The following is a 288,358-nucleotide window of genomic DNA, read 5'->3' on the forward strand; positions in this document are numbered from 1 at the left end:
CAAAACTCTCCTGCTCTTTCATTTTATCTTAATTCCATTAACATACACAAAACACACGTATTGTGTGTGGGTTAATGAAATAGTCATATATAATGGACTATCTAAAGTACTGAAGGAGGAGAGTTTGCACTTAAAAATGCTGCCTATGTCTTGGGTGCCTCACATAGTTTTTAAATTAAGAAAATTCTCTCTCTTAACCTTTTATAAATACAGTTCACAATTATATTGAATAGACCCACAGGCTGTTATTTGGAAACATAAAACAGGCACATGAACAAATTCACAGCAGGGTAACAATTTTCTTTTTCTTTTAACCTCTTGCAAATGCCAACTTGCCATTCCCCAAATTGCTCTTTGGAGAAAATAAAGGCGATACAGTTAAAACACAGTGTCTCTGAACTCCTAAGTGTTCTGTCAGGAGCTGAGCCATCTCGGCTGTCTCCGCTGTTTTCTTTTCCCATTACAGAATAACCTGCTTGGAAAGTCTTTGCCTTCAGCCAGAAAATCCAGGTGTGCAGGAAAGATCAAACTATTTTCCTGACCACATGGAAAAATCTTCCATAAAGGAACAGAAAAGATGCCTGTGACCACCCCAACCTATACAAGGACTCCGGGCAGTTATAGAGTATTTGAACCAAGTATTTACCAAAATTTCTCTCTCTTTCTCATTTCAAACAAACAAACAAAAATTGATGAAACAGTCATAGAATCTTACACATAGAATTTGTTCCTACTGGATATTCCTTACCAGAGAGGATCTACTCCTTTTTCACGCTTCAGGGAACAAACTATATTATACATTTTGTCTTAAAATTCTACTAACAACATACTGCTTTAACGTACCTTTATTGTACGCTCCTCCCACCCTCACCCCACTGCCACAATTTAATAGCTCTTATTCCTGAAAGTGTGAGTCTTTTGTCAAGATGAAATTCTTCTACTATTTAACGCAGTTTCTCTGTCTTGGAAAAGGATGGAGAACTACAACAACCCCTCTTAACAAAGTACCTTCAGTGCATAGCAGCAGATATTTTTGTAGTGCTTTAGATATTTACAGAGGATGTTCACATACACCATCTTATCTGAGAGTCAAAACATCTCGTCTCATTGTAGACGTGAGGAACTTGATACTCACAGAGGAGAAGGCCATGTGGCTAGTATGCAACAGAACTGGAATTCAGCTTGAGTTATTCCTGACTTTTTTCTCTTGAAGAAAAATAAAACTTTCATTTGTTTTAATGGGTAATATTATGACACCATTTTTTCTCATTTCCTGGGGTTCTTATTGAGATTTTGCCAAATATTCCACATTTCTTAAATTATGCAGAGATGATTCTGGACATTGCTGAAGATAATGGGTGATGAATTCCTATAATTTATGCCTTTCAATGTATGTATGTCGGGGAGTTTTAGCTCACAGTACATTAGTGGTGTAAAATAAGTTTGTAATAATGACCTATTTTCTGCTACGATTTAATCACGTCACCTTGGCAAAACACCTCACTCTTGGGACCCCAGGTTCTCATCTGAGAAGCAAAGAGGGAAATTCAGAGTCACTGGTTATGAGATATGAGAGCAGACTTCAAGACAAGTTGAGCCAACTTCTTGGGCCTGACTGACAGTCTATAAAGACTTGTTGAATTACATTAAATTTGACTGTGCCTCTGAGGAAACAGAAGCCTGGGGAAAGTGAAAAAGTTGACCAAAGTTACACAGCAAGAAGACTACAAGATTCTGATTCTTGGTTCCCAGTTTGTATCCTACAGTCATACAATCTGATCTCTAAGAACATTTTTCCCTTTAAAAACCTACGATTATTAAATATTTTCTGTCTAGCTAGTCATTCTCTAAACTGCATTCTGCATGTTATTTCTCTCCTTAAATGTCTTGCACATTACTTGTCTGCAGTGAACCCTCAAATGCTTGCTCAAACTACAACTTTATGTTGACATATACATTTTTATTTCCAAGGTGCAAGTCATTTATCCCTACTAAGAGCTAAAAATAAATCACAGACATTGATACTTCCCCAGAGACAAGGCAGCCACATCTTAAAGCCACACCTAAATTATTCTAGAAGTTTATTTTGAGAGGACATCAAACAAAACACTTTCGAGAGTAGGCTTATCACAATTTCTTGTTTTACCAGAGATTTAATCAACATCAACATGCTGCCTTTTTCAACTCATCCATCCATCCATCCATCCATTCATCCATCCAACAATACACTATAGTGTTTAGGATACCAGTTCATACATACCACCTTCCTTCAGTTTAGCTTTGGGCAAACTATTTACCAAATCTAAGTCTCAATTTCCTGATCTATAAAAGTAGGAATATTTGTAGTGCCTAATCATGGGATAGGTTGTAAAGAAAAACAAAATTAAATACATGTTAAACACTCAGCATAACAGAAGGTTTCACAGAAATTGGATACACGTTACTATATGTGAAGTGGATAAGCAGCAAGGATCTACTGTATAGCACAGGGAACTATATTCAATTTCATGTAATGAGCCATAATGGAAAAGAAACAAACACACAAAATGTATGTATATGTATAACTGAATCGCTTTGCTGTACACCTGAAACTAATATTGTAAATCAACTACACTTCAATAAAAAACCAGAATAAAAAAAGAAACTGCTTAGTAAATATTGGCTGTTTTATGAACAAATGACAAATACTTATAAGGCATCATCTATAAGCCTGGTGCTGTGCTAGAAACTTAGGTCACAACTATGGACAATCACTATTTTCTTCCCTGGAGAAACTCACAGTCTAGCAGTGAAGACAGATACGAAGTCAAGCTATTGTAACAGAGATACAAGTCTTATGATAAAGGTGGTATCAGTCCCCACAGTGACGTAAAGAAAGATGTGACCATCTTGACTCTAAGAAAGTCAGAAAAGGCTTGAAAGTGTGTTTGTCAGACAGAGTCAAAGGAAGCTACAATAAAAAAAAAAATGAGAAGTCAGAGCATGGGACACATGGAAGAAGTGTTAGGTCATCAAACTAGAACTGGTGTTTTAGGACAAGGTTGTGAAGGATCTTGAGTACCATGTTAATAAGGAGTTTGAAATTTTATTTTGGATAAAAGTAAGCCTGTTACATATATCCAGAGGATAGTCTAATTTGAAAAGACACATGAACTCCAATGTTCACAGCAACACTATTTATAATAGCCAAGGCACAGAAACAACCTAAATGTCCATCGACAGATGACTGGATAAAGGAGTTGTGGTATATTTATACAATGGAATACCACTCAGCCATAAAAAAGAATAAAATAATGCCATTTGCAGCAATATGGATGGACTTGGAGATTGTTGTACTAAGTGAAATAAGACAGAAAGAGGAAGAAAAATACCATATAATATTACTTATATGTGGAATCTAAAAATAGGACACAAATGAACAAATTTACAAAATAAAAACAGACTCACAGACATAGAAAATGAATGTATGGTTACAAGGAAGGAAAGGAGGTAGGAAGGGATAAACTGGGAGTTTAAGATTTGCAGATACTAACTACTATATATAAAATAGATAAACAAGCTCCTACTGTATAGCACAGGGAACTATATTCCATATCTTGTAGCAACCTATAATGAAAAAGAATATGAAAAAGAATATATGTATGTACATGTATGACTGAAACATTATGCTATACATAACATTGTAAACTGACTATACTTCAATTTTTAAAAAAACTAAGCCTAATAGAGAAGTAACACAAACAATTGTGTTTTTAGAAAGATGACTCTATTGAATGTAAAGTACACTTTTGAAAACCAGTTCAGGGTCTTTTATCATGGCCTAGACAAGAGATGCTGTAGCCTGGACAACAGTGATGGCTGTGAGTGTGGACTGGAGATTGTAACAAGCGATCTCAGTGCATGCTCCAGGTTAGAGATCTCTGCAAATACATCCAAAGTATTAGATCTCCACAAAAGATGCCCAAATATGCTTTAATTTAAGACTGCTTTGGTGGTGGTAAAAGTAAAAAACTTAGATTATGTGGAATAGTTCTTTTTTTGTATTTTTTTCAATGAAAAAACTAAATTAGATACTTTAATTTCCTCAACCATTCCCAGGATTTTTCTAAAAGGTAAAAATATGTGGACCTACTAATTTCTTAATGACTCACCCCCACCTCTTCCCCAGGCTAGGTTATGTTCTTCTTTCTTATATTCCTACAGTGCCCTAAGCTTATCTCAACTTAGCCATTATCATATCTGTACTAAAAGTGCCTTTTGGGAACCCTTGCACACTGTTGATGGGAATGTAAATTTGTGCAGTCATTGTGGAAAACGGAGGGTTCTCAAAAAAACTGAAAATAGAGCTACCATATGACCCAGTAATTCCACTTCTGGGTATGTATGCAAAAGAAACAAAAACCCTAATTCAAAAAGATACATGAACCCTAAAGTTCATAGCAGTATTATTTATAATTGCCAAGATATGTAAGCAACCTAGGTGTCCACCAACAGATAAAGATGTGACATATAACAAAAAAGCAGACACACAGATATAGGGAACAAACTAGTGGTTATCACTGTGGGGAAGAGGCAACATACGGATGGGAGAGAGAGGCACAAACTACTGGGTATAATACAGGTTCAAGGACGTGTTGTACAACGTGGGGCATATAGCCAATACTTTATAATAAGTGTAAATGGAAAGTAAACTTTAAAAATTGTATAAAAATTTAAAAAAATTTCAGAACATTAAAATTAAGAAAAAAAAAAAGAATTTCCTTTTTGTTGGCTTCCATTCATGTCCAAGGCACATGAGAGTGAGGGCAGGAACTGCCTGCTGCTTCTCATTACATTCTCATGCTTGGCACATAAAGGGGCTCTATGAGTGAAAGAATAAACGGAGGAAACAAAGTCTTGGCTAGGAAGATGTGAGAAAGAATCATGCCTGATATAAGTCCTGAAAACAATAGTAAATTTTCTCCTTTTTTGCATAAATGTATGCATTTCCCATCCCTGTATGAATGGCAGAGACATACTGGGTTTAAACTGTAGGCTCAAACAGTCTCGAATTACTTTCTATCACAGTGAAAAAAATGTGGTTTCTGAAGTCAGTTACAACTGTGTTCAGATTCCGCCTTGGCCAGATATTATTAGTTAACTCTGAGACTCAGTTTTCTTATCCATAATGTATAGATAAAAAGTAATTATAACAAAGGATTGATAAATGATTGAGTTAGATAATATGGTAGATAATGTAGTAGGTGACAGATGATCTAGACATGGTAGCTGTTACTAGGTACTTCTTAATAGTGTCTAACAAGCTGAAAAGCTTAAAAACTTTAAAAACAATTAAGAGGCCACAATCAATGATGGTATCCTTCTAAGCAATGAGGAAACCTCACTAGTGAGAAGAGTGGTTTTCATGAAAGAGTACATTTTTTTTTCTATCAAAATTACTCCACAAAGTCACCTAATTAGCCCTATAATTGAAAAAAGAAAATATTTCGCAGGAAGGCATTAACCACCTGAAAGTTACAAGTTGAATCTATTTGGAATATCATTTCCTACTTGAGGAGGTAAAGCTTTAAGAAAATGATGAATTTCCAACAGTCAGAATTTGGGTAAATTTTAACATTTCATACATAGAAGTTGTGAAATTAGTTCCTTGACTGAAAAAAAAATACAAAGAGTAATTATGGGTTCAACAATACTTCTTTTTTTTTTAACAGTACTTCTTAATGGGTTAGTAATTCACTAATTATAGCAGATCACTGAATGTTTGAAAAATAATAAGGTGTTTATTCTATCTGTAAGCAGTATTACGTAGGTATATGAAATGACAGATTCTACAATATCCAAGAATCTCTTAGGCTCTTCTTCTGATAAATTGGGAACCACTAATGGAAATTAAACAAATTAGTGAAAGAATTCAGGACAAATTTAAAACATAAATGTCTATTTTTCGTACATGCATCAAATATTTTAATCAAGGGACCTCTTGTTAGATAAACTGCAAGAGGACAAAATCATAATAAAACCATTTAAGCACATTTCTTTTCTTGAACTATTCTTGTTCTTAGTTTACTCTGTATCATACAATATTCAAAATTTTTAATTAACTGCCCCATGTTAATTCACTTACATACATACTATAGATATATATTTCATACTTTTGTATATAATACTACATTAGTCATTATGAGCTTACTTGAACAACTAGGTTGAAAGCCCTTTGTGGCCCCTTTTCTTTTACTTCTTTTTGATCCCTAACAACTTTTGGTAGAGTGAGGGAATAATAAATATTTGTTAGTTAGTTTTTAATGTTGTTAAAGATCCTATGGGGGTTTTAGATCAAAATGCTGTTCTACTTTGGAATAAATTATGAATAGTGGGTAAAGACAAAGAAAGACTTTATTCATGAACTGTGGCTGAGCTTTGAGATGAGGCAGAGAAAAAGGATAGCTGATGGTTGTGGGGCCTTGGGTCCACGTGGCCTGTAGTTAGCACAGTATCTCTGTCCTCCATGTTGACAACTGCCAAATTAGTCTCCCTCCAGTAATGATCCCCAAGTTAGCTTTAGTTAATGAACTGAAAGGAGCTGCAGGTACTTCTGGCCATTAACTGCCTTTCTTTGTGGCTCTGTGAGCTTGCAAGCCTTTTCTCGTCCCAGAATCTGATGGCAGCCATCTAAGGGGCCTGCTGTGAGGCAGATTGCAGTGAGACAAATCTGTGTGAGGCAGGTTCTCATTTGAGAGCCCTTACAAGAGCCAAGAAGTTCAGGCTTTAAGTTTTAATTAAAGACAAACTGAACCATTTTTGGGAAAAGTTTGGGCACTCCTTGCTGGGAAGACAGCCATATACTCTGTGTAGCTGGGGTTATCGTGGGCTTGTCTCCATCTGTGTAGTTGGATGCTGAGGGCAATACAACTACTAGGTGTTAGAAAATGAGATGTCACTCTGGTCCTTGAAGAAACATAATAGCACAAAATGGATAAAGACATAGGAAAAACAGAGAAATGCAGGTATATTTCCCATACAGATATAGACAAATACAAAAAAATCTTCAGAAGAGACAAAAAAAAGATACTATAAAAATATCAAGTGAGACTTTTCTTTTTAAATAAAACATTGTATCACCTTAAGAGGCAAGTTGAATTTTACAAACATAAAATAAGAAGAGTTTTTCAGAGGTCTTACTCTCCCAGACTTTCCAAAATTAATTCTTATAAATTGGTTTTAGATGCTTCTATGGTATTTATATTATTGCAACACTTGTATCTCTGAAGCCCCTGACACCTGGGGCCCTGGTTATTTTACAGATATGACTCACTTCTTTTAGTTCATGTCTTTCCCAAAACCTGGAGAACTCTTGACTCCATGCAATATATTGAACTGATACTCACAAATAAACATACCAGAATTAAGGTGAAATTTATACAGAAAGCAAAAAAAAGGAGACAAAAATGATATCCCACAGAAGTGAAATATTATTTCCTTGAAACCTCACTATGTCTCCCAAGTCTTTCTTAACACACCCAGATTAATTTTTTTTTTCAGCGTGGGTCCTTGTAATCATCTTAAACACATTCTTTTTCTACCTTCTATACTCCATGGATCACTGTTTTTGGACTATTGCCATGACTGGCAGCATCTTTTGTTAATGGGCTAACTGCTTCCCTGGCTGAGGTCTCTTAGCTAGAGTCGTATTCCTTCGTGAACATCCTTGAACAACCTCAGGTATTCCTGGGAACTTGTGGCATTATAGAAGTGAGATGGTTGAAGACCACAGGTCTTTTAGAAGAGAGCACAGATTTTTCAATAAAGCACAGAGTCAGGAGTTTCCCACCTGTAGGTTCTTTTACCCAATGATACTTTAGCTGCCTTTGAATGTCAAAAGCTGATTCCAGATTAAATTATTGTGTCTCCTGGCAGAGTCATGCAACAATCACCTACTTCTTTCTTTAGTCTCTAATAAGGTCTTCATCACTTCTATTCACTGATCGAATGTTAGAGTTGTTCTTGACTCGATTGTACTTCCAAGATCTCAATAGAAGGGTTGACCATATATTCTCTAAGGAACTACTTTCCTTTGGCAAGGTACTCCAATATTCTGTGTACTCACCCATACAAGCACACAAACACAGTGACAGAATTAGGTCTCAGGTCAGAAGGTTTGGATCCTAGCCCCATTACATATTAATTACATAACTTGGGTAAGAACTTAGTGTGGTAGAGACTGGCTAGTTTTTCACCAAACTGCTATTTATTTTCTCCTGTTCTCAACTAGACTGTATTTCCCACTTTTCTTTGGAACTAGGTCCAGTCATGTGACTGCATTCTGGCCAATGGAATGTGGGGGGAAGTGATACGTACCACATGTGATTCTGCATTCCCTATCCCCATTGACCAGCTGAAGAGCTCTCCAAGTTATTTCCCTCCTAGATTCCTTAAGTTGCTATCTCAAGGACTGCTTGACCAGCAACACCATTGTGGGCTATTGTTTAAATAAGCAACAATCTTATGCTTTGTTATGACACTGAAATTTGGGGGTTATATGTTGTTAGCAGATAGCCCACTCTAATATACTTTGATTCTTGGAACCTCAGTTCCTTCTTAGGAGGATAAAGAGAATACTTTCTATGGTGGTTGTGAAAGTTAAAGGTAGGTTTCAGAGACATCTGATTTAATTTCTGGCACATAGGTGTTAAAAAAGATGGAAGCAATCATAAACCTGTAGACTTAGAAACCTCTTATGGCCCTCAGTGATGATACTGATTTCTATCCCCTTTCAGGTGAAGGAATGTTAAATCAGGGAGATAGGACATGAGGGCCAGTACCTATCTTTGAGAACATGCATAAAGACCAAGCCCCACATGCTTCTGAGTATCTGTTCCATTGCATTTCCACTCTTTCCCTATTGATAAGACAGAGGAAAGGAGATAACAAAACATGGATTTTACATGACTTTAGGGGATCAGACTCTAACCAGACAATCCTCACTGAAGGAAAAAATATGGGTGCTCAGACATGCAGTTGAGTATAAGAAGAATATAAGACAGGCATTCAGAGTTGGGTTTTTGAAATAATAACATTATTTAATACCACTTCTTAGCCTCCAGCATCTAAAGGCCACTAAAGTGTAGGAATATAGGGAATTTGAAATTTTCTCAAGTTAAAAGATATACGGTGTATCTGGTAATAGATACACACTACTACATATAAAATAGATAAACAACAAGATTCTACTGTATAGCATAGAGAACTATATTCAATGTCTTGAAATATCCTACAATGGAAAAGAATCTGAAACTAACACAACATTGTAAATCAACAATACTGCAATAAAAATAAAATAAAATAAAACCACTGGAAAATTAAAAGGTATATGGGATTCATTTGCTTGAACTTCAGAGACTGTGTGGCTCATTAAGCTCTGGTAGGTAGAGGGGCTGTTTAGTTCACTAGTATCCGCTAGTCACCAGTCTCACCACTGAGGATAATTCTCCACTGTTTACAATCTTGCAGGTAATATCTAATGTTTGAGATATAGTAAGCATTCAAAATACATTAACAGAATGGTTGAGTGAAAAAAAATGGTATAACACTTGTGGATTACAGTGGAGGACTCTCACTGGTTCACCCTGTGAGAATAGAGAATGGAGAGGTCCAAGCTCAGACAAGTGCAATGACATTTTATAAACAGTATTAAGTGCTCTTTGCTAACAAAGGGGTAAGCAGCACAGCTGAATTAACTCAAATTATAGAAATCCATTTGTTTCAAAATTTAGGCACTTATATTCAGACTTTATAACTACTTCCAAACTAATCTGGACACAGTTTTATACTTTATTTAAAATATTTTCAAGGAAGAAGATTCAATGAGCTTTTCCAATAAATGTCTCTAATATCTGACTAACTTATTTTATTATCTACTTTCCCTTGAAGTTATTTTTCCTTGTTCTGTCCTCTGTAGCAATAGCAAATAGCTAATAGCCACCATCTATACACCCAAAGACCTTTTCAGGTAAATTACAGAAGATACAATTCTCACTTCCAAAGAGCGTACAATCTACCAAAGGGAAAGAACAAATATATTGGCTATGCTTGAGTAAAAGTGAGCTATCTGGAATAACTTTATATTTGGCCACAAACTAAGGAGGGTACTGTGTGAAGAGTTCATTGTCTAAACCAGTACTACTTCACAGGGTCTTTTAGGAGAGAGGATCACACAAGTATTCCAGTTAATAACTGGCAAGAACAGGAAATATGTACAATTTTAAGGCCTAATTTTTGAAAGAGGAAAACTTATTTAAGCCACTGTTATTTGGTCTCTAGGAGAGTAGAGCAGCTAAAGCTGTATTCAGATGAATTCATATACATGAACTATATATGTATATGAAATATGTAGTATATATTTGAATATATACATATACATTATACATATATATGTGTAAACACAGAATTTAAGTTAAGGAAGGAAAGACTTGGCTCAAGGAATATGCATAAGTATCTAACAGAATGTTTAGTACACAGCTGATACTCAGTTTTATTAAGCTTCTCTTCTCTTTCCAGTTTGTGTCCTGATGTAGATATATTTAAAGCAGTAATTCCTAGAGCCTACTCACACCTGTGGTTGCCATTTTCAACTCAGAAAATTGACGCTTGGTGGGTGAAGCTGCCGGTTTCATTCCTAAGCCTGAAGCTTTAAGCTAGGATCACTCATCCTAAATTTATAGCTGCAAAGTAGGAACTCTGCTAAGATGAAGCATCACTAAGTCCTCACTGGGCTCACAGTAGAGGCAGAGGGCAGTCATGCTCTAAGATTAGGGAGCCAAGCCAGGAACACAGAGGGCATTTTTTCAAGATAAAACAGGTCAGTCCCAGAAAGCTGAGCCCAGGAGTTGATGATGGAGACCAAGTTGTGATAGGAGGCCAAAACCAAGCTTCTTTCAGCAGAAAGACCAATTTGTATCAAAATTCAGAAAGAGCAGCTTGACAGCAGGCATGCTAAAACCATCAAAATTTCTAAATGAGAAAAGAGAACCAAGATGGAGTCTGGTGCTAGCTATAAAGTCTCGATCTAAGCAATACTGAGTTTGATATTGAACTTAGTCTTTGCTTTGGGCAGGAAACATTCCTAAGTTTCATGTTAGGTCAGGAGGCAAGTCTGGTTAATGCTGGGATGAGGGGAAACATGTCTATAGAAAGAAGTATTGAAACAGACCAGGAACAGGGTTGACAGCACTCCTGACCCAGCCAGAGCTGACACATAATCCTGCCATGTTCATTAGTTTCAATCTTTCTTCTTCTAGACGAGATCTAATAAGGGATTTGAGTTTTACATCTTCTTTTCCCTTTACTAGACCACTGATGGAGCTATTAATGAGTGTGAAATAGCCACAGGCCAGACAGCCTTAGAGAAGAATAGATGAAACAGATGGCAAGACTAATCCACAAACTGGATAAGGCCATTAAGAATCCACTCATCACCACTATTAAACATTCAAGAGGTGGTTTTTCTGCACATTAACTTGACAGTATAGTATGAGTCACAGTCTTTCTGGGGCTCAGTTTCAATATCCGCAGAATATGGAGCTTAGACTAGCTCAGTGATTATTAAAACTGCTCTGAAGAGCCCTAGGGTCCTAAGGCAGTCCTTCAGGTTACCTTAAGAAATAAGAAATCTCAGGCTTCTACTTTAACAAAAGCCATGCTGCATTTATATGTTTTATGCAGTGACTCTGCAGTCAAATTTCTTTCAGGAGATAAAAAAGGGTCCCACTGCTAGGGTAAAGCTTGTAAATCACTGGGCAAAGCAAATCCAAAGGATATCCCTGGCTCTAACTATCAGGAACTCTGTGCTGAACAAACATCACACCTCTTGTCTACAACTTCTCTTCTATCAGGTAATGCTGATACAGTTAAGGAGGGAGAAAATCATTTTCAGCCCATTGAAAGGCAACATCGTATCTTATAGCCAGTTCATCATAAAAATATAAATCTGCTGTCTAACTTCCTACTTCCCAAGTAGAGAGGATATAAATACTAAATTAACATTTTAAGAAGTAAGATCTTTAAACTACGCAAAAATAGGCCATGTTTATATTTTTCAATGATATCTTATCATCAGAGCTATAATTTAGAATAAGCTGAAGTACGTAGTGCTGGGCAGTCCACCTGGACAGAGGGCAGTGCATATTTTAGGAAGTTGGCACAAACCTGAATTTGGGGGGAGGGAGTGGAGAAACCAAAGATAATGTCCACATCCTGGTCCATCTCTACTACTCACCCCCTCTTTTATCCCTCCTTCCCATTTTGGTATATGGGAGAGTTGATTGCTTTGAACAAGAGTTAAAAACAAGAAAGTTTTTACCAAATTATGACACATACTTGTACTTATAAAGCACTTAAATACAAATAAGAAGTTTATGCTTAAAACATATGCCTCTTTTTTCCTTTCATTCATTTTACATATATTTATCTGGCACCTACAATGTGGCAGATGTCAGCTTTTCTTTCTCAATCTCTTTATATATCTAGATCTATATAAATGGCTAAGACACAATTTCTTTCTGTCTAGAAATGCCCAAAATGTGAAAATGTTCTGGATTCTAAAAGTGATGTAAGTTCATTTTAAAAAATCACATTCAGCATTGACAGCAATAAACTTCAACCACTCACAAATTCTGCCTCTCAGAGATACATACGATAACATTTGGCACCTCCTTGCAGACTACTGTATCTATCTATTAAGACAGCTATATGGGTATACTATTTAAAATGATATTCTACTGCACCTTGCTCTTTTGTAATCTGATTTTTTTCATGTAAGGAGTAAATGGTAGATGCTACCAAATATGTAACTGAGTCCAATGGAGTCAATTTTGTCAGCTGACACAAAAGACAGATAAAGTCAAGCAGCTAAAAGCAGATGCCTGCTTGAGATCCAAGTCAAACTGAGTTAAGAAGATGGAGCAGAGGTAGCAGATGGCACACTGCACTAAGGCAAGGTCAAATGGTCATGCTCCACTGTTAATTCAAGGCTGTGGAGAACATAGGCTGGGCCTTCCTTTACAGCCACACCTGTCCCTTTTAAAGCTGTCATATTTTTGTGCTGCACCTTGACATACAGGGAATATGCTTATCTTTTGGGCACTCTATGGGTTCACTCTGGAAGTCAGAAATTGCAAACTAGTAGTCCATGGGCTAAATTTGGTTCAGGGGTAGCTTCATTGGCTTGTGAGATTTACAAAGAAAAAAATGAAAACACCTACATTTATAAATTAAAGTTTAAAAAGTGAATTGCTGATCATTCCTGAAAAGTTCACTGCAATCTTGTAATTCTATGTGAAATAATTGGCTGATGCTTTAGGGCAGGGGTTCCCACACTCTGTTGCACACTGGAGTTATCTAGGGAGATTGTGAAACTCCTAAGGCTCCAGTTAGATCTCAAGCTAATTAAATCAGAAAGTCTAGAAGTTGGAGCCAGGTATCAGTGATTTTTAAAGATGCACGGTGATTCTAGTATCCAGCAAAACTTAAGAATCCACTGCCTTAGGGCACTTTGAACTCACTAGTCTCTCTGCCCAAAAGATCTGTTCTTTCTGTCCAAATATCCACACATTTAAAGGCTACAGGTAACTCATCCCAAGTCACTTTCCACCCTACATTTCCTCCCCTGGTATCTGATACACCTGCACCCTACTTTGTCATCATTTAACTTATTATGTATTCACTTATTTATTTGTTTATCTGTCTCTTACTACTGAAAGATAAACCCCAATAGGGCAGGGATTTTCATCTGTTCACTGCTATATTTCCAACTTTTAGAATAGGGCCTGGTATACAGCAGGTGTAATTTGTTGCCTAACTGTGAAATGATGCTGAGAAGCAGTTGCTTTCTTTAGATGGGGCATGTGTTTTTCTGTTCACCATAGCCTGCTTCACTCCTCTAAGTTATCCACCTTATTCCTTTATCAATCTGTGACTCTGGATTTAGCTACTAACCTTAAGTTCAAATAGATATAAAAGTCACAGGAAATGTTCAGCTAAGCTCACTGTTGGTTTAAGATGAGATGCTAGAACATAGAGAAAAAAAATACATGGGTAAAGAAGAACTTCCTGGTCATGATATATTTGAGTGTTTCTTCATTTCTGAGTTAAAAGATGAATTATGACATTATCACACTCTCTGATCTCAGCTCAGTTTGGTACTCGACATAAGGCAAATGTGGTGTAATCTGTTTAATAAGTTTTTTCTTTTCTCAGCAAGGGTCTGAACAAGTTGTTCTATAGCAGAGCACTGATCAAAAGTGGCAAACGTCATTATCCTTGGCAGATTACCAGGAGTTCTGCAATTAACAGCAGCATGAATAGAACTATTTTATGGACTTTAAAGTAAATGTAGCTTGATGAAAGGAAAACATATTCATATTGCCACAAATTAACCTAACGTTAAAACTCTTCACATTAAATACATTTCTAAGGTTACTGAGAACTGCTGTGGAAAGAAAAGCAAATGGAAACAAGAAATAAAATAAACTGTCACCTTGCAAACTTTATTTCTATGAATTCATTAGCCAATAGTATTTATTCAATATCCCCACGTGCAGGGCCCTGTGATAGGTGCTTAGGAGTGTAAGTAAAGAAAGAATATTCATTTTCAGCACTTACATAATACAGGAAATGAGTCCATACAACAATTTAGACCAAGAGAACTAGGTGAATAAAAACTGCATTAAATTATGAAGAAAATGATTTAATTAACTACTAACTGACTCACATGGATCACTGCATAAAATATTTTGAATTTTGAAATTCTGCTCCTCTTCTGAATTTATATAGTAGGTAAATACAAAGAAATATGAATAAAATATGTACACTTGCCTGGCCATATCTGACAGTAGCTGGAAAGAAGAATATATCTTCTATATCTGAGATCATATAAGCTACCAGTCTGTTTTCATGTGTGTAATATATTCCTATACCTAACCTAAATGAACACATATGTGTATGTGCCAGTTACCTATTTGCTCTGGATTATACCCCTTGACCTCTCTTTCTTAACTTTATACAGGACGCTAATTCCTGAAAACTACATTTCCCAACTTCCCTCTCAACCAGCTTCCAGGTAGATTCAGAAGGAGACCCTGGCAGGATATGAGAAGCTGGAACAAAGGGAGTATCCAGGATGTTTCTTCCTCTCTCTCTCTTTGCTTTTGGTGGCTTCGTCAGCAGTGGCTTAATGTCCTCCCTCATGCTAGTGCCAAATGAGGCATCTATCCATTTGCAGGGCAGCTCCCCATCATAGCCCTCCAAGTAGGCAGACTAGACCCTCTCTCCTTGTTCCTGCATCCTTAAGGGCAACAGTGACTTCCTGCTATTGTTAGTGTCTGCTTTGATCACAAAACACTTGTGTAATTAGTTTCTTGGTTTAAAATTCCTCTACTGACCTACTGAATTTTCTTGCTGCTTCCCTCAAGGACTCTAACTGACATATACTGAGTTTGTATGCGTTTATAGTAAAGTTATCTGGTACTACACAAATTGGCATACAGTACAGATAGGGACTTACTTTTTCTGCCTGTTTGTGAGAAAGTAGAGAAATGCTAAACTACAAGGTAAGATTCAAGATGAGATGGAGAAATATAAAGTCAAAACCACATACAAGCCCTCTTAGAAAAATACAGGTTCAGAGATATATCTAGAAGTTGGTTTTCTATATTTTTAAGCTAAAAAAAGATGAGCCATTCTAAACCTCTCTCTATTCTTCAAACTTTCCCCACTGCTTGGTTCTTGGCTCCATATATTCTACCTCTCAAGTGTTTCTTGAATCTGACCCTTTCTTTATTTCCTTTGACACTCCACTGGTTCAGGTACATTCATACATGTCTCTTTAAAGTGATTTTTTTCAATCCATCCTCTGCAAGGCTGCCAGAGAGTACTTTCTAAAGTTAATGCTATTCACACAAATACCTTACTTATAACTATTTAATGAAGCCCAGGTTCTACAAAATAGAATTTAAATTCCTTTGCATGTCATATATGGTCCTTTGTGATGTGATCACTACCCATCTCTTAACCTTATTTGTGACTTCACACCTCTCTATTTTCCATCACTTCAGCTGCTCTGAAATACTTACAGTTCCTCAAACAAGCATGCAATTTCTGCTTTTGCAGGTAGGCAGTGTTGTGGTAGGAGTGTACGCAATGTCTTCCCTTTCTTCTTAGCCATGAGAAAGCCTTATTCATCTTTCAAAACTCAGTTTGCCTATCAACTTTCCTAGGAAGCTTTTCCTGGCCTCTGTCAGCAGGATGAAACACTCTTTGGGCTTGTAGAATACCTTGTGTTTTAACTATTGCACTTACTTACGATTGTTATTGGTTTGTATATTTTGCTTCCTAACATGACTCTAGTCTCTACTTTATTTACTATCTATCTATCCCCAGCATTGAGTCCAATATAGCAGGGCACTGCTATATTTTTATTGACTGACTGGAGACAGTGTTGGCTTAGTGTCATCTACTTTGACAGGGTCTCTCCAGACCTTCTCTAAGACTCCCCTCAGAGAGGGTAGGAAAGTTCTCTAGGTCATTGGTTCAGCTATTTCCCATGCTCTTCTCTCTGGAGTAGACTGGGGCACAGTTGTGAGCCCACTCTAGGTCACTCTCATTCACCTATTCATTTTTCTCTCCTTTCTACTTCTAGAAGCTCAAAAGATGAAGGGAAATATCTGCTGTGGTATAGAAACTTGTAAGGAAAGAAGATAGTCCTGTGTGTGTGTGTGTGTGTGTGTGTGTGTGTGTGTGTGTGTGTGTGTGTGTGTGTCTGTCTGTCTGTCTGTCTGTTGCTCTGTAACTAACTCATTATTTATACTGAGTCATTTCATGGTCAAATTCCTTACACACTTGAATAAAAACAACCGACAACTGTTGATGGAATGAATGATCTCTCCCACTACATCTTTCCATATACCCGGAACTGAAGACACATCAGATAAAAGATCATTCTGAAAAGAGCCATAGACTTTTAAACTTCCAATTCTTACCTCCATGTTGTTGCTGCAGCCTGGAATATCCTCCCCTTATTCTCTAACTACTTATCAATCAGAGCTGAAATCAAATGCCATCACTTCTGTGAGTATCTTTCAGATCTGTCAAACAGAATAAATAGCTTTTTTCCTCTTCTCCATAGCTTGCTGTCACTGTCTCTATTTGGCATTTACTTCAGTCTGCCTTGTATGTTAATATTAGGATTTTTGAACGTCTGTCTATGAGTGATTTTCTTGAGGGCGGGACACCTGTCTTCCTTATCTTCTTAGAACCCAGCACACTCACTGGCACATGGAATATACCTAGCAAATATTTAGCGAATTAAATTTAAGTAAATGAATTAATGAAAGAATTCACATACGGATTATTTTTGAATCAGTTAATGTAACAGATTGTGTGAAGATACTGATAAGCCGGAAGAGCTCTCAGCAATTTTGTGAGGTGGGTGTCAAAACTTGAAAGGAGCACCTTCAAAACATGAATGTAGCACCTTCAAACTTCTGTTCCTGCTGATTCTCTGCTGTTCACCCTCAATCTCATATGATAATGGTGGGTCTCAACCTCTCAAGTCCTTTCTAAGGTATAATAATAAAAACTTAATGTCTAATCCTCCCAAGAATAGTTTCACTTTATTTGGAAACTCTTGAAAAACATTTAACCAAAAAGGAACCAAAGGAACAAATTATAGTGGAACTTCAGACAACTTGATGATTGGCAGAAGGATCATGAGTCGGGGATAAGCTTTCATAGTCTCTCAAAGAACAAATACCAGCCATTGCTGCCTTGTGTTTTGTCTGGATCTCTGTATTCAGACTTAAGCATGAAAAAACCAAATATTTCTAAACACACGATTTTAAAGGGACTATGCAATAGTTAGATTCCAACTCTTGTCAACAATCACTGGCATTTTCTTCCAAATAGAAACCAATCCTTAGAATAATTTAAGCATTTGAGAGTAGGCTCCTATTATATTAACCCTGCGCAAATGGATGGGGAAACAAAGGAAAGCCAGGAGGTTCTCTCAACATGAAAAAAAAAGCTACCAGGTGAACATTATTAGTTTCTCCCTGACTTTGGTCCTACATAGCTGCTTTGCTGGTGTCCCCGCAGAGCAGGAAAACTGAAAACGTGAGTAGGGAATTGCTGATAGTTATCAGTTAGGAGCAAGTTAAAATGAGAAGAACGTGAAGTCAAAGAAGTAAACCATGTGGAGCTTCCACCAGACATCTTTCTTCCAGAGAATGTAACATACTTTAAAAGTCTTATCTCATTAACCACTTTCAGATTTTTTTTTGATGGTTTTGTAAATACCTATAGTTTAAAACAGACATGTGCCAGAATGTATTTGTGACTTTTGAGCAATTAGTGTTATAGACTCGGTTCTTTAGTGTTCCCCTTAGAAAATAGCCACTGGCCAAGTCAAGGTTAAGAGAAGACTGTGGAAAGCAGATAGGGAAAGTGGATGAACCAGGCAGGGGAGAGGCTCAATTATTCTGCTTCTGTGGGTTGTCAGGTAAGATTAAATCCTCTGATCTTTTATGTTCAGCAAGCAGCTTCTTCTTAGACACTTGCTTTATACTGTTGTCATGTTTTTCCTTTGTATTCTGTGTATATAAATCAGAGAGATCAGACACAACATTGATAAGTCTGTCACTCCAATTATCATCTGATTTAAACAAAATAATGAAGAAATCAAAATTCACTTTGGTGGTATACAGTCTTCCCATTAAGCATCAGTTACCACACCCAAGGTCCCCTTTAAAGACTTGTGTGGCTTGCTTTCCTACTATCATAGATGACTTGAAGAAAAGACTAGAAACACTAACAGCATCACCCCTACCCAGAGCAATGAGGCTAAAAGTCCTTAAAGGAAGAAATAAACATATTAGAGTAAGATTTCAGAGAGCCTAAAGAAGGTGTGCAGATAGTCTAGGAGCCACATATTAACCTATGGCCAGCTGTGTCAGTGAGTACGATGGTCTAGCTGTCTAGACTGGATAAACCAAAGTACAAATTTGGAAAGCCATTATGACTCACAAACCACAGTGCGTGTGACACGAGAAACATCTGCTTTGTCATCGGCTTTGTTGTCAGCAAACCTCAGGACTCTTGTCATTTTGATGTATTTGCATCCAAAACTTAGGGAGAAAATGCACTACCACAAAGCATGCTAATAATATAAGTGGGTTCTGCCTCAAAAGAAAAGGAGAAAACAGAAATATTAACAATGCTAAAGGGAAAATAAAAGAATAAAAGCAAATATCCCCATGTGATTACAGCATCAAATCCAGCATCTCTAAACATGAGACAAACATTTATTCACCACTGTCTTCTAAGAAAACAGCTGAATGGCCTGGTTAAGATTTAGATTTTATGATCCGTACTTGTTTTACATAACAGCGGAAATAAAGCTTTTCTAAATTCAAAAGAAGTTCCAGCTACTTTCTTTAGATTTCTTATTGAAGAATATTAAACATATTCATATTGATGACTAGAATTTCTGGATGTCACTGGTAATTTTTTTGAATTCTCAATGAGTTACAATCTCCTGATGGGGAGAAAGCATACATCCAAGATTTCCCCTAGACAATAGTTCAAAAGGAATTTGAAAATGGTCAAAGTTGTGGAAAAGTGCTTTCCAAATTATTGGGATGACTCAAGTACTCAATTTTAGTCTTAACTGATTTCACCAATTTCCCTCTTTTTTCATGAGAAAAAAAGTTTTTTCTGGTTGTCCACTGTCATCTGAATCTTTGTGCTTGCTGTCTGACTGGTTTATGAGTAAAAAGACTGACCGGCATAAGTGGAAGAAACATTAAGTGGGCATGAAACTGTTCCCAGCAAGTTCTCAGCAAGGCTGAAGGAGGCATACTTCTAATTCCACCCAACAGCTGCATGGGGACAAAGTGTGAGAGCGGGAAACCCAGCAAGTGAACACACAAAACATAAATAAACTGAGAAAGAACTTCAAGTTAGAGAGTATTCCAGGCTGTGTGTATCCTGAAATATATCTTTTAAATACCTGGAGACAAGGAGGCCTATAAACATGCTTCATGAGGCTGCAGTGGGCATGTTACAGAAGACTTTTCACAGCAGCCTCAACAAGGCACGTATGCAGTGAAGTAGCATTTTGTAGGTTTACGATACAGCTGAAATGGGGGCAACAGACACACAGTTGACTAACTGTCTCTCTGTAAAGCATGAAGACCATGTGCACTCAAAAATGAACTTCAAACAACTGAAGATAAAGAGTAAGACTTTTAAAATTTTAATTAGCAGGTCACTTCTGATATGATGATATGAGAAAAATGCAGTACAATCTGGAGAAGTATTGGAGGTAGAAGCAGAGAATTATCCAGAGTCCAAGTACAAAAAGTATACGATATACTGTGAATACTTACGATGGCATAAAGTACTGAGTGTTAGAACTGGAGACTAAGGCACACAGCTGAAAACAAAAACCCTAAGCTGTGTACATTGTAAATTTTCATGGGGCCAGCCCCTTCCTGGTAGGGTGTGATGACAGATGCCAGTTCAGCAAAACTGCCACTGCTGTCCACCCCATCTTTCCTTTCTTCCTATTCTGGTAGATGGAAGAAGCGGGCTGAGTGAGAGAGGCAGAGGTTTTCTGTGGGTAGAGAGAGGGCAGTGCAATGTTCATGAAGAAAGGATAGTCCTCTCCCTAACTTCCCTGTTGGGGATGAAACTGTGTGAGAAAGGCCCCGGGAAAATGACTCATGAAAGTGCAGGAAGAATCATGTTTATCTGGCAGCCTGAATGTCTCCTTAGACTCTGGAGCTTGTTTACTGCCTACTTCCCATCAGAACAAACAAGAGATGGTGTGGGGTTGGATGGCTACCTATAGAGGGGCCAGGATTGGCTTTTTCAATTTCTCAGTGCTTCAGAGGTACAGAAAATGGCTTTCTCCAATGCTTGCAGGCTCCAGGGTAGGGAGGTTTCTGAAAATGCATGTGTTGGGGGAAATATCATAGAGAATGGCACAGACAATAGAGGAATGAGGCATGATGCTGCTGGCTGGAAATAAGCTGGCAGATGTGGACGAACATCTCTAGGCGCCACCAATACCCAGAGACATGGCTAAAAAGTAAGGCAACTGCAGGGCTGATTGGCAATGCCACTCTTTCTATTAAAGGCCTGTGGGTGACAACTAGGTCAGAGTTATGTCCAATCAAAGAGGTAATTGCAACATAGCCAAGGGCAGTGTATCTGTTAGAAATGTGTTTGGCTGCAAGTAATGCAAAACCTACTTTTCAGTGATCCTAAAAAACAGAGATTTATTTTTCTCATATAACAAGATATCATCAGATGGGAAGTTACCACTGGCCCTGATTCTGAATCTCAACAGTTCCGAAATTCTCTCAGCCTTTCCTTCATGGCTGCAAGGTGGCTGTCTCAACTCCAGGCGTCCAGTCTGAACTTAAGGAAGGAAAGTGGAGTGAGAGAGAACATCTAAGTCTGTTACTTTTATCAAGAAACTAAAAGTGTTCTTAGACACTCCACAGCAGACTTTTATCTCATTAGCCAGAACTGGATCACTTTGCCACTGCAGCTGAAAGAGAGGCAGGAATGATTTTAGCTTCTTCAACCTCTACAGTGAAGGAGTAGCTTCCCAATAGTATCTGACACTGGAAGTAATATGGAAGGAGGCACCTCCTAACTGCCCCCTTCTTCACTCCCACCCCAAGCAGGGCATGCAGGAGAGGAGAGAAAGGTGATGGGATGCCCAGCACCTCACTCACCCACAAAGACCCTGAGGCTTGCATCCGGCCTGCGCTGATGAGGAGGTGGGGATGGGGAGAGAAAGAGAAAGGTCTTAAACTGCGTGGGTATTTTAATAAAGTATTAAAATGAACAAGACAAAAGTCTTAAAGATGTGAAATGAGAGTCTTCTACTAATTGAAAAGGACACAAAAAGAAATAGAATTGGATGAGAGGTTGTTAAAGGAATCTTCCACTAGCCGGAAAGAAGGCTTTGACTGAATACAGTTAGTAGCTCTTATCAGCAGAATAAAATCATTTTATTCCTCTGCACCTAAGAAATTCAGACTCCTCACTAAATTAGTTACACCAAAGTTAACTGTTAATTTATTAAAGGATCCCACTGGGTAGATTCAGGCCTTCTTTAGCTAAACCTCCTTTGTTTTATAAAGTTCCGATTGAAAGGAACCCTTAAGAGAAGACATACCTCATTAAAATGCACACAACTAATTTTTGTTAAATCCTCAGATGCGTTGTTATGTAATCAAGTACATGCTTGACGAAGTTGTGTCTGAACAAGCCTGATTCTATTTAGGAATAATATGTGGCCTATGTGTGATAGATTAATGATGTAACCAGTTCTTCTGTTTCTCCAAACTAACTTTGGGATTTCTACCCCCTCCACATACACATCTCCAACATACTATTTAACTGCGTAGTAATTTATCATTGTTAACTGTGATCCTAACACGTCTTTCCTTACCCTTCCTCAAAGAAGCAAATATACCCTTTCAGGTCTAAAATCAAACTCAATATGTCATTTTCCAACACTTAAATCTGCTTTATTTGATTAAAGGAAACCATTAGAGTATTATGTTTATCACAGTGCTTTAGACATAGAAACTTAGAAACTTTAGACATATCTAATATTCTAAAGGAGAAATAAATTGGTTTGATCTAGTACAGTTGAGATTTCTGATATTCCATTCCACAAACATTTATAGAATTTCAACTATGTGCATTCACTGTGTTATGTGCTGTGAACATACAAAGGAAGAAGACACTATCTATCCTTGAGAAACTCAAAATTCATCTGTGGATATACCATTAGCAGTATAAGCTAATATTCATAACACATTGTGGTAATAGCCATAACAAAAATATTTATAAAGGGCTAGGAAACACAATTGAGAGAATAACTATACTTGTGTAAAATTTATTATTAATCCCAAAGGAAAAATTAATTAAATGAGTTAATCAAGGTCTGAAAGTCAGCTAGATTCTTCCCTGTGCTTGAGAGAGCAGTGTGTTTTTCTAGGCATGAAAGGAAGAAAATCATTTCTCATCTAACTCAAGAAAAGATTCACAACCTAAGTGCTGGCTGCCTCTGCAGAAACCTGCAGAGAAATTTTCTTATACTGCATCAGGTACAGCAGAAGGAAACAGCTGGAAACTGAGGGACAAATATCAGTGGCTCCTGTGTGATTAAAAAGCACTGCCAAGTGCAGTCGGTATATCCATCCTCCCAGCAGTATCTTTTTCCCCCACCGGTTATATGCTAAATTTAAAAATAATAAATAGTCACAGTTATCACTTATTGAGGCCCACATGCTACTTATGTAAATCTGGCACTGTAAAATGGAACTTATATACGTTATTTCTAAATTTTATAACAATTCCACTATAAAGTAGACACTATTACCTCCATTTTACAGATGAGGAAACAATCAAATAGAAAATAATCCACAAGTGGAGGAGTCAGGAGTTGAGTTCAATTTTGTCGGACTTCAGCGCCTAATACTTCCCACTGTGCTATGGAAGAAAACGCTAGACCACTACTGATGTCTCTCAATTTAAGAACAAGGGGAGGCTCTCCGCCCTGTGCCTCTTTTTAGCCATCCTTTAGAAATGTGCACAGAATGGCCTCTCCCCTCTCGTAGTATGATTTCCAACTTTCCTGGCCCAGGATAAAACTGGTGTGAGAGTTCAAAACCTATTCTAGGTTAGCTAATTTTCTTCCTTCAATTGCCTTTTTTTCCTCCCAAGTCTGAGTGTGGTTTTGCTAGTAAATATTGTTTCTATCTCTGCCCTCACTAGAAAACACAGCTGGTTTTGGCTGTTAGAGATTCAAAGGACCTGCTGCAAAGATTTAAACTGTACAAAAACAATCAAAATGAAAACGAGAAAGAATGTTTAAGTGGAAGATAACATCTTAAAATACAGGTTTGGTTTGCTTGCATTTTTTAGAAGCCAATCAGAGTTGAGAAAGGGTTGATATTTTTATTGTCATTCCTGTCATGTGGTTCTTCTGATGATAAAGTCAACATTAAGTTCCTGTGTTTTCCATTATCTTAATGCAAGTCTTCAAGTCCTCACTTGGCTGCCAACTGACCTCACCTAGGTCCCTTTCTCTCTCTGTGTGCAGTTTCCTCAAGTACAATATGAAAGGCTAGACTAGACGGTTCAGCTCTAGGTCGAACACTCCATTTTGACAGGTATAAATCATGGACTCACTATTTCTTAAGTGCAGTGATTCTATTTCCTCTAAATTCATGTTTCTGCTAAATTTTACATACCCTTATGGCCTTAAAACTCTGTAGCAATGGTGAATGGAGTTACAGGCTATATATGACAAATTCGGGGAACGATCAATACAACTCAACAATTTTGGGAGTAAGGCAATTCTTAAAACATCTATATTAAGGTATACTTGACATATGACAAATTGCACATATTTCAAGTGTACAGTTTCTTAAGTTTTGGCAAATACATACACCTATGAAACCATCACAAGATGGTGTGAACAAAAGTTGCCTCGTGTTCCATAGAATCCCTCTGTTCCCTTTCGCCAACCCCATTCTTGCTGAACTGCTTTCTGTCATGATAGATGAGTTTGTATTTCCTAGAATTTTATGTAAATGAAATCACAGAGTTGGGTTTTTTCGGTCTGTCTTTTTTTTTTTTTTTTTTTTTACCTAACATAATTATTTTGGGATCCCGTCATGTTGCTACATGTGTCAACAGATCGTTCAGTTTTATCGCTGAAAGTATTCCATTACATACATGGATATACTGCATCATATTTGTCTATTTATCTAATGGGCACTTGGGCTGTTTCTGGGGCTTGGTGTTTGCCACACTTAGGTCCAAGTTATGTCAGCCTTCTCTAGCAGTGAGGTTGTTAGTTTTCATGGATTTGTCAATCTGGTAAAATTATCCTGGTTGTGGATCTATAGATGGTGGTGGTGGTTGAGGAGAAGGAAAAGTTCTAGCTTATAACATCCAGATTCCCATTATTCTGCTCTGAGGCTCAGTAGCTTTTCTTGAATAATGCTTCTTTATCTGTTGTATGCCTAGAGTTCTGAAATAGTTGTTTTCAGCAATCATATCCAGTTTATCATTGCTTTTTGGAGAGAGGATTTGCCACGCTATTCACGCTATCATTCCAAAAATCCTCAGATTTTTGTCCTGGTGTAATTTTTCCGACAAGTTACATAAAGAACATGATAATCCCTGCTTTTGAGAAAAGTTTCAGCTAACAAAGGAAACAGAATTTGTGCCCATGTAACTAAAATACAAGATGAAGACAGAGGCACTATGTGAATAAGCAACTACTGAATTCTTCAGATGCTCAGAGGAAGGAAATATCATTCTCTCTGGAAAGGATTAGGAAAAGCATCTAGAGGGGCAAGCATATGAATAAGTTTTAAAGGGTTGGTAGGATTTCAATAGATATTGAAAGATGGAGCAGGGCAGTTACATAAAGTAGTGTGCTGATCTGGGAGTTGTTTAATTTCTCTCTGTTTATAAGTTTTAAAAGTATTGTAATACATAAATACATTTCACTATGAAAATATTTAAATAATACAGTTGTAATGTTAAAGCATCTCTACTTCCCTGACCTCCATCATCTCTCTCCCTCAGCCCTATCCCATTCCTTTTCCTGTGTGTTGACATATATATATATATATAACATTCCTTTTCCTGTGTGTTGACATATATATATATATATATATATATATAGCAATGGATTCCTGAAAATTTGAATGGAATGAGTTCATCCACAGTAAGATCAAGGGAAAAAAAAAAGGAATCTTTCTAGGGCTAGGTTTATGTTGACAGAGATAAATATTTATAAAGACCAATAACTTGACTGGGGACACCTGGCTAGTATCACCAGCAGTGGCAAATAGTTTACCATCTTAGTAAGCCTAAGCAAGCTACTCAGTAGCTAGGGACTTCAGTTTTTTTTACTAAGACAAGCTAGGCTATACTAACCCCCATGATCCAATAAGAGCTGGTTCCTCACTCACATGAAGTCCAATGCTCTCCAGCTTTTCTGAAGTGGAGGAGACTTTCCCTTCTAGCTGCACAGATTGGGAATAAAGAGAGCATAGAAAACTCTGCAAGACATTCTATGGTCAGGCCTGGAAGTGATGTACATCATTTCTGCCTATGTTCCATTGGACAGAATTCAGCGACCAGTAATGCTCAAGGTGGGCTGGCAAATTACTCTTTCTGTGCCCAAGAAAAGCTTAAAATAGTTTACTGAATTCATATCATTTTCTCTGCCACAAATTTCCTCACCTGTGAAGTGCGTGGTCCACATGATAATGATTACAGCCTCCCAATTTCATTCTTTTATAAGTATTACATTCAATGAGAGAATCTGACCTCACTTTGGCATTCACATGGATTGAGTTTATTTCTAACTTTAATAATTCATGTTAAGTTTTTCATCTACTTGTCATTGTGTTGTATGTCATGTTAAATTAAGAGACTATGTGATATAAGGGTAACCTGGCTGCAACATTCATCGCCCCCACTGAGTGCCAGGGTTGATTTGGCTGATCTGGCTGACTAGGCGAGTGTGCCCTTTCTCCCTCCTCACTCCATGTGTGTTCCTCCTGAAGCTGCACGCTTAGTTGAAGAGGATGACCTTCCCTGATAGTGGAGGACCATTTTTCAGTCAATGGTATATGAATAGCTGAGCTCTGCTACTAGAACCTCCAAACAAGCTCTCAAAGTCCATTTGTAGGACAAATGTAAGGATAGTCAAACTTTCAAGACTTTCAAGACACATCCAACTGAGGTCCTGAACATGGCAGTCTGCCTTTTAAAAAATGTTAGATTAAGTCATTTTTTTTTCCTTGAAAAATTCTCCCAAACTTCAAAAAGTAGTGGGAAAATGTAGAAGCAGAAATAAAAATATTAGTTAACTTCTAGGCAATGTGGTATAATTGAAGGAGTCAAGATTTCTGAATTTAAGTCCCAATTCTGCTATTGATGATGGATGATGTTGGGCTAATCACTTACATCATTTAGCCACTCTGGACCTCCATTATTTCATTTTCATTTGTTAATAATTATGATCAACTCACTGGGATTCTATGAGGATCAAATGACAGAGTACATGGGAAGCTGCTTTGGAAACTATAAGGACCTATACAATTTAAAAAATAAATGAGAGAGAAGTCAAAAAAAGCAAGCAAACAAGAGTGAGAAGAAGGCTCGAACTACAGCATGCAGGAGAAACGGACCCTCAGAAGGGAATCACGGTTGGGTTTTGAGACCTCTGCAGCAATCCAAGATGGAAAATAGGTAGAGCTGGAATTCTAGAGAGAAGGGGAAACTGGGGAGCAGGAGGGGGATGGGATGGAAGAGTAAGAAGAGGAAGGGATGGAGGACTGTGAGTAAAAGGAATGAGTTCAGAGAGTATTTTTTAAAATAATCTCTTATTTTGGAATGAATACAGATTTACAAAAAGGTTGCAAATATAGCATATAGAGTCCTTGTCTACCTTCACCCAGCCTGCCCCATTGTTAACATTTTACATAACCATAATATATTTGCTAAAAATATAACATGTAGAACACCAACCTGAACACAGTATCTCACAGAAAAAACACACCACTAGCAATATAAGAAACTGACACAGGTACGTTATTGTTAACTAACTACCAGACTTGGAAACCCTGACCTTTTGACAGTTGTCAACTTAGTTTGCTGAGCTGAGACTAGCTTAAGCTGATTGCTGTCTTCACATGCCCCTACTTCCTTAGTTAATTTCTGGCTTAGCAACTCAGTTTCCAAAAGTACCTTGTGAAGCGGAGTTCTAACATTAGCCTTTCCTTCTCCTCAGGACAACATATATCTGCGTCCTGACGAACAGATATTCTAGGAATAACTCTTCAATCTTACTCTTCCTGGAGAAGTCCTTGGAGGTAGCAGGGTGAGGTGATTCAGCAAGCTGGGTCAGTAAAGAAAGTGCTATTATTTCATTTTTGTTTACTTAGTTACAACCTACCAGGTAAAGAGCAATTACTTTTAACAGTATAAGGTATATTGCATAAGGCCCTAGGGAGAGGAGGCGTTTTGAGTTTTCCACATTCTACATAATTATTAGAGGCAATAGAATATTACTCAACCATAAAAAGAATGAAATACTGCCATGTACAGCAATGCAGATGTGCCTAGAGAATATTATGCTGAGTGAAATGTCAGACAGAGAAAGACAAATACTATATAATATCACTTACATGCTAAAAAAAATACACATATATATTTATAATCAAAATAGAAATAATAAAACAAACTTGTGGTTACCAAAGGAAAGAGGAAAGGAAAGAGAGACAAATTAGAGGTATGGGATTAACAGAAACAAAATACTATACATAAAATAGATAAACATAAGGATATACTGTATAGCATGGGGAATTATACTTATTATCTTATAATAACCTACAATGGAATATTAGCTGCAAAAATACCGAATCACTATGCTGTATACCTAAAATGAACACAATATTATAAATCAACTATACTTCAATTAAAAAAAAGGGAAAGCTTGGTATAGCAGCCCATCACTAGACCAGCACAGGAAAATCTGAAGGTCATTCTTAAAGTTTCATCTATTTGCAGTGATCCTCAAATGAAGCTTCATAAAAAGAGTTTAGATATGTAGCCACAATGACTCTTAGCATTTAGTGGGTCTGGAGTGAGAGATGAGAAGCATCTGCAATGCTCAGGACAATCTCACATAATGAAGAATTGTCCTGCTTAGCCACCAAGCAACCACTGGTGAATACTGCTAAGGAAAAACTGTATCTTTGGGATATCCATAAGGCAGATGCTAAGAAGTCATTAATAGCTTTCCTAGGAATTAGCATCTCCTATTTAGGGCTAGCTCTTCAGAGGAATACAAGTTGCCAAAAATGCAATGCCATGTGTGTAAACTTCCTTCTTCAGCACTGAGGAAGAAAGGAGGCAAATTTCTGGGAACTGTAAATCACAATAACAAAAAAGAATAGCCATAACCACATACACACATCCCACGAATGGTTTTCTTTCTTCTGTGTGTGTCAATGCTGTAGCAGTAATAATTATACTCTAGTGCTTGCCAAGTTTCTTAATGCAGTAACAGTTGCAAGTCATTCTCTTAATAGAATTCTGAGCACTAATATCACTAAATATCATGAAAATGCTTCTTACTATTTTACATATTTTCTGCCTGTATCTGTGTGTCTCAAAAAAGCCCTAAAAGCTTCACCAGGGGCAGGAGTTCAGCACTTCAACACACATGCCTTTAAAATATTGGAAAATTCACAAATTAATTTGCCAGCTAAACTATGTAATAGGATCATGACTTATTCTTCTAGAGTACAGCAAGTAGGTTGCTTCTTTCTTTCCTTTTTTGAAAGGGGCAAAAAGACTTGCCACGACAATTCCAAGAAGTTTTGCCAATATGTAGAGCTTGCTTAAGGTAGAAAGAAATACCAGTCCTCATTGGCTTAAGTTCATAACTATGTAGGGTTATGGAACTGGGCAGAAATGTTCATTGAAAGTGTCATTCAAAAATTTCTGCATCTCCTCTCACATTATAGGCTTTGCAAATGCAGCTGTGATTGCATCTTCCAGAAATCAATCTATTTATTTGCTAGCCAGGATACCTTTCAAAGAGTTACACTAGACTTGCCTCTTACAACAAACACAAACTGATTATCTCAGTCCCTTTACCACTCAAACCTTAGCTAGCTTCATTTTGCTTCTGATATTTATTAGTTGTGAAGGGGAAGGATAGGAATGGTATCCTTTCTATTCCCATGAACACATGCTAACTGTGCTATAGGAGGTAGAGACAATTTAGAATGTTTACAGAATTTCAACAAAAAGGAAAAAAAATCATGCAATGAAACAGAAATTAGCCTCTGCTGAAATCTTTGTACTTTCTCAGCATGGTTTTATATGCTGTTAGTATATTAATAAGCATTTCAAATACAGAGTAATCAAAGTTTTAATTCAGGATATTAAGTATCACTGAAACAGAATCATCTTTTGGTTTAGCCTATGGATGCAGAACCAGTTCCACTGACTTTTCACCAAAAGATAGACACGATACCTACTTCTGATAAAGGATAATCACCTATACCAAGCTCTGTTTTATTTACAAAGGATAAATAATTGTATTTAAAGATAGCCTTAAAAGATTCCATTTCCTGTCACAGGAAGTAGCAATTAGAAGTTTCAATGATACACAAACAGAATGCCATGTATCCACTGTCAGAGACAATGGCCAAGTCACAACGAGATAAAGTGTTAGCATTATTTTAATACCTTAAATGTGATTATTATCTTCTCTGTAATGTGATACTGTATTGGAAATTTGGAATGTCTTGGAATCAAGGGTTCTCAATGCTAAAAGGAACTCAGAGACCAAATGGACAATTTCCTTTGCTTTGTAGCTATGGAAGTTGAGGTCCAGAGAGGTAAAGTGCCTTGAACAAAACCATCCAAAGTAGGGGAGGGTATGGCTCAGTGGTAGAGTGTGCGCTTAGTATGAATGAGGTCCTGGGTTCAATCCCCAGTACCTCCATTAAAAAAATAATTATAAACCTAATTACTTCCCCCTGCCAAAAAAAAAAGAAAAAAGAACAAAAACAAACAAAAAAGATCATCCAAAGTAACAGAAGATCTCTATTATAAAATTGCTACTTTTAGAAAATACCTTTCTATATTGTCTGGGAAAAGAAAAACGTAACTTCAACAACAAACATAACTTCTGTGACAATACAGAAAAAAGTAAGACCTCTAATGTTTTTTGCCACTAAGAAGTTCTCTGTTGATGGATTTTCATATAACCCTTAAGATATTGCAGAGGATGAATTTTACTTACCTTATTCCTATTGTATATGTTGCAACTGAGCCAACTTTGCTTATTAGTCTTATATGAGAAACCATAAATGTTTTTGTTTTGATCAGAATCCAAGATCCTTTCTCTTGTTAGAGGTTTGTATGTTCCACAACCTCATACTCAAGACCAAGAGACCTCTTCTTGACCACTGTATAAGTCAAAAGAAGATCTTCCCAATCTTACCTTCCTTTATGCTCTTCCCCATTTACCACATATTGTAAAGAAATGATGACACAAATTATACAGTGTTGAATCAGAGAGAAATTGTTTGCTCTAATCTGAGCTGGTATCTCATCTAAGCATCTATAATCTATTGGTTAGGTCACAGGCTTAAATATACAAAGTTTAAGGAATTATAGCAAATGTATCTTCTCAGGTAGTTAATGCTGCTTACAGATTAAAAGAGATCACATGTAGGACAGTAACTGGCAGCATAAGTAAGTCTGTTATAGGAGAGTATTTATTTTAAGGGTATAGTTAAAATGCTTTCATGAGAAGATAGTTATTACCTTGAGACGAGTTCAGAGATAGGAATGCTTTCCACTGGCAGCCCAGTGAAATTTCATGACTTATTTGACCTCAGCCATCAATATTATGGCTTTTAGCCATCCCCTCTGTTTTGGCCTGAGTGCACAGGTGGCAAAATGACAAATAAAACAGTTGGGGCACAGGTTAAAATGTCACTGGTGGAACTTCAGCCACTGTAACCTAGGGAGTTGAGTAATCATAACAGCACCACGGCATCTGTGAATTCAGATCCATGGCGCTATTCCAGAAAGTGAGAATTCAACTTCCCTTCCCAGAATGACAGTTAGTTCTGACTTTCCCTCATGGATTTCCCACTTGTAATAGAGGCTCAGGTTGATCCACTTAGTTCTGTGGTAATGACAGACAGAATCTGAGAGTCACACTTTCTGAGATCAGCTGACCCAGAAAAAGCTGAATAATCAATACTACTTTGGATTATGGACATTTTCTCAATTTACCCTAAAGCAGTGAACTCATTATCTCAACAATTTGTTTCATTTTTTAACCTACCTGTAAATAATTAATATCTCTTAAGTACATGCTAAATATAATATAATATAATATAATATAATATAATATAATATAATATAATATAATATAATATAATATAATGGCTTGCAGATTAAAAATTGGTAGAACATAATTCCTGCACTACCAAGTTTCCTATAGAAATTTGTCATTGAAATTAGTCTTACCATTGGATGTCTTGTAAACGTTGCTACTATTCTTACTATTGATAAGAATAATTTTATTTATCTTCAGAGTTTTGTTTCACCAGTCCATAAAAGGACACGAGTTAATACTACCATTTAAAAAGGACATAATTATTGATACAGTCTTTAAAAAGCAGGAGTATGTGTGTCCCGTTTGCTTTGGGTTGTACCCTACCATAGTGCCACAGACCCATGGAGGAAATAATGCTAGAGAATGATTCTGATGCTGTTCGTTTGGGTTGCTTCACACTGAAACGTTTTGAAATCTGAAACTCTACTGTGCCATTTTCATGAGTTATTTAAAGCATTCCTTCTGCACACTTGAGAATGATGAGGGTTTGAGGGTGCCAAGATCTAGCTTAAGCTGACTGGGAGTGAATTCTTGTTTTGGAGTCCTCACACCTCCCTACCAATATCACACTCTTTTGAGGAATGCTAAGAAATGGTGTGGACTTGAGAGATTTTTCACATTGCCTTTTTATTTTCTTAAATATTGTGTTTGATTTCATTTCCCCTCACTTTGGAAAATAATGTTTGAATAAAATTTCTTGCTTTCGTATTCTCTTAAATCAGTGAAAGATATTCTCTCTTTACACTCCATTTTGTGACAAAACAGAAAAAGGTAAGACCTCTAGCCAATAACCTGGGAGGCTGGCATTTGTAATATCAATCAGAAAATATTTCCTGGTCAGTATATTTCTCCATAAAAATCTCTCCATTTGCACTGACCCTCTGATGGTCTCTCCTAAAGTTATCCCTTTACCTGTGTACTTAACGAGTTGTTTTCAGATGGATCTCTTTCTATTTACACGTTATCCTTTGCTGTCCACCTTTTTAATCTAGCTAACAGCAAATGTTTACCTACTTGCAAGGAATATTTCTCTAAGGAATGTTATGAAGCCCCTCACTGGGGTGGGAAAAGAATCCCAGACACCCTTAGTCCTGAATACCCAGTACCTTCTCTTCTTTTGAAATATATCACTGCATATGCATTTCAATTAAACCCAAACTGCATTCACAGAGGGGTTTACGTGTCACCAATTATCCTGAATGAGGATTTTTTTCTCTCTTTTGAATGTTAAATCATCATCTGTCTTTCAACATGAAAAATGCAGCTATAATTATTGTAAATAATATCTTTTCCTAAACATGAATTTGGGATTCAGTTAGTCTTCGTTTTTCTCCAGCAGCTCAAAAAAAACATCAAAAACAAAACAAAACTTCACTTGTCTTACTGTGGGTGTTTTCTAAAGTACAGTCACAAAAGAGATTATGAAAATGACAATGTTGTGTTTGATATTTATTCTCTCGCACTGACTTCCATATCAAAACTGCTAAGTTGGGAAGACAAAGGATGCTTTCCCAAATGCTGGCAACACAAAGCTCCTTTGTATTCTGACTCTTCTCCTCCTCTTACATCAACATCAATAAGTATTTTGTGGGAGAGACTGAAATGTCAGTCTTCCCGAGGAGCAATCAAGTCCAGTTTATTCTTTGCTCTGTAATTAAAGCCTGTTTTGTGAGAAAAGTAAACCAATACCCAGCAGCCCAAGATAAACTGCTATGCTATTTTTAATCTACAGGAACCCTTTCAACAGTAGGAACCCTTCGAGACTTGCTACAGTTTTGCATTCTTGAGCCAAAAGAAAAAAGATTCACAGAAGACAACAGTGGGTAACAGTTTATGGTATTAAAATGGGGTGTCTTCTTTTAAATGCTTGTTTTAAAAAAAAAACAGCACTACAAAGGATGGTGATGAAAGTGGTGGATTTGACACACATGATTTACCCACCCAAAGTGTGGCTATAGTCCTTCCTTCCATTCCCTGAGGAAGTACCAAACCAACCCCAATGCCTGACTTTGTTATAGACTTGAGAATATTAAAAAAGGAATAAACAGAAAGGGAGAAGAGCTTAAAATTGGGTATTAAACATCACTTCTCCTCAAGTTCTACCATAAGGGGTCACCTAGAACCAGCTTCCTCCTTAGCTTCCAGACGGCAGCCACACTGTACTTCTGGGCCACCTTCATCCTCAGAAATGCAGGTACTGTGCTCAGCTAACCCCTCCTTGAATCCCAAGTTCCTCTTTTCATGTTTGGCTGCTAGTTTCTTTTTCCAGAAAAGAGAAAAATCTTAATCCCACAATAATTTCATCAGTTCAGAAAAGCAACTCTTTCAGTTTTTAATACCAGCTAGAGATTTCTTCATTCAATCCTCCTCTTCTATTATTTGATATTTAAATAATAAAAGGGTGCATTAAAAGGATTTCCTAAACTAAAATGCAGCCTCTTCCCAAAGATACGTAGGGCTAACCCTATGAAAATTTTAAATAGTAATATTTTGAACAGGTGAGTCTTTTCTCCTCAGCTCCTAAGTCCAAAAAGGGCCTTCTTACTGCACTTGCTTTGCCCTTGTTATGGAAAATGTTATTAACATGTGAGCATTTGTAAAGGACTTCTCAGGGAAAACATCACACTCAATCCTGAGACTTTAACATGTCAACCCTCCATTCCAGTGCTGTCCAAGAAGAATACAACACGAGCCACAAATGTGACCCACATATGAAATTTAAAGTTTTCTCCTGGGCACTCTAAAAAATGTAAAAAGAAAGAGGTAAAATTAATCTTAATAACATATTTCATTCAACCTAATATATCCCTAATCTTATCAAATATACTCAGTATTAAAAATATTATTAATGTTATTTTTTTTTCTAAACAGAGGCTGTGAAACTCAGGGTGCATTGTACTTTTACAGCACATCTCACTTCAAACTAACCAGATTTCAAATGTTCAATAGCCATACAAAACTATAGACTACTACACTGGACAGCACAGCTCTACACTTTCATTTGCAGGTGAGTCCTTTATGTAGATTGAGAGACTGAATACACAGATGGCAATGGCCAGACCATATATGACATAAATTCTGACCCAAATAAGAAGCCCTGGAAGTCAACCCACAATGCCTGCAACAATTGGTCCAGAATAGTAAGGACTTGTTCAAAGACTGTCAACTTTTTGGCCCTCCCCTATGCCATCCTTCCATCTCAGGGCCAACAAGAGAAAGTCAAATATGCTCCCCAATCAAACATATAAGATGCCCACATCTAGTTAGCTGCCTCTAGTTTTGCATACCAATAAACTCCAATTAGAGCATACTTGAAATCTTCCCTTTTTACCACTAGAAAGCTTTCCCACTGCTTTGCCTGCCTTTGAGTCTTTGCCAAACACAAATGGTGGCAGCTGACTGCTTTAGCTTCTGTTACCATTTGGGTGGTATTAGGTTACGTGTTTCACTTTTGATTATGTAGAAATTCTCCCCTGCATTTGAATACTCAAATATATGAACTTCATTAGGAGGGGTCAAGGGTGCTGCAAGGAGGATACTTTTGACCCAAAGCAATATGAAATAGAACAGGTACATTTTGCTGGAACCAAACACATTGAGGTGTTTTGTTTCTGTTGCTGTTGATGCTGATATTACTTTCAGGTAGTGGCAGACACATGTTCACCAAGATTTAGGCATAATGTGGCATAATGCTGGTAGGGAGTGGATAAAAGGGCCCCTCCTCATCTCTGCTTAAAGGCAGAGGTGCTTAAAGGCATCATGCTTAAAGGACATGCACTTTCAAATATGGAGAGGAAAACAGACTTTGACTTTTCACAATCCTAGAGTTTTCACAATCCATTTTCCACTCCATAGCCTGTGCCTGGAGACATTTTACAACCTCTCTGATAACACTGGCTGGTTGAGGTTTTTAGGAGTAGGCAAGATGTTTGCCCAAAATTTGGGATTAGCACTTCATTTTTGGCTGAACGTAAAGTAGGAAGAAAGCCCAAAAGAAAAACAGATCACTTCTGTGGCTGCACAAACAGTAGAATAATGTATATAAATGGTACTAGGACAATCTAGAAAATGTTTGCAAGCCCAGCAGTATAAATGTTATTTTCAAGATTTGAATTAAAGGAACATTCAATCAAGGCAAATAAATAATGATTTTTTCCCCCAGAGTTAAGTAAAACTTGGGTCCATTTCTTATTAAAGAAATCTAAGGACTTTTTTTCTAAATAGTGACTCTCTCCTTAAAATCCTGACCCATTAAAATGGATTTAAAACGGCCAAAATGAGAAGATTTGAGTTTTGAAGTTGCCTTTAAATACTGACTTTATCTTAGGAGAAAAATTAAATGAAATCCATTTTCATAGTTTGGCTAAGGAAATCATGAGGCTCTAAAGAGAGAGAACACCTAATTATCTGCAAAGCATTTATGAGCTGAGAGTCCAGGTCTCCCTGTTGTTATGTGTTTACCCTGTTATAGCCACACCTTGACACAATGAACCTTGGGGACTGCAACATCAATCACCTCCCTCTTCTGCAGTAACTAGTTATCTGGCAGTCTCCCACTCAATCTGTTTCAAAATGTTATATGAAATGCACTATTTTTATATGAAATGCACTATTTCTCAGATTCTATTAAAAAAAAAAACTTCCTTGCTATAGGCCCGCTTTGAGATAATATTACATGACAAGAATGTAGCATTCCTGCCCTCTAAAAGATTTACAATGCAAATACCATCTAAAGAGAGAAAATTACACCACCTCACTACAAAGATGAGCTTTAGTTCATCCATCACTAATTGAAAAACTTAACCAAATATTAATATAAATGTCATATCTCTGTCAGTCAGGACGCAGAGGAGCGGTTTTGATTTGGTCATAACTTACATCGTCCATAAGCCTTGATGTCTGCTATCTTGCCCGTGCAGCAAGGGTCTTATCTAGGATGTGAATTTCATTGGCAAGCTGGCTGTCTTGAAAAGGAAAGAAAAGATGAGAAAAACTAGACTCAGAGGACCAACAGTATTTTCATTCATGAACAGTTCAGATTAACTCATGAACAACAGAAACATTTCATAACTGGGTGATGGCACTCTGTCTGCTGTCCACTTTCCTCATCCTTTGGAGAAAACTGGAGTAGCCAGGATGACCACTCACCACAGTGGTACACAGATCTAAGCTGCTTGTAGGACTGTATAGCTACATACACTGCAAGACATTATGGAGCCACTGAAGAAATTAAGTAATGACAGTACCCTCTTTTTTCTGTTTCAGACCTTTGTTATCTGTTGATATTTATTGTAATAGAGTCACAAAGTGATATGAGAGTAAGAGAAATCCCTCCCTACTGCCAAGTACACACATAATGGAAGAGGTAGTAACTGTGCCGTCTCCTGAAAACTATACCATGTGTGATTTGAAAGCTTCCAGAGATTAAGTCTATTAAGGTATGTATTTTGTGGCATAATTATGTGATCTACAACCATTGCTACTAAACCTGAATTTAGCATTTAATTTTCCATTCATGGTGCATCACTCTAGACTTCAGGAATTTGTTTTCAATCCCCTCAAGTTAAAGTCCTCTTGTAACATATATCTTCCCTACCAGATTTTACCTGGCTGAGAACATTTACGTACTGTTTATATGTTGTTAGCATTTTATTCTAAGTCACCTTTGTGTATCAACTCAAATTAATCCTCACAGGAGGTTTTTGTAATAAGTAATGTAACTATTTGATCTTACAGATGAGGAAACCAAGGCACTAGTGGTTAAGTTACTTGCCCAAGATTTCTCACATACCCAGAATTGCCAAAGCATTACTGAAGAAAAAGAATGAGGCTGGAGGAATAATCCTCCCAGACTTCAGACAATACTGCAGAGCTACAGTAACCAAAACAGCATGGTACTGGTACAAAACCAGACATATGGATCAATGGAACAGAATAGACAGCCCAGAAATAAACACAGTAACTGTTGGTCAATTAATCTTTTACAAAGGAGGCAAGAACATACAATGGGATAAGTCTCTTCAGCAAATGGTGTTGGGAAAACTGGACAGCTGTATGTAAATCAATGAATTTAAAATACTCCCTCATACCATACACAAAAATAAACTCAAAATGGCTTAAAGACTTAAACATAAGACAAGACACTATAAACCTCTTAGAAGAAACCATAGGCAAAACATTATCTCACATACATCTCAGCAATGTTCTCCTAGGGTAATCTATGCAAGCAATAGAAATAAAAGCAAAAATGAATGAATGGGACCTAAATGAACTTATGAGCTTTTGCACAGCAAAGGAAACCATAATCAAAACAAAAGACAACTTACAGAATGGGAGAAAATATTTGCAAAAGAAGAGACTGACAAGGGTTTAATCTCCAGAATATATAAACAGCTTATACAACTTAACATGAAAAAAAAAAAAAAAAAAAACCACCTAATCTAAAAATGGGCAGAAGACCTAAACAAGCAATTCTCCAATGAAGACATACAAATGGCCAACAGGCACATGAAAAACTGCTCAATATCACTAATTATCAGAGAAATGCAAATCAAAACTACAATGAGGCATCACCTCACACCAGTCAGAATAGCCATCATTCAAAAGTCCACGAATGATAAATGTTATAGAGAATGTGGAGAAAAGGGAACCCCCCTACACTGTTGGTGGGAATGTAGTTTGGTGTAGCCGTTATGGAAAACAGTATGAAGATCCCCCAAAAAGCTGAAAATAGACTTATGATATGATCCAGCAATTCCACTCCTGGGCATATATCCAGAGGGAACCTTAATTCAAAAGGACACATGCACCCCAATGTTCATAGCAGCATTATTTACAATAGCCAAGACATGGAAACAACTTAAATGTCCATTGGTAGATGACTGAATAAAAAAGCTGTGGTATACTTACACAACTGAACACTACTCAGCCATAAAAAATAAAATAATGCCATTTGCAGCGATATGGATGGACCTGGAGATTGTCATTCTAAGTGAAGTAAGCCAGAAAGAGAAAGAAAATACCACATGGTATCACTTATACGTGGAATCTAAAAAAAAAAAAGACAAACGAACTTATTTACAAAACAGAAACAGACTCACAGACATAGAACTAATAAACTTATGGATACCAAGGGGGGAAGAGGGTGGGAAGGGATAAATTGGGAGTTCGAGATTTGCAGATACTAAGTAATACACATAAAATAGATAAACAACAAGTTCATACTGTATAGCACAGGGAACTATATTCAATATCTTGTAGTAAGTAACCTATGGTGAAAAAGAACATTAAAATGAATATATGTATGTTCCTATATGACTGAAGCATTGTTCTGTACACCAGAAATTGACACAACATTGTAAACCGACTATACTTCTTATTTAAAAAAAAAAAAAAAGATTTCTCACATAGATAGTGGCCAAACCAGTTTCAAACCCAGCAGTTTGGCCCCCAACCCTCAGCTCTTAACCACCTGCACACACTACTGTTTTGAAAACCAACCCTGTATTTTCCTTATCTCTTTGTTCCCAGCCCCTTGTATGAGGCCTGGAGTAAATGTTCATTGAATCAGACATGACATTGAAGGCAGAATCTCTGTCTAGTACTCATCATGCTGAGGTGTAGATGCTCAGCTGACATGATCCTTGAAGCTTACTATGCTGTACCCTCTAGCTGGCTGATGCCACCATCATCTCTGTTTCCCAATAGGTATTCCTCTTTCTCACCAGTCTAGTTCTTCCTGAGATTATTAATAAAGCCAAGGTGAAAACAGCACTGTGATCATATTTCTGCCTTCTAAACTGTTCCTTCCTCTGATATTACATTACATCTTCCAGTCCCTCTTTCTGTTTCTAAATGAAATGTGAAACCTCTAAGGTACTAAACAGTGAAAGAAAAACATGACTTAGATAACAATACTAATTATATAGCAAAGGGAACTGATTTAGAAAAGTCTGCCTTGTGTAGGTCACTTTAATTTTTGCTCAGTCATAATTTTCAGGAATGTCTCTGGCTAAAGAAGTCGATAGGATCATATCACAATCCTATCCCTGAACTAAATTCCTACCCAGTGGAGTAAGTCAGTTCTTTCTGCTTCATAACATTCTCACATCATCTAAATATATAAATTTTGGAAACTAATCAAAGCAGAAGAAATAGGCACATGCCTTCTATGTGTTCCTGGAATACGACTGAGTGCTAATAGTTTCAACATTGGGAAAGAAAAGATCCATGTCCTGGAGTGGATATTCAGATTGCCTAGAGGCCAAGCACTTCCCTAGAGGTCAAATACTTTCTCCAAGTTAGAAAACTATTATGGAATGGAGGAAAGAAGGGTACTACGGAGCCTTGGACTTCATCACTAGTTCACTGGTGCTGAGGATACAATAGTGATTAAGACAAATTCCTGGCTTCAAGGAGCTCATAGCCCATCAGAGGAGCAGACTATTTCTCAATGTGTTACCTACTGTAATAGACATCTACACAATGTGTCACACTAATAAACACATGTGGAGTGGCTACGTAAGTTTCAGGGTCCAGTGCAAAATGAAAATGCAGGGCCTCTAGCCACGGCAATCAGTCAAGCAAGAAAAAGAAAAAAGGAATCCAAATTGGAAAGGAAGAAATAAAACTGTCACTGTTTGCAGATGACATGATACTATCTACAGAAAATCCTAAAGACAATACCAGAAAACTATTAGAACTCAGCAATGAATTCAGCAAACCTGTAGGATACAAAATTAATATACAGAAATCTGTTACATTTTTAAACACTAACAATGAACTAGCAGAAAGAGAAATTAAGAAAACAACCCCATTTACAGTTACATAAAAAACAATAAAATACCTAGGAATAAATCTAACCAAGCAGGTAGAAGTCCGATATTGGGAAAACACTAAGACATTGATGAAAGAAAATTAAGACAAGACAAACAAATGGAAAGATAAACAGTGCTCATAGACTGGAAGAATTAATAGTTAAAATGTCCATATTATCCTAGACAATCTACAAACTCAGTGCAATTCCTATCAAAATACCAATGATATTTTTCACAGAATTGGAACAAATACTTCTAAAATTTGCACGGAAACACAAAAGACCCCAAACAGCCAAAAGAATCTTAAGAAAGAAGAACAAAACGGGAGGTATCACATGCCATGATTTCAAACTATACTACCAAAGTACAGTAGTCAAAACACTATGGTACTGGCATCAAAAAAGATACATAGATCAATGGAATGGAACAGGGAGCCCAGAAGTAAACTCATCCTTAAAAGGTCAATTAATCTATGACAAAGGAAGCAAGAATGGACAATGGGGAAAAGACAGACAGCCTCTTCAATAAATGACATTGGGAAAACTGGATGGCTACATGCAAAAGAATCAAACTGGACTACTTTCTCACACTACACACAAAAATAAAATGAAAATGGATCAAAGACTTAAATGTAAAACGTGAAATCATAAAATTCTTAGAAGAAAATACAGGCAGTATGCTCTCTGACATTGGCCTTAGCAATATTATTTTTGAACACATTTCCAACAAACAAAAGCCAATATAAACAAATGGCACCATATCAAACTAAAAAACTTTTGCACAGCAAAGGAAATATTAATAAAACCAAAAGATCACCAACTGAATGGGAGAAGATATTTGCAAATGGCATGTCTGATAAAGGGTTAATATCCAAAATATGCAAAGAACTTACGTAACAACATCAAAAACACAAAACATCTGATTAAAAAACAAAGAGAGGACCTGAATAGACAGTCTTCCAAAGAAGACATATAGATGGCCAACAGACACATGAAAAGATGCTTAACATCATTAACCATCAGAGAAATGCAAATCAAATCCACAATGAGATTTCACCTCACACCTGTCAGAATGGCTATTATCAAAAAGACAAGAAACAAGTGTTGGAAAGGATGCAGAGAAAAGGGAACCCTTTTGCACTGTTGCTGGGGATGTAAATTGGCGCAGCCACTATGGAAGACAGAATTTCAAAATGCATTAAACGAAGAGCAGATCTCTTGGGCTGCACATCCATGAAGCTGGCTTTGCACACACAGAAGAGGTAATGGCATCAGGGTATGAAGCAATGAGAAAGCTTCAAAAGGAAGTGATACTTGTGTTGGTTTTTGTAGGATGACTAGGAGTTTGGCATGTGGAGAAGAGGGAAGAACATTCTGGGCAAGAAAAGAGGGTAACAAAATAAGAAGGCAGGGTGTGTGAGAGCAGGTTGCCAGTATATTTAGGGGATGACAAACTGTGAGGCTGGAGTAAAGAGTTTTAGACTGAGAGATGCCAAGAATACATCTATAGAGGAAAGTTGAAACCAGGGTGTCAGGGGCTTAGAAATAAATACAGGGAAGAATGAGGGAAATCATAATTTAATTGTAGTTTCACCACTCATGGCCTGTGAGCTCTTGGGTGAGAGACAACATCCCTGAGTTTGTTTTTTTACCTAAAAATTGGAGAGTTCTAGTTTTGGCTCAGCCAAATTAGCTGTGATACCTAAAGTAAGTTACTTTCTCTCTCTCAACCTCAGTATCATGTGTAAAACAAAAAGTTAGGGCTAGATGAATGGTTTTCAAACTGAGCTCTAAGGAGGTGCCTCAGGGGACACAGGGAAGGTGGGTAAGGATGAAACAGGCTTCAGCCACCACATACTTAAACAAGACCAGTGTCATTTTTATTAATGTTATATACGTGCATGTGTACATATGTATTTGTTTTTAATATATGCACACATGTGCATATATAAACATGCATAAATAAGTATTTCGTATGTACTATATATAGCATAAGCTGTATATGTTATAGTATGCTTTTATGTATATGTATATCACTTAATAAAATACGCTGTATATTATGTTACAATAAAATATATTTGTTATATGTGTATTATTTATTCAACAAAGCACTTCAGTTTTCACATATGAAAATTAGGTAGTTAACAGTACCACACTTGTATGTTAGTATGAAGATTAAAGGTCAAAAATAAATGTAATGTTCCTAAAAAAGTATCAGGCAATGTAAGCTTCGCTAAATCTCAGCTCTTAGTCTTTTATTGGCCAGAATCTAAGCCTAGGAAGTCAGGAATATGTATGTCATTTGTTCACTATTGTCTTCCCAGCATCTTGATCAGTGCTGGCACTTAGTGGATGCTCACTGTATTTGCTGAATATATGATAAACAGGGTCTACAACACACTAGTTTCTAGGCTAACGTTTGAGGTGCAAAGGTAAACACGGGTCCAGCCCTTGTGGGTTTTAAGCATATAAACACACAATTTAAAAACAATTAGAATTTGTGCTTAGCGCTTTATCAGGATTACAGATAAGATCTGGTTTGAAGAAATAGCTCCCTCTCTGCTAATAGCTTGAAACCTCCAGAGTGAATAGTCCCAACTGCATGTCAAAGTTGTAAATATGTCTAATGTGTGAGGAGATAGGCAGAGGGATGGAGGTAACACTGGAGTTCTCAGCAAGCAGCAAGGAGCAGCCTGGCTAAGATTTTCGGCAACTGGAAATAGAAAGCAGGAATGATTGTCTTATGAAAATGACTTTTCCCTGATATGCTTTATTCTCTATATTCCTGCTGTATCACCATGAGAAGTAAAGAAGAAAAAAAGAGATGGGTCTTATCCTCAAGGAATTTCCCATCCATTGGAAAAGACAGCATCAAGACATACTTACAAAATAGTACAGGACCTTTCCTCCACTCACTGCCACCATAAGCAAAGATATTTCCAGGGAACAATGTGAATGAATTGGATATGCTCTGAGAAGATTTAAGAAGTAGATGAGTTTACAGCAGAGAAGAGAGAAGAGATGGCTGAAAATCCAGTATGGAGCAACTGGTTAAAGTGACAAGGCTTGCTTGCTTGGGGCCAAGGACATAAACAGGTGCTAGTGTCAGGCAGATGGGCTAGCAGAGATCAACACCTTGGGGGTGATGAATGAGATAGAAAACACACCCAAGGACACTTCCTGTTACTCAGATGGCTGAGTATTTTCACAGCAACAGCATTTCTTTGAACCCAGAGACCTGATCACACTGCTGTAGCCGTTTGTCAATATCTATGCTGAAACAATTATTTAATCCTAGAAGGACAAGGAAAAGTAAAACCCGGACGCCCAGGGCAATCATAATTCACTCACATTACTCATACATGTTCATTTGGTTTCTAAGTGGTTTGCTTATTTGATGGCATGTGCAGTCTGTAAGAGTTTTCTTAGAATTAGTTTAAATTATCCTTAATTGGAAATATACCATGCAATAGTCTTTTTCTTCAAATGAGTCTTTTACTCAGTGGCACACAGCCTGTGTCATTAAGCCCAAAATTAAAGAATATGAAACAATTAACATTTTTCATTTCTACTCTTCCTCCCTTCCTCCCTCCCTCCCTCCCTCCCTTCCTTCCTTCCTTCCTTCCTTCCTTCCTTCCTTCCTTCCTTCCTTCCTTCCTTCATTTCTTTCTCTCTTTCTCTCTCCCTCTCTCTCTTTCTTTTTTTGCTGTGTCTCTGTTTAGGGGGAGAGGAATACTTGACTAGTTTCTCACAGAATCATTTGAGTAATGCTATCATTGTAACAATTTGGAATTCTTATCTTCTTTAAACCATGCAATTGTGTACTGAACAAGGTGGGAGAAAATGTCTTTTCACTTACATTTTTCCCCAATGCAGAGACTGTGATAAAAATGAGATAGTAGAGATTTATATCTGCTGGGTTGGCAGTCATTTTATATTTACATGGACTATGAGATTGAAATCAAATCGAAGGCTCCCTATCCAGGAATGTTATTTGTTATCTAAATAACTATGTGAGCAAATCAAATGTGGATAAGATGTTTCCATTATCATTGTGTATGTTAGCTCTGATTCATGAAGCCCTAGCTTCATCTATACCAGCTTTATCAAAGCTGCTCTTTTTGGTTTTATGTATTTCCTATGGTTGGGCAGGAGAGTCTGTTCTCATTAACTTCTCAATCAGTAATAATAAAGGAAAAATTTAATGAAAGGAATCAAGGAAATGCATTTTGTGTATAATCGCGGTCAACAGACAAACCTATTGCTTGATAAGGAATTAAGGGGGAAAATATTCAAAGAATATGTAGAAGCATAAGGAGTATGTTTTGCTCACACTATACAAGCCACAAATTCCCAAAATGCCAGATTGGAGACCACTTATATTTCCATTCTTCTGGGGCCTCTTGTTCACTTATTCCTAACAATCTTACCTTTAGCTTGCACGTAGAAAAAAAATATGATGCAAACCTATTTTTGTCATACAACTTCATAAACTCTATTTGACCTTAAGTAAGTTATGCTTATCTACTGATAGTTACAGGATCAGTCAGGGGTCTTATTTGCAAGCCTACAGTTGATTTTGGATATTTTAAACAAAGAAAGGAATTTTTTTTTTTTTTCAGAAATAGCATAACAAATACATCAAAGATATTTCAACAGGAAGTGTCTGGCAAGGAAAGCCTTTCACTGATGCAGAGCCCCACTGCTACTGGTCACTCTCACAGCTACCAGGAATAAATCCTACCCCTCTTTTCATTAAAGAACTCAAAGCCACAGGTCTGAAGGTCCAGCTGGCAAAGACCAGATCCTGTGGCTGCTTGTGTCCTGCTATGAAGCCATGGGGAGGAGTATCTTCCCTGTTCAGATTCTATTATGGAAGGAAATACACTCTCCCCTCCCACACTGTATCAGTAGGATGTTATCTCCAAATGGGAGAAAGGATTATATATTAGAGTCCTCCCAAATGACAAAGGTTTGCTATTTGCTCTTTATCATTGATTTTACTTAAAATAACAAATTATAAACGTACTGATACTTTTAAAATAAATTTGAATATTTCTGCATTCTTGGTATTTGTTATGCTTTATACTAAACCTTTTGGGACTCATTTTGCATTTAACAGAAATAAAATTAGAGGGAGCTTTCATCTTTAACTGAAATGTCAGTATTATCTCTCAGATCTCTAAGTACTTTAAATGTCTAACTCTCCTTTTTAATTCCTAGCTCCACTAACAGCATGTTTATTTCAAAATGAACTCTATGCCCCGACTACCCAAGGAATCTAGTGTGGATGGCTCCCCAAACCATTGTCAGCCCCCTTCTCCCTTGAGCATTCCAATACAGAGACTGGAAATACAGATACTCACTTTCCCTGCCTTTTTTGAAGAGGGGAGTTTGTATGTAAGCCATTTCCAGATTATGACATATATGCAAAATTCAATTAGGGAGGGAGGGTATACCTCAGTGGTAGTGCATGCTTAGCATGCACGAGGTCCTGGGTTAAATCTCCAGTACTGCCATTAAAAATAAATAAATAAACCTAATTACCTCCTGCCAACCCCCCGAAAATAAATTTTAAAAATTAAAATAAAATTCAATCAGGGAAGCTTCTAGGAAAGTTATTGTTTACTGAAATTAAAGTATAGAAGTAGCCTAAGCAATGCCCCTCACTTTTCTTTCTGCCTTGAGCATGGTCAGTGATACCTAGAGCTGAAGTGAAAAGGCCAGCCTTCAGGGAAAAGCCAAAGGACTGATGTTAGTGCTGACATCTCAAGTCTGACATGGTTGGGTCTGTGACAGCCTACATCCAGACCTAGACTTCTTGCTATAGAATGAAATTAAACCCTAGATTCCTCAGGGCAAATGTAAGTCAAGTCTGTGGTGACTTGCAACTGCAAGCATTCCGATGTGATATGATGGTTTCAACAATTCACATCCATTCATAACTGGACACTTCAAATAATTTATGCCTATTTATTGAGGGTCAACTTTAGGCTAGCACTGTGGAAAGTGAAGTGCAATCCAGATCTTCAAGGAGAAAAACAGTATATGTAAAAAAAAAAATACATAACTAATATAATATGGTAAATGCTAAAATGGAGTCATGTTCCCTAAGCTATGAGAAACATGGATGGTTAGGACTATATTCAGTAAAATGGAATAATCTGATAAAAGAGCAAGTTGTGGCCTATTGAACAAGATGGCAGGGATACTCACTGTTTGACAATTAATATTATTATAGTAAATTATTTTTTTACAATAAAGAGAATATCATATGTTCATTATGTATTATTATGGAAACCTGTACATCATTATCTCGAACTCAATCTTAGAAAAATTGGTGTGAGGTGCAACACAAATGTAGATGGGGGAAATTGAACTCCAAAAAGTCTACATCAGGTTTTGTCAGTCTTAGCACTGTTGACATTATAGGCTGGGTAATTTGTTTTCATTTTATTGCAGTTAAAACAGTTAACAAGAGATCAACCTTCTTTAACAGATTTTAAAGTATACAATACGGTACTGTTATCTACAGACACAATGTTGTACAACAGATCTCTAGAACTTACTCATCTTGCATAACTGAAATTTGATACTTGTTGATTAGCAACTCTCTGTTTGCCCCTTCTCCCAGCTCCTAGAAACCAGAATTCTACCCTTTGCTTCTGTGAGTTCAACTAGTTTAGATAACTCATATAAGGGGAATCGCACAGTATTTGTCACTATGTGACTGGCTTATTCATTTAGCATAATGTCCTCAAGTTTCATCCATGTTGTTGCATATTGAAATATTTCCTTCTGTTTTAAGGCTGAATAATATTCTACTGTAAGTATATACCACCTTTCAAAATTCACTCATCCATCTATAGACATTAAAGTAGTTTCCATATCTTGGCTATGGTGAGTAGTGCTTCAGTGAGTATGGTAGTGCTACTGTCACTTTGAGGCCTGATTTAGGAGAAGCCTTCATTTGCATGGGGCTACCCTGTGCCCTGTAGGATGTTTAGCAGCATCTTTGGTCTCTATCTATCTATAGTACCACCTGCTTAAATTCTGCTTATAGTACCAGCTTCCCACCAGGTGTGAAAAACAAAAATGTCTCCAGATATAGCCAAATGTCCCCTAGGATAAAGGAACAAATTATCGCCTCCCCTCCATTGAAAACCACCAGTTTAGAGGACTTGAACAAAGTCACTCAGAAAGTGTGACAAAACCAAAACTAAGACCTACTCCACCAGATTTCCTGTTCTGTGCTCTCATCCTTAGAGAACTGGAACTCAAGGGATAAGACAACCACTTATACACAGATATACGCCCAGAGATAACTCAGAACATACACATTCCAGATATAAAATCAAATCATCAAGTATAAATAGATACCCAACACATGAAAAGGGTTACATGAGGAGCTCTGAGGGCAGCTGTAATAATGTGCCATCTATTTCATGTTCCTATTTCTCCTATTTCTCATGACCTCAGCAACTGAGCCAGCTATCCCAGGTTTTGAGGGCAAGCTTATTCCCAGTAGGAGAAATTTAAACAACTGTATGTCGGTGGGGCGCAATCACAAGATCAATTTAGCTTCTGCTGAGATTGTCTTCTAGTTCAGTGCAAATTTGTCAAGGGCCAGATAGTAAATATTTGAGCCTTTGTGGGACACATAGTCTATGTTACAACTGTTCAACTCTGCCTTTGTAGCTGGGAATCAGCCACAAATATGTACACAAATGGATGCAGCTCTGTTCCAATAAAACTTTATTTACAAAAATAGGTTGGACTTGGCCCATGGGGTATAGAGTTTGCCAACCTCTGCTCTAGTTCAATAAACTCCATCCTTTCTTTATTTCTATGTCAAATCTTTCTTCTATCCATCCCAGTATCCAAATTATAGTTTACAAGCTCATAGGTACAGGAAATACAACTTTCTTTACTTTTCTATAACTTAAACTAACTTCTGTTTCAGGTCTGCTCTCTGGTAGGTGGTAAAAATTAAATCACAGCCAATTCAGAGTCATCTCAGCTTATTCGTAATACATTCAGGATTATCTCATTGAGTTTAGAGCTTTTTCCATCAACTCAGGATGTTTCCTTCCATTCCCAGCTTGTGTCTGTGTTTTGGAAGACTTTTATAGGGCCATGCAATAGGAGAGGGAGTAACTGGCCCCCTGTCTTCAACCATCCACTGACCTTAACATTCCTTCTGGTTTCTGCTTATTGGTCTCAAGGTAATCCCCGTTTTAATACAGGTTTTATTATAATTTAGGTATGATCAAGCCAATAGACCAGCATATAGCTGCCATTGTAAACACAGTTTGTTTACTCACAGATTCCAAGAAGAAGGGGCATGCCATGTGCCATGAGGGAAGCACGAGGGTCTTCAGGAGGCAGAAGGAGAGGCGAACACCATGGGAGAGATTTTACTGTGGTTTCTGTGGGAAGAAGTGAGTGAGGCTGGTTAAGTAGGTTTAGGATCGGCTGTTTTAAATAATTTCATCCGTCTCTGAACTCTCCCTAGTAGTCTGGTACCTGGCCATGGGTGATGAAGGTAGGTGGATAGTGGCCTAGAGTTAAAGAGTTTTAAAAGGAAGGTGGTTGGGAGTGTGGGCTCAGGATTGGTAGGTTTGCATTTGAAAAACTAGCTAGCTGGACTGGCAAGTTTTTTTTTTTTACTGTCTGTAGGAATTGGCTACAATGGGAGGGACAGTCCCTCCAGGATCCACAAGTCCCCGGATATCAAAGCAACAGAACACAGTTAATACACTTCCCTCTTCAGACTGCAAGGCCTTATAGACCACTCCTCTTTGGGCTGAATTTACACTGCTCTCAGGCACATGGTGAACATTCTGAGGGATCCTCACACCATGCCCAAGACACAGGAATTTCATAAGGTTACCTTACACTGAACCAGAATCTTTCTGTCCATCTCTAATCTTCTGCAATGGCACAGAAGAAATAGCCAAGGTCAGCTGCCTCTTCAAGTCCAAATAAGAAGGAAGGCACTGATCTATCCTACCATCAGTCCTCCCAGATGTTTCTAAAGGGTTTCTAAAGTCTCAATAGGAGGGAGAAACAGAGGCACAAGACCCCTTATCATGTATCTAAAATCTTGCTTTCCTCTTGTTTAACTCTTTCATCCAACCTAAAGAAATTTAAATTTGCTGGGGGCACAGGTGAGATGAGGTGAGAAAAATTAGCTCTTGCCAGCTTTGTATGTTTTCACATCTTATGCTTAGTGCATAAATGTTATGCCCTGTGTCCCTCAGGGCTGTGGATTTTGAAAAGCAAAACCAACACTTCTGAAACTCGTATCTTTTTTTCCGTCATACCACTCTCTGCCACAATATTTAAGTTTATTTTGACGCTCAAAAGCTGAGCTTTGACTCTTTTTTTCTTTTGTAACATCTCAGAGGAAGAGCCCTGAGAAGGAGAAACATTGGTAAGCATACTAAAATATTATCTTGCAACACCAGTTATATCCACTGGGTACCTGTCTTATTCCCCTTGCTTAACCTCCACCTTGAATGCTTTTCTGGGACCCTAACTCTTCATCTTGAACTCCCTCGTTCTGCTCCTTCTCAGTATAATCCTTATACTCTTCCTTTCCCTGGTGGAGCTGTGCTCCCACTGCTGAATAATTTTCCCAGATATACAGACATGAAAAAGGAGTTTCTGCCCTTGAGGAAATTATGGGAAATATACAATCTACAATTTCACCTAGTATAACTTTTCTTTTCTCTCTTTTTTTTTTTCTCTCACAAACTTGGATACCAGAACATTTGGATAAAGGGGGAAAAGCTTAATATGTCAATCCTCTACCTTACACACATTGAAGGACTGCTAAATTAAAACCTTGAGGGTAGGTGAGAAATTAAATCTAATTTTAACGCCTTTGTGTGCAGCCAAAAATGGTTTAACTACAGACTCTCATCCCGATACACAAAAAGGACTGGGTCCATTTCCATGCATTTTTCCTTCCTTCCTTCAGTTCTTCAATAAATATTTATTGAGCACTTACTATGAGTCAGAAACCAATCTAGTTACTGAGGATACATTAGTAAACAAAAGAGACAAAACCAGCCACCTACATGGAATATACATTCTAATTTCAGGAAATAAATGTTTTATTACTGACATTTACATGGTGCTTATTATGTACTAGGCATTGATCTAATCCCCATAGTAGCATGATGAGTCACTTTTATTAACATGCCAGTTTTATAGACAATGTTCAGCAATTTGACTAAGATTTTAGAACCAGTAGAAGGTGGAGCCAGAACTTGAACCCAGGTAGACTAGCTCCAGTATCTGTTCATGTTCTCAATCACTCCAGTCTACAACCTCAAGCTTATAAGCAAATTATAGAGGATGTTAGAATGCAATGATTTCTGTGGGAAAAATTCATTATAAAAAGAGAGTAGAGAATGTTAGGGAAGGTCAGAATCTTAGAGTAGTTAGGGAAGATTGAACTAAGACATGTCATTTGAGCAAAAACTGGAAGGAGATGAGGAAGCAAGAGAGATTAAATATGTATAGTAAAGATGTTTAAACAGAAGGAACAGAAATTGGAAAGTTCCTGAGGCAGGTTCATGCCTGGCAATCCACAAGTGCAATTTTGCATGTTACTTTCTCAAAACAGATCACATATGTTTAATATAAAATGCCTGTCTTTGAGTTCTGCTATTATTTCAACAAAAGTCAAAGTTTGCAAAAATAATTTATCATGTTTCCTTGCTAATAACTTCAAAATAGCATTTTTATAAGTTAGATGGATGAGACTAAGAAGAGTTAAAAAGAAAGAGTAAAAAATAAAAGAAATGCATCACTATTATTCCTTGATATTATTGAAATATATTATAAGGGATTGATAAAATATTAGGCAAACAAAAATAAAAACAAGCCCTGATTTTAATATGTTTCTTTTGAGGTGACAATGATCATTCTTATTAGGTTAAAAAAATCTAAATGGCCTCAATACTCTTCTTGGTAATATGTGCATCACACTAATGGTAAACTTTCAAGGATTGGTCTCAGAAAGAGAAAGAATTTGCAGAACGGTCTTGGCTAGAGCCAAGATGGAGTTTGTTATTGCATTTATTTTGCCCTAGACGTCTCCAAACTCTTCATCAACCAGTTGATATTGTTCCTAACTTACAGGAATTAGAGATTAAACAGCTTGCAACAGAGGCTGCCCAGCCAGACCCTGGCAGAACTGATGTGAGGCCCACAAGTGCCTGGCTGTTTTGCTCTGCTCTGTAACAGATGGCTTGTTTCTAAAGACAAAGTTCTTTATTTTCTTTCAAGTTTTCTACGGGTTGTAAAAAGAATGGGGGTCCTGGCAGCTCAGTATTCATCCTCCTCAGTCCTATAAAACATTCATCAAGGTCTAATGAGAACAGATCTTAGGCTCAGACTCAGACTCAAAAGAATGAGATATAGATCTCAGCCATTTCCCTAACTAGTGATTCAATTTATAAAAAATGAACATTTTATCCTCTCCAAACCTCAGAATCCTCATTTGAAAATGAACACAAAATTTACTTCTCCTACTGTTTTTATAGTATGTTGTGAGAAAAAAGTGAGAGAGTAGGTTGAAGTGCATTAAAAATTAATGTCTTTAGCAATAAGTTTTTCTATTATCCTATCTTATTTTTCCTACCTTTTTTATTCTTTAATAATTCTTAAGATTCCCCCAATCTATTTAGTCTCTTCTTTAACTTCTTATTCTTTCCTAGTCTCCTCTTTGTTTCCTTTATTTACTACTTGGGTTATTTTCCTTCAAAATTGACTTATTTTTAAATTAAGTTATTTTGAATAACTCTAGTAAGCTAAACACTCTTTAGTATTATAGTTTTGCTGAGTCTTTCTCACCGATAGGTCCTCACATCTGCATGTAATTTTTATGTATTCTTAAGTGACATTGGCCAGCATTCACTTTAATATAGTACAAGGATCCCAGCAGTAAACCAGATTTCATCCAAGTCTCTGACTGTACTGGTTTGGTCACACTGTTCCCATCCGCCTGGACCAAAGAGATTAAATGGAAATGGCTGTTCCTCTGAACAGAAGGAATGCTAATGTATTTGGATGGAAGTATGGAGTCCATACTGAGTAAGGTTAAAAAAAGGGGGGGGGGGGGAGCCTAAAAAACAAACAGCCAATGAGGAGACACAGGAAAATGGGGCTGTTCTGAATTAGATGGAAAGTCACTCACAGACTCTTTAAGGAGACTGAAGAGGTTTTTTCCTTCCTATTTTCTATAATTTTCCCTATTTTACATATTTTTATATATAATGTTTAATGACTTTTATTAGACATATAATCTAGCCTCTAATATGAAGATTGAGTCAGAAGAATAAAATTCCCTCTGATGAATTATCTGGTGCCTTTGCATTCTAAGCTGAAGTTAATTCCTCTTTCTCCTCTGCTATTCATTCTCTACTGTGTCTCCCTGTCTTTATTTTGTCTATTGTATTTCTCTCAATCCTATACTCCTTTCACTTTTTTGGCCCAGAGGTATCTTCATCTGGTCTCTTATTCTCTCCTAGAGTGCATTCCTCTTGCAATCAGGGGTTGTATTTTGTTTACACAGCATTTCTATCCCCAGCTCCATATACTAATGTTGAGTCCTCAGTAGGTTGATAAATGAACAGCCCTCACTTAATCTTGTATGAACTCAGATGGCCCTCATTAAATTGATAGTGAATACCAGGAAATTGTTGGGGATTCCATACAATTTCTACTTCTGATCTTAGTGCAGTAGTGGTTTCACACTCTGTGCCCTAGAGTCCTATGGGCTCCTTAGATTCTGGATAAAAGGAAATGAAACCCAATACTCCAGTGAGAAATTATGACCATGTCTAGTTGCAGACTGGAATCTCCAGATGCAGATGCTGAGATGAAGTTGGGGTGCAAGGTGTTTATTAGGGATCAACACCTGTGAAAGTTATGAGGAGGAAGCACAGTTGGGAAGAGAGAGATGCCAAACTGTCATGTGGGTCCAAAAAGCCTGAATCAACTTAAGTCAGGGTGGGGATGGGGGGTATCTAAAGCAAATATTGCTGTCAGAGATGTTCTTATGCATTTTGGGCCAAAATGGCTGGATCTTGATACTCACCCACCCTCCAACTCCTCAACAAACTATCTCTCTCTCTCTCTCTGTCACTAAATGTGACCATAGATAAGGAGGCTCTTTGCAGCTGAGATCCACCCTGAAGGAGCTGATGGCTAGAGGCTATTGGCTGACCACACTGCCCACAGCTGGGTAACTTGTCTCTCCCTGAAGCAAAGTCCGTGTGGCACACCTCTCCGTCTATCACCTGACAGGTCACAGTTATAACTCTGTGTACAAATGAAACAGTACATATGTGCTAGGTTAGCTTTGAGGAATTTTGTTCCACAAGGCCTGTCATTGAGCAATCTTGAGTCTACTCTAAAAGTAAACTATGAAACATCTCTGTGGTTGTTTCTTTCAGAGCTCACACTTCCTCCTTTTGTCCATTGCTCATCTGCCCTTTCCTTAGAGTGGGTTATAAACAAGTTTAAAATTCAGACCTTGTGCTTTTGCCAGTGGCCTACAGCAACTAGTTGATCTGTTGCAACTGCAGTTACAAAAAAAGGCTGACAGTATTTTGGGTAAAATTGGATAAAATTACTAGCCAAGAACGTCTATGTTCAGTGCCACTGTCCTCATATATCAGATACTAAGAAAGGAGCAGGGGTCATATGCAAGCCTGAAATAGGCTTCAGTGAGCATCTGCTCACTGTATTAGCAAGAAATGAAAGGGAACTGTATAAATTAATCAGAGACTTTCAACTTGCTGAAACATTTATGAGAAAGCAGTTTTAAACCACTGCAATATGGTTTCCTCTTCTTTTTCTCTCCTCTCCCCTAATCCTCTGTCTCCTCCCCATGCTATCGTGTCTTCCCTCTTTTGTTTAGACACTTCTAATTTTTACAAGCATATTCTCCTCCAGGGAATAGAAGGGAGCAGGGAGAACTAGCTGGAATTGACTGTATGAACTGCACAGAATGTCACCATTCCGATGCAGTTGCATCTGTGAAAGTCAGAACCTATTCCCAGCAGTCCATGAAGATTGTGTGATTTCCTGGCAAGACCTGACCAAAGCTTCAATGTTGTCAGAAGGTTCTTTCCTCCTGAGGTTTCACATATGTACAGACATACTTCATTACAGCTTGAGCAGAAGTGTCACCAATAGCAATTACTTCCTAAAACTTAAAATGGTTTCCCAGAGCATCTGAGCAAAAAGAAGTCATTAAGAGTTTCTTCTTTTCTTCCTTTTCAGGTATGGATAAATTAGCATACAATTGGGATTTCAAGAATCACAATGAGGGGGTTCAAATGGCACCTATTAATTAGTGTTTGTTTTGGCAGTAGGCTGCTAAAATTTGACAGAAGATGAGAAGAGGACTATTTGACTTCTTCAGGTACAAATGCTTGCTGAGGGGGGTCATCCAAAGTCAGTGCTCATTACTCTAGGCTAAAATTCTAGGAACAGCTTTGATTCGCCCTGTGTTCAATAACTGAAATCACTGCCATGGCCTGTTACTTAAAGGTACAGTCCATCTATCTGTATCTCTGTCATAAAAGCTCAAAGTCCTTGTGTGTGTTTGTTTGTGTATGCGTACGTGTGCATGAGAGAGATAGAATGAAGCTTGGGGAGAGGGAGAGAATGCCATGTGTGTGCTCTGGGGCATGGAGGAAAGAGGTATCACACTTCACTTGACAAGGTAACTTACAAAGTATCACTCAGAATAAATACAATACTAGATGGCAAATCTTCTCCTCAGACATGCTTGCATAGCTAAACTCACAGAGTAAGATTTAAAATGTTAATGTTTACTGAGTATTTATTATATACAAACCTCAATTTGGAAAGTTCTTTGAGTATACATGCATTATTTAATTAAATCCTTACCCCAACCCTATTATGAGATGGCCATTGTTATCTCCATTTTACAAATGCTGAAATTAATACTTAAGAAGTCTGAAGAATTTGCTTAGGGTCACACAACTATTAAGTGGTAGAGCTAGGATTGGTCAACTCTTTGTGGCTCTAGAATGGATGGTCATCCGGATAGTAAGGGGCAGAGCTGGAGTTCAAACCCAGGTCTTTTGACTCCAAATCTTGTGCTTTTAACCAGCTTTTACAGCCTTGGTATTTAGAAGACAACCTAAGAAATATTACACCTGTAGATGATATATAGAAACTGAACCCAAGAACAAATACACACATATATCTATACAACAAAGTGAGCAAAACCAAAACAGTGTCCTCCTCCTAATCTATGATTGCTCAAAAGGCAAGGAAACGTCTTGTCCCATAGGTTTTCTCTCCTTTTCCCTACTTAGCTCAATAGGAAACGTGCTGCAGATTCTCAGGCCCCTCCTGAAGACTCGGCTGTGCGTTTCATTTCCTACACAGCTGAGAAACCAGCAGTGTTCTCCCATGGTCTTCACAATCTCAGATCTAATCTCAGATCAAATACCCCAAAGTCAGCAGAAGGAAGTAGAGAAGAGAAGGAGGCCATTGCCTCCCAATCTTTTCCAAGGACTGCTGTTCTCTCTTTCCTCAAGGGGAGCAACAATAAAAATAAAACAAATAAATCCACTACCACTTCTGAAAATCCCCAGGAAATTCCTTTTTCCATAGTTCTCACTAATTTGGCTAGCATTCCTGCTGGTAACAAATCCAATGAATCCTCCATAATTGCTGTGAGTTGCACTGGGAAAAGACTAGGAGGAAATCTTCATTGCTCTTCTGCAACAGCAAAGAGCAGAAATGAAAGAGGCAAGGGATTTTGCAAAATGTCAGCTCCCTAAAATGAAGAACAACAGCTTTTCTTGCCAGATCTATTCTATGCCGATCATCATGAAACGATTATAATGTCATTTTACAGCAATCTGATAATCAACTGTTTATGATCACAAACTTTGCTCTGCGTGTGTGTGTGTGTAGTGGAAGGAGTGAGAGATTGCTTGACAGCCACAAATGAGAACAAAATAGTTGTTGTTATTGTTAGTTTTCCTCAAGATGACCCTTCCCTCAGAAGATCAGTGTGCTATGATCTCTGGCTACCCAGGCTTTACATCATCCGTATTACCCTGCAGCAACAACAGACTGATGTGTATTTTCACTGCCCTCAGAGAGTTACCCTCTAATTCTTCATTTGCTGCTCTAGCACAATTGCACAGAAGTAATAGAAGGGATAGAGTGCATACAATTGATTCCAATCTATCCATCACTTAAACTACAGTCTAGGACATCAAGAGGTCAAAAAACCCCCAAAACTTTTGAATCAAGAAATCCTTTTGTCCATTTCAGGTCAAAGAAAATCATCAGACAATTTGGCTTTATTATTTGCCTTTTATTATAGTTTCCCACTTTTCAGTAAAGGTTGATGTCTGTTTGTGAACATCCAGTAATGAAGTAATAGTGGAAGTGACAGTCAGCATTTTAAACTGCATTTGTGGAAGAGCAGCTTCTACGTCCCGTGATCTTTGGGTTCTATCAATGACTCTTCTGATTGGGCATCATGGAAATAGGGCTTAGTCAAATCAAATTTAATGGGTTTGGGGGAATTTAACTTTAGTTCATGTGTGCTCAAATATATACTTAAGGATAAGTGAGTAAGTAGAAAAAGCATTTAGAAGCTCAAATAACTTTGATGCAAGCTAATGACCATTCATTGACTAGTCTTATTCCTTTAAATGATCAAAGATGACAGAGCCAAAGATCTTACCTTCAAGCTGCTTATAATCTAGGATAGAAAGGTAAAAGGCTATGCATATAAACATAAGAAATATCAGAGGCTCTAAAATGGATTGTTGAATTGACTGATTCATTTACAACTCTGTATTTGAGGCCATCGGCTCCTAAGTCTAAATTTTCCAAAACCCAAGCCCTACATACATCGCTGCTAGAATCAAAAGAGTCAATGCTAGAAACTAAAAAGCTATTATACCTCGGAATTATAGGAACAGGAGGAGACGGGAAGAATACTACTGGCAGGGAAAGCACACTGGAATCAAAGAGATTACTAAAATTCTCCATATGAGGCATTAAGAGGGCACACCTGGTACTTAGGTTTGTGGCTTCTTCAATAATGGTCTGTGGTTAAATATAACCTAAAAGGAGCAATGAAAAACAAAGGGAAAAGCTATCTTTACAAAAGAATAATGCACTCTAAAAATTCTTCGGCATTTTCCCCTCATACTTCTAAGAAACAAATCTTTGCAGTTACAATTTGAGTTTAACTTTTTGAATGTGAAAAGAAATTCCATATGTGTATATATTTTTTGCAGCCTGTGTGACTTAGGGAAAAAAAGGCAAATCTATTGCTTTCATACTTACATTAGAAATGCCAGATGCATAACCACAACTTAGGTTTAATTTTTTTCAACTCAAACAATAGTGTTCCTTTAAGCAAAATTGGCTTGACTTTGAGAGTGAATGTGAAAACTTAATGTTTTGAAATCTTGCAGAATAATTTGTTGGCAGCTCAAGATCTTGTTTTGCCAAGTTCTACTCCAAAATAATTTTCTTACTCAAGAGTTGACACAGGGAATGGCAATTCTTAGTTGAAAATACAGCAGTTACACAATTGAGCCAACTAGCATGCTGGAAGGCAGAGGACATCTTAGACCCAGAGAAGAGGCCTGGTTATTTTAGTGATGGGGACTCAGATGTCCAATCTGGTAGGTGACTAGTCCAAACTTATGCTATTAACTAGAGGAGAAGGCAGGACTAGTAATAAGTTTAGGATGATGAACTTTCAAAAACAGTGCCCTAAAAAGAGAAAGTTAGAGAGAACTCTGGGAAACTGGTGGCTTGAGACATTCCACATCCTTCCATTCAGTGCTCTGACTCCAGCTCAGCCACTTCTTGTAGGCCAATCGGCAGGAGTGAACCAAGACCTGATACTATACTCTCTCCCCTTTGAGTCAGTACTCTAGAGCTCGGTAATAAAAACTCAAGGAAAGGATCTGAAATTAGTCCTCCCTAGGGAGAAAGTCCATTTCAACTCTCCTTGACTTCAGGGTCTCCCTGACTCTAAGAATCTGCAGAGAAGGTGAACAGTTGGATTTACTCATCTCTACCTGTGAGATTCAGAGAACACAAAGAGATCACAGACCAAAGACATTCTCCCTTTGAGCACTGAGAAAGGAGAGATGGACAGTCTGCTGTGTGTTCAGTGAGCCACAGGGCAGAGACAGTTGCTCCTTCCAGGACTTTCGGGAGCACTCCTACATAAGGTGTCCAAATGAGCAGACATAGAAGAATGACATCTTATTAAAAGGGCATATAAGCCAGAGAGTAGAATAAACAGAAAATTCACAACAGACTACTAAAAGAATAGAGATCCTTCTTTTAAAACTAGATTTAAAAGAAGTAGAGGAATATGTAAAGAAACCCAAATATAGCACCCAGCACAGTTTCTGGCACTAAAACCACATTATTTTTTTAATTTAAAAAATTAAATAGATGAAGTGAAAGAGAAAGCCCTATAGATGCTTAAGTTGGTGTCGTGGAAGAATATGTTAAATCATAGAAGGATAAAAAGAGAAAAACTATATAAAAATGATGGAAAATACACACATTTTGGAAAATAGATTCATGAGAAAAACAGAAGTTCCAGAATGACAAAAACATACAAATTGAGGAGACAATAATTAAACAAATGATTGAAGAAAATTTATCTGAACTGAAGAAAACCTGGGCCAGCAGATTTAAATAGTTTATCAAGTTCCAGATCAGATTGCTGAGATGGTACATATGCCTAAATGTATCCTTCTCAAGTTATTGAACTCCAGTGATGAAAATGAATATTTAATGCATCCAGATAGAAACAAGTAATTTACAAAATAAAAAGAATTAGATTGGTAATGAATTTGTGCACTTCCAAAACCTTTGAGATGGTGAGATAATATCTACAGATGCTTTCAAATAAAGGACTAAGTATGTGCTAAAATATTACTCCCCAATAGTCTGTAAGAATGTTACTCAAAGAGATTTTTTTTATATACTCTGTCTGAGCTAATACTTAAGAAAAGACTCAAATCAGGGAATAATAAATCTGAACCTCATGATAGTTGGGATGCAAGAAGAAGTAAAACTGGGAGCAAAGTAATAGATTGATACTTAATATAATTGAATAATGATAAGTGATCTAGGAATTTGTACATTAAGGGATAAAAAGAATTCTTAAAATAAAAGAGGTATAATGCATGGAAAATTCTAATAATTGTATGAAACAAAGTATTAAATTCTTTAAGAAGCAGTTTGGATGGAGAAAAGAGTAAAATAAGAGCATTCCAGAAGTCTCTTATGTGTACAGATAGGGGGAAGTTAGTGAGCAAGTGAAAATATTCTCGAGGTCTTGCCTTATTGGGAGAAGGGACAGAAGTAGTAGAGGAATAAAAATCCTTAACTGGAAAAGAGTTATGATCTTGTTTTTATATAATTTAAAATAAATAGGCATATACTTATGAGTAGTAGGAAAAAGAAGGTAACCATTAATGAAAGATAAAAGTATAGCAGAACTCCTTAGGTAAAAAGGGGAAGAACACAATTAATAAAGTTAATAAAATCATACAACATAAGGGAAAAAGAGGAGAAAAAATAAAATAAATAATAAAATATGACATATGGAATGAAATCAGGTATATCATAATACAAACATAAAAGACTCAATTCTTCCAATAAAGACCACAGAATATTAAACTGGAGTAAAAATCAAATTCAAACTATATACTATTTACCAGAAGTACAGTTAAAAATGAAATGATGAAGTTTGAAAATAAAAGGATAAATAGACTTTCAGTCAATTAATCTTTGACAAAGGAGGCAAGAACATACAATGGAGTAAAGATAGTCTCTTCAGTAAATAGTGCTGGAAAAACTGGACAGCTGCATGTAATTCATTGAAGTTAGAATACTCCCTCACACTATACACAAAAAAAAAATTAAAATGGCTTAAAGACTTAAACATAAGACAAGACACTATAAAACTCTTGGAAGAAAACACTGGCAAAACATTATCCAATATAAATCTCAGGCAATGTTCTAGGGCAATCTACCCAAGCAATAGAAATAAAAGCAAAAATAAACAAATGGGACCTAATTAAACTTACAAGCTTTTGCACAGCAAAGTAAACTGTAAGCAAAACAAAAAGACAACCTACGGAATGGGAGAAAATATTTGCAAAAGAAGAGACTGACAAGGGCTTAATTTCCAGAATATATAAACAACTCATACAAATTAATAAATTAAAAAAAAAAAAACCAACCCAATCCAAAAATAGGCAGAAATAGGCAGAAGACCTAAACAAGCAATTCTCCAGTGAAGACATACAATACAAATGGCCAATAGGCACATGAGAAAATGCTCAAAATCACTAATTATTAGAGGAATGCAAATCAAAACTACCATGAGGTATCACCTCACACCAATCAGAATGGCCATCATTCAAAAGTCCATAAACGATAAATGCTGGAGAGGGTGTGGAGAAAAGGGAAACCTCCTACACTGTTAGTGGAATGTAGTTTGGTGCAGCCACATGGAAATCGGTTAGGAGATTCCTCAAAAACCTAAAAATAGACTTACCATATAATTCAACAATCCCACTCCTGGGCATATATCCAGAGGGAACCTTAATGCAAAAAGACAGACACATGCACCCCAATCTTCATAGCAGCACTATGTACAATAGCCAAGACATGGAAACAACCTAAATGTCCATTGATAGATGACTGGATAAAGAAGCTGTGGTATAACTGTACAATGGAATACTACTCAGCCATAAAAATGATAAAATAATGCCATTTGCAGCAACATGGATGGACTTGGAGACTGTCATTCTAAGTGAACTAAGCCAGAAAGAGAATGAAAAATGTCACATGATATCACTTACATGTGGAATCTAAAAAAAAAAAAAAAAAAAAGACAAACAAACTTATTTACAAAAAAGAAACAGACTCACAGATCTGGAAAACAAATTTATGGTTACCAGGGGAAAGTGCATGGGAAGGGATAAATTAGAAGTTCGAGACTTGCAGATATTAACTAATAAATATATAAAATAAACAAGTTTATACTGTATAGCACAGGGAACTTTATTCAATATCGTGTAGTAACTTATGGTGAAAAATAATATGAAAACAAATATACATATGTTCCTATATGACTGAAGTTGTGCTGTACACCAGAAATTGACACAATATTGTAAACTGACTATACTTCAATAAAAAAAAGACTAGTGAATATAAATAAAAACAAAGCAGGAGCAATATCAGACTAAGATTAACTTAAAAATTAAAATTTGTAAGTAGAAAAAAAGAGAAATTACATAATATTAAAAGGTATAATTTATGAGTCATGAGAAACAATCATAACCCTGTAGATACTAAACAACTCAAAAGTTAAAGAAATAAGGTAAAAACTGTTAGTAACTCTAGAATTGATTAGAAAATAAATTATTGTAGCTTATTTCAATTTACATTTTTCAGAATCAGATCTAGAAGAGAAAATATTAACAGTAACATTAAAAAGTTAATAATATATTCAATCAATTTTATTTAATAGGCCTGTTGAATCTTCTATTTTGGGACTAGAGAATATTTTTGTTACTTTCAATAAAAATTTATAAAAATCAATCCAAACATGTTTGGATACAAATCGAACTTCAGTAATTTTGTTTATAATAAGGCTACACTGAAAATAATACAATAAAATAAGAAAAAATGTTTAATGGTAAGGTATTGTCTTTGAAATAATGAATCACTTTCTTATATAACATTTGGATTAAAGAGAAGTAAAAATAAACTTATGTTCTATCTGGAAAGAATAAAAATAAAAAATACTTCATACTAAAATGTATGGGAAACAGCAAAAGCAATATTGATGACAAAAGTTATAACTTTAAATGTCTTCATGTTAAAAAAGAAAGGATAAAATTAAGGGAAGTTAAAATTCATCTTAAAAAAAATGTGAAACAACAAAATCTACCAAAACAGAGTAGGAAAAGAAAATTAATTTATGCAATCTGAAACAAAATGAAAATAGTAGAAGAGATAAATACAAAAGGTAGTTCTTTTAAAAGCCCAAAAGAGATAAACACCATGTATTCCAAATTAAGGAAGAAAGAAAAAAAAAGGACAAAAATCTACAAGGTTATCTACAATCCTGTCTACAAGAAAGATGTTATAACCACATCTAGAAATAGAATGAACCCAAAGAACATAAGAAATATTACATAGAACTCCATGGCAACAAATTTAAAAACTAAGAGAAAATGGGTAATAAAAATAACTCAGTTAAAAAAAGAAGTATGAGAAAACTTGAGTAGACTAGGCAATACACAACAGGTTCAAAGAGCATAAATATTTTCTATCAAAAATAGCAACTGATAACATTACAGTTGTTTTTCACTAAACTTTGAAAAAAATATATCCTTGCATTTTCTTTAGCATTCTTTATTACTGTCTTCCTTAGTAAATTAGATATTTATCTAGTGCTTAGTATGGAACTCGTTGCTTTAGGCTCTAAAATGCAACATTAAATAAAGCAAGGTCCCTGTCCTTAAAGAGCTTACCTTCTATTTTATTGCTCTTAGATAAAGATGGTAGTTTGCCCAACTCATTTTATGACATCATAAATTATAAAATGTAATAAACAGAATGAAACAACAAACCCACAGATCAATCTCACTAAAGAACACAAGTACAAAAATTATAAATGATATAATTAAATCAAATGTAGAAGTTGTCAAAAGATAGAGTGACTAAAATTTCCAGGATTTACATCATGGCCTTAAATCAGATTTATCAATATAACTCACTGTTTCAACAAATTAAAGTAAGAAACAGTATAAGTATATAAATGGTATCTGAAAAAGTATCTGATAAAATTCAGCAATTCCTAAAATAAAATTCAAACAAAATAGGAATAGAAGGAAAAGTGTTATTTACATAAAGAGGTTAGGATATTGGTCCTATTATTATTTAAACTGTTTTCCTAAAACACAGAGCCTTTTCCCTACATTTGAATTAGTTCTATGGAATTACAATTTTAACGGTAATTTTTATATTTCATCAGAATAATTATAACCATGCCAGTTAGAACACAGATTTGTTGCAATGGGATTTAGACATAGCCAACACCTAAGCACCCCCTGCAAAAGAAAGGCCAAAAGTTCAATGAGCTTCCTATGGAATTTCCAGCTATTTGAGCCTTGCACAGGAAAAGTGCTTAATAAATATTTGTTCAAGGTGAGCAAACCATTTAACCTCCATGAGCCCTAGTTTTCTCATAGAATAGGAAGGCATGTCCTGCCTATCTCATCGAGCTGCTAAAACAATCTAATCAATAATACATATGAAATTGTTTTTTGAACTGAAATGCCAAACAACTATAAGTTTTTTCTCTTAATAAAAAAGAGAATATGCTTGATGTCAAATAAGTAATGAAGACAAACGCTAAGTGTTTTCAGAGAAGCCTGAATGAGGTCATTCTAGGCATGCATCCTCAACAGAGACTTCTTGAAGGACATCATCCTGAGCTATAGATTTATCCTTTCCACCTGTGGCTGCCACTGTCTGATCTTACAATTGTTCATGATTATTCTTGATTATTCTGTTATTCTGAGTCTTTTCTTCAATTCTACCCATTCAGTTGACGAATATTTACTGAGCACATTCTATGTGCTAAACATAGACATTGTGTTAGGCAAAAGTGGCTGGTCTAGTCTCTTTCCTTAAAGGGCTTACAATATGTGGAGAAATATTTCCAAAACTTCAAGCATATGTATACTAATATTACTATTTTTATTGTATGAATCCTCTTTGTTTTGTTTATTCAAGTTTTAACTTCATTTGGTTTTTAAATTTGTATCTTACTTTAGCTTTAATTTAAACAATCCTATTCCTGAAATAACCAATTTAATATGCTAATTTTACATTTTTCAAATACATGTTAAAGACTGCACACATACATACACACAAATTGTTTAAGGATTTTTGTGTATCAGTAAAATGATCTCCCAAACTACCAGTAGTACAGGCATCTCATTTTTGAAAACAGAGAAGGAATACAGAGTAGTATATAGTAAATTAAGATGCACACAGTGCTTTAGGATTAGTTTAATACTGAAGCAACTTTTGTTTTTGGTGGGTAAGAGAACAGGGTTGTACTCTGCAATCCCTCATTAGGAAGGTCACTTATTGTCAACAAATGCAGAGGCAGATCCCCACCACAGTACTTGAAACAAGAAGTTGAGGGGAAGGGCCAAGATGGCAGAGCAGGACACTGTAGCTCACACTCTCTCACGAATACACCAAGAGTGATCTCCATAGAGCCACCCATCCAATCAGAACACCTGCTGAACTTTGACAGAATGTCACCCTCTTCAAAAGACAAAATACACCACAAATCTGGTAGGAGAAAAGGAAAAAAGAAAAAGGAAAATAGTGCGGGACTGGTCCCATGGGGAGGGAGCAGCAAAGGAGTAATAGTGCTCGTTCCCTGGGTCTTCCCCTCTCCAATGGAGAGGTCAGCGGGATGGAGGGGGAAACTCTGAGGCTCAGATCTTAACGGAATAGCCCTTGACTGACAGAACTAAGTTAAACGGTCACAAAGGGTCCCCGCAACCCCCAGCCCTGGATGCACGGGGGACAGGACAGGCTGCCGAGCCGGGAGGAGAACTCAGGTCGACCATACAGAGGCAACCTAGGGGGACTGCAGTGTGCTATGTGCCGTGGCTGGGAGGGTATACAGATCAGAACACCCTGGGTCCCCCATAAAATACCAAAAAAAACCCCCAAAAAACAAAAAAAAAACAAAGCAACACAGCTGGTGTGCACTGGGGGGAGGGGTGCCATAGCCTTTGTCTCCACAGACCCGCAGCACCATTACTGGCACATTCAGAAGAGAGGCAGGGCTCAGCCATGGCCACCATATTCTCTGGTGCATGGCTCTCAGGCGGAGGTGGGGACGAAACCTGAATCCATACCTGGGGCTCCGCAACTTCACAGGTGGGGCTGAAATTTGTTTACAGCCCCAGGCAGAGGGGATCGTTCTACCGTGGTACCTCTGCGAACCCATGCCTCTAAGACAAATGAACAACTAGAGCAGAGTCCTGACACACAGCAGCGGGAAGGACTGGTGCAGCATTCTTCTCTGAGATCACCTACGAAGTACAGACCCTATGTGATGTGGGGAGTGACACTGAATGGGGGAGCGACCTACCCACCTACCGTGCAGGAGCCCGACGCTGAGACGAGGTGTTGGGAGGGGGCGCAACCCACTTGCCTACTGTGCACGAAAGTGGCACTGACGGCATTGGGAGGGGGCACAATCCACTAGCCTGTCATGCACGAGCGTGGCACTGGAATGCTGCTTTGGGAGGAGGCGCAACCTGGCTGCCTACCGGCGCTCGGGGCAGCACAGACAGGGGCACGACCCAAGAACCTCTGGAACCAGTAAGTGGAGTTTGTGCAGCAGGGTGAGGGCAGAAGCTGTGACAACCACAGAACAAAAAGGAGGCCCCACACAATAGCCAAGGCAGGCTTTGGCCACCACAACATCAGCCATGCCCCCAACCAAAGGGTTAACAGACAAAAGGCACAGAAGGAAGACATGGCAACCATCTATCCTTAAAAAGGACCCCTTAACAAAATTACTAAGAGCACAGTGTCCATGGGAACACATCCACCTTTTTTTTCTTTTTTTTTAAAATTTTTAAATCTTTTTACCTTTTAAATCTCTTTTAAACTTTTCTTTAAAATGTTTTTATTAATTTTTAAAAATTTGTCTCAATTTGATTTTTATTTCTCTTCATTTTGTGCTTCTGTTATTGATTATACTCTTCCCAAATCTTTTTTTCTTCTTTTAATCTTTTAAATTTTATTTTCACATTCACTTTAGATAAACAAACCAACCAACCAACCAACCAACCCCTTCAGGACCACAGTAGATAACTGATACTCCATCATCCATAATGCCAGAGAAACATAAGTAAAATGAAGATGTAAAGGAACCACTCTCAATTAAAAGAACAAGAGAAATCCCCTGAAAGAACAGTAAAAGAAATAGACCTTGACAGTCTACTAGATCATGATTTCAAAAAGGGAGTGATCAAAGTACTGAAGGAACTAAAAGAGATTGTGAATAGAGACAGAGAATACATCTCTAAAGGCTGTTAAAAGTAGGCTAGATAATGCAGAGGAACGAATAAGTGACTTAGAAGACAGAACAACAGAAGTCATCCAATCAGAACACAGAGAGAAACAAATAAAAATCAATGAAAACAATATAAGGGACCTACTGGGTAATGCAAAGAGTGCCAACCTACACATAACAGGGGTCCCAGAAGGAGAAGAAAGAGCAAAGGGGATTGAAAAGGTATTTGAAGAAATCATGACTGAAACCTTCCCAAACCTAAAAAGGGAATCAGATATCCAAGTACAGGAAGCACAGAGGGTCCCAAATAAGAAGAACCCAAACAAATCCATATCAAGACATATTATAATCAGGATGGCCAGGGTTAAGGATAAAGAAATGATTCTAAAGGCAGCAAGAGAAAAACAAAGAGTAAGTTACAAGGGAACCTGCATAGGCTTTCAGCTGATTTCTCTAAACAAACACTGCAGGCCAGAAGGGAGTGGCAAGATATAGTCTAAGTCCTGAATGAGAAAAAGATGCAACCTAAGATATTTTATCCAGCAAGGCCATCCTTTAGAATAGAGGGAGAGATAAAGACCTTCACATACAAGTAAAAACTAAAAGAATTTAGCAAAACTAAACCTATGCTAAAAGAATATATTGAAAGGTCTACTGTAAATAGAAAAGAAGCAGAATGCTACAGAAAGGAGAAAACTATAATTGGAAAAGTGATAACTACAATAAATTACAACAGAATAAACATGAAATTACAAAAGAGGACATGTAAATCATTAAGAGTGGGAGAGGGAACCAAGAATATATGGAATTTTTTTCTGTTCTTTTTCTTTTTTTGTTCTCAGTAGAATGGGTTTGAGCTTATATTGCTATCAGGTTAAAACAAATAGATATGGCAATGAGTTAATATATGTAAACAACAAGGTAACCACAAGCCAAAAGCTTACAGTAGTCATAAAAACTAAAAAGAAACCAAGATAATACAAAGGAAAATTATCAAATGACAAAAACAAAAAGAAAGGAACAAAAATGCTCAATATCACTAATTATCAGAGAAGTGCAAATCAAAACTACAATGAGATATCACCTCACACCAGTCAGAATGGGCATCATTCAAAAGTCCACAAATGACAAATGCTGGAGAGGCTGTGGAGAAAAGGGAACTCTCCTACACAGTTGGTGGGAATGCAGTTTGGTGCAGCCATTATGGAAAACAGTATAGAGATTCCTCAAAAGACTAGAAATAGATTTACCATATGACCCAGGAATCCCACTCCACAAAGACACCTGCACCCCAGTGTTCACAGCAGCACTACTTACAATAGCCAAGACATGGAAACAGCCTAAATGTCCATTGGTAGATGACTGGATAAAGAAGATGTGGTATATTTATACAATGGAATACTACTCAGCCATAAAAAATGATAAAAATAATGCCATTTGCAGCAACATGGATGGCCCTGGAGAATGTCATTCTAAGTGAAGTAAGCCAGAAAGAGAAAGAAGACCACCACATGATATCACTCATATGTGGAATCTAAAAAAAAAAAAAAAAAAGACAAATGAACTTATATATAAATCAGATTCACAGTCATAGAATACAGACTTGTGGTTGCCAGTGGGGAATTGGGTGGAAAGGGATAAACTGGGAGTTCAAGATTTTCAGATACTGACTGGTATATATAAAATAGTTAAACAAGTTTATACTATATAGCACAGGGAAATATATTCAATATCTTGTAGTAGCTTACAGTTAAAAAGAATATGAAAATGAATATATGTATACCCATGTATGACTAAAGCATTGTTCTGTACACCAGAAATTGACACAGCATTTTGAACTGACTATACCTCAATTTAAAAAAAGAAGTTGAAGTTATTGCTTGCTAGGGAAGAAGGGCTATGCGTATAGAACATGCTTTGTTAAAAACAAACTGCTGATCACATATAGGGTGTTGGGAAGTGTGGAGTTCAGGACTGGTAGGCTTTCAGAAGAGTCTGGTTAGAGGTTTGTTGGTTCTTAAGGCAGAAGCCGGGAGAGCAGGTGTTGTCAATTGGCTCTCAGAAGCTGAGGCTATCACTGATTGGCTCTCAAAAGCTGGCGTTATCATTGATTGGCTGATTCTTAGAGGCTGGGTTCTGATGTGCAAGTGTAAATGGTCATTTGGAAAGGGTTTTAACCCCAGTTCTGGTGTGGTGAAAGAAAGGAAAGAAAGGAAGAAAGAAAGGAAGGAAGGAAGAGAGAGAGAGAAAGGGAAAGAAAGAAAGAAAGAAAGAAAGAAAGAAAGAAAGAAAGAAAGAAAGAAAGAAAGAAAGAAAGAAAGAAAGAAAGAAAGAAAGAAAGAAAGAAAGAAAGAAAGAAAGAAAGAAAGAAAGAAAGAAAGAACATTTAGTACCTTCCTAGGAGGACAGAAAACTTTATTCTTGTAACCAAAAGGAGATAAAATAAGTAGCAACATGATTCTAAAGTGGACAATGAATTCATTTAACCAACTAGCTTAAAAACTGTATCTATTAAATAACTATTTTTATTATTTTTAAAAAACTAGTAAAGCCTGTTAGAGCAACACTATCATTTTATTCAGAACTGCTTGGGCTACCAATCAAAACCTAGAAGGAAAAATGCCTGTCCAAAGATAAATAAGTCTCTCTTGCTACTTGCTCTGGAACGCACCATACAGAGTTGCCCAAGTGAAAATCAGCTTCCTTGGAGTATGTGCTCTCAGAACTTTGTGTAATGTCTTATTACTAATGGTCCAGGTCAGTTTTAGCCACCTGTAGGTGACTGCCTGTTTTGGAGTATGTCTCAAAATGCCCAAAGTGAATGTTGCATATGCCACATAGCCTTTATTTTAACTTTTATTATCCAAAATATCCCCACTAAATTTATAGAAACACTGGTTACTCAATTTTTTTTCACACACAGTAACTAACAGACAGACATATGTGTGTATAGTGCACATGTGAACTCCAGAATCCTCAGGTGCAGAGGTGGCTTATTTGCTCATTCAAAGCACATTTTTGCTAATAGCTTAAATATGGAAGTTATGCTGTCCTGTCTCCTTCCTCCCCCGCCCCTCTGAACTACATAGAGTAGACCCAGACAACATGATTTAAAAAGTATATGAAATATTATTTCTTTTATATACATACAAATACACACATACACATATATACACAAGTGCATATATGTGCCCTTCTACTAACGTGTGTGTGTTCTTCTACTAACTGCCCTAAACACTGGGTAATTTTTTTCTTTAAAATATATTTGAAATTTGGTTTAGAAATAATTCCCAGAATTTAGTGTCATGGAACAAGTTTCACAACTAATTTAAGCATAACAACAAGTATGTAAGCCTCTTATATCATTGATTCATACTGTATAAAATGTAGTGAAGCACTGTACTGCAAAATTATCACTTATTCCATGGGAATACAGGGTTCACTGTTTTAATTAATTCTGACTGATCAAGTTTTAAAACATTAAGATATATTGGGACCACTCTGTTGCAAATCCAGTAACATTTTCTTGGAGTGTGACACTGCTATTATCTTACCATGTAGACTCCTACTGTGCTTTTTCTCTTTATTTTTGGAAAAGTAATGTGACATAGTTAATTAGTATTCTCTAGGTCTATATATCATGATATACAATTCACCAAAGTTGCTCAGAAATGTGGCCTTTCCTATTATATTATTAATAAACAGATATTAATAATGATAACAGTAACAATAACTTACTTTATTATCTATTCTTTCATTCATTTGATGAATTATAAAACTTGCTGAGTTCCTACTAGGTTACAATATTCTGTGTGATGCTTCAGGAGATACAAACATGAATAGTTTGTTTCTAGTGAGAGGCTTATATTGTTACTCACAGAATCCTGCTAATTTATAATGTGAACATGAGCTGTGCATATAGGTAAAGTGGTTCTGGCTTAATCACTTACAACCAGGGTAGGTTATGGCAGATTACCTAATTAAGCTTCAATTTCTGTTTCTGCAAAATAAAGACAGTGGTAATAATATCCTTATAGGGGCTTTGTAGAAAATCACCAAAATTACATGAGCTATAAGCCTACACAGTGCCCATAACACTAAATACATACTAAATTTTAAAAATTAAATTAAATTTAAAATTAAATTAATTTTAAAAATTCTAGAATATATGTATAAGTAATATTCACAGAGCAGGAATGATTATTTCCCATTATACAGAGAGGTATGGAAAAAGGAGCATGTCATTGGCAAGTCAGTACCAGAAGTATCCTCAAGAGAAGGCATGTCCAAAGATGGCTGGTATCAGTCACCCAGAGCTTCTCTTAACTCAGAATAAAGCTTCTCAAGTGAAATCATCAGGGTAGGGATGATTCACAACCACTCAGGTGAAGCAAAGGGCATATTTCATAGTTTTAATCCGTGCACTTGCTTACAACCCACCGAAGGATGGGATCTAGCTTGCAAAGTTCTGACCATAAATTAGAATCATATACTCTGTGCATGGAAGGGCTTGCTTTTGATTTTCTACCTCCAGCCTTAGATCTGATTGTGCTGCATCTCTCAGTCTTCACTTCTGACACTGGCCAAAGGAAAATAGCCCTTGCTCTAAAATGCCCTCCCAAGTGGGTCTGTGTATTATGTTCTTTTGAGACCCTCATTAGCTGATCCTCTATGCTACAGACTGCATTTGGCAAATCCTCAGGAAGGGCAGGATTATATTTAAAAACAGAAATTTTAGGATTGAGAGTGGAAAAGAAATTTGTCTCATTTGTTACTTCTAACACATCACTTCTGGTAGTTTGTTTAGGTGGTCCCTCCAGGGAGGTAAGGGTGGCAAAGGCACATGGCATGTCTTTTCCAGCTGACTTTCTGAAGTACTACATAGAAAGAAACTAAATCAACAAACAAGAAATAGAACAGTGGAAGTTTCAGTGGTCTGCTGTCCCCACCAGGCTGTGGACGTACATCTTGTGACCCATTTTGTATAGTGCCTGGCACAGAGAAAAGCTGCCAGGCAGAGTAGTGAGAAAATCATACTTGAAATCGTCCAGATAGCAGTTTATATCTTGTCCCAGCTTCCTGCTAATTGTGCTATATTCACTAAATTATGTAAGCCTCAGCTTTTTAATCTGTAAAATAGGAATGCTATCTTCTCTATAGATTTGTTTTGAAGATTAGAAGTAGCAAATGCAAAGCATCTGTCACAAAGTAGAAATTTAATAAATAATTTGTTATTGTTATAGTAGATGCCTAATTTATATTTGCTGAATAAGAGAGATTATGAATTACGATTATTCTTACTGTGAGCCTCACAACTCTGTACCTGTTTAAAAACGTGCATCATTTTTCTCTCTCTCCATTTCAGAATTACTTTTCCCCAGGCAGAATTATAGAATAGGGAATAAGGAGGGGTTTTATTTATCTGAAGTGTAAGTAGAACACTTACATATAAAAATCCTCTTAAATGAGTGCACCAACACACACACACATAATATATAGTATTGCTCAAACTATACTAGTTTAGTTTATAATGGTGTAGTATATAATCAAATACTCACTAAATGGAAAAGCAGTATAAAAAGACCTCCATGCTGTCCCTTTGCAAGAGCACTGCTTTAATGGCCATGTGCAGAGGACGGACAGCAGCAAGCTAGCCAAACCACCACCATATGGTCAGCTGGAAGAGGAAAAACCTCCAGGTAGGAGGGCAGAGCTGTTCCAAGGACATAGTGAAGTACAGTTTGCAAGCCTATGGCATCAAATGACCTGGGATGCTCAGGACAGGAAGGTGATGAGGGTCAGGCCTACACTACAGCAGTCAATACCCTATGGAAAAGACTTACTTATTCATTTTTTTTTTCGTTATTGTTATTTTAAGCAAAGTGATTAATATTGATATTATTATTTTTAAACAAGATCTTGTTCTGCAATGGGTAGGGGAAAGGGTTGGTAAAGTTGATTACATATTGGAGGGCACACCAGCTGGGCTTGAAAATGGGACACGTTATTGTCTATAACACATAGTTCACTAGTTCTGACTCCCACCTGTGAGAGCAAATCCAAGAGACAGACATCATGATGCAGGTGCTGTAATACAAGTGTCTCTTTGGAATCACACATAACTGGGTCGGTTCAAATCTATTTCCTAACTGGGTAACCTTGGAGATATATATTTTATTTTATATGTTATACATACATATGTATCACTAAGTTATACTGAACATTAAATATAGTATTAGATACTTCATGTATCATAGCTATATTATTTTACTCAAAATGGCATTTTCTTTACACACACACACACACACACACAAACACACACAGAAACACAAACATGCACACCACATGTGGCCCTGACAACAAGAGGCTATTTGGATTAGTGTGACTCCCATCCTTGGGTTGACTTCCTTTCAGAGGGCCCCTACTTCTGTCCTATAAATAAACCACATAGAGTTTCCACCACCCCACCTGTATTTCTCATATTTCTTGTCTCATATCATCTGTTGCCAAAATATATGCAAAGAATTAAGTATAAGTCAAAGACTGAGGGGGCAAAACATTCTTGTTATTGACCCATGTAAGCAAAAGACTCATCTCTTTAATCTTCACCAAAACAAATTCCTACCCACAAAACAAGGTATCATTAACAGCAAACTTATCAACAGCATGAGGATTTACCTTCAGAATTGTAAACATTTAAAATTAAGTATTACACATCCATATTTTTAAGTCTTTTGGTCGTTTTGGCCAAGTTAGCCTTCAGCCTCCTTCCATGTTTGTCAGTCCTTGCTCTCTTTTCTTCCTCCCCATTTCAGTCCTCTCTAACCTGCTTTCCACCTGTCTCCCATCAAATTCCCTTCCTCTAAATTTCTAAGATTTAGAATTTCAATCTCTACCATTGTTCTCTCAATCGTAGCAATAGGAACTACTTCCTGGATTTGCTATCTCCATGACATTTTAGTTACTTGGTTAACAAATTCATACCTTGTTAATGATTCTTTATGTTAATTCTCCACATTCCTCTAAGTGGTGTGGATTCAATCTTCTAACTGGGCCCTGTAGATACAGGAGCTAACCCTTGTTGAGCACCTATTATGTCTCAAGTATTGCGCCTGTCCTCTACATTTCTTATCTCAGGTAAGTGAGAGATTATGTGTAAGAGTATCAGATCTGTTTCACAGCAAATACTAGTCTTTTCCTTGTTCTCACCCACGTAAGGCCTCAAGGTCTAGAAGGATCATTATCCCCCTGATCCTCCCATCTCCAAAGACCTGTATCTGCAGAGGACTCTTACTCAATCAAGTGCAGAATAATGTAACCATCTATGGCATCCTGGACTAGAGCTGTCCAGTGGAATTTTCTGCAACGATGGAAATGTTTCATATCTGTGCTGCCCAATATGGTAGACACTTGTCATATACAGCTACTGAGCATCTGAAATATAACTAATGGGACTGAGGAATGGAATTTTAATTTTCAGTTTTAATTTTTAATTTATTTCATTTTAATTTAAATACCCATATATGGTCAATGATTTCATACTGGACAGCAGAAAGACTTTTCAGGGCAGCAACAAACTTAGGTGTGGTAGAGGAAGCACATTTTAGTCCCCTGGATGTACAGTTTCATAGGTAACACAAATGCCAATTGGGATTTTTGAATTGTGTGCCTAGGTGACTTGTCAATGAGCTTTCATGTATAAAAAGACTGTCAAAAACAGTTTATTCATTCTGGGGCTCACCTCCACAGGTGCCAGAGAGCATCTTGCCTTGGGGAATAAAGCAAATCTATACTCCATGATTAGCATGTGCTTATATTTTACAGACAGGCATCAATGCCTGGTGATTTTGATGCACTTGGCTTTTATCTTGTGAGATTTATTTAAAGAAGCATATGCATGGCTTAAAGCCTTAGGGAATGATAACACATAAAAAAAGGAAAGCATAAAAGGAAGCAAAAGAAAACCTGCTTCATTTGTCAAAAGGCTTGTTCCCCTTTCAGTACCTCCAAATTCTACACCTGCACCTTTTCTCTTAAATCCTTCTCTAACTCAACTCTTACAGAATGTTTTTCATTATTCACCCACCAGAGAAAGCCCTTGCCCATACCGCATTCCCCAACCCCCAGCTTTTAGTGGAAGAAGCCAAAAAGAAGGATAGAAAAAAAAAAATGTTGACTAGGAGGTGGGGGGTTGAAAAGAGAGAGTTAGAATGAGTTTTCATTATATTTATAAATGCTATTTCTCTAAAAAAAAAAAAAGCTAGAAGTAAATATAAACAAAATTTTAACTTATTTCCAGATGATGGACATTATTCTTATTCTTCTTACTTTCCATAATTCAATTTAAAAAAATTAAAAGCAAAAAGGAAAGCAATGATGAAAAAAACCATTTACTCCAGCAGTATATTGCTCCTCTTTTTCATGTTGGTATTTTCAACTATTATCATTCTGGAACAGATGGATCTCTATAGTATCTATGTTATGCTGTTATGCAGTTAATGCTGTCCTGTAACTATTTATGTTTAACTTTTTTTCAAGTTCATTTAGTATTTATCTGGAAATGTTCCTGAACAAGACTGTTTTCATTAAATAGCCACAAGATGGGAAGAGGCACTTAGAACATACTGCAAAATTGCCCTCAGTTTAACCCTCAAGTGTACATGCATACATATCCTTATGTAAGTTTGGACAGTACTTTATAGGCTGTTAGAAGTAAGACATCGCTAAAGTGCTCACCATTTAAATCAAGGATAGAGAGTAGGTTAAAAGTTCAGAACTAAGAACAAAAGGACTAGAACTCAGTAACAAAGCTGTATTCTAACCAGAGTATTTAAAGGCACTTGCTTTTTCAGGTTGGTTTCAGCTTCAAATATTTTCTTTATGGGCTCTTGAGTTAAGTCATATTTATCAGATTATGCATGCCAATTTTGGTTTGGAAACGATGATTTTTGATATCTAAATATCAAACAGAGCACATCTACTCTTTTCTGAGTGGTTTGGTTTCCGTGGCTGCTGCCGTCTGGATATTGGACTAGTTCCAAAGGTGAGAAGAGTAAAGGCTTTTTTCCAAGAACGTCTCAAAGTCTCAGCTGAAACATGTTACCTGTGGTAATAACTTTTTCTGCCTATCTCCTGTTTTGCCGGCATTTGCTGTGTCACCCATATTATGAAGGCCACACTGGAAGTGCTACAATTGTGTTTCAAAGAGAAGAATAATTTTAATCTTCTTTTGAAGTTCTCATATAGCAATATACAAAGGCTAGCATGGATGTTGATGGGTAATGATACTCTTTTTTGATATAAAAAATTTTGAAGTAAATATCAGGCCTGATAGATCCTGAAGCAGGATCAAAGAAACCTGTGTGACCAGACATCATTGCCATACAAATTCTCTACAGAAACAGCAGAGGAATATTTATGTAAAATACTCCCATATATTTGTTCATTAGAATAGATTTTTTCATTGGACATTTTTTCTATACTATGTCTCTAAGTAGATGGTACACTAGTCTTTTAGATAAGTCATTTATTTGGGGAGATCCTTATATTAAAGGATTATTAACAAACATGCAGATTTTGAGTTTTTCAATTTTAATTTAATGCATACAATTATGTACAGGTAATAGTTTTGTGACTCAGCATTGGGTGTCTTTCATTACTATTGCTGCACATTCTGTTTTGGCTATTATCCTTGTTTCATCCAAAACTACAACCTGCAATATTTCTTGGTCTTAACACACTAAAGTGATATGATACCTTACTATTAGAAATAGTGACTCATTGTGGTGATGACTGGGGGCTGTGTGATAAGTGATAAGACAAATACAACTGAGAGGCTGCTGTTACCACACCAATTATTAAGAATCTCTTCTTATAAGTAATAAGTGGAGTTAATGTTGTCATTCTTAGACTTAAATGATAAATTTCCTCTCATTCAAATTAACACAAATATTTTGAAAAATCTAAGTTTCTACAATGGTTTTTCCCAATATTTAAAAAAATGATACAGGAGAAATAAGAACTATACCAGTTCATGATCAGTTTGTTAAATTGTGACTGCTGCATTGATTTACCTCTGCTTTTGTGAGACCAGTACCTCAGTGAAGGAACAATTTATTATGATAGCCTTAATCAAACCATGTAATTTCTTTGAGTCTGTGGTGAATTTCTTCATTTATAAGGCAATTTAGCAAAGACAAGATTGTCCCAGACTTTCCATGGAATGATACCTACATTCCATGGACCTAAATACAATGCTTCCCATAATCAAATACATTTGAGAAATATTATATATGAAACTCTCCTTCTGGGGATTCATATTCAACATTGACATACTAAAAGCTCATTAATTTGACCCCATAATTCCATTTTTAAAATGTATGATCTAGTAGCAACTTACAGTACTCATGGTAAAACAGCAAATGGACTCAATGTGATAAGTGACATTGAAACATTTTTGATATGGCAGAGGTAAATTCCAGCAAGTGATCAGAAACAAAGAAAAGTCACAAATAAATAATCCCAGAATTTAAAAAAGAGAAATAGCTATAGTTACAATATAGATGATCAAAAGAGAACACTATAAATGATTTTATTTCAAACTTAAAAGCCAAGATGAATTTTCTAAAATTTTCTGAAATTGCTTTATAGAAATACTATCAAGAAATCACTCATGAAAAAAATCAATTATCATTATTAAGACTGAAATCAGTAATCAGAAATTTTTCACCAAACCATTTCTGTACCAATTGATTATACATTCCTCTTCTAAAAATTTGTTCTAAAAGTTTTTAGCAATGCCTGTCTAAATCTTCCTTCAACAGAAAATCTCAATCTTATAAAAATGTATTAGACATAGAAAATTAGAGAAAGCTATCTATCTGTCCTGTTCCATGAGGCTAATATAACTGTATTAAAAAAAAAGACAAATCAATATACCAAAAATAAAGTAAAATTTAAAACAATATTAAACAAACAAAAAAATTCCTAGAGACTGATCTCAATTATAAACAAAAAATTTAATTAAAATATTAACAAACAGAATTTAGCAGTGTATTAAATACCTACATTATCAACCATAGTTTTTTCCTTAGTTATGAAAACATAACTTAAAAATATATTAATATATATTAAAAGAAAAATTTTATATATTTATCATAATAAATGAATAAATGACATTCAATACAATTCAGCATCCATGCTTGATTAAAAAAACTCTAAGAAAACTTAAAATAGAAAAGAATTTAACTTAATAAATAATATTTACAAAAAACTTACATCAAACACTACACTTAATGTTGAAACTCTAGATGTCCAAAATGAGGGTGTTGACTATTGAATATTTTATTCAATATTACACAGGAGGTCCTGGGCAATTCAGTAAGATAAAGCAAGGAAGTAGAATGTATGAGAATTAGAATTAACTTTATATCCACTTGATCCTAAACTACAATGGAAGAACAAAGGAACAAAAACAAACAGACAAGGCTAAGATAATTCTGAGAAACAAGGTTGGGGAGACTTTTTGTGCCATGTATTAAGGTTTATGAAGGCTCTAGTAATGAAGATAGTGTGGTTTTGGAACATGAATAGTGGACCAATAGAACTGAGTAAAGAGCTCTGACACAAAACTATAGGAAAACCTAACATAAGACAGAGATGGTATCACAGATCAGAAAGTAATCTATAATGTGAAATTGATTATCTTCATGAAAATATAAAATATGATCAGATGCCTATTTCTCAATAAAATCGAGTTTCAGGTGGATTAAACATCTAAATGTAAAAACAAACACTTTAAACTTTTACAAAAATGAGAAGATAACTTTTTTTTCTGATCACAGGTTAGGGAAGAAAAATTCTTGAAGTCATTAAAACAGAATCATAATAAAAAATTAAAAGCTGCTAAAGTTTATGACATCAGAATTTCTGTTCAAAGTCTCTATCAGTTTAAAAGACAAAAAACAGACCTAAAGGAGATAACTGATAAAGATTAAAATTCAGATTTAACAGCTCCTATTAATAATTATAAAAACATCAAACACTAATGGAAAGGAAGAAAAAGTATATAAACAGCTACTTCACAGAAGAAGAAATCAGAATTAATAATAAACTTAAGAAAAGATGCTTACCTAGTAAACAGTCAAATGTTGAAAAATCAAAAGGAGATACCATGTTACATATATCATGTTAGCACAAATTGAAAAGTCTGCTAATGTCAAGAATTGATGAGGATATAAAAGAATACAAACAGTCTGAAGAACAATTTTTCTTTAAATTGTTACAACCCAGCAATGCTGGATCATACATGTTCACAAGCAGATATACACAACAATATTAACTGTAGTGTTGTGTTAAATAGAAAACCTCAAGAACAACCTAACTGAAATATAAAAATGAATATATACGTATGTATATGCAAGACTGGGACATTGTAATGTACACCAGAAATTAATACATTATAATTGACTGTACTTCAATAAAAGAAAAAAGAACAACTTAACTGTCCATTCAAAGGAAAAATGAATAAACTAGGGTATATTCATACAGTAGAATATTATACACAACAGTTAAAATGAAAGAATCACAGCTATGAGATTAAATATCAAAACATAATGCACAGCAACAGAAGAAAGATGCAGAAGGACAAAAACAGTATGATATTCTTTGCATACTTAATGAAGTTTTTAAGCAGTATATTGTTTAGATACATACATGCTATGTTCTAAAAGCATGATGGGAAAGATAGAAACTTCCAAATAGAAATAACTTCTGGATAGCAGGGAGGTAAATGGGACTGGGGAGGTAAATGGGACTGGGGAGGAGTACACAGGTGGATTCAACTATATCTGTAATGTTTTACTGCTTAAAAATATGTCAAGCAAATATAGCAACATTTAAAAATGTGATGGGGAAAAAAATAAAATAAAAATGTGATGGGGCTGAGCAGTGAGTAGTACCTGGGTGTGTGTTATGCTGTCCTTTATAATTTTTTAATGTTTTTAATATTTTAAAATAGTTTAGTAAGAAACAACGGTACAGTGAGCTTAGGGAACTCCAATATAACTAAAAACAATAGCATACGACTATCCTAGCTTGTAATGATTTATCTGGATCTCCAGGCTAAGGAATCACTGCATTAACTTTGTCCCAGCTCTAACTGGGACAAAACACCTCCTTCTTTTCTCCCAGCATCCATCTTTGTCTTCCAACCGGGATCGCCTACTGGGTGTCCCTTTTGTTTCCCTCCTCAACTCTACAGCCACACCCTGGTACAAAGCTTTCAGACCCCAGGAGCTGATTCTTAATTCAGATGTTGTATACTGAATCATTCCCTTGACAGAGCGATCCTTACCCACCTGCTTAGACTCTTCCTTGAATATGCATACACTGTGGTATAGTCATACTATGAACTATTTCACAGCAGTTAAAATAAATGAACTACTGCCACATTTCTCAACATGGATATATAAAGACATAATGGGAAGCAAAAGAAGCAAGTGCTCCTCACAAGAGTCATTAATTTTGCCCTCCTGGGGCTTGGATTCTGCTCACAGCCTGGCGTCAGCTGGAAGTGAGCACCGCCATTGCGTGGCTGCAGCAGTTCAAGATACTAAAACAACATGGAAAAAGCTTCTGCTCTAACGTTTATTGAAAAAACATAAGTAGAATACAAAATTATACCTCTGCTAGGTTTTAACATTGTAAAAATTATACATATAGGCCAGGACTGGAAGAGAATACAGAGAAATGAAAATAGATTTTTTAAAAAAGTCAGGATTGTGGGTAATTTTCTTCCCTTTCTTTTGCATTCCATCAATATTGTTATATGTTTTTATAACAAGTTGTTAAAAAGCATAGGTTGTAGGACAGATAGAATCAATCTGTAATCTTTCTGTAGTTTTCTCAGAGTTGATAATGGGCTTCAATTCTGTTCTCAGAAGCACAGTTTATCTACAATTCCAGGACAGCCATTTTCCACTGATCACATGCTCTGGGATAAGACTGACAAGGCATCACTGTATTACACGGCTGTCTGAAATTTTAATTACAACTTGCTTTTCAAAGACTTTTACAGATTAATTACTTTATTTGCACAGTAGAAATGGGGACCAAATATTTCAAAAGCAGTTGGTGGAGTTGATGTGAACAAACTGCATGAACACAGCTATTGAAATGTTAAGATCCCACTTGGTGGAATGACTATAGGCCAGTAAATGCCACACTAGGAAGTGGCAGAAGTACAACATTTGGTCAGAATGATAGGCTTTGGTGGTCAGGAGTCCTTGGTTCCAGTGGTAGCTCTGCCACTGGGTAGTCTTGAACACCATGTTTGGCTCATGTAAGTTTCAGTTTCCTCTTTGGGGAAACAGGGATGATAATGTTCACCTGACAGAATGGATGCGAGCATGAATTGAGGTAGTGGATATACAACAGCTAGCAAGGGACCTGGTCCATAGCAGATGCTCAGTAAACAGCTGCTCTTATTTTTCACTCAGCTCATTTTCCCTGAGCTCTATTATATGTGGCACTTAACTAAGTAATACAGGTGGACCAATTCTGAGCAAGACTATATAGGTGAGTAGCAATTTATGTGAACTGTAATTGCCAAGGATGTTGTAGGTCCGGAGAATACTATGATTTGAACAGTAATCACACCTATGGATTTATAGTACAGTCCAACTCTTCTTTCCATGGATCTCTCCACCCAGGACAAATCCATAGATATGTGTCCACATTACATAGAGCTGAATACACATTTCTCAGCCGGCAGATCCAACACTACCTTGTGAGTAATAGTGCTTCAGAACCCACATGCTGGGGTTGGTAAATCATTCCTAAACTGGCAGTTTGCCAAATATTATTATTAACAGTAAAAGAATAAAATGAAAGCAAAACAAAAACAAAAGAAAAGGGAAGGGAAGGAAAGGAAAGCAAAATTTGTTGCAAAGTCCAGTCCATTGTTACAAAGCAGAATCTGTAGGACTGTGACACAGGATCACTGGAATACGGGACTGGTAACAGAAGAAACCCCTTATTGCCCCTGCCACAAACATCCAGAGAACCACTGGTTTATCTCCCTCACTTTCTTTTTTCTAGAGTCCATATGTTTATCTATAAGTACTGCTCAATGGTCAAGGGAGTAAAGGCGAGGTGAGGAAGAAGGATGGACCAATGCTGTCAATTTGAACTTAGGGAAAAACTCTGAGAGCAGCTGTTTTCATAGATGCATCTCCCATAAAATCTCAGAGAGACTTCACTTTGCCCTTGGGAATATTCCAAACCATATCCTATTGGCATCTTTTCTGATAGGATGCTGATCATCTAAAGACTCCATGTAAGAAACCTTCCCACCTCACTCCAGGTACTCAATTTTCTATTTCTGTCAAACCTTGCTCATTTTTACTTAAAAACATACAATAGATCTCACACTAAAGTGTTTATCTTCCTCCAGAGTAATTTTCTTCCATTTACTTGAGGAATTGTGCCCAGAAAATATATTGAGAATGAAATTATACCAAGAATGAAATAACTTACAGAGCCTAAACTTTTTGAGGCATGACTTCATAGTACTTATTTTAATAACTGCTGGTATATGGGGTTGCTATAGATATTTGTTCTGTTGCATCACTGTGGGACATCTGACAAATATTTTACTGGCAGCTTGCAAAGGAAAGACAAGTGATAAAGACAAAGCCATGAAATATATATGGCAGAGTCTGTATGGAGATCCCAGCTCTTCTGAGCTCTCAGACTTACTTAGGCACATCACTTTACACCCTTCCTATCACCCCCTATGGTTTCTTGTCTGGCAAGCAGGGATAATAAATTTTTTTCCAATTTATCTCCCATGGTTGTCAGGAAAATAAAATTTAAAAAATCTGTATGATGATGCTTTGAGAAAAATATAATTGTACACATAAGACATTGCCATTTTTTTTTCTGTCTTCAAGTTCCATTTGGGCACTTACTACATTGGAATTAAGTTACAGTTTTCCATAGCTGTCATCTACCACCTACCTCTGCAAAAACAAAACCATTTAGAGATTGTTATAGACTGAATTGTGCACCCACATTGCCCCAAATTTGTATGTTGATGCCTAACGCCCAACATGACTGTATTTAAAGACAGGGCCTTTAAGGAGGTAATTAAGGTTAAAAGAGGTAGTAAGAGTAACGCCCTAATCTGATAGGACTGGTGTCCTTATGAGAAGAAGAGAAGCCAAAGCTCCTTCTCCATATGTACAGAGAGGAAAGGCCACATAAGGACACAGCAAGAAGACAGCTGTCTGCATGCCAAGAAGAGAGCTCTCCCTAGGAACTGTATCTGCCAGCACCTTGATCTTGGACTTCCAGCCTCCAGAACTGTGAGAAAATAGATGCACGTTGTTGAAGCTACCCAGTCGGTGGCACCAGAAAAGAAGAGTACTGTTTAGCCCCACTCAGGTCTCAGGATGCCACAATGCTAGCCTCAGGCCATCCATGCCCCGATACCTTAGAGGGCACTTAAAAAAGACTATATAGATCCATAGCTCCCTCTTGCCTTAACCCTCTCCCTCCCAAAGGCCACCTTAGTATCTGAAGTTTCCACCGTTAGGCACACCGTCCAGCCACAGCTGGGAATCAAATAAAATAGAAACCTCAAGAACATCCTTGTATCTGTATTCACTGGCTCCATAAAGTAGCTTCCCAGTTGAGAAAGGTCCCCAAGGGCCTTGCTGGGGATGTCCTGACCTGCCACGTGCAACCCAGGGCCCTGGAATATAGATTCATAATATTTGAGCTAAACTGTAAGATAACTAGTCTTGTACCTCAGTTGTCCTTACATGATGGAAAATATTTCCCCAGCTGCATCTGGACTGTGAGCTCTTCATTGCGGTTGAGATTTAAAGTCACACTAATGTATAATGATAGAAGTCAAAGTTAAGGTTTAAATCTCATTTTATTTCTACATATTTATTAATTTGTTGCACCTTGTACAGCTGTATCCAACTATACTTCAGACTTTACTAAACTAATACGTTTAGTCTGCAGTAACTGCCTGCCACTTGGTCATCCTTCCAGACACTGTGGGCACGTCTTGGGTCAGAAATAAAATAATATCTTTAAAAAACCCTCTGCATTCTTTATTTGTCTTTTCCTGTTTTTTTTTTTTTTTTTTTTTTTTTTTTTTTTTTTTTTAGGAGGGGAACACGATATAAATCCCCAGCAGGTGATTTTGCAAGTTTCGTGTAGCCTGTATTGTTATCCAAACTGAAGAAAACATCGTTCCATTTCACTGCCAACTCTCTGGCCATGCAACTGCCCTCAAATGGACTTTACTAAAAGAGCACTTCAAATCAGCAGCACAGAAAGGATGCCTTTCTGTGTCTGTCAGAGCCATTTTCCCTTTCCCTTTTCAGCTGTGCTTTTCCACCTGCAGAAAACCCCACCTACTTCCTGAACCAAAGCAGGCAGTATGCAAAGAGTCCTGGCTTTACTAGCAGGAGGGGTCCAAAAATAGCTGTTTAGCCATAAATTCAGAACCTGGTATGCCTGGTGTGAGTGCTGGGTACCTGGGGCCTGACCAAATGGTAATCCTCTCCTTCCCTCTGTATTCTGGGCCTGGTCCACATGGCCTGGCCTTCTGCCTCAGCTTCCTGCTGGGACTTAAGCACTTTGCCCAGTCACAACACTCTGGACTAAGGCCCTACACATTGCCTGGCTCCTCAAAGACGTTTCCCCTGGGGAGAAAAAACATGCTCTCTCTCCTTTCTTCCTCCTTCCTCATTACTGACAATCACTGTCTTCACAACAACTGGCCCAGCTCGTGTCTGAATACAGATACCCAGAGGAATACCACTGTATTATAAAGATTCAGTATTTGGTGCCAGATTTGAATATATCCTGGTGAGGAGATGGTGGCTTGGCCAATCAGCCTCTTTTCATCTGACAACATGTGGGAAAGGAGTAGAGAACATTCTTACCCCCCAAAAACTCTGTATAATTCTAATCTGGTCTAAACTTTACACAGATAAGGAACCTAAGGCTCAAGAGAAAAGCTGAGGCTAGACTCTATAGATCATTCATTATTATTCATTAGTATATTCAATAAATATTAATTGCATATCTAGAATGTGCAAAATACATACTGCTATGGTTGCTCTCTCATCTGAGGGATTTTCCTACTTTACCATAAGTCCAGCTACTCCTCTATAACAAATCTTTGCATATTGAAAAATGAAATGGTCATGACACTGAGTTCTCCCTCTATTAAACCATAGGTTCTACATGTAGACAGCAGAGGAGGAACAGGGAGGCTACCCTTTTCTTCTTCCATCTACAGGAGCCACTTCTGGTACATGATTAAAGAGGTGAGCCCTTTTCCCAGCCTTCTTTTGGATAGTTTCTACACTCCACAGTTTGTGGATTTCTCAATAGGCAAGGGATGGGGGGCAAATTCATAACAGAAGACAGAAAAAGTCCCTGAGAAAAAACTACGCTATATCATGAAAATTTGGGGGGGGGGAAATCCCTTGAATTTTAGCTAGTGAAATCTTTGATGACAGTATTTTAAAAGTTCTGATATTGTCCAGGATCCTAAGAAGGGACCCTCTAGTAGTTCTTTAATCTAGAATTTTCTTGTTAATCCACATGTCATAGACTTGGCAGATTATTCCATAGAGCCTTAGGACAATAGTCCTCAAATAATGCTGTGAAATATTATGTCATCATGAGAAAATGGGGTCTGGCAGAATGTAGTTTACTCAAACAGCACTTATACTTTATTATAATAAAATAGCCTCTTTACTCTTTCGTGTATATTTGTTCAGTTCTCACACTGCAGGTCCTCAGAGGCCCCTTTTATTTGTGAAGTGATTACTACAAAATGGAGGCAGAGAGTCCAGAGGCCTCACTCAGCCTCCTCTGTGATGATTAGAACTATTTTCTCACCTATTTCTAGTCTCTACGCAGGCACTATATATATTACTTTCTCTGTATTATTTAAATTTCACTACAATGATCACTTATTAGAAGTAACAATAAAGTTATTTCCATTAAAAAAATCATAAATATACATATACATACATACAATATATAAGTATATATATGTGTATGTGTGCATATGTAGAAATATATAGACACAGGTATATATGTATATTTATTTACCTTTGAGGATTTAAAAGGTAAATAAATATTTCCATTCATTTTTGTATTAAGTTTAGACTATGAAAATTTTAATAATAATAAATATTTTGAGCATATTGATGCTAGATACCTTGTTAATTGCTTAATCGCAGTAACACTCTAAGGCAGGTATTTTATTATTCCCATTTTAAACATTAGGACATTAAAGTTAAGAAAATTAAAATAACATATCCGAGCTAATGCAATTAGTAAGTGTCAGGGCCCAAGAATTAATGAAACTCAGGCCTTTCTAATTCCAGAGCCCAGGTTCTTAATCATTGAGCTACACTTTCTTTCTTGGATGGAGATGTGGGTAGGAAGAGAAGAGCAGATTTGTTCTCTGAGGGTATATTAGAAAGCAATCAGAACTTACCCTTGTTGAACAGGACCTCCTTTTCTTCAATCCCCACCAACAAATGGCCTTTGGATTTGAGGGACCTATCCAGCTCACTTGTATGAAAGTAGCCCATTCTTACAGTGATTTGGTGCTTTTTTTAGCTTGGAGAAGGGGTTGTTGCATGGGGAAGTTCTCTGCTTGTTTTGAAACAGTACCATACGTAATAAGATAAAAGGTGACTGTGATGATGATCTTGTTGGAATGATACAAAAGGATCTATGTCCGGGTCAATCAGATGTTCATTCAATATGTACCGGAGAATGGCCTGAAAATAGCAATAGAGAGACCTAGACCTTGTCAATCTCTAAAAAAACAGATTTCTAACTAATAATTTTAAGAATTAAACCAAGCCAGATCTTGTCATTTGCAAAACAGCAGTACTCTAACTTTAATAATTTTAAGTACCAGGTACAGATGAATGAACGAATGAAAGAAAATGAATAAATGAGCAAATTCTGCATTATCAGACTTTCTACTTGACTTTCTATATACAGCCTCAGTCACCATTCTGATAGCCAGGTTCTTGTCTGTTCCCAGAGTCAGCATTTTTTCCTTTTACTCCAGTTTTACATAATAGTAAAAATGCAGGGAGGTAGAAGAAAGCATACAGTAGATGATCTTCACTCTCACTGTACCCTAAGCAAGTAAAATATACTTGAATAATTAACAAAATTTGAAATTAAAAATAAAGGAAGGAGTTAATACGATTGACAGAACTCTCCCTTACATATAATAAAAAACCAAGCAACTCAGAGCAACTACATTGCAAACAACCTTCCTCCGTAGAGTCTAACATGTTCTACACTTTGCTCAAACAAGTTCTTTATTTTTAGGCACACGAATTCTCAGGCTTTATAATTATTTTCAGACATGAAGTCTTACTGAATAATCTGCCTGAAGAAGAAAATTCTGGAAGATATAAAAAGGATCCTAAACTATCACCCTTCATGAAATTTTAAATTTTCCTCTGGATGTTTTCTAAACTATATTTCACAAAGATAAGAAAAAACGAGAAAAATGGAACATCTGCTCAGGCAAACTTCAGGCAGAAAAAGATGAACTCTTGGATTAAGCCAATTGTCCACAGGCGGTTTCTCTTGGCTTTTTTTTTTTTTTTTTAATAAGGATTTAGAAAGTGTTTTCTTATTCTCATCAAGTGATTCTGGCACCTCTGATTTGCATTACTTTTGAAAAGAGCAAAGTTCGTTAACTGAAATCATAAACCTAGATGAGATGGGTTAGGTTTCCACTCTGCTAACAGCACTAATACTATATGCATTTTAGACTATATAATAGTGCAAAAGTAACTATTCTACCTTCTTCGAAATATTCTCAATTGCTTTCTTATGGGGAGCTCAAATAAAAATTTTTGTTTTTTATTTTCTAAATGAGAAAGAAGCATTCATGCCAATAAGAAAATTAATCATGTTTCTGGACATGTAAACGTGAAATCTATAAAACAAATGTTCTGATAAAATATGTCTTTTTGGCACTGACTTATTTGGCAATCAAAAGTGCTTTCCTGAGGAACAAAAAGGTTTTGTGCAAGGAACTATCTGTATCCTAAAACCGACTGATTATAGAAACTGAGTAAATTGTAAAGCCAAGAATGAGAGTTTATTTCTCTATCTAAATCAGAAGATATATAGACTTAAATTCCCTCACTGAAGTTGTCTTTGTGTGTGTAGTTACATTACCACTAATTATTGACTCCTTTGTCAGTAATGAACACTCACAAATCAGTCAGGTTTCTACTGGATCTAGAACACTGACATTTTAACCAGAAGAAGGAAAGCATGGTCAAATCAATTTCATTGTCTTTATGTAACTGAGTCTTCAGATTTTAGTGAATTTGCCAGGCCTGGTCCAAAAATATTTGTTACTTGTAATAGACTACATTTCCTTTTTCCCACCTTCAAACAAGGACCAAAACAAGAGAAGTTTTAATAATAATAACAACCAAATCTCCTAAAATAAAAAAAAAACAATCTTTTTGTCTTCACTCAATCCAGAAGAAAAGGAAAATTCCAGGAATGACAACCTGGAGATAAAAGAAAGGGGGCATTTTAAAATTCACTGAGGCAAATAATGAAAGTAACACTTCAGGAGTCCTAGACTTGTAGTGGAGCTTGTCGTTTAAGTGTGTGATCATTCTCCCAAGCTTCAGTGTCTTTATTTGAAAAGTAGGTCTATAATGCTTCTCCTATGATATCTCACTGGATTGTTACATTGCAGGAGTAATTTTGGGAGACAGTGTTTTGTAAATATTTAAGTACTAACCTATTTTATTATTGATATCATCACTCTTTTTAGATTATTTTTGTTGGAGAGTGTACTTAATATTGTTGTTGTTTCTAAAGACAGCCTCCCAGGAGAATCATCTCCATTTTCACTGGGACCCCAAAGACAACAGTTAGTGCTATTCAAGTAATCTTTGTAAGATACAAGCAGGTCAGCATAAAATAATAGGTAATCAATAGTCCATATTCTTTGATCCTGACAAAATGAATGACCAAAGCATTCTAAACAGTCAATGAATATGACCCTTTTTTAAAGATATCAACTATTTTATTACTTTTCTCTGAGTGACTGCACAAGTCAAGGAGGGGCAAGGGCAGGCATGTCAACAAATCTAACCAATAAGGCATTTTCAGGTTAAATCATTCAAAGAAAATTGTTATAATGCTAGGAGATTCAAGCATACTTAAAAAAATTATATATCTAACTATCTGTTACTGTAGTTCTATATAATGGTAGTAATTTAGGAAGGTAAAAGAAAGTAGATGGACAGATGGATGGACAGATGGACAGACAGAAGAACAGGGGACAGATAGATGAATAGATAGATATTGTATACAGATATATAAAATTAAAAATATAATACATGCTTCCAGTAGGGATTTAACAATGCAGTCAAGTGGGAGAAAGAAAAATTACTCTTAATTCCATACCTAGTGATAATGAATGTAAATGTTTAAACACATATTAATATTCTTCACAGTATTTTCCTATGCATAGCTTTTTGTTTATTTTACATAATTGAAATTATACTCAGATTAGTTTTTAAATTGACTTTGTTAGGATATTACTATATAATAAAAATGTATAAATTTTAAGTATACAATTTGATAATTTTTGACAGATATGTATTCCCATGTAACAACTTCCCTATCAAGATGTAGAGCATTTATAATACTCCAAAATGGTCTCTTGTGCTCCTTTGCAGTGACTATCTCTTAACCCATGCCCCAGGCTACCACTGATCTGCCTTTTGTTACCAAAGATCAGTTTTATCTATTCTAGAAATTCATATATGTAAACACAGAGTAGAAAAATTTTTGTGTCTGGCTTTTATTCACTCAACACAGTATTTTTGAGATTTAATGCGTGTATCAGCAGTTTGTTCTTTTCATCGTTGAGGAGTATTCCATTTTCTAAATCTACCACAATTTTGTTTATCCATTCATATTCGGAGGAACATCTGGATTGTTTCCAGTTTTTTGGTATTAAGAATAAAGCTATTATGAACATTCATATATTGTACATAAATATACCTATTGTATATATAGATAGAGATGTTACACAGGAGCATATATTTGTCAAAAATTATCAGATTATCAAATGCTTTTTTTCACTTAATATAAAATGGGAGTACTATATTTTAATTTTTTCAGAAATACTATTTTAAATATCTGCCTATTTTCATTTAGTGGAAACACCATAATTTACATAAACATCCTCTATATTTATATATTTAAATTGCTTCTGATTGTTTTCTTTATAAATAATAAAGCCAGGAACATCTTTGCTTTTTCTCTACTTTGGGTGCCAGCAAAGTTTTTCAGAGCAGTCCAAACTCAAGCTGACACACAAAAAATTTAAAGAAAATGCTCAATAATGTTCTTTTCATTCTTTGGTCTATAATATGCACAAAAACATTGGACATTCTACCAGGACACTTAAAAATGCATTCTAAATTCTAAATGCTTTCTAAAGAGTTTCCTCTCTTCCTGATTTTTTTTTTTTTTTTTTTGCTAAGAGCTTCTAAAGAGTGCTAGTTTCATTTGTTATTTTTCCCCCCATTTAAATTGACAATTGCCTTGATGAATAGAGGAAACAACATTTATTTCAACTCTCTTTGCATTAATTGTAGGAAAGAAATTGTTCAATGAGGCTAAATGTGTAGGTGTTGAGCATTGTTTGTTGTTGGGGGTTTTTTTGGGTTTTTTTTAGGTTTGGGAAATGTGCTTTTGCAAAAAAGGCATACAAGTCCCGCATAAAGAAGCAAAATAAAGAATAATAGAACAAAAAAGAAAACCCTTTTTGGAGCCAAAAAATGATCAAAACAAAGCATCAAAGGTAAAGGCTATAGTGACAGAATTGCTGGAGACTGAAGCATTTAAAATAACACCTGTGTTTGTACTAACTGAAAAACTCCTATTCACAACCTTAGCAATCTTTAAACAAGAAATATACTTAATGTTTCTGTTCTAAATGGTCTCCTAATATTTTAGTGGGAAAAAGAACACTGGGTCTATTGCTATACTTTATCTTAAAGAACAAGGCATGTTTGAGATTTTTAAAAATTTAACTCATGCAGGTAGGTAATTCCTCCAATATATCCCTCCTTTCTATACTGAAAAAAAATGGATTTTTGAAATACCCCAGCCTCTTCAATTCTTCTTTGCAATTATTATGGTTGTACTCATATATTCTTGATATTTGTGTTATGTGTGTATCTCGTCGTTCTCTCTGGGACTGTATATATAGCACATCATGGATTTTGTCTATCCAATCCACATTTCTCTTCTGGACTTTCGGGAGACTGTTTCTCACTGATATCAGGTGTGTGAGTCTGGTGCAGTTGCCACTCTCAATGTCTACTTCTGTGGACTGAATGTTTGTGTCCTAATAAAATTCATATGATAAAGCCTAATCCTCACTGTGATGGTATTTAGAAGTGAGGCCTGGATGAAGTAATTAGGTCATGAAGGTTAAGCCCTCATGAGTGGGATTAGTGGTCCTATAAGAAGCAACAGGAGAGCAATGATCTCTCTCTCCACCCTGTAAGGACACAGTGAGAAGACAGCTATCTGCAAACCAGAGGAAGGCCCTCACTGGAACCCAATGATACTGGAAGCTTAATCTTGAACCTTCAGGCCTCATACTATAGAAATAAATTTCTGTTGTTCAAGAAACCCAGCTTTTTGTTTGTTTGGTTAGTTAGTTGATTGGTTGTTTTTGTTATTGTTACAACAGCCCAAGCAGACTAAGACGCATAATTAGCCAGTAGGAGAGAGGGAGTTCATAAGACCCAAGATGAGTAGTTACAGTTACTTACTCACCTCCCAATGGTGATTGGTCTAAAATGACAGCAATCACACAAATTAAGTCAGATCCCTTCCCCATGAATTTTTTTTTAAGGGAAGCCCTGTTCCAGGATGTGCTGGAGTTGATTAGAAGTTTCACTGATTCATAAGAGCTGGCTGCAAACTTTTCAGGAAATTTGCAATCCAATCAATAAATTGCGAATAGCTTGAAATCCACTATGGTGGGAATATTTTAACTACAGAGACTAGAAAGTGCTAAACCAATATACACCACATGAACAAAATGAAGGATAAAAATCATATAATTATAATCAACAGATTCAGAAAAAGAACTTGACAAAGTTCAACACCCTTCATGATAAACCTTTCAGCACATTATGAAATGTACCTCAAAATAATGAAGACCATATATGACAAGCCCACAGCTAACATCATGCTCAACAGTGAAAAGCTGAAAGCTTTTCCTTTATGATCAGAAATAAGACAGTAATGCCTACTTTCACCACTTCTATTCAACACAGTACTGAAACCCCTAGCTAGTGCAATTTGGCAGGAAAAAGAAATAGAAGGTATCCAAATCAGAATGAAAAGTAAAATTGTCTGTTTGCAGATGACATGCTGTTATATATAGAAAACCCTTAAGATGCCACCAAAAAGCTGTTAGAGTTTTAGAACTAATAAAAGAATTCAGTAAAGTTGCAGGATACAAAATCAATACACAAAAGTCAGCTGAATGTTTATACACTAACAATGAAAGAAAAATTAAGAAAACAATCCCACTTAAAATAGCATCAAAAAGAATAAAATACAGAGGAACAAATTTAACTAGGGAGGTGAAAGATCTGTACACTGAAAACTATGAAACACTGATGAAAGAAATTGAAGACACAGATAAACGAAAAGATATTCTGTGTTCACAGTTGGAAAAGCTAATATTGTTAAAATGTCCATACTACCCAAAGTGATCTACAAATTCAATGCAATTCCTATCAAAATTCCAATGGCATTTTTGTTTTTACAGAAATAGAACAAACAATCCTAAGATTTATATGGAACCACAAATACCAAATACAAAATACCCCAAATACCAAAGATACTTTCAGAAAAAAGAACGAAGTTGGAGGCATCATATGGCTTCATTTCAAACTATTTTACAGAGCTACAATAATGAAAACAGTACAGTATTGGCATAAAAACAGACACATATTTCAATGTGTAGAGAGCAGAATAGACATACCAGAAATAAACATACAAAAGGTCAACTAATTTTAAATAAAGAAGCCAAAATCATACAATACGAAAAGGCTAGTCTGTTCCATAAATGATTTTGTGAAAACTAGATATCCACATGCAACAGAATGAACCTGGACTACTCTCTCATACACAAAAATCAACTCAAAATGGGTTAAAGACTTGAACATAATACTTGAAATCATGAAAGTCCTAGAAAATAAAATGTAGGGAGTAAGTTCCATGACATTGGTCTTGGCAATGATGTTTTCACTTTGATACCAAAAGCAAAGGCAATAAAAGCACAAATAAACTAGAGAGACCATATCAAAATAAAAAGGTTCTGTACAGTAGAGGAAACCATCAGCAAAATGAAAAGACAACCTATGAAAAACATATCCAATAAGGGGTTAACATACAAAATATACAAGGAACACATACAATTCAACAGCAAAAACCAAGTAGCCAAATTTAAAAATGGCAAGAGACCTGAACAGACATTTTTCCAAAGAATATATACATATGGCCAACAGGTACATGGAAAAGAGCTCAACATCACTCACCATAAGAGGAAGGCAAATCAAAACCATAATGAGATGTCATTTCACACTTTTTATGATGTCTATTATCAAAATTACAAGAGATAACAAATGCTGGTGAGGATGTGAAGAAACTGTAACCCCTGTGCACTATTGATGGGAAAGCACAGTTCTGCAGCCACCACGGAAAACAGTTTACAGGTTCCTCAAAAATTTTTAAAAAGAACTACCATATGATCCAGCAATCCTACTTCTGGATATATATGTAAAAGGAATAAAATTACTATCTTGAATAGATAGCTGTATTCTCATGTTTATTGTAGCATTATTTACAATAGCCAAGATATGGAAACAATCCAATGTCTGTAAATGAATAAATGGATAAAGAATGTGGTATGTATGTATACAATGGAATATTACTCAGCCTTTAAAAAGAAAGAAATTTTGCCTTTTGCAATAACATAAATGAACCTGGAGGGCACTATGGTAAGTGAAACAAACCAAACAGAGAAAGACAAATAGAGCACGATATCACTTATGCATGGAATCTAAAACAAACAAATGCAAACAAACAACCCTCCTGCCGCCTCCAAACCTCATAGAAACAATGCAAACATAGTATTGCCAGGGAATGGGGTATAGGGGAAATAGGGAGAGGTTGGTCAAAGGGTACAAACTTTCTGTTATTAGATGAATAAGGTCTGTAGATTTAATGTATAACATGGTGACTGTAGTTGATAATACTGTATTGTATAATGGAAATTTGCTAAGAAGTAGAACTTAAGTGCTCTCACCCAAAAAAAGGGTAAATATGTGAGGTTATGGATGTGTTAATTAACTCAACTGTGGGAATTCTTTCACAATGCATGCATATATCAAGTCATCATGTTGGAAACTTTAAATATATTATATATTTGTCAATTATACTTCAATAAAACTGGGAAAAATAAATTGAAAAATGTAACAAATTGGGCTTTTGCCTTTTTTTTTTAATCGCAGGGTGCTTTTTAAAAAATATTTACCTGTTAATATCATGAATTAGATATAAAAGGGCATGTATAATATCCTTTATTTTCATTTTTCTACCTAGAAGGTATTCTGTGGGTGTCTAACAAATCCTTGTTGAGTCACATCATCAGGCTTTGATCTTAATGATAGTATTATAATGAGATGTGCTGCTGTCAAGATGGGAACCAAGAGTTAGGATGCTAGATTTTTGAAACCTAAGGTCTCACTTCTTCAGTACAGCAATGAGTACTTAGGCTCTGGAATAAGAGAGACTTTAGTTCAAGTCCTACTTCTGGCCCTAACAGTCTTACTTGGACAAGTTCCTCAAACCTGTCTTTAGGATGGTTGTGATTAACAATATTTGATAGAGAGGCATAACCTTTCCCAAAAAGGGAATTTCTTCCCTTCTTATCACCATGTGCTTCCCAGAATCCATGGAATGCCTTGATACGTATCTTTTTCATTCCAAAATTCTTGGTAATGATTTCCAGACCACAGTGCTCATAAATACTTTGTGTTTATGTAGCATTTTTGACTTTACAATCTTCCCTAATCCTTATTGAATTTGATCAGATTCTGGAAATGTAAATTACGTCTGACTGCGATGGCTTTCATCTCAAGGTATCTATCTCAAGAGTAGATCCAATTTGAACATTAGCTTGGAGACTTCTTATTAAAATCTGAAAGGTCCTGTTCAATGTTACTAGCAACATCTTTTGTTGAAAATGTACCTTATAAAGCTTTCACAGATTATGAACCCATCACCATGTATGTCATTACACAGCCTAGCAAAGTGACAAGTTTTAAACTCAACTCATCCCTATAGCTATAGATAGATAGATAGATAGATAGATAGATAGATAAACAGAAGCTTAGGTGCAGAAGAAAATCTCTACTTTGACAAATGCCATAGTTAAGTCAGTCTGGGGATTCTGGTACCTTAACTTAGTTACAGATCCGGGGATAAGACTTAGTTTTCACTGTCCAATTCAGTAGTCATTTATAGAGCACATTCCTAAATTAGAAGACAGAGGCATCTATACTTGGATCTCTAATGCAAATCTTTGCCTTTCAAGAATATAACCAGAATTTTTTTGTCATTTGAATCAAACCATTTTGAGGTAACACTTACTATAATTTGCTAATTATACAATGATTCATACTTTCAGAAATTTATTGGTTGCTTCAAGAAATTCTAACAAAATACTTAAAAAAAAATATCTTCCTTAGCTACTCATTATCAAACTTCTTGATATGATCATTACAAACCTCCCTGACCAGGACTCCATCTGTATTGCTGATCCAAATGTCAGTAATGAGAATAAATAAAAGGGTCAAAGGCAGGAAAATATCATTTATTCAAGGACCTCAACAGGAAAAAAAAAAAAAGAGAGAGAGAGAGCAAGGTGTAAATTTTTGAATGCCACCATTTATTGTAACACCAAACTGAAAAGGGTGGAATCACCAGTGGTTTGAGAGAGTGCAGTTGTGAGAGACCAGATGAAGACATTCCAGAGTGTTCTTGGTGTTTCTTGCCAGCATTGTCTCATGATCAAGTGAGGTTTATCTGTGCTCCCTTCATCAGGCCCTTTTCAAATGTAAATGAACCCCAATTCAAGTTAGCTTAAGGATAAACAAAAGCAGATATGATATCTATTGGCTTTTATTCTGACAAGTTGAAAGATCCAAGGTCTTACTAGATGTATGGAATCAAATATTATTCCAAGGCCTGAGGCTCTTTCTATTTCTTGGCTATCTGGATCTTAGCTTCTTCTTGGGTAGTCTCTGCCAACACAGTAACCCCAAGCAGCACCCCATCCAACTGTGATGGCAAGGGGCACAAATGTTCTGACTGACCCGGCCTGCATTATGTGCCTACTCCAGGAACCAGGAAGTGAGACCAGCCCATCCAGACCTCATGTCCTAAGGGTAGGGTCTTGTTCTTAAGCAAAGACAAGCATTTTTATTAAAAGTAGTAGGGGATAGATTTGAGGATGTCAGGTGTCCACGGCTGGTTTCTAGTGTAATGCTGAGTAGGCAGTGTAGCTTTAGAGACAGACGGATCTATATCGATAGCCCAGCTCTGCCATTCTCTAGACATGGAGCCTCAGGCAAGTTGCTTAATCTCTTTGTATGTGTATCTATAAAATGGGAATATTAATTACACTTAGTTCATAGATTTTCTATGAGAATTACATGAGATTACATATGGATACAAAGCCTACTACCAGGCAAATTAGTAAACAACCACTTGATAAATATTTAAAGGTGATATAACCTAAAAGGATAGAAAATCTAAAGACATGTGAATTTTATCCCTAAAAAGACACTGATGCCATTTTCAATTATTGATAAGAAGATAGAAGCAAAATTGAAACTAAACTCATCCACTGGTGGTAAACATTCCATGGGTTTACTAAGATGTTCCCCAAACTTTTGGTAAGGAGTCTCATCACTACATTAAAGAATCTCTCAGTGGTCCTGGGACTCCAGAGGGGTATAACTACCATTTGGCTTCTGCACTCTTATTACAAGTATATGAATGATTTAGAATAAATAGCATGAAATGTTAAGATTATTTCATAGCTTGCAATTACTCCTTTGTACCTGTTTACATATTTTGTTGGGAAAGAAGGGGGAAATTCAGAACATACATAAAAGATTGAAGTAAAATCTAATACAAAACTGGGATTGCTAACACAGCAGAGATGCCAAAACTGCATGGATAAGTGATTTTGGAAACCATCATACAGACATTCCACAAGGTCAACCAAAATGCACTGTGCCTGAAAATAATGAGTGATTTTAGTCCAATAGTCATTAAATTGCCTAAGAGAAAGGATTTCTCTTCTGCTGGCATCCATTCTTTATTGGAGGATATCATTTTATGTATAAATTTAATCTTGCCTTTAATTGCCTAGGTTAGCTATATACACTTAAAAAAAAATTCTTGCCAGAGAAGAAATCTGGTCTCAACTTGGAGTTACTTGGGGTCAGTGACAAGGATGAAGGTACATTAAGCAAACTAGTAAAACAGAAGGTAAGGAGCCTTTAAATGAATAAAAAGATTCATTTACTTTTCTTCCTTGCTTCCTTCCTTCCTTACTTCCTTTTATTTCTTAAGCATGAGCAATATGTGAATATTTTGTCACAAATATTCAAATAATATCTTTACAAACAAAAAAGCCTAATTTAATGATATCCTGAAGTCATGTGCCATACAATTACACAATCCTTGATGGTAGGGACTGAATTTGCATTATTGATTGCAATGATTTTTTGTTTCAATTCTGCACCAAAACACCTAAGTGAAAATCTAACTGATTCTCTGGATAGTATCACAAACAATGGTCACACACTTGCATAATTAAATGCATTTTTAAAAATACTTCATGGATGTGATACAGAGATTGCTCATATTGATTTCAAGTAATTTGTCAGTATAACTAAAATTGAGTACTTCTCCCTAAGAGGAGAACCTTGGTGAATAATAAATAACTAACTAAAGCAGTTTCCATTTTTAAGATACCTACCCTGAATTCTGAAGAATATCTATGACCTTTTAAAGCATGTGGGTTTTGGTAGCAAACAGATGTAGGTTTAGCCTCAGATTTGTCACTTAAAAACCACAACTTTGGAAAGTTACTTAATATTTTTAAGTTCCAATTCCTTCATCTATACAATGAGTATAACAAAAATACCATCCTCAAAAATTGGCTGTGGGGCTCAATATAAAAAAAAACAAACCCAGTCAAAAATGGGCAGAAGATCTAAATAGACATTTCTCCAAAGAAGAAATCCAGATGGCCAACAGGCACATGAAAAGATACTCAACATCACTAACTATTAGAGAAATGCAAATCAAAACTATAATGAGGTATCACCTCACATCAGTCAGAATACCTATCATCAAAAAGTCTGCAAGTAACAAATGTTGGAGAGGGTGTGAAGAGAAGGTAACCCTCCTACACTGTTGGTGGGAATATAAGTTGCTGTAGCCACTATGTAGAACAGTATGGAGGTTCCTTAAAAAAAATAAAAATAGACTTCCCATATAATCCAGCAATCCCATATCTGGATATATATCTGGAAAAGATGAAGACTCTAATTTGAAAAGATACATGTACCCCAATGTTTCCAGAAGCACTATTTACAATAGCCAAGACATGGAAGCAACCTTAAATGTCGACAGATAAATGGATAAAGAAGATATGATATATATATACAATGGAATACTACTCATCCATAAAAAAGAATAAAACAATGTCATTTGCAGCAAGATGGATGGACCTAGAAATTATCCTACTAAGTGATATGTCAGACAGAGAAAGAAAATATATGATATCACTTACATTTGGAATCTAAAAAAATGATACAAATGAACTTATTTACAAAGCAGAAATAGACTCAGACATAGGAAACAAACTTATGGTTACTAAAGGGGAAAGGGAAGGAGGGACACATTGGGAATTTAGGATTAACAGTTACACACTATATATAAATTGATAAACAGCAAGGACCTATGCTATAGCACAAGGAACTATATTCAATATCTTGTAGTAACCTATAAAAAAAAGAATGAAAAAGAATATATATATAGAATACATATGTATGTGTGTATATATATATGTGTGTGTGTGTGTATATATATATATACACATACATATATAAAAATAACTGAATCACTTTGCTGTACACCTAAAAATTATAAATAAACTATACTTCAATAAAAAAATTAGCTAAAAACCTTGGCTGTGGGAATTAAATAGATATTGCATATAAAGTACTGGCATAATATCTGACATATAGTTAGTATATCATGTAGCTGGCTTTAGATATTTAGATTCTATACTTGTTTGAATTGAGTTTTTACTTATTTGTTTTATTTTGTTCTTTTAAGTCTTGGATTCATGCATGATGGACTAAAAGATAGATCAAACATTTTTCTACTCAAGTCCCATAGGTCATGTGCCTTTTGACTACAGGGATGAGCTCAGTTACCATCTTAATTGTTGTGCCCCTCCATGGCCTGGGTCAGAGGAGGGGCTAAATAAATAAGTGCTGGCATTCTCATTTCCTCCTCACTTCTATTTCTCTTTTTGCATAACAGATACAGCCTTATAGGTAAGTGTGAGTCTCCATAGGGAATTTTAGGTAGAACTCAGCAATTCTCTCCATTCCCAACATAAAATCTGCTTCACTGGACCTTGCTAAAATAATGAATGTTTTCCTTGAGATTCAGCTGAGGGGCAGCAAACAGAGATTTATATTACATAGCATGCATTTTCTACTGTGGGCAAGATGTACTTTACAACAAATATGTGCTGTATCTAGTGGGCTCCCACGTGTGCATACACGTGTGTTTGTGTACATGCACATGCGTTGGGGAAGATATTCTATTATCTTTCTCATACACTGATACTTGATTATCAAAAGCTTGATCCAATCCTATGATGCTATAACTAATAAGTGAAGATAACATATTCAATGCTAGTTGTTGAATTGAAAAGATTTTAAATTAAAGTGTATAAAACAATGTTTTGGGTAGCAACAACAAAGAAATACTAGTTCTGGGAAAGGAATATAGAAAAATTTTGACATACCAGTTCTCATGAGATTCAGACACTGAAGCCTTAGAGGTATTCAGTTTGATGTTTTTATTTTATTTTCTTTATCCACACTGTTAGTTCTTTTTTTTTTTTTTTTTTTTTTTTGCATTTCTACTTTTAATCATTTTTGCATTCCTCTCCTATCCTGTGGCCAGTTCCTCTGATCTCATTTCTTATTTTCCTCCTATGTTCACTTCCTCCACTTGCTAACTTGATTTATCTTCCTTGCCTGGTATCAGTTTCTAACCTTTTCCCTTATTTTCCTCTGACTTCCACTTATCCGCCAGCTAATCTTTTGACCTTTTTGTAATCTCTTTTCTTTCCACATTATCTTGTTTTCAGAGTTGTCCTTATCTGCTTAGCCCATGGTCAAGTTCAGGGGGAACATTCAATCTGAAAAGTCTTTAGCCTATAAATGGATTACCAGTTGTCTCAAAAGGCTTGGCTCACCCAGGTAACCTGGAAAAGAGCTCTTCTTTTTTCTAAGGCCTTTTCAGAATAGATGGCACCTCCACACTCTTCTTCTCTGCTCTTCCCCACTATCCCACTAGCTTCCTGTTTTGAAATCTTCATGCAAAATTTCTAAGTAAAAGAAGCACATTGATTAACCTAGGTTTTACCCAATCATTTATTGTTTTCTCTCCATTGCCCCTCTACTCTCTGTCTTAGGGCTTTTAAAGAGTGAGGGGCAATTTGGCAGGGGCCTGCCTGCAACTCGCAGATTTAAATTGATACTCTAAAAAGCCTGGCCACCTCCAAGGCAAATGTTTCCCAAGTTTCAATTTAGTTTTCATTAGGAGCCTGGCAGCCCTGTGCCAGCCTGCCTGCCCATTTAAACAAGGCCTCTCTCAGGGGATTATGCAGTTGCAAGCTGAAACATCTATATGCAAATGAGTCTTTCTGTATTTGCCATCAGCTACCACAGAAATTTTCCATTCCTTCAAAGCTATTTTTAAAAAAGTAAACAGAAAACAGAAAAGAGAGAAAGAAAATCTCTTTAGCATAGACAGAAACCCTGCAGAAGAGTGGAAGGCTGGCTCCCACCCTACCCACTTCCACTCTTTCTCCACCTACTCCTTCAAACAGCTGCAGGAGATAGAGAATTCCTGCCCTCCCTCATCCTCCCCAAGGGAACATAAACATATCCTAAGTCAAGAGGATATTACAATTCTAATTTATCTAAAATAAATAACTGGTACAGAACAGAAATGGGGAAACTTTTTTTGAGGTGAAAAATATAGGGAAGATCCAAATAAGTCTAAAGGTTCTGAACAAAATAATATTTGATATTTTATAAAATCTAGAATTAACGCTAGTTATTTGCATAAATAGAACAGCATTGCAGACATTATGGTTTATCTATGACATAAACTTAACATATTTTATTTTGAAATGCAAAATATAATTGTGCTATTAAAAAGAAAAAAACAGGCCCAAAGTGGAGTCACCTAATCTAAGCCCCACCAAGATTTAATACTTAACCTAATTGCAGTTCCAGCCTATCCCAGGAGTGGAATTTTAAACCAATCGGTCCAAAGTTTCCTTTCAACACTAGTGAGGTAATCTCCTTAAGACATCCTGTCTTCCCCGAAGGGAAGATAACCTGAAGCAGTCCACTCTTGTAACTTTCTTGTCCCACCCTCTTTCTGTCTATAAAAAACTTCCATTTTGTACAACTCCTTAGAGCACCTTTCTATTTACTATAGAGTATGCTGCCCAATTCATGAATTACTGAGTAAAACAAATTAGACTTTCAAATTTATACAAAAGTTTCTATTTTACAGATTTGGCAGCAGTTATAAGATCTAAAGTCAACTTCTTAGGGCTTAGGGGACAATGAGAAACACAGGGGTGGCACCCCATGAACCTTCAATTCAGTCTTTCCAGTTTTCAAAGGCCATGAGTAAGTTCCTCTTGGTTAAGAGCACCACTCGGTTTGCATGGAGCTTCCCATTACTTAACTTTTCTTTACAGGGCAGGGCAGCTTGAGCTGGTAGAAAGTTCTGCTTGATGGTTCTGCCCAGAGCCAGGCCCCTAGCTTTTCAGACAGGAATTTCAGGTTTTTGAGTGTAAAACTCCAGCCCTTGATTCTGTCTTCCAATTCCACACTGGAAACCACTAGTGGTGGCTGTAGTTCTCCATTTGTTTGGAATCGGTCCACAGTTCCCATTTGTTGAAGTCTGCTGATTCAGTCCTTTTCCCCAGCTTGAAGTTCCACAGGAATTTTTGGTGGTTACCAGCTGGGATTAGACTGGATCCAATTTTAAAACCAGACTGGGTTTGGGGTTGGACTGGGTTTAACTTGGGTTGGACTGGGTTTAACTTGAGTTGGACTGGGTCCAGTAAAAGCTATTGCCAACAGGAAGCTTGAAAGCCAGAAAGCCACAAAAATTAGTGGGCACAGGTAGGGCATTTAAAAGTTGTTAGAGTTCCTGCCATCTCAAGAAGACTCCCATAATAGGATAAATTGGTTATGGAATGGGTCAGATTGACAATAAGTAGCTCACCAGCTACAAGGAAATTTCCATTCAACAAGGTACATTGTAGTTCCCAACCCACAGCATATCCCTCTTAGGTATTAGTTTGGCTCCAAGAAAACCAGAGGCTTAGCTAAAAGAAATGGGATTCTTTACATCCAAAGAGTGGAACGCACCACCCTTTGGCATACCTGCTTATTTTATGTCTAAGAACTTAAGTCCGGGCAGCTGTAGATGCCTGCAAAAATGGCAAAATCTTACCAAAGACAACACAGAATGACAATGGCCATTATAGAGAATGTTCCAATTAGACAAGATTGTTTATTTAAGAACGGCACTGGAAAGTAAGAGTTCTCACATCAAACAGATCAAAGGGGATACCTATTTTATTTGGTATGCAGACACTTTTAAAAAGGCTTCAAGATTCGAAAATAGCTTCATTGCAAGATTTGTTACAAAAGGCTACTGAAAATTTAAAGGAAAAAGGCACCTAAAACAACACCTAGGACTCCCCTATTATACCCTCCTAAAGGTCCATCATCAAAACGCTGGCCCAGGGGTAAATGTCTCAATTGTAGTCAACTGACACACTGGAAAAAGGATTGTCCTCAAAAGCCTTATAAAATGTACCCAGAAGGTGAAAGAAAAACATTCCAACATAGGTGGCTGGGTGTGTCCAGTCCTTTGAGATCATTTAGACAGCAACAGAATTCTTTGAGGAATTAAAAACAGCTGTCCTTGTTTTACAATTCTAGTCTTTATACAGAATCAGAGGTGTGACTCAAAAAAAAAAAAAAAATCCACTAATCTTTTTTACCAATCCACAAACTTCCCCTATTCATTGCAAAAGGCTTGTAAATATTGGAAACCAAAGTCCTTAGAAGAGCTTGCATTTTTACTCTGTGTCTTTGAGACATAACTGTCAATTCTCATTTATGCCATCTGTCTCATTAAAGTACAAACTTCAGGGAGTTAACTTTTATCAGGAGAATGAAAAGGCGAAAGGTCATTTGAATTTAGATGAATGAAAAAAGTCATGTCTCTTTAATAAATCTTTAGCCATCTGAGCAATAAAGTTACCTTATTCCAAGTGTTATTTTATAACTAGTGAATTTTACATTATGATAACTGTCTTGTAGCTAAAGTTTTAAAACAAAGCTATGAGGTCTCCATTTGCATCTGTATGTTCATGTATGTCTATGTGTGTGTTGTAGATGTGTGATTAATTTCTACCCTTGATGGTACTGCTAAAATTAATTTGTAAAAGAGCTCTACTCAGTTGGTTTAGAAAGAAACAAGCACTTACATAAATTAAGGGTTGGATATTCTAAAAACTCTTAGAAATATAATTTAAACTAATCTAAATGCTTTTCAAGTTCACGTGATCTGGAAAAAATATTTGGTATTAAAGCTAGTTTAAATTCATTGGTTTGATTAAAACAGGTATGTCTTTAGAGTTATCAACATTCAATATAATGCAGATAAACAACTTTTATTCTACTTGGGTTTGCTAGTCAAATTCATGTGATCTCTGTTGCAAAATTTGTCAGCAAAAAAGTAACTTAGAAGGATGGCTGATTTTGTCTAATGCCTCACAAACTTTTCATGGGTAATCTAAACGTAATTGTTGGGAGCGAGTGATTCAGATAGATGTAAATGTTACAGAGTTTATATATAAACTTTTTAGCAATAATTATATTTTATGTTATATGTACTTAAAAATAGCTTTCAAAATCTTTTTGGTAACTGGAAACTTTAGACTTTTGCTAAGTTAAGCTAAATGATAGAAATTCATTGAATATCTAGGCCATTTCAAAATAGGATGAAGTAGTAAAACATTAATTACTAAATATAGTTTTATCTACTTTGGGCTTCTTATTACAGAGAAACAAAAGATATTTGAGATCTCTTAATAAACTTGTCTTGTGACTTATTGAAAGATTGTACTATGAAGAAGCACGTTTCTGGAAATTATGAAATGTATTCATAAATTTGCCAATCTAAAGAATGCTTGTGTAACAGATACAATTCACAATTGCTTACTTAGGTTTCATTAGAAATTAAAGTTTTAAGGGTTAGTAATTCAAATTAATATATGTAATTAAAATTAATGAAAAATGATAAGGGAAAAAACAGCTCCATACACAAGAAAAGGAGGATGTGGGATTTTGGCTAAGAAAAGGTATGAGATACAAAAATGCATTTTTTGGGGGGAGAAAGGAAAGTAAACTTGTCCCAAAGTAAAAACTGGTTATTTCAAAGTCGAAAGAGAGAGAAGACAAATTACATAGGAGATTGGGAAGAGAGAAAAAGAGAAAATTTTATCTTGTGTAATCAAGTTGGCTAAAATTGAGTTAATAGTACAAGAGTATTTAAAATAATCTCTAATATCAGTAATGTACTTGTGTAAAACTAAAATTGTTTTTCCACCTGCTTAAAGGAGAAAGTTTTACTGTACTATCAGTCTGCTAGTAAGAATAAGCTATTATGGAAGATTTTTCTTTTAAGGAATATCTTCCTAGGAGCAAAGATCTGTGTTTTATAAAATAACTTTTTGTGTTTTATCAGGTCTTTGGTTTTGCTCACAATTATGTAACCTTTTGTATTTGCCTTTGAAAATTTTTACTATCACTTTGGTCAAACAGGTAAGAATTGTTCTATAGTTATTTGTGATTGTATTTGTCAACATGTTTTTAAAACCTTTTGCTAATAGTGATAAACTTCCCAAAAATCAAAGTCTAAATGAAGTCTTTTTGACCTGGAACCAACTTTGGGATTTTTTCCAAAGGATCATTGGAGTATCTCAAAAGATGTGTTCTCTGTCTTTATAAAAAGAGAGAAATGTTCAACTAACTAGGCTTATTTGATATATTAAATTACATGGTAAGTATTGCCAAGTAAAAAGTAATACTAAGCCTTCTCGATGCTGTATTTGTATAAGTATATGTTATAAATGTTCCTGAAATTCCTACAGTCTGATACGTCCTGGTATAATGTTAACATCATAATTCAAGTTATCATTTTAAAATGTCATGTGTCACAGAAATAACCAAATTTTCTTCTCAATTTCTTTATAGTGAACTTTCATCAGATCTTTAACAATTGGCGTTTTATAAAATCTTTTGTCATTTACAGACAACTATTGTTTTACTCAGATGCTTTTTCAAGAATGTTCCAGGAAAACTGTTTCATCTTCAAGGAGATTCATGGAAAGAGCTTTAACAAGCACAAGTTTCTGATCATAAAACTGAACTGGGTAAGAATTTCCAGAACTAATGGAAAAGCTGGATTCAAATAGAACAAGAAGTAATAACATGGGACTGAATAAAGTGAGGAGGATGATTATAATTTTTATGACTTTTTGTCTGAAACATTGCTGGTTCCTTAATGTTTTTCCAGATTTAAAGAAACCTTTTCTCTTAAGCTATGTATGATTTAAATCAATTTAGTAAAGTACATCTTTGTAAACAAAGATGAAAATGCGTGCTTTTCTCCCCCTATCTAATACCCACAAAATTTGGAACCTCTTGAGTATCTTTTTTCGTGGAAATATAGTTACTTATTTGTATAAATTCAGTAAAAATATGTTCTCCTTGTAATATGACACAATTGGAAACAGTGCTTGTATTACCAAAGCTTTGACTGGAATGTCGTACTGGAGAGAGAGATGCATAGACTCAAATGTGAACAGACAGGTTTGAGGAACTAAGATTGACTTTATGAAGCCAAAAAAGCTCCTTGGGGAAAAAAAAATCAACCTGGTACCTTGCTTACAAGGTTTCAGCAAAGCAATCTTAAAAATACCTTATATGGTTAATTACTATTCTTGCCGCACATAAGTAAATAATCAGGCCAATTAATGCAAATAAATTAGTTTTACTGTGGTTATCTTCGGAAAAGGGTAGGGGTAATTGTAGAGAGAGAAATTATGTTTTCACCTTCATAGATACTGGATTCTAGTCCTGTTAATTGTTCTTGAGGTTTTGTTATAAACCTGTAAACTGGACTGGATCCTGAATTCTAGTTCCTCAAACGTTTCCAGTTTTATCCCACTCTTCAGATTTGGAATCACTGAGAACAGAGAATCTCTGTGGAAGGGACTATACTAGGTCCTCCCCACTACCGAGATGGCACTCAAACTTCAGGGACTTGAACCCACATTGAACTTGGGCCCACATTTTCCAAAGAAAAAGTTCTTCTTCAGACTCTAGGACCTGCACACATGCTGAAGACCTCAAGATCAAATAGACTAGGAAGAGAAGTAGCTGACATAGATGCAGACTGCTTCCACTCAAGATACCGGATCAAGACTTCTTCCTTTAACTAAACATAAAACCCTTCTTCTTTTTCTTTTCTTTACACCAGCGTTCACTGAGAAAGATAATACCATCACCCATATATCCCAGGCCACCTCTAAGTGGGGATAACTTCTGGAATTTAGAACAACTTCCTATTTTAGGCTAGGAAAAAATGTAACTGACTTCCAGCTTGAACAGGCAAATTCAACAACCCCTGTAAATGAATTCAGTAACAGTGCCACCTTAGTGGAAGTGGTTTGTGCCCTGACAGGACTTGTCTTTGTTTGTGGTAGTTATCATTCTCTTTGAGCCTATGAATGCCTAGATGGCTGGCATATAACTGGGCAACGTGCCTTAGGTTTTCTAACTGTGCCCCTAAATGTCCACAAAAAAACTGAGACACCTCATCGGTCAACTCCCCTGAATTTAAGTGATCGAGTTAGAAGAACCTACCAGGAGGCATTCAGGATTCAGGATTTACTTCTCTTAGCAGGGCTTTACTTTCATGGTTCAAAGTGACTACAAATGAGACTATGATGAGAAACCTCTTTTTAAACCTGGAAAGTACTGCAGAATCTGCAGCTAAAGCAATAGCTGCCCAACAAAAAATTCTGGACACTCTGTCCAAAGTTGTTCTTGATGACAGGATTATTGTTTAGCTGGCAAAGAGGTGTCTATGCTGTGGCCAACACTATCTGCTGTACCTGGATTAACACTTCTGGGGAAGTTGAAACTCAGTTACGTAAGATCACTAAGCAAGCCACTTGGCGTAAAAGAGTGACTCCTTCAAAAGGGTCTTTCTTTGGTTGGTTTGGTTCTTGGGGATCATGGCTATAAAGTGTACTCCAAGCACTGGGAATTATCCTGCATGTAGCTATCATAATAATCTCCCTGGTGAGTTGCATTCTCTCAAAAGCTTTAAATGCTCGATTGCAGCAAAAGACCTCCCTACAGCTGGAACATCAGAAAAGAAATGAAGAGAATGACCAACTAAACTATTTTGAGCCTGAAATTGTGATCTGTGAATATCACACAGATTCAGGAAAAAGAAAAAAAGAAGAAAAAAAGAATCAATTAAAGCTGCAAGAACTATAGAGTGGTAGCTGAGAGTAGGGTAAATGCCTTAAATTTTGATCCATCTCTCAGGCTTAGAGTTTGATTTGATCAAATGGGGGAATTGTTAAAAAGAAATAACAGGCCTAAAACTGACCGCAGTTTCGGCTTCTCCAAGGAGTGGAATTTTAAACCAATTGGTGTGGAACTTCCTGATCAAAACTGATAAGGTAGTCTGCCTAAGACCCTCTGCCTTCCCCCTAAAGGAAGGCAACAGTTGCCTCAAATAATCTACTTTAACTTGCTTGTCCCATCCTCTTTTTGCCTATAAAAACCATCCATTTTGCACCACTCCATAGAGTTCCTTTCTACTTGCTTGGTGGGATGCTGCCTGATTTATAAATCACTGAATAAAGTCAATTAGATCTTTAAATTTACTCAGCTGAATTTTGTTTTTTAACAGGGCTAAGGCTGAATATTGAATAAGTACCATTCAAATATGGCTGCTGGTCCTCTGGGCATCAGATTCCTCATTTGTAAATGAGGGGCCGAACTAGATAGATCAGTGGTTCTTAAATTATTAGCTTAACTTTGTATTTGGAAGCAATTTCAAATTTAAAGAAAAACCGCAAGACAGATATAAAGAACACTCATTATCCTTCACATAGTTTCACCCATAGTTAACATTTTGTCCTATCTGCTTTGTCATTGCTGCTCTCTCCCTCTCTCTCTCTGTATAGAGAGACAGAGAGATAGTTATTTATCTATGTGTATATATAGAGAAAAAAATATAGAGATATAGAGGTATCTAGCTATATCAATCTCTCTCTATATATATATACGTCAAGGTACATATACATATATACGTGTGTGTGTGTGTATATACATACATATATATACACATTTCATTCACTGTTTATATGAAATTCTAATTGAACTGGGTCACCTGGATTTTATCTGGCAATCTTAGAGAGGAGAAAAGTCAACAAAGGGTACAATAATAAGCAAGTAATCAGTGTGGATAACAGGTTCCAAATCTTGCTGGGGATCTTCTGAGAAACCATATAAAATACCCCTCAGAACAGAGCTACAGCAAACAGGAAGCCTGGGGCATTATCCCTGGACTCCCATTCAGCCTCTGTTGAAGATTGCCCTGAGGGCAGCATTAACTCCTTGGCACTTTTGTGTTGCTCTGGCTTGTGGCTGAGCAAACTCCTAAGCATGGAGGAAGAACTCAAGCAGAGAAGCAGGCATTTAAAGTGGGACGCTATCCATAGTAAACCTAAAACTGTCCACCATGGGTACAGGGGACATTCCTAAGTGAGCTTTAGGGACATGGGACAGAGCATCAAAAGAGTCAACTAGAGTTTCTCTTTACTAAGGTCTTTTGCTTTGCTTCTATGCTCACAAAGCCACCTTGTGATTACCACACTGCTTCTTAATGTTACAGAGAGTAGTGCTGTTCTGAGGCCTCTAGCCCTGTCACTGATGGTTTTCAGTGGATAGAAATCAACAGATATTCCAGTCTTTTATACTGGCTGTGGGAGCTTAGTCAACATATCTGTTTCTGAGATATATATTCACGTCCAGAATGTTGACAACTTATGTTTCTGGGCCAGCAAGACTGTGGGACAGGCCTCCAGACTGTGCCAAGATGCTATTACATAGAATAGTACCCTCTAACACCTATTGAGAGGTAACTAGCCTCCTTCTCATACTCCTATAACCTTGCAATAATATTTCAGTGGTTGTGAGTCACTCTTCCTCTATTTTGAATTTTTACAACCTTCATTTTCCAGATAGGCAAAATGAGTTCCAATACTCCTCCGCAAATGCCCATTTTTCTGTGAATTATCATGTAAAGGCTTTAACGTTAAACCTCAGAACAGTCTTAGCTTAATTAAAAGTAACTTGTTATTATCTAGTCCCTTCTATCTATAAAGTGGGGTCTTGGATTCAGCTTGAGGGCTCACATTTCTTAGTAGAGTTTGATTAATAGCAGAGAAAGCATGAAACATGTCTGTTTCTTCCAGGCCTATATCTAACTCTTGTAGCTACTAGGAAGTACTCTGGGTTATACTCCGAAATCAAAAGGTTGAGAATTCTTCCTGGAATGGATAATTCAGAACCTGATAGAAAGCACTGACTTTAATATATAAATATATTTTAATAATATTTTTAAAAAATCTTGATTAGGAATAATGTTAGCTTGGGTTCTTCAAGAATCAGACCTGCTTTTTCTGCTTTCCTGACTCTGCTTCCTTCACTACATTATAGGTTTAACCCCAAAGTATTCCCTCCATAATCATTTGGCGAGAATCTCTGCCTCAGGCTCTGCTTCGCAAGACTGACCTAAGACAGGCTTGGAGACAGGTGAGACTACAAGGCTATGAGGTAATTCATAAGAGGAGAATGATGCAGAATGAACGAATAATTGAATTTCTTCTCACCAAAGAACCAGGTTTAAAAAAATAATTCAACACATACATTTTGGTGTTTCCTAACACTTTAAACCACAAATATTATAAATATGATTTTGCTAAACTTTTGGTTTAGCTCTTTTAATGCTAAGAACTTGGAATCAAAGGATTAATATACCAGTAGCTGCTGTACAACTTCTCTGATGCTGCAACTTCAAATAGGAGTCTTTAACAGGATGTCCATTTTCTTGCCATGATTTGCTGGCATGCAATCCTCACTGGCTAATTTTAATTAGAATCTTAGAATTTTATAGCTGGAACAAACTTTAGGGATCATCCAGTCCAACACTTTCAGGTCATGAACAAATGGAAGCCAACAAAACCCAATTATTGCCCAGGGTCATTCAGCTACCAAATGTCAGAATTGGGATGATAATCCAGTCTCATGGGCTCCAATCCAACACTATTTCCACTAAACCACATTATCTTGCCTTTACCAAACTCCACATATTTTAGATAGAAGGGAAAAAGAGTATTTAACTTTTTAACTCATTATTCATTAAGACATATCATTGGGCTTATAAATGAGTTACATTAGTATCTGCTTTAGCCTAGTAATGAGTTTATAATGCTAAATTATAAATTCATCCTCTCTTTTTACTCCTTCTCTGTCTGTATAAGCTTCACCCAATCACTTCAAATAACAATAAACACACAACAGTCCATCAGAGAGAAGAGCTCACAGGCAGAGCTACTGAATGCTGTACTATTTCATTCAAGATATGGCTGGAATTTACCTGGACTAGACTGAATTAACTCATTTCCAATAAGGTTTAGTTTGTCTCTAAATGAGATCAATGTCAGGGATAGAAACACTGCTGCACACATATTGTCCATATACTCATTATTGTCTTTTGCCTTGAGAGAGGGAATTACACAGACAGAATAAAAGGAAATCTTGCAAAGCCCAACTATTTCCATGTGATCAAACACAATCACTACTCTTCATTAATTATAGCTATCTGACCAAATTGACCCTTATTTATGCCCATTAGGTTGGTTTTCGAACGCAAGCAAATCTGCCAGCCTTGAAAGATTACACACCCCAAAGCCCACTGGATATTTGTTCCTTATTGAATTTCTTTGTCTCTGTCTCTGTTTGCCAAAAAGTAAGACTTCCTAAAGAAAACACTTCTGCCTTAAATTATATAATTTGGCTACTAGGAAGTTACATTGGATTCCCTTCTGCAGTCAACAGTTCTATAGAGAAAGAGAGAGCATTCTCCCCTCAGGTATCCAGGGCTAATGATATCATAATCTCTCCCATACTTGGTGACTGTGATTTTCAGTTCACAGACAGTTTTAAAAAATTAATGTTTGTTTACTCCTACTAAACAAGTGGAAAGATGTAACAACAACAACAACAACAAAAATCCCTATACCAAAACCAGGTAAAGACACCACCAAAAAAGAGAATTACAGACCAATATCACTGAAGAACATAGATGCAAAAATCCTTACCAAAATATTAGCAAATAGAATCCAACAGCACATAAAAAAGATTATACATCATGATCAAGTGGGGTTCATCCCAGGGACAAAAGGGTGGTTCAACATATGCAAATCAATCAATGACATACACCACATCAACAAGAGAAAGGACAAAAACCACATGATCATCTCAACAGATGTAGAAAAGGCATTTGATAAAAATTCAACAAAAATTCCCTTTACCCTTTTAAACCCCAGGAAAAGAAAGGCTTCAATGCAATGGTTTCTTTTCTTTTCTTTTTGGTCTGGTTATTTTGGTACTTCCTCTGCTGAAAAATTTTTAACCCCACATTAGAGTGAAGATGGTTCACCATTATTGTCAGACCTCCCAAATGATTCATTACTAACATCCAATTAAGAGGCTAAGAGTGATAGTGATGTCACTGACTTGTATGTGCCTGAATCTGACAAAGGAAAACATCCTATTTGAGATTATCATTCCACAGAAACAAAAGTGCACAACTTTTGTAGCCAACTTTCTTATTTTACAAATACTAAAGGGAAGTTTTTTTTGTTCCTATACTATAAGTGTCCTCCTATACATATTATATAAAATGGAACCTCATTAAAAAACTATCCTTCTGTTGGCTTTAAAGTCAATTACATGTCCATGAATAGCACATATGTGTGTATCTGTGTTTATTTTATTTTCTAAGTTGAATTAATGCTTTTTATTTGTAGATAATAAACATATATGACCAAAAGTCAACTTAAAAGTTCAAATAGAACCAACCTAAGTGTCCATCAACAGATTAATGGATAAAGGAGATGTGGTGTGTATGTGTGTGTGTATATATATATATATAAATGAAATAATGAAATACTACTTAGTCATAAAAAAGAATGAAATTTTGCCATTTGCAACAACATGGATGGACTTGCACGGTATTATGCTTAGTGAAATAAGTCAGACAGAGAAAGACAAATATGGTGTTGTCACTTACATGTGAAATCTGAAAAATAAAACTATTGAATAAAACAAAACAGACAGACTCACAGACATACAGAACAAACTAGTGGTTACCACTGGTGAGAGGGAAAAGGGGAGGGACAAAATAGGGGATAGGGGATTAAGAGGTACAAACTATTATGTATAAAATAAGCTACAAGGATATATTGTGCAGCACTGGGAATATAGCCAATATGTTATAACTGTAAATGGAATATCATCTTTAAAAACTATGAGTCACTAGATTGTACACCTGAAACATATAATATTGTAAATCAACTATACCTTAATATAAATAAGTAAATTAATTGAAAGTTCAAATGGGTAAATAATAAAAAAGCAAGCCTCCTTCCCACCCCTGTCCTCCAGTTCCTTGTCTCCTCAGGCAATAATTTTTATCAGAATCCCATGTAACTTTCTAAAGACATTCTATCTTTAAATAAGCATGCATTAAACAAAAAAATGGTACACATATATTCTGCATTCTGGATCTTGTCACTTAACAGCATACTATTTCATAGTCATGTACATAAAGGTGCCTTATTTCATCTCTGTATGGCATTCCATTAAATGGCTATAACATTATTTATTTAACTAAATTTAGGATATTTAGGGTGTTTTTTTTTTTTACTAATGCTTTGTTCTCATGAGCAATACCACAGTAAATTTCCTTGTACAAATTTCTTTGTACACATGTTCATGTATAAATGTAGACTAAACTCCCAGAAGGGGAACTGCTGTGTCAAAAGAGATACACATTTTTCATTTTAATAATTATTGCCCCATTGTCCTCTATAGGAATTGTATTAATTTATATTCCCCTAAACAACAAATGGGGGTATCATTTTCCCTGCATTCCTGCCAATACATGTATTATCATAGTTTTTCACTTTGACAATCCAATAAGTCATGTTATCTCACTGTTATCTCACTGTAGTCTTAATTTATATAGATTTAAATAATATTTATGTTTATTTTCTTGAATTAATTCATGGTTTATGATTTTTTTATCATTCTCCTATTTATTTATTGGGGTTCTTTACATATTAATTAAAGGAGCCCAATGTCTTGTGTACTACAAGTATATTTTTGTACAGAGTATCTTCACCTTTACAATACTTAATATTGATAAGCGTTTTTGTTTCCTCACAAAGTACTAGGTTATAATGAAATTCTGCTACCTAAGTTTCAATGTCCATAGTTATATAACAGTAATTAACTAAAACATGGCTTATTTTTGCTAATTTATGTAACACCGAATCACCATTTCCCAAAATGTATTCAATGATATATAAGTATATATGAATTTTAAAAGGGGAGATGTAGGGAAAGAAAAGTAGAACTCTAGGGCCAAATAATCTTGGTTTAAACACAGTTAAATAGTGTTCTTTCTTTAAAGACTTATCAAAGTCTTAATGTGCTAAATCTCTACAAAAAGAGCATAGTATATGTGTTCCAAAATTATCTGCCTGCACACCTCTTGGGATTAGAATTCTGCTGAACACAGTTTAAGAGAAAGTCCTTTTAAGTAAAAACTTCTACTTTGATTATGACTACTATTAAATTGTTTGATTTGCAACAAGCCTTGAATCTCACAAGTAACAACAAATACTTTTCATGCTAATATTCCTGATCAAGACATAGCCCTTAATTAAACTGCAAGTTCTAACAATAGTTATACAGAAACATCATTTATTTATTCATGTGATTTTCTAATTATTCTTCCACAGCATAAATATTACATTTTGACCCCTACACATATACACATGTTGCATATTTGATGGCATTATAACCTCATGAAAGATATGAATACATTGTTTCCTCAGTTCATACTTACTAAACTCTTATGAGATTCAAGGCATAATGAAGACAAACATTAATCAGCCAGGGATTTTGACTTTAAGGAGCTGACTGGTTTGAAATTAAATAACAGAAATACCCTGTTAGGTGCCTTGTGTAAAATGTTCACATATTTTATCTTCAGTGCTATAGCCAGATTACTTCTCAACTTAATAATCCCATTTGATCCTCACCATTGCCTTGGGAGGTACATCACTGCCCCTATTTGACAGATGATGGCATGGTAACAGGAAAGATGCCATGCCAAAAACATAGCACCGGATAGTGACTGAGCTAGAGCTGGCATTCAAGCACCTGAGCTGTCATAGGAACCCCCACCCTGTGCACCCTTTAGACACAGTTATACCCTCTTTGAAGCTGAGCTGAAGTGAGAATGACCACTTCAGAATAGTTACAATCACTCCTTCTGCCACTAACCAGAATATCTTTCCTTTCTGGATTCTAAATCAGCAGGACATATTGAAAAATATAGAAATATTCAATATATGCCCATGAACCCCTCCATGGAAAGAATCTGAAAACCACCTGAGCAGAAATGGGAGAGCCTGTGCAACTACTACCCGAGAGCTCAAAGAAGTGTGGACTAGTACTAGAACTAACACAGGCTTTGGAAGCTGCAAAGTGGTTCTTAAACTCTTTGCATCATAAATTTATAAATACTTCCCTGAGAAGAATGTACATTTTTTTGCCCACAATGTTAGGGAGTCCTTGGACTCCCAGAAACCCTCCACGGTGCTTCAAAGGGAGCCTAAGGACTCCTGCATGGGAGAGGCATTCGTGGCAAATGCCCACTGTTCTGGGATGGAAATGTACTACCTTTTCTTCTTTGCATCATAACGTTTTCTCTTCCCAGAAAAACACTTCATAGAGGGCAGGGTGACCTAGGCCACTTTGATCTCTAACAACCAGAGGGGCATCCGCTGTTCCCTGTCCAATGCAGGAGGCTCCCTTACCAGCTGCCCAGGAGCGGCCAGCACACTGTCACTCTCCCCATAAAGCACTGGCAGTCAGCTCAGATTCACGGCATGCCTCGATAACCCTTTAACCTCTGTTATTCCATGCATGCCACATGAGCAGTGATTAATCCTAGACACCGGAATGGCAGGAAGAGGGTGGAGCTGGCAGGACTTTCCTTGAGGTATTGTGGGACAGTATGACTATCTAGGTGATCTATTCCATCGGGGAACAATGTGTTGACTTAATTGGAAATTTCTCACGAACAGAATCTGGTATAACTGCATAGCAGTATACGGAATGACACTGAAATTAGTTTTCACTCATTCACTTCCATCACTGAGGCTAGTATTAAAGCTACACATTTTGTTCACAACAGCCTGGGACATTTCACAGTTCTTTATTTTCCAAATTCCAGTGAATTCCATTTAAACTTTCCATTTGCCATGATTGCATCTTGTTTTCAAAGATGTCTCCCTCACAATTACATTTAGAAAAGTCCCAGGGGCTTATATGTCCCTAGATATTGGAGACAGTCCTGGCCTAAGGCTGTTGGGGCCAATGCAAAAATCCAATGTTCCTTCAGAGGTAGGATGGTCATCCGTTCTGTACTAAGGACTTCTGAGGTCCTGGAACTTAGTGCTTAATCACTTTCCAATGTCTTTAGAAACAATGCTAGTCTCTTTTTTCTGCGGTAGAGGCAGAAAGGGGAAGTAGGGGGAAGAAGATACTTTCTGGATTCAAACAAACAAATAAAACAAGACCTTGATTCGATTATTTCAATAAATCACACATATGTAGCAGCTTTTCATGTCACCTTATCTGGATGACCATTGGCCAAGTAGCAAGTGACCATTTCCTTTCTCTCAGGATTTTATATAATTGTCCTGGAACTATTTGGACCACAGCTGGGACTGAGGAGATGAGGATCTGAGAGACTCTGTGATGTGATTATCAAGGGCTCCAGAAAATTTCTTTTTCTGGAGAAGTTATAGGAGTATCTATAATTACTTGGTATTTGGTAGATTTCATTATTTCAATTGTATTAATATATTTGTTTGGACTGCAAGAAGAGATTATTCCTTCCATTCCCAATGTGTGCCCATGCCATATGATTATTTATAATATTCTTAAGTGGCTTATACATGGTAGCATGAGTTTTTCATTTTTAGGTTTTAATGTGGGTCACTGATGTAGAGAAAATAACTTTACTGTTAAATAAATGCTCTTTAGAAATGACAAGTCACTAATGTACTTAGAAAAATATGTTACAGCAAGAATTATGACTGTTGTGATTACTGCAGTATCTTATATTATACTTAATATTTCTTTTAACTTTCCACTTGATAGCTGAGCAAAAGAGGGAAGAATGAGTGATAAATGTTGGTTCTCAAGCAGAAACTGTACAATCTTGTGGATTGAAAATCAAGAGCCAGCAGGCCTTGGTTCTAGTGACAGTTTCACTTGATGATAGCTCCATATCTCAGTCTGTCCAACCTGGGAAGATTAATGACACAGCAGCTCTGAAATGTCATGAGGGCAAGTTTGAAACATCTGAGGCTCTCCTGACCTTAATATATCTCCTCCTATTTCCTCCTAGTTCCCATTGCGTGACCAACACAGAACACAAGCTGGGGGGTGGCAGGGTAGGGGAAAGTATTGCTTTTCCTTCTTTCATATTCTCATTTCTTCTTTACTTTTTGATTGCCTTCCTCCCTCTGCTATCATCTTTTTCTTTGTTCTACTTGCGTGTCTCATCACCACTCCCTCATATTTAATTACCAGTATCACACACAGATATTCTTATAGTGGCCTCTCCTTCTTCCTCCAGTGGAATGCTCCCAGCAGTCATTTTATTTTATTTTTATACAAGAGGGCTTGGAATGTGGTGGTTTAAATAAGAAAGAGGGAATAGAACTAGCATTTACGGAGTGACTAGTAAGTGTGTCTATTAGTTTCTCAGGATTACTATAAAAAATTACCACAAAGTGGTGGCTTAAAACAGCAGAAACTTAATCTCTCACAGTGATGGAGGCAAGTCTGAAATCAAGGTATAGGCAGTGCCACATTCCCCCTTGGAGGCTCTAGGGAAGAATCCTTCCTTGTCTCTTCCAGCTTCTGATGGCTGACATCATTCTTGGTAACTGCATCACTGCAGTCTCTGCCTCCATCTTTACAGAGACTTCTCCTCTTCTCTCTGTGACGGTGTGTCTGTCATAAGGACAATTGCTGTTGGATTTAGGGCTCACCCAGAAAATTCAGGATGAACTCATCTTGAGATTCTTATATCTGCAAGATCTTCTTCCAAATAAGGTCATATTCAAAGGTTCTGAGACATGGACAAATGTTTTGGGGACCACTGTTAACCTAAGCAGTGTGTATTTAACATTCACAAACCTCTTAGGTAGGTAACAGAAAATCCAATTTACAAATGAGAAAACTGAGGTCCAGAATAGTTAAGAAGCTCAGTAAAAAGTGATGGACCCAAAATTCAAGTTTAGGTCAGTATGACATCAAAGCTTAGGTCTTTCACTATGAAGCTTTCTTGTGACATCTAGAGGTGTCACAAGATATGAATACCTTTCAACAAAAGAAGTTACTAATATCTCTAATAAAAATCACTCTCTAATCTAATATATTTTCTTTTAAACTTCTGCTACCACAGATCTTTTCAATGCAGTTTAGTATATTAAAAGGAAAAGCCAGGTTTTTTATTTACAAAAAGTCTTTTAAAAATAAAACTGGCATGAAAGTAGATATTACATTTCTAACACAGGGCTAGGATGGGGATGAAAAAGGTAACTATGCTTCTTAGTTTTTATACGTTAAAAAAAAAAAAAGTGGATCCATGACCTCAAATGTATTCTGCCAAATGGAATTTGGAAATCAAAGAACTTCAGCCAACCAGCTCAATTTTCTGTATTAAAAAAGGACACTCTGGCCATTTTCTTAGCATAGAAACCAATATCCAATGGCCTTCTGAACATTTCTATGTGGATATCTTAGCATCATTTTAAATTCATCTCCAGTATCCTTTTTCTTTCAACATTGCTATTTCTAATTTTTCCAGTTCCTGTCATCATGCTTCCGTTTACCAAGCTAAGAATTTCTGGCTCACTGAATTTTGTTGCTCTTTTATTCACTGTGTGTCTTACCTGCATTCATTTATTCTCCTGGCAATCCACCATGCTGGGTACTAGAGATACATAGTTCTAAAAAGGCAGATACAATTATGTTCTTTTGAGGAGCTTATAGTCTGGTAGGAAAAACAGACACTGAGCACAGAATTACAAATGTGACTCCACATAAAAGAGAAAGCAAAGGTTTCAAAGAGGAATGTGCTACTGGAGAATCAAATCCATCCCAATGTGTTCACCGTCTCTGGTCTGCTCTGACTGGTTCTCATCCTTCCACCTTCATGAGAGAGCCTCTCTGCCTTTAGTCTGACTTCCTCTGATCCATTCTGCAGGCTACTGCCTGGTTAAACGTCCCTATCTCTGCTTATCCTGTTACTCTCCTCTCATGAGTTCTCAGTAGCATTCTGATGCTTACAGACTCTGCTTTTTCCTGTGGCAATAAGGACTTTCCTTCTTGTGAACCCAGCCCCATCCAATCCTGGACAGAGATCCTGGGGAAGCTGGGGAAGAGGTTTAGGGTCCTCCCAATGTTGGGAGCTTGGCAATGCTCTATAATAAGCCCTCTTAGCCTCATGAAACTTTTGCAAAAGCCAACTTGCCTATGAATTATCTGTCCTAAGATACCTCACTCATTCCACCCCCTGAACATTTGTTCTATTTGTCCCCACAGCATGCATTTTTCCTCTGCTCTATTTCTCAAAGAACACCACTCAGAACCCTCACTGACCCCGAGGGCTTTCTCTTCTTTCCCTGAACTCAAGGCACTCATTGTCATACCTAGCCTCTAGATGAGGGCATCCAGCTGGATTCTATTATGTTATTTTTCTGTGCACACATCTATGCCTTATCTCTCCCAAAGAGACCATGGACTTCTTCAGAAGGTCTAGTGCTGCAGTCAGTGTTTCTTTGTAGATAGTCAGTAGTTCATATTATCACAGAGCTGTAGAGCTGGGGCCTGAGTATAATGAGCCCACATAGGTAAAGTGGCCACCCACAGATACACAGCTAGTTAGAGGCATGATTCAGACCAGAACCTAGATCTCCTGCTAGTAGATAATGTTACTTTTACTGATGAATAAATGCAATAAATAAATGAATACAAATAGGAAAAAAAAAAAGTTCTATTCTTTTTGAGTTGGTCCATCTAGTGCTAAACCTTTTCTAGTCAGATGCCATCCTATTGATGTGCAGATGCTGTGGTTTCTACAGACACACACATAATAACCTTGCTATTGAATTTGAACTCTGATGCCCTTCTTACCATCACTACTACAGCTGTAGACTCCTCTCACCTGCCCCACCTACCTCCCATTCATTCTAATTTATTCTTGGCTATAACTAGGTATAGATAGACTTTCAAAACTTGAATTCAGAGTTGGTCAGCTTAATTTCCCATGCCTGGGATATGTGGTACAGCAATTTGGGGAGACACAAGCACACATTCTGTCTATGTGTGAAGTAGGTTCTTGTGTGAGATGATGAAGGTTAGAAGGAAGATCATCCTGAGATATCAGCCTTTGAGATAGGTGGGGCTGGTTCCAACATTTTACCAGGCTTATGAGCTGTCAATCAGGAGGCCAGAGGTGGGATGGGGACACCCCAGGAAATCAAAGCAAACCAATGATTATCTATCTGCTGACAATGAAAAAAACATTTCATTCTTCAGCTCTTCACAGAATGATATGGGGGAGTGGAGTCTGTGAAGAAATTAAAAGCGTGAACAATTTTAATGAGTGCAGTTATTGAATCATCAGTCACACAGTCCATCTGCTTCAGAGCATTCCAGTGACTAGTGAAATTCTAAAATACTGCATTGCATTTTCAAATTCATGTAATCACATAAATGTTCTTTAAGGAACAGTTAATGATATTCATATATCATGCTCATCCCTTCTATAACTCAGCATTCTCCTTTTGTCTGTTTCATTTTATTAGTCACTAATTTCACATTCTGACACCAGCTTGGTTAGAATTTGCTGGCAACTGTGTGGGTAGGAGGCAGCCCAGTGACATTAAATATTGTGCGGTGGAATGTTCATTTGTAAAGAGAAACTGGTGCAAAATTTATCTCAAAGATCATGTGTAGCCTGGAGTTTTGAGAGCAAAGTGAACTTAGTGTCAGAGTGAAGAGAGTGGATTCATCTTTAAAGTCTTTTCCCAGATATGATTAATCTACTCAGGAAAGAAATGAAGCAATGATACCAACAGTGTACCCATGAGAAGATTGGGTTTGTGGGAGATGGCTCTAAAAAGGAGGTTCTGGACCCAATTTCAATATCAGAAGTTGGAGTGGTTTGCCAGACCAACAAGCAATTCTTCAACACTAGCAAGGTGTTCCTACAATTCAACTCAATTCTGACACTCTTTTACCCAGAGATGATGTCAGATTTTACAGGTTGAGGATTGAGGATTCAGCCTTACAAGACTGCCACCCCTCCTCTACACACACTTCAGATTCCAGTCACATGCCCAGTTTGTTACCTGTGCTTCTGTCTAAGTGGCTATAAATCAGAGGTTCCTACAACCTTCTCCTTGGGTTCAATTAATTTGCTAGAGTGGCTTATAGAACTCAGAGAAACATTTTACTTACTAGGTCACCAGTTTATTATAAAAAGATGTAACTCAGGAACAGTCAGATGGAAGAGGTACATAGGGAAGGGTATGTGGAAAGAGTGAGGAACTTTCATGTTCCCTCTGAGTGTGCCACTCTCCCTAAATTTCACGTGTTCCCTGGGTTCTTTGAGCCTAGTCCTTCTGAGTTTTTAGGGAAGCTTCATTACATAGTCATGATCAATTAATATCTGATAGCATCACTGGGGAAAATCTATCCAATTGAGATAAGTTTAAAAAAATCTGCAAAATATGTCAGAAAGGACACAACAGTAGGGGTATCTAGCTGTAGGCTAGGGTTCTCAGAGAGAACTTAGACCTAAAAGTGGATGCATTCTGTCTGCTTAATTAGGGAACTTGTCTTGACCCACTCTGTTGCTAAGAAGTGGGAGCCAGGCTGCCTGTGTCCCTATTCCAGCTCCCTCACTTTTATCTGTAGCATAATTCTAAGAAAGTTACTTAATCTTTTTGTGTCTCAGGGGCAGACTTCTAGATCAGCTTCTTCCCTACCCTTTCCTCACCCTCAAGCTGGTATCTTTTAAAGCACCACTCAACAGAATATAGCTCCATTGGGGAATTATAAAAAACACTTATTTAACCAGTAATACATCTATTATATTTGTTTAGGACCAAAAACTTTATCAAGAATTATGATGCACATTATTTCAAAATCTCAACAACTCTTTCAGCAGTTATTTCTGAAAGAAGTGACCCCGTTTACAGATGAGGACACTGGCATAGCTAAATGTCTCATCTCAGGTAACATAGCAAATGCAAGGCTTCCTTGTTTGAGTCCAGTTACCTCTTCTCTGCCACATCATATTTGCAGCCTGTTTGCACATCCAAATGGTTCCTCATGTGCTTGGCAATGTGTAAATTTGTCAGTCTTTGTTTTGTTGTTCGATTTTAATTCAATAAACTTTCAAAGAGCATTTATTCAGTGGCTACTATATACAAGATACTCCACAAAGATATCAAAGCATCTGTGAATACAAACTGGACTATTGGAATTTCGCTATGTGTTAGTTTCAGATTTAATCACGTCAGCCTCTTATGAATAATATTCCAATTATAGCATTACATTCCAATTCATCTTGGGGCACAGGGGATTCTTGTTTTTCTATTAAATGATAAAAACAATGGTGTTCCCTCCCTCCCTATCCTACCTCCTTACCATCCAATCTTAAAACATAATGTGGAATAATTTAGCACATATTTAGTGATTTCCTATAAAAGTGCACTTGATTTTCTCATTTAAAGATATTTAACAGTATAGAAAATATTTTAAAATATATTTCTCTATAAAATCTCCTCTAAATCTTGTGGGTTATGTATTTGAGAAATTGTTCCACACAGACCTCTCTGTACAAGCACAGAGATCAGGGGTCTGAAGGTTTAGAATGAATCTCAAAATCTTTTGTCTCAGCTCATAATGAGAACTGGCACTTAGATACAATCTTCTGTTCGTTGCTGAAATAATTACTTTTGACATTTTTCAAATGCCCTAATTTTGTGGAAAAAACTGATATCAAGATTGTGACAAACCCACGATTGTCATCACCCTGGTAAAGATATCTGGCTCCAAGCTGGTGGTCATTGAACTCTTAAGCTTCTTTCTTTTCCCTCGTTATTTTTGGTGTTTGTCTTGAGACGTGGGGCAGCTTCGATTAGTGAGGCTCACAATGCCTAGACACTTCCAGGTGTTCATGAATACATGCCCCAAGGTCATTTTTCAGGATAGATTGGATTCAGTTTGGGGCTTCTTGCATTCCCCTGGCTTTGCATTGAGAGGCTCAGGAAGTGGCTTAGTGTAGGATAGATTTGAGAATTAGTTACTTTAAAAGGTTTATGCCTTTAAAAAGAACAGGAAAAGACTAATACATGTGAAGAAGAGATTGTGAAAGTCCCATGGGTTACAGATGGCAACAAAGGCAGTGCTGCAAATGAGCCCTGAAATCTAAATTGGTTTAGAAATAGAAGAAACAGCAGTATTCAGTGTCATTTTACAAGTGCCACCAAGTACTCTAGTTTGGCTTTTTATGTATTTATGTGAGTACACTGGGTGTCCGTCTGGATCTTTTAATCTATCCAGTTATATGCTTGGGCGTGTTCTCTGCATAATATCCTTCCACCCAGGCCTCTGGAAATGCATGAACAAATACTGACTTGGGGAAAAACAGGATTTTTGCTGATTAGAGAACAAAGCAAGAATGTTAAACCCAGCAGGGAATTTCTATTTGCCTGCTGTGGGACGGCTGAGTGTACACTTTGTGAGTGTATGGGTCTTACTTGGTACTGGAGGTTTGACCTGCTGAACCCTCACTAAAGGAATCAGAAAGCCCTAGATGGTCAAGCACCACTCACTAAGTTTGGAAGCCTTGTGATACTGTAAGGACCAACGTTGCTCTGTCTTCAGATGTGGGTGCCACATTCTCACACACATCTGTGCAGGTCCCTGGAATGCATCCAAAAATAAATGCTACTGTTTAAGAGGATTTCAGTAGAAATGTTAGACAGAGAGGAGCACAAGTTGCTTCTAACACCATATCAATCTTAAGCTTAAACAGGAAATTTCTAGGAATGAGAAACATGGCACTAGAAGCAGCATAAACTAGTTGAAAATAAAAACTCTGGAGCTAGTCCATCTGTATCCATCTTTTGACTCTGCTGCTGACTAGATATAAAACCACTGGCCTTGGGTGAAGTGCCTAATCCTTCAATGCCTTAACTCCTTTATCTGCAAAATGGGCATGATAACAATGATAACTGTATATTTTGCAAATATTAAATAACTAAAGATACAAAAAAAAAAACCCCACAAAATAAACCCAATATGAATACTAAATACTCTTATTTTCTTTATAGAAATGAAGGCATTTATCCTAGCAATTACTGAGAACTTTTTAATGTCTCTTTTTACTTAAAAAAAAAAAAGAGAGAAAGATGAAAGTGTCTTCTGCTTCTTGCCAAGAATATAAGATAAACTATAGACTGTAATAGCGGAATCTACCTGGAGGTGAAATGTTTACTTGGAACAGTCAGCCATAAATATAGCCTGTTCATATAGTGAGGTAAATTTAAAAGAATGATTATTTCATTCCTAGAGGCTATTTATGCTTTTCCTGATACTGATATCTTCCATGGCTCTTTCTTTTAATCAACTGTATCCATGGACAACTTTTACTACTTGCTGTGAAGGTAGAGATCCCAGCTGTCTTATTCATCTCTCTGCACCCCCCCCCCCAATGAGCATAACACACAGGAGTTACTTCATAAATATTTTTGACTGAATAAACAAATTAAAATTTATTCCATGCTTTTCCCACTTTAAAAGTCCCACTCTATTTATTCATTCTCTCTCATTCTCTCTCTCTCTCTCTCTCTCTCTCACACACACACACACACACACGCACACACACACACAATTTGGCTCTCCCTTTATCCTATCACCTCAAATAGAATTCTTATTTATTCCTCAAAGCTTAACTCAAAAACAACTCTTCCAAAATGCCTTTCCTCATTTCTCTAACTAAATGTGTTATAGCCTTCAAATCCTGTAGCCTTTTCTGTGCCATTCTTACTATACTTACTTTTTTTCCACCTTTATTACAATTACACATGGAAATGGCATATAGCCCATATGTGCCTATGAGGTTAAGCACTAATTTGTATATCTTCTCTATCACTCAAAATATAATTGTTAAAAAACTAAACAAAGGAGTGTGCTTATATTTACACTTCAGACTACTTCAGGCTAAGATCTGAATTAAACAGGTTTAAAGTTATAATATCCAAATTGAACTTCTTGTTCCCCAACCCCTAATTGCTATTTGGCCAACAGCAGGCCCTACTCCATCTGAACTCACTGTGAGGAATAACTTGGCAAGTTATTGACTTAAAAATTTATTTTTCTAAGCCTTGTGAATACTTGGGTATTATTAAACTCAACAGAATGTTAAGAGTGGTCTGTAAGATATTTTTCAAAATACATTTCCTGAGGCAGGGAGGTAGCCTTACTATTTACTAGCCATTTTCACTCTTCCAACTGTGGTCTTATTCACAATGTCCCTGTTTTGCCATTATCTTGAACTGTCAAAATAGGTAGCTTTTCTTAGTGGATTTCTGCTAGCATTATTTCTCCAGAATATGTTCCATTAGCAAACATCACAAATGCTAAATGGTGAAGTCAGAGACTCCATGAATCCACCCCTGGATTGAGTGGCCTCACATAACCAGCAGTACCTGTTGGGCTGGAATGGCCTATCAGACAACAAGACTGCTCTATCCCTTCCCAGGATGGGAAGCCTATTGGCAGTATTGCTAAAGATACTGACAAAGGTACCTTCTGCAGGCATTAAATTGGATCAAGTCACTTCTAATCCTTGTTAGAAGCAGGCAGGGTATAAATTACAAATAAACTGATTAACACAATCCTATTAGTTTAGCAAGTTAGTGATTATAGCAATGCATTTTTAAAAGTCACTAAGGAAAACAACTGGATTTAATGGAAAAGGGCTATATAATAAGAATATAGATCAAGTCATCACTTTGTAATCAATTAGAAGACTAACTCACCCAAGTCATTACTCTTTTTGTCCTTAGTCTCCCCATCTGTGAAATGTAGATAGAAAATAAAACTGTCACTTACAGGATATCTTAGTGAATGGCAGGCACCCTCACAGGTGGTACCTCCTTTAGACATCTCAAAGGAGAGGCATTAGTATGTTACTGATGAAGAAACTGAAGTCAGAGAGGTTCCGTTGCATCCCAGATAGCATCTACCATGGGGTGGAGACAGGATTTGAACTGGAGTCTATTATCCTCCAATCCCATTATCTCTCCCTCTTTCCCAGTGTATTGGATACTACCTACCTTGATGACCTAGAGCCACAAGGATGATATGCAATAGTAAAAGAATACTTTGTAGATGGCTATGTTTATTATTATGACTCAAGTTTGACAATCAATAGATTTGTTCGTTAATCTCTCAGTTGTATTTGTTTCCCTACTATAAGGAAGCCACGGTTAGCCTTCAGCATGCAATCAAGTCCCTGTGTCCTTTTCTTCCTAACCACACTTCAGGCTCCTATCTTGGTTTCCTATTGCTACTGTAACAAATTCCTACAAGATGGTAGCTTAATTTCTTACCTTACAATTCTAGAGTTTAGAAGTCCAAGATGGGTCTTTCTGAGATAGAATCAAGGAGTTGGCAGGGCTGTGTTCCTTTCTGGAGGGGAGAACCTATTTTCTTGCCTTTCCAGCTTTTAGAGGTTGCTCACATTTTTTGGCTCATGGCCCCTTTTTCCATCTTAAAAGCCACCAATGTCTGGTGGAGCCTTGTTCACATCTTATCATTCTGACACTGACGCTTCTGCCTCCTCTTCCAAACTTAAGAACTTGGATGATTACATTAGCCCCATCCAAATAATTCAGGATAATATCCCTATTTTAAAGTCAACTGATAACAACCTTAATTCCCCTTTGTCATCTAATATGACATATTCACAGATTCCAGGGATTAGGAGGTAAACATATTTGGTGGGGCATTATTCTGCTTACATAGCTCTCCATGGGAAAAGGCTGTATCTTAGATACCACTGATCAACTCTAGAAGTCAAACCACATCACCATGCACTGCAAAAGTATGGGACACTGCAGAAAAACATTCTGATTAAGAGTGTGGTTCCTACAGCTGGGTTCAAATTCCAGCTCTAGTACTTTCTAGCAGTGTGACCTGGAACCAATTACTTCTGTATGCCTCTATTTCCTCATCTGTAAATGAGGAAAGTGAGAGTAATAAGAGCAAACACTTACATAGTATTAACCATATATGAGGCATTGTTCTAGATCCTTTTATCTTCATTTATTCTTTATTGATCAAAACAACCTTCAAACATGGTTTTTCTTATTATTCTTACTTTACAGATATGGAAATCAAGGAACTGACTTGATTTACTAACTTGTCCAAGATCACACAGCAAATAAGAGGCAGAATCAGGGCTCACACCCAAGAAATACTGCTTCAAAACCACCACAGCAAATATTATGTAGTCATTGCAAGGACTAAATAACCTGATATTTGTGTTATGTTTGGAATTTTGCCTGAAAAATTCTAAACATTTAAATGCTATCTATTATGAGTTAGTATTCTACTTTCAAAATTCTGTTGAATTGATACACTTTGTAAGAGAAATTTAGTGTTAGATCATTTGGAATTTATTTCCTTTCCTAATATACATTGATACACTCTTGTCTGATTTTTCTACCTCAATCTTAAACCTTTTGGCTCAAGTCTTTAAGCCACAACTAATTTGAAAATACCTTCCCTGAGTCTAAAGCTTTTTCAGGAAACTAATCGTGCTAACAAGCTACTTTTCCTCTAGCTTGTTTTCAGCTCTGCACGAGTTCCAATCTCAAAGCCAACATCCTCTTCACTCAACATAACCCATCCCACAACCCTAAAAATCCCACATACTACTAAAGGCTTCCTTCATGACAGATCCGTCTCCTGGCCAGGTAGCATTTGCTTTCTTCTTTCCTCATCTTGGTAAAGAAAATTCTCGAACACTATTGTAAACAGAGCATTTAACTCATAGTCTCAAGACTTCTGTTGAATGTCTGGCAAAACTACTGGCTGGCTACATGCCCTGGATTAAGTATTTGCATCCTCACCTTTAAAATGAGGATACACTTCTAGATTGTTTAACGATCAAATGAGAAAATGCACTTGAAACAGATGTGAAAAAGTGAAACACTTTTCATGTTTGGGCAGCATTAGCATTAACTCACACACACTCTGCCAACAGATATTAGCCATGGTTACACCTAATCAAGGTGAATTACAGTTTTTAGTGTAATCTTAAAAACATACTGCATAAACTTGGAAACTTTTCCTCTATGATCACTCTCTCTTTTCTCTCACGCTCCAGTGTAGAGAGACAGAAACAGAATATGTACCTTGACTAGGAATTAATCTCTCTGAGCCTCATTTCCTGACCCCTACTAATGATACCTTCTAGAGTAGTCATGAAGACTAAGTAAGATAATGTATATAAAAGTGGCCAGCTGCCTAGTTTAGAATTTAGTTAAGTGTGCACTAAAATGTCAATTTTCATCACTATCATCATCATTTGTATCATGACGATGCAAAGATAAAAGAATAAAAGTTTCTTGGACTGAAGCCCAAATTCCACTGTATCTGTAAATCTTTTGCCATGGGCCACTCACATCTTCAGGGCATCCTGAGATTTCCTTTTTCCTTTTTTATTTTTATTTGGGAATCTGAGCCTATAGGCAGGCTAACAAAGATGAAATTCACATTGTCTTCATCAGGTTAAGACCTGTCAAGCAAGTACTTTGAAATCCTGTCTGTGGGAAGCAGCTTTCGGTAAATTCTCCAATTTATCAGCTTATTCAAGTCCCAGCTACCTTGAACCCATTCTCCTTACCTTGAATCCAACTTTTGTTCAGGAAAAATTCTAAGACATGTACAATAAGGGAGAACATAGGGAACAGAGAAGCTTAATAAATTAATGTTGAAAGACGCTGTAACTCTCTAATGCTAAGATACAAATAAAAATTTAGACTTGGACCTTGCCTTCCTGGAGTTAACTCATACAATTTTTATTTATTCATTCATTTGTTCATTTTCATATGCATTTAGTCAGCTCTTAGCACTTAGTGAGGCTTCTGAGGAAAAACAAAAATATTTAGTACAGAGTGTTTGCCCACTAAGCTCATAGCATAGTTGACATATGAACTGATCATGATGCAATCAAATTGAATGAGTAACATTTGTTTACTTAATGGAACAGGATGATACCTTAAGAAGATGTGGCCCCATTAAAGCTACGTAGATTTCTTTGCAAGATAATTTATTTATCTATTTCTTCATTCAATGATGAAATGACTATTTATTGGAAACCTACTATATGCTGGCATTGTGCTGCTGGTCTTTGGAGATACAAGGTTGACCCAAACAGACCAGATCCCTCCCTGCCAACATGAAGCAAACATTCTTTATATATATGTATGTATTTTATTGAGATATAATTGACTTATAACATTATATTAGTTTCAGGTATTTACATGTATTGCAAAATGATCATCACAATAGGTCTAGTTAACATCTGTCACCATACCTAGCTATAGATTTCTTTTCTTGTGAAACTCTTGAGTAAATCTTTTAAGATTTATTCTCAGCAACTATCAAATACACACTCCAGTACTGTTACCTACAGTTGCTATGCTGTACATTACATCGCCATATCATGGAGAAAGCATTCTAATGAGAAGAGATCAATAGTAATAAAGTTTATGCTCAGTTATAACTGAGATTTGAAGAATGAGTAAGACAAGGAGAGGGAAGTGCATTCAGGACAGAAGGAATAGAATGTGCAGATATCCAGGAAAAGAGAGAACTTAATAAGGTAACTAGGAATATGTTAGGACACAAGTTATAGAAGAATGAAGATGAGAGACCATACAGGGACTTGTGGCCACATTAAGGAGTTTTGTTTTTATCTTAAGGGTAATGGAACACAATGAAGGGTGTAAAGCAGTGGGGGTCCATGACTGGACTTGGGGTTTTGAAAATATCATGTTGACTGCACTATACAGAAGGAATTTAAGTAGGGCTAGATTGAGTTCAGAGGACAATTAGGCAATACTGGAGTGGTTTAGATAAGGGATGGTGATAATTTGGACTAGGGAGGTAGTAATAAAAATGGAAATCAGTGGGTGAGATTAAGAGAGATCTAAGAGATAAATCAATAGGATTTGGTAACGGACAGGTGTTGGGGAGGAGAGGATAAGTGGTGATCACTTTTTACTGACTAGTTCAATTAAGACAGAACTGAGAAAATTCTGAGAATTTTATTTTCAATGTTTGTGGTCACTCCTTTCTGCTCCTTGTTCCTACTCAGCGGTAATTTTTCCTATAGTTTCCTTTAGTTTCTAACTTCAAGAAATCTTCAGCTTCCTCAAATACACACACATACACAAACATTTTCTCAGGATTTAATAGTATTTCATATTCACTTGTATAATATTGTGATAAGGATTAATACTTTGCTCCTTCTAATGCTATCTGCTCTTCAAAGAGGATTCGATCAGTGTGGGTGTATACTTTGAGGTTCCCAAAGCTACTCCATTCCTAGACCAGTGGTTTTAAGCTAGAAACAATCATGCTACTCAAGGGATATTTGGCAGTATCTGGGGACATTTTTGATTACCACAATTAGAGATGGGTGACCACTGGCATCTAGTCAGTAGAGGCTAGGGATATTGGTAAGCATTATACACTACACAGGACAGGCTCCCACAACAAACTATCTGGTCCAAAATGTCAGTAGTGCCAAGGCTGAGAAATATTGCCCTGCATGTCAACTCTTTATAAAGTTGGCTAAATTACAGCAATACTGTAAAAGCTACCTCTAATCTTTTATGTTATTGCTGTATTTTTAAAAAATAGATGAACAAAAAAAGAAGAAAAATCTAGAACTGGAAATTTGGCAAATGAAGATGCTACTCATGTTTTTAAAACTAATCAAAATGGGAGAAGGGTGGTGGTGGAAGGATACAGTAATTACAGCATTTCTGAATTAGAAGCAAGAGCATAGACAGCCAGCAAAAAGTATAATTTAGTGCCTAATCAACTAGCTGATTGAATTTTCCATGAGATTTGGTTTAAAGCTCAAATGGATTACAGTGGTGATCTTGGGCATAGTTTGAACAACCATCAGTCAAATATGAGGCTGGGGCAGTGGGGAGATTTCAAATATTTAAAAGCTCCTGTAATTAATTCAATGAATTATAACAATAGGGGCAAGGTATAAAACTCCTTAACACAAGGGAAGTCCAAGGGAAAATTGGCAGATAATTCCCATCCCATCCTGTTGTGCGTGTGGACTGCAGCACATATGGTCTTGCACCAGGGGTTGTAGAAGAGTGAAAGATTCTAACACCATATGTGTGGAAATCCTGCACCTTGCAGAGAGTGAAGGAGCAGGGAAAGCTTGTCCTTGAATCCTGGACCTTTATGACCATTTTCTTCCTGGCTCAATACCAGATTTTGCCCTCTCCATATGGTATTTTTAATGTATTGTATTTCATCTTTAATGTAGTTTTCTTAGGGATTTTAGTTGCTTATTTCCAATACTAATTTCCACTCCTGTGAATACAGAGGAAATAAATTTGCTTCTCTTTCAATAATACAAAAAGGAAATAATTATGAAAACTACACAACATGAATAGTATTTATAGTTTTCCAATGAAAGGGCTGCACTGTGTCAAATATATGCACCTGTATGCATATGCATATCTTTAAAACTCTCTATTCAGATTTCTGGGGGTTTGCTGGAAAAAAATGCTCTATTTAAATGCACTAAGAGACTATTGTTATTTATCTAGTAGTTTAGGAACTGTGGATTTGGAAAGGATAATTTTCTATCATTAGAAAACTTTAATTATTCTTCCTTTTCACATTAAGCTGAGGTAGTCAAGGATGTTATAAAACTAAGAGGATCAGATAGCAGATTTTTAGGAGATACAACATAGTAATGTTTTTAGAGATTTGTCTATAATACAATCCTAAAGTAAAAGAAAAGAAGTCCGAAGAATTAAAGTATTGTTCATTGAAAGCACTTCTTTATCAATATACCATTACTCTTACCTCTTTTGGGCCTTCCCCTTTGGCTCTAACAACCCCAGTTATCACAAAATAGTTAACTATGGATGCCTTGTGAATTCATAGTCTCTAACTTGAGTTGAGCTCCTTGGCAATTTCTTCTCTTATTCCCTTTACTTGCCATCTCAAAGCTTCAGCAGTTGCCTCAAACCACACTAACTTCCATCCGACTTGCATTCTGATAATAACCTCAGCTCTTATTATTTTGAAAAACTGAGGCTATCAACATACAGTTTTTCAGTTTTGGGCTTCCCCATCCACATGCACACTTATTTTTATAATCAAGCTCTCCCTTTCCTCTAGGCACAGATAATGAGATGTCTACTCAGGGTCAAATCCTTGAACTGGTTCATTCCTGTCTCCTCTGGAACCTGCCATGCTCCAGCAGTGATCTCCTCTCCATCCTACAACACTTACCTGTCCATCAGTGTGGCTCTTTCCACACAGCCTATAAACATGCTCAAGTCTCCCCGACACTAAAAATTATAATCTTCCCTTTAAACTGAGTCTTCCTCTTTTCTTTCTCAGCCAGGGTTTTTGTTGAAGGACTGTCATAGTCACCATTTCCTTTCTTCCCACTCACTCTTCAACCCATAGCAGTCTAGCTTTTCTTCCCATCACTCCACTGAAGCTGAGTTTTTGAAGGCTGCCAATAGCCTCCTTGTTGCTAAATACTATAGACTGACGCAAGTGGTTATCTTTCTAAAACTCTCTGCCGCATTGGCACTGCTGATCCCTCATTCCCTTTAGTTCCTTCATTTGCCTTGACTTATCTGATACTTGGTGTTCTTGGTTCCCTTTAGCCTCTCTGACTATTCATTCACAGGCCTCTTTGTGAGTTTCTACATCCCCTGACCCCCATCCTTGTTTCCCTGATCTTTTTCTCTTCCCAGCTCTATTTGCTCAGTTTCATTAAAGTTTTTGTATGCTGTCTGATGCTGTATCTGTATGCTGATAAGTCCCACAATTTTGTCTTAAGTTCCCATACCTCCTTTGAACTTAAGACTCACAGAGTTTTGGTTTCTTTTTGGCACATTTATTTATTTTTGGAGGAGGTACTGGGGATTGAACCCAGGACCTCATGCACTGAGCTCCCCCCTAAGACTCACAGTCTTTTGCACATCACCTTTTAAAGTTCCATTGTCTCTTCATACTTAATATATTCAAATCTGAGTTCATTATATGCATCAAGGCTCTATCTATCCCACCTCTATCCTATACAAACTTCCTCGTCCCCCTATATCCTGATCTCAAATAATAAAGCCTAAATCCATTTGAGCATCCAAGCTAGGTACCATGAAGTCCCTCTTTTCCTTGTCTACACATTTAATCATTAATTTCTATTTATTTTACCTTGCGAATATTTCTTGAATATAATCCCTCTCCTTTAACATGACAACCATTCCCACAGTTCCCACTGTAACTATGGCTCTTGGGGACTACTACAATGCTTCTACAACTGGTTTCTCCAACTCCAGTTTTGCCCTCATAAATCCATTCTCCATACTTCAAAGTAATCTGGGTAATATGTATATCTAACTAGGGAACCTTCATTGGTTTCCAACTATATACTGAATGATGTCAAAGTTTCTTAACATGACACACAAGACCCTCCTTGACCTGAGTCCCAGAGTTGTTCTCAGAATTTCTTTCCATCATTTTCTAATTTATAGTTTATGCTCTTGTAATAATGATCTGCTTATAGATCTCTACACACATGCTGTGGTTCACACCTCTGGATCTATTCCTTCTTTCAGGATCAACCTTCTCATCTTTCTTCTTTCAACTGGCTCAAACCTATCTTTCAAACTCCAACTCAGTTCTTGTGATGGTTAATTTTATATGTCAATTTGGCTATATCATGGTATGCAGACATTTAGTCAAACATTATTCTAGATGTTTCTAAGAGATATTTTTCAGATGAGATTAACGTTTAAATCAGTAGACTCTGAGTAAAACAGATTACCATCCCTAATATAGGTGGGCCTCGTCTAATAGGTTGAAGGCCTTAATAGGGGGGAAAAAAACCCCAAAACAAAACAAACCAAAACCAAAACCAAAACAAAAACAAAAACCAAAACAAAAAAAGCCAAAAAAACCCTTTACCTTCCTGAAGGAAAAGGGAATTCTGCCAGCAGTCTTTAGACTCAAACTGCAACTCTCCCTGGGTCTCCAGCTTGGTCTTCTGGCCTACCCAGCAGATTTTGGATTTGCCAGCCTCCAAAATCACATGAATCAATTCCTTAAAATACATTTTTCTAATTAAAATTTTACTCATAACTTCCTTTTCTCTTCTCACTTCATTGGTTTAATTAATTTTCATTATAAATTTTATTGTCAGAAATAAACTAATTTATGTATTCATTAACAGCTTAATTATTCTCCCATTGGAGTATAAACTCCATGAAGCCAGAATCCTTATTCTCTGCTGCATCCCAAGTAGCAAGCACATAGTAATCATCTAAACCCAGCTTACATGAATGCACTAAGGATTTATGTGTTCATAACTGTATAATGCTGGTGGAGAGTGATTACAAAAACACAATTCTTGCTATTGAATGTCTTTCAAACTATTTGGGATGTTAAGGTTAACACTGATGAACTTCTCAAGATATAAGATAAGACAATAGAGGTGACAAGTTATGTGGTGTGGACCAGGGCTAGAGGACCCAGTAGAAAATGAGGTCTACAAAGCTGGAAATATCAGGCAGAAAGCAAGATCTTGTATTGGCCTAGCTGAATGGATAGAATTTTAATAAGCATAGATAAAAGTGAATGAAACAGGGATACCAATATGAACTATAAATTAACATGAGACTGAAAACATAATAATTCTGGCAATAAAGGTTAGAAGCACCAGAAAGTGGCAAGAAAATTAGCCTGGCTAGGAAAAGTGAGGCAAGTAATTAAAAAAAAAAAAAACTAAAGAAAAAACGTTTAAAGTTTGGTTTGGTAGTCAAATGAAAGCCATTGAATGTTTTGGGGAAGAGAGACCTAAAAAACAATGAGAGGTTAGTTTATGAGAAATTAGCCTGATAGTAGTGCTAGGCAGCATGGACTGAACAGTAAAAATTCTGGAGTAAGGTAAACCTAACTTATCTCCCAGCATCTACTCTTGCGTCAGTTCACCAGTAACTCCTTTCTCACAGCCCATGACATTGTTGGGAATCTCCCCACAGGCCTGCTTTACCTAGACTCAAACTGGGTACACTTGTTAGGTGAGTGAGTGTGTTCAGCAACTTGTCTCCCTTTTCTCCTTTTGTATTTTTGCTGCCACTTTCTCTAGTACAGTTACCAGGAGTCTCATATCGACCCAGGTGAATTGCAGTCCAATCCTAAATCGTTCACAACTCATTCCTATGTAGTGTCCTGATTGTCAGGAATCTCTTAGCATCCTATTGCCAAATCTGACATCAACTCACAATTAAGGCTACTTGACCTTAACTCAGTGTTTTGGGTTTGTACCTCTTTCTGAATACAAACATTTCCAAATTCAGGAGATTTGGAGAACCCTAGTACAACAATCTATCTGTTTAGACTAAAGTCAGATTCATTGTCAGAGGAGCTCTGACCTTAGGGTCCAATTCTTGTAGTCTGGTTTCTGTCTTCTTTCTCATGGTGTCCTGGGATTGGCAACATCTACCTATTCTTAAGTGGCTTAAAATACTCAGTATTATTAGAACAGACTGCTCAACCTTGAATTGGCGAGAAATTATTGGACTCATTATGAGCCATTTTGGTATGACTAGAATACACATAGTCCAGGTAAAACTAAATAAACAAAATACAAAAGGACCGTTTGAAAACAGAAATACTTTTCAATGGCATAATTAAGCTGTAACCCAAAGGAATTAGCCAGAAATCTTTGCTCTTGTTAACACAGAGCAAGCACATTGACTTTCTGGCTTAAAATGGTTTGAGTTTTCAATTAGTCATATTCAAACAAGTTTGATTTGGTTGAATTCAAGTGGAACAAAAAAGAACTAGTTTAATTCAGTCAAAATTCCCCTGGGATATAAAATTATACTCTCTACAGACATCTTTGAATCCCCAGTATCTCATCCAAGGCCCAACACAGAGTAGAAACTTAATACATGTAGTTACAACCATGGACGACCAAAATGGAACAACTGAATATTAAACTGGTAGCCAAGGGGACACTGTACACCTCAAGACAGGGGCTAACAACAAGGATTCTCCTCATTGATGGTGCAGAAATTGCCCTGTACGGTACCATGCCCACTAGCTACATATGTTTTGAAACGTGGCTAACCAGAATTTAGTTGTGCTGGAAATGTATTACACACCAGATTTCAAAGACTTAAACAAGTAAAATATCTTATTAATTTTTAAAATTGATCATACAGTCTAATAATATTGGTTTAACTAAAATATATTATTGATTATATTGGTTTAACTAAAATATATTATTAACACTGATTTCATAGCTTTCTCTTTGCCCCTTTTTAAGGAGACTGTTAGAAAATGTTAAAATACGTCCATGACTCTCATGTTTCTGTTGGGCAGTGTTAGTATACAATGTCCTGCCACTGCTCACACATTAGACTTGTCCATCACCATCTGATCAACACCTGTCCTCACAACAGGCCTAGGAAACTTTTCTATACATGTCAGGAATGTGCACTTGAGTAACTGAATTCAAGGACTATCTTATCTGTTCCTCTAAAAACAAAAACAAAGAAACAAAACCAAAAACCTTTTCACTCCATCTGCTACCAAATTCTCTTGCTTTCTCTTTGAACGATTTTCCAAAGCTGCTCTTTTCTCTTCTCTTCCACTGGATTTGTATACTCTTTGCCTCACCAAACTCCCATTTCTAATATATTTTATACCTTTGACTTCTGAACATGTCTCTTAAAATGGAAAATTAAAAGCATACTAAATTTAAGATCACAAGCAATTAGCAACCTCCATGATACCCAGTCTCTGTGTGGACCTCCAATTTTTTTTCATGTTTCATTTAACCAACAACAGTGATCACTATATGCCAGGCTCTGCTCTAAAAAATTTTCCATCGTCAATTCATTCATTCCTAATCACTCCATTACAAAGATCATTCTATTGTTCCCACTTCACTGATGGGAAAACAACACAGGAAAACTGTCACTTGGTCAAAATCATGGCAACTAGTGGCTAGAAGGGTCAGGAGTTTAACTAGGTAATCTCTTCACTGCTAGTCTCTTGTGGCAGAAGTGGTTGTCCCCCTGGTGGCTTCATCACTCACGAATTTGCTCTACCCGGGCAAGAATGAACAGTAGCAGCTTTCAGTCATTCCCACGCTTTCCACTGACCATCATTTTCCTTGCTTTTATGATTCATCTGTCCTCTGTCTCAGGGGCCTTTTGATTTCCCAGATAGCAATAATCTAATTCAGATTAATCCAAATTATGGCACTATTAACTTTAAATAACATAATTTCTTACATTTGTAAAGGGGTTTTCAGTTTACAAAGCACCTGGAGTGTAATTCTAAATAACCAACGTGTAGATGGGAGGAAATGTGTCCATTTTGATACTGATGCTTTGGAGAAACTAACATCTTGAAGTATTTCTAATGGTGGGATTTCAGGCATTGTGATATATCACTGAGTGGGAGAATACTGACAACACTAGGAACATTGCTTACTCTCCCTACATTCTTACATGGCTCTATGTTTTTTCATTCATTCATACATATCCTGTTTTGCTCACAAAGGGATTTGAGGCATCTTTTCAAAAATAAATACAGTGTAATAGGATTAAATAAATAGATGAGGAAATCATCACTATTATTTATGTTCTCAGTGGCAAGAATCCAAATCCTTGCTCCAGTTGCCTAGCATATCCAAGATGGCCTGAAAAACAGCAGCATAAGAAATAGTCCAGGACCACAGACACTCTTTTCTAGTAGAGCTTTGTCCTATTCGACCTGGTGAGCTGAATTAGAGCTATGGAGGGTACTGAGTAACCCTGACTCCTTTCTTGCTTTCTCTTTCTTTCTATCTATCTATCTATCTATCTATCTATCTATCTATCTATCTATCTATCTATCTATCTATCTATCTATCTATTTTCCAGTTTTACTGAGACACAGTTGACATATAACATAGTATTAGTCCAAGGTATACAACATAATGATTTGATATGTGTACATATTGTAAAATTATTACCATAATAAGCTTAGTTAACATCAATCACCTCACATAATAATAATTTTTCCTTATGGTAAGAACTTTTAAGATCTACTCTCTTAGCAGCTTTCAAATAGGCAATACAGAACTATTAACTATAGGCACCATGCTGTACATTATATCCTTATAATTTATTTATCTTATAAATGGAAGTTTTTATCTTTTGACTACTTTAACCTTTTCCCCAACTCCCCAAGCCCCACCTCTGGCAACCACCAGTCTGTTCTCCATTCTATATATATATATATTTTTAAGATTCCACATATAAGTGAGATCATATGGTATTTGTCTTTATCTGTCTTGTTTCACTAAGCATATTGCCCTTAAAGTCCAATCATGTCACAAACAGCAAGATTCTTCTTCTTTTTAAATGACTGAATAATATTCCAGTGTGTATATATGCCACATTATCTTTATGCATTCATCCACTGATTGAAGTTTAAGTTGTTTCTACGTCTTGGTTATTATAAATAATGCTGTAATGAACATGGAGCTACAGATATCTTTTTGAGATAGTGATTTCATTTCCTTTGGATACCCAGAAGTGGAGTCGCTGGATCATATGGTAGTTCTAGTTTTAATTTTTTGAGGATCCTCCAAAACCTAATTGTTTTCCATAGCAGCTGCACACATTTATATTCCCACCTGACTATTTTTAGATATGAGTCTAAAGACCAACATAATTGGCTAATCTGAGCTTTCTTTCCTCTAGGCCATTTTCAGATTTCTACTTGGCCTTCAAAGCAGAGTACCTCCTGGACAGAGGGCACTTCCAGTCCTTGACTCACCATATCAATGTCTTAGGAGGCAAGATGAAAACAAAACAAAACAAAACAAAACAGAAAATGAGGAAATAAAAGAGATATATTCCATTTGGTTCTGTCTTTAATTTGGTTAGTCCACTTATTCAAATCTCTACCTCCTTCTTCACCATGGTAGCCTAATTTAGTTAAGCTGTGAATTCTATTTTGACTTTGAACTATTTTAGAGCTACCGCTTTCCTGAGGATAGAGTAGCCTTCTAGAGTCTGTTTGGAATTAGAATTGTTAGGGACATGGCAGGGATCAACTGAGTCTGCAAGGGAAGCAATTATACAAGGAAAACAAGGATAATGGGAGAAATAACATAAAAACACATGGAAGATGAACACACAAGAACATAAACGTTAAGACTATAAACACTTGCTGGAAGTGTTCCATAAATTTGGTTCTGGGGTTCCTAGTAGACGAAGAAAAGAGAAACACGATGATTTATAAGAGTCAAAATACTCATATTATAAAGTCAACAGTAACTCAAAGAAATACAGCTTTTCCTGAAACTGAGACCATTACAGAGATTTTTGTCCCTATATTCTTGTTAAGGAGACTGCATGACATAGAGCACAATGTTCTGAGTTAACACGCCTTTATTAAATGTCTTAGAACTTATCACATCTCTTGCCATGAATGCAGATCAGTAAAAGTAAATCTAAAAGGGCTGTTTTCTCTGGGTAAGGTACTACACAGCTTAGCCAGAATACTTTAATAACTGATAAATCACTGGACTCACTAATAAATGAGATTTTCACTTTTAATTTTTTAATTACTTTTTTCAGAGAAAGTTAATTAATATAGACAATTTAGGTTGCCCCTTTCCAGACTTTTTTCCCACTGCTGGGAGTTTGCCCTGCTAAAAGTCCTTCTGTCCATGGGACCCTAACCTTGTAATCTATCCACAGGTAATTAGACCCAAGTAAGCTACTGAGCCAAGGGAAACCTGTTGCTAGGCTGAGCTGCATTAATCAGTTTCCCCCCAAGAAATTAAATTAAGAAACACAAATTCTGCTATAGTTTCATGGACAGCCAAACCACAGTCACATCAAAACTGTAGAGAAACAGAACCACTGACCCTTGAGAAAGAAGTCAGCTCCACATATCCTTGCTGCATTCCCTGTCTCTCTTGTCAAAGGAAAGAAGAAAGATGTATTCTTTTCTCAAGGTCTCCACCCTATCATTTCCCCAGCCTCCATACTTTCAGGCAAGTCCTGTCTTGAACATCCTTTCTAAGAAAATGGCAGGATACCCAGGGGCAATTGCCCTGATGAGGACAGGGATAAGGAGGCAGGTGCTGTGTAACTAATTGACTGAGGTGATTATCATACTGGTGATGGCATGGGAGGGTCTGATGTTTACACTGTTAAATTTATTTATTTATAGCAAGGCACATTGAGCACTTTGAAATGAAATCTTTAAGACAATCTCATGCACTGTGGGAGACAATGCTCTAAGATCCCAAAGGCAGAAATTGACACTCAACTCTCCTGGAAACAGGATGTCAAGCATTAACCAGAGCTCTTGCAGATTAAGATGGCCATTTGCTACAGCAGGAGGCCCAGGGAAATCAATACTGCAACAATTACCTCTCTACTATGAAAGCATCAGCCAGCAGGAGTACCTGTGAGATTCCATTTCATGCTACAGACCAGCAGCTCCATTTCCTAATGGACAAGCATTTTAGCTCCTACTGCTTAGGTCTCCAAAACACCCGTATTCTTTCAAAAGAGCCTGCAAGGCTCTTACTGATATCCTGCTAGATGGCTATGAAATAACCTGCTCTGGGAAAGAGACTCTGTCCAGAGTGAGTACTTGCTCTATCAGGAAGTAGTGTCTGAGTTGGCTGAGATGATCATGGCATAGCTGAAAATGCTGCCCAGTCTCTCCAAACACTATCCATCCCAGGGTCATACTGTTATGGAAACGACAGGCCAGTCAAGAAACAAGCACCACTTGGAGGGTTGGAGTACTCAGATGTATTACACCGGCGGGCTCAGAGGGGCTTCTGCTCCGAAGTTCTGAGCACCTCCAAGACGTGCACATGAGGTTTTATAGGGTAAAGTACAAGCTTGGGGTATTAGGCCAATAGGCACGGAACAGCTTTAGCAGCATTATCATCACAAAAGTGGAGGTGGGGAGGCAGCAAACCAACATTCCAAAGCCAGATATGTATCTTTGAAAACCCAGCTGGCTAGCAAAAAAACATGAACAGCAAAACAACACTAATTAACATAGATTTACAAGTTAGTCTAGCAGAACTCAGATCAGTATTCCAGTACTTAGATTTGTGAGTTATCTTGTTAGCCCAGCCTGGCTTTTCCTTCACAATACCTCTGACTGGCAAGGGGCTAAGCACTTTCTCAGACTGGTGAACTTTAAAGACAGCTGCAATGCACTGAGACTGTCCTGTGACTGGGTTGAAGGACACTCAGTGCCAGACAGACCCAAACTGATCTGACTGCTGTGTGCCCAGGGCACCCCTTCAGTCACCTGACATCTAAACAGCACCAAACAGAGCAAGAGGAATAAAATGGGCAAACAGTAGAAGGCCAGAAGAAGACAAGAATGTTTGGATAATCTACCGAAAGGACATTCTGGTCCTAAATACTGGAAGATGGAGGAATTTAAACATATTGGAATGGAGAAAAGTATTGGCTGAGATACACACCACATTACTCTCCTTAGACAAAAGCTTATGTTCTGTGGAAAAAGGTAATTTAGTTCAAGTGATAAAGGATGCCAGTTCTTAAGGTAGTCAGCCTTCAAACTAAGATTCCAAAAGATGCTTTTTGATTTGTGCAAAACTGTAGCAGTAAAATGTCTTGAAGGGAGTTCCATCTTTTGTGGAATCAAAGCTTCAAGAAAGAGGTTAAGAAGGATTTACTACATAGACGTGTCATTTGGGACTGGCAGTCACAGTTTGGTGCTGTCAGAAACTCTGGGACTAATCGCCCCATGATAAGATCACAACCAAACACACAGGAATAGAAAAAAAAATCCTACCCTGAATCAAAGAAAGTAATAAACAATATCAAAATAAAGTCAAGTCCATGCTCTAACTGTGGTTAGAGAGAAAGTGTGAGGTGGAGAGGAGAGCCTGTTCTAGTTGTAGTGCAGGGCTGGTCTTGGAGTCACTCTTGTCCTTGTCACTTGTCAGCCCATTGACCTTGAACACATTACTTAGATCCTGTAGCTACCAGCTCCACATTTGTAAATAAGGATAGTAATAGAGTCTATACAGGAGCACTGTATAGATTAAAGGATCCTGTTCAAGGACATAAAGTTTTTTAGTTTGTAAAAGACATTCAGCACATGTTTATTTCCCCAGTTTGATACTAGTTTGATGATAAGATGTATGAAACATCACAGATTCTTGAATCAAAAGGAATATTAAAGACTTCAATAGAGAGGCCAACTGTTCCTTGTTAATCAGTTCTCCCCCACATTCCTTCCGAGAGAACTAGCTTCTTTTATGAACACTGAGAAGGTGGTCCTTTGTTTTGTGTGGAACTGTACTACGTGGTGATAAAGGTGTGACAAGGGCATCTTCCCAAGTTTTCACTGATGTTTCTTGAGATAATATTCCTATGTTTGGATACTTTAATTCATAGCATATTTATTCTCCCGTTGTTTTTCTGGAGTTATCTCCCTAAACCTGGTTCTGTCTCACAGTAGGACACCTGAGTTGAAGGTGTTCATACTCAGTCAGGGCTGAGAGCCCACAGTATCTGGAGTCTTGTTTCTAAAAATGGCACAAAGTAACAATGTTACATGCCTAATAACAAATATCTTATTATTTTTAAGTAAAATATTTTTAAAATCTCAAAAATGCACAAAAATGTACAAAAATGTACATAAATATCACACAAATATATATACATATATATATGCTCTATGGTTATTTTTAACCCACTTACAGGTTGCCATTTGTAGTTTAAAAAAATACATCATTAAGGAAGTGCTTGCTGAGAAAGTTGGACAGAGAAAGCCTCTCCTTTGAGTCTTGTGCTAACCTGTCCTGAGGATGTTTGCTTGCTTCTCTGTTCTCAAATGAAAATCCCTTCATATTCCTTCAAAAGCTTCATCAGGGGAGAGACACTGTATACAACAAAGACTTCTAGGATCTCCAGAATCTGCCCTAGCCACTCCCAATCTTATAGGAAAGGTCATGATACTAGCAATATTTTGCTGAACATCCAGGGAAACCAAGGATTTTCCAGGAAGTTAAGACTTTGGGATTCTCACCTCCCTGACTATGGTTCTGTCTCCACAAGGATACTGACCTTATGGTGTTGTTATGGACTGAATGTTTGTGTCCCCCCAAGTTCATACAATGAAACCCCCAAAGCAGTGGTATATGGAGGTGAGACCTTTGAGAAGTAATTAGTTTATGAGGAGGGAGCTCTCATGAATAGGATTAGTGCCCTTATAAAATGATGCTGAAGATTTAGCTCATTCTCTTTCTTCCATGTGACGATACAACTAAAAATTGGTAATTAACAACTGAAAGAGGGTGTTCACTAGAACCTGACATGATGGCATCCTGATCTTGAATTTCAAGCTTCCTGAACTGTGAGAAATAAATTTCTGTTGTTTTTAAGTCGCTTGTCTAAGATACTTTGTTAAAGCAGCTTGAACTGACTGAGACAGGTTTTTGCATTCAGTCATGGCTAATAAGAGTTCTTAGAATCCTAAAAAAAAAAAAAAAAAATCCTATAAATCCTTGTAATAAATTTCCTGGGAATGTTTCTTGTTAAGTTTCTTAGAAGATAACCTCTTTCTCTTTGAAATCCTAACAGAACTATTTTTAAAAATCAAACCAAAGCTAGGACCATAGTCTAGGAACAAAACTGCTCAGACATTCCTATGGTCTTTCTTAATGATATGTTTTATTTTCCCTAATTTCATTCCTAGAGGATCACACTAACTCAAATTTCTGGATGCCTTACTGTGTCACCATTCTCTGAACACACTATGTGGTATGGCTGTCTCCATTTGTGCACTGTTTTGGCAAGGACTGATTAGAAATACATCTCATAAGCCTGGCAGGATTCTTTCCAACTACATCTTTTCTTAAACTACACATCTTAATTCTTATCTTCTATATATAAGAAATAGAAGTAAATGGGTGATTTTGAAAAACTTGAAAATGATCACCATCATCAGAGTTTAAAGCAAGAAATATGCTTCCTAGTTTTCATATTCGTTCAGTCATGTCACATGAATTCTTTAAAAAATGTCTTTCTCTCACTTATTGACTATTATGTGCTCTGTTCCTTCTACCCAGAGTTCACTCAATTCCCTTTTTCTACACTCTACACTCTATACTAACTGCTGGCTATTTGTCTGACATCCCACTACATTGTAAACAATTACTATAAACAAGGAATCTGATAGATAGTGGGTTCTTAAAAATAATTCTTACATGAATGAATGAAAGAGTAAAAAAAGGAATGAAGATTTAGAAAAACATTTTACAGTGTATTTCTAAGCTTCAGCCAATTTTATTTTTCAGAGCCATTATGAAATTTACTACTACACGTAAAGTAATACACTGAATGGCTTTTTAAAAATCTAATGATTTATGTCTTTATTTCTGGGTAACTCTCAGTCTATTATCTCTTGTAATAATTTCTCTTCCTCATTTTGATACTCTCTCCTCAGACACACCAATTATACATATGTAGGATCATTGCAGGAAATCCTCTATAACTTTATTTTTCTAGGTTTTTATCTTGTTTTACTGCACTCCATATGAATTCCTGTTTACTCATGAAAGGCTATACTGTGATGTGCAACAACAACTTAGAAAGCAGAACAATAATTTATTTCTTGTCTATGTCACAGTTTAATGATGTTGGGTGACTCTTTGAACAGGTCTCCTCCAACCTATGACTCAGAAATATAACCTTTAACCTTGTGATGCTGCTATCACTGATATGTGGTTTTCAGTTTCACCCAGGGAGTAGAAATGACTAATGGATCACACAGTTTTGTGGCCAGGCCTAAACTTGATACACATTAATCTCATTCATATTCTAATCACATAGCCCCATGTCAGTACATGGGCATTCAGGAGTAGTTTTCTTATGTACTCAAGAAAATAAAATGCCACTGTGAGTATCTAACCAGCCCCTACCACATTTATTTAGTTCTCTCTTCCAGTATACTCTTTCTCATTTACCTTACATAGTTGTATTATTTATCTCATCTACTAAGTCATTTACTCAATTTTTATTTTCAATATTTTTGGTTAATTTTTATATATGCCTTTTCTAATCTCATAACCTATTCTCATTTTAAGAATGTTATTTATTCATTTATCTCTTTAAGGATTCTAAACAAACTTATTTTAAACAGGTTGGCCATTCCCTTCATTATTACTATTTTCTTCAGTGTGATCTGTCCTACTTGTTGGGTATGTCAACTAGCTCTCATTATTATAAATTTGTTTATGTGCTTTGTAATGTTTGTATGAAAGCTAATAATGTGTGGAGAATTTTTCCCATTTCTCCCTCAAACTTATCTAAAGTCCATTGCTATTTCAATAATAATTTTTCTTTTCTTTTCTAATTTCAAAATTAATATGGAAATACAAAAGATTAAGAATAGTCAAAACATTCTTAAAGAAGAACCGGTTGGGAAGACTTTATCTACCAAAGAGCTTGAATTTTTGATCAATTTTAGGGAAAATTAACACACTGAAAACTTTGAGTCTTACAATCTATTGCAGTTGAGTCTTCCACATCCTAATTTCCCTAATACAGTTTTCATAGTTTTCTGCATATAACTTATTACATTATCCTAGATATTTGCATATTTATGCTATTATAAAAGGTGTTTTTTTTTTATTTTACTTTCTGTTTGTTTTGAGAATATGGAGATTCAATTGAGTTTTGTATACTGACCTTGTATCTAACAAACTTGATAAAGTCACCATTTAATTCCAGTAATTGTTTTGGATATTTTATGCACACTATCATATTATTTATGATTAGTGACAGCTTATTTCTTCCTTTCTAGTCCTTATAGCTTTATTTTCTTCTTCTTGCCTTAATGTCCCACCTACGATATCTAGTACATTTTTGGATAATAGTGGTGGTAAAAGGCTTCTTTGTCTGTTCCCTGGTCTCAGAAAGAAAGCTTTTCACATTGCACCACTAAGTAAGATGTTTACTGTAAACTTATTGTCACTATACTTTATCAAATTCTATTCCTTCTGTTTCCAGTATGATAAGTTTTTAAATATATGAATGAATGTCTTCCCCAGAGGATTAACTAAACAAAATATTATGTGGTACTAGATGCTGGAAAAGTAGCTCACATTTATTGGTATTTATTTTGAGTCAGAAATTACTTCAAGTATTTTACTTATATTAAATAACTTAATGATTGTAAGAACCACTGAGGTAGAGACTATTAATATAAAATCTGGCAGATGAAACACCTGAGATCCAGAGAAGTAAAGTACCTTGCCTAGGATCACCAAAGTTGTAAGTTGAGGAGCTGAGATTTGAATCCAGGAATCTCTATGTTTAGAATCTCTATGCAATATTATAATTTCCATACCCTTCTACATAGTACTAATACACGAGGTAAATAATAAGCTCTGGACATAGAACCACATGCAGAATAGGTGTTCAATAAATGCCAGTTCCTTCTGCTCATGTACTATACTCTGAGTCATCAACAACAACAACAATAACAAGGGTTATATATTCCAAAGTTTAAGGCTTAAATTGAGGTGATTCTACTCTAATATCTTTCACCTCTTGGGCTGTGAGAAAAGAAGATACAATCATGACCTTATTTCAATTAAGCAAATGATCTGAGTTTCTAAAAATTCCTGACTCAGATGGAGATCCTAACCACACATTTTCCCTTCATCTTTCCCTACTTCCCCCTGACAGCAGCAGACAGAACATGTGTCATTCTAGCTGCATAACTATAGGATTGTTTTATCTTCAGAACTCACGTTCCAGCTGAATGCAGCATGATCAAATAAATAATATTTAAATCAAGCAAGTTCCCAATATTCCATTAAAGTTGGACAAAATGTCATACCAATTTCTCCTCAAGCATTCTTATGGAGTTTCCTTGCTCTCTCTTTTCTGTTATATACACATACAGTTCCAAGTACATTGTTACTTTTTCCCCCCTTATACTCACGACTATTTGTGTGCTAACAGTTAAAATTTATACATATTACTTTGTAAATATTCATTTCCATGTTTGCATCTCCCATAGATTTGTGAGCACTTTGCTGGAAGGCACTATTTCATGTTTATTTTATATCCCTACTATCTTGCACAGAACATGACAACAGTAATGGCTAAATGAACATTAGTTGAATGCATGGATGGATGAATGAACCTGATCAAAAGTGACTCGTTGGAGCTCCACTTTGGGTCCTTAACTGATATTCTTCATTTCTGTTGCCCAGATCTCTATGGACATGAAAATATATTTGTTTGTCTTTCTGCTTCAGAAATACTACCCTTTTTCTTCATGCTATTATGGTGAAATGCTTCCCATATGATGGACAGTTCACTTTTTTCTACTGGTTTACCTAACATGACCCTGTGTGGTCATGTTTAAAAAAGCATGTTACCAGCCTCTTCTTCCTCCTTACTGATTTGCATTTAGCAAGTGAAAGAAAGCAAGGAACTGGTTCAAAGAAGTTCAAACTCTAATGCATTGCTCACAGGGCTGCCAGAAATTACAGGCTATACCTCAAAGCAGTCCTCTGCAAATAGACATCTAAATACTACAGAAGTCTACACTTACGTAATTTTAAGGCTTTAAGTCAGAACAAGAAGGAACTGACATTGTTGTTTACCCATTCAACTGCCAACTGAAAGTCCAAGGTTGAATTGCAGCTGGTTGATCATTCTGGCTCAACGTCTGAGTCCTGACTTTGGGGCTTGGTTGGCTAAATAGAGGGCATCCAGAAAGCAATCCTACCTGCTGTACCTTCAGCTTAACAATATATTTTTCTGATTAAATACTTCTGTGGTATGTGTTCCCATGCAGACATTGGGTGTGTATGTGTGTGCACGCTTAGTTGAAATATGGATGTTTTATTTCATTCAGCTTGAATATAAAAGCAGCTCCCTGAATCGCCTCAGGTTACTTTTCAAATTCCCTGTGATATCACCCAGTTGGAATTATGCACACTCATTTTCTAAATTCTGCAAAGAAAATTGTTGAATTCTCTGTGACATTTGCCATAACTCTGGAAATTTATGCTATTTTTTCTCTTCTCCCACCTCCTCCTCTTTTCAAAAAACGTACATCTCCCAGTTCCATTTCCTTCAGTGTTAAATGCTTTTAGAAAGTGTTCGTTTTTACTATCAGCCATCTTAGTGTATTTTATTTGCCACAGAATTATTCCATAGACTAGTCTGACTCTTGGCTATAAAAAGAGAATACCATTATTTGGTATATCCCAGTAGTAAATCTGGGATAACATTTCTGTCTCACATCTGTTAAGTTTAACTCAGCAATATCAAAATCCTACACAAATGGATATAATAAACCTCAAATTTTTAAAGTAAAAGGAATACAATGTACAGAGTCTTAATCTATCCTTTCTTTATGATTACTCCCACTTAAACACTTCCCTTGACTTTTTATTACCTCAATAGACATTCTCACGTGTATGGTGTTTTAAAATCCCCCAGGTAGATTGTAAAAACTGTAGTTTCTGTAGTAAAAACAGAGTTTCAGCTGTGCACAAAAAACTCAGGCCTTTAAAACCTGGGAGTCTGGGATCAAGCCTGTTTGTGACAGGCATGCTGGGAAAAAATGTTTGAGGAGGAAAACCAAATAAACAAAACCCCTCAGCCTACTCTCAGAGATTCTGATTCAGGAAGTCTGGGCTGGGACTTTGTAAGCTGCATTTCTAAGAAGTAATCTCACTGGGTTTGATACAAGAAGTACAGGAATCACATGTTGAAAAGCAGTAGTTACTGGCTAAAATCCGAACTTTTAACATTGCATTATACCTATTATTAACTACCCTCATCACTCTCCTCTCTTTACCTGACACTGCCCTAAACATTCACAGTCCCTCTTTGCTGATTGTCTCACCACCACCACCTCTCCAGACATCCCCATACCCTTATCACTTCTTTACCTTTGCCTGTGCTAAGAATGTCCTTTCCCTCTGCCCAGAGGGATCCCTACTCATTTCTTCAAGATTTATTTCCAACATTCCCATCCTGTACAGCCAGAAGCCAGTACCTTTCTTTGTTATGAATGCATAAATGAATAAATCCACAACTACTTATCAAATACCTGCTAAGAGCTAGATACTTAAATATATGCAATCTCACTTACTTTTCCCAACCCTAAAAGGACCATTTATCCTTCTCGTTTTACAGATGAGGTCACCCAGTGGTGAAGATGATAAGTTACTTTTCCCAAAATTACGGAGCTGTTAGGTACCAGGACAGATAATCAAACCCACCTCCAATGAATGATTCCACAGCCAGTACTCTTTTCCCTCCCCTTCACTGACCTTCATAGCTCTGACTTTCCTTATCACTTTATCTGTGACTCATTGGGATCCTAATCAGAATGCATTGTACTTATTCCTTTTTGGCTTCTCTTAAGTGCTAGAAGGTATGCTCTTCAAGGTCAGCGGCCAAGCTTTCTGCTCAGTAGCTAGACATAGTAGACGTGCATTACCTTACTCTTAATGAGCAAATGATGCACTGAGTAAATGTAAGCCTGTATTATTGAGGACTTACTGTGGTGGATGTTTGTCACTTTGAAGTCACTCAATATGCATTCCCCTTTAAAACAGTTTCCTGATTTACTAGTAGGATATTAGCTTTTCCCCGTTGTAAGCAATTTTGTAGGTAGTCTAATTCTAGACAACTCTTTTACACAAAAGACGCTGAGAAAGATGGAGAACCCTTGAGTGGTGACTCAAGGATTGAGGAAGTCTTGTAAGATCATTCACTTTAGCAGTGACAATAGTCATGCCTAGACCAGACAGTTCAGATTACTGACAGCCACAGGGTTCCTGCCTCCTATTTTCTGGGGCTTCTCTGGCTCCCATCTATCCTCAAGCCCCATTCTCCAGCATCTCAGAGTCCTTGTGAATCCTCCATGCCCAGGCAATAAATTCCCTTTTATTAGGCATAGACAGTCTTTGTTGCTGTCAGTCAAAAAGCATAACTGATATGCCTATTCTTCAGAAAGGCCACTTTAGCTTTCCTTGCTACACAGTATGATCTTTACAAGCAACCAAAACTTATGGAATAGAACTAAATAAGCAAAAATTACATGTTATTCTTAGGATGTGAGCTGTGATAAGCAATCTTTAACATCAAAATGCTTTTAAAGGCTTGTTTTGAGTTGATTATTCATACTGACCCTTGTTACAGAGTAGAAGCAGGATTTTTACTCACATTTTATGAGACAGGCCATTTATAATGTCCAGAGGCAATGCAAATGTGTGATTCATACTTATAAATGGCAACAGTGGCCACTGAGTTTGACATCATTTACCCAAAGGGAATAATAAGATTTTATGAATTTTTGCCAGTATTTGCTTACTTGCAGATGTGATTAGACAAGAGCAAGTGCCTTCTTGGTGCAGAGACTTGTTGAGGAAAATCGAAGCACTGGAGTTCATGGTATAATAATAATAATAATAATAATAATAATAATAATAATAATAATAATAATAATAATAATAAAAGCTTATGGAGATTAATGGATTTTGAAAGGGAGTATTTACATGCCCAGATAAAAAGCTCACATTTGAAAGGTGTTTTGTTGGTGCATGGAATAAAAAAATGAAACTATTTTCAATAAACCTAGTGGCTAATAAAGGCTCTCAGAGTAGAGTATGTTCATTCATTCATTCTTCCACTCTTTCAACCAACCTTTATTAAACACTGGCTATGTGCTAGGTGCTGGGAATGAAAAGATGAACAAAGAAAGTCCTACAGAGGAGGTAATGTCTGTCTGATTTGAGTTTAGATAAATGAGCAGATTGTTTCAGCCCATGTAGATTAGTATAGTGTAACCATTAATTCAATCTTTTCCTCAATCAATAATTTATCAAAAATATGCAGTTAGCTTCTTCTCTGAGCAATTTATTATGTTAGATCCTTTGACACAGGCGAAAGGCACATCAAAGAAGCCTAAATCATGGTTCCTGCCCTAGAGAAGCTTATGGTTCACTTGGAGAGCTAATATGAAATTTTATAAGGTAAAAGAGAATGATACAAGAGAATTTATATCTCAGTAACTGACTGTGTAGTACAGGCTGCAAATGCTGTAAGAGTTCAGAGAAATGAAGTGTGTGCATGTATGATTGTGGAAGGCATCACGAAGGATATGGGATTCAACACAGAACTGAAAGGGAAAAAAAAGCTCAGAAGTGGAAGTGAGCTTAGCTATATTTCCTGCATCTCCTCACCCTTGCCCTGCATCTTCTCTTCCAATTTTTCAGATTAAAAATCTGAGATACAGAGAGATTAAATGATTTGTACAAATATAGACAGCTAGTGAGTTACAGAGTCAAGATAACACTTAAAATCTTAAAAGATTTTGTTAGGAAGACAGGAAAGAGAGAGTTGTTGAGACTGTGTTGGGGAGTAGTGGGAAATAAAGATGGGGAGGTGAGGGAGGTGACTATGGAGGCTTTTGAAAGCAAGCAGAGTGGATAAGACTTGAGGTTGCAGGAAGGGAGATGCAATTGGAAAATTCTGAGCACACAGTGGTTCTACCAACTTGGGAAGCTGTTTTGGAAAGATGAAAAGCAGGTGGTGATTAATTATAGACAAACTGAATTTGAGATTACAGTAATGGATCAGTAAGCAAACGGTAGCTTTCTCCCCATGTATTATAACATCAACAGTTGACAACATTCAAGAGACCTGATAATATTTACATATCATTTAATGTTTCATTTTAATCTAACATTTTAATGTTCAAAACCTTTTTCTTTCAGAAATTCATCATAAAATATAGCACCATCACATGAAAGAAGAATTTGGTAGGATGGATGAGGAAATGAGTAAGTCTTACAAGGATAAATGCCTTGGAAAAGCAAGTCTTGGTGGGAAATCTGATAAAATGTAAAGAGTTTAAAATAGAAAGGGAAAAGTAATCTACCATTAACTACAAACAATTGCATTATTTTGAATAAACATGTATTTCCATATTTTACTGAATTAAGATGTCATTTATAATAGGAGGCACCATCACTCAATGTATCATTTAAGAAAGAAAAATCACTACTAGTTAAAATATGATACAATATTAACATGTTATTGATTAAAAATGCACTTTAGTTTTAGAAATATTAAAATACAAAAGTGTGAACATTCTAGAATCACTGAGAGACTATAAATACATAGCATTAATTAAGCCACAATAAATTAAGTCTGTATGTTCCTCTTAGTAACTCTTATAACCTATACTATGGAAATAGCATGATGTGGGGGAACAGGCTTGGTTCAGTTAAGATCGACATAACGATAAATTCAGGTGTTTCCTTTAAAAAAACAGTAACTACAGGACAAGTTAATTTCTCTGGGCTTCAGTTTCTACATAAGGAAAACAGGAATTATATAACTGCTACCTCACAATCTATGACAAGGATAGAAATACATTAAATGCCTGGCATATCACTGACATTATAAATAGTACTCAAAGATTATCAACTTAATGGGTTAATTCTTCTCACATTCTATAATGCCCATGAACTATAAGAAGACATCAGTTACCTTTTAATTTCCTACTCCTATTTTGCTCCCACCTTCTCATCTGGCTGTTCACTCATATTCATTAATATCTTTTGTAATAAATTGGTAATCTAGTAAAAAAAATCAGATAAATATTGAATTAGAGATTCTAATATAGCCCACAATGAGGCCTTTATAAGTATATTCCAATCTTAGAAAACTGGGACTATAAAATCTGGAGTGAGAGAAAACATAATTAAAGAATGATTTAATGCATTACCAAATAAATTCTCTCTTTATAACAGGTGTAATTTTAGGGTTCCTTTAACTAGCATTCCTTCCCTCAAAGTGCATTTAAAATATTACAAGTTTTACTTATATTTAATTTAAATAATAGTTTTCAAAACTATCTCTTTTTAAATAAAGAGATGGGAATCTTAAAGCTTATGGGAATAGAATTTCAAAACAGGAGGCAGGACAATAAAGAGTAAAGGTTTTTGATGGAAACAGTGCAAAGTTTAAACAGAAACTCTGAAACTTACTATTGAGTCATCTTAGGCAAGTTAACTACTCCAAATCTCAGTCAACTCACAAATGAAAACAATAATAGTCCCTACAACAAATGGTTGTTGCAAGGATTCAAGTTTAAATGAAATAAAAAATAGTAAACGTAGACACAGTTCCAGACACATACTATAGGCTAAATAAAAGATTAAATGGCAACTCATTCCTCACGTATATTTTATCTTCTAAATTCCAGAAGAGACTAAGTTTAGGACTGCCTTTTTAACAATGATTTTGTTGTTGTTGTTGGAGATTTTTTTAGATCGATGCACAATAATTAATCCTATAATACTTCTCCATTTATAGCACTTTAGGCTATCAGTCTGAAATTTGATTATCTTTCCTACTCTTATCTAGGTAAGACTGTTCTCATTTTAATTACCTGGGGAACAGGCTGGAAGAAGCAAAGTCCTGATGGTATCTGTTGTATCAGGTGGGAACTACTGCTTTTCTGCAGCAGAGAAAAGGGAGGATGACAATCAAGGACATTATATTCTGTTGTGGTAGGTACACTCTGTTCTGAGTTCCATCAACATACTTACCTAGCCTTCAGCATCAACTGAGTTGGATTTACAGGAAAGGAGCCAAAAGACCAAATTTATTCACAATCTTATGCAGAATTGATTATGATGGCTTGTTGAGTAAATAAGCATTTGAATGGATAGGTGAATGGATGGATGGGTAGATGAAAGGATGGAAGGATGAATATGAATAAAAAGTTCTACGACAAAGTCTGGATGTTTATTTTAAACATTTCTGAAATATAATCTTGTTTTAAATGGCATAGTTTATGTTTTCCCTCAAAAGTCAGAAACTTTCTCAAAAATGCATTTACTCTTCTAATGGATACCCAAAGGAAAAGGAAGCATGAATTTGATTTGGATTTAGTTGGTGTTTGCTTGATGGCACTCTTCTAGTAAGAGGCAAGAGAGGAGTGAAAAATTAGTTGACTAAATTATTCATAAACATAAACAAGACATAAGTGTTTCAAAGAAACATTTTAAGCAAAGTGGAGAATCCGTACCACATAATAATTTACTATTGATTGCGTTTGAGAATATCAGCAGGCGTAACGCAAAAGGTACACGGGATACATGGAGTTTCTCTTTTAAATACTACAATGTTCCACAAAGAGAATTGAGTGTAAACTGATAGTTTAAAAAAAAAAATTAGGCAAGTTTAAGCACTTAGTAGCTGCTTTGTAAGATAGATATTTGATAAGAGTAGGTACTGAGAAACCAATATTGATGTTTTACCATAATATTTGATTTGTTCACCATAAATATTTAGCTTAAGTCACATTTAATAACCATAAAATGTAATTATACAGTAGTTACCAATGTCATTTTGTTTGTTTCAAATCAGCCAGATTTACTCCACACAGCATAGACCCTAAATTACAATAGAGCTCTTAGAATAATCAATATTTAATTAACTTATAATTACTCATACTAACTGCCTTTTAAATGTAAATTAAATGCTACTATGTGACACTTAAAGAGATGATTATTTTTCCTATTAGGTCACTGCATAATATGTTTGTTGCTATAATTTATCCTTATTGCTAGTGAGAGTATTTGTAGTCTCAGAAGATGTATAAATTTACAGAATATTTAAAAAAAAACAACAAGGCACTAACAACTGTGTTGTATTATCTCCTAAAGTCATAATTTAGACGGAGAATAAAGAACAATTGTTTTTTTAATTTAACAATTCTGATCTAGCTGACAGGTTATACTGACTGTTTGCTACTCAAACTTCCCAGGGTTTCAAAGGAATTCCCCGCTTTACAATAGATGCCCTGATACCCTACAGAGACCAGTCTTGATCCAGGTGTGAACAGATTGCACTGATCCACTACAGATACTGCTCTTTGCTTGCAGCCTCCACTCCTTTGAAAGCTGTAGAAATTTTTTCAGCCCTCAGAGTGCCATTCAGAAGGTAACTGTTTCAGTGCACTAAATGGTACTCTATTTGTTAGAAAGCATTTATCAAGTATCTGGAGTGGCAGGACTTATGAACAAGAGGTAGCTACAGGTAGTAGATTGGAAATGGCTTCTAATTAGACTGCTTATTTCTGAAAAGGCTAGTATTCAGTCTTATTATCTTTGGTATCCTTCATAGTGCCTAGATCCATGACTGGTCTATTGCAAGGGACCTTCTATTACTTAATTTGCTACACAATATGAAACCCCAATGATTTATTCTTAAGGAAGGTCCCTTACATTCAACACCAAACCACTTTTGAGTCAAGCCACAATCAAGAAAACTGAATTCAAAGATGCCTATGAAATCAGGAGATCCCAAAGAAATGCTACAGTTTTCAACAGGGAGACCCAGGCCCCCAGTCTACTAGAAAGTGAATTCCAATTAGAAGAGCAAGACGCTACAGGTTCAGGAGAGGCTCCATTTATGGCAATGCCCTCAGGTGATGTAAGTGTCCAACGGCATGTAGCTACTGACACCAAGTTACATTACTGCAGACACAGGAGGGAGAACTGGAGACTGTGGTGACTAGTAATGCAGAACTCATCTATAGGGAACAATTGTTATTAACTCCAGCCAACCATTTGCATACCTTCTAATTTTTCAAAAACATCACGGACATCGAGATTTTTATGTAAAATCTGCCTCTATGGCCACTAATTTGAATTTTTTAAAAATATGAGTTTCCATTGTACAGGCAACATGAAATACAATTTTGGATTCTTTCTGGCTCATAGTGGTCAGTTGCAATCTCTACTCTGTTGTGCCTACCTCATACCCTTCACTCTAAACCAACAGCTTCCCAACAGATCTCCAAGCCCCTCTAAGCTCCATGGACCTGAACATCTGTCATTTTCTCCACCACTTCCACATTAAACACATCATTCACTGGTTTGAATTTCTTTATAGCTTCCCTATTGTCCAGAATAAGGTCAAATTTTTTGGTGAACTCCATTAGTTCCTACCTATGGTCTTAACTCTTACTACCCCAGGGCTCAAAGAACCTATACTCAAAAAACTCCAAACAATTCACAGCTTCCCAAGTATGCCATGCTGTTTTGCACACATACATGATTGCACATGCTATTCTAAGTGAAATGTCTCCCTGCTTCTGTCCCGTCTGCCTGGACAATTTCACTTAGTCTCTGGACCTTACAGTCAGCGACTCTCTCTATGAGGATTTCCCTACTTGTATCATTAGTTTCTCCTTCCTTTGTGTTCCCGTAGTTCCTTTAGCATTTATTACATTAGATTGTAAACATGTATTTATTTGTCTCTCTCTCTTAGACAGTGAATTCTTTGAGAACAAAGAATAATCCCCTCTATCTTTGCATTCTCTGCGCCCAACAAAGCACCTGTCTTTTAAATTAACATTTTATAGATAAATGGATAAATCCAGTATCAATATCTTGATATTTCACTGGCAAAGCACAGACTTTGTAAAATATGAACTGTATTTAGGGATTATGCATTAGATATGTATGTGTTTGTGGAAGAAATGAGTTAACAAGTAAATGATTCAGCCAAAATATAGCAGATGGGCTTTAAGAAGTACATACCAGGTACTGGCCATTCCAGAGATATGCTGAAATGGCATTAAAGCAGGTCTGAAGGAGACTGTGAAGAAAGCCTAGCTTTAAGACAGAATGAATGGTCTTGAGATAAGTGCCAATATAAAAGTTTGACAGTGAAAACAGCCTGTGGGAGACTGAAATGCTGGGTAGTACCCAAGTTTTGATTAACCTAAGCCTTCCACATCCTGTCATCAAGTAGAAATGTCTCTGGAATTTTGAACTCAATTCTGAGACTCGCCCATAAGAGAAAAAAATAAGGATGGGTTGACAGACCTGCTAGGGGAGACAGAGATGAGGCTGGATAAAGGGTGATGAGTGTGCTGTGGTCCAAATGCTGAACAGGTAGTCTGGGTTTTATTCTACACCAACACAATGTGAACTTCAGGCAAAGCATTTTAATTCTCTTAGCCTTTACGTCTTCATTTGTAAAATAAAGGATTTTGATACAATATGCCAAAGATCCATTCCAACTCACTAGTCTATGATTCTGTTTAGTCTATGAATGTCTAAAGCACATCAGGAGGAAACTTCCTCGAGCCTAGGATTGCTCAACCTGAGGGTTAAAAAGACACAGATGTACTGCAATAATACCGGGAGGTAAAATGCATGAGGGCAGGGATTTTTGTCTGTTCGGTTCAATCCTATAGGACCTACACCCAGAACAGTAACTGGCATATAGTAGGCTTTCAGTAAATATTTGATGATGGAGCAAACTGGGGAAATATTTCACAAAGACACTTCAAACCCTATTCTAAGCCTGGACATGCTCTATATGCCAGTCTTATTAATAAACTTCTGTGTGTGTGTATATATGTGTGTTCACCTGAAAATCTAGGTTTTATTCTTTCCTTTACCAATTTTTGGCAAAACTACTTCTCTTAGTGTTTTGAAACACTGCTATGTAGTATAGCCATGTGTAAAATGAGTCTCATTCTGTCCTAGATCTACCCTCAAATGTCCATTAAGACTATCCCAGGCAATGCAGATTTCATTCCTGGAACCAAGGTGAACCCAGACAAATAGATAATAGCATCTTCCTTCCTAGGAAATAGGCTTTAATCAATTTCAGCTCAGCAGTTTTCAAATTGTGCTCTTCGCGGCCCTTGAATTTCATGAAGTCACATGGAGAGCTGAGTGGGTAGGGCTCTGAGTTCTCCATCTCCTGCACTAACTGGAGAAGTATCATGTTTATCTATCATATCTGTTGAATTTCCCATAAAATTTTCAACCTGAAGAACGAATTCACTGTTTTAAAAATGTTTGAAAAGTTCTACCAAATGTCCAAGTGCCTGTAAGTTAATAATAGTAATAACTAACACTAATGAGAACCTATTATGTGCTAGGCTAAGATCTAAGAACTTTTTGCGTTCATTCATTTAATTCTCACAACATCTCTAAGACACAGACATTGCTATTATTCTCATTTTTCACATGCAGAAACTGAGGCACAAAGAGATTAGAAAACTTGCTCAAAGTCATGCATAGCTAGTAATTAGCAAGACTGAGATTCAAAGTGAGGAGCGCTGGCTCCAGAATTCATGCTTTTAACTATTCCATTACACTACTGGGAACGAGTCAAAAGTAAGCACTCCTTGCCGTCTTCAAAGTAGGTTTTGCATCTGGAAATTTCTCTTAATAATTTTTGCAGGATGTCATCTTCCTTGAGAAACAAGATTTTCAACTAAAAACAAAAACTATATCTACCCAAGAACTTCAAAATTGCATTTGCTTCACTTCCCTCAGATTCAATATCTTGGAATTAACAAATTGATGTGGAACTTGAATTTGTCCCTGCACCATTTAGACTTAAAGGTTTAACTTAAATGGGGACAGCACCTCTATTATTCACCTAATTGGCTCTGGCCCTTTAAGGCCACCCAAATACTCAGATGCTACAGACTGATCAATGAAGAGTGATGAGCTAGAGATATCCAAAATCAATCTCTCTCGGCAACCTCTATAGATCCTGTTAGTTAGTACCTCACCTGCTATCTTCTAAACCCTCTAAATCCTATCTCCTTTCTGCTGTGAACTCTTGTCTCTGAAACCCCTATTCTGTCTTGCTCCACGACCTACGGCCTTAGTGTTGCCTCTAGGCTTGCCAGAATCTGATGGGCTCAGATCTGGCTTGTCTCTATAGCTATTCAGCCAAGTATTGTCTCATGTTTGAATCCAGCTTTAGTCCCTATCCTTTAGAATTTCACACTAACCAGTGTCCTGGTCCAAGATGCCCAAGCCTCTCTCCTTTCCGGCTGGATGCAGATTTTGCTCTCTTCATTGTAGCCTAAATTCTAGTCTATTCTAGTTCACTCTGCAGGAGCTTTTTAGTATTCACCACAGCAAGAGTTGGGTCATTTATAACATGATTGGATCATCTGAATAATGACAAAGTGAGACTGAGTGAATCTTCTAGAGACTCTAAAAAAGGAGTAAGAAGATTATAAAGAGAGACAAAAAGGTAACTGTAGTGCCTCACCTCCAACCTGATAGAACCGTAGAGAGTTTTTAAACAGGGGTTTCAAAACCAAGGCTCAGAGAAGTTAAAACTGAAGATGTACTCTGGGAAACAATCTCACCACTGGGGGATAGGGCACTGGAATAAGGCCTCTCCTAGATATTCACATGTATACATTTAGCACTTTAGGTAATCTCAGAAATTTAAGGGAGTAAATTTTTTAAATTCAAATATTTATGATTCACCTGGCTGCTATACTAATACTCAACTCTTCAACCAAAGGAGAGAAAGAATCATAGAAAATGGCCTGGATGAATCTTGCTGCATGTGGATTTCCAAGAATTTGTAACTGTATTTTCTAGACCTAAAAGTCATTAAACTTGATGCCCAACTATTAACTTCAGAGTCATAGTAAGGTAATTTGGGGTTAGGGTGTTTGGAAATTACACTCCATTAGAATAAGAGAGAGATGGAGTGCCATATGCTTTCAGCTAATCTATGCTGATTTTAATTCAAGTGTAATATTGACAAAATCAGTATGCCAGGCAGTTATGCATTAAAGGCATCACCTGAGTGGCATTTGCAATAAATGATTATCTGAGTAGCTTGCTCCCTGCTGGGTCAGTATAGAGTTCATTTTGTTTTATTAGTCTGCAATACTTAGAACACATGACTGCTGAAAGAGACCCAGGATGCACTCACACTTAGAACAAAGAATAGAAGAGGTATGCAGAGTTTTTGAGGATGTTTGTTTTCTCTCAGAAAAATAGGTTAGGTGGAAAGTCATAAGCTTTTATTGAAGTCCTACTAATTCTAGACACTGCCCAAGGCATTTGTCATGGTCAGGAAAAGGTGTCTCTCAGATCTCTGCCATGAGAAGCACGATTATCCTAGGCGTCAGCAGCTGCACTGCGAAATCCATCACTGCCTTCTCTTGGAGGTCATGTTTCCCATGAGCTCCTCCTAACCAACAATTAATCATGGCTGGATATTGAGGAGGGACCATTCTTGGGAGATGAGGAACTCTTCTGGTGGTTGACTTTGGCTCAAGGTCTTGCAGCCTAAGAATCTTCCACCCACCCCTCCTTCCTTCCCCCTCTTCTTCACAAGGGCTATTCCTAAACTACATTCTGATGGCTCTACAAGCTACCCTTTACTCCTTACCCAATTTCATTCCTTACAGTCATTCCTCTAATAAATCTCTTGCATATTTAATTCCAATTTAGTATCTGCTTCTCAGATGACTCAGACTTATGCAGTAGTTTTATATACATTGATTTATTTTACTCCCTATAAAAGGCTTATAAAATAGTTTATTAATTGGACTCATTTTAAAGCATACAAAAATAATTCTTTTTAACAAGTAAACACGTTCAAGAAGTGGTAACAGGTGGAAAGAATTATCATTTTTGTGTGTCTGTAAAGTCCCGGGGAAGATCCTCAGGCATGGCTGGGTCTGAGGATTTGATCCATGTCATCAAGAATTAGTTTCTGACTATCTTTTGGGTCTGAAGTTTTCTGTTGAGGCTCTATTCTAAGAGAGCTTATGGTTTTGTGCTAACCCCAGGTTTACATCTTTCTCTTAGACACTCCAATGGTAGAGAGCTTCTATCTTCCCAACAACTCCAGTCAAACTCCTAGACATGACTTACAGATCACTTACAGAAGTAATCACTGTGGCCTGGTGGGTGGGTAGAATATGATCCATGCTAAAACTGAAGGTGGGACCTCATTTAACCACTTGGACTGAGAATAGGGAAGAGGTGATTTCCATAGTGGAAAATTAGTATGTTCTTTTCAAAAGAAGGGGATCAGTTTCTGAGCATCATATGTTGATCATACAAATGTGTTACAAACTGGAAAATGGAAATCCAAAAATGTTAAACTATTTGCATAAGGAAGTGGGTCTTAAACTTTAAAGTACATCAGAATTACTTGGACAGCTTGTTAAAACACAGATTTCTGGGTTTACACTCAAGAGTTTCTGATTTAGTAGGTCTAGATTGAGTCACAAAAGTGTGCATCTAACAAGTTCCCAGGTCATGCTGATGTTGGTCCACACTTTGAAAACCACTGCTCTATATAAGTAAAAAGTGTTAAATCTTTTGAGGAATTACTAAGTTCCAGGAACTGTTATAAGGGTTACATACATTATCTTATTTAGTCTTCACAATAACACTAGGAGGTAGTTACTATTATTAGCTCTATTTTAAAGTTTTAGGAAGCTAAAGTTCAAAAAGCCTAAGTAACTTCACCAAGGACACACATTAGAAAATGTCAAAGTTGGAATTGAAACTCAAATGGCTCCTAAAGTAAACTTTTGTAAGACAAACAGCCAGGAGGTTGACACCTGCCTAAGGAAAATAGAAACCAACTAGTTCCCTACTATTGGGTTATCCAGGGCCTATGTGATTTGAAGTTTAAAAATCAATTAACTACTATTTCCCCAAGATCATTCACGTTAATTATATCTTAAACACAGATAGGCACATAAAGTGGTTATAAAAATGGTAATGGTTTCATGCCAATTTATAAAACCCAGACCAGAATCCACACCACACAAACACCTAGAAAGGACATGTTTCTCTCAGATATTTTTTTCTTGAGCTCCTGCTGCAGTGTGAAATTTTAATATCTCATCAACTATATAGCAGTCATAAACCACCATCCCTTTTTATCTAGTTTCTAATGCAAGAAGAAGCACATTCTTAGTAATGACCTAAACCTATCTTATGAAATAATGCTCGAGGATGATGAACTCTAAATTATGAGTGATTGCTTTTAAATTCATGGCAACCTTCCTGAGCATTTTTACTACCTGCTTAATTTCTCCAGAAAACTATAGTCATTGTTACCCATAATATAAGCAGTCCATCTAGAGGCAGAAATTCCGTTTCCTTAAAGGTTTATTGAATTTTAAAGAAGAATTTATCATGTCAGATCATGGCATATTCTGCTACCAAGCCCAACCTTGTGTTTACCAAAACTGATTCATAACACATTACTAATTCTATCCTCCAAATAGCCTGTATTTGAAATAGGGAAATCATAAAGGTCAGACATGAAGGGAAAAAGAAAAGAATTCATGACAACTAGAATTTTAAACTCTGAATATTATGAACTATGATTTAATCTCAGGAGCTTCATTTATTCATTTATTTTTATTATTATTATTTTTTAATGTGACACTGTTGACTTTGGGGGGGGGAGGAGAATTAGGTTTATTTATTTATACATGTATTTTTTTTTAATGGAAGTACCGGGGATTAAACCCAGGACCTTGCACATGCTAATCGCATACTCTACTATTGAGCTATACCCTTCCCCAGGAGCTGCATTTATTTAATAAGAATTGTAACAAATTTGCTATGCATGAGGCCCTATGCTAAACACTGCAGAGGATGCAAAACAACATTAAAACATGAACACTTCCCTTAAAGAAAAAATAGTCTGATAAAGGAATTGACACAACGCCTATGGTTTTTGAAGAGCTATAACTAGCTGGATCTCATACTAGATATCTAGTTAGAGTAAAGGCTATAGTGCTCTATAAGTGATAGCCAAAAATGCAGTAGCTCATACAAGATGTCCAGGGTTGGCACCTGGCCTCTGCTCCAAGAATCAACAAGGGACCCAGCGCTAAAAAGAGAAATCTGTCATCTTACTAGCATCTAGAGTCAAGAATCTTGCCATCTGCATGGACAAAACACAAAGGTACCTCTCTATCATGGTTCCACTTGGAAGAAAGAAGAAAGAGACATGGAGACAACAGGCACAATGCCTTAAGGCCTAGGCCCAGAACTGGCACATTTTACTTCTGTTAATATTCCACTGGAAAGAATTTAGCCACACAGCCAGGCCTAGTCACATGGAAAGATAGAAAATGAGGTCTAGTATTGGGCCCAAGAAAAAGAAAGGATGGATTGTAGTAGTCAAGTAGCATTCTCTTCTCTAGAACTGCACATAATTATTTCACTTCTTGCAACTACACAATGATGTACATATTTTTATTTCCCCATTGTATATGATGTAACTGAGGCTTAGAGAGTTTAAGCTATTGGTCCAAGCTCATATTAAGCCACTGAATAGAAGAAATGGAATTCAAACCACAACACAACATGACTTCCAGCCTGTCCATGCAGTCACAATGAAAGGTAACTACTAGCATTATTTTCTCATCATTCTAAACATGAATGGCTTTAATATTGTGTAGAGTATGAAAAGAAGTTATTTTTCTTTTAATGTGAGAGTAGCTAATAGTAATGATGTAAATATGAGTTCATAAAAGTTGTGAATCTTGACATGAGGCCAAAAAAGTATGGTCTGTGACTCACCTGCCAGGGACAGAGAGACATTTATTTCTCTACTGCTTGTATCCTGCAAATCTTTTTATCTGTTTTTGTATTTTTATGGGGGTAGTGTTAGGTAATGTTATTATAATTAAGTAGTTTCTAAATAGAAGGTGTTATTTTGCCAGAGCCAAGAGGAACTGCAATCAAGGCAGAGCTGGCTGTGAATGCCAAGTTGAAAACTATAACTGAGTTGCATGACATTTGAAAGATTGGGGAGTTGTTTTTATTATCGTTTTGTTTCACAAGTGCAATTTGATTTCTACAGGCTTTTTTATTCACCATATTTCAAATGTCTGCCACCATGTACCAAAGCAGACAGATATGTGGTGCCTGCAAAGGGGATCTTGGGCTGTCTGCCACTTGGAATATGAAGACAGGCATAGTGGCTCTTTATTTTTCAAAAGAGTATCTGCCACTTTCTGAAGGTAACTCATGAACATCTGCAGGACTGGGAATACAAAGGGAAAAATAAAATGAAGGATAATAGAGGGCATGCTTGAGGAAGGAAGAAAAGGTTTGGTAAATAACAGTGTTTTTAAAAATATCAAAGTAAATATTAAAGGGCTGAAGAATCATTTTGGATATTTGAGATTTTTTGTAAGTTCTTTAAGACAAGAGAGAATTCAGAACCTGGTGATTTTTCCTAGACAGCTCATCACTTTCTGCTTGGGAATGACATCTGCTAGGCAGCTAGTATTCAAAACTGGAAGGAGTGATTAGCTTGGGCTCACTGCACTGCCATATAACCCTACCCATGGCACAAAACAGCTATCAGAGAAATAGCAGCAACAGCAGCAGCAGCAGCCCTGTCATCTCAAAGAAAGGAGGGATGGTGTTGGCTTGTAAGTGACAGAAAGCTTGACATCAGGCCATTTATAATATGAAAACTCCAACAGACAAAAGGAAGTGCAGCAGACATGCAATCCTAGGACAATTCAGGTGAAATAAACCATCAAACCTCCCCCTCCATATTTCATATATGCATCCAGAGCAACGGGACAGACACTACATCACACTACACTCTTCTCCAGCCTTGGGTCCTCCAAATGTTTTCATGGCCATGATTCACTTTCACAGTGTCCTAGCAGGTAGGTGCACAGTCTTTCGTTTCTCAATATCCTTCATAAGGCTATGACTCTACTTTAGGAGGCAGGGGACGCACTAGTCAAGAAGTAGCTTTTTTCAAATTAATTAAAGTATCTGTACACAATGGAAAATTCATCAGAAGCCAAGATAAGGTAGATACAAGGGATGGATATTGTTGGGAGACAAGTCTCCATGGATCTCTCACAGTTCTGCACACCCTGTAAGAAGAGGCAGCTTTTGTTCTAGGCTATTTTTAAAATAATATCTACGTAGCAAAGAGCCTTGGAAGTTAGAGATAGTTTCTCCCTGTGGAGTAGACAGGTTTGTTTACTGTCGAGTATAATATAGATAACGTCTCCCTTGAGACAGAGGTTGGGTAGGTCTATTTGCAGCCTGTTATGAAGGATTTGGATTTCCTAATCTCAGGGTTCCTCAGCTGTGATACAACTCTATTGCATGTACTGCATTCCTTTGGCTTCTGCATCACTCCTGTGAGACTTGGGTGAAAAGAGGAACCAATGTCAAAATAAAAGTCATGTTGTTTGCAGTGCCATGAGTAACAAAGTTCTTTGTCTCTGTCCCAGACATCTCATGTTTTCTGCTTGCATCCATGAAACTGTAGCAGGCTGACTTATTACATCGCCAGTGGGGTAAAACTGCAGATCCTTCACAGTCTTAACAACCATCTCTCTATAGTCTTGCCTACCACTTAATCTTAACTTAATCCAAGAAGACTGTTTTTCCCTCATCTGTATGCCTCTGATGTTTATACAAATCCTATTATGATACTTTGAAAGTCAATATTCAAATAAATTTCTTTCTCTCACATGGCTTTCTGCTCCATGCCTTAGTCATTTTTGTAACTTCAACTACTAGTATAAAATAGATGCTTAATAAATGAATCAAATTAGGGTATTTGAAACAGCCAACTTAGTTCTTCAGATATTAGTTGTCTTCTTGGCATAGTAAACTCTCCATCTGGTTCCTATCTATGGATAAAGTTGTAAGATATTTCTGTCCAATGACAGATTCAGCCATCATGACAATTGTTAGCACAAGCACTCAAGTCCCCACAATTTCATCTGGTGGTGGCAGGACTACAAGAATGATCTATAGCTGAGAGGCAGAAAGAGGCTATTGCAGTGATTCTGATTACTGGAAAATCCTAGCAAAAAGTCCTGCTGTAGGTAGGTATTTCTCCAAACATCTTTGCCTATATTCTAGGGAAAACACAATCTAGGAATAGACTGTTCTTACCAGGAATATGGCATCTTTTCTGAGATTCCAATGTCCCTACAACAAAGAAGGTAACAGTACCATGATTTCCAACTGTGATCCCTCCATAATTTCCTCAAGAATGACAAACTCATTTCTTTACCCTCCCATAGATCTTGATTCTCTTCAGCACCCTCTTCTCTCCTAACCACCTCCACCCCCTGCTCACCGGCTAATGGATAGATTTGAATGACAGATGTTCAAAAAGGCAACAGTGGTTCCTACTGTTCCCACCAATAAAATACAGTGTCATTTTCTAAAAGGGGATATTAAGTGCGAACAAATCTCTGTGGGAAGAGATTTATAGTTAGAGTGAAATAGGAACCTTTTCTTTTCTCAAGATCTTTTCTTTTAAGGGAAATAAAAATTCCCTCTATGCAAGCATAGTTTGATCATAACTATTGTATTTGGCACAATTCAAAAACTCATTTTCCACAAAACTGAAGAAATATATTTGAAACAGCTTCCCCGTTTCTCTCACTCTCACTCTCAAGAAAAAGCAAAGGGTATAAAATTTTGCAGATTCTACAACATCCTTTAGATAAAAGAAGCTGGACAAATGTGTAAAACAGGTTTCTAGAGATGTATAAATTAATTTTATTAAAATGAAATCAAAGTCTCCCCAAACTCTATAAAGGATATTGGTAAGTACTGATGAAAGACAGTGTCTACTTCCACCTTTGAAGAAAGATTATAATGATATTTTAATTAAACAGCTTTACCCAGATTACCATATTTTAAGAACAAATAATTCACCTTTATTGTTGCTTCTGCTTCTTACTCCTCACCAATAACACTCCGTGATTTAAAATGATATGGAACACTGCTTTCTAATATGAAAGAAGAAAGGAACAAATAGTATCCTCTAATAACTTAAAGGCCTGTTCTTGACTTTCAACTCAACCACTTACTAGTTTGGGGCAAGTTACTTGAGTTTAATTAGCCTTAGTTTCCTCATCTATAAAGTGTCAAATATATAGTGTCAAACTTAAGGGTTTTGTGGGAGTTAAATAAAATAATATAAAAGTGTTTCCATAGTACGTGTTACATGGTAAGTGTTCAAAGATTAATACTACTTACCATTAGGACATGCCAGGCACAATGCTACGACTTTACTATACAATAGCTTATTTAATAAAATAGATATTATTAAAAGTCCTATTTTACTAATGAGGACACTGGCATCAGAGAAATTACATAATTTACCTGAGGCTATAGAATTAGTCATTAACAGCACAAGGATAAAAGCTCAGCCAGATTTTCTGACATCGGGTCCAGGACTCTTTCCAATAAATACAAACAACTGGGAATAGATATGAACTGGTTTCATTTCATGTTTCAGTCTAGCCAAACTGCCACTTGCTTTCCCATAAACATACCCCACAGCGTTACATCTTTACACATTTCATGAGTAAGTTTGATTTGGGATAACTTCTGATTCAGGGGCTGGGATTTACTGGTCTCTGCAGCCACATCTGCTTCCTGTGGCAGAAGTTAAGATCAAGGGCACCTATGGTGATGGGGAATAATAACTATCCTTAGAGCTGAGTGCAATAAAGCATTAAACTCCCCAAGGGAACCCCTTCTTCTCAGCGGTCTGCACTTGAATCTTAGGAATAGTTCACTGAGGACTTATTTCTCCCACTCCCAACCTTAGCATGTGGAATCTTTTCCCCTTTCCTGTCACACTCCTGCAAACATAATTTCATGCTTCTTAAATATAAATGGCTCTCTTCATAGTGGTCTTATGGCTGGTAGAGGCGCTGTCCATGTGCCCTACCCCTTACTCTGGGCTATTTTCACTGATGTTTGTATCAAGGGTCTAAACTCTAGCCTGATTTCCCCTATAATCAAGTTCATAGTTTCTGATTTATATTTTGTGTATATATTAAAAAATTGTCTAAAGGATTTTTGTAGTAAGAATAGGATATATTTCTTGGGAAATTTTCACACAGTATATATACAAAAGTGGAAGTCAGCCCTCTAATCCTATTCTACTTTTTGAAGGTGAATACTATTAATAATTTAGTGTGTATCCTTCTAGACTCTTCTGTATATAAACACCTACCCAATTGCCTATAAATATGTATACAGCATATTATGTATTATAAATACATATATTGTATATCACACATGAATATGTAGTAAATGAATACATACTATATATAATATATTGCATACTTATATAATTTCTTTAGATAAATGGAATTATAGATTCTACAATTTGCTTTTTCAATAAACAAAATATCACAGACACCTTTCCATGCCAATACATATAGATACCTAATTCTTTTTGAGAATAGTATGATATTCTATTTTATTAGTGGACTATATTAACCAACTTCATACTGATAGGCATTCAGGTTGTTTCCAGTTTGAAAGCTATTATAACCAACACTGCAGTAAATATCCTTGTAAGTTCAGTATCTAAATACTTGTTAGAGTATTTTTATAGGGTGGATTCCTAGAAGTGGAATTGCTGAATCAAAGGGTAGACCCAGTTAAAATTCTGATAGACAGTGTCAAACCACCCTCTTACCCACTGAATTTGAAAATGCGTATTTCCCAATATATTTTCCAACATTGGATATAATCAAAGTTTTCTTTTTCGACAATCTGATAGGCATAAAAGTCTTATTTGAATTTATAATTCATCAAATATTAATGAAATTCAATACTATAGTTTCAATTATACTTCCCATGAGGCTCTGTTAGTGCTGCATCTTAATTCCAGTCTAGGTCTCCTGCTGATGTCCCTGACAACTTGACCCATCATTATCACATTTAAGACAGAAACCTTGATTATCGGCCATCCCCATCACTTTATAGAAGAAACTGAAGGACAGAGAGGTCAGAGACATGCCAGAGCTCAAGCTGATATACAGTGAAATTGAGGTGGGTCAGTGCAGTTACCTTCTTACTGGTTACTAGTTATTGTCCCAGGCAGATACCAAATTCTTACTCATTTTTATGTCCCTCCGTTGTATCTGCTATGCTATAGTAAAAGGTAAGTAATTTTTTATTAAATAAATTAATTGAAATAAAACAAGGTTTTTGTTCTCTAGTGGTAAGAAGATGTATCAGTAGATGTCCCTAGTGACTGCAATATTGAAACCAAAAAGACAATACTAGGTTTTTATTCATTTCTTGTAATGCAATATCCAAATCATATCTGCACTAATATAGAAAAAGACAGATATGTACACAATGTTTAACATATAAGATTATTCAATGAAGTAGGTAATTATCAATCACATAAAGTGTCACTTTGTAGTTAAAAGCAAAGCCCTCAGAATGAGAACTAGGTTCCAGCACCACAGGGAGAACAATTGGAGTAGAAGGATCTGGCTAAATTATTTAAAGCAAGAAATGGTCAGACTCAGATTCTTCCTGAAGGAAAATCAGAGGAATATAGTGGAAGGAATCTAGCTATGAGCAAATAAATGCAGGTAGTTGGGCTCTAGGGAACAGCTGGGAATTGGGCCTGAGAAGCTTCTTCCTCTTTCCTTCCTGTACCCATGTAACCTAAAAACTGCATCATCCTCCATGTCCCATAATGTTCCATCATCCACACCACTCCCCCCATTCTAGGAGGACATCAACTGTACTCATTTTTACTGCTGTATAACATTACCACAAACTTAGGGGTTTAAAACATACCCATTTATTACCTCACAGCAATTTAGGTCAGAAGTCCAGGCATAGCATAGCTGGGCCTGGGGCTCCTTGCTTAGGGTTTTTGGTTTCATTCAGCCTTTTTACAAGGCTGAAATCAAGGTGTTGGCCAGGGCTTTGTTCTCATCTAGATCTTGGAGTCTTCATCCAAGTTCATTCACATTGTTGGCAGAATTCAGTTCATTGTCGTTGTAGGACCTAAGTCCACATTTTCTTGCTGAGTGTTGACCAAGGGTTACACTTGGCTCCTAGAGGCTGCCCTCAGGTTATAGCTATGTGGCAGTATAGCACATGGCCATATGGCAATACGTCGTATGGCCACATCACAGTATGGCAGTTTGCTTCTTCTAAGCCAGCAGGAGCATCTCTCTCCAGTCTACTATGACAGCAATATATATGACATAATATAATCATGAGAGTGACTGTCACCTTTGTCATATCGTATAACTTAACCAAGGGAGTAACTGCCCCATCATATTCACAATTCCCACCCATGCTCAAGGCGAGGGGATTTTACAAAGCATGAACTCCAGGGTGTGGGAATCCTGGGGAATACCTTAGAATTCTGCTTGCCACACAATTATAGCAGATAGAAGCCCAAAGTGACTTTGATGAAATACTCATGACTAGTAGGAATGACAAAAGATGCTCAGCCTCATTAACAGCCTAGAAAATGGGAGTAACAACAATAAAATTACTAGCTGGAAAGGTTTTAAACAAGAAAATAATATGGTCAGAAAAGTTTGAATATATTTTGTTGGTTTGAAAATGGTCATCTATACTACATCTCAAGACAGAACTGAGATTTCAGAGTTTTCAAATCATCAAAAAATGGTATTACATCAACAATATATCAGTATTTAGTTACTTAAAAATAATTCGATATATCAAAATACTAAGAACCAGTATTACAATCACAAAATGTCTCCCGGACTTGGGGAAATAAATCAATGTTGAGCTTTTAAATTATTCTCCTATAAGAATTGCTACCTAAACACTAAATAAGCTTATTCATTTTCTAAATACGTACACTTTTTTTCAAACCCATGAAAACTCTGCCCTATTTCTTAGTCAGCTTACATTCTTCTACAAATGATAATGGAGCATTTCTTCTTTTTTTGTACTCTTCCACATTCCATTGCATCTGTATTCTCATTCTTCTTTCTTTGGTTTTTAATGAAGTCAGTCAGTCCTTCCCCTTTCCAGTTAATTTTTTAAATAGAGTTTCACTGATGCTGAAACACCCACTGCCTGCTGTTACCCACAGGCAAGATCCTTACCACCTATAGGAAATGAGTGAATTGAATATTTCAAACAAATCAACATAAACAGTTTAACTTGTGACACATTCTGACTTTGAATTACTAATTCATCAGCTTGGCTACATCCTTGGTTAGGCTGATTTGAGCTCAGCAACTTAAACCTGCTGTCCAGCAGAACAGAAATGAAATAATGGTTCTGTAAGGTAAGCATAAGAGCTGCCAAGGCCTGATCCTTTATTTCCTTTGCCTTGAATTATGTCTTATTGAGAACAAGATCTAAAAACATTCACTATTTATTTTTGGTAATTTCATTTTAAAATTTTATTACTGAAGTTTCAAACATAAACACCTCATGGTAATAGTACTATAAATTCAATGTGCTCATTTCATCACCTAACTTCAACAACATATTAGCACATGACAAGCTTGTTCTATTATATTTTTACCCACTCCTCCCTCAATTATATTAGAGTAAATCTACCTATCATTTCATATTGCAGGTATTTCAATATGTATCTCTAAAACAGGAGGTTCCTTCTAGAAAGCATAAAAAATATAATTACACCTAATAAATTGACACTAGTCCCATACTATCATCCAATATCCAGAAAGTTTTCACATATCCTTGAATGTCTCAAATTTTTGAAACATATAATTCAATAAATCAGGATTCAAAAAAGGTCCAACAGGGCTGGACCTAGAGATCATCATTCTGAGTGAAGTAAGCCAGAAAGAGAAAGAAAAATACCATACGATATCACTCATATGTGCAATCTAAAAAAAGAAAAAAAGAGGACACTAACAAAGTCATCTACAAAACAGAAACAGATTTACAATCTTATGGTTACTGGGGGGAAGGGAGTGGAAAGGGATAAATTTAGGAGTTTGAGATTTGTGAATGTTAGCCACTCTATATAAAAATAGATTAAAAAAACATGTTTCTTCTGTATAGCACAGGGAACTATATTCAATATCTTGTAAACCTTTAATGAAAAAGAATAGGAAAACAAATATATGTATGTATATGTGTGACTATGACATTGTGCTGTACACCAGAAATGGACACATTGTAACTGACTATTCTTCAATTAAAAAAAAAAAGGGTCCATACATTGAGATACCTGGTATGTCTTTTCAAGCCTTCTCCTTTTGTTTCTGTTTCTTGCATTTCTTTTTGTTGTTGTTAAAGGTACTAGGCCATTTATCCTGCAGAGTTTTCTAAAATATATCATGTTAACTACATACTAGTGATGTCATTTACTGAGTTTCTTTCTCACTTACATTTCCTATAAGTTAGTAGGAAAACCCAGATGCTTGATCAGATTCAGATTTTTTTTTTTTTCTTTTCTGGGCAGATTTCCTTCATGGGTAATACTGCATACTTCTACCAAGATGTTATGTTGTCTTTTTTGATGTTATCAACTACTGATGATTATTACTTAAATCCATTAATCCATTGTAGGGGGTGGCAAAATACTCAGGGCTACATAATTAATGCTTTTGTATTTAAACAATTTTTTTCATTGAAGTACAGTCATTACTCTTCCAGAAGACCTCAAGAAGATGATGATCCAAGTACCTTTTCATATATGCATCTCCTGTAATATCTAACTTGGTCTTTGCATATAAGTGACACAGTAAAAATTAATTATGAGATAACCTGCATGCTATTGATTCTCAGGGCAAGAGAAGTTCAGAGAAAGATCAAATAAATGTGGCCAATAGAAGTCAGAGAAAATATCTTCCTAAAAGATGTAGAATTTGAGCCAGATTCTTAAATAAATATGAAGTTATTTTTTTAAAAAACATATTTACATATCCCAGTGGTTAGCAATACACACCCCCCTGCCCATCCCATTCAGAGTTTAAACCTATTTCCTAAAGTACAGCCTTAGGAAGAATAAGTACTACTCATTCATAGCCTCTCTCTAGATATAAAAACACTTATTAAATTACTTATTTAATGTTTTTACTCCAGGCTCCAGCCCCTTCTCCACTTCTCATTCATGTTTTTAAAAGAACCTACTAGGGTCTTCCTTAGTCCAATCCTACAACACTTACTTATCCCATGAAAGTTGGATTATGATTAGATTTACTTGAAAATTGAAAACAGCCATCTAACTAGACACTGCCCATTTATAAATCGGTGATAGCATAGCATAACAGGTCTTATAACACATAACAGTGTGTTATAAGATTTGTCAGACTTTCCAGAATCTTATCCTGTCCAATTTCCCTTTTTAAAATAACTGTTGTTCATTACAACTTACCTGAAACTATGATCGTACATTTACTTCTGCAAACCTTTCAGGATCCTGATGTATGATTTTCATGGCTCTGAAGAAATATGCTAGTTTATGGCACCTAACTGCTCTCCCACATGTGATCTTGTTTAAATCTCAGATACTCCTGAACTATGCTTGTTTTGCTCTTCCCAGTTTAAAGTTCACTTCTTCAGAGTCAAAAAAGAAAAAAGAAATCTGCAGTTGGTAAAAAGCATAGTTTAAACAATGGACACTTGAAAACTGAAAAAATTAGGGTTTTTTTCCCTTAGTTCAATCAGACTATGTTTGTAACTTCAGGCAAAGCTCACAGACAATACTGACTTCATTTCCTCATCTGTATAAAGAAGCAAGAAAAGGTAACTATTGGATCCTTTCTCCATGTTTGTCTTCAGTAAGTGTAATTCCCACTATCCAGTTGAGTTACAAATCTTTTAAAACAAATCTTTTAATACTCCACATCACCATCTTTTTTGGTAAAGTAAGTTTTCTCCTACCCTGAGGTTTTCAGCCCATGTAATTGCTAGACAACCTACAGAATTCTCATAAAACATATAGATTAGTCATTTTCCTCACTTACATGGTCATCTGCCTAGAAATCTCACATTCTTTTTTTTTATTACAGCTAAGCCCCTTGAGAGCAGTTTTTTGTTGTTGTTTTTTAAATTATAGTCAGTTATAATGTGTCAATTTATGGTGTACAGCACAATGTCCCAGTCATGCATATACATACATATATTTGTTTTCCTATTATTTTACATTAAAGGTTATTACAAGATACTGTATATAGTTCCCTGTGCTATACAGAAGAAATATGTTTTTTAATGTATTTTTATATAGAGTGTCTAGCATTTGCAAATCTCAGACTTCCAAATATATCCCTTCCCACCCCCTTTTCCCTGGTAACCATAAGATTGTTCACCATGTCTGCGAATCTGTTTCTGTTTTGTAGATGAGTTCATTAGTGTTCTCTTTTTTTCTTTTTTTAGATTGCACATATGAGTGATATCATATGGTAGTTTTCTTTCCTTTCTGGCTTACTTCACTTAGAATGATGATCTCCAGGTCCATCTATGTTGCTGCAAATGGCATATCCCATGCTCTTGGACTGGAAGAATCAATATTGTTAAAATGGCCATACTATCCAAGGAAATTCAATGCAATCCCTGTCAAATTACGTATAACATTTTTCACAGAACTAAAACAAATAATCCTAAAATTTATATGGACTCAAAAAAGACCCAGAATTGCCAAAAAAAAAAAAAAAAACTGAAGAAAAAGAACAAAGCTGGAAGAATAACCCTCCCAGACTTCAGACAATACTACAGAGCTACAGTAATCAAAACAGCATGGTACTGGCATAAAAGCAGACATATGGATCAATGGAATAACCCACAAACCTACGGTCAATTAATCTTTGACAAAGGAGGCAAGAATATACTATGGAGAAAAGATAGTCTCTTCAGCAAGTTGTGCTGAGAAACTGGACAGTTGCATGTAATGAAGTTAGAACACTCACTCACATTATACACAAAAATAAACTCAAAATGGCTTAAAGACTTAAATATAAGACAAGACACATTAAACCCTCCAGAAGAAAACATACGCAAAACATTCTCTGCCTACATCTTAGCTATGTTCTCCCAGGGCAGTCTATCCAGGCAATAGAAATAAAAGCAAAAATTAACATATGGGACCTAATTAAACTTATAAGCTTTTGCACAGCAAAGGAAACCATACGCAAAACAAAATGACAACCTACAGAATGGGAGAAAGTATTTGCAAAAGATGAGATTGACAAAGGTTTAATTCCCAGAATATATAAACAGCTCATACAACTTTGTAAGAAAAAAACCAAACAACCCAATCCAAAAATGGGCAGAAGACCTAAACAAGCAATTCTCCAATGAAGACATACGCATGACCAATAGGCACAGGAAAAAATGCTCAGTATTGCTAAATATCAAAAAAATGCAAATCAAAACTACAATGAGGTATTACCTCACACCAATCAGAATGGCCATCATTAAAAAGTCCATGGACAATAAATGCTGGAGAGGGTGTGGAGAAAAGGAGACCCTCCCACACTGCTGGTGGGCTACTCTTCTCTCTGGATCTTGCAGGTACACACAAATAAAAACTGCCTGAGCCCTACTTCTACTGCTCCCTGTTAGTGAATTCCTTCACACTAGAAACACACACATCCCTCAGGATGTAGTTGAGTCAGAAGGGTTTCAATATCAAACACAAGAACTTCTAAAACTAAGTGCCTCAGAGAGCAGAGAAATCCTCTCTTTCCCATTGCCCACTCCCCACTTTACTTAATTATAAAGCTTTACTGACAAATAACATAGAATAAACAATATCTAATTAAAATGTACAATTTGATGCTTTGACTTATATACACACCTGATGAGCCATCACCACAATTAAGATAAATAACATAACTATCATCATTAAAAGTTTCCTCCAGCCCTTCCTCCATCTTACCCCTTTCTCATGTACCCCTTTGCTGTTTCCGGTATTTATAAGATGTTGCCATCCTTTGGGAATGGGGCCCAGAAATACTACTTTTAACTGGCTCCCCTAGAGATCCTCTACATACCAAGATTTGAAAACCTCTGCCTTGGGGGAGGAACTTTACATCTTCATTGAAACATTCAATTTTGGGCTTTTATCCATGAAAGCATATCCTTTTTTTCCTCACTCTAAATGTTCTTAAAAGTCTTTTTTTCCCATTGCTTGTGATATATATCCAACTATTCCAATCATTCTCTTCTTTCATTTTTTTAGAATTCCAAGTCAAGGCAGTCATATAGTCATAATCATTATAAATATATAGAACCATGATATATATAGTTCTAAGAGAAGATGGGGGATAATACAATGTGGAGACTGCAGTGTAACCTAAGACTCTGAATTTTACAAAGTTCTAAGTAGTTTTATAAAAGGCTTAAATTTTATCAAACAGAAATTTTCAAACATTTCCATATACAAAGCTTCCTAAAATTTACCATACACATTTTCAAGGGACATGACTCACTTCACTGTGCTAGATAATTCAGAGAGCTATTTTTTGAAACGTGTTTATCATGGCTTTGTAAGTTAAAATTTCAAATTATTTTGACTTTGCTGAACATATGCAGTTGTCTAGTTCAAACGGGGCCTCTCTTCAATGGGAATATATATGGGGCATCAAATGTAATTACCAAAAATATTAGATAATTTATATTAGTAATACTAATATTGTTGACATTTTTCTTTATACTATTCTTGAAAATGTCTCCAAGGGGAATCAGATAAAACTACAGTATTTGGAAATTCCATTGAATGTGTTTATTACTTATTGTTGTAATAAAAACAAACTAAGTCCCACCTCCATCATTAATGCTTTAAGGTCTTATTTATTCTTTTGATGATTACAACCTCAGGCAAAATTTAGAAAACACAGAAAACCCTTAAATTTCAGGTAGAAGCATTATTATTTTACTCTTGAGTATAGAAAAGCACCATGAGTCATCGCCATCAAATGGAAAATGCCTTATGGTAAATAATGCTTCCTTATATTGTTGGTATAAAAGTCCCAGCTCTGAGAGTAACCTAGGAGGCACTGCAAGTAGTTTTCTGTAAAAAGAAATAAAACCAAATGATCAATGTGGAGACTACAGTGTAACCTAGACTCAGAATCAAGCAGGAATTCTCATATCCTAGTTTTTATGGTCATGCTGTCAAAAAATGTTAAAATTATATGGAGTAAGTAGGGTATAACTGGAGAATTTTGGCTTGTTTTCTCCCTCTCAAGGAAATCATGCAACCTCTCAAAGATACTTGATTCACTGTGTGATTATACATCCAAAATGCTTCTCTGAATTGTACAGGTTTATTAAATCTCTATAACAGAGTAAGACACTCTCTAAGGTACTTCTGTCATTTCTAGAAGGGCTAAACTGAGTATGGCAAGATCCCTGATCACAGTGATTTGACATTTCTTATGTAACTGATTCTAAGTAAACCCAAGATATTTCAACAGCATTTCACTTTTAAAAGCTAATATATTTAAAAAAAAAAAAACTTGTTGGAAAGATGCAATCATTATTCATTTATTTAACAAAAATGTTTTGAATGTCCACTATGCCCACCTATAAGGTGCTGGAAGATTTACATCTCCTATTTATTTTCACTAAGGTAGTTTGTCCACTGTTGCTCTACAAAAGGGCAACAGAAGTCCTTACTACTTAACCTCTCATCAACAGATGCCTCTTCTATGAAGCTTTCCCTGATGATCTCAACTAGAAATAATGCCTCTCATCTCTCAACCATATGATCATATATCAGTCTTGTATTTTATCTAATCTAGTAGTATATCTCATCTTTCCATTTAGTCCATAAGCTCCTAGAGAGCAAGGGCCCCAACTCTACACCCCTATTCATTCATTCATTCATCCATCCACCCACCCATCCATCCACTCATTCACTTATTCAACAGGAAAGATACTGAGCCAGGCATTATGTGAAATATAAAGATAAGTAAGACCATCATCATCAATTTGATTTTAGTTCAGTTGGTGAAAGATACATACACGATTATTACACGATTCCTATAAATTTTTATACACCTAAAAATGTGTTAATTTGATTGAAGGCTTTCCCCAGCATTCCTGCCCCTTTCTTGTCTATATACCTCACATAATTTAACACAATGTCACAAAGTAGGGACTAAATACACAGGTATTTGATGAACATTTGTTGAGAGAATTTTTCAAGATTTCACTGTTAGGCCAATCAGTTTTCCCTTTTTGTTTCTGCATTTCACAAAGCTACCTACTGTGATACTTTATTACATTTGCATTTTCAGATTCTGTTAGCTCATAACCAACTTAAGGAGACAGAAATCTTAGTAAAAATGTGAGGCAGCAATGTGTAGTGTGAAAAGCATCGAGCTTTGTTTCAGGGAATCTGCTCTGGACTTTGGTTCCTCTATTTCCTAGCTGTGTGGATTGAGTCTTAACCTCTGATTCTAGGTCTCAGTTTCTTTATTTGTAAAATAGGAATAACATTCGCCACCCAACAACGTTGTTGTGAAGCACAAATGAATGAGCACATTTGAAAGTATTGGAAAACTGAAAAACATCCTAAAAATTTTATCATGAGCTCCCAGGCTGCTTATGGCCAGTAAAGAGTAGCATGTAGTCAAGGTACTACAATAAGAACTTTTCTTGCTGCTATAGATTGTCAGGCTGACTTGCCACGGATACCTTATTTATTTAGAAAAGTCACATTTTGTAATTGAATTTCAGTCTTTCTTGCCACTACTTGAACAGAAGCATTATACAGGTAAAAGCTTAGCGGGATCCAGAATTTGATGATTCTAAAACTAGTTGTAAAATTTTCAGAAATCTTTATAGTAAAGGCAATAGGCAAGTATACCCCTGTTAGCCACACACTTAGAATAGCTTTCAGTTACATAATGTTTTTTACGTGTGAGGCAAAGTGCAAAGTGCTGTAAAGATATTTTCTTAGCATAGTATGTGAACAGAAATCCCAAATTCCAGTTAGAAGAAGATGCCACATGACATGGACTACATCAGAGTTCTCAAGTCTGAAGATCTGGATTCAAGTCTAGTCCCTTAAACTAAATAAACATGGTTTCTTATCTTTTTTTTTTTTTTTTAATGGGACCAGTGTTAGTCTCTGCCACAAAGGCTGTCGTGAGGATTGAATTTACTGATTAATGTAGAGCATATGCAGAGTGTCTGGTTCAATTTTTAGAATCAGGATTTTTTAAATCTCTTCCACCTAACAGCAAATTACTTTGAGCAAACTACCTAACCCCAGACCTTAATTTCCTTACCTGTAAAATGGGGATGATAATATTTTTGGCACTGTACTATTGTATTACATTAGATAATGTACATCTGGAAAACATCACAGATATTTTCATTCATGTAACCACCTCATCCTCTTTCTTTTCTGCCACTTTACTCTTCATACTAACCACAGCAAACTATCAGGATATGCTTTTTGGAAGGAAATTCTGGAACAAATTAAAATTCCAAGAAAACTGTGCATTTTATCACCAGGAGTAGTTATCTCCCTTGGGCTATGTATGCTTCACATCAACAGCAGCCACAGAGCCACCTAACATGACAGAACAATGCTGTGTGGATTAGTGTCAGCAAACCTTGAGATGCAGTGGGCTGCAGGACACCTGGGGCCCATCTCCTCTTCTGCTGATTCTCTGGACAGTAAAGAACAGCATTCCCAGATGTTCAACCATGCAATATCCACCAGACCTAAAAAAGATTACAAGAGGGATCAATATGAGTTCCTTTCTCATGACAGTAATAAGGAGCAAGGGAGTAGAGTGGCATCCTGTTGAAGTGAATAAGTGTTATGGGAAGATTTGAAATAATTAAATCATTTTTTGCTCACAGCTCTAAAGGTCTGAGCTCACTGACGTGCACCTTAACAGCTTTTCCTTCTCAGCTATGTATATACATCAGACCTTCTAAGTTAAGAAGATTCAAGACACTGTGAAGTGTTATTTCTTGAAGAGAAGCTACGCTATTTATTCCTCATCTAATCAATACCAGTATCCAGACCTAAGGAAATATACTTCTTAAGAGCTCATATAGAACTCCTTGAATTTGATGAATGTAAACATTAGTATTAGGCTGTAAGAGTGGTTGATATAAGAACAGAATTTACTTAAACATCATTTTGAATGACATTTTCATTTTTGATTTATTTTAGGTTCTGAGTGAATGAGATACTGCAAGGACTCAATGTCGGTAGACTGAAACAGTATGGACATCCAGAGTGTATACTAGCTGCCATTTTATACTACATCAACATCCTAGATAAATGTATATATACACACATATACATATAAATGTATACACACACATATACATACACGCAATCAGAAGCTGAGGAATCAGTAGCAAACTACTGTAATAAGTTTTAGAAAATCCCATTTTAAATCATTTTAAAGCCTATTTTTCAGGTTCTAATTATATAAACTGTCTGTTAATATCAATACAGCCATACGAATAATGTATGTACCACCACTATTTAACTGCAAACCATGTTACCGAGTTTACTTATTATATCTCTTAACCCTGCCCTAAGACAATGAAGTCATTGATATTTACATATTACTCAGCAGTCCACATGGTAGGCTTCTTTTAAGGTTCAACTTAAAGCATTCTTCCCCTTAGATTTAACTCATATGCCTCTATCTAATTAGAGATCTTCTTTTCCTATATTTTCACTAAATCTTCTTACTACCTCTAATATAACATTTGTCACAGCCTATAGGTATTAGATTTATGTTTATCCAGATAAAATCCTTAAAGTCTAGAAGGCAGCTCTATCCTGCTCATCTCTGTGTAAGCTGCCCCCTCTACTTCTCTCCACTAGGAGTTTCCACCTAGCTGGTATTTAATGATTTTTTTAAATGATTTTTAAAAAAAATGTCACTGGTCATCTCATTTATATTCTAAGTATGGAGCTATTCATTTTGACCATTAAAATAAGACAATTACATAGCCTACCCTCACCCTTTATATAACTTTGTGGTTATCTACTAGGAACACATGCAACCAGATTTTTTTTTTTTTTTTTGCACTTTTCTCTCGGCTACATGGGACATCCTCTCCTGCAGTTCTTAGGGTGATACTTTCTCTCCATGCTGTCTGTGGTAAGTGGCAAGCAGTGCTTTTCCCTAGTGAGAAAGTAGTCAATAGGCTGTATTTTACTGTGACAGCTGGGCCATTTGACTTGAGTCTTATTACACTTGATGGCTACCTTTAGGGAATGTCTTTTTCAATTGTTTATTTTCCAAGCCTCTTGTCAGTTCAAACTACAGAAAACAAAAGGGGAACCCACATTTTACTAACATGAACTCATAACATGGAAAGCACTTTATCTAACATGGGCCCAAAAAGATATTTCAGTCTAATGAAATATACAGATATTTACCAGATATCACTAACAATATGAGAATGATACAAAAATTAATAAATTCTAACAGTTCACTTAAGGGTGTTATATTTAAGAAATAACAAGCATATAGATATAAAAATTTGCAATTATTTGAATTACTTAAAACAGAAGACTCCCCCACCCCTAAAATGCTAAAAATATCCAATTTGGGCAAGGTTTCAATAATGGGCACTCTTTTTAGTAAGGTACTTAGGCTGTACCTGTCAAGCCATTTACTGAGTTTTTCAGTGGGGGAACTACTGATATTCAGCAAAGCAATCTTTATTGTATAGGACTATAGTAAGCATTACTAGACACTTAGTATCCCTGGCCCCTAGACATTATCATTATGACAAACAAAAACGCCTCTTATTATTTCCAAATGCCCTCTAGGACAACACCCCTCAGTTGTAAACCAAGTATATCAGTCAAAATAGGTTAAGTTATGCTACAGAAACAAACAACCTCAAACTTCAGGGACATAATATAACAAAAGTTTATTTCTCTTACTCTACAGATACAAAACAGGTCAAGAGGCATACTGTGCTCATTACAACAACCGAGGATCAAGGCTAACGAGGCTCCACTGCAATGTGTACACACATAATCACTGTAGCAGCACTGATCACACTAACGTGTTTTAGAAAGAAGAGACAGCGGAGTGAGGGCATCATTACAGCGGCAGATATCAGAATGAGTCAGCAAAGCATAATTTTTGAAGGTGAAGGGCGCACCTTGAAATGTAAAACCTAATCCCTAGGTTTCATAGACCTAGTTTTGCTCCTTGCAGAAGAGAAGTTAAAGTTAAATAAGGAAACCCATCAAGAATTAATGTATGCAGGAAGCACACTCTCTGTGGCAGTGAAGAAGAAAAAAGACTTGATTAAAAAAAAAATCAAAAACCCCAAAGCTGCCTATTCCACTCACTGAGGAGAAAAGCAGGCTACATGAACGCACATAAGACTCTCTGAACCATGGGGATAATCCCAACTGGCCTGGAATTCAGTTCTGGCTCTGTTCTGATGTAAACCTACTCCTAATGGCTGGGGAAACTCACCTTAGGGAGCTAAGTCAGGATATTCAAAGATACACTAAGGAAAAAGAAAAAAAAAAAGGAAGAAATAAGAACAAAATAAATGGTAAATTCACAATAAGATTCAGAAAAATATTGTCACGGAGCATGTAAAACTCATGACCAAATATTTCTCCCTGAATTTAAGAAGCAATCAACTCTATGAAAGAACTGCTCAAAGCAAGAACTTACAGATAAAATGATTATACAGCAGGAGAAGATAAAATATGAATTGACACAGCTCAAGAAAAGCAGTGGGACAAAAAAATATAACCATCAAATTTATAAGGACAAGGTAGAGAAATAGAAGGGAGAACAGACACTATAAAGACATTAAAGAGAAAAGTTAAAATAAGTAAGAAAACAAATGAAAAGGATTTGTAAAAAAATTAAAGGAAATGAAATAGGAATATAATTGGAATTTTTTAAGAAAAAAGAAAAAATAGAACAACTATTTAAAGGGCAGGTCCATTCTGGCAACAGTACAGCAGGAAGAAGGCCTGTTGAGTCCACACCAGGCCCCCAGGGCACAGGGGAGGGATCACAGCATATCACACGGCACCGCTCTTCTCCTACATGTGTCAGTGCTGCAGCCATGGCTCTCTGGCCATTGCCCATCCCAGGGTCTATGAAAGCAATGAAGATTCCCTCCAACATACTCGTCAACAAAGTAAAAGAAAAGATAGTTAGCTGCAGGGAAATAGGGAAAGGCTATTTCTTGTCACAAAAAGGCAGGCATATATCTTTCTGAATCCATGAGCTGACATGGTCTGAACAGGCCCATTTATCACTGGAACTGCAAATGGATCATTGAACAAAGCAGCTACTGTTCATTCTGGAGAGGTGGAAAAAGAAAAGCATCTGAAAGTATGAAAGTTCAACAGAATATGGTCAAGGATGTTGCTCCTCATCTTCAGGCATCTCCAACCCTCTGCTGTGGAATTTAAAAGCCCAGGTCCTTTTCTCTTCTAGAAATGGAAGCCTACCACAGAGACACAGCAGCAGAAATTTAGGGGAGTCTTTCATGGGATTTATTTCTTAATTCAGCAACAGAGTAAGTCAGCAGAGCCATGCATTAGAAACAAAGCTCCAAAAGATGATCAAATACTTATAAATGAGCAGATAACCAAACTGTGTATCTAAAAAGGTACATGGAAAAAATTAAAAAATAAAGGCACATATGAAGTTCTTTGAGGCTAAGAATAAAAACAAACAAAAACCCAGGGAAAGCAAATAAACAATGAAAAGCTGGAAATACCAGTCTTCAAAAAGCCCCCCCAAAAAATAAGGAGCCAAAGGTAGATGCTGATTTACCCCAAAAAATGAGTTATGGAGCTTATCACATTTAAAAACTTCAACTCATCAATCTGGCAGAAATTTGCAGCAAATATAGGGAAAGCCAAGGACATACCAAAACCCAGTCTTCCCCTCTTTAATTTTGTATCTCTAAAATTTCTTCTTAGAGGAATATTCTTCTTGAGAATGTTTTGAAAGGACTTACAATTAAGTAAAATAGAAGAGCATGTTAGAGGAAGGAAGGAGGAGAAATAACATAGTTGCACACCAATAACAACAACAACAACAACAACAACCACATACAGAAAATGGCCAGCCAGGGATACTCCCCAGAAGTACATAACCTGTCAGTACTTCAGGAGAAAAGGCAGATCCACAACTTAGGAAACTGTGAAATATGCAGCATATCTGATTTTTTGACTCAAGCTAAGGATTTCAGACTTGGTAGACACTAAACTCTTAGAGGTTCAGTTTATCCTACTAGAAACCAAATGGCTACTGGGAACTCTTTTGCAAGAAACAATTATTTTTAAGGTTATAAATATATTAAAAATGTTTTATGTAATCATCTATAGTGTCATAAAAGATAGTTCAATATCAAATTTTAATATAAAAGCCTTAGGTTCTCTGTATTCATTTTATTATGAAATTTTATTCAGTCATATGAAGCATGTAAATTTCATACCTTTCTAGATAAAACTACACATAACACACTCTGAGCTACTTTAACATAAAGATAACATAAGACTAATAGAACTCTTTAAACTTCTATTTATGAGGAAAGAAACAAATGATTAGTTTTGCTCTTTTCTTAATTGTCAGTTTACATAATTAATCAAGGTGCTTTTGTAATTTAACTTTTTTGTTGCACAGTGCATTATTCTAAAATATGCAATGACTTACCCTTTTGTCTTTAATTATGAATGAGTGGAAGTAATGCTAGTTGGCCGTATTTGTTCATAAGAAAACAGTAAGTGTACTTTAAACAAGATACAATTCAGATAAACATTCTTGGAAAAAAGATAAGAATATCTATCTATCTACAGTTGTTTATGCCTGGGAAACTAAGCTAGGATAGTCCACAAATATGTATATATCTAGTAAAGATGTCATTGGACTTCAACAACTTTAAGAAGAAAAGAAGGATGAAAGGAAGGTGGGAAGGAAAAAGGAAAAAGAAAAAAGAAAATCATTTTGGCATCTAAGCAAAAAAAATCTAGTCACTTAAATCAGAGAATAAATTGGCCTGGCCTCAGTATTCTCTACAGCAATATTCAAAGTCAGAAAATAGTGGAGTAATACAAAATCCTTAAAAGAAAATGCTATCCCAAGTGGTTATACTTTGCTGCCTTAGCCTAGGTTCTTCAGAGTGCAGAGTCTGGAACAAAGGTTTAATCGAGTGCATTTTTTAGTTTCCTGTGGCTGCTATAACAAATTGTCACAAACTTGGTGGCTTAAGACAACAGAAATTTATTCTCTCACAGTGTGAAGGCCAGAGCCTAAAATCAGTATCACTGAACTGTAATGAAGGTACTGGCAGGGTTGTGTTCCCTCCAGAGGCTCTAGGGGAGAATTTTTCCCTTGCCTCTTCCAGTGAGTTTGGGAGGCTGCCAGCATTCCTTGACTTATGGCTACATCACTCCAATTTCTGCTTCTGTGGTCATACTGCCTTCTCTTTTATGAGTAATCTGCATGTTACTCATAAGGACACTTGTGATTGCACTTAGGGCCTGCCCAGGTAATCCAAGCATAACTACTCCATTTTAAGATCTCTAATTAATCATAGCTAAAAAGATTTTTTTGTTTGTTTTTCTATAAAAGGTAGCATTTACAGGTTCCACATAGATTATAAAGAAATTAAAGGAATTGTAAGAGACTACTTTTCTCAATTTAATGCAAATAAACTTGAAAACTGAGTTGAAGTAGTTAATATGTAAGCAATATATAATTTACCAGAACTATTTACAGCAAAATACGTAAAATTTCCAAAATACAAATAGAGAAAAATGTCAGAGAACATCCCTCTCCACTTTCCCTCCATCTGCCAAAATAATAAAGTGCCTGGATTAGACAATTTGACAGAGAAATTCTAACAAAACTTTTAAAAAGCAGGTTAATTCCAAAGATACTTTTAACTATTCTAGAGTGCATAAAAAGAAGGAAATTTCTCCAAATTTTTTTTTCAAAAAAAAATTTTTTTTTTTTTTGGTGGGGGTAGGTAGGTAATTAGGTTTATTTATTTTCTTTAATGGCAGTGCTGGGGATTGAACCCAGGACCTCATGCATGCTAGGTGCACACTCTACCACTGAGCTATACCCTTCCCCTCCAAATTCTTTTTATGAAGTGGGCATAAAAGTGATCCCTAAAATCAACAAGGATCTCACACACACACACGCAAAAACTATCAACCACATCTCAAAGGTTCAACAGAAGGCACTGCTAATTAGGATACATGGAAATCAATAGCTTTAGAGTCAAACAACAGCCAGTTAGAAGACAGGACAGAAGGAAAAATCCCTTATTTTCAATAAGAACACAAAAGATCAAAATATGTGAGAGAAAGTGTGTGAGATCATTATGAAAAAGACTTTAAAATGATGCAGTGGAACACAGAATAAGCAATGAACAAAGAAAAAGCATTCCATGACCTTAGATAGGATGACTCAATACCATAAAGATGTCAATTCTCCCTAAATTAACCTACAATTTTCACACTAGTCTAATAAAGATGTCAGTATCATTTTGTCAGAATAATCAAGCTGAGTCAAAAGTTCACGTGGGAAAACAAACAAGTAAAAATAGTCAAGAGAAGTTTGCAACAGAAGAGTAATACAGAGGGCTCAGTTTCCAAGTATTAATCCATTACAGAGCTTCAGTAATTACCGTGGTGTGACACTACCACATGGATAAAGAGACAAATCATGGAACAGAATATAAAGTCTAGAAAGAGAGATACATTTATACATAGTATTTTAGAAAAGGTGGCATTTCAAATAGGTGGGGAACAGGTGGCTTATTTAATAAAGCGTGTTTAGGAAAATGGACCAGAGAAAAGAAAAGGAAAAGAAAAAGAAAATCTGACTCTATTCCTGATAACTAGAAATAGGAAAAATTCCAAATGTATTTAACTTTTAATTGTTAAAAAAAGATTAAAGTACCAGGGAAAGCCATAGAGGCCTTTCTATGCATGACGTGAAGCTCAAAGGCAATAAAATTAAAGACTGATAAACTCAATTATATGTTTCAAAAAACGCACATGGTTTAAAATACAATAAGCAAATTCAAAAGGCAATTATCAAATTGGGAGAAAAATGAGAATCAATATCACAGGCAAAATGTTAATCTCACTAATTATAAAGAGTTCCTAGAAATCAATGAGAAAAAGAAAATCCAATGAAAAAAATGGGCAAAAGTATTGACAGTTCACAGAAAGAAAACTTGAATTGTCCTTCAATATACATAAAGAAGCTCACTCATAATAAGAAGAATAAAACCATTAAACCATTAAACCATTTTCACCTATCAGATTGGCCGAGACAGTTCAATAATTCACTATTTGGGGGAATTGGGAGAGGAAACAGGTCTTGTCCTATTTGTTGGTGAGAATTAAATGGGTATGACTTCTGTGAAGAGCAATTTGATAATGTCCACCAAGTGTATAAATACAATATCTTTTTAGAAATATATTTTAAGATATACACATATATTTGTGATATTATGCACACACAAGGGTATTTACTGTGACACTATTTGTAATAGCAAAAGAATGGAAGCAGCCTAAATGCCTATTAACGTCCATCAATATATGAGTATAGTACATCCATGCAATGGAATCATATAAAGCCATACAAAAGAACGAAGAAGCTCTTTACTCACTGACTGATATGGAATGATCTCCAAAATTATCGGTGGAAAGAGCACACAGGGGCACACAGACATCTCTGAAAAGACACACAGGAAACTGGTAAGACTGGCTGTGTTGATGAAGGGGAAATGGGTGGCTGAGAGACTGAAGTGTGAAGGATACTTTTCAGTAAGTATCTTTTTATGCCTTTTGCATTTTTAGTCTTGTGAATCATAACTGCCAAAGTGAACTACAGAGATATTAGTGAAAGAAATCAATACAATAGAGAAAATGAGGTAAAGTTAGCTTTCAACCTTTTCCTCCTGTCTTTCCCCCAAGATGTGCAATTCTTCCTCCAATTAGTTTTGCTTGCTTCCATTGGCTTCTACCCTTATCCCCAGACCTTACTGTTTCATTTATCGTAAGAGGTTTCTTAACATTTCCAACATTTTTCCATCAAAGTTATTATTAGTACATCTCAATTTCATCTTGCACTATGTGCAGTTCTAGAACATGGACTCCACAGAAGCCACTGTGAGTTTTGAGAGACACCAAAATAACAAAAAAGCCTAAAAATCATTCCCTTGAGGCAATCGTAAGAGAACAAACGCATCTTTTGGAAGGTACTCTTAAAAAAAAGTGCTTAAAATAAAATCTTGCCTGTTATTTGCAAAATGTGTTATTGCCCATTCTAATAGTATTTGTTTGGAGAATTAAAGATGTCCTCCCCTAGCATTCTTAACTGTTATAAGCATACTAAAGAACATAAGCTTTTAGATAAAAGGAGGCCATTCTCCATGCCATATGGCCATCTCATAATGACAGAGCCAGGTAAGAACCCGGAGTTCCCAAGCCTTTGTCCTTTTACTATACAATACATGGAGATAGACAAGTAAATATTTATGTGTGTGTATATATACATATTTTGTTACACCTATATATGTAACAAAATAGGATCTTTGAAATTAAGCAGCAGGCCAACCCAGTATTCTCATATTATTTTCCCCTATGTATATTTATTTTTGTCTTTTTTTAACCTTTCCCAAAATCACATCCCATTTTAGAAAGTTGAATAGTGAATTTCTTCTTTTATCATGTTATTAAAACCATTCTAAAGGAGAAACGTTCAAATCTGAAATTGACCCTGCTTTCACCCATCTGCTCAAACAGAAATAACTTCTGAACTCTAAATGCTTTTCTTTCTTACCAACAATCCTCTGAAAACAACCTAACACAAGAAATATATGCCCAACCCTCCCCAAAGGAAAGGTAGGATGTGGGAGTGGATGATATAGAAACTGAATTGCACAGAAGCAATAAGAATCAAAACTCCATGCTTTAAGGAATGGTAAGAATGTAAACCTGCAAGAATAGACCCCATATTAAACTCCTCAAATCCATCAGCCTGATTTTGAGTTGAATTTTCTCCAAGGCTCTCAAAGCAGAAACAACACGTGTAAGTAAGACAAAATTGAGTTTATGACATTAAGAAAAATGCTAAAGAAAAAGGGAAACTATGTATTCAGGTAACTCAAACCTATTTTTAATACCTGTCTTATATTTGTGTTGTCTCTTCACATTATGTACAGGTAGCGTTTGAAAAATTCGATTCTGTATTCACACAGACATTGGTTTCAACTATGGCTAAATCACCTAACCAGTTTTGTCATATACTGGGAAACATACCGTGTTGGGTTGGTAATATTAAATGGCATGACACTGATAATCGCTTAGCAAAGTGTCTAGTACATAGCTAATCACAAACATAAAAACTAAAAACCAACAAAAACAAACAAACAAACAAAAAAACCCTTGGAACTCTTTTTTGAGTCACACACCTCCACACAGGTGTGTGTGGTGACATGTCCGAGGTCTCACCTTTCGTGTCAGACAGGACATTTAGAAAGCCAGGCTTTTCCTCTAAGGAGACTGAAAGTTGAGGCAATTAGGGAATTCGCTAAGTCAGTATCCTTAAAAGGACTAGGTGGGGGAAAGCGGCCTCCTGCACGGACAAAGTTTTCACCACAGAAAACCGCCACCACAGACCCTCTCGACCTTTCTCTCGTCTCGGGCAGGCACGAACTACACTTCCCAGCAGCCCTTAGGCTGCTTCCGGTGCAGCGCGCGCCAGCGCCCCGTTTTACGGCCGCATCTTTTACGTCAGTTCGATCCGTAAGCTCCTACGGCTGAAACCGAGTTCCTCGATATGGGTTCCTTCGTTTCCCAGCCTTTGGATTCCGCCAAGGTCGCTGCACCGCCTGAGGCTGCCTCCTCCGCCAAGCCCGCTCCCATCTCTGCACCCGGAGTGGCGACCTCTCCAGTGCAATCCCCTCTATTTAATAATTGCTGGAGCTGTCGCGTGCTCTCCGGGTCGGGGCTGATAGGGGCGGGCGGGTACGTGTACTGGGTGGCGCGGAAGCCCATGAAGCTGGGATACGCCCCCGGTCCAGGGACTATTGCACAGATGGTCTTCGGCATCAGTGAGAGTCGGGGCACTACTGTTGGGCTAGGGGAGAGGGAGATGAGGGGCGCGGCCACGTGGGTGGGGGAAGGGCGCTCGGTTTGGTCACGTGGCGGGAGGCAATTTCCCCTCCCCCCGCCCTCTCCCCAGTAAGACACAGGGCGGGGAGAAATTGTTGGAACGCTTTTCTTCTTTTTTTATTTTTTCCCTTTAAATCACAGTATTTTTTGAGAATTCTTAACTAGCCTCAATCTTCTTAAGAGCTATTAAAGATAGGTATGAGTATAGCTGTCCCATTTTCCTGTTGAATAAATCGAGGCAAAGAGAAGAAATACCATGTCCAAGGTCAGACATCCAGGATAAGACACAGCTAGCTTTTGATTCCAGGTTTATGTGTCACCAAAACCTGTGCTGCTTTAGATTGTGGAGAAAGCCTAATTGAGAGCACTTGACCTTGGTTTAAGAATTTGGCTTTGAAGGCATGTTGTAGAGATTTGTTCAAAGCCCCCACACTAGGTCTACCACTGGGTGCTGTGGCTACAGACTTTATTTGTACCATTACTAAGTTATTATCAAAATGTCTTCCAGTAAAATGTAGTGATTCTTTTAGCTCTTGAGACCAGTTGAGTGAATAGAATTTTAGGTTTTCAGACCTCTTACCTTCTTAACAAGATTGCTCAGATCAATTCCCTTTTAGTGCCTTTCTTGCTTTGGAGAATTAACAGGATTTTTTTTTCTTCTCAACTTTCTTTTTCTGAGCTTCACTCTTCTATAAGAAAGTTATAATGGTGATTGAATCTTCAAGGAGTATTGTGATAGTTATATAAGATGACATATGTGAAAGCACCTGGTAAACTGAAGTGCAGCATAACACATAAAGTACTGTTTTTTTTTCCCCCCTAGGCATGGCTTGTTGGGGTGTAGTCATACTCTCAGACCCCAAAGGGAAGGCTTTCCGTGCTGGTTGAAAGTACCACCAGTGAATTTGTCATCTCTCCGTGTCCCCATGACATAGAGCAAACATAGAGCATATGGATATTCTGGACAGAAACATGGACATTGACAGACTTCAGTCCTGCGGATACTACAAGACTGAAAAGACAAACATGGATTGATTGTCATTCATTGGTAGTGATTGCTTGTGGCCTTCTTTGCAGATTCCACAGGGATCAATAAATCCCTCAGAGAAGAGAAGAGTTTCTATGTCTTATCTGGGGAAGGAGAGTATACTTTAAAAAAAAAAAAAGGAAATGATAAACCAAATAGGAATGTGAGCTAAACTTATTTTAAATAGTTCTTTTACCCTCTCCCATAATTGGGTCAACACCTACTATCAACCTAATCCTGGATAAGCATCATGCAATAAGCTGAAGTACAATTCAGTTATGTGATGTTAGTGCATATAGAAGTTTTAAGTTAGCAGGGACCAGAGAGGACCCAAAGCAGGGTACTTCCTTAAAGGCCCATGACACATGATCATCAACTAAAATACCAATGAAGACAAGTTACTACCTACTTAAAAGGCAGGCCATTCTATTGATGGACAGCTATAGTCCTGAAATTTTCTTAGGTTAAACCCAAATTACATAAATCTAACTTGATGGTCTTGGCTTGACTTACTGAATACATAGAATAACACTTAAATACTGTAATATAATTTTAATGTCTTTTCCAGAATTTGTACTATTGTGAATATTTAACCAAATAAGAGTTTTTCCATATAAACTTGCCCACACATCAGCTATATTGCCCAACTATGTTTGGTTCTTCCCAACTTGGAATCACTTAACCAGATGTGAGCAAGGTATTGTTCCATCATGTCTATAGGCAGTTGGGAATAATGCCCCTCCCTTCCAAAAACAGGTTACTTAGAGTTTGTAGTTAAAAATTTTGTTTTCCTTTTGAAGTGTGTTCTAAAATTTACTTTGATTTCTGCCAAAGCTATGTCAGAGACCCAAGGTTTCTTTTTAAGGATGAGTCTTCAGAGAGAAAAAGAGACATGGCCTTAGTCCTGCAAGCAGGAAGTGCACTTAGTGCCCCTATTATCTTCTCATTTCTTGGGGATGAAGTGGGGAGAGCAGGATTAACAGGCTCAAGAGTCAGTGGATTATTACTCAGTAACTCAAGAATACCAGCTTAATTACGATTTATCAACTTTAGAACCTCTTTACAGCATGGAAATGAGAGTTTATAAAGGCTCATAATTACCTTTAGCAAAGAAGAGAAAAAGTACAAAAATGGGTAATTTAAAATGCACTTACAGTTATCTTTGGAACATAGATCAAAATGTGAACATACATGTGAACACTGACATTTCTCATGATATCTAAGACACTTAGCACAACCCTTACATAATGTAAACTTTGTTATCTCCAGATGATCAGGTAATCATTATACCATCTCTTGTTCCCTTTGTGTATTGCACTGACTCGTCTAGAATCCTGTGACCATCTAACAATAGGTCTGAACGTTTTAAAGGACTTGCATGTAGATTGATCCTTAGGATCTTGCTGTGTACTGGGGGGAGAGGTGTGGGGTCTCTTTGTTCCTAGGCCAACTGCTGGGACAGCTGTTGCTGGCAGCACTGAAGTGTGCCAAATGCAGATCAATCTAAAAAGTTCTGGAGTTCACCTGACCAGGACCAATTGCAGAGACAGCTGTTGCTGGTGGCCCTAGAGGTTAAGCATTTCAGCCATGATTTGTACTTTACCTCCACCCTCAGCTCAGCATTTGCTCCCTGCTCTTTTTTATTACTGGTTTCCCAGCCTGGTGTGTCTGAATTAGGTGCCTCTTGAATGAAGCCACTTGATTTGACAACATAAAATATATTGCTCCTAAATTAAATATATGTTCAGGGCAAGCATATGTTCAACTACCCCTCAAACCAGACTTGGCCTCAACTGATTTACTGCCAGGGCTACATTGATCAAACCGACATTCTCAAATCTTGAAGTGAGGAATAGTAAGCAATTCTGAGTTGAAAAGCTACTTTTTAAAGTGACAGATAAATCCTTGCCTTGACCCAATGATTATACAGGTGTTAGGGGCAAAGAGTCAGAGGTGAAGGACCTATAATTACACATCACTAAGAGGTATCCTAAGAGCCTGAGGGGAAAAATATGTCACTCTCCTAGATGCATGTCACTTGTCCTTAGCGATATTCAACAACTTGTCATTCATATGTAAATGGAATGTAGAGAAATAGCCAAAAGGGCAAATGTTAAATGTAGCAATGCCTCTAAAAATCTCTGCTTAGTCCTAGGACTGAACTTGCATGTACTTCAGGAGCATGGTAGGCAGGATTTTTAAGATGGTCTCCAGGTTCCCAACCTCCAGATGTCCATACACCTTCTCCCAGTTATTCAGTCAAACACCATTCTAGGTACTGCTGTGAAGGAAATTTGCAGATATAATTAAGGTCTCAGATCAGTTGATCTTAAGGAGATTATCCAGATGGGCTAATCACATGAATCCATTAAATCTTGGTGCAGAGGTCATAGACCTGAGAAGCCAAGGATTAGAAGCAGGAGAGGTGGGGGGTGTCAATGCATGAAAAGTTCATTGGAGGCTGGAAGAAAGAAACCATCCACGTTGAAAACTGCCTGTGGGGGCCATATGACTAGGGCTGCAGGCAGCCTGGAGTGCTGAGAATGATCACCAGCCAACAGCTGAAAGACAAACAAGGACCCTAGTTCCACAACTGGAAGGAAGTGAATTCTGCCAGCCACCTGTGAGCTTGGAAGAGGACTGTGTGAGAACCAAGAACCGCAGCCCTGGTCAATACCTTGATTTCAGCCCAGTGAGACCTTAAGCAAAGTAACGTGAAACTGGGAGCTAGTAAATTTGTTTTAAGTTGCTGAGTTTGTGGTTATTTGTTATACAGTGTAGACAATGAATACCAGGAATCAGGAGTGTTCTGTGTTGTCATGGTCATAGTAGATGGCACACCATACCAAATACACACCCTCATTCTGGGTATTCAGGAAGTAGCCAGAAGGGTCCATCTGAATAGCATTTGCCTTTACAGTTATGGTCTTCGCTTGTTCTTTTACTGGTGTTTTACTTGGATAGTTTGTATTTTCTGTTTTCTGGAACAATTGTTCCACTACTAAACATAAAAAAAAAATCTGACAGCAACCTTTTTATGTGCCAAGCATTATTCTGACTAAGTGCTCTGCAGGTATTGTTTAATCCTCTCAGCAACCCTGTTTTACAGATAAGATGACTGAGGCCTGGAGCAGGTAAGAATTTTCCCAAAGCCTCAAGTGATGAATTTGGTTAAGCTTGGTTAAGAGCACTTTTTGGGAACTGGGAATTCATGCTGCTACAGTCATTTTCTCAACATCCATTCTCAAAATGTTTAGGTATCAAAATTAGAAATTTTAAATTCTGATTTTCCATTTTTTTCTTGGTTATCCCTTAGTTTAACATGCATCATTAATCCCTTGGTTTCTTCTTTTTTATAATTGAGATCATATCACTTACTACTCTGACAGCAATTTACTTGTTAATCCAGAACAAGAAATTCTTATCTCCCTAAGCAGGCTCAGACAATTCCCTGACTTTACCCTAGTCTGTCTCCTGACCTTAGAACATTCTCCTGAACCTCAGACTCTATTTTCCAGCCTCATCATGGCACGCTACATGTCTGACACCAGAGTCCCAGCTTGTCTCAGTAAACTCTTATCTCCCTCCTACCAATTAGTGCTCCTCTGTTTTCTATCTCCATCCATAGAACTTCCATCTCATCAGCTGTCAAAGTCAGAAACTGTGGAATTATCTACCACTCTCTTTATTCTCATTCTTCTGATCTGTTAACAAGTCCTGGTTATTTTAACCCTTTACTGCTCTTTCCTATCCATTCCCATTGCTGCTAACATCATTTCTCATTTAGATTACCATAATAGATTCTTAATTTCTCCTTGTTTCCTGGACTCCCCTCTCATCGGCCCTCCACACTCTAGACAGAGCAATCTTACAACATGTCTCAGTTTAAAACACTGCATTTAAAAGATTGCTCAGTAGTTAGTTATGCATATGTCCCTCCCCACCAATTGTGTACTCCTCAAGAAGAGGATTGTGCTTTTTGCATCTTCATGTTACCCTTCCCCAGCCACAGCAGCAAACATGCCAGCCACTTGGTTGGTGTTCAGTAAATATTTGATGAATAAGTGAATGAAGGGCTGAACAAATTAATAAGGAAAGAAAAAAATATTTGTTTTATTTGACAACTTTAGAGTATTTCTGTGGCTCTTAGCTCAGTTACCCATCACCCCTTGCCCAGCAGCATCAGCATTACTGGAAAACTCATTAAAAATGCAAATTCTTAGCCCTATGCCAGACCTACACCCTAAATCAGGAGCCCTGGAATTGGAGCCTACCAACCTGTATTTTAACAAGCTCTGTAGATGATTCAAATGACTGCTTACATTTGAGAATCATTGGTGTGGTTGAACCTGGCTGACGTGTATAGAACATATTTCGGCTGTACCAGCGGGAAGAATACCTGAACATCTGGACATTTGACTCAGGTTCTAATCTCAGTTCTGCCACCAGCTCCTAATATGCTCTTGAGAAAGTCACAACCTTTTAGATCACAAATGTTACCATCCATAAGTTCAGAAGATCGGACTAGGTAGTTTCTAAATTCCCTTTCAGCACTAAGGGCCTCTCTTTGCATAAGGAAGGAGATGTATTCTCAAGTTCTGAAGGACAGAGAGAGCAGCGGGGAGCTGAGAAAAAATGGAAACAGCACTCTCTGCAGTGATCCTGTGATGCTGCCGCAGAAGATCAGACCACTATTCCTGCAAGAAACTTGCGGCTGCAAATGCCTGATACTTCACAGGAATTTAGCAACCCCTCACCCCAATTAGCGCACTTGGCCAACCAAACAACTCTACGGGGGAGGGAAGAGGTCCTTCTCAACCTTCTTGTGATCACATCATGCTCTGAAGCATGAAATGTGATTACTCTTTTCTAGCCTGAATAACTGCCCAAGCGTTCAAAAGAAATAAGGGAAGTCAAGGAAGCACTGGGCTGGATGAAGGGGTGGTTGTCTGTATATAGTCCCTTTCCATTTCCCAAGAACCCAAATAGGAAAATCCCTCCTTCAGTTTAATCCTGCATAATACTGATTTAATGATATGAATGAAATTAAACACATTATGATGAAAATAGACGCCAAAATCCTCACCAAAATTTTAGCAAATAGAATCCAACAACACATAAAAAAGATTATACATCATGACCAAGTGGGGTTCATCCCAGGGACACAAGGCTGGTTCAACATACGCAAATCAATCAGTGTAATACATCACATCAACAAGAGAAAGGACAAAAACCACATGATCATCTCAATCGATGCAGAAAAAGCATTTGATAAAATTCAACACCCATTTATGATAAAAACTCTCGCCAAAGTGGGTATAGAGGGAACATATCTCAACATAATAAAAGCTATATATGACAAACCTACAGCCAGCATAGTACTCAACGGTGAAAAACTCAAAAGCTTCCCACTAAAATCTGGGACAAGACAAGGATGCCCACTATCACCACTCCTATTCAACATAGTCCTGGAAGTCCTAGCCACAGCAGTCAGGCAAGAGAAAGAAATAAAAGGGATCCAAATTGGAAAAGAAGAGGTAAAAGTGTCATTATATGCTGATGACATGTTACTATATATAGAAAACCCTAAAAGGTCCACACAAAAGCTACTAGAGCTGATTGAAGAATTCAGCAAGGTAGCAGGTTACAAAATTAACGTTCAAAAATCAGTTGCATTTCTTTACACTAATGATAAATCAACAGAAGAAGAAAGTAAAGAAACAATCCCCTTTAAAATAGCACCCAAAGTAATAAAATATCTGGGAATAAATCTAACCAAGGAGGTGAAAGAATTATACACAGAAAACTATAAACCATTGATGAAGGAAATTAAAGAAGACTTTAAAAAATGGAAAGATATTCCATGCTCTTGGATTGGAAGAATCAATATTGTTAAAATGGTCACACTGCCCAAGGCAATCTACAGATTTAATGCAATCCCTATCCAATTACCCAGGACGTATTTCACAGAACTAGAAAAAATCATAATAAAATTCATATGGAACCATCAAAGACCTAGAATTGCCAAAGCATTACTGAAGAGAAAGAAAGAGGCTGGAGGAATAACTCTCCCAGACTTCAGACAATACTATAGAGCTACAGTCATCAAGACAGCATGGTATTGGTACAAAAACAGACATATAGACCAATGGAACAGAATAGAGAGCCCAGAAATGAACCCACAAACTTTTGGTCAACTCATCTTTGACAAAGGAGGCAAGAATATACATTGGAATAAAGACAGTCTTTTCAGCAAATGGTGTTGGGAAAACTGAACAGCAGCATGTAAAACAATGAAGCTAGAACACTCACTTACACCATATACAAAAATCAACTCAAAATGGATTAAAGACTTAAACATAAGACAAGATACAATAAACCTCCTAGAGGAAAACATAGGCAAAACATTATCTGACATACATCTCAAAAATTTTCTCCTAGAAGAAATAAAAGCAAGAATAAACAAATGGGACCTAATGAAACTTACAAGCTTCTGCACAGCAAAGGAAACCAGAAGTAAAACAAGAAGAAAACCTATGGAATGGGAGAAAATTTTTGCAAGTGAAACCGACAAAGGCTTGATTTCCAGAATACATAAGCAGCTCATACGACTCAATAAGAAAAAAATAAACAACCCAATCCAAAAATGGGCAGAAGACCTAAACAAGCCATTCTCCAAGGAAGACATACAAATGATCAAAAGGCACATGAAAAAATGCTCCATATCACTAATTATCAGAGAAATGCAAATCAAAACTACAATGAGGTATCACCTCACACCAGTCAGAATGGCCGTCATTCAAAAATCCACAAATGACAAATGCTGGAGAGGCTGTGGAGAAAGGGGAACCCTCCTACACTGCTGGTGGGAATGCAGTTTGGTGCAGCCACTATGGAAAACAGTGTGGAGATTCCTCAAAAGACTAGGAATAGACTTACCATATGACCCAGGAATCCCACTCCTGGGCTTGTATCCAGAAGGAAATCTACTTCAGGATGACACCTGCACCCCAGTGTTCATAGCAGCACTATTTACAATAGCCAAAACATGGAAACAGCCTACATGTCCATCAACAGGTGACTGGATAAAGAAGATGTGGTATATTTATACAATGGAATACTACTCAGCCATAAAAACCGACAACATAATGCCATTTGCAGCAACATGGATGCTCCTGGAGAATGTCATTCTAAGTGAAGTAAGCCAGAAAGAGAAAGAAAAATACCATATGAGATCACTCATATGTGGAATCTAAAAAACAAAAACAAAAACAAACAAACAAACAAAAACAAAGCGTAAATAAAGGACAGAAATAGACTCACAGACAGAGAATACAGACTTGTGGTTACCAGGGGGGCGGAGGGTGGGAAGGGTGGGATTTCAAAATTGTAGAATAGACTACACTGTATAGCACAGGGAAATATACACAAAATGTTATGATAACTCACAGAGAAAAAAATGTGACAATGAGTGTGTATATGTCCATGAATAACTGAAAAATTGTGCTGAACACTGGAATTTGACACAACATTGTAAAATGATTATAAATCAATAAAAAATGTTAAAAAAAAAGAAAAAAAACACATTATTTAGGCTGTGTCTTGAATAATAACAAACTTCAGCAAAAGAAAAGGTGCCATCAGTGAGTGGGCAAAGCAGACCAATAAAAAATGCACATTCTGTCCTGTACCTGGAGGTACAAGATTGTGTGTGTGTGTATATATATACATACACATATATATTAATGGTGTCCACCTAAGTATGAAGCTGAGTGCACACAATAAAACCCGAATGATGACTTTATGACTATAATGGCCAACTACAGAAATAGTCATTAAGCCAGGGACCAGGGGCCAGTTTTGGTGAAAGCCCTAGATTCTGGTCATGTTACCACCAAAAAGGTCCTAATATCTAGAAGAAATCTGGCCTCATTTCCTTCAAGGGAATTACCATTTTCAGGCATTTCAGGTGCATTGTGTTAAGATTCTGCCCAAATACGTATTTATTAGCCTTTGTTTATATGTCAAGTACTCTGCTAGGTGAGTTAGGAGTATGGCAGAGTCCTTGCTCAAAGAAGTTGAGAGTCAATTGGGAGAGCCAGACTCTTTACAAAGTGATTGTGATATAAGCAAGTTTTATACACTGAGTACAGGAGAGCAAGGAAAAGGGATATTTTATATCTTCTTACACTGGCACAGAAATCAAGTCTGATATCTTACCCAGGGTAAAGCCTAGTCACCAGTGGGACAAACTTTTGACCTGGGTGCCACCCAGCAGGAGGATGAATAAAATAGACACATGCCAAGAAGCCAGGCTACCCACACTCCTATCCAGGCAGGTCATCAAACCGAAACTGTAAGGGGATATACTCCAAGTTCCTGACTTGGGGTTGTTTTAAGCGGCATGCTGTGCAGCCATGCTTAGAACTGTGTGACAGAGAACTGCAAAACGCCTGTCAAAACCTAGACAAGTGAAAGACAGGCAAACTGGAGGGAGGCCTGCTCTCCATACTCATCATCCTGTGAACACCTGTTACCAGCAGAGCAAGCTGACAGACACATTTGGCACGTGTTGGCAGCACCAGCACAATCAGCACTTCCTCATGTTTTAGTGAAAACGTGATCCTTTCTCCATGGCTTCTGCTGCACAAACCCATTACAGTTTCCTTTGCTGTATAGTTATTATAAGTGAGAGGCGGAGATAAGTAAACTTGAGTAGATTTTACCGTGGTTGAAATAGGGATACTGAAAATTCTGGCAACATTTTTTTTTTCAAATGAGGAAAAAAAATCACACTAACCCCGCATGTAGGGAGTTTTTCAATTGACAAGTCATTTTCTTTCATTCATTCACACACTTGGGTCTACAGCAGGGCAAGAGAATAAGCTGGGCATCTCCCATAGTTCCCATTTTACATATGAAGAAATGGAGGTGGTTTGGGGGAGTCGAGAGACTCTGTAATCACCAGTAACAAGCAGATTGGTCATGTGAGCTCAGGTCTTCGGAACCTTTGCAGGATGCTCCTCCCACACTGCTTCTCTAAGAATTCAAGGAGGTGTGCCTATTCTAACCAGCTTTCTTTCTGGTAGGGAGCAGTTTAGGTTGTGCCTTCTAAAACAACAGAAGTTCAATTTGTCTGCCTCGGATTAAATGCAGTGACTCCGTCTTTGGAAGCCCGAGGTTCAGAGGGACAAGGACAATGCAGACAAAATGTGTGCTTTAGAGCCAGCTAGTTGGAAGCAGCTTGTCCCTAAACTACATTATTTGAGTCTCAGCTCCCTGATCTATAAGAAGTGAATAGTCACACCCCGAGCTTTCATGGGGACTCATGTGTTCAATGACTGTCATGTACTAAGCAGTCAATAACTGATCACTGATACTGTTTTTAATAGTATATTTTGATTTAATTGTATAATTGTATAAATATTTAATTAGTATAAAAACTCCTCTTGTCAGCTGAGGACTCAGGCTCTGGATGTGGGAAAGGGGCTGCCACACTAGTGTCCAAGGGATTGGGTGTTTGGGGTCACATCGTGCAGATGCCAGGAAGACAGAATTTTTTTTTTTGAATGTAAAATCCAAGTCACATTTGTGTTTGCGATTTGGCTCAGTTCATTCCAATTTTTTATTTTAAAATGTTTCACTTAGTTAGAAATGTAACTTTAAAATAAAGAGCAAATGAAAAATAAAAAATAGAAAAGACAAAGTCTATCTAGAAAGAAGTGTTCCTCGGAGGGGGCCCCAGAGTTGGCTCTATGAATATGCCAGCTGCCAGTTTGTTTAATTATTATGTGGTTTAAATATATCCCTGTCTGAGAGGGAGGAGGGCAACTGACAGCAGCCTCAGCTTCCTGCGACGCTTGATGCTTATTTCACCAAGCTGGCTGTGGGACTGACACGCTTTCCCTTGACATGTGCACTAAATGACTCCCCTGTGTTGAACCCTTTCTCCACCACTTAGTGACTGTCTCACTTCCTCGTCTGGAAAACAGGGATGTTCCTGCCTGTCTTGCCCATCCTGTGGCTTTTTCATGTAGATCAAATAAAATAAATGGGTATGTGTAAGTCTTTGAAACTGTACATAATACCCTCTCAGTGTTACCCACATCTTATTTACTTGTAATTTTTCAAAAATAGGCAGTGCAACTCAGAAAATGGAGTTACACTAGTGGTGCTGCTACACATCCCAAATCCAAGATCTCTCAGGTTATCCCATTTCTCTGTAATATTAGACATTTTCATTTGCCACCAGTTTAGCTCTTCAAAAACACCACTGTGATGCAGATCCTAGAATAAACATTATGATTTCTTGGAGCTTGCCGTCTAATAAAGGCATACCTCGGAGATATTGTGTGTTTGGTTCTAGACCAAAGCAATAAAGTGAGTCACACAAGTTTTTTGGTTTCCCACTGCATGTAAAAGTTATGTTTACACAATACTGCAGTCTATTAAATGTACAATAGCATAATGTCTAAAAAATGTACATACCTTAATTAAATAGTACTTTATTGCTAAAAAAAAATGCTAACTATCATCTGATCATTCTGCAAATGTAATCTTTTTGCAATAGTAACATCAAGGAACGCTAATCACAGATCATGGTAACAAATGTAATGATAATGAAAAAGTTTGAAAAATTGCAGAATTACCAAAATGTGACAGAATGGCAAAGTAAACAAATACATTGGGAAAATGGCGCCCATTAGACTTCTTTGATGCAAAGTTGCCACAAACATTCAATATGTAAAAAAAGGCAGTATCTGAAGTGTAGTAAAACCAGGCATGCCTACTATTTACAATAGCCAAACATGGAAACAGCCTAAATGCCCATCAACAGATGACTGGATAAAGAAGATGTGGTATATTTATACAATGGAATACTATTCAGCCATAAAAACCAACAACATAACACCATTTGCAGCAACATAGATGTTCCTGGAGAATGTCATTCTAAGTGAAGTAAGCCAGAAAGAGAAAGAAAAATACCATATGAGATTGCTCATATGTGGAATCTAAAAAAAAAAAAAAAAAAAAAAAAAGGAAAAAGAACATAAATACAAAACAGAAACAGACTCATAGACATAGAATACAAACTTGTGGTTGCCAAGGGGGTGGAGGGTGGGAAGGGACAGAGTGGGATTTCAAAATTCATAGATACTGACAGGCATATGCAGAACAGATAAACAAGATTATACTGTATAGCACAGGGAAATATATAAAAGATCTTGTGGTAGCTCACAGAGAAAAAAAAAAGTGACAATAAGTATAAGTATGTTCGTGCATAACTAAAAAATTGTGCTCTACACTGGAATTTGACACAACATTGTAAAATGACTATAACTCAATAAAAACATTTTAAATAAAAATAAATGAAAATTTTTTAAAAATCTGAAAAAAAGAAAAAAAAAAACAAAAAAACTAGGCATGCCTGTAGACAATCTTGTTAAATTAGACTTTCAGCTTTGAATCCTTTGAATCAGAGGATTAACCATCAGCCGTGCTCCCTCCTTCTGCCAATAATTCACATACTGTTCCATGATTCCACTCCCCTTTCTTCTGACCTGTGACATGAAATATGGCAGCTCTTTCCAGGATTATTCTATTCAGCACCCCAGCTGTTTAGGAGCATAGCCATTCCTCCTAACAATCAGAGTCAAATGGAATATCCCAGCTGGGCTCATGGGCCACTATATACTCCAGGTGTACTTTAGTGACATTTTACTTCCTCTGTAAAACCATATTACTTAGTCTATAATAAAGACATACCTGAACTTGAGATCCATTAACACTGATAGCATTTCTCAAGTACTCAACTGTCTCTCAGAGTTCAAGTTGGCTAAGGTGCTCCAGCTTATATTCTTTTCTTTTTCTACTTGGACTTTAGTTGGAACATCATGCCTAGTTAAGGGCTTTTCTTTTATAGTTCAGAAAATGCTGCTGATATTTAAAAATTACTATAAGATCTCTTTTATATTCAGGATTTTTTCCTACTGAATTTAGCCTTCACTTACTTCCTTGAATGCATGTTATATATGTATGTGTGTGTAATGTATACTATAGATATTTCATATAAGATATATATATATATATTTAATTAAGACAGTACTTGAATAACATGCTAATTTCTGCCAAGTCTGTTTTGTTTAAAGTCATCTAGATACAGTCAGATATGGAACAAAGAAGGAGGCAGAAGTTTAGGCTTCAAATCTCAGGGCTGCCAAGGGTGATCTTAAATAAGTCAATGATAATGATTCTCAAATTTACGTCTCTGGACCCCAAATCTTCCTGACCTCCAGACTCATATATTCAACTGTCTTTTGACATTGCTGTTTGGATGACTAATAGGTGTCTTGAATTTAACCCATCCAAAACCAAAATCAAGAACCTCTTGATTTCTCCTTTCACGTTTCACATCCACTCCATCTCTTCGTCCCATTTAAAAAGCTGCATCTCCATGCTCCCAGATGCTCATATCAAAAGCCTAGAAATCATCTTTGACAGTGCTCTTCCTTTTACACTCCACACCTGTTAAATTAACTAAACAAGGGGGCCATTAGACTGAGGTGACTCTAAGGGCTTAGAAGCCTAAGTAAGCAAACCAAATTCTAAGTCTATAAATGACTCAAGGTGATGAAATCAAAACACTAAGGACAGCCAATCACGAACAACCAACTAGGCTTTAAGCTACAGCCAATCAAATTACTTCCTTTCTTTAACCCCATACTTTCTCCATACAAGTTTTTCCCCTAGCTTCTGTCCAAAAGGGCTCCTAACCACTTTTGGTTTGGTGTTGCCCAATTCAAATCGATTTTTGCTCAAATAAACTCATACAATTTTTAATATGCCTCAAGTTTATTTTTTTAACACATCCAACCCCTCAGCAAATCCCGTTAATTTTATCTTCAGAATATTCCTAAAATCTGACCCCATATCACCACTTGTCACCCTGCTTCAATCACCCCCAGCTGTTGCCTGGACCATTATAATCCTCTCCTGACTAGTTTTTCTGCTTCCTGTCTTATACACCCAACAGTTTCACACTGCAGCTAGCACGATCAATTCAAATGTAACTTGGATCACTTTACCCTCTTTCCTGAAACCCAACAATCGCCAATCTTGTCCTATTATTCTTAGAATAGATTCTAAGCTTCTTATCTTGGTCTTCTAGGCCTTATACATTAAACGCCAATATTTGTATGATCTCTCTTCGCACAGTCTCTCTCTTGCTCAAAGAGTTCCAAACACACTTCGTGCTATCTCTCAAACACATTACATCCTTCAGCCCAGAGTTTCTACACATACTATTCTCTCTGCCTGAGACTCCTCGCCTAAGTAGTCAAATAGCTTGTCCCTTGCATCAGTCAGGTGTTTGCTCAAACTCCCTCGGAGTATTTTCCATTATACCCAGAAGAGCTCCCACTCTATTGTACTTTCTTTCTCTTCCTAACTCCCATCACTCCCCGACATTCTGCTCAAACATATACCCACAATTCTTCACTCCTCGATTGAACATAAGTGCCATGAGGACAGAAACTTAGAGTGTTTTGTTTACAACTTTATACCCAGTAACTGGGAGACTGCTTGGTATTCATTAAAAGGTAAATGAAAAATTGTCAATGAATGAAAACATGTAGGTCCTGGGCATGTTTCCATTCTCTAAAATAAAGTTTTCAACAATATGATCTATAAGGTCGCCACTAGCTTTAAAAGCCCATGATTCCTTGCTTTATGATCTTGCTTTGTTATGCACACAGAAACAACTGTGGCAGAAAACAATAGCATAGGAGGCAATGAGCTGGACCAAATAGCATCGCTACCATAACTTTTAAGGATTTGCTTTTAAGTCTTCTTCTGATTAAAATTCTCATTCATAGAATTTATATGGAAAATTCTATGGAAAATAAATGAGGACAGCTAATGCAATGGGTGCAAAGAATCCAATTTTGCCAAATTAAGCAAACCAAGAACCTGGTGAGGTCCCAAGGGTTGGGGCCAGTTTTCCTATCTCCAAAGAGCTTTACACAAGTAGCCACAGAGACAAGGACATCGTCAAATTTTTCTGTTTGAGGTCCTAATTTGTAGGAACTGCCTAGGGAGTACATTATAATCAAATGAGCAATCTGATTCTGATGACCTTTTCCAACACATCCTGTGGGTGTTGACAAATCATACATTATCTGAGCTTCAGCCATTGAATGCACTGACTGAAATAATGAAATGCGTAGTTGCAGAAATTGATCTGTATGTTTAAGGTGCAGAGATAGAGCTCTTTTATAATGTTCATGGTTGAAAACCCTTTTTGGCTTCCATTCAACATGAGGAAGCTTAGAATCAATTCAGAGTAACCCCAGTACTGCTCTTGGGATGGATAAGAGGGACAATACAGTTTATTTTCAAACATCCTTACTCACAGTCAAGTGCTCCCAGACAGTACAAAAGATGTACAAATTGTTCTTTACTTTGAGATGAAACTTCCATCCCATAATCATCCAAAGGGGCTAGAGTTTTGAAGTGGCTTCTCACATATCACAGTTGACTTCTGCTTTTACCTTCATTGTCATTAGGAAAGCAGACCCCTTTCGCTGAGGCCAAAAAGGTCTATTTGACCTGTCTGCTCTTCTCTCTGGGGGCCTTCCTCTTCTTAAGTCTCTGGCCCAAGTTAATTATTTGTGGGTGGGGGTGTGACAGCGGGCAGTATTTGGGAAGCTTCAAGTGGAGGCCTGGTAAGATAACAGAACAGTTTTATGCTGATAAAATAAATCTCTTCTTTGCACAGCTAGAGTTTCTGTTTCTTTCCTCTGATCTGCGCTACCAAATTCCTCCTTTTGTTATCCCGATTTTAATGTCTAATCCCCATGACAGAGGAAGAATGGGAGAAAGAAAGAAGTTCATCTCATCACAATTAGCAAAATAAACTGGAAAAGGGTTTGAAGGAGACTTGCTCACAAGATGGATTTTAGGGAAGACCAAGGCAAGGGTGTTAAGTAACAGTGAACAACAACAGCTGGAGAATCTAGAGTCAGGCTTTAGAACCCAGCGTTCTATTTACTATACAATGATATATATATTACACGTATAGGTTCTGTACATTAGCTTAGAATCCCATTGGAGTGTCAGAGATCTGGTTCTGCTTTGGCAAGTCATAAGTGAGAAGAAAGAAAAGCAAATGAAAGTGCTAGATCAGCTCTTGATTGACAGCTCTGTTGCCAAAATTATAGCCAAGTTTAAACCTCAGGTTCATGAGACGTACTGCTGCAAACTGAAAAGAAAAATCCACCAACACACTTGAGCACCTGAGATCAGAATGTGCAAAACATTGTGCTCAACATTCCAACTGTAGTCCTGAAAATAACATCAGGCAGAGTAGGGAGCCATAAAATGTGAAGTCAAAAGGCTGACTGAATTGTCAATGGAAGGTTCATTACTAACCGTGATGTGCTCCTTTGCATTTACCCAGACAATCTAAGGCTATGACATTCACATGTAGTTCTTTATGTGAATCCAAGCCTTACTGCTGCTTCCCCAGAAAGAAATGGGGAGAGAATTAAAATATTTTAACATCTTCTGCAGTTTCACCAAAAGTCCAGGAGTAGTTTTAGATATATATGAAGGACCTCATCAGAAATAAAAGTGTAAGACTTTTAAAAATTTCATTCATATGTGTAATAATAAATACTGGCATCATTTCAGGTACTTTTCAAATCCATCTGCATGTGCATCTTCAAAATATTTCAAAGACAGGGAAAAGGTGAACGATTCCCTGATACCAATGAGGGTTATTAAATTTAAGGAAAAAGAAAGAGAAAATAGCCTTTCTGCTTCTTGTAACAAAGTAATCCAAAGGTCTTTTCCAATTGAAAAGAGCAACTTCTAAACATATATCTAAACGTAAATCTGTGTCCAAGGTTTGGACTGCTTTTTGACAACACACGACATAAATCCTGCTTAGGGAATAATTGCCTGGGATGGTGCCGAGTTACCAAGTCATTTAAATCGATGCTGTGTGCTAGTGCACACTTAAAATTATTTACACTGCTCTTATCCTAGCTACAATCTGTTCTCTCTCGCTAATGCAGCGGAGAGCAATTTACTCCAGAATACCAAAGTCCTTCTGATTTCATTTTTGCTCCCACATCTGCTGCTCTGAGCCCAAGTCCTAGAAATAAAACCAAATAAAGAAACACATGGAAGCTTTGGGGAAAGTGGGTTTTAGAGTAAACATCAATGAAATTTTCAAAGTTCTGTTTCTGACACTTTGTTCTAATTAACTTTAATGGTTAGTTGCAGTTGTTCCTTGAGAGATTTGGAGGATTTCCTTCCTTTCTCCCTCCTTTCCTTCCCTCCTTTCCTTCCTTCCTTCCTTCCTTCCTTTTCCTTCCTTCCTTCCTTCCTTCCTTCCTTCCTTCCTTCCTTCCTTCCTTCCTTCCTTCCTTCCTTCCTTCCTTCCTTCCCTCCTTCCTTCCTTCCCTCCTTCCTTCCTTCTTTCCCTCCTCTGTTAACTTTTTGGACACTTCTCCATTTTACAATTGAGGTAGAGGGAGTCCCTTGATAGTTTTCATCTGAAGTGAGGCTGCGGTCTATAGCTCATGTTACTTATACCACCTGAAGTAACTGGCTGTTTGTGAAAAATAAGAGAGCTCTGATCAGCAGAACTGAAATATTGGCAAATCCTGGAAGATACCAAACATCAATGTTTTGTTTAAATTTTGATTGTTTTATTATTAAACTTTCATGATATCTATTATCTAACTGAAAAGTATAGAAAGATCTTGTTTGATTGATTGATTGATTGATTTTTATGGGGGAAAAAAAAAAGGAGGTAGAAACAAATTGCAAAATAAGACACTAGATCGTGGATAACTAGCGAAAAGTCAAAAACCTCCCCATTATGGTAACCCAAGATCTGAGATGTCCTTCTGGCTATTCTGAGGTTCCAGAGTGGAAATCTAGGAGTTGTCAACATGCCAGAGGTTGGGACATAAACAATTCTATTGGTCTTCTAGACCTTTTTCATCATGAAGGACCAGTAATCTTTTAGTAGAGACTCCTGCCTGCCTATCCCAAATCTACCTCTTTTCTTCTCAGAAAAACACCCCAACTGGGGGGAAGATATAGCTCAAGTGATAGAGCACATGCTTAGCTACACAAGGTCCTGGGTTCAATCCCCAGTACCTCCTCTAAAAATAAATAAATAAATAAACCTAATTTCCTCCCCCTCAAAATTAAAAAATAAATAAAAATTTAAAAAAACCCACCCCAACTTTATTCATATTTCTAGCTTTCAGGGAGGAAATAGTGAATATTCTAAGGGAAAAAAAAAACCCACAAGATTAACCTATTCCCCTGGCGATTGGTTCAAGGATGAGCATATGACCCAGTTCCAGTCTATGAGATTAAGAGCTAACTTGCTGAGAATTTTGTCAGAGAGGTTTCCTCAGTGTTAAAACAGACAGACAAGAAAGGATGGAGCCTCCTCTTTGATTACTGGGTCTGTAGTTGATGTCTGGCACTACTGTAGCTGTCCTGTGACCATGGCATGAACCAGTATGAGGACAAGCCAACAAGCTATAGATGGTAGAGGAGGAAGACAGACAGCCTTGTGACCTTTGATGACATTGTTAACCCAATGAAAGTATCCTATTAAGACCTGCTATGGGAAAACAGAACCTCAGCCTACCAGGGAGGATGTTGAGGTCAATAAACTTGGTATGAGGTTGAAGAACCTTTGTAAGGAAAAAATGATCAATTTGAGTGTCATCAGCTCCCTACCCAACCTAAACCCTACCATAAATGAGTTCTGATCAACTTCTGTGCACAAGAAGATGTAATTAATCGAGAATCAGATCATCACTCCACTCTCTGGCAAGACATGGAGAGTAAAGGTAGATCCATTTAAAGCCTCAGATGCAGAGAACAACACAGGGCTAAGAAGCAAGTATTCTTCACTGGCAGTGTAACTTGTTGGAACTCAAAGTTTGAAAGCAGGACCATACTGAGCTCTTGGATTTGGAAAGTTGGGAGCAGAAAACGACAGCATCCTGGAGAGCTGCTTTCATCAGTAGTGAAATAGTGGAAAGCCAGGACACATCATGGATCATGTCAGAGTAATATTACTGCAAACCTGAAGAACAAGAAAGGAGATGAGGCCACCTAGGGACCACATGAGAGTATATATGTAGTACCTTCTAGGGACTTCCTAGATGCCTTGGGAGGAATTTGAGGATGGAACTACTCGTGTCCAGCCAGAGGGCTATGATTTTGTTAACTTTATTGCAACCCTAGATTATTGTGACAAGGAAAAACAAAGGTTCTCTGTTATTAAACCAACAGTCACTTTGATTTGGGTTAGAATAGGAAACTGATGTATGGAGAGACACTCCCTATAGCTACCAGGCAAAAATGGCTTTGTTTAATGGTTTATTGGTGAGTTATTGTTATTAACACTGTTTAAATGGAGTTCATTAAAATTACCTACTCATAACATGATGAATGAATACATCCAGAGAGACTGTGTACTCATTTGAGATCTTACATGACTTAAGTTTTTAAAGTATCATTTCTGAAACATTAGTGTGTCTATGACACCTAGAATCCTTGTTTAAATTGCTGAATTCTGGAATCTGCTGCTTCTCATTATGAAGGTCGGGTGGGACCCAGGAATTTGCACTTTTAATAAGTCCCCCATGTTATTCTGATATAGGTGATCCATGGACCACACTTTAAAAAACTCTGCTCTAAGAATTATGCATTTAAGTACAGATGTTATAAATAAAAACATGTAGTTTTCTCCTCCAAGAAGGCTATGCATTTGAAATATTTTTCCACCGTTAGGAATGAGGTTGATACTGAATAGTCCTCTTGGGATCTACAAATAGTCCATGAATTGTGATTTAGCCACCCAAGAGCTATTATATTGCCATCATTTTTCTTCATAGAGGTCCCTTAAACCTTATAGGAGGAATTTTTGTTGTTGTTGTTGTTGAGGAGGGGAAATGAGAAATATGGAAGATAACACTCACTTCATATTTCCTCCCTCACTGAAAGTAGAAGCATATAAGGAGGTCAAAAGTCCACCATCCTTGAGACCAAGAAACTAAGTATTGATTTGTGGTTTTCTGAGAGCAGAGATTGCTATTCATCTTTGCATTCCTAGCACCCACCCGTGACATTGCTCTACCTACTACCTTGCATGCAAGAGAAACTTGCTAAATATCTGTCAAATGTTAGTGGATCTGGGGCACAGTTTCTGGCCTGAGCTTATAATAACCCTAAGACAGCAACAAATATATCCTAAATTCTTAGCTCTAAGAGGTAAGAGCAATGTATTTCGTTTGACCATGTGCCCACCATTATGTATAGTGGGCATCAAACAAATGTTTGTTGAATGACAAAATGGATGTATGCATATCTACAGACTCTCAAATTCTAGAATTACCTTTTATATGACATTAGTTTTCCAAACTCACTTTTTGGTAACAGAACCTTCCCTTCAAAGAAAAACTCATGTAGGATCTCTCCAAAGACAGACAAAAGCGAAGCTGAGAGACTGGAAGTTGAAGATTCCTTCCCTTTGCATCTCCACTATCCTTCAGCAATAAACAATCGCTGAGCCAATCCTCTTTACTAATTTAAAACTATTGGTCTATACAATCTTCACTAGATTCTTGTGTAGCTTTCTCTACTTCTAGATTTTATACTTTCACATCATGGGTTATAAAAAACTAACTTTTGTGTGGCTCACCTTTCTAACAAGAAGTGAAAATATTTTTCCTCGTGGGTAAGATACATTTTAATCTTCTAGCCATAGGATGTGCACACCCTGCATTATCTCCCTTTATAAAATATAAAGTAAAATATTCTATACAAGTTTACTTTGTTTTATTGTGCTTCAATTTTTTTTTATTTTGTTTCACATAATATGCTTTTTTTTTTTTTTCAAATTGAAGTTTGTGGCAACCCTGTGTCAAGCAAGTCTATCAGGACCATTTTTCCAACAGCATTTGCTCACTTCGTGTCTCTGTCACATTTTGATAATTCTCCCAATGTTTTAACCTTTTTCATTATACTATATTTGTTATGGTGATCTGTGATTAGTGATCCTTGATGCTACTATTGCAAAAAGATTTTGACTCAAAGAAGGCTGAAATGGTGGTTAGCGTTTTTTAGCAATAAAGTATTTCTTACTTAAGGTATGTACACTTTTTAAAAATATAATGTTATTGCACACTTAATAGACTGCAGTATAGCATAAACATAACTTTTATAAGCACTAGGAAACCAAAAATTTTGTATGACTCCTTTTACTGTGGTGGCCTGGAACTGAACCCACAATATCTCTAAAGTCTCCCTGTAAGTAATTAGGACGTATAGTTATTCTACAAGTTTCTTTTTAATTCATTGTACAGATTGCTTCTATCAAAAATTCTACTTATTCATGGTAGACTATGGTAGCTATATTTTTCTTTTCTCTACACACTTTCCCACCAATTTCTTCTGATTCCTTTAGTGAGCTGGGGGAAATAAAGATTATAGTGTCCCCTAAATCCAACACCAACAATAGCCCTCACCACCACCACCACCACTGTCATCTCAAGTAGGTGCATCAACCAGGCTAGCCAATCGGAATGCTCATCTCCATAACTACAGTGACTGGCTCAAGAGTGAGACTTGAGATTGATGGAGGTGCTGGGGGGGGAAGTTCTTCTTTCCATCCTACTGCTATGCCATGAACATGGTAGTGTGGGGATGCTGGTGATCATGTTGCTCACCACATGGGAGAAAACAAGGCAAGATGGGGAGTGACCTGATGATATCATTTGACCCCTGGGTCTGGCTGTCCTCATACACTGTTCCACCTCTGACTTATCAATTGTGTGAGCTTTAACGTTCCCTGTTCCCTTAAAATAGACTGAGTTGATTTCTGTCACATAAAATTTTTTATGTCTTTTAAACCAAACAATTGTATTCGGAAGAAAAGGAAGAATTTATGAACTTACAGAACACTGAAGAGCATTTACCGTATTGAACTGAATTTACTCTTAATCTCCTTCTTATTTATTTATAATCTCAAAAGAACCGTGTATACTAGATGTGAGTTTATCCTGTAGAATATTGAAAGTTTATAATTAATAAAACTTTTTTTTCAAATAGCTATATATTTACCTATAGAGCTACAAGGATTCTAATATTTTATTTTATTTTGACAAAATTCGCTGCATGTTTTACTTTATAGGTACCATTCAGGGTGAGAAAGGTAGAAACAAGTAAGAAGTGGGATGTTTTTATTTATCTAAAATTTATTCTCTGGTTTGTTTTTTGTTTTTGTTTTGCAATTTCCAAATTTTGAACAGAAACTATACCTTAACTTTTAAACTACTTTCAATAAATTAATAACAATAATAATAGTGAACATTTAATTAGGCTCAAATGTGCTTGATACATGCCAAGCTAAGTACTTACGTACATTCACTTAGTTGGTGTGGTAGCCACCCATCAAGATGGCCTTAGTGATCCTTGCCTCCTGGTATTCACATTCTTGTGTAGCCCTCACACTGAGTAGGGCTGACCCATGTAACCAACAAGAGACTGTGAAAAAAGATGATGTGTAACTTCTAAGGTTATGTCATAAAATATGTTGCTCTCTCTTGGATTAGTCACTCTGGAGGAAGCTAGCTGCCTTGTTGTGAGGATACTTAAGCAGCCCTACAGAGAAGTCTACATGGCACAGAACTGAGACTTCCTGCCAACAGATCCTCCAGTTGCAGTCTAGCCTTTAGATGACTAAAGCCCCAGTCATCTTCTTGACTACAACCTCATGAGAGAACCTCAGCCAGAACCACCCAGCTAAGCTGTTTCCGGATTCCTGACACAGAAACTAGGAGATAATAACTGTGTTTTTTTAAACCCACTAAGTTCTGGGAGAATTTGTTATGCAGCAAGAGAGAACTAATACAATTGGTTCTGTTGCTATCCCCGTTTTATAAATGAAAAAAAAAAAAAAAGAAGCTATGAAATGATCTCAAGATCACAAAGCAAATGAGTGAAAGCACCTGGATTGACACTGAAGCCTGTTATGTTTCAAAGCCCTATGCTACCTACTACCCATGCACCTTCTGGAAGAGGGACAACAAAAGTCAATCTTAAATGGCTCCTCACAGAGCAACCACTTCAACTGTTGTCTCTTTCCCACTAACCCTGGGCACGTAAAAGGAAAACAATATGATACTGTCATTTTTATAGTTCAAAAAAAGCTGAATATTAGTAATTTCATATGTTATAAACTCGCAGAAAATAAGCCCACAGCAAAATGTCTCCTTTTTCTGTGATGTCATAAATCCTTTACAATTTTTACAAGGTTTTGAGATAGAAGCAAAGTATTTCCCAGTATTTCTCAGTAAGGTTAAAATGAATAAACATTCTATATATTAAATTCACAAATAATTATGGATTTTAGAAAAGAGGATAAGAAGAAGAATGACTCAATAAATAGATGAGAGAAAAAATACGTATGTATGCATACTTATAACAGAGGCAGCTATGCACACGGGTATCTTCTGCCTTCTCTGCTCTTCACCCTCTGCTACTCTCTTGGTCAGTGCACTTCCCAAACCTTTGTCTTAGCAAGTATTACAAACAAACTGGGCACTGAGCTAGCATCCTCATAGTCTCCACTCTTCTCTATTCCAGTCACACACACCTACAATGTCTCAGCTGCCCTCTGCACACACAATGCCCACCACAGGATGACCACCACCCTGCACTGCAATGAGAGTGTTTCTATCTGCATGAGTACATCTAAGTGCCATTGTGCACTGTCTGCCACCTGACACTCTCCAACTAGCTACACTTTTCAGCAGCTGCAGTTAATTCTACCATAACAATTCATCTTTCCCTTTTACTAGCCCCCAGCATAACCCCCTTAAGATTATTCCTGCATTTTTCTTATTTCCAGAGTGTTAAAAGCAGAACCTTGCTGGCTAAAGCAGAACCATGTGAGGTACACAACACATGAAGTTGAAATCTAAATAAGCCAGCAGGATAGACGACAAACAGAAAAAGGCACTGGGGCATCACTGTTCATATTGAAAAACTTCAGGGAGACTCAAAGGGCCCAGTAGTTCTGTCTAGAGAGTAAGGTAACATGGTGCCTTCACAGAGCAAATATTTCATAGAAAATAATGGTTTTAAGTAATGTTTCCTTAGCTCTTCTAATTACCACAGTCCTAAAATGAAAGTAGATGAGAGAAAGGGAAATAAGTCTGAATTGAGTATTCAAGAAGCATGGGTTTTGGTATAAGCTGTGCTAATAGCTACCTATATAATCTTGGCAATATCTTTTTCATTTCTCTGAGTCTTATTTTTTTCTTCTATAATATATGGTGATTTGACGATAAGATTCCTAAAGCCACTTCTGCTTTAACATTTTTGGTATTAATTAAGGAAGATGCCATAATTTAATAAAGTTGAAGAAAATTAGCTCAATGGGAAGAAGTTAAAATATTAAGATTAGAGAAATGATTAAAAGTGAGCATATAATGGTTTTTATTTTAATAAAGAGAATTTTTTAAAGATGAAGATCAGTTGGACTTAACTTTAGTCAGCATGAGAGGACATGCACTTTATTTGCTGAGACTAGTTTAAACGGAGACCTCCCTGAACTGCACTGGATGCCAAAGTTGCAATAGGCAATGGAAAAGAACATACATCTCCTCTGAAAATTTTTTTTCAAAGAGCATGTGTACTTATTTCTTCAAACGGTCTATTCTGAGCATAAAGAACATGCAGGTGGCTTTTCATTGATCCTTTGATTTCACACATTTCATGGACAGGATATTTGGCATAAAAGATTACAATTCCTACTTTTAGCCTGTATTTCCTTGTTTTTCCAGTATCCATCTGCTGTCTATCTGCCCCACTGAAGCTCACAGTGCTTGAAAACAAAAGACAAGGGCAAAACCATATGGTAAGTGCCATAGGCAGTGGTTTGTTGGTAAATTTTATGACTTTTCCCATCATAAGTAAGACTACCGCCTCTTCCTCCTCCACACACAGAGTAAGGACGAATGTTCGTATTTATTATAACTGGCTGTGAAACATAAAACAAGTATCATCATAGTTAACATAATTTACTGTGTGAAGGCTTTATCTTAAAGGTTTATTAAATGATCTCATATCACTGCAGAGTAACCCTTGGAAATAAGAAATATTTTTATCTCCACTTTACAGGTGAGAAATCCAAAGACTGGAGATGTAAAGCATGTTGCCCAAGGTCACACAACTAGTAAGTGTGGAGCCAGGATTTGGATCACGGTGGTTCAATTTCAAAGCCCATTGTGACTGGCTCAACAGAAAGATAGCAGGTCTGATTTATACAACCTGCAACCTGAACCTGACCTCAGACTATTTTTTCAGGAAACAGGATTAAGTCAAGGACCAATGTCCCCCTAGAAATTTAATTTCTTACCTGTAAGGGTGAGGACCAGACTCTGTATTGTGGGAACCACACTCATATGCTGCCCCAGCACAGCCTGACCTCTATACTAATGATTTTCAAATGTCTTTGTGACCCACAGTAAGAAATATGTTTTATGTTGCATCTAAGGGCACACACAAACATACACACACGTAATAAACAAAATTTCAAAGGAAAGTAGATAATCGTATTATATGTCATGTACCCCATTTTTTTTCCTATTCCATTCTATTTCATTATTGGTAAAGACTCACCAAATTGACCTCCCAACAGCAATTTTGAATAATACCGCTCTAGACAATTCCTCCAATGGTATGTCTCCCACATCATTCGCCTTGTTTTTATACCAACCTACTGCAATATGAACATTGTATTTTGTGAGAAACATGTATTTTAGAAATGCTTCTTTGGAAATGTTTTATAAAATTTTGTTACTTCTTATGAAAGGGAAGCATTAATTATTTGGTAATAATAAATACCACATTTCCTTATGATGCCAGGTAAGTTAGTTTGTGTAAACAAATTATGAACAAAACTAATGCAACAAAATTAAATAACTATATTTAAATGATAGTATTTATCATATCTATTGATTATTCACACACACACACAAATATATATATGTACACATATATAAATAGATACATTTCCAACTGTCTATATCCTGTGAAAATAATTGGATAGACTTTCAAGTCCAGGATTACCTGGCCTAAAATATAGGCTATGTAGCTCCTATAAAATTCAATATAAATTCAATATGAAGAGTGATTTACCAGCAAAGCACTGCCTGTGGCACTTTCCATATTTAAATAAATAAATGGTTATCATCCAAACTAAGAACTGCCTCCTGGTACAGACAGAGGTTCCATATGGACACGTCATGGACAATGGGTTTGAATACAAACCCCAAGCTGAAAATGAACATCTAAGGGACAAATGCTGTAATCACAGGGATTGGCTTCCACTTGGTGTTGCTTCTCACGTGGGCCCCTTTAAGTAGGGTAAATGGCAACAGCTATTCATTGACTGTCCTGAACAATAAGGATGCCACCTAATATTGACTAGGTTATTCTGGGGACATAAAGATCTTTCTTCTTTGTTTCTCAGGGAGAGGTAATAGAGAAAATGAGAAAGTAAAAGTGTGAGAGGTCAGAGTTTAGCCATATGGAGGGACCCTGAAAACTTATTCTACAGAATTGGCTATAAGACTTTAAGAAAGGAGTGCCTACAGTTTAATTTTTACATTGTTTATGTTTCTGAAATGTAAATCCCCTCCCTTTTCTTAAATATTCATTTATACCCATAAAATCCTCATAATGAATTGTCTTGTTTGTTTTTTTGTTTGGCATTTTTATTTTGTTGTTTGTGTTTTGAACATCAGGTAAAGGGAGTTTTACATCTGAGTTGATACAGTGATTCCTGAGGACAGCTCATTTGGAATGACAGGAAAATGTGTAACTGAACCACATCAGCAGAAGCAGGACTTGGTGCTGTAGGTGGCCATGAGATGCAAAGCCTGCTGGGAATTCACAAAGACAGTTACTGGTGGCATTGGATCTTCCACAGGATGCAGAATGAAGTTTTGAATCGATCTTATTTATATCTTAGGAAGACCCAAATGTTATCAAGTATTTGCTTTTTAAACAAATAAAGCTACAAGTGTTTTTTAAACTTATGTTTAAATCCAAAATACATATATATTACTTCACCTCTAAAAGGGTGATATGTATCAAACAATAAGACAATGTTTGGTAATTGACTGGAAATTTTGTTGGGAATCTAGTCTATTATTCATAACACTAGTTTGTGGACCATCTATAAAATGCTCAAGTTAAAGTGAAGACTCTTAATCCAGGACCCTATAAAGTTTACATTCTTATATTTAGTTTACGAATTTCTAATTTATAAGGTTATTTGCAGTTAAAAAAGCAGAAGGTTTGAGAAATTTTTACTTTAAAGAATTTCTATAGACAGAAATATTTTTTTCTTCTGAAAACCTAATTAAAGTAACACATACCAAAATGGTTCAGTTTTTCAGTCCACTCTCATTTTGTTTCATCTGCACCCCTTCAAGTCTTTGTCTCAAAGAAATGTGTGCCATTAAGCTTCTAATTATCTAACTTTTCTTATTTTCTAATAGGTATGCTTTAGCAATATTGTTTTCTATAGATCACATTCATTCTATCAGAGTTTTCCTAATAACAGAGGAACAGGGAAGGGCAGGAGAGTAGAAAAGACTAAATTAATGTTGGTTGAACTCTTTTATGTGTCTTCTATGTACTGGCCATTATGAAGATCCTTTCTTCATAAATTATTTCATTAAATTAATTTAGACCTCATATATTATCATCCCCATTTTATAAAGAAGGTTAAGAAAAAAGAATCACTTGACCAAGATCACAGAAACAGTAAGTGAGGTCGCTTATAATCACACCAGAGGGTTCCAAAGTGTGCTCAGGTGTGTCCATTAAGCATGTCTGAAAGAAGCTAGAAGTTGCTTGATCATACGGGCTTGGCAAATGCGGGATTAAACAACATCAAGAAGGTTTCTTTACTACAGCACTTCTCTGAGTCATTAATATGATGAGGTTGATTGTCATTTTCCAATAAAGTAATGAAAGAAGCAAACACTTTCACTAACTTTTTTTTTTAAAGAGTAACTCCTGCCTGGAATTAGTGTTTAGTGAATTATTCACATTGGGGAATAAATACTACACAAACTATGTTGCCTCCAAAAAAGAAATGATTTGATCGATCTAGAACAGTACAATGACATGATCACAATCTTCCAGAATATGGTTCAGGCCAGGTGGCTGATAACACATCAAACATGCCCTGCAATTCTGAGTACAAGTAAGGAGTCTTTATTGATTTTCTCTGGTTGCTTGACAGCCTGAGCCCATGGGTGATGTAGGGCTACAAATCCCATCAAATTCACAGGAACTTTTCGACAGACTGTGTCTGCCTCCTACACTGCAGTGATATGGTTGAACCTTTCTTGGGTTTATACATTGATTATAACCTTGGATAACATGCCACTGCAATTTCTAAATTTCTGGCTGAAGAAAGGGCCTTACTGAGAAAAATAAAAAGCAAAGACCAATGGAATTTTCTTCTACTCTGATGCATTTTAGAAGTATGGGGTTAAATAAAATATGATAATAAAATTAATTTTATCTTTTTGTTTGATAGGTTTTTTTTGCTAAAAGTGTAATTCTATTTTACTGTAATAATTTTGATTGAAAAAGCAATTTTTATCATTTTTGTTGAAAATTCTGGTAAAAATTTCAAACACTATAAAAGCATATGTAATAAAAAATAATTGTCTATTCCAATCCATCATACTTGACCTTTTCTCCAAAGTCAGTACTGAGACTAATTTCTTGGAAATTCTTTCAGATGTTTTCTATGTGTGTAACATGCATATATACACGAGTGTGTTTATGGATCTTTTTGTGGCAGATAAGTATTTTGAGAATGACTATACACAGGGTTCTGGTCCTAATGTTCTGGTTTCCTGAATGAAGATCTTTTTCATGTAACTTAACTTGAAATAGAATGGGCTAACATAACCCATTTCAAGAGAAATGTCAAGCTTGACTAGCTGAACTTGTCTTTTTAAAAATGCAGCCATATTAACTGATGCACCACACAATACAACCATTCTATATGGCACCATTCAATGATCTGAATATTAGTCCTCAGGGAAATAATAAGTGAGCAAGGGAAGGCAACATGAATGAAAAGATAGAGAGAAAAGCAGAGACTGGCCATGTACAGAACGTGGCTTTTATTGTAAGGTTAACATGAAACCATATAAAGGTTTTTGACTGGTGATTGGGTGACTATACTAGTTGTATGAGCTGTGTTGTCCAACACAGAGGCTAAGAGCCACATGTGACTGTTAAGCATCTGAAATGTGGCCAGGCTGAACTGAAATGTGCTCTAAGTGTAAAATACACATTGGATTTTTAGACTTAGAAGACTTAGAATGAAAAAAACAAAGATTATAAAATATCTCAAACATGTTTAAATTGGTTGCATATTGAAATGATAATATTTTGAAAGTATAGGATTAAATAAAATATGATAATAAAAGTAATTTTATCTATTTCTCTTTAACATTTTAATGTGGCTACTAGGAAATTTTAAATTACATATGGGGCTCCTGCTATATTTCCACTAGACAACATAATAGAGACAGGAAGCTCTAACTAAGTGCACACTGGAAGTCTTACTTGTCTATTGGATTTCCCATAGCTCTGAAACTCCATTTGAATTTTTTTTCAAGGATGAATATTAAGCCTAGGTTGACTCAACATTTTTAAATGGTTGTTTTCAAAGATAGTATGGCTCTTGGAAATGAATTCTTCTTGTTTGCATCTGAGGACTACTATCTAGTCTGAGAAGCAATGAGACATAGTGGAAAAATTATTCTTATCTGTGTTATGAGGTAGGTATTCAATTCATTTAACATCAACTTTCTCATCTGTTAACTCAGAATCATGCCACCTGGCCTATCATCTACCTCAGTGATACTATAATGAACTGAGAGAGTAGATACACATTTAATGAACTATTAAGCACCCTTTAATGTTGACTAAATAGATGTATTAAAATAAAGAACAAAGAATATTATGAGAAGTTTAAATTTAGAAGCTCCTTAAGGAACCTTGTAGCCTAACATACAACTACCTTTTCCTCACACATCTCTGCTCCACTTTACATATGAGAAAACTGAGTTAGGGTTTCCAAAAGGTTAAAACTGACAGTGAATAGTTGGCAAATCATAGATTTAAGATTGTAATCCAGATATGATTTGCTCATTTTTTTTTCCCAGTGAGCACCTAAATGGGTTCTAGCCTGTTTATTCATTTATTCCATAAATACTTAGTATCTGTGATGGACGAGGACTATGAAAGAATCTAGTGATAACTAACAATAGCTAACATTCATTGATTCTACTCTAAGTACTAGACATATTATACAATTTACTTCATTTAATCCATCAACCCTTGAGATAGATGTTATTAGAGCCTAATTACAAAGTGGGAAACCTAGGCTCTATGACATTTGCAACCTGCTCAAGGTCACACAGTGAGTAGGTGGTAGAGCACGGATTGGACCCCTGTTCTCTTAACTCAGAAGCCCATGCTCTCAACTCTGTGCTTCCTACCCAAAGGAGTAAAAAACCTGGCAGGAAAAGTAGCCAGGTAGACAATAAACCAAAGCATAGTGTTGTTTATTCCATAACAAAGATATATACAAAGCTCTCAAGGGGCTCAGAGAAAGTTTGGAATGTCCCTCTGCTTCTTTTGCAGTCTCTCCCAAGCAGGTAAATGGCACCACCACACACCCATTCCATTAAACCAATCCATGACTTATTAAGTTATCCTTGATTATTCTCTTTGTCACTCTCACCACCCAAATCAATGCTACCTCCAGTACGTGTTCCCTGTTCTACATCTACTTCTCTCCACCTGCATTGCCATCACTTTCCTGCCTCCCCACCACCCCCTCATTCCATGCCTGGAATATTGAAATGCCTGAGAATTGGCTGCAAATCTTGTATCCTCTTTACACAAACCTTTCTCCACCAAGCAACTAGAGGGATCTTTTAAAATCGCAAATCTAAATATGCTATTCCCCTGAGTCAAACATTTAAATGGTTTCATGTTAACCTTATAATAAAAGCCTCATTTTTTACGTAGCCAACAAGTCCCTGCTTTCCTCTCCAAGCTCCCATTCATACCACCTTCCCTTGCTAGCTTTTCTTTAGCCACAGTGGCTTGCTTTCAGTTTCCAGAACAAGCCAAGCTTTTTCCCTCCCATAGACTTTGCTTCCGACATGCTTCTGTGATGGGGTGTCCTGCTCTTGGCATTTTGCGTGACTGACTCCCCCTCTTCTTGTAGGCTCCACTTAAGTGGTTGCTGGCACTTCTAAGCATGTCCCCACTGTTTTCTATCTTCCCCACACTTTCATCTAATTGAAAACAGGTATTTATTTCTTTAGTGATGTGTCTATTGGATGCACTAGGCTGCACGCTCCATGAAGGGCAGGGATCATGGTCATCTACTGCCCTCTGCATACCCAACACCTTATGCCTGGCACACAGTAGATGTTTAACAAATGTTTGTTAAAAAATGAATTATAATTAACTCTTTTTTGGAAGGATGGCGAACGCATACTAAAAAAGCAAATCAGTCATTCTCATGTCTCTTTGTCTGAGTAACTATATTTCTTTTTCCCTCATGCTCCTCCTAGAAAAATTATAGGTAGCTTTTCATGCCATTTCCCGGAATTGGAAAAGTCAATGCGCGATGCTCATGATGCTCACAATTTGGGTGATTTGCCTTCTTTATCATCCAGCAGCCATGTATTATGGATGGTTCTCTTAAGTAAAAACTGCTGGAGAAATGAATCAGCAAGAGCTGGAAGTTTGCTGCCTCCATTCAGACACAGCTGTTTTCGCTGTTTTCCTGGCTCTATTCAATTCCAACTCCCTGTCCACCTAATTCAACCAATCATTTTCTGGAGAGAATAGCACAGTAGTCAGTATTTAATAAGACACACAACTCTTTCCCAGAAACAAACAGGATCTGAGTGTCAGAGTTAGATTTTTCCTTTATTGTAGTTTTCTTCTAATCTGGGAATTACATGCTAACTGCACTGCCAAAACTCTAGAACAGTGAAAATCTAGACTTGTAGATTGTTACTGTCTAACAAACACCTTTTCTAGTCTGTTACCTATTTTTATCAGGACAAAGTGACGGAGATTGGAGGGAACAGAATGGAAGCTAACACTTGTTGAGTATCTGTCGGTGATAGGAAATTTGCTATATACTTTACACACTGCTTCTTTTATCTTCAGAGAGAAATACTTTGGGGTAAATATGATCATTACCGTTGTATCCCCACGTCATGATGACAGAACAGAGAGCTTAATTAACTTACCCAAAGTTACATAACTGGTCAAAAGCAGAGCTGGGATTTAAAATCATGTCTATATTTCTCTGAAGCCTATCCTCTGAAAAGAAGAGAGTGTCATTCAGGTTTATTTGGGGTTTTCTGGTCAGCTAACACAGTTCAAGTTTTGGTCAAGGAGAAATTGAAATTATGGCCCCAAATAGTATTTCTGGACCATCTGAGTAGCAGCTGTGAAATATCCATGCCTCTCTACATCTGGGAATGAAAATAAATCAGGTAAATTTTAATGTGGAAGCTAGTTTGAAAGAAATATGACATATTTTGCCCTTATTCACTCAGAACTTGCTTTCCCTTTGGGTTTCTGGAAAGCACTGATTTGGCAGGGAACTGTATGTGACAGATGACTAGTCCAGAAAGAAGAAAGCCACAGATGGGGACAACCAGCACAGAGCAGGAGCGTGGTGGGTTAGTGTACGGTGCTCACATCTGGGACAAGTTCCACAAACTGTTTTTAAAAACTGGCCTATGGGTTTACTGTTTACTACAAACACATCTCAGCTCCAATGGGACCTAGACAGCTGCCCAGCAGAGCAAACCATCAACAAACTGCATGATTGTGAGCAGACATATGAGTTTAGTGAGCAGACATATGTCTGATAGCATGTAAGAGAGGTGGGAGTGACCTTTTCCTGCAAAAAAAATGATGCCAGGACTAACTCCTGTAGACAATGAATATTCAGAACAGAGGATAGATGCTCAAGTCAGACCAGGTTAGGTTCCAACAGCTACTCTTACCCTGTGTATGGGGATCCTACCTTGGTTACATAATTTCTTTGAGCCCCAATTAAAATGGAAATGATGGGCATTTCCTATCCTTCTGGGGAAGATCAGATGGAACAGTGAAGGAAAAGTGCCTGGCACAGAAGATGCAGTGAATCACTCTCCTTTCTTTTCCTCCTATTTTCCTTGTAGTGTTTCTCCAAGTAATTTGATTTAGTCATTCCTTTTGTTTGTTCCTTGCCTATCAACAATTCCCCAAAGAATTTTTCTGAAAACCCACTTTCAGAAAGGATAGTATAGCAAAAGGGAGAATGCCAGTCTCCACAATTCTAGGAACTGAACTTGAGACGCTGAGGCAGCTTCCATTTGCCAGGAGCCTGCAGTGGTGGCCTCGAAGACACGCCCTTATTTTGACCCTCCCTTCTTCCCTCTCTCCCTTTCACCAGTCAACCTTGTCTCAGGTTATGGGTTTGGCGCAAAACCACATTAAGAATATCTGCCACATTCTAACTGATACATGATATAATCCATGCCTGCTATTACACTGAACACCTTCCAGAGATTTGATACAATTCCTGTAAATATATTTATTATAATATTGAGAAATGATTTTAATACATCAGTTTCCCCATCGACAAATTGGGGGTAATAATAATTCCTACCTCACAGGGGTTCCTGAAGATTCTAAAGAGACATGGCTCATCAATATGCTTAGTATAATGTCTGCTGCATAAAAAGCAATTAAAAATGTTACCAATTACTGATTACTATCATCATTTTTGTTATGAGATTAAGAGTAATGCGACATATGGGCCTCTATTAACTTTGTTGACTGAAATATTCTTTGGCCTTTCAGCCAGCCTTCAGCACATGCTGTTCCCTCCCTCACCCTCCCCACTAAACCCCAGACCACATATAGTTCGTTACAGACACATTATATTAAAACACCAGATTGTGCTGTATCATGTTTCTGGGTTTACTTTCACTGGCTGTTATTCTTTCATCCAACTTTTCATTTGCATTTATTTTCGCAGAGACAACAGAAAGTAGAAGGCTGAGCAATCTTTGTGAGGACTGAACATCAAAAGGATTAACAGAAAAAAAAAAACAACTAAGTGTTGAGAAAGGATTTAAAGAAAAATCAAGTACTGAGTGGGTAAAAGATCAAGAAGAGAGGGTTCATCTCAGCTTAATGGATGGCAGTGAAGAAAGGAACAAAAGGAAGACCTAGATAAGAAGATTAAGGAATAACCAAAATTGGATAAAAGGAAGGAAATTAAATCAGAAATACAGGAAATCAGAGAAGATTTGTAGGTAACTCAAAATGTCAAAGAGGCCTGAAATTGAGCCCATGAAGCTGTTTCTTGAAGAGAAGTAAGAAGCAGTCCTAACAGTATAGGATGCTAGAGCTGAAAGGGATATTGAAGATGATTTAGCCCAAGCACTCCATTTTATAAGCAAAGAAACTGAGGCTCAGTGTCAAAGGCATATTGCTTCCCCAAGGCTGCATCATTAGTTAGCTTCCAACCTAGGCTGGAACCCAAGATTTTTTACTTTTAGCTTAATGATTTGTTCTACTCTATTATTTCAGATAAATGGAAAGGAGTGATTTGATCTAACTGACAAATGAGGCATATGATTAGCAAATTAGATCATCTGAGCATTTAAAAGAATAATCTTTAATAAATCTTGTTATAAAAAAGGTTTACTTGGAATAGCTTATAATCACACAAAAATTAGAAACAATCTAATTATCCAATCATGGTAGTATGGTTAAATAATAATGTTGCAACTATAAGAATAGACTTTTAAAAATAAGGTTTCAATAACCTCAAAAACTTTACATCACGTTGAAGGAAAAAATACAAGGTACAAAATTAAAGAAGCAGTATGATCTCAATTAGATAAAAAATACAAATAGAGAAATATTGAGAAGGAACATACTAAAATATGCTAATAGTGGCCATCATTCTGTTTCGGTCACAGATAAATTTTATTTTCTTATTTATAGTTGTATCCTATACATTTCCTACAATAAACATCCATTACTTTACTAATTAGAATAAAACATTTAACTTTTTTTTTCCTTTGTAAAGCTTGGTTGGAAACTATAATGCATCAGATATTACAATTGGAGGTCACATTCTGTTTCTACTTTCTGAATAAGGATGGGATTTTAATGTTCTTTTATTCCTTCCAAATACTGCAGACATATATCTCTTTTATAAAATGACTCCTCACTCTCTGCAGCAACGTTAGAAATTATAATTGCTGCAGCAAGTGATGTAGAGTTTGTTATCAGCCTGCATCATTTGTTCACACATTCATTTTTCTCCACCGGTATTTACTGAGTGCCAACTACACATTGTTCACTAACCGGTTCTTTACCCTCAAGAGGTGTTTTTTACCTGAGTGGAAAAAACAGATAATGAACAAAAGGACAAATTAATTTCAAACTGTAGAATATGATAGAATAGAAATGAAGTGAACAGGGCAGTTGATAGAATGCAGTGTGCAAGGGTGGTATGCTAATTGGTTAGGCAAGGCCTCTGTAGTAAATCCACTGATCCCCCTTCTGGACCTGGGCTCTCATTCCCCCAGCTGCAAGATTGTTGACCACCATGAGCTCACAGCTGAGTTCCTCTAGGAAATGTCCTCAGCTAAATAGAGCTGCCCCACCCACATTACTACCCCTTCTCAGCCTGCATCCAATGCCTGACTGATGGGAGGGTGCAGAGGCCCAGCCTTTCGGCCTCAATACAGGACAATTCTGAAAGGCCACCCTGGCGCCAGAACTCCCAGTGAGATTGGCTGAGGTTTCTCTCGTGACTGCATCACAGCTCAGCTTCACTCTTTGTCCAATCAGGCTTTCCTCACCCCTTCACAGGGATAACTCCCCAGGGTGTTCCCAGTCAACTTTCTGCACACACACCTGCACATCAGAATCTGCTGCCCAAGGAACATGGCCCAAACCAGAATCTCCTTGGAGAGAATATATGATATGAACTCTGAAAGATGAGGAGCCAGCTATGCACAGGGACAGGAAAAGAACAAAGGCAAAATCCTTGAAGCAGAGGGGGAGCTTTTGAATTTCAAAGAAAAGAAAGGAAGCTAATATAGTTGTCTTGCCCAAATTCATACAGCCAGTGACTAGTAGAATTAGGATTCAAACCTGTATTTGTCTGACACCGAAGTTTATGTTGTTCTTTCTGCCGAATTATGAGCTTCCCTTAGATTATATAGGTCTTTGTTGTGCAAAATACAAGTATTCTATTTTAATCATGAGGCACTAGCTCTGCCAATATAATCATTGAGTTGTAAATTACTTGAATTGGCTCCTCAGATAACTCTGTGAATTTATTCTTAAAAGTGTCATTACTTTAAGTATCTTTGTAGTTTAATTATATCCAATTAAATGTTCTTTCATATTATCTGCATATATCCATAGGCAGCATTTACAAATCATGAACATACCATTAATTCTACCTGCACACTTTTTGAATACATTTATAGGTAGATAATAACTATATTAGGTCATTGCCTTAGACATGCTATTAATTTAAAAATTAACCTGAGTTTTATTTTCTCATTCTGGAAAATACATTTCATAAATGTTTTCATGGTGCACCTGCAATAACCAAGCAAATTTGCTTTTAGTGCTCATCAAGAGGTCAGTTATCCGGATTTAGCAAAATGATAGGATAAAACTCACTGTATATTGATCTCTAACAGTCCTCTCTCTGCCTTCAGAGGCTTAGTATATACTCCATCTGAATTTACTAATTCATTCATTCACTCATTCATCAAACATTTCATCTATTGCACAGTACTGATACGGTGCATTCTATATACCAGGCACTGTCCTGATCACCTGGAACATATGTACTGTGAAACTCCCTCTTCTTGGTGAATTAAAATTGAATGAATGGGGGCAGTCAGGAAAGCTTATCACAAAAGCACACCAGTAAATGCAGAGTTACCAAGTAACTGCTTGGAAGGAATAGAACATGGTTCTGTGAGCTCTCACAACAAAGGGACATAATCTGGACAAGAAATGAAGGCGGATAAGAGGCAATGGGGGTTGTCTGGGTTGGAGTGAGATGTGTCAAATAAGACTTCCTTAGGAAACTGCAATATGAGCTGAATTCTTAGATGATGGAGGCCAAAGTGGGAAAACTCCCTTTGGCCAGAGGGACCAGGCAACAAAGACCTGAAAGAAGCCAAATATACCTGAGCTTTGAAAAATGAGCAAAGAGGAAGATGAAGCTAGAGAAGCAGGCAGCAGTAAAAGGATGGGAAATGTATAATCCGTGTTGGGGGTTTTAATTTTAATTTTTTTGTAATGGCAATGGGAAGACTTCAAATTCCTCGAGTGGCAAGTCTCAGATTCTGAATTAACAAAGGCAGACCCTTTTTTTGCCCACAAGGGCTCATAGTCCAGTAAATGATAATTGGCGAGTAAGCAAAAATCACAGCACAGAATTGTAAGGACTATGATGAAGACAAGTAAAGAGTGAAGCAGGAATACTTCTGAGGCCACCTAATTCCTACTGGGAGATCAGGGCAGGCTTCCTGGAGGAAGTACTGGCTGAGCTGAGTTTCAAGAGTACATATCTAAAACTGTTCAGATCCTAATTCTAATCCATGTGGGGGAGGGAGTTCCCGACACAAACAAGCAATTCTTGGCACATCAGCTGGATGTCCTATAATTCAACTCAATTCTGACATTATCTGCCCAGAGATAGCACCAGATCCCACATGTTAAGGGCTCAGTCCACAAGACTGCCCTCCCCCGCCACACACTTCAGATGCCAGTCGCAAGCCCAAGTTGTTACCTGTGCTTCTGACTGACTAGCTACAGATTGAAGGTTCCAATGACCCTCTCCAATTCAGAATGCCAAGTTCAAGTCCAATTGCAACCATAAGCATGACTGATTAAATCATAGGCCATTGGTGACTGAACTTCAGCCTCTCTCCCCTTCCAGGAGGTCAGTGGGTAGGAAGGGAAAGTTTCAACCCTCTAATCATATCGCTGACTCCAGGGTCAACTAGCTCCTAAAAGTCACCTCATCAACATAACAAAAGACATATTTATCACTCTCAACACTTTGGAAATTCCATCGATTTTAGGAGCTCTGTGCCAGAAGTGGGGACAGGAAAAAGATGAAATACATACTTCTTATTATAAATCAAAATATCACAACATCCCATATACATGATTGTTCATCCCAACAGGACTACCCAAATATTGATCTCTTGGTCAAAGTGTAGGCTTGTGGTTTTGCTATTGTGTACATGATTGGCCTCTGTAGAATCAAAATGCCAAAGACAATGACATTTCTTTGCAAGGCCTGGTGCCACCAGGAGACATCTCCTAAAAGGTAAGTCTTCGTTGAGCTTCTACTATGTGTAGGGCAGGAACTGGGCTCAGCACTGGGAAAGAATGACAAATACTAGCCCACAAACATGTCTTTGCTTTCACACAGAAGTTCTGCATAATGATAAGGAATTCTGTCTCAGCTGGAGCTAAGCATCATAAACATGTACAATGTGGGAACACCTCTCTGCCTAAGTATATATTTGGAAAAAAGGAGAAATGATTTGCTTGTCTTGTAGAAAACAGAGGAGTGATGGTGCCAATGGAAGGGACATATGGTAACTGTCCTTCCTGGGAAGCTGGCATTTTTTTTACTTGATTGTTTATTTATTTCAATTGGGAAAGAGGAAGGAAGGCCTAGGCCTAGAAACTGAAAGGTTTTGGAAAATGTTTAAGATCTTAGGCACAAGCAGCACTGCTTCAAGGCCTAGATTAGTTAGTATAAAACTGAGTTTGGAAAAGGGAATTTCTCCCCACTACCCACACTCCACTGTAGGTTTCAGTCCAGCCATAGCACCCAAAGGGCTCAAAAAAGCCAGCAGAAAAGTACTGAGCCCAGCAGAGAAGAGGAGGGAAGGCAGCACCCAGCAATGGCAGTAGAGCCATGATACCCTGAAATGCTTAGGAGGCAGTTTGATAAAGTCCAACACAGACATGGGCAGAATTACCCATGCACATTTGTAAGCTGACTCTGTCCTTGGTTCTCTTAGAAATGACTAGTAGAGTCTTCTGGGGGGATGTTAGCCAGGGTCCTACAATTATTCAGGTGGGGATTTAAGTAATGCAAGTTTGGCATTAATGTTGGTGTGTCAGCATTTGTACTCAGAAAGTACCAATGACAAAGACAGCCTATTTCAGATTGGCTTGCACAGAGCAAAGCTCTGAGGAGAGGAGACATGGGACAACTGAAATACCACTGGATGACCTGCTAGATAACTGTGGACAAGTCATGTTATTTCTTTGGGCTTCAGCATTCTCAAATATTAAATAGAGTGGAAGATAGAAATAAATTAATGATCTTTAACCCAGTAGACAAAAGGCTCAAAGTAAAGGGTGGGGTGCGACTTTACTGAAAGATATCTGAGAACCATTGGATTGACAAAGCCTGAAGCCCATTCAACTTCCACTAAAACAGGAAATCTCCATATTATCTATGCCCCATTTACCTGGCTTTCTTTCTGTTGGGATCTTTCTTCTAATCCTGATTCTCATCTCTTTGGCAGTTCAGAGCTACACCTCTAGCAGCAGTGCACTGGAGAAAAAAAAAATCTTTAAATACTGACTTCACCAGATCAAGATTCTCTTCTAAATGCTTCAGTGGCTCCTATGACATTTGTGATGCTTCCATAACTTTAAAAGTATAGATTTACAAGGCGTAATGAGGCTGTTGCAAACATCAGAGAGGAAAACCCAATAGATCTTAGTGACTGAAGAGGAAGAGTAAAAGAAGTGAGTCTAATTAATTGAGAAAATGGTGGTACTATTTACAGAGAGACACTGAGAGGGAGAGCTGGTTTAGACGTAAAGGAAACGATCTCACTTTCTGATCTATTGAGTCTGAGATGCGAGCAAGACAGATATTTGGGTGATTCCACAACTGGGGCATTAGAGGTTTATAGGGAAAACAAAAGAGCAGAATATTTTTTAACTGCACGCTTACAACATGCCATTCCTGAAGCAGGGATGTTATATTAGTATTCACAGTTAATGCTACAATGAGGTAGGCATTCTCACTATCATTTTATAGACAGGAAATAAAAGGAAGTTTAGTCATTAACAGTCAGACTTTGTTACCCAAAGTCACACAGATCAAAAGAACTTGATTTGAACATCTATTACCTTGACATTAAGATGCGTGCCTCTTCCAATACACTCTGCCTCACTTGTCAAGGCAAAAGAACAAAAAAGTGGGACTCCAGATCTTGATGGGATCTACACACGCAATGTTTAACTTGTGTTTAAGCATCTAGCTTGTAATTCCCATTCTCTATAAAAAATACTATATATAGATATAGATGTAGATATAGATATATAGATGTAGATATAGAACCAAGAATCAGCATCACAGGCCTTGAGACACAAAAGTTTTGAGTTCTCCTCAACAGCCAGGATCTTGGTTTTCCATTTGGGGACCAGTGGGATTTGGAAATTAAAGCCTAACCATCCAATTTAAGGCTGGCCAGCTCCTATCTGTGCTTTAGAATGTCTTTAAATCCAGCAGTCAGCTGAGTGACTTAGAACAGGAGACCAAGAAATGACCTCAAAACCAAGAGCTTGCAAGACTGTCTCAGTGGTACTGGTTGCTAACAAGACCACCCTAGTGTGGGAACAGCACTAGCTCTGGTCTTTTGTCTGAGGGTGTGATCATAATGGAATGGCTTCTGGTTTTTTGCTTCCCACCAAGACTCCTAGGCCTGGGACAGAGCTGCCTGAGCCACCCCCGCTGGGCAGAGCTCCCATGGGCCCTGGCTTGTTCCCTTGGGGATTGAGGGCAGTGTGATCTCAGTTTCTGTCATCAGTTTGACACTCTCCAAAAATAGAAATCCTGGACCTAGGATAAGTGTAGACTCATCAGCTTTCAGATGCACTTTTTTCACTGAGATGCGAATCACATCTCTACTGCATCTCTCTGGGCAGTGGGAACTGAAACCCTAATCTAAATGGAACATAATGGTGCGTTTATGTCAAGCTGTCTTCACAGCTTTGGCTGTGGAACAGTAGCTACTGATAGCCACAGGGAAGTTCTTTGGGAGCAGTTAACATGACACTTTACAAGGTAAGGCACAGCAGAGAAAGGGACCATTTTCTGGAAGCAGTCCCAAAAAGTAGCTCTGTGAACTGGATTGTGGAACAGAAGAGGATGCCCTTTTCTCATCCAAGCAGCCATTTGTCTCAGATGCCAAGAATTACATGAGCCCCAAGAGAGCCACTGCCCACTCCCTGGCAGGCTGCCAGTTCTCCTGGGCTCAGAGTCCCTCCACATTCTTTCTCTTTCATTTGCATTTTGTGAGTTTGTCTCTTTTAATGCCCTCTCCTCTTAGTCTGGTTAACCTGTATCCATTATTTCAAAATCATCCTCAGAGACTCACCACTGACATAACCTCCTTTGGATATCTTCTTTGACTGCTCTAGCTCAGGATGCTTCAGTCCTTTTCGGTGTTTTTTGTTTGTTTAAGCACCGTCTGTGTATCTCTAATACTGATTTTATTTACTACATTGTTTCATGTGTCTTTTTATGTGTCTGGCTTTCCCTGTGGCAGAGATTGGCAGTTGCTTCCCTTTTCCTCCAGGGCACACAGTGAGACTATACTTTCCAGGTTCCCCTGTAGTTAGAAATGACCTAGTATGATAGGGGCCAAGCAGGAAGGTCCGGGATCCTCCATGTGCTCTCTCCCCTTGCCTGTTGGCCAGATTCAGGGACAGTGGAAGTTCTAGAGACAGTAAAGCCCAGGTCCCTGAAAGTCTGCTTGAAAGAGTGTCTCTGTTAACCTACATCATTCTAAGACTTGAGCAAGAAACAAACCACTATGATTTCAGGGAGGGTTTTGTGGTAACTAGTCTGCTACAGATTACTGGACCGACCACATTTTTACAGGCTGACCAGCTAGCAGAGTGCCTGGCAAATAGTGGACACTCAGTTAACATGTGAGGAGTGAAAGCATTCTCTCTCATGAGGAAGGCTATCAAACTAAATCTTTCCCATTTGTAATTACACTGATATCTTTTTGATAAATTAAACTAAAATCTCTGTTTTTATTCTTGCAATGTGATCTCTTCCTAGCATTCTGTACTCTTTGGTCTTAAATTTAAACAGTAAATTAAATTGGAATAAGCAATAGCATAGGGTCCCAGAATATGATTACTGAGGCCTCCTTCCAGATTGGTGCCCATCCATTTATCAATACTCCTTGGATATTCAACAAACAATTAAACTAACAATTATTCTAACCCTACTATTATCCCAGACCACATTTCCTCCCATTTATTAGCAAGATAAGTCTTTGTTTAATGCCTTGATAAATTTACCTTTCTCACTCTATAGCATTCTCCTAATTTTTATGGCCTGGTACCTACATACAAAAAGCAAATTATGGCTTGACTTGTTAGCTTGGCTTTGGGAGTCCATGTTTGTCCTACACGTCACCTCTTATAAACTGCCTATATAACATCTGTTGGGAAATTTTGTTGGGAATCACCATCTAGTATAGCAGCCTGCAATCCAGGGACCACATTCCCCTTTGTAAGTAACTTTGCAGTTGTCCATTCACTGTCTTAACACATTGCTTACTGCCCAGGATTTCTCAAAGATGACCAACAGTGGTCCCACAATCACAATGGACAGTTCTTTTGATCCCTTAAGAAGTAACTCACCTGAGTTTGAACTAATTTGAACTAACTTCAAGAAACTAGGCAATATCTTATGATTGATCTCCATTTCTCTTTTTTAAAAAATATTTTATGCTTTACAATTGAAGGAGACTGGCTGTCCCCACTCCTTATTAACTTGACAGTATCTGCATCCAAGCAGGTATCCTGTCCCACCCTCCCTCCATCTCATGTTTAGGTTGTTGATCCATGTTGAATTGATTTCTATAAATGGAATGAAGTAGGGTCAAATTCATGCTTTTGCATATGCTTATCCAGTTGTCCCTGCACCATTTGTTGAAGAGACTATTCTCTCCTTATCGAAAGGTCTTGGCACCAATACCAAAAATAAATTGGTCATATATATTTTGGGTTATTTCTTGACTCTCAATTCTGTTCTGTTGTTCTAATATGTCTGTCCTTATGCCAGTAATACATGATTTTAGCTTTGCAGTAAGTTTTGAAATTGACAAGTATAGGTCCTCAAACTTTGTTTTACTTGTTCAATATTGTTTTGGCTATTTGGGATTCCTTATAATTCCATATGAATTTGAGGATTGGCTTTTCTATTTTTGCAAAAAAAAAAAAAAAGGCCATTGGAATTTTGATAGGGATTGCACTGAATCTGTACATTATTTAGGGGAGTATTGCCATTTAGAAATAGTACATCTTTCAATCTATAAACACGGGATATCTTCCCATTTCATTAAGTCTTACTTAATTCCTTTTGACAATGTTTTATAGTACTCATTATGCAAATTGTACACTTCCTTGGTTAAATTTATTCCTAGGTGATTTTATTATTTTAGATGCTATGATAAATGGAATTATTTTTTAAATCTCCATTTTGAATTGTTCCTTGCTGGTGTATAGAAACAAAACTGATTTTTGGTTGTTGATTTTTCTACTCTAAAATTTTGCTAAATTCATATATTATTCTAATAGGTTTTTGTGGATTCTTTGGGATTTTCATACATAGAAACATTTCCTCTAAAAATAGAGATAGTTTTACTTTCTACTTTCTAATTTGAATGGCTTTTATATCTTTTTCCTGCCTGATTGCTCTTGCTAAGACTTCCAGGGCAATGTTGAATAGCAGTGGTGACAGTGGATACACTTGTCTTGTTCCTGATCTTAGGGGAAAAGCTTTCATTCTCTCACCATTGAGTAACATGTTAACAATGGACTTTTCATAAATTCCCTTTATCATTTTAAGAAAATCATCTTTTATTCTTAGTTTGCTAAGTACTTCTATCAGGAAAGGCAGTTGAATTTTTTCAAATGCTTTTTCTATGTGTATTGAGATGATCACGTGGATTTTTCTTCCTTCTTAGTGTATTGCATTGATTGATTTATTATGGTGTACAATACTTGCATTCCTGGGATAAATAATAATTTGACTTAATAATTTGAATAATATCCTTTTCATGTGTTGCTGGATTTGATTTCTTAATATTTTGTTGAGGATATTTGTGTCTCCATTTACTAGGAACATTGGTGTTTATTTTTCTTGTGGCAACTTTGGCTTTGGTGTTTGTTCTGTGTTTTACTTGGTCATTTGTTTTGCTCTAAAAATGTCATTAAAGCCCTTCAGGTGTTTTTGCAAGTTTTGAAATTTTCACCTCATTCTTTAGCTTCCTTAATTATTTTCTTCATGCATCTGCCTTTATGATGTGTACTTCTGTGCCTTTAATGTATCTTTGCACATACTAACTCTATATCTGTCTTTAAGCACATTAACTTATTAGAGAGATCCTTGAAAAACAATACAAATACTTCCAATTTAGTCCTCTTCAGGATCAATCATGACTACTATCAGTATTTCTTATTTTAGAGGTCATCATTCCTCTCTAAGCTCTGTGAGGGTAGAAGTAAATGTGCTTTGTACAGCCCTGCACATAGCACCTTGAATAGCACATAGCACATGGTCAACACTGAATAAACATTTCTCAAATGAATAATGATAATAGCAGTAATTAATTGGACACATTATATGTCAGGGACTGTTCTAAGCACTTTGCAAGAATTAGCTCATTTCTTTCCTCTCAGTAACCTAGGAAACATGCATCATAATTTTCCCCATTTGACAGATATAAAAATTGAGGCATAGAAATATTAAGTAACAAGTGTCACAAAGTGTCACAAAGCTGAGAAGTGACAGAAACAGTGCTCAAACCTAGGGAGTCTAACTCCAGAGTTATTTTCTTAAGCACTGGGCTCTCCTGAATATACTAAATAAATAAAGAAGACTCAGGCTATGTAGCAGTTTGCACTCTGAAAATTTTATGGTCTGTATTCCTAAATATATTTCAAGACCCATAGCAGATTATACCTGCTACTCTCTGCTCCATTGTTACAGAATTGTTTTTGCTGCATTCTCCACCTCCATTAATTACATCCTATGCATCCAGGCACTCAAATTTGCATCAATTCCTTCCTCTCCTCCACTATCCTTCCCCAAACCCTATCCAGGAATAGTTAACAAGTTCTGGGAATCAGTGATTCCAACTGAGTTGACATATTAGACTGTCCTATCAATCAGCTGCAAAATAATTTACTATTGCTAATAAAATGCTGAAGTTTATAAGTAATTTACTTTTTAACTAGCATATAAAATAGAGGGAAGTCAAAATCAACTCTAAATCATCACTCTCACACATAGGCAGTCTGATTCTTTTTTCTTTAATGCTTGAGGAATAGATGGAAGTGAGGTTAGCAAGCTTGGAATTGTATATATATCACTAAATATGCCCAAAGAATTGAGTAGTACAGTTGAAATTTATTTATCACGTGGGACAGCTGGACAGAAACGGTAGCAAACTTGTTCTGTAGAATGAACCTCCACCATGTCTCTTATATTTATGTCCTTTCCCTTCCATTCTCTTCATTACTATGTCTGGTTTAGATTTCAGCTGTTTTGCTTTCTAATTGATCTCCCTGCCTCTTGCCTCTATGCTCTGTCCCGCTGTAACCCATTGTTGACCTTGCTGTAGACTGATCTTCCTAGAGCACAACTCTGATGATCTGTCACTTCCTTGTACAACTGATGATGTCCTCCCAAGGTATTTGCAGTACCTATGAGCTGCCCCCACCAGCTTTTCCTAAAATGACTCCCCTTCCCCTGCTCTGTAGACCTGCTAGACAGACAACATTGCTTTCCCCAACTAATCCAGGCCTGGTTCTGCTTCTGGCCATTCCACTGAAATGATACTCCTCTGCTTTTTATAAGCCTCCTTATATTACAAGAGTCAGCTTGAAAACAAACTCTAAAGTTCTGTGTGTACTGAAATGCAAAGATTTCCAAGCTATACTGTTAAGTGCAAATAGCACTGTGTAGAAATTATATGTAACATGCAAGAAAGGTGGAAAATAAAAGTACATGTATCTGCATTTTTTTTTTTTTTTTTGGTGGGGGGAGATTTGCAAAAAGAAACTCTGGAAGGACATGAGACTACCTGGTTTAACTGAAGGGAAGGTGGAGACAGCGGGGACAACAGGTGAGAGTGAGGTTTTTCACTAGATATCGTATATGTCAGTTTGATCTAGGATTAATGAACAATCATCAAAACTAAAGCAACCTCTACAAGGCACTTCTCAATATCCTGCTCTATGTTCCCAAAGCACATCACAGGCAAATTTTTCATGGCATATTTCCTATTGTGCCTTTGGTTTAAGTTACATGAGTTTCTATCTTGACTTTTGGAATACATTTTTAAAAATCTGAGCAGACATCCTGACTTAGTCATTGTTTTATTCCCCCATTATGCTGAGCAAGCATGCCTTACAAATGGCTGGTCTTCAGGGTATTTCTGAACTTACAGAACACTACTCCCCAGCCTCAAGGGTCTGAAGGAAAGAGGATCCAAAGAAAGCATCTCCTCACTAGTTCTAGAGAAGAGACAGACTCAGTATTCAGATGGGAGAGAGATCTTGACAAAAGATAAATGAGTCTTCTGATTCACTGACCCTTCAGGCTCATAGATATTCATTCATTCATTCATTCATTCAATCACTCATTCATTCAGTCAACAAATATATATTTAGTATCTAATTTGTGTCAGGCACTGTGCAAGGCATTGAGCACTCATTGATGAGAGAAATAAGGAAAAAGTAAATATAAAATAAACTTATATTGCTTTTAACAACTTCTAAATAGTGCCAGTAAGAAAATAGTGGGTAGTGGTAGAGACTAAAGCTTTCTTTACAGACTTCCTGAATCCCATCAAAGGGCTTCCCCAAAGTGCATTCCCAGGTTATGATGATGATGATGATGATAATGATGCTGATTTTGCTTAAACAACAGGAGTTTATTTCTCACAATTCTGGAGGCAGGGAAGTCTAAGATCTAGGCACTGGCAGATCCTGTGTCTGATTAGGACACTCCTTCTGGTTTGCAGACAGCTGTTTTTTCATTGTTTCCCCACAGGGCAGAGAGAGAGTCTTATCAGTGCACTAATCCCATTAATGAGGGCTTTACCCTCACGACCTAATTATCTCCCAAAGGCCCCCACCTCCTAATAACATCATGTTGGAGGTCAGAATTTCAACATACGAATCTTGAGGACGATATTCATTCCATAACATTCTTCCCCTGGACCCCTAAAATTCATGTCCTTCTCAAATGCAAAATACATTAACTCCCTCCCAGCAACCTCCAAAGTCATAATGTGTACCAATAACGATGCTAAAGTCCAAAGTCTCATCTAAATATCATGTAAACCAGATTTGGGTAATACTCCAGGTATGATTCACCCTGAGGCCAAATTACTCTTTATCTGTGAACCCGTGAAACCAAACAAGTTATGTGCTTCCAAAATACAGTGGTGAAACAGGCATTTCCATTCCAAAAGGGAGAAACAGAAAAGGAGGAAGGGGTGATGGGCCCCAAGTAAGTCCAAAATCCAGCAAGGCAAATTACATGAAATCTTAAGGCTCAAGAATAATTGTCTGGCTCAATGCTCTGCCTTCCAGATCCACTGGGGTGGCAGTCTGGCCCCCACAGCAGGGAGTGGGGTGCAGGAGGGAGGTCCAGGCATCTGAGGCTCTGGGCAGCTCTGCCCCATGCAGGATTAGTTTCTGTTCCTTTCACAAATCCACCTTAAACTATTTTTTTTCTTTTAATAAACAGTTTTTTATTGTTAATTCAAGTGAACCTCTTAATGGTGGAGTCCATCTAATGGAAAAGTATTGTAAATAAGGAAATCTCAGGATCTTGAGGAATCTATGTGGCAAAGATTCAACTTGAGCAAGTCCTCAGAGTGGCCCCCATTCCTTCTGGTTCTCCAGAAGATCCCAGGAGTTTTTGATTTTATTGTGTAGAAGGAGTACCAATTGCTATCTTTTACATGAATGACTTATCATGTATGTCTTACTTTATGCATTTATTTTTCTTTTAATCGGGCCCCAAACTGGTGAAGTCTTGCATCTTGGAAAAGGCTATGGCTTTATAAGTGGGTGGTAGGAGGGACAGGCATCTCTATAAAGCAAAGATATTCGACACTGGCTGCACAGTAGAACCCAACTGGGGAGATTTTCTTAAAGTACAATGCTTGAGACCTGCCTCTTATTTATTCATATTTCATTGGCCTGGAGTAGAGGAAAGGAATGGATAATTTCAAAAGGCTGCCCAACTGATTTTGGGTACAGTTAACGTTGAGAACCGCTATTATAAAGCAATTTATAAGCCTATGTTTTTCAACGGGTTTATGATCTACCACGAGAAAGAGAATGAGAAAATTGGAGAAATGATGTTGATTAGAAATAGTTGAATGAAGAGTGGGGTAATTCTTAATTGCAACAATGACTGTTTCATTTGCTATAGGTAATCACAACTTGAAACACAGGCTTGATTTCTCCTTTTTACAAGTGAGAAAACTGAGGCTTGTTCAGGTTTTGTGACTTACCCTTGGTCACAAGACTACTAAATGACAATAAGAGATTATAAGTCAGGCATAATGAGACAGGGACTCGTCCTTGTGACCTAACTTACAGAGGGTATGGAAAAACCCAAGGTTTATATGCAGAGAGGAATCCAGAGTCAATGGAACATACCCATAATTGAGACTTATGGGTTCTAACTTTGGTCCTTGTGTGTAACTTTGAACATCACTTCCCTTTAGGTTCCTCATCCATAAAGTAGAACTGGCAATGTATCAGGCCAAACTGCTTCAAGGATTCTGTGATGATTAAGGAATAAACTGTAAGTGATTTAGTGAATACAAAGTCCTGGAAGATGCTAAACAATAAAATATTCTGGAAAGCTGTGAAATTGTGTTTGTTTTCAGCAGACTTGAAACCTGTAGAACATACTGTGTGATTTATCTCTTCGTGAAACGGAGCAAACATGATAACAACACAAAGAAGTGCATAGATGTTCTGCGTAAAATAGTAGAAACTTGCTAAATACAGATTTTTTCCCCCACTGGGCCTGTGCTTCTTTCTTAAGGACTTTGGGGGATGAGGAGGAACTTGACTTACTCTCTTGTCATTGTTGTCCACATGGAATGAGTGCTACTTTGTGACCTCATACTATCTCTCTACTAGACACATTCATCAAGACTGCAAATGACAATTCCTGCCCCCCGGGAATCACATCACAGGTCCCCAAGTTCCTGCAAACTTGTGCTGCCCTTTGTGAATTTGGATGACAGGCCCATGGTTCAAAGTGCATTAGGGATACTCAGTCACAAATAAGCCAGGGTCAGAGTATCTATATATCTATATTATGGAATAGAAAGCAACTGCACACACATTTTTCAACTAAAATGTGAGCTTTCAAAAAAAAAAAATAGAAAAGAACAACTTTGTGACAGGGCACTTTGGCTGTGCTTTCTGACTACCAAGGAATGTCCACTGCAGGGAGCAGACCCTCTTGAGACAAGAGGGAAAGTAACAGCCAGGACTGCACGCCCCTCACTCTGTTCATGTTCACTTTGGACTTTTGTGTCCTTTCTTGCCTCAGATGTTTCCTGTGGGAAAATGTGGATCATGAAAATATATTTTCCAACAACCTAACAGGGTTCACTTTACAATTACTCATAACAATACACACAAAAATGCTTTTAAAATGTGAAATATTGGACAAGTAATAGTTGCTATTTTTAATCATTATAGTAGAGCATAGTGTCTTCATGCCTTACTTAGTACTTAAGCATGTCAATTGTAATAGATCACTTTACATATATTGGAACATCTTGGACCATTTCAGTTGAACATATTTTGTTTTGAAAGAGACCCCAAGCTTTTGGGTTTTATTTTTTTGGTATCTCAAAAATAATACTTTGACTGTATATCAACCAGGGTTCCCCAGAGAACCAATAGGATACAGTTATATAGAAAGAAATTTAATGAGAGATTGGCTCACATGATTATGGTGTCTGCATACTGGAGGCCCAGGAGAGTCAGTGGTGTGTAGTTCCAGTCTAAACCCAAAGTCTTGAGAACCAGGGCCAGTGATGTTAATTCCTGGTCCAAGTTCAAAGGCCCAATTGGCAGAAAGAACCAATGTCCCAGGGCAGGAGAAGACAGATGTCCCAACTCAAGCAGAAAGCAAATTCACCCTTCCTCTGCCAGTTTGTTATATTCAGGCCTTCAACAAGTTGAATAATGCCCACCCATGTTGGTGAGGGTGCTGGTTTGTAAACTGGCCCTGTACATGGAGGACAAGGAAAGACTGAAGAAAGAGGCAGAGCACTCCAGGTTGATAGGTGGCATTTTTAATAAGCAAGAGATCTTATTTTCTACAAGGCTGTCTTGGGTGACTTCAAGACAAGTAGATCTCCACACTTGCCCATTAGAAGCTTAAAAGTTTAAATAGAGGCCTTCATTGGGTTCTGTCATATATAAAGTCCAGATGGTCTCAACAACACATCTTAAGGCTATGTTTCTGGGGAAGCTTCTAGTGTTGGGGAAGGCAAAGGAAATATGCACATTCCAGGGCAAGGGGCGGCGAGGAGCCTCCCATTGCTCTGGTCCAGCTCTTAGGTCAACTTGCCATCATGTCACCTCAAAGACGCCCTCTGACAGAGGGTGTTTTTATTTATTCAGTGTTCTGATTCCAGTGCTGATCTCTTCCAGAAACACCCTCATAGACACACCCAGAAATAATGTTTTACCAGCTTTTGGGACATCTGTGAGCCCAGCTAAGTTGACATACAAAATTAAGTATCACAGACCACAAAAGATGCTCAAAAATACCTTTTAAAATGATTTTAATGTAACTACCATTGGAAATACACTTCTTATGTGCATGGGAAAAGAGGTAAGAACACAATGAGTGTATTTTAACATCATACGGTTTTTAGTAGATGTCTATTGTTTCTGCCTGCCTGGGAGTTTTTCCACTCTTCTTTAGTAATTTATCCAAGTTTTCCTCATGAAACCATCCTTTCTTTTTCCACTTTATGTAATTTGATTGGAGTTGACCACACCTCGTTCAGGGTGGGCCTTGGCCCGTTAGTTACAATGATTGGCTCAGAAATGGGCAGGTAACTCAATTTTGAGAAATACAAATTAAGCTCAGGGTTTCTGTGCAACTACAGGGGGAGAGAAATTGCCTTTCTGTGAGGGTACGAAGACGATAAATCCAAGGTTGGAACTACTGGCAGCTGTTTTGTCACCACAAAGAGAAAGTTTGCCTGAGTATGGAACCATTATAGAAGAATAATGGAAAGAATGAGACCAAGTCAGAATAGATGCTCTGAACCCTCTTCTTTTAGCCTTGACCAATGCATTGGGCCGTTCTGATCTGTGAGCCAACCATTCTCTTTGATTTAGCCAATTTGAATTTGGTTTTTGTCTTATAACCTAGAGTTATGACTAAAGCAACATATAAAATTTTTTAACATAACTTGTTGGTTATCTCTCTATTAGGCTGAAGACTGTAACGATGGGAAAGTCGTATCTGTCTTTTGGTTTTTAAGTCCCCAACATCTAGCCCAGTGCTTGCCATGCAGTAGGAGCTCATTAAATATTGGCTGAGTAAATGTGTGGGAAAAATAAAATAAAACACAGTAGAATGCCTACACTCAAGGAACTTCTGGTTTAAATTTGATTCACTATCTGGAATGCAACTGGACTGCTGGCATTGATTTCCAGGGATATTTTAACCTGATAAGTGAAAAGGTTTGCATGAGTACTTGTTTCCAAAAGAGGTTTAATTTATCTTCCTCCTTTCTATTCCTGACCTCTTTGCAACTTCTTTCTCCTGCACAAAATCCCTAATAAATTTTAAAAATAGTCTCATCATTTCCTAGTAGCTTGATGCTTTTGAATATAATTACTACCATAAGGAAGAAGATTTTAAAAGTTATAAAATAGTGCCCCCCACCCCACCCTTTGAGACTGCCACCTTTCTTCTTTTCTTTAAATTACAATCTGGATTTCTCAAAAGTTGGCCAAAGGTCTACTTAAACTCCAGTGTTTGCATGAGTTCTCCCCATATCCTTCTTACCCTACCCTCAAACAAGGTCCACCAGTCTGACTCATGCCTTAGGCTACTCTTCATCTCTGTAGCACTTAAAGCTTACTCACCAGAGATTATGACCAAGAAGCACCACAAACTTTAAACTGTATCCTTCCTCTTGTTCACTACATCTCTTAAGTTTGTTGAATTGAGAGTATTCATTTATTCATTCACATCCCCACTTACACATCTAAAGTCAGACACATTTGATTGGTTACAGGGAAAGTATAGCAAGAGCAAATTTTGTGTGCAGTGGATTGACTGTGAACCATTTAGGTTTCAAAGAGATGCTTCTAAGACTATCTTATTCAAAAATTCAACATCTTGGTTATTAATTAAAAACTGAAACCCCAAACACAGGATTAGTGTTATTAGTTAGAATAAGCAAATAAAAATAAATGAGGTAACCCATTATGAGAACTGTTCTTGAATTTTATAATACAATGATCTTCGGGTTTTGTCCATATCCTTAGTTTTATAGTACGGAGACTGCAGAGTAGGTGTTCAACAGGTCCTCTCTTAAAAAGCCTTGATTACCGTATCGATCACTATAATGTTTAGGCTTAGTCCTGAAAGCTATGCATTCCTTTCTTTATTAGCTCTAATTAGCATTCATTCTGAGTGCTATTACACAGCCTTGTAAACAATATTGTTTTGCAACCTTAAAGTCAGTAATTCCGTAGAAATTAAATTGGGTTTACAGTAAATCCATGATTACCATATAATCTGCGGAGTCTAAATAATGATGTACTTAGCTGTAGAATTGCATGTAAAACACAGAGCGATGATTACATGGCTATTTGGGGCCTAGGAAAGAAAGGGACGCCAAATGTTTTGATGGTTGAAGAGCTGAGAAATCTTTTTGTTTTTCATGTCTCATTTTAATTATGATCTTCAAACATCTCGGTACTACCCCAACGACCTTAAAATTGGCCTTAAAAAATCTATTGCTAAATCTTATGCCTTATATCATGTGTGGGGAGTTTGCTTTAATAAATTAAGACTTGTTAAAAATAGAAAACCTATCTGATTTAAAGTGACAATAGAAAAAATTAAGCAGCCTTGCTTTTAGCAAATAATCTGTCTCTGTTTTAAGGGGGTCTTACATGAGAGTGTTTATTTTAAGCTTTAAGCAATGTTTCTGGAGGGAAAAAAAAAACAAAACAACTAGTCTAATGGGCATTTCATCCAAAGGCTCTTGTCTTCCAATTTCTTTCAAGGCGTCAACCACGGCTAGAACTGCTCGAAATTAATTTCAGTTAAATCAAGCTCTGAGCCATAGTAATCATTGAAACTTAGGTCACCGTAGGCCTCAGAGATATCTACAGAGGTGATACAGTTCATCAAAGCCACATTATTGCTTCAGAGCAGAGTCAAGCCTAAAACTTGAGTCTTTTCCACTACATTAAGCCCTGCAGAGAAACCAAAGACGACTTACATGCAGACCTCAACCTCAAGGAGCTCAAAATCTAGTAGAGAATATGAGACAATAAGAAGAAACATTACTATAACTCAAGAGCAAGGAAGATATCACAGAAGTGGCATGTGTGTACTGGCGTGAAACATGACCGGAATTTCAACAGCCCAGAGCTTAAACCAAAGCCACCATTTCTTAGCTGTGAGTCTTCAAAAAGACACTTACTAATTCTAAGCTTCATTTTTTTCTGTAAAATTAGTAAGTAGAGTTATTGCGAGGATGAAGTGTGATAATCTAAGTTAAACTCAGCACAATAGATGGTACATGGAAAGAACTGAGTTCATTATTATGAATTCAGGGGAAAAGTGATGGGAGTGCAGGCAATGGAAAGGGATCACCAAGTTAGTGCAAGTGAAAAAGATTGTGAAGAGATGGCATTTGTGAAGCATGGGAAGGATAACCATAGACCTCAGAGGGAAAAAGAGAGAGACAGGGTAGAATCCTCAGTGAGACTGGGGTAGGTAAAGAGGGAAGAACAACAAAGAGGAAAAATGAGGCTCATAGGTGGGGCATGCTGAACCATCTTTTGGGCTGAGTTCAGGTTTAAGGAATAATAATAACTGTGAGTATCTGCTGTGGGCGCACTAGGACCAGGATGAAAGAGAAGTGGGAGGCCAGGATGGTGAGCAGGTAAGTAAGAGTCTTGTAATAAGGAGCCTTGAGTCTCAGGCTGTGGGTATTGTATGTTGGGGGATCACTGAAAACTTTGAACAGCAGACATGTGACATAATCAGAACTGATTTTTGGAAAAATGATTCTGGCAGCATTGGGAAAGATGCACTGCACAGGGAATAATACTTTGTAGCCAGACTGGAGCAAAGCCCACCATAACAGTTCAACCAATAGAGATAAAGGTCTGAGCTAACTGGTGAATGTGATAGCAAAATATAGGACATAATGGAAAGAGATAAGAAATGTGGTATCTTAGTCTCCCAGGGCTGTCATAACAAAGTACCTCAAACCAGGTAGCTTAAAATGGCAGAAATTTATTCTCTTATAGTTCTTAAGCTGGAAGTTCAAAGTCAAGCTGTCAGCAGGGCCGTGCTTTCTCTGAGGTTTCCAGAGAAGAATCCTTCCGTGACTCTTTCCTAGTTTCTGGCTGTTTTCAGCCATCCCTGGTGCCCCTTAGCTTACAGCTTGCATCACTAACAATCCCTGCTTCTGTTTTCACATGACCTTCTTCCCTGTGTGTCTGTGTCTCTGTGTCCAAATCTCTATCTGCTCTCTTTTGTAAAAATACCAGTGACTGGATTCAGGGCCCACCCTACTCCAGTATGAACTCATCTTAATTAATTACATCAGCCGAGATTCTATTTCCAAATAAGGCTACAGTCATACGTACTGGGGTTAGGACTTGAACAACTCAACCCACTGTATGTAGTATCCACAAACTTTAAAAATGCTAAGAGGTGGGGAGCCAGAAAGGGATCCCTTCCCTTCTCCTGCTTCCCTGATTTTTTCTAGTCAAAGGAATAAAAGAGGAAGTAGTCCCTTTGGTCCTTACATTGGCTCAGTTGTGCTCACTGAACAGGCCAGACATGAGCAGCCTTCTGCAGGCTGTCCTTCACCAAAGTCAAGGGGATGTGGATTCTCCTGCTGACAGCCTCCCTATCTCAAATGAAGGAGGGAGGCTCTCCTAGGCAGAGGTTAATATCAAGAGAAAGGAGAGGCTGTGAGGACAGTCAAACGCCGAATACTAGGCTTACTCCTTTACATACCTGTCTGAGCCTCAGTGTCCTAATCTGTGAAATGGGCATAATGAGCTGCTCTAACAATTAAAGGCTCTTATTCCTGTGCTTACCGCATACTTAAACACTTGATACACATGACCTGGCCATTATAATGATTATTATTATTTCTTTGCTAATAATAGTCTTCTTTTGAAGATTGATGCTTTCATTAGGCTGCCTCCTAGCTTATATGTTGACTTGACTTGACTCTCCTGCATTGATGTATGTGGGGAATTCAGGCACGTTTGTCACTGGCATGCCAATCTTTTGAATGATTGTCTTAATGCCACAGTACAAGGGAAATAAAGAAGACATAGGTCACTTAGCCCCTAGGTCACTTTATTTATCCAACACAGTCTCTGTATTTCCCTTTGCTCCAAGGAAGTTTTATAAGTAAAATATCTAAACCACTGGGCATATTTTTAAATTCATAGATCAAACTCCATTATGACAAACTCCAGGGAACATCTGAAATGCTTTTGTTGTACTAAAAGTTGTTTGAAACCTAAGCTACGACTGAGAAATATTTTCCCGACTAGAGTTTTATAAAAGCAGTTGCTGTAATGAACAATTGTTCATAAGCATCACATCAAAGGATTTCATTGCTCCCTCCTTTCACCTGGCATATTTCTCAATGTGATTCATAAGAAATACTTTTAGAAGCCCTCCGAAGAGAGTGTCCCTGAGACTATGAAAAACTCCAGGTAGCTCAGGAGGCTGGCTGGTGCTCCTCGAGGGCAGGGGGTGCCTATCATCTGGTTTTGTACCCCCGTCCCTGCCAAGTACTTGGAAGTTAACCAAAAAATATTTGATAAATGAGTGAATAACTAGATGAGTAAATGTTGAATTCATTAGCATCAAATTAGAAGAACCCTCATGAGACTGCTCCATAGCTGTTTATTTATAAACATTCACCAAAAATATTTTACATGTACTTAGTTCAAAGCAAAACTGGGGGTCTCACAAGAGCAGAATGAACTCAGTGAATCATCTGAGTACCACCTGCAGGCTGATCAAGATATTGTTTCTAATTGGCATTCCTACAAGTGGTTAATTTTCCCCTATGCCTGACTTGCAAGCACTCAGGTGCAAAATTTGTTCCTCTCTTTGAGATAATCTTAATAATCACTCTCCGTCTGAATCTTGGAACCAGAATCTCCTACTGATGGGTACAAATGAGGGAGAAATATGTCAGCACACATGGGCACTGGCTTGTGGCAATGAAGATTTATTTGATCCAGCCAGCCAAGTGATCACCAGAAGCGAATAATCAAGACAATGAAATCCTGGGGTGGGTTCCACCAGTACCTCTTTTGTTCAACAGTGTGCCTCTGCCCTATCCATATAGAGCCTGAAGTCCAAAAGACAGTGCATTTGTTAACTCAGATCTTGCTTGAAGATGTTGACCCTGAAAATATTGAGACTTTGGAGCTCAATTTTTGTTCCTAAATGACTTTAAACTTTTGTTTGTTCCTCAGTCGATGTCACCGGGATTTATTTGGCTGCTGGTTCTGAGCTGCTATTTGAAAAGAGCAGTACCATATGCAGCACATGCATATTCAGTGGTGCAGTTCTTTTTCTAGAGGGAGGGGGTAGTGCCAGTACTCATGGCTTACAATGTGAATTTGCATCCCACTTTGCATAAATTTGCATGTAGACTTCATAAGCCTTTAATTTCAAGTATATAAAATGAGACAAATCAATGCAATCTACTGCAATTGTTTTCCAAGGCATTAATCACATGAACTACATACCAGCTTTCCTTAACCAATTAATTTAATCATACCCAAGGTTAGGAGAGACAGAGAAGTGGTGAAAAATGGTTGCTAAGTGCCTGGCTTAGGCCTGGAAGGATATATACAGTTTCAACAATGCCTCAATATGTCTTCTTCCCAACCCCTATGTCTCCTGTAGAAGATTAAATTATGGTTTTCTCAGTATTTCACTTTCTCTCCCTTCACTGAGTAGCCATAAGACTTACTCTGACCAATGAAATGTGGGTAGAAGTGATGCTTGTTCCCTTGAAGCAGAAGTTTTAAGAGACAACATGGTTAAATACCTTTCATTTTCCCTATATGATATAAGCAATATTCCATATAGAGACTGCTCTATTTGCTTAAATGCCAGGGTGATTACCAGGGTGAAGATGAGTATGTTGTAAGCCATATATATTTTCAGATTATTTGTTGCCGCAGCATATCGTAGCCTATTCTGACTGATAGTGCATTTCCTGAATTATTACAATGAACTATAATTTGGCTTCAGAGGGTTGTGTCAACTTTGTGTACATAAGAACATATGTACAGGTAGAGGTGAAAAAATTGAAAGATATGCTCCATCTGGTTTATAAACTTGTGACGCAATTGGGGAAATAATCCACACAATCAAAATCAATTAAATGTCAGCACAATGAGTAATAATACAGTATGTATTATATCCTCCCTATTTGAGCTAGTTGAAATAGACTATTCAGATTTCCTAAAATTGGCAAATCCCTAAAAATTTGATCTGTACTTCAGAGGCATGCCAGCTTTCTCTTTGCAATACCTTGGAATTCTTCATGCTCAATTATGGGAAAAGTCTCAGTTAAATGCTAATTTTAAACACCTTTCCTTAGGACCTTTCAATCCATTATTAATTTTAGTGGAGGAATTTGAAATCACAGGAGGGTATGCAGTGAATTTTCAAATAATGAAACCTTAAGTCCTGAATCTGAGAAACCAGAGCGTTCTGTATTTCCAAAGTGCAAAAATGTGTGGTAGGACCTGAAAATAATATAGAAACATAGTTTATAGAAATATAGTTTATAGAAATACAGGGTACAACTTTCATTCCAGCCAACTAAATCTAGAGGCTTTGCTTCTGCTTCCTCAGAACGCCACCCTAAAATTCCAATGTTGAGCCACCTAACCTGACCTAAGAGTACAGAAAGTCAAAAGAAGAAGAAACATGCAATGCTGAAGATCACTTTTATCCTCATGAGGAGATATATATCTATATCTATATCTATATCTATATCTATATCTATATCTATATCTATAGATAGATAGGTATATATATGACAAGTCCCAACAGAGATGAAGGAATTATAAATCACAAACATTTAGTTTCTTACTCTTTCCCCAGGCACACAGAGCCAAGAAATGGCTGTGCATTTGTAAACTCTTCTGCACTAAGTACCTTATTATTTATGCTCTCTAGATTACATGGTAATCATCCTTGAATTGAATCTACCTCCTCCCCAGCATAATCTCTACATAATTAGTAGTCTGAAGGTTGCTGAAGAACTTTAACAGACCTGTAGAAGAATGGATTTTCCCTAAAGGAAAAAAAAATATTTACAGAAATTTTACACTGTGTGAAACAAACCCCAAGAAAAGAAAATAAACATTTAGAGTGCCAAAACACAGGGAAAACAACAGAGAGAAATGGCGATCTATCAAAGGATCGGAGGCTTATTTTGCTTCCCCCAAGTGCTCCGAAGTTTGTTTGCGTCTCTGATGCTTTTTGGGCAAAGAGATCATCCAGCAGAGTGAAACTCTCCTAGTGGTTCTTAGATTACAGATGCCACAAGAATCATTTTTTCTTAACTAAATCAATTTCTTGCCCATCGTCAGAAACAGTATGATTAGAAGACTGGCTTTAAAACTCATTTTCTGGGCTCTTTCCCATCTCAGAAGTTTCAGAATCAGTCAGAAGTACAGTTGAACTTTGCAAACTGGCTTGATTCCTAGAGTAATAAACACCTGTTAGCTCAGCTTTTGAATGGAAACTGATCTTAGGGTTTGAGGCATTTAAATCAGAGAAGGGGTGAGGTAGGGACATCATCAAAGATGGTCTTTCCAAATGCGTGCTACTTTAAAAATAGTTGTAGGCCTTGTGATAAGATCATGTTCTGCAGCAATCAAGTAGACCCTATCTCCACAGGGATAGTGGAGCATTCCAACAATTCTTTCATTCTAAACCTTTCTTTCAAGAAGAAAGAGACTTTCCTATAGCTGTTCTTTAAATCTATCAATTGTCTGAATGGTGGCCATATAGTGGTATGAACAGAGCACCATGGAGCTATCTAATCTTTCATGGGAGGAGAGAAGTTTGTAGGCTGGGGTCCAGTTTGTGATTTGTGATTAACTCAGCATTTTCTCTTTGGAAAGGATGAAACACAAAATATCCAATCTCATCCTCTTCCAGGGGTTTCTTCAACTGTATATTTCTATTTGAGATATTGGAATACTGACTGGAGCAGGGATTTATTCAGATTCGGAGAGAGGAGTTAGGCAGAAATGTTGCCAGTCTTGAGACTGATAAAGAACGCTAAATTACTCAGGTCTCTAGGTAACATGCTCCCAGCCCCATGGATCAACTCAGTCTTCCATAGTCCTCCAGCGTGTAGGAATTTCCCATTGTTCTTCATGTCTTTCGGCACTTTCCCGTAGCTTTGCAGTCAAGCTGATGGTAATTTTCCATGGGTTTGAAAGAAAGCTTCAGATGTGACCTATGATCTCAATGTCATCATAATTTAGCCATCCCTAATATGCCCATTCTTTGGAACGCCAACTTTTATTGCTATAATAATTCTCACATTATTTATAAATAATATAGTGCCATAAATACTGACCTTCAGGGCCAGCACAAGATCTTTTTAATCAGACTTTCGCCTGGTTGAGGGAAGACTCCAACTCTTTATAACATTTTATTACAGATAGCTATGTTAAATTTTCTAAAAATATCTGGGACACTTAGGGACAAAGGTATTGTGCAGCCATAAGAGTGACATTGTAGGGCCTAGAAACAAGCACAGGGGAACCCTATTGTCTCCCTGATGTTATATGGCAAGGAAAACCCCTGTTAAAGAGATTTTGCACTAAGGTAAGGGAGCTACATACAGCAGGGTCCTGTATCAACAACGGAAATTATTTCCAGGGAGGCACTGATTTGACCCCCGAGGGGAACAAAACTCATGCCACTTTTAAAGAGGTATTACTTTACCTTATTTTCCCTGAGAACAGGTGAGGTTATTTCTCCATTTACAAAGGAAAACAAGAAAACAAAAGAACTTAAGATTTTAAAACATGCTCTAATACTGGGACACAATTGAAAAACTAAATCATCATTTTTGCAGGAAAATGCTCTATTCAGAAAGTTCTGAAAAGGGAACTGTGTGTCAATTGGGGTGTCATCAGGAAACAATTTATACACAGATGGTTGAGTTGAAGAGATTTTAATGAAGGGACTATTTGCATTAAGAGCTGGTAGGTTGAGGTGACCAACCAGGGAGGCTGAAGCACCCAAAGCTTAGCAATAGTGGAAAGTCATTACTACTCTTATAAATGAAGGGGGAAAAAAAGAAACAGTGTTATTTAAGTCCAGTGAGAGATGACTTTATGGAGAAGGGGCCAGTATCTATAGTAATGGAGAGATGTAGGCATCACCAGACCCTATAACATCTAACAGGAAGCAAGTAACAAAGAAATGTCCTAACTTCCCTTTTCTCCCATCCTAAAATCTCCTGCTAGTGCCTTTCACTGGCTAAACCCAATGAAAAGATGAGGTCATGAAAGTCTGGATGATGTGGTCCATAGGTTCAGACTTGAGAAGCTCAGAGTAGGGAAGACAATGAATCAGGGGGAGGTGGGAGGGCCAAAAGGGAGGAGTCACTATACTGAGACAACCTATTGTCCACCAAATGTTCTTTCTCTTGTCTTCAGCAGGATTCCATTTTGGTTTTAGGCAATGTTGAGGTCTACACCTTCAATATGTGATGGAAAAATGAAACCCTGTGCTTGTCAAGGGACTGAGTATTTGCCATACCTCCAAGTATGCTTAGTCTTAACTTGTCTAGCTCTGCCTAACATGAAATCATGAAGTTTTTCTTTTTCCTACTAAGTCCACCTTGTATGCCTTTTCCTTATCCCACTATTCTGTTTCTATCCCTCTATGTCTGCTTATCCAAATTTATACTCTACCTCTTTACATATACAAAACATCAAATAGTAAAATGAAAGTGTCATCTTTACCAGATATATCTGTAATGGGCACCAACATTCAAAACTAATAGCAAGAGATGCCAAGGGGAACAATCCTGTTTCAATAGTGGATGAGAACTCATCAAATTTTGCGGTGAAGCATGGTGTGGATAGACCAGATATGCCATGACAATATCACAAAGGCTTTCTCTGCCAAACACTACATCTCTATCAAACATGAAATGTTCATGAGAGGGAAGAGTGAAGGCAAGAATTTGAATCAATGAGCAGGGGCACCTTCCACAACTTCGGTGTGGAGGAGTGCTTCTGAAGGCAGATGAGAAACTTCCATATGAAGGAAAATGGCAGGAACAGAAAGAAGTAGGACCCATGTTCTAGAGCCCCCATTTGCTCCTCAGAAAGTTACTCGGTGGTAGCCCATGATGAAAAGAGACCCTATACTTTGGAGGCAGCACAGAACAGAAACCACTTTTCATGGGATTTACAGCAATCTAGGCCTCAGGAAACTGGCTTTTCTCTTTCAAAGCTGTGAGACTTTGTATGGTTATTTCATTCTTCTTCTACAAAAAATGGGGGGAATACCTAGCATTTACAAGTTGTGAGAAGTAAATATGATAGAATCCATCAAGCATGAAACACACAGTAAGTATCTAAAGGACACTCATTTCCTTCTCTTCTTTTTAGGGTATGAAACAATTCTACTTTCTCATACTGCATAGACCTGAATAGGGACCAACCATGTTTTCCTCTAAATCAGAGTGGAAATTAATTTAGACTCTGCATTTCTCATGTTTATGTTTGTCATTTCAAAGTTCCCTTTTGTTGCTAATCCAACACATCATAAAAATAATTAAAAGGGAAAAAATATGCTCACTTAAAAAGTAAGGAAAACAAAGCTCACAATATATGTCAGTGAAGGGAAACCTGCTCAGGCAGGGGCTTAATTTCTTAGCAGAGAGGGTAAAGAAAATCTAGAAAGAAGGGAGGAAGCAAAGAGAAGCAGAGATTTTTTTTTACCAATCTTGTGAGCATGTCACTTTATAAGTCAAAGTGAGGACAAGAATAAAGCGTTATTACAGCAATTTCCAGGCTGTTTTGCTATTTTGATTGCTGTGAATATGCTGGGGAATGGCATCCACTTTCTGAAATGGCATGTATTTATGTACTGATAAATAAAGCAGCAGGCCAATCTGGGGAGCCTCAAAACCAACAGGGTATTTCTCTGTGGAGTCAGGTCTGTGAAGCCATGACAGCAAATCTAGGGGCTTGTGCTGGCACCTTCCTGCCAAGGGCAGAGAGTGACCAGCATCAGATTATATCAGCTGCCTATCAATTTCGTATGGATGCTGTAACAGACTACCAAAAATCAATATTTGTAATAATTGCCCCTTAGTGGCTTCAAACAACACAGATTTATTATCTCACAGTTCTGGAGGTCAGAAGTCCAAAACGGGTCAGCAGAACTGCATTTCTTCTGGAGACTTAAGGGGAGTCTCCTTGCCATTTACAGCTTCCCTTCTTTCCTTGCCTCATGGCCTCACATCACACTGACCTCTGCTTCTGTCATCACACTGTGTTTTCTTACTCTGACCCTCCTGTCTCCCTCTTAGAAGGACCTTTGTGATTACAACAAACCCATCTGGATAATCCACGATAACTTCCTCATCTCAAGATTCTTAATTTGATCACGATAAAGTCCCTTTTTCCATGTAAGGTAATTTATTCACAGGTCTCAAGCAGCCGAACGGAGAAATGTCTGGGAGCCATTATTCATACTACCACAAGCTATTTCTCCAAAGGTTCAGTTATCATCACTGTTTCTGATACAGTGCACAGCACTGGGGTCAGAATTCCTTGGCAAAAATCTTTGCTCCACCCATCACCAGCTAGATGCCCTTGAGTAACTTATGCAATCTTTCTGAGGATAATTACAGTAACTACTTCTCAGATTGCTATGAGTATTAAACAAACAAACAAAAAAGGTTTGCACAGGGTCTGGGTCTTTGTGCCCAACTAAGGTTAGCCATTATCATTTTTGTTATTATTATTAAACAATAAAAAGGAATAAACATTTGCGTGACTCATAGAGTCAAGATCAGAGAGAAGTTGTTTACTTACTTTTTTTTATTGCATAGTTACTTTTGGGACCTACTGAAAGTTTATCAAGACTTAGAAATTTAGACATTAGTTTTGCAAGCCACAAAACCATCCCATTTTCACTGAAAGGTCTGTAGAAGAATTTATTCACCCATCCATTCAAAGGCTCTTTACTGAGGCAATGTCATTTCTGAGCCTTCAACATAACTTTCTGTTTCATGTAAAAATATTTATTTATTCATTAATAACTTTATTGATTTTGGAGAATTTTATGAGAAAAACATGCAGAAGAACAATAACTCCACACACAAAGCAACATTCCTCATATTTATCCACTCAGCAAACCTCATGAAGCACTTCTGTTCCAAGTCCTCTCAATGGACAGACTCATTAACGAGGCAAAGACGGAGAAAGCACAGCCCTTTACCTAAAATCCCAGAGTTTTGCGAGCCCACATTCGTGACTGACTACAAGATGCAGCAGTTGTTTTTCTTTCAGATGGTCTCTACCCTCCTGTCTGTTTGCCACAAGCTTCACAGGAGACTCTAAGACTCTTAGGTGAAATTGAAAGCCTCCATCTTTCTTCTGTGACCTCTCAGATGCCTGCAGTTAAGAGAGGTGGGCTTGCTAGTTACCCAGAACACTTCCTAGCAAGGCCTCCAGAGTTTCCACTGAAAGGTGGAGATGGTGCTTTTCCTTTAATTGAGGAAGTTGGGTGCTGGAAAAATGCTGAGGACACAGTTGTGAGAGGGTATAAAAGAGTGTCAGGCAGCTTGAGATCATTAATAATCCCTTGACAGCTCTATGAAAGGGGAATTTTACACCCTGCTAATCAGATCAGTTTTACCTGAGTCACACAGTCTTGAATTCCTTGAAAGCCCAGTTGGCTCTTCTCTTTACTCGCTGACATCAGGGTTGGCAAAACTATAGCTGTGGACTCTGAGGCAGGTAACACCCCTTCTCCTGCTGGATTTCTTGACTCAAGATGTTCACACTGGCAAATGGGCCTGGGGCACTCTTTGGACATCTGGTTAGGATCAGGTTCATGGAAGAAAAGGGATGGAAGGGACCTGAGCAATCGGCAGTCCATAGTCTTTGTCTATCAATGACGTTTAAGGAGACAGTCAGTGGGGGCCAAAGAAGTACAGCCAGTGCACACTAAGAATAATTCTCAGGTTTATGGGTCTGCTTTTCTTCAGTTCAGACTCCTCCTCCTCCTCTCTATGTCATGCATCGACAGTTAGCTGAAAGTCCTACAGTGATTTCAGTACAGTAATATTTTCATGGCCTGCCATTTTGGATTACTCATATCAACATTTTCACTGGATAAAGATAATGGGAGGTCAAATGGGCTCTTTTGAGGGCAAGAAAATACTCCCTGGTAATAACAAAAAGAGTTCTCTTCTCTCTCCTATGTAGATTTGTGGCTGCCTCCTGGACTGAGGATCTTATCTGACCTGAAGGTGCGTGGCCTAGAGCACTGGTTCGCAAATTATTGTCCCCAGACCAGCTGCATCAGCATCACCAGGGAACTAGTTAGAAGTGCCAATTCTCGGGTTCATTCAGACCTACTGAATCAAAAACTCTGGTGTGGGGTCCAGACATCTGTGTTTTAACAAGCCTCCCCACCCCATGTGATTATGATGGACATTACAATTTGAGAGCCACTAGCCTAGAGAAAGCAATGTTTTCACAGGTAGAATGGGACTTTGCCTTGGAAATGGTCAATGAGCATATATGTGAAAAATGTTATTCCTCTAAAATGTGAGCAATTCTTTCTCCAGAAGCAATTACTCACAGATGAAATCAGAAATATATGTGCAAAATGCATGTGTGAGAAATGTAGCATTTAGCAAAAGCCTGACTAGATTCCTTTCCTATGACAGGCTTGCTGAGCCACTAACAGTGCTGGCAAGCACACTGTGTGGTTTGGAACTTAAAAAAAATTACAAAACATTTAGTTTATTAATTTTGAAACTAATTAAGGTATAAAAATATAGTATCCTACATTGTATAAGACATAGGAATAAAGCAGCCCGTAAACACCAGACTGGGGACAAAAGCTGTAAGAATACAGAATACAAGAAATCACATTTTCACACCACCCCCTCTCACTATCAAATCCCCAGCAGGGTACTCTGGAAAAATTGCCTGTCAACAGACTGAAATGAATAGTATGTGATCGCTGGTATAATTCCCTTGGAATTCAATTTGCACTAAATGTGGAAAAGAACTAAGGAAGGGGGTAGAATGGGAGCAGAAAATGGTCCTGTACATTAGGAAAATTAAAATCTGCAGCTTCCAAAAGGGAATTATTTGTGGTCTCCTCCTTCATGATGGAAGTGCCTCTGGCTACAGTTCTTAACATGTGATTTTAGCGACTCTCCAGGAGCGGAGATACCAGGTTGCTGTCCCGTCCCCACTCCAGATGCAGGCTTAGGCTTGGCAAATCATCAAGCTTTCTCGGCCTCAACTAATATCTCCTGATCTACCATTCACCTCCAAAGCAATCCCTGTAAAGCAGCGTGAAAGTCTCTTGCAAATCATGATACGTTTATTTCTCTAATTCCCAGTAATGTTATTATGGCAGACACTGTTGGTTGTCTACCCAACAGTCATTTCCTCTTTATTCCTTGCTAAAAAAATATGATTTTGTGCATATTGTAAGAAAAAACTGAAAGGCTTCGAAGTGGGCCAAAAGACTATAAGATGTCTTCAATTGAAAACTGGATATTGAGCTCACTCTCTCAAGGTATCGGATTTTTTGTTATTTGTGCTTTTCATTGTCTTACAATCCTGTAGAGATGGAAGTTAACTTGCAGAAAACTGGTGGTAAAACAAGTATTTCTTGTCTATAGATATGCAAATAAATTCTGTTCCTTGGAGGTTCAATTGACTTTCCTCCCCTACCATGGAAGAAGCTAGTTTTGCACTGATTAATTCATTTCAGAAATCATGATGATCTTACATATTTGTTTTGGTCTTTGGATTTTCTCTGGGACTGTTTGTAACTTTTTTTGTGGCTTCCTCCTTAATGAGTTTAAGTCTTTCACACCTGTTCATTTCATATCTTTATGAAAGTCATGATTAAACCTTTAAAAGACAATTATCCTTGAACAGTGTATTCTACAACAATATATTCAGGGAATATGGGCCCCTTCCTAATTCTAGAAGATAAACCATGATGCATCTGATCTAACCATGATAATGATAATCTTATCCCCTCCTTGCCTCTGATTGGTTTGGAGGTGATCACGTGGTCATACTCTAGTCAATGACAAATAAGAAAGGAGGTTCTGAAAGAAATTTACCTCTCTGACAAATAAATGAAGAGGGGTTGGAAATGCCCCTTATCTCTTGCCTTTAGATATTTTCCTGTGAAAGCAGGATGTTTGGAAGTAATAGCTGCCATCCTGTAGTAAGAGTGAGGGAGAACCAAACAGGATCTCAGAGAAATGACCTCTGAGCACTGGCATCATTTATTGAAACTTCAAATCAATCAACTCAGTAACTGCTTTCTGCAGAGCTGTTATATGAGGTAATAATTCCTTGGTGTTTAAGCTATTTCAGTTGGTAATTTAGTTACAAGAAACTATAAGCATTCTAATAAATATAGTTACAGATTCAGAAACAAAAAGTACCCAGGAAATATGACATGGAGTGAGAGGTTCTATAGTAAGTCATATGTGCAGTGGCAGAGGTGGTGGGCAGGAAATGGTGGTTGTGGTGAGCTGGGCAAGGGATGGGTGTTGAAGAACGGCATAGTAGGGTGGGATGTGATATGAAGGTAGGAGTGGAAGAATTATAGTGGAATAGCAATTAACAAAGAAATGTTATCCATTTGTCCATTGTTGTAGTTAAACCACTCATAGTCCCTCTGGTCCCAATTCTCTACTTCATTTAACAGCAAAGCTAGACAAGAATCCAGGTCTCTTATTCCCCCATTACACATTTTCCTCAACTGTAAATGACAATTAGATATGCCACATTGGCAGCGATCCATGCATAATCACCATCATCATATTCCCACTTATTGAGTGTTTACTACATCCAAAATGTGACAAACATATTACTTAATCTATACAACAACACCGTGATTGGATGTGATAGATTGCTACAGCCCCAATTTGTTTTTATCTCCCTGTATCCATGGCCTTGGGTAGCCAACACTCACATGACTCTGGGCTTGACCAATGGGACAGTGTAACTTATACTGGTCAGTGGGATAACGACACAGAGTTTTGTAAAGCACTTGAATATTGGGGCTTGCCATATCTTCATACTCCTGGGAAGCTTAAGATTGCCACTATATGAATAAGCCCAAATGAGTCTGCTAGGTATATGTGTACATTCATCCTCATAACCTTGACCAACAACTAGCACCACCTGGCAGTCAGAACAAATCACCAGCCAACCCTCCAGCTGAATATAGCCACATGCATAAGTTCAGGTGAGGCCAGCAGAAAAACTGATTCACTGAACCCAGCCCGAATTGTCAACTCTCAGAACCATGAGATAATGAATTATTTTTAAGCCACTGAGTTATGGGCAACAAAGTCTAACTGGTACATTGAAGTATATAATGTCAATGTCCCAATTTTAAAGACAAGAAAAACTAAGATTCAGAAAAATTACTCAAGGCCACACAGCTAGCAAGTGCTGTGTCTAGGTTTCAACCCAATCTATCTGACTTCAGAGACCATGTCTTTGGCAACAACCTCAAATAATATATTCTGAGCAAACCATTAATTTCAAGGAACCAGAGACATACTCCTAAACCTTCCTACACTAAATATATCAACCTTGAATTTATCTCTTTATCCTGCTGGTAAGTGTGTATATCACTAGCCTGCACCACCTCTTAAGGAAAAAAAATTGTAAATTTATTATCTACTGTGAAATGTAGCATTTCCTGTTTTGTTTTTTCCTTTTTTTCCTGAATTTATATTTTTCAGACTTGCAGGATTGACCCAGTCATTAATAAACTAGAATCATGTGAGCAATCCCATATTCCCTACGACTTTGTGACTGCACCATGCCCTTCCACACACCTGCACATTTGCCTGTGAAGTCTCCTCTATGTAGAACATTCCCTTCACAGCCCCAGTGCCCACCCTCCTCATACAAAAAGACTCTCATTCTGTTTCAGCTCCAGTCCAAGATTCCCCTAGCCATGTTACTGCCTCCCCTTTGTGTTTTTTATGGCATTTTGCGTATACTTCTATTACAGTGCTTATAATATTTACTCTCATAACTGTCCTCTCCACTAGACACACTCCTTATTAAATCCTCAACATCTAGCATAGTATCTGGTATACAGCAGGTGCTAAATAAATTTTGCTGAATGAATGAATAAAAGAATCAATCAATCAAAAATAAAAATATTCTCCACCCACTTCTTTAGTTCTATATCAAACGATTTCTCATCTCCCATCCTCTATTTCAAACAAATTGAATTACTTCTCCACTTAGACCTCCCTGCCCATTGAAAAGATAGACTAGTTATTCATTCATCAAACCCACGTTCTCTTAATTCTCACTAGACTATATTTTCCAGCATCCCTTGTAGTTACATGTGATCATATGTAGGTTCTAGTTAATACAAGCAGAAGTGATGTTCCACCTCCAGACCTGGCCCAAGCATTCCTTACAACCTCTTTCTCCTTTATTAGCTTAATGAAGGTGAACATAGGGACCTTGGGGATGTTAAAGTTGGTGGAATCAAAAGATAGGGAGAACCTGGTCCTTCAACCAACACTTATCAGATAGCCACCTATTGAACAGACAGAACAGAAATATCCCTTTGGGCTTTATGAAAGTAAGAATTAAGCTTCTATACTGTTAAGCCACTCAGATTTTGGGGTTTATCTACTATGCCAGCAAACTTTGCCTTAACTAATACACTGAAGTGTATTTGTTCCCTGTAGTCCTTCTGCATCATACGCCCTTTTCTCTAACTTATGCATGTCTGATGGTGCTCATCCATTGAAATACAACTTTTTCCATTATCCCTTCCCTGACCCTATTGTTGTTCTTCTGAAATACTTGAGTGTTTTATCCACACCCTCTAGACACAAGCCATGTTCTGCTTATACTACCAATATTTAAGTTATTTTTCTAAACTTAAAAACAACAAAATGCATACACCTCCATGGCATGAACCTTGTCTTACTCATCTATTTTCCCCACAGCATTCAACATGGAGCCTTACCTGAAGCAAACACAAAAGGGAATTTATTAAACGAGGACTTGTGCCCTCCACACATCATGTTTTGGACCTCAAATGCATCTAGCTTCATCTTTCTGGGCAAAAACATTGATTTGTTTTAATTTTGTTTGATTTCTCAGTCTTCTCTCTTTTCTTCTCCATAGTTATTTTCCCCAGCCATTCTTTAAATTGTTTCCAGTGTCATTTCATCTCTCTTGTGGGCTTATGCCCAGTATGACCCCACATCCAATAAGCCTCAGGTGGCCCTCCCATTAACTTATTGGGCAACACTAACCACTGGGATTTTGATGAGACTTACAGGAGATAACACAGTGATTGTATCTTTCTCCCCAAAACCCAAACACATCTGTCATTTTGGAAAAAGTTAAATCATCTACTTATGGCTGATGAAGTATAGATTAAGAGTCTTATAGAATAGAACTCATTCTGAGGGTTGGCCTCACCTACTTCATTTTGGCCACAGAGCCCTAATGGGAGTCATCTGAGGTTGGAACAGGCAAATGTAATAGGTCCAGGATTTCCTGGATCACAGTGAAGACTGTAACATTTAGAAACAGAACTCAGAGCATTAAATCCAGTAAGAGGAAGGAGATTTAAATTCCTTTAAAGGATTTCATTTTTCTTTTTTGCCTTTTTAATCTCTTAAATGGAAATGAATGTAAGATAGTCTGTGCTCAGTGGAAACTGGGGTTCAGTTTTTAAGAATTTTTATATCTAAGCCTAGCAAAAACTTTCTGATTTTAGGTCATGTTAAAAGCAATGAGCAGAAAGAATGAAGTCTTTATTCCTATATGACATAAATCCTATAGAAAATTCCAATTTTGATGTGAAACCTTAAAGGGATTGTTTCTCATTTATGTGCCCTTCTCTCTTCCGAATCCCCAGTCACACTCTACCAGGACTGGGACAGGGAGGCTATGGGATGGGAAACACAGCCTAGATAACTGTCCACAGGCCATAAGAAACAATGGAATAGTGCGGTCAGACAAGGTAAAAAGTAGGTGACAAGCAAGGTTGAATGCTGATCAAGAGTTCAGTAAGTAAGTCTCAAGGCAGACAATACACAGTGGAACTATTTGATAAATGGAAAGGGAATGCAGAATAGAGATTAGGAAATTGTTCCATGGTTATGGAACAAAAGTCCCAGAGCTCTCAGCGGAACCATATGCAGCTCAGAAAGGAAAAGAGAAGCTAGAATATTGCTGGAGGAATACATTGTCCATATCAAAGTGAAAGCAATCTCTGAAGGTTTTTTCAGGGAAAACCAAGTTCAGAAATCTTACCCTCTTTTTCTCATTCTTGCTTTGTTTCTCTTCCACCCCTGCTTTCTTTAACAGCAGTTAGTCCAAAGCACTTATGTGATGACGAATATACAGCAGTTAAAGTTCTGTCACCAGGCCTGATTGTCATTCCACCTTTGGTTCTTAATTACCCACTCAATGACCCTGGCCAATATTTTCATCTCTCTGGACATCAGTTTCCCAAGGGGTTAGCTTGACTGATTTCTAGAGTCTTTCCTCGTTCTCAGGTTCTCTGATTCTTGACTTTAAAGTCTTTTTCTACCCTCATTTACATTCCTTAGTGTCTGTTTATCACTGGTGCAGCCCAGATGGATTGCTCAGATCTGCCAGCCTCCAGAATTCATCACCTTAATAGAGGAAGTTTGCTTAGGATACAGGAATCAATGAAGACCTATTGCTTTAAGTGGCTTAAAATAGGATGATTGGGACGAGTATCTTAGACGGTGTGACTGCCCTTTGGTGAGCTGCAGCCTCAAAAGACTTTAGGATTGCCCAGGCACTGAAAAATTAAGAAGGTTGATACTTCTATATGAGATTCAGAGCTGATGAATTATTTATTTTTTTCAGTAGGCATATCTCAGAACCAGCTAGATTTGGTGTTTCCATTTGTAAGAAAAGCACATTTGTGGTCAGAGTAGGACAAGAAGAGGTTGGTTGCCAATCTCTTTAGAGCAGGTTTCACCAGATGGAATTTTCCTGGCTCATTTACTATAGTTCACAGTGAGACTTGAAGCCTTGTAGCCTTAAAAATGTGATTTGACAAAAAACCTAGAGTATATCTAAGTCTCTACATGCTTATTAATCAGGTTTCTAGAGATTACTACAAAAACCTAGATGTCAGTTTTATTAATTTGTAGGAATTTATATATTCTGCCATGCAGCATGCAGGTAGCATGACCGGTTTATTATTTCCCACCAACTCACTGGTTGAGATTGCTTGGTAAACAGGGAAGTATAATAAAGCATAAACTTAAGAGGAGTTCAATGACTTAAAAAAAAAGCTTGAGGTGCTCTTTTCTGGTGCAGGAATAGCCCTGCCAAAGGGAATATAATATGTATATCTTGGCACATACAGATATACTACTGGCCTTCACAGTTTGTGACTCCAGTGACCTATAATGACTACAGGCTTGGTAACAAGAGCACAGAAACAAGGCACTTTAGCTTTGTTTTCCCAAATGTAATATGTATGCCACTTGTGGTATTTGTAGGGGATCAAATCGTAATTGTAGGACATAAAATCAATATTAGTGACCCATGTTAGTATTTACATCACTCTGTATTTAAACTATAAATAAAATGTTTCATACAAAGCAAAATACTAAAAGGGATATATATACACATATATATTTATATAAATGCAAGGATAAAGGAGGCAAAAGAAGTGGAAGTGGAATTTAGAGGGATAATGTGGGAAAGGGAAGTTCCTAGGGTCAGGAAAGGAATCTTATTGGAACAGTGCTCACGAATGACCTAAGGATCTTGTTAATGTCCTCATCCAGCAGGTCTAGGGTGGTTCTGAGGTTCTATGTTTCTAACAAGCTGCTGGATGATTTTTTTCTTCCAGTTTTATTGAGATATAATGGACACACATCACTTTGTAAGTTTAAGGTATACAGCACAGTGATTTGATTTATACACATCATGAAATGATGGCCACAAGTTTAGTGACCATCCATCATCTCATATAGATAGAAAAGGAAAAAAAAAATTTCCTTGTGATGAGAGCTCTTAGGATTTAATCTCTTAACAACTTTCATATGTAACATACAGTGGTGTTGATTATATTTCTCATGTACATGACAGCTCTAGTATTTATTTACCTTACAACTGGAAGTTTCTACATTTAACTACCTTCATCCAATTTTCCCTCCTCCCACCTCAAGTCTCTGGTAACCACAAATCTGATCTCTCTTTCCATGAGTTTGGTTGGTTGGTTGCCTGTTTTTTGAAATACAACTGACCTACTACACTGTGTTAGTTCCTGGTACCCAACATAGTGATTTGATATTTATATACATTACAAAACAATCACCACGATAAGGTCTAGTTACAATCTGTCACAGCACAAAGATATTACATAGTTATTGACCATATTCCTCATACTGTATATTTCATTCCAGTGTCTCATTTAGTTTGTAACTAGAATATTGTACCTCTTAATCTCCCATAACTATTTTTCTCATCCCAGGACTCTACTCCCTCCTGACAACCACCTATTTGTTCTCTGTATCTATGACTCTGTTTCTGTTTTGTTTTATTCATTTTTTAAAGATGCCACATATAAGTGAAAATTTTATAGTATCTGTCTTTCTCTGACTTATTTCACTTAGCATAATACCCTCTAGGTCCACCTATGTTGTCACAAATGGCAAGATTTTGTTTTTTTTTACAGCTGAGTAATATTCCATTGTATACGTATATACCACATCTTCTTTGTCTATTCACCTATTGATGGGCACTTAGATTGCTACTATGTCTTGGTTACTGTAAATAATGCTAAATAATGTAAATAATGTAAATAAAATAGGGACACAAATACCTTTTCAAATTTGTGTGTTTTCTTTGGGAAAATAACAGAAGTGAAATTGCTAGATTGTATGGTAGTTCTAATCTCAGTTTTTAAAGACATCTCCATATTGTTTTCCACAGCGACTGCATCATTTTATATTACCACCAAGAGTGCACAAGAATTTTCTTTTTTCCACATCCCACAGCAATTGATATTTTCTTTCTTTTGTCTTTTGAGTAACAGTCATTCACAGTGATAGGTGTGAGGTAATACCTCATTGTGGTTTTGATTTGCATTTCCCTGATGATTAGCAATGTTGAGCATTTTTTTCATGTGTCTGTTGGCCATCTACATGTCTTCTTCTTTCTTCTGCATATTCTAGTTCTGTGAAAAATTTCATTGATATTTTGATAGAGATTACATTGAATCTGTAGATTGCCTTTGGTAGTATAATCATTTTAACAATATTAATTCTTCTGATCCATAAGGATGGTATATCTTTCCATTTGTGTCATTTTTAATTTCTTTCATTAGTATATTAGTTTTCAGGACTTTTACCTCCTTAGTTAGATTTATTCCTAGGTATTTTATTCTTTTTGATGCAATTGTATATGGGGTTATTTTCTTAATTTCTACTTCTGATAGTTTGTTGTTAGTATATAGAAATGCAACAGATTTATGTATACTAATTTTCTATTCTGCAACTTTACCAAACTCATTGATGAGCTCTAGGTGTTTTTTGGTGGCATCTTTAGGGTTTTATATGTATAGCATCATGTCATCATCAAGCAGTAAGTTTTACTTCTTCCTTTCCAAATTGGGATTCTGTTTATTTCTTTTTCTTTTCTGTTTGCTGTGTCTAGGACTTCTACTACTATGTTGAATAAAATTGGAGAGTGGACATCCTTTTCTCGTTCCTGATCTTAGAGGAAATGCTTTCAGCTTTTCATCACTGAGTGTGATGTTGGCTGTAAGTCTGTCATACATGGCCTTTATTATGTTGAGGTATGTTTCCTCTGTACCCATTTTGTAGGGAATCTTTATCATAAATGAATGTTGGATGTCATCAAAGCCTTTTTTGCCTCTATTGAGATGATCATATGATTTTTGTCTTCAGTTTGTTAATGTGGTATATCGTACTGATTGATTTGCAAATGTTGGACTATCCTTGCATCCCAGCAATAAATATCACTTATGGTGTATGGTGTGGTGCTGAACTCTTTTAGCTTTTGCTTGTGTGTAAAACTATTGGTGTCTCCTTCAAATCTAAACAACAGCCTTTCTGGGTGGAGTATCCTTGATTGTAGGTTTTTTGCTTTCGTCACTTTAAGCATATCATGCTAGATCCTTCTGGCCTCCAAAGTTTCTTCTGAAAAGTCAGCTGACAGTCCTATGGGAGTTCCCTTGTATGTAACTAATTGCTTTTTCTTTGCTGCTTTTAAGAATTTTTTTTATATTTAATTTTTGCCATTTCAATTACAATGTGTCTTGGTGTGAATCTCTTTGTATTGACCTTTCTTGGGGCTCTCTAGACCAAAATGTCTTCCTCAACCTGGATGCCTGTTTCCTTTCCCAGGTTCAGGAATTTTTCAGCTATTACCACTTCAAGTAAGTTCTTTGCCCCTTTCTCTCTTTCCTCTTCTCCTGGGATTCCTATAATGCAAATGTTACTACATTTTATGTTGTCCCAGAGGTCTCCGAAACTGTCCTTGTTTTGTTTTTAATCCTTTTTTCACTTTGGGAGATTCCCACTACTCTCTTTTCTTGCTCTCTGATCTATTCATTTCTCTGTATCATTTAATCTACTGTTGATTTCTTCCAGGGTATTTTTAAATTTTAGTTATTGTATTTTCAACTCTATTTGGTTCTTCTTCACATTTTCTAATTTTTCTTTAAACTCAGTCTGTTTATCCATCCTTCTCCCAAGTTTGTTGAGCATGTTTATATTATGACTTTGAACTCTTTATTGGATTGATCATGTTTCTCCACTTTGCTTAGTTCTCCTACGAGGGTTTTATCTTGGTCCTTCATTTGGAATATATTCCTTTGTCACATCATATGCCTAATTCTTGTGTCTATGTGTACGTATCAGATAAGCTAGTTACATTTCCAGATCTTGGAGAATAGGCCTTATAAAGAGGATATCCTACCAGGCCCAGCAGCACACTCTCTTCTGGTCATCAGAGCTCTATGATGTAGAGGTGTCCCCTACTTGGGCTGATTGCTGTGAGCATGTTGGTAAGCAAAGCTGGTTTCCACCCTGGCTGGCTGTCAAGCCTTGGTTTGTATGGAGGCTTCTAGCCACTGGTGGGTGGGGATGGGTCCTGTCGTGGCTGTCTGCCTGGCTTGGAGGTCCTGGGGCTGGTGTCACCCTGCTGGTGTGTGGGGCCAGGTCCAATCATGGCTGGCTGCCAGCCTGGGGTGTCCCAGGGCTGGTCCCAGCTCCCAGATGATATTGATGTGGCCAGGAACCACACCTTGGATAGCAAGAAAGGTTTTAGAATGATTTTACTCCATCAGTATAGAAATGGCCTCTAGGTGCACTAGAGGTAAAGACTTTTATGATATTTAATTAACTAATTAAAATGATATTTAAGTTAATAATCAATTTATAATAACATTCTAATTATAAAATTGACAGGATTTATTCTTGTGATAGTGATGCTTCATTTATATCTAAATCTATTTAAATTTTTTAAAGCGAGCTATCAAGATAAGTATTAAGTAAGTATAGAGGTGTATATTACAATGACAAATATCACAACAGAGGTGCTCAACTGACTTATGGGAAATGCAGACTTAGACTGTGAACTTACACCCATTATTCAGATCATTCTCATTTTAATACAGGATTTCGTGGGAAATTCATTACAATGTTGTGAAGCTGATACTCTTTTTAGGAGGGGAAATAGTTCCCCTCTACCCCTCTTGACTACTTGTGGCTGGACTAACGATAAAATTGAAATAAGACAGATTAATAAGACATTAAAGAAACAAATTTTACTTCATGTACACTGTGGCCTCAGAAAAATAGGACCTGAGAATTGACCAAAGCAGACAACTTTTATGCTTTTCAGACAAGGAAACAATAAATTTGTGGAGAATTGACAGAACAAAGAAACTTAGGCTTTGGGGGCTTAATAAATGAAGAATCCAAACAGAGTGTGAGCTTGGGATAGTAAATTAAAGAAGTAACCGAGTTTGTTTATACAGGCTTCTTGGCCCCAAATTCCTGATCTCTGATGATAAGGGTATCTTACCTCCAGATGTAGGAAGTATACCTTTCATATGAGTGATTTATTTCCTCCTTTCAGACAGAGAGGAGCATCAAATTGTCTCTCTTGCATTGGCAGTTTCTTAAGTAACTTAAATTCAAAATAATCAATATGTCATTGAATTAAATTTTGGAGTGACTTGCCCTGGGCCATAGCACTCTTAATCTCCATTTTAAAGATGAGAACACTGGCAAAATGCTATGCCAGTGGGGCTTTGAGAGCATCTCAGGATATTGTCTATCAAATGATGTACATTCACTGAGACACACCTTCTTCCTGGGCACTGTTGGCTTTGAATAGTCCCTCTTCTGTGTTTTGTTTTTTAATTTTATCTATCTTTACTTTTTTACTTCTTTTGTGGGGGAAGGTAATTAGGTTTATTTATTTTTATTCATTAATGGAGGAACCAGGGTTTGAACCCAAGACCTTGTGCATGCTAAGCATATTCTCTACCATTGAGCTATACCCTCTGCACTCCTTTCCTGTATATTGATGGTTAGACAGTCCCCTTTGCTTTGACTCATTCACAGTCCAGATGTGTTAATACTATTAATAAGAATATTCTCTCTATCCTGGAAATCACTCTACATCTTCAAGATGATCTGTATGTTTGTCCTTATTCATTAAGTGTTGATTTTATCATGGAACATTCAAGGCATATTCATATTTTCATTTTCTTGTGGGACGACTCACTGTATCTTTCATGTACTGGATACTTTGGTCCCATTTAAATCAGTTGCTTATCTAAAGCAGGTTGCTGATGGCAGAACTCCAAGCAAATTTCACACTTGCAATTCTCTCAGTGGATTATAATAATTTATCACAACAATATCCATTATAATGGCCACTTTATGCTTTTCTTTTGTAATAAGACCTTGTTACTGGGCTGAGGCTTTGCACGCAGTAAGAGAAGATTGGCTCTCAAGAATTGAAGTCATCAATAAGTTTGATCTTACGGTCTTGGAAACCTTGGGGTGACTTAGTTTAATTGGGAAAGAGATGCTGCTGACATAAATCCAAACAAACTTATGAGAGGCAAGTCATTAAAATAACCCAAGAGCTTATATCCACAATCAAAAGTATCTGGGGAAAAATAATTCTGCACTAAAAGGTAATAAACATTTGAGAGAACTTGAAAAAAAAAACAGAAATGGCAGAAACACTTGTCCAAAAGATAGAACTGGCAAATGAGTTTATTAAAGAAAAAAATGGTGGAGAAATCAACTGCAGAAAAGAAACTAAGATTGAAATAAAGATAAAAATATAAGTGGTCATTTTCTTTTTCTCAACAGTCTTTATTAATCTTTCTTATTTGGTGTATAGAATCTACATTGCAGCTGACTTTCAGATAACATTACTGAGAGTAATAACATGGCATACACATCTCTGGGCAAGACTGTTTACCCAGTGGTCTTAATAAAAGTGAATAGTGGGTGATAATAGTATGGGAGAGATAATACAAAGGATATTTAACCAGATGACCAGGAGAACTGGATTGTAATACCAATTTTTCCACTAGCTAAATGTTCTATAATGTGTGAATCACTCAGTGTATACATATTGATGGTATATATATCTTACATATATGTACTGGTATATGTGTATATATGCATATACACATACATGATATATTATAAATCATTTATTTATATATATATAAAATTGAGTCTAAAACTGCCTTGGGGTGGGTCATACCTACTAACCCAAGTAAAGTTTGGAAGAAAGATGTTAAAGAGACAGACAGCTACCCTCAGACAGGATATTTCCCTTTGTGGTATAGAAGACTAGCTGCATAAGTCAGAATATTTCAGGCTTTTGGAACTGACTCATGATAGTCAAATAGCAAGCGACCAATTTATACTGAGAAATTATGAATTCAGCAATTAAAAAAATCAAACTCTCAAGAAGCCCAGAATACCTAGGCTAACTGCTCAGTGTGTTCTCTTCTCCATGAATGTCCAAATCCTCTGGGACTGCTATGTGCTTAGCTCAGAGCCAGAGTCAAGGGACCTCAATTATTTTTAACATCAAGATTTGAAGGCCAGACACACCCATTTCCAGTCTAGCTAGGTAAAGATTAAGTGGATGCTTGTGCTAGCTGGAAAGAGTGCTCTTCTTTGGACAGGACTGGAGACAGAGACTCTTCCTCTCTATTTACCCCTTTTCTAGTTTCTATGAAGACTACCACCCTTTTGTTATCATAGCATATCCACTTAAAGTTGGCAGAGAGCAATGTTACTACTTAGATTAACTCTTTCTGAAGTTCTAGTTTAGTCCTGGGGACAATGTGTTGAATATCCTAATCTGTGAGTCTCCTCAGCAAAATAACTAGAAATCATCTGACAGTGAGGCACTTTGTGTGAAACATGCACCCCATGTTGTGTGCTCCTTTCTCTCTTAGAGGCTCACCTTTCCCTGATCCTTTCCCTAAATTCTGAGAGTACCTCAGAGAAGCTGTGTATGCACCTACTACAGCCTTGAGTAAATGTGGACTAAAATAATCTGTTTGTCATTGGTCTTACCCTGTAATAATTTGAGGAAGCACACTATGCAAAATTCTTCATTAGTATGGGGTGACTACAGACCCCAAGGATCTGGGAGAAACTGAGTGGAAATCTGAAGCATCAAGCTCACTACCAATACTCCCCAGGAGATGCCATGGGGAAGCACTGAACTTACTCTTGGAGGATTCTGGCTTGTAGAAGATGCTGACTGGGTGTGCATGGGCTCTGGGTCTGCCATGAGGCAGGAGGAATATGCCCCAAGATCTGTTTGTGAACTGCTCTGTTGACATTCATTTGCTGCTGTGTGGAAACCTGGAGGATTCTCCACACTGCTTAGAACTAAATGGCATTAAAAACACCCTCAGGATCTTTGGTTGGGCAATGAACTTTATCTTTGATTCCGAAGGGTGGCTCTTCATTGGCACTGCTGAGCTAATTCTCTCTTGCTGCCTGACAAAGTGGAGATGAGCTTGTAGGGCCCAGAATTCTACATGCAAGGATGCATACTTCTCCAACAAGGGCAGATTGTGTTGTTATTTTATAGTCACCACAACAGCTGGAGAAAAAAAATTAGAGCATCCTCATTTCCCTTCCAGAAGTGTCTCTTGCAGCGACTTATTTGGAAGCTGTCCATGAATCTGTTGACTTCTTCCATCAGAGAATCCTCTCCAGATTTACATCCTATCACTTTCCCCATAGACTTGCTCAACTTCTTCATCAGTACACTGTAATATCTCCTGAAGATCCCATGCTTTGTTTTTCTATTTACCATTTACCACTGCTTGAAAGATATACACACATATACATACATAATTTTTCATTATCTGGCTCCTCCAACTAGAGTTTAAGTTTCACAAGAGCAGGGACTTTAATTGTTCTATTTCCTGCTATATTTCAAGCATCTAGAACAGAATCTGGTAGATGATCAGCATTCAACAAATATTTGTTGGAGCAAAGGATGAATCTGTTTGAGTTCCTAGTGTGGTGCAGAGATCAAGATCAGCAGTTCCTGACCCTGGGTGTCCGTCAGAACCACCAGCGGGAACTTAAAAATGTATCCGATCCCATGGCTCTTCCCCAGATCTGCTAAGTCAAAATATTAAAGGGAAGACTGTGCAGAAATCTTATGTTTTTAATAAGCCCGCTAATGTTTCTGATGCGCTGTCTGGCCTAGGAACCAGGGGTCTAGGCCACAGCTCAGGAACACAGGTAGTGTGATTAGCATGTGGATGTTGAGGTCAGCCTGGATTGGACTCCCCACTTTGCCATTTACTTACTATGATAGATTACTAAATTTTCCGAGCCTCTCAACTTCCTCATACTTAGTATGGGTCAATACCAGTTTTATAAAATGCCCAAAACTTCATTTTCCTAGGGCATGGAAGAGTCCAGAAAAGGCTCGGCTTTCCCATGGGAAACATCCCATCAGGGTGCAGGTGCAGGAGTGGGACTGCAGAACATGAGCACCAGCAATGCTGTGAAGTCCTGGTGCATCAGCCCAGGGGTGGGGCATAGGTTATTCCTGAACCTCTCTGTTTAACAACATGAGAACCATGACATGGTGTCCAAATGGCTTTGGTGGTGGATGGAACTAGGTCTGAATCAGGGGCCAACATCCACAGTTCAACTATATAGACAACCCTTCTTCATCCACTACTCAGGCTACAGAATAAGGTCCTCTCCCATGCCTGCCCATGGCTGTGCCACTCAAGCTGGAACGTAATGCAAGAAATGAACATTACTTCAAGCTTAACTCACAATCCCAATATTATTTTCTCTCTCTAGTTGGAACCTTAGGAAGCATTTCACTATTTATTCCTACTTGATAGAAAATCTCTATGAAACCTGCTCAGCAGATTATTAGAAGTGCGACACTCTTGTTTAGCCAGTAATGGCAAGAGTATTAACTGTAACTAATGCATGTAGTATTAGTAAATATAATACCAGTGTAATTCCATAGCAATCCTCACATTTTTTTCTATTAAAATTTCATTAGATTTCCATGTGTCAAGACTTAGTACAGTCTCACAGGTACGTATATTATAGATAGTATTTATTTATATGAATATACTGAGTAAAAAGAGTCTGGACGGCTTCCTGGTTTTTTCCTCATTATTTATCTTGTGTGTTAATATCACAATTTACGTTTCTGCAGCGGAATCTGAGCTGTGTCTGGTTCATTGACTTTCCAAAGGAATTGAAGGGAAATGCATTTTGAGGAAGGGTAAGTGAGTACGTCCTGCCACTCACAAAGTAGACTCCAGTGGCACCTCAGTTACAGCATGGTCATTTTTTAACAAACATATTAATTGTGTCCTGTGTGGTCTGTCTTTTCTCCCACTACAGTACAGCTCAACTGCACAGAGGCACTTGGAGATACAATCTGAATTTTTTTTAAAGTGTGTCTAGATGAGAAATTACTAGAGATCAGAAGAATACATTTCCAGTGACCCAATTTGAGATCAGCAATTAATTAACTATGCACAGAAATGTCACTTAAAGAAAAGTCTGTGTCAATATGCTGAAATTTCTTTTATAGATTTGTGGTTAACTTCTAATTGTAGACTAATTATCCTCTTCATTATCACCGAGGATCTTGAGTGTTGACGCAGAATCTATAAATGATGCCAAGGAGACAAGTGTGGTGGTAATACACTCCCGTGTTGCCTAATGTACTTCCCTCACCATGTGAACAAAGATAAAAGGAGGAAGGTGGTCCCCCTGTTACTTCAGGAACAGAGCTGGCAGCTTGAGAATCCTGATGTGAAAATACAGTGATGGGATTTCCAGCAACCGGGAAAATGACTCCAGTGAACTTTCTGGCTTTACTTCAAAGAGAAGTTTAAGGTGATTGATAAGAGGGAGAAAAATGGACTTTGTTTCTCGATAGCAGTTTTGAGATGAATCACTGAAGCAGCTGGCTTGGCAAAGAGAGTGTGTGTGTGTGAGAGAGAGAGAGAGAGATACAGAGAGAGGGGGCAGGGACAGAGAAATAGGAACAGAGAGAATGCCCACGTGTGTTTGAGATTTTGTCTGTCAGTGAAAGTTGGACAGAGAATACGTGTGTCCTTAGAAAATGGAATGGAAGTTTCAATAGAACAGAAGACAATGTTATCACCACTGAGAAGGGATTCCATCATATTTTGTGGCTGCTTTCTAGCTACTTGTATGCTACCTTAATAGATCTAATCTCACTACTCTATAGATATGCTTCCTAATCTCACTACTCTATAGATATGCTTCCTTTTCTATAGTAAATAATACCATCATCTTCTTCTGCTCATTGGCCACAAGCTGTATTACCACTACACACCTGAAAGTCACTTCTTGTTTCATTTAAATCAACTAGAGAGACAAAGGACCCAGCCAGGTTGTATTTGACACAAGAAAGCAAAAGGCTTCAACTCCCTTGGGTCTCCCAGTCATGTATTGAAAACTTCTGGAAAAGCTAGAGAGATAGACAGTCAGGTGCCACCTACCAGAATGCAAGTTTCCACGACAGCAGGGTTTTCTAAAGTCTGTTTTATGTGCGACTGTGTGCCCAATACCCAGTGCAGTGCCTTCTTTCTATTAGATGCTCAATAAATATTTTTGGAATAAATGAACTGTCCTGTTTTTGTGTCTGATGTTTCTGCTGAGTTCCGTTTTGCAAGAAACACCCTACGACAACAACAGATCTTTATTTCCTCCTTCTCTCTCTCACACACACACATACACACACACGTTCACAAGGGCTATGACAGAAGAATTTTACTGTAGCTTTGTTTATCTAGAACCCACAATCATTTTCCTGCATTTTTGACAGGAAAATATATGAAGTCTTAAAAAGAATGATTATCATAATGATTTATTGAGAAGTTACAGAAGGGAGTAGCAAAAGAATCCCATCCAAAAAAAAAAAAAAAACACACAAAGAAAAAGAAACCTGTAGTCTCCTTCTCTGGATGGTCATTATTTACTCTGTTTAAAAGCAAAAACAAACAAAAAACTGCACGGTAGCATTTCCATGAATGTTTGGAAATCAAAATCTTCTTGATGATGGGAGCAGGGTGATGACCAGTGCTTGGGCCACCCAGGGTATTTATAACCTGCAGTTAAGTATTCTGATACAGTACCAACTCTTTCATCCCTCCTCTATTTTTCCAACAATTATGAACCCATTGGCTGGACATTTTGTAAATCTTCAAGGGAAATGTAGATGCATAATGTACCTGATAATGAGGAAAAGTTCCCTTAATTCTCAGGCTAATTTCAGAGCTTCCTTATTTCTCCCTATTATTTGTTGACTTGTGTTATTTCTACAGGAATTGAAAAGCAGAAATTTTTCCATTGCAAGATAAAGGGTGAGAGTGTCTGGAGGTATAAAACAATGCTTCTATAAGACTATGAAGTAGTGATCATAACCAGTGATTCTCCAGGTCCATAGTTTTAAGCGATACAATGCATGGTCTATTGTGAGCCTAAATGAATGATCCTTACTACTTATTCCTCTAACGCAGGTAAATGATATAAACTTTACTAGTGTTTAATAGAAAGATGCTAAATAAGTCAAGGATTTTGCCAGGAGAAACACATACAAAGTTGATAAAGTTGCCATATTTCAGATTGCACTTCTGAAGATCTGGACTTCTCTGTATCCCTGAGTTGACCAGGTTGGCTCACAAAAACAAACTCACAAGAGATATTTACTGGGAGAATTCTAACTTCCCCTGGGCTGTCACTTGAGCCTCTGCCCTGCACATCTTCTCTCTGTTGGCAAATCCAACAGGAAGCCCAATTACAACCAGAAGGTTGCTTAGTAAGCATAAAGTCCACTAAAGGGAAGCTAATTATCTAATTCAAGTGAGACAAGAATTTCATGTCATCTTCTCTTTCTTTAAACCTCCCACTAACCCTAGTTGATGACTTTACATAATTCATTGAGGAATAGTAGCCATTAGGTGGGAACAACATCATCTTTCTGTCATTGACCCTGCCTCCTTACTGTCCCTGCTACTGAAGGCCAAGCTCATATTCTTCCCTATTTTCTCAAGAATGTTCCTCTTCCAGGTACCCACTCTCTCTCATGCATCAACAATGTCTCTCCATCCACTTGCTTATTCTCCTCAGCACACAGATGTGTTTTATCATCTCTAATCTTACACACACAAAAATCTCCATTGTCTACATATTCCCTGCCAGCTTCTGCTCCATTTATCTGTCCCCTATTATAACCAAATTTCTTGAAAAAATTGTCTATATACAAATGCTCTCTGTACTTCCTCACTTTACAGTCACTTGTTAACACACTGTAATCTACCTTGTGACCTAGATGTACCTTCATCTGGTCAGGGTTATCAGTTCCCATGTTGGCTAATCCATACTATACTCTCTGTCTTTGCTACACTCAAACCCTTAGCATCACTTGACAGAGATGCTTCCTCCCTCCTGCTCTGGCACTCTGCCCTCTTGACTGCAGCCCACACCATACACCTGGCTGTCTTACTCCCTCACTGCCCACTCTCCTTCTGTCCCCATGGCTCCTGCTCCTTCTCTATCTGACATCTAATGTGGCAATTCTCCAGGGCTTCATCTTGAGCTGTCCTCTTGCTTTATACATATTTTCCAGCTGTATACAAATCACTTGACTTTAAGGACCATAAGTATGCTAATGATTTCCATATTTATATCTCTGGCTCAGACCTGTTCCTTGAACTCCAGGCTTATATACACATCCAACTTCCAACCTGACAGCTCCACTTGGATAACTCCCAGACTTCTGAAACCTCAATGCACAAAATGTAACTCCCAATTCCTTTGTCAAAATTATTTCCTGTTCATCTCTATCATCTCCATCTCAACTGGAATGGCACCCCAACCACGCAGATACTCAAGCCAGGAGCCCTCCACCGTATTTAGTCTATTTATAGATTCTTTCTGTCATATTTCCAAATAGATTTGACTTCCACCACCCTAGATCAGACCTTCATCAGCTGTCACCTGGGATACTGCAAAGCATATCAACCAGTCTCCCCATTTCCAGTCCTGCTCCTCTCAAATCCATTTTGCAAATAAACACAAGCACGGCAGATTTAAACATGTATCTGTTTATGTCACTGCTTGTTTGAAATTTCTAACTGCTTTCCACGACACACAAAATCAAATCAAATTCCCTCCTACTGCCTACAAGACCCTCCTTGAGCTAAAACTGCAGTGGCTCCAAACACATCTCACTATATTCTAACCGCACCACCATCTTCTTTCAGTTCTTGGACATTCTAAGCTTCTCTCTGCTTCAAGCCTTTGTACACTCTGTGCTCTTTCTCTGGGATGCTCTCCACCACAGTCTCATTCTTCACAAGGCTCTTTCTACTCATCTTTTCGGGTACTTTCAGCTAAAATGTCTGGGATCTTCCCTTAACTAACATACCCATTGCCCATTTCCTGTACACCCTATCAGCTATCTCAGCCCTTAGTTCATGACCTTAGTAATGCTTAGCACTATTTGCAATTCTTTTGACAAATATTTTAAATGTGTTTGCTTGCATTGGTTTATTTCTCCCACTGGAATATAAGTGCATGAGGGAAGGAACTTTATCTGACCTGTTCGCTCACCGTTGGATTCCTCAGGAGAGTGTTTGGCACATGCAAAATTCTCCAAATGTATTTTCTTGAATTAAAAAGTGAATAAGTAATTGACTATCTCTAAATAAAGATTAGAGATGTCCCCGCATATTTACTGCAATAACCATTTTTTAGTTAAGGCATTCTTGAAGGAACACAATGGAAAAAGCTGTGCAGGGGATTTGGAGTTAGAACCTAAGACTCCATTAGAGGATTTGTCTCCATTCTGGGTTTGTGTGTAGGGGTTGGGAAAGAGGCATGGAGAAACATATTTGGGAAGAAGTGGAAAAAATCACAATCCTTTAAACGGAGGCCCACATTTTCTAGCTTAGAGAAACAACCCACAGATACAGAGGATCTACCTTTCCTCAAAAAACTCTTATTACTGCCAGTGGTTCCTTTATTTTTCCCCTCCCCCTTTTCTCTCTCTTTCCATGTAATTTAGTGGCCACAGAAGAAGCAATCAGACAGAGGAAACAGATGTGTCAAGTCATTTGGCCATGAGAGAAGAAAGAGCAAGCAGGTTAAGAGAATAGGAACTCAAAAGAAAACCAGCTCTAGTCTGCCAAATATTAGGTTTCTTTCTTATTTAATTCTGTATTTGCAGAAGGCAGCAAGACACAGAGGTAAAAGCATGTGCTGATGAACTGGTTTGCTGTGGCTGCTATAACAAATCACCATAAAGCTGAAGCCATGCAAATTTATTCTGAAAGTCAGAAGTCCAAAATGGGTCTCACTGAGCTAAAATCAAGATATTGGCAGGGCTGCCTTCCTTCTGGATGTTCCAGGGAAATAGTAGTTCTTTGCCCTTTTCCAGCTTCTAGAGGCTGCTTGAACTTCTTTACTTGTGGCTGCATCACTTTGACTTTGAGATTGTCACATCTCCTTCTCTGACCCTGACCTTCTTATCTCCCTAAGGACCCATGTCATTACCTTGGGTCCACTCACATAATTCAGGAAAATCTCTCTATCTGAAGAGCCTTAACTTAATCACATCTACAAAGTTCCTTTTGTCATTCACAGGTTCTGGGGGTTAGAACATGGACATCTATGGGGGAACATTATTTATTCTGCCACAGCTGAGTTCCCATTTTAGTTCTGTCACTTAGATACTACTCTGTGCCACATACCTTACATATTTTTCATTTAATTCTTATAAGATCCCTGAAATAGAGGTATTTTCAACTGTATTTTATACATGAAGAACCCGTAGCTTGGCAATGTGGAGCCATTCACTTGGTCTTATGATCCTGGGTTGGTAATTCCAGCAGAGCAAAAATATAAACCCGTGTCTGGTTAGTGCCAAAGCCCATGAACCTGGCTGTTGTGCTGATCGAATTTTTGCACTAACAGGTCTGGGCACATGGGAAGTGCTCAATAAATTATGAGCCATTATTATTTTTATACTTGTAAGTTCTACCTAATCTCAAACAGCTATGTGACTCCTCTGAATTTTTGATTCCTCATAGGATGATACATTGCCTTTCATTTGGCAGGTTTTTATGAAGGTCTAGTACTCTGCTAGGCACTGTCCTAGGAGTTGAAAACTGTTCTAAATGTTATTGTGCAGCTAAAACAAAACCATGAATCGGCTCAGGGTCACAAAGAAGATACCACTAAATATTAGTTCCCATCTCTCTTTTTGTCTTTAAATTACAAACTTCTTGAGGCTTCATCTGATTTCCTGATTGTTCTGATTTATCTGTGAGTGTTTCTTTCATTGCAATTTAGCACATAGCAGTGATTCCATATAACATTTGCCAGGCTGAATTGATTTCGATCTGGATTTTATGTGACCTATGATAAGGCAATGACTTTGAATAATTCTATCCTTCTCATGGGTTGGTGGTGATTTAATTATAATCTGTTGAAGTCCAAAAATCACGTTTTCAAGAAACAACTGCACACTAAAACTGGGGTAATATCTCTCCAAAGTGACTTAACCCTGTTTTCCAATATGTGGAAAAAAATGTGTACATGTGAATGTGTGGGAATGTGTAATGGGGTGGAGGATAGAAAGATGAAAGAATCCTATACTCTGGTGAAGAAATACCAGAGTAAGACAAAGGACTCTCTAAAGCTTAGCCAAGGGGTAGCTTTGAGAATCAATTACAGATGGACTCATATGTGCAAAGGAGAGGAAGACACCATATGAATGGACCCACACATGGTTTAAATGTTCTCTGTGGTTTAGGGCAAGAGGTATTTCATTGATTTCCTATCATCCATTCTTTGACCCATTTTTACTCCCTACTCTTCTATATCACCATTTCCTTTTTTTCCTCTTTATTTCTTATTTTGCTGTATCATATTGTCCATTCTAAGCAAACCAAACTATAAAAATAAAATACAATAAAGATATATTGGCTCTTTTTCTTTTTTTCAAAAGGAATATCTGTAAACAAAAGTTTCTCAACTCATATTTCTAAAATAAATCTGGGCAGTAGGACCCTGATGAAGTAACTATCCAACCTCTGGTGGAGTACCCTGGCACCACTGATAGACCACTCGATAGCCTGGCACCACTTGTCAGGGACTCATTTAGGTCTTGCAAATGTAATATAAAAATTTTTGTAATTTAAAGAACTGCTGGGGAAAAAGGTTATGAGATGAGCAAAGAAAGTCATATCACTGCCAGTAAGATTAGAGTAGATCAGAGCAGGAGGCTACATTGAAAAGTAGAAACTGAAATTTTTAGTATTAACAAATATCTTCTCTAAAGATGAAATTCAACGGCCATGTTTTAGGTTTTAACATTATAGCCATTAATATTAAATGACTAAGTCTGAATATATGTTACATGACTAAGTCACAAATAAATGCTTTAATGAAACTGAAGAGAAACTAGAATGGCTCTAAGTAAAATTCCTAACAACCTGTCATTCCTTTTTCTAGTTTGTTGCATGACTAAATTCACACAGTTCTGGGTTTAGGGAAGTAATAGATGGACATGGGGAGATCACTTGACTAGACATTAGAAGAGCTGATTTTTAGTCTGCTTTCTGCCGATAACTAATTGTGCAATCTTAGAAAGGACACTTAACCACTGTGGCTTGTTCTTTGCTAACTGAGTGGTTTAAACTATATAAATTTTAACACTCCTTCAGACTCTAAAACATTAAAAATGTGTGGCAAATGTGCTTCAGAAAAGTTTTTTTGTTTGTTTTAATGTGTGTTTTTTAGAACTCTTACTCTTGCAGGGTGTTAATGAGAGTTACATGGGGGAAAAAGGGTCTGTGGCTCAAACCAATGTGGGAAATCTATAGAGTTCTAGAGTTAAGCAAAGTTAATCAGATTTCTTTACTGCAAGATATTTCTGAGCCACTGAGATATATAGATATAGATATAGATATAGATATAGATATAGATATAACTGAGCCACTGAGATAGAGATATATATATGTGTGTGTGTGTGTACATATGTATGTGTGTGTGTATATATATATATATATATAAAACACCTATAGTCATTCTTTCCACCAACAACTATTTATTAAGTGCCCACTTTGTATCAGATACAAAGACACTCTGCTGGGCAAAAACTGGTATAGTCTTGTCCTCATAGAGTTTATAGTCTATTACACTTATTACATAATTACACAAATAAAATATAGAATGATCATTGTAGCACTGCTTTGGAAGGTACATAATGCTATAAGCATACACAGAGGAGCTTTCCATCTGGTCAGGGAAGATCAGGAGAGAGAATGGTGCTGAGAATTGGAAGATAGGTTTAGGTGAGGAGGAAAGAAGAGATTTTCAAGCAAAAAAGAGTAATACTTTTAAAGTCCCTGTGGTTGCTAGGAACATACAAGGAACTGGAAAAAAATCCCTTAAAATAAGATGATGTAGTATACAATGTTTCTTTCATAATTTGCTCTTGAAACACTTTTTCTTTCTTTTTTCCCTCAAAAGTGCCTAACGGAAATCATGTCCCTGTAGCCGACTTTGTATAACATTTCTTTACGGTAACGTAATATGGGCTGGCTCTGTCTCGGACCCTGCCTAAGGGGTCTTGTTTCTGGAATGCCAGTGGATCCTATTGCATGTGCCCTTGGCGTGGGCCTAGAGTTGACAATTTTCCCACATTGTTTATAGGATTCCTTAGTTTCATGATGTAGCGGAGAGAATAAGATGATGAATATGCATGTGAATATGGGAATTTTTTTGTTTTTCATTTTATTTTATTTTAAAATAAAAACTATATACATTTAAGGTATACAGCATGATGATTTGGTATACATACACTTACTAAGATGATTGTTACAGTCAAGCCAATGAACGTATCTTCTCCTTACAAAGTTACTATTTTTTTTGTGTGTGATAAGACAACCCGAAGTGTACTCTCTTAGCAAATTTTCAGTATTCAGTGTAGTGTTAACTACAGTAATCATGCTATGTGATAGATCTCTAGACTTATTCATCCTACATGACTGCAATTTTGTATCCTCTGACCAACATCTCCCCATTTCCCACACCAGTCCACCCTTTTCCACCCTTGGTAACCAGCATTCTATTCTCTGCTTCTTTGCAATTGACTTTTTTAGGTTCCACATGTAAGTGAGGTGACACAGTTTTTTTTTTCTCTCTGTATCTGACTTACTTCATTTAGCATAATGACTGATAAGCTTATCCATGTTGTTGCAAAAGGAAGGATCTCTTCCTTTTTTAAGGCTGAATAGTATTTCTATATATATATATATATTTTTTTTCTTTCTTTCTTTATCCACTCATCCATCAGCAGACATTTAGACTGTCTCCATATCTTGGCCACTGTGAACAACGCTGCAATGAATGTGGGAATGCAGGTATCTTTCTGATGGACTGATTTCATCTCCTTTATGTATATAACCAGAATAAGGACTGCTGGATCATATGGTAGATCTGTCTTTAGTTTTTTGAGGAACTTCTGTACTGTTTTCCATGATGACTGCACCAATTTACACTCCCACCAACAGTGTACCAGGGTTCCCTTTTCTCCACATTCTTGTCAACATTTGTTATTTTTTTGTCTTTTTGGTAACAGCCATTCTGACAGGCATGAGGTGATATCTCACTATGATTTTAATTTGCCTTTCCCTGATAATCAGTGATATTGAGCACCTTTTAATTTACCAGTTGGCCATTTGTATGTCTTCTTTGGAAAATGTCTATTCAGTTTTTATTCTCTTTTTTTTTATCAGGTTGTGTGTTGAGTTGTATGAATTCCTTAAATACTTTGGATATTAACCCCTTATCTGATATATGGCTTGTAAATATTTTCTCAGATATGGGAGCGTTTCTTAGGAGACTGTGGATAATGCCAGTGAAGATTTTTACATACTTAGGGTGCTCAGTCTCTGAAACTATGAACGGGAGTGCGTGTGTAAGGGATCAGAGGAGATGAGGTAAAGAGAAAAGTCTTACTTCAAAGCCTTTTCTTCTTATGTGGAAGGCAAAACACTCTCAGAGCAAACTTTTAAGGACAAACCTCTTCGTCAGTTAGGAGGGAAAAAAAACAATGTGAGTTTTGAAAAAGCCAAGATTCTCTTTTGAAATGGAGATATTTGCAATAATGAGGAGCTAAATAGGTCATGTCATATAAAAGGCTATCATCACTGTGGTTAGCACTGAAATAATATTATCCTTACGGGGAGGACAGCCTGAGACTGAGAATGTTTTTAGTAGCCAAAACAAATCAGAACAAAGAAACAGCTACAGTGACCCAAAAAGAGGGTTTCATTTTTCTCCCATCAAAGGAAGACTAGGGGTAAAGCAGATGCTGACTTTGCTCTAGGAACAGACAATGTTTCTACAATTTTCTTTTCCTTTCCTTCATGGTCAGAAGTTGATTGTCACAGATCCAATTATTCATTTATCACATCTATATTCAAGATAGAAAAGCAAAAAAATTTCCCAGAGATTCTTCCCCTCAAAGTTTCTTGTTGCATTTTATTGGATCAGATGGCTGCCCCTGGCTGTAAAGGGAGGCTAAGAAAGACGGGGCAGGATAGTCAAAACTGACTTGGACCAGTCCTGATTAATCACCAGAAACTAGGCATGACATTGTTTGACCACATAGGATTCCATCAGCAAGGAAGAAGAAGGAAGATGAGTGTGGAGTATGCAGATAACAGAGTTTTCCGCAAGGGGGCATTTTAAAGAGTTTGTTGTTCCCGCTACTGTTGTTATTGTATATTTTGTTTGTTTGTTTCTTTAGTCTGGATCTGCAGAAGTTCGGAGGCTCTTATTCCAGGTCAGGAAAATATGATCAAATCATTCTTTTTGGTTGGATGTGATCTGGTTCCTGCAACAGGGCATCAAGGGCACAAGTTCCCAAACAATTCCTTTCCAATGTTCCAAGAACCCACTTCATAAATATTTCATATTGGGTTTATTACAGTATACATTCCTGTGCACCCACTCTCAGAGATTCTAATTCACTAGGTCTGTGTTTAACAGAGAACTCTGTTCATTTCATACAGAGACCATTTGGAAAACATTGGGTCTGAGGATTCTAAGAACTTAATGGGCATGTAAATACTGCCTCCCCAACCCCACCTCCCACCAAGCTGAAATCTTTTTCTGTTGTCCCTAAGCCTCCAAGATAAGCTTGTCAGAGCCTGTCTTTGCTGTGCTGGGGGGAATAAAGAGACAGACCTGGGTCAAATTTTGAGAAAAAGCTCTGTAGGGCTAAAGAACTGGAGGGGAGAGTTACACAACAGCAAGGGGGACTTGCAGAGCATCACAGCAGGAATCTGGTGCCAGAGAGCTGGCTAAGGTGATGAGAACAGCCAGGATACATTTGTGAAATATGCACACATCCTGCAGAGATTCTCAGGAAAGCTGAGGAGTAGAATGAGGGAAAACATTGGACTTCTTGGATTAGGTGAGGATGGAAGTTTAGATTATTGCTGATTGGGCATTGAAGGAAAATGTGACCCTTGAAGGCTATAGATGCCTGGACACCTGGATTATAGGAATATTTATTAAATATGTAAAAAAGAACATGGAAAAAGCATTGAATGAGATCCCATTTTCTGAAATACACCTTCAGGGTTACCATGGAAGGCAGGTGTCACTGCACCCATGGATACTGGCGAATGATTTGGGCTTGGGTTAAGCAGATACTTACAACCACAATGCTGATAAATGGCAGAGACTGCTTTTGAGACGAGATCACTTATTCCAAATTCTTTGTTCTTCTCATGACAACATTTGCCTCTCTACCTATATACTATCTTCTGTCAGATTAAAAGGTGACACTGGTGAATTGCTGGGGTCTAAGAATTAGCTCTTCATCACTTGTGCCTGTCACTTTTTAAGACTGGTTCAATTCGTGCCTGCTAATAGTGAAAGTACTTTCCCCAACCTCTTTCCCACTGTGGTCAAGCCTGTGATGGATACACTCTAAAGGATCCTGAGGGACTCTTCTTTTCATAAGGAAAAAAAGAGGGAGGTGGAAGATAATGCACGAGAAAGAGGCTCTGGGACTTCATGACCCAACAAGACCTGCAGATTAGTAAACAGTTTCAAGTGACTTAACCATGACATGGAGCCTCCAGAGGTCAACAGGATCATTGTCACCACTGTCCCAGTGGAGGAAGCTGAATGACTCTCTAGCTCTCAGAGAAAATGAAAGGGGAAAGGAAGTAAATAGTGTTTATTTGCCTGGGCCACTGGGCCAGCACAGCCATTGTGAATTCTTTAAGGCTTCATTCCTATAGACACGCACACACATATTTGCTTTGCTGAACAGCAAAGAATCCCAGGACTGCATAAGATGCTCCTACAAAGAACAGGCCTGCCATTAAAAGTAAAGCACCACTAATTTCCACTTTTACATTATACCACCTACTTACTAGCTCATTAGTCTGTTTACGTTATTTAAATAAAAGTTGTATCAAGTTTACTAGATTATCAATAGCAGGTGTAACAGGCTAGATTGTGTTGCTACAACAAAAAACCCTAAATTTCAATGGTTTATAACAACCAACGTGTTTTTCCTCCTTTAGCTATGGATCCATTGCCAGTTGGCAGTAGCCTCTGCCCCATGTCAGCCTCAGTTAGGGACCAAAGACAATGGAGGTACCACCATTGGGAATTCCACAGGTCAGTGAGAAGGGGGAAGTAGAGAATCATGGGTGTTAAATTTCATTTCACTTACATTTTGCTGTCCAAAGAAAATCAAATGGTCTCAACTAATTTCAAGGGGTGGGGGTGGAAAGTGCAATCTTTTCTTGAGCCCAAAATGAAAGGGAAATAGTATATCAATGAGAAATAGTAATGCCTGTTACAAAAATTGATATGCTACTACCAAAAAACTAAAACAAAACCAAAAAACCTGTTGATTAGTTTGATCCAATATACCACAAACGAGAAACAGCCTCAGAGTTTGTCTATTTACAGATTAAGGTTTTCTGTGGTACCAGTTCAAGCTTTAAGCCTGAAGACAAACTTTACAAGGACACAATGTGTAAGCCACTGATCCCAGAAGTACTCTTCACAGCACCCAATACATTGGCAAATCTCCACCACCATTCATGCCTAACTTGAGCTGAGACACGAAAGATACATCAAAATGTAAAATCACTGTTTTTTAAAAAAATTGATATGTTTGAGGGCTCCCCTTAAGTTCTTCATCCCAAGCTCATATCTGAACTTCACCCCATCCTCATCCATTCTCCACAAATGGGGCTCAATGACTCAGTGAAGCTCAAGGAAAGAGTGAGACTGCTTGTTTCATGTTATTTGATTATTTTAAGAAACTTGAGGTTTTATTAACTGTGTCTAATTCAAAATTTTCCAAACCAGAGTAGATATGTCAAATGATTTCATTAAAAGGATTGATTGCTTATCCACAAGGATTATGCCCCCCATTTCTTTTCCTTCAGTCAGTGAAGGGTTTGAATGAGACTAGAGTTACAGTGAATTAGGAGATGGGATTGAGCTGTGAAGTGATGGATTAATTCACATCTCATACTCATAATTTGAGGAGCATAAAGAAATACCTATGAAACCTACTATATAGCAGGGTTGATTTCAAGTTGTTCTTAACCCTAGGAGGTCCAGAGGGTGGTGCCAAGAAGTTCATGAGTCCCTAGCATGAAATGCAAAATTATTGACATGCATATGTCTATTCTTCTCAGAAGAAACTGTGTAGCTTCCATCAAATTCTCAAAGGGATCATGATCCATAAATTATCAAGAATCTCAGTATGAAGATAAATAAGAAAGAAGGTCTATGTTCTCCACAAACTTACATAAACATCACTAAAGGTCAGGTGCAAGTTGCTTTACATAATGGATGTGTCTCTAAAATCCACATATAAATCACACACTATTTAAGTTATGATGGCACTTATGTAAACAAAATAATCCTTCAGTAAGATGATCATGGTCTATTTTATAAATTTTATATAAGTTCAAATTTTGTAACAGGGAAATACATAACATATTTCAGATAAATTGTACTTCCTAGGTAGTATCAAATTATGTGTTAAAATTCACAGGACATAGACACATGCATGCACGCACGCATCTACACACACACAGATGCACACAGACACACTTCTTTCATGTTCCCAAACTAATAGTCACAGATGTCAAGGGAACATGCTCCTTGCACTATACTCCCCTTCTTCTATGACCATGCAATCCCTTACACCTCCTCTTCCCATAGTCCAGGACACTCTGATGATTTTCTCAGCACTTCTTCCAATGACAGGGTCCTCATGTTCAACACTATGACATATGTAACAGGATGCATAAATATAGTTTAATTTCTACATGATGGAGGACAGAAATGTATGAGCCTAATTCAATAACAAATATCTGATTTCACAGGCGTCTTATCCTAGATGTAATTTTTCATTTTCCTTTAGAAGGTTAGACATAAGGACCATGGATAGCAGAAAGGACACAAGACTTACAGTCAGGAGATCTGGGTCCAATGCCTGGCTTCCATGCTTGGCTCCACTCTCTATCTGTTCAATGTGACCAAGTCACTTATCTTCTCTGAATCTGCTTCCCCATCTGTAGAATGAAAAAATAGTACCTAACTAATAGTGTAAGGTTACATAAAGAGTTACTGTTAGATTAAAGAACATAATGTATGAATAATAATAAATGAACTTATTACACAGACTGGTAAGTAGACAATGCTCACGTACCTAATAAACAAATGTTACTTAAATCTGATCACAGCAGGTGCATTCAACCAAAACATGGAATATTTCACATTAGGCTGGTTTCCTAGCATTTCCAATTGTGTCTAGAAACAAAATGCCTGAGGAGCCTATTTTCAGAATTTCCTAAAACTTTGTCTGAGAGTTTTGAATAGCTCTCTGGGATATAGAACCAAAACAAGACAAAAGTCTTGATGGTTTACACCCCATTTGCTGTGCACAGTAATAGCCTTATGTGAAAAAAATGTTTCCCATATTGCATTAGAAAAAAAATTGAACTCATCAGTTATCTAAAATGACATACTGATAATATATGACATATTTCTAAAATCTTTTTTTCCAGTGGCTAAGAAATTGAGGAGGCTCTGAAAGTTGCATTATGATTACCATACGATATTGGCATTTCACATGGTTCAATCTAATATATGAGCATACTACATTATGGTTTTGAAACAGGCATTTATGATTCTAAACACTATCAAATTAACTGTGAATTTTAAAACACATCATTCTCAGCATTTTCCATAAAACTAGATGAATGGAAGCCGCTTCTTCTCCCACACGTATTGATGTTAGCCTTGATCTCTGCTTCCCTCCCTTATCTTACCCACTGGTACCATGAGACTCCTATCTACAGCATGCTGCAATTACCTTCTGAAACTTCGGGTCTTATTTTCCCTTTGGCTTAAAAAAAGTTGTGGTATATTTATACAATGGAATACTACTCATCCATAAAAAAAGAATGAGATAATGTCATTTGCAGCAACATGGATGGACCTGGAGATCATCATTCTAAGTGAAGTAAGACAGAAAGAGAAAGAAAAATACTGTATGCTATTACTTATATGTGGAATCTAAAAAAAAAGACAAATGAACTTATTTATAAAACAGAAACAGCCTCACAGACATAGAAAACAAACTTATGGTTACCAGGGGGAGAACAGGGTGGGAAGGGATAAATTGGGAGTTCGTGATTTGGAGATACTAACTACTATATAAAAAATAGATAAACAAGTTTATACTGTATAGGACAGGGAACTATATCCAATATCTTGAAGTAACCTATAATGAAAAAGAATATGAAAATAAATATATGTATATATATGTATGACTGAACTATTATGCTGTACACCAGAAATTGACACAACATTGTAAACTGACTATACTTCAATTAAAGAAAAGAATGTACTGGATCCAATCGACATGGATTTAATGGAAACTCTCAGCTGGCTGAAAGTGGGATATGAAAAAACAGATGGTGGAAATATCCCAATGTTGATAATGGGAATAGTAGAAGATCAAGATGGTAGAGGATTCTTGAGAGTTGTTGAGACCATTGTTAATATGGCCAATCATGGTTCAGCTTTCATGGGGTTTTAGGAAAAGTGAAAAAGAGTTGGTCTAATTTTGGTGTCTAATGAGCTGATTTAGAGGAATCATTGTGTAAAAGGAGAGCAAGGGACAGATCCAGTGGAAATGACAGAAAATAATGAAGACAAGAAAGGTTGCGGTCAGTGAGGTATATTTTAAATTTTCAGACCCTGATACGGAGCAATTTTGTTTGATAATGGAGTCCAAAGTGTTGGTTTCTGAAATGGAGAAGGTTTAAGTGTGTTGGAGTTGAGGAAATTAAGGAACCTTGAATGCACGATGATAGAAATGGTCACCAGCCTGGTCTGTGGTGTCACTGATGAGGATGACATTTCTCTTCTGTTTTAAAAACCCTTTAAGAGTGGCAATAAGGTTCACAATGCATAATTAACATTTTTTGGATTTAACTA

General features: G+C 37.1%; 1 protein-coding gene and 1 long non-coding RNA gene across 3 annotated transcripts; one reads left to right on the forward strand and one right to left on the reverse strand.

Moving 5' to 3' along the window:
* Positions 1–49,180: 49,180 nt before the first annotated feature.
* Positions 49,181–189,809, reverse strand: LOC116152629 (uncharacterized). Of its 2 annotated transcripts, XR_004136160.2 has the most exons (4): positions 189,623–189,809; positions 187,777–187,841; positions 179,727–179,838; positions 49,181–49,279 (listed from the first exon to the last, which is right to left on the reverse strand). It is a non-coding gene; the product is annotated as an uncharacterized LOC116152629 (long non-coding RNA). The 2 variants fall into 2 exon arrangements; XR_010382869.1 differs by lacking the exon at positions 187,777–187,841.
* Positions 189,810–189,895: 86 nt separating this feature from the next.
* DMAC1 (distal membrane arm assembly component 1) lies at positions 189,896–191,399 on the forward strand. The gene is made up of 2 exons (XM_010990938.3): positions 189,896–190,224; positions 191,109–191,399. The coding sequence occupies exons 1-2, from the start codon at positions 189,951–189,953 to the stop codon at positions 191,171–191,173; spliced, it is 339 nt and encodes a 112-aa protein (XP_010989240.1). The 5' UTR covers positions 189,896–189,950; the 3' UTR covers positions 191,174–191,399.
* Positions 191,400–288,358: the final 96,959 nt, after the last annotated feature.

This window comes from Camelus dromedarius, chromosome 10 (genome assembly GCF_036321535.1).
Source record: "Camelus dromedarius isolate mCamDro1 chromosome 10, mCamDro1.pat, whole genome shotgun sequence".
NCBI classification, from domain to species: domain Eukaryota; kingdom Metazoa; phylum Chordata; class Mammalia; order Artiodactyla; family Camelidae; genus Camelus; species Camelus dromedarius.

Bases quoted from the DNA above. Each gene is read 5' to 3' on its own strand.
- DMAC1 (XM_010990938.3), top strand. From the start codon at position 189,951: ATGGGTTCCTTCGTTTCCCAGCCTTTGGATTCCGCCAAGGTCGCTGCA. The intron at 190,225-191,108 runs GTGAGAGTCGGG...TTTCCCCCCTAG, and splicing joins ACAGATGGTCTTCGGCATCA to GCATGGCTTGTTGGGGTGTA.